We start from the raw sequence: 284,260 nt of genomic DNA, 5'->3' as shown, positions 1-284,260 counted from the left end.
CAGGTGGGGCAGAGGGAGAGAAGAGGACAGAGCAGGTGGGGCAGAGGGACAGAGCAGGTGGGGCAGAGGGAGAGAAGAGGACAGAGCAGGTGGGGCAGAGCAGGTGGGGCAGAGGGACAGAGCAGGTGGGGCAGAGCAGGTGGGGCAGAGCAGGTGGGGCAGAGGGACAGAGCAGGTGGGACAGAGCAGGTGGGGCAGAGGGACAGAGCAGGTGGGGCAGAGGGATAGAGCAGGTGGGGCAGACAGCTGCTCTGGAAGGGACAGATTGCTGTGTCCAGCTTTGTCCCCCTGAGCTGGGGGTGTGAAGGCACCAGGCCGTGCAGGGAAAGGGAGTGAGATGATAACACAGCTTTCAAAACCAAACCAGTTCCTCTGCCCCCCACCTCCCTCCCCCAAACACATGCACAGCCCCATTGCTCCCCAGCCTTCCCGGGAGAAGCCACTCAAACCTCCTGGGAGGCTGGCCAGGGGCAGGACACCAGGCTTAGCAGGGAGGGCTGGGGGTGGCAGTGACACCACAAAGGCCTGGTGCAGGACCTCAGCCTCATGGGGACAGTGGTGGGGCGGTGGTGACCCCACAGAGCGCCCCTGACCTCAGCCAGGCAGGACAGAGGTGCGAGGCAGGACCGACCCCAGAGGACCGCCCCCCTTGGCTTTGTGGGAGGGTGTCCCAAAGAGGTGGCTCTGGAAGTGCTCTGAGAATGATCCCCTGGCAGTGACCTGGGCCATCCTCTGGGACGTCCCACTTCTCAGAGTCTCGATGCTGATTGGCCGATCAGGGGCTAGTGACAGGGCGGAGGCGTTTTCCCAATTTCCCAGCTGTGACCATGGCCGTCCCTTCCTTTGCAGGCTCTGCACGGGGCCTTGTCTGACCTCAGGCCGGCCATGCTGGGGAACCCGCCGGCACAGGCCCCAGCCACAGACGGGCTCCACGCCCCCGGGAGCTGAGCGTGGCCAGGAGGGGCAGCGCAGTTTTACCTTGGTACTGGGGAGAACTGGAAACCCATTTCCCAGTCTGTCCTCCCTGCCTGCACACCCATGGACCATCCTTGGTCAGGGCGGTGCTGTGCTGGGCCCTTCCTCCTTCAGGGACAGGGGCTTCCTTCACCCCCTGCCTCTGACCACAGGCTATGGAGCCAGGGAGGGGCAAGGGGCCCGTCTCCATCCCGATGGGCTGTTCATGACTCAGGAGTTCAGAAAGGTCGGGGCCAGCCCAGGCACTGACCATTGTCCCCATCTAGAGAGACAAAGACACCTGGTGCCAATCCCATCCTCCAGCCCCACGGCCAATGGATCGGCTATTCCCCCACCCCCAGCCCAAACCCGCCCGGGGCCCAACGTCTCAGCCCCAGGGATGGGGGGTGGGCTTGTTTGCACAGTCGTGCACCAGCCTCATCAGGGCAGAAGAGGTTCTCCCGATCCCCAGGGCCAACCACACTCCCAGGTCAATTTCCACCGCAGCTCTGCCCACGGAGCTCGTGCTGCCAGCGCTGCGGAGCTACGATCGGAAAGGGAGGAAGGTTGGCAAAGGAATCAGCTTCCCTCCACCAGCTGCGGGGCCGTGGTGCAGCCTCACAGCAGCGCTGGCGTAATCTGCTGCCGCAGGCTGAGGCTCTGGAATACACCCTCTGTTAGCGGGTCAGTCCTGGGGAGCTCACTTCATAGCAGAGGCCCTTCAGCGGTGATTGGCCGGATTGAAGACAAGCGGAGGAACCCCCAGGGCCTTCGTTATACCCCTGGCCACGTGGAGGGAATCCCATTGTTCTCGCTGTGTGAACGGACGACTGTCCCAAGGTGGAGTTTGTCACCTGAGCAAGGCTCCATCCATGCCGGCCTCGGGCCGTTTTGCACAGATGCCCTGGCCCGCATCCCAGACGGACGGTTCGCAGAAAAGTCCATTCAGTGAAGTCGGTGCCTCCCCTGCTCTCTTGTTCCCTGAATGTTCCTTGATGGGCCAAGACGCCGGAGCAGCCCTTTCCGGACTGGCTGGCGAGCTGCTCTGTAGGGCTGGAGATGCAACCCCATGGGAATGAACGAAGCCAGCCACCAACACCAGACAGAGCAAGACAGTGCTTGTCCTGGCGTGAGGGCAGGGGGCTGGAGTTGATGCCCTTTTGAGGTCCCTTCCAGGTCTAATGTTCTGTGAATCTGACAATGAGAAGCTGCTAAGGAACATCTGTCATTGGGAGATGGGCTAATGGAGGCAGGAGCTCCTCAGACAATGGGGCTTCTGGGGGGCTGGGGCTGGAGGTCACAAGAGAGGAAGATGAATCCCTCCCAGGGTGCCAGTTACCCTTACTTGTCCCAGATTCCTGGGAGCATCCAAGTCCCTGCCTTGCCCGTGTTCTCTTGAGACAGGAGAACATCCTGGCCAGAGTGGTGCACCAGCGCCGCTCCATCTGACCCTGACTCCAGGTGCCCGAGGCTCTGCAGGGGCTGTGCCTTTCAGGGTACCACCGATGGGCTGTAGAACCCCACACAGGGCCAGGAGGGGTTACAGCTCAGCCTGGGCTGCTGGGATCGTGTCCTGCCACCCCTGCAGAACCTGCTCCAGCTGGAGGAAGGTCAAAGAGTGGAGCTCATGGGATGTACACGTCCACATGCTAGGTCAGAGCCCAAAGGGTTGTGCCAGGCATGGCTAGCCTCTGCTGGTTGGCTGGCTGACAGCAGCTGGGAGGACCAAAGGACTGGGAAGCCGACTGGATGGGCTGCTAAGGTGGAGTGAGCACAGGCAGGAGAAAGGAGCACAGGTCAGCAGAGTGCTACAGAGCCCTCCAGGGACAGCCCCCAGCACGGGCCAAAGAGGCCAACAGCCCAGACCCCTGAGGGCCTGAGCACAGGGGGGGCGGCCAGGTTCCCGGGCAGGCGGCGTGGACTGACAGCCCCCTGAGCTGAGTGCGGGGGTGGGGGGTCATTAGGCTGGGTTGCCTTGTGCAGGCTGTGTCAAAACAATTCCACTTCCCCTCTGACTCCCTGGGACCCTCCCCAGGGGTTTTCTGCCATTGCCCACCTTGTGTCCCGCCAGCCAGGCGCTTGCCCAGCTCGCCTGCCCCTTCTGGTTTTCCTCCCACAAGCCACAATGCCTGGTCACAGCGGGAGTCTGCCACTTGCCAACTGAACTAATTAGATTGAATTACTCCTCTTCCATATGACTGCCATCCTCACCTTGTAGCTGCCAGGGGAATATAGTTTAATTACAGCATAATCTCACCCAGCTGCATAAATTAAAATAGTCATATTTTATTACAGGCCCAATTTCCATACTCATTTACATAAGTGGCTTTGTTTGAACATTAGGTGCACACAGCACCATGCTTAGGTGAATGGCACACTGCGCCCCAGGGCTGGGACCAGGCTGGACAAGTGGAGCAGTGGCCACGGAAGAAAGCCCAGGAGGCAGAAAAGCAGGACAGAGAAATAACCAGAAAAAACCTCCGGCTGCGTCTACACCCCGAGATCCAACCGAATTGAAGGCCGTTAGCTCAATTTCCCCGCGTGACCTTCCCCACTGTGAAGACCATTGGCTCGATTTCGGCTGCACTGATCTCAAGCTTACAAAATCTCAGTTACCTGCCTGGTACAGCGCCAAGCTGCAAGTCAGAAGCTCGATTAAAGGCCTGTGTGGAAGCACCACATCTTAAAAGCAAATTTATTGGCCTCCAGAGGTGTCCCATGTGTAACCCACAATACCCCTCAGTGCGCTGCTCCGGGCGCTGCCCTCCAGTAACAGGCAGAGCCTGAATGTCCAAGCGGGAGCAGCAAGCCGGTAGCCGTGGGCTCATGTTAGTTTCTGACAGCCTGAGCAATGGCATCGTTCATCCTGTGCTGTAAGCGCTGTGAGTGCCGCTACCCATTCAAATAGCCCCTGTGGCTCTGGCTGTGCACTTGCTATTTTCCTGCGCTGCCTGGCGCCAGCCCCTGCCCCACCGTACCACAGCGGTTTACATTTGTGTGCGAATGCCCTTCCCTCCCTGACAGGCGCTGCGCAGCCTGGCTCTTTCCCGCGCTCAGCCACATAGAATCATGGAACTATAGAACAATAGAGCTGGAAGAGACCTAAAAAAGCCATTGAGTCCAGCCCCCTGCTCTAAGCAGGACCAAACCCATCAGATCAGCCCCGCCAGGGCTTTGTCAAGGTGAGACTTAAACACCTCCAGGGATGGAGACTCCACTACTTCCCTGGGGAGACCATTCCAACGCTTCACCACCCTCCTAGTGAAAAAGTTTTTCTTAATGTTCAACCTGGACCTTCCCAACCGCAACTTGAGACCATTGTTCCGTGTTCTGCCATCCGTGACCACTGTGAACAGCCTCTCTCCAGCCTCTTTGCAGCCTCCCTTCAGTAAGTTGAAGGCTGTTATCAAGTCCCCCCTCAGTCTTCTCTTCTGCAGACTAAACAGTCCCAATTCCCTCAACCTTTCTTCATAAGTCATATGCGCCAGCCCCCTAATTATTTTGGTCACCCTCCTCTGGACCCTCTCCAGGGTATCCACATCCTTCCTATAACTGGGGGCCCAGAACTGGACACAGTACTGCAGATGCGGCCTCACCAAAGCCGAATAAAGAGGAATAATCACTTCTCTGGATCTACTGGCAACGCCCCTCTTGAGGCAACCTAATATGCCATTAGCTTGCTTGGCTACAATGGCACACTGCTGACTCATGTCCAGCTTCTCGTCCACTACAACTCCCAGGTCCTGTTCTGCAGAACTACTAGTCGGACCCCAGCCTGTAACAATGCTTGGGATTCTTCCATCGCTCGGTGCTGACCATGGTGCCAGTTGCGTGTTTAGGGCTCCAAGGATGGGAAAGACCTTCTGGGCTTTGCTGCTGTCGGGGGGGAAGTCTCCCCCAGTGGTTCAGATACTGGGGGCTTTGCTGCCTCCATGGGGAAGGACCACCTCACCTGGGCCCCCCCAACAACTGACACACACCCCTCACCCATACCCAGCCTCGCCACTGCTGGTGAAAATTTTCCCCCAATGGATAAGTGGCTTGCTGCCGCCGGGGAATGAACACCTCAGTAGGTCCTGCATTGAACCACACCCCGCCCGTGGCCTGTACCTGGGCTTGCTGCCGTCAGGGAAAAGTCCCCTCCCCAGTGGCCAAAGGGCTTGCTGCTGTTGGGGAAGGGACATCTCAACTGCCCCCCCACACACCAATACAGTGTATGGGGAAACCAAAAAGCCTTTCTTCCTACATTCCTCTCCGACTGAAAAATCATTCCAGGCCTGCATTGCTTTCAGGGATCACATGCACGCAAGGATGGGAGGTGGCCTACTCCGTGGCTGGCCAGGTGAGAACCCAGTCACTGCACCCGCACTGGCAATGCAACGTGTGGGGAAACCAAAAATTCTTTCTTGCGCTTTTGAGTGTCTTCTGCGTTATTTCCGAAGGATTAACATATTCCAGGGAGCGGGGGTGGTGGGAAAGGTGCAAATGCAATGGGGGAAGATGACGTCAAGACCAGTGAGCACACCCAGAATGCTATGGGTTTGGGGATAGCTTCCCACAAGGCACTACTGCGACAGCCAACGTTGGGCAATGTGCGTGTGCAGGGATGACTCGACTTTGCGGGGAGCACGGTGAACGTGAGAGTGGTCAAAATCGAACTTCTAAATTCCAGAATTAGAAAATCGATACAAATAAATTCGATTTTATCTTGTGGTGGAGACGCAGCCTCAGTCGGGAGCAGAGGCATCATGCAGCCATTGATGGGGGCAGGCAGGGACAGAGCACAAGGTAAAGGTTCCAGGGGGCACCTGACTGCCCCACGTGGTTTCCAAAGTGTGGGGCATGGGCAGAGAAGCGTAGGTTGGTGAAGTACCTGCTTCATCGTGTGCTATTAACCCAAACAAAACCTGACTGCGTTTTGGGGCCTCCAGTGCTGGAGGTGACCAACCTGCTGGACACACCCCCTCCGGGGACCTCCCTTGTGCTGGATACACGCTCGCTAAGTGAGCTGAGGAGATGTGGCTGATTAGTTCGGCCCATTTTACAAACAGTAGCTGCACACTCCCACCTACGGCAATTGGTTCTGATGCGCCACAGCTCAGGAAGTCAAGCGAGACTGGATGGTTCTGTGGCTTCTGACAGCTCCAGCCACATTGTTATTGCTAACAAAAGAGCTGGGGGAAGGGAGCAAAGCTCTGTGCTTCCAGGATGAAGCCAGTGTCTCGTAGGCGCTGGGCTGGCCTGCAGGACGCCTGGTACGAACACCACCCCAGCAGACTGACCGGTGGGCCACTGGCAAGTCACTGAGGCCACGCGCTTCAAGAGTGACTCAGAGTCCAGTAACAGAGAGAGCCATGTTAGTCTATAGTCTGTCAAAACAAAGAAGCCGTCCAGTAGCACTTTAAAAACTAACAGAATAACTTGTTAGGTGGTGAGCTTTCGTGGGGCAGAGCCACTTCTTCAGACCTCAGCCAGACCAGAATATTGAGTCTGTTCTGGTCTGGTCTGAAGAAGTGGGTCTGTCCCACAAAAGCTCACCTAATAAATGATTTTGTTAAAGTGCTGCTGGACGGCTTCTTTGTTTCGATAGCTGGGGCTGGGTTTTCCTCGCTGTTTTCTCTTTGCCTTTCAGGATGGCCAATGAAACAAACCAGCCACCCCCAACCCTCGCCCACCTGCATTAGTGGTAACACCTAGGGGATGTCTGACTGCAGTGACCACCCCGCAGGCACTGAGTCTCAGAACCTGAGAAACCTGACTCAGGCTTGCTGGGCGCAGGGCTGCTACGCAGATGCTCTGCAAGTTCCCATCTGCCCCAGGCTGAACAGTCCCAGTCACTCCCGTGACTAGAGTCCAGTCTCTCCTCAGGCAGGAGCTGTTCCACCCCTCAGCCACTTGTGTTGCCCTCCCTTGTGCCTTTTCCTAGTCTGCGCCGTCTCCTCTGAGATGGGAGCACCTGAATGGTGCCCAGTGCTCCGGGTGTGGGCATGCCATGGCGGTGCACACAGGCACCACAACATTTCCTGTCATTCTCTACCCCTTTCCTACTGGTTCCCATCACTGTGTTTGCTTTGTTGAGGGCCGTGCCGCACTGAGTGGATGTTTTCAGAGAACCGTCCCTGACAACTGCAAGCGCTCTTTCCTGAGCGCTACGAGGTGAGCTAGACTCCATCGGTTTCCGGTGCAGCTGGGCTGAGGTTTTCCAATGTGCACTACGTTGTATTTGTCAATATTGAATTTCATCTGCCCCAGGCGTCTGGTTCTGTGAGCTCCCTTTGTAACTCTTGGCAGGCTGCTTTGGACTCAGCTCTCCTGAATAATAATTGTGTATTGTCTGCAAATGTTGCCACTTCATTTCCCCCTTTTTCCAGCTCACGTATGACTACGTTGAACGGTGCTGGTCTCACCACAGAGGCGTGGGGGACCTGCTATTCTCTCTTTCAGCTGTAAACCCTGCCCGTTTATTCCGACTCGGTAGCAGTTCCTGATCCAGGGGAGGACCTTGGGCCCTTATCCACAGGTGCTTATCTTGCTGGAAAGCCAGTGGCGGGAGACCTTGTCAAAGGGTTTCAGACAGTCCAACTACACTGGATCAACTGGATCGACTTCTCCAGGTGCTCAGGGGATTCTGACTGATCAGGGAGGGGTGATTCCGCTTGGCAAAAGCTTCCCCAGCGTGCCGTGCTCATCGGCGCGTCTGCGCGATAGTTAAGCCAATTTGCCTGGGACCGACGTGAGATTCACCAGCCTGTGATTGCCAGGCTTACCTCAGGAGCCTTTTCTGAAACTCCGTGTCCCCTTAGCTCTCCCCCAGGCGCCCCGTGCAGGAGCTGAGTTAAGTGCTCCAGGTCACAGCTGGTAGTGGGGCAATTTCCCACGTGCGTTGCGCCCGACCTCTGAGGTGAATGGCATCTGGTCCTGGTGCCTCATTGCTGTTCCATTTCTCAGTCTGTTCCAAACCTTCTCTCGTGACCCCTCCATCTGGGGCACCGACAAAGAGCGGCTCAGGTGCAGGAACCCCCCTCAGCTGAGAAGACCGAGCCAAAGAATTCACGTCTTGTCTCCACAACAGCCTTGTCTTGCCTGAGAGCTCCATGAGCTCCTTGATCGTCCAGTGGCCCCACTGGATGTTAAATTGAAATACATCGGAGTCGCCATTACTGAGCAGCCCAAATATATTCACCTCTTGGCCAGGTTCAGTGCTCCACTGGGAAATGAATCCAGAAGCGTCTCTCCTCTCATGGGCTCCGGGACCGGCTGCTCCAGGAAGCAGTCATTAATACGGCATCTCTGCATCCCGGCCAGAGCAGTTCCCAGCCAGGATGGGGACAGCTGGGACTCGCTGGCATTACTGGGTTTTCCGGCCGGGCAGCCTCTCTCTGGTTAAGGAGATATGACTTTGGCGGTTTTGCTTCCAGTGACCTGCCGCGTCTTTGCAGTAAGGCTCTGGCCCTGTTCAGCCTGTCACACCCTTTCTCCCTCCCCCGTTAGGAGTACCAGCAGGGGGAGCGGGAGGTACGGCTGGTAGCCAGGCAGATTACAGGCTGCTGCAAAGACCAGTGTGCTGAACCCCCTGACTGGCCTTTCACCAAACACTTGATGGATTAAATCCCAGTTCCTGTGACAAAGATTATAACCGGAGCAGAAACTGTCACGCCGCGATCCACGCGCCTGACTCGGCTGACAATGAAAATGACATCAGACTTTGCTGCTGCTGCGCAAGCGCTGCCCATCTGTCTTGCTCGCTCCTGCCAGAAAATAGCTCATCAGAGCAGGAGAAAGGCCTAGCTCGTTTGGCAGTGAGGGGGATGTAACTAGGTCTATGTCCATGCAGCTGTGCTCAGAGCACCTGGGATCCTTTGACATACAGGCCGACCACAGAAAAAGCAACGTGGAAAAGCAAGTTGGCGTGACTCTGCTGTTTGAGACACCTTTTCCTGAGCTCCACTCTGCTTCTTTGCAAATCACGTACATACAGCCCAAGTACACGACTGGTCAACTTGTGAACTAGGGGGTCGCCAAATGGAACTGATGGGGAGCAAGTTTAAAACAGGCAAAAGAAAGTTTTGTTCACACAGCTCACAGTCAGCCTGGGGAACTCCCTGCCCGAGGAGGTTGTGACGACCAAGATTTCACAAACGAACGAGATAAATTCACGGAGGTCGGGTCTCTCACTGGCTAGTAGCCGGGGTGGGCAGGAATGCTGTCCTTGGCTTCTGTGTGTCACAGGCTGGAAATGGATGTCAGGAGAGGGATTGTTTTCGTGATTCCCTGCTCTGTTCACTCCCTCTGGGGCATGAGGCACTGGCCTCTCTCGGCAGACAGGGTACCGGGCTAGATGGGCCTTAGGTCTGACCCAGTGTGGCTGTTCTTGTCTCCTGATGTTGTCTTTTTTTTCTTCCCCCTTTTCCAGCAGCTCTTGCTCAGCCTCCTGCTCATTTCTTCGAGGTGTCAAAGACTCATTCTGCTGCTGAGAGAACCGTGCCACTTCTGCGCCCACAGATGCAGGGTGAGTTATCCAGACCAGCCCCTCAGCTGCTGCCCCCATGCACAGCTCTGCTGACATCGGCAGTGACCCACTGGGTCACTTCGCTAACAGCGCCGAGCCGTGAAGGCACATGCAGCCAAACCACTGCAAGGCCTCGTGCTGTGAGCTGCATTCGGCCTGGGGGTGGCTCTCTAATCACAGGGACATTATGGAAGGTCACCAAGTTGCTGTTCACCCTCGCTGGCTGGGGAATAGGCCCTTTGGCCGCAGTAGCCCTATGGAGTCACTTCCCATTCTGTCTGTATGCAGCTGATTGCTCCTTCAACAGAGCACTCTGCATTTGTCCTTGTTGAACTTCATCCTGTTTACCTCAGGCCATTTCTCCAGTTTGTCCAGATCGTTTTGAATTCTGATACTGTCCTCCAAAGCACTTGCAGCCCCTCCGAGCTCGGTAGCACCCGCAGGCTTTGTAAGTGTGCTCTCGACGCCGTTATCGAAGATATTGAACAGCCGCGGTTCCGCACCTGATCCCAGCAGAATCCCACTACTTAAGCCCTTCCAGCATGACTGTGAAGCATTGATAACTGCTCTCTGAGACCCAGTTGTGCACCCCCTCACAGCAGAGCGCCCTCTTGGTGGTATTTCCCTAGTTTGTTAACAAGAAGGTCGTGCAAGTCTGTATCAAACGCTTTACTAGCATCTAGGTATACAGCACGTCTACCACTTCCCCCTTAGCCAAAGGGCTTTTTATCCTAGCAAAGAAAGCTATCAGGTTGGTTTGATACAATTTGTTCGTGGCAAATCCACACACTACTTATCCCTTTAGTAACGTCTCAATGTTTGCAAATCGATTCCTTAGCTATGTGCTCCATTAACTTTCTGGATACAGAACGTAAGCTAATCCCTGTGATGCAGCAGGTGGATCCCATAGAGTGGTGCCTGGGTCAAAAGTTTGGGGTTCAAGTGGCTGCATTTTTTGCTCTAGTGTTCGGAGTCCAGCCTGCATGGCGGTAGAAGCTGAGAGCATTCAGTGCGAGGCAGCGTGCAGGATTAGACCAGGCAGGCTAGATTTCTGTGTGCGGAGCACTCTGGGTGAGGGCTGGAATTTCAAGAGAGTTCAGCTCCCACAGAAGCACCTAAATAAGAGCTAGATATTCAAAGCCACTCTACACCGCACATCCACCCAGGCTGCTGAGCAACTGGCAAATCACCAGGTAGTTTGTTTTGTTCAAAGATATTAAATCTGCATAACAATGAGCACGTTGCTCTTCATTATTGTGCATTAAGTTCTCCTTGTCTGTCGATGACAACGGTTATTGAACATTACAGCCGCAGTGAGTTTATTGAACCGAGCAGTAGCTATATCTGGAATATATAACTAGATCTTGCTTTGACTGCTCCTTTGTTTCGTTGTCCAGGCGTGGGCGTAGCGTGTGCATTCACAATGCACAGTGGAGCTCATACTGAAGAGCTGCCTGCTTGCAGCCCCTGGGAAGTTTGGAAATTGGATTAAGGAAGTGGCGTCTTTTGTCCAGGAAATTTAAAGTGACACTGACAGCTTGAGTCTTGGACCTTTGAAACACCCAGGTGCAGGCAGGGCCATCGCAGCTAATCCCAGCTGCCTGGTTTGGGCTTTGCTGTCCGTCGCTCCCTGGGCTTTTTGGTTGTGGCTTCTCCTTGCCGATGTGGTGTGAGTCACACCCGCAGAGCAGGGCCCCCAGAGCTGACACGGAGCCGGCTCCCCCTCACCCCAGCTCTGACCCCGGCCTGGGACCGGAGACACCCAGCTTGCCGGAGGAGTGTCCCCAGACCTTCACCCAAGCCCAGGCACAGCACTAGCTCAGGCTGCTCAGCACTTACACCTGCAGCCGCGCTCGCCCCTGTGGCACCTTAGTCCCCAGCCTGGCTCCAGACTTGGTCCTGCCTTATGCTTTGCCTTACTCCAGCCCTTCTTCCCTGCTTCCTCCAGCCTCCAGCTCTTCCCCACACTTGGCCCCTGGCCCCTCCTGCCTCCAGCTCTGTCCCGGGCTTGGCCCCTGGCCCCTCCTGCCTCCAGCTCTGTCCCGGGCTTGGCCCCTGGCCCCTCCTGCCCCCAGCTGTACCCTGGAAGGTAGGGATCCTGGGCGCCCTTAGAAGAGTGGGAGCTGCAACTCTGGGGCAGCCCATGGCAGGCGTGGCCTCGAGCTGTGGCCCCAGACATTGCGGCTCCCTGGCAGCTGCCGGACGCACTAGCAGGAGAGGAGCTCGGGACCTGCCTGTGGGTCGTCAGAAGTTTGGGGGGATATTGAGCTTAACGAAACACTTTGAGCTCAACCACGCAGCCCTTCCAGACAACTTGCCAGTCGGCTGCACTGGGCAGACGGACGGTAGGAGACAGCCCCCTGCTCCGAAACACAAACAGGCAAGAGGGACAGAGGGCAGGAAAAGGGAGGGCCCTGCCCAGCCCCTGCCCGTTGGCAGATATGGCCTTCACAAAGCACTGCCTGCCTGCGACAGGGGCTGCTGCTGGGTCCTTAGTGGAACCCCCAGGAGCCAAACCGCCTTCAAAGCTCACGTCCATCGCACTGTTTGGCTGGAAACCAGCGGGGAGCTCAGCCGGGGGCTGTGCACCCACTGCAGGATCAGGCACCACGCAGAACACCCCCTGGAGCTCAAGGGAGCCTGACTCCTCCTTGCAGCAGCCGCCAGCACTTTGACCAAGGCTGGAGCTGCGTGGGGCTAGGGGCTGCCCATCCACCACTAGCTGTCAGGCTGGTTAAGCTGCCCTGGAGCTGTTAAGGGCAGGTCAGACCAACCCCTGTCCGGGCTGGGCTGGTGACCACGGGCGCCTGGCCTGAGTGCAGGGCCTTGGACTAGGTCACCTCGCAGGATCCCTTCCAGTGCTGCTGGCTGTGATCCCCAGCCAGAGACGTCACAGCCCACATGGGCACGGCCGACAGCGCGGGGAGGGGCAGAGCAGAACGAGGCGCAGGGAGGCATTAGCTCGCCCGCAGAAGGCCGTGGCAGAGAGAACACGAGTCAGCTCTGCAGAGTCCCAGTCCAGCATCTTAACCGCGTGCTCATCCTGCCCCGCAGGCAGCCTGCTTGGCCCCCGGCTGGGGCTCTCTGCCGGCAGGGTGCGCAGCTCCCAGAGGTGAAGGCGGGGTGGCTGCCCTCCTGGCCCACGTGCCAGGAACTGACCCAAGGGCTCCAGCAGACGAAGATCAGCCCTGCAGCCTGGGCTACGGAGCTGCGCTTGGCGCCTGCGACAGCGCTATGGCTCTGCATGGACGGCCTTGTGCCACAGCCCTCCGCAGCGGTCCCAGAATGGCACAGCCTAGAGCTCTGCAGCTCCCCTGCTGCCCTCCCCCAGCCCTGCACCCCCACGGCTCACGCTCTGCCCCTGAGAAAGGCTTTTCCCCTTCCTCCCCCAGCAGTGAGCCTTCTCCTCCCCGCTTCCCCAGCGCCCCCGAGCACTACGGGAGACAGGCGCTTTCTGCTTTGCAGCACCCACAACGCCACTAGCGAGCGACACTAATGTGGTCAGAGGCTGACACTGGCAGCCCCAGAGCAGTGCACAGGCGCAAGGAGGGGCCGGCTGCAGAGCAGGCACCCGAAACATTTACTGCAATGCTGGGGAGTCGGAACGGGGGAGGGTGAGTGGCTCAGCCCCTGGGTTCCAGCCGAGCCTTGGCCAGTGAGGCCAGTGCCATGGCCTCATAGCTCCGTCAGCCCCAGGACAGTGGGCAGGGTAATAACTTTCATTGCACCAGTAAAAGAAGCTGGGCTAATAAAAGGCATTACCCCATCACCTTGTCTGGCCAGTGGCTACTGGCATTCAGCGAATGCTCAGGACAGGTTAATAAAGTGGTTTTCTAGAGCATTTCTGGCCAGGAAAATCCAGGCTGTGTCAGGTGAGACAACTTGTGGGATCTGTCTGCCTTATAAGCACATGCGGGAAGCATGCCTAGACCTGGGCAGGAGTTCCCCCGGTTCGAACTAGGTCCGGCTTGCTGGAGTGAGCCCCTCTTTCAGTAACATCCACTCCAGAGGAAGGCTGGGATTGGGCCTTGCTGCCTCTGCAAATGTCCAGACATTCAAGCCAGCTGGGAACATTCGCTGCTACCAAGAGAATGAAAAGGTTTTGAATGACACCCCCCCCCCTCCACCCCCAACTCAGGCTGAAAGGTCAAAACTGCAACCTCTTTTGTGTACTGAAAACAAAGGGAGCGGGACAATAGGAACATTGTGCAGTGATTCATTTCTAACGGGTTCCTTCGAGTTCAGCCTCTCACGTTTCCGGTACCTTGTTTTCAGTAAACCTTTAATGAACCTTTTCACGTGGAAAAGGCACTAGAACCCGCAAAACCCAACATCTTGCTTCGGGAGAAACCTACCGCACTGGGAAATGCCCAGCTCGCTCTCCTGGCCCTCGGACTGGCCTTCGACTGGGATGGAGCCAGTGACCGGAGTGGGCCAGATCCTCGGCTGGTGTAGCTCCCTGCTGCCCAGCTTTCCTTGTGCCTCACCTTCTTGGGGTCGTTTTCCCCGTCCTCTCACCGAGCCAGCTCGCGGCTCGTTGCAGCTGCTGGCTGCTCGTACCCTGTAGAGAGGTGGGCGGGGGGGGGGGGGGGTCATCTCTCCCACGCCCAACCTCTGTTGGCGAGGGGGACAAGTCTTCGTGCTACAAAGAGCTCCTCTTCTTTAACAGGTCCCCCCGTCAGCCGGCGGGAAGGGAAGCCGCGTTCACGGGCAGTCAGCATGCAGGCGCCCTGTGATCAAGGCAGCCGGCAGGGCAGGTCTGGGGGGCTCACAGTGCCAGCGGTGGCCAGCAGCAGCTGCCAGGCGGTTGGAAAAGGGGCGGCATGACCGGCAAGGGGCGAAATCCGCGTGGCGGAGGGCATCGGGCAGCCCTGTGAGAGCTGACCCCGGCCCCAGGCCACGGCGTGAGCGTGGCCAAGCAAAAGGGGCTGCACAGAGAAACAATCAACCCCCAGAGCCAAACTCTGTCAGTGTCAGCCCGGCCCACCCCTGGGCTGCAGGCGAGCCCTGCTCCCCACGCGGCTTCCATGCGCTGCGGCTTAGCTAACCCCTATCCACCCCGCCCGTCATGCCCACGCTCCTGGCTGGCTCGCCCTGGCTCACACGTAGCCACAGCCCCAAAGCCCTGGCTGGTGGCCTGTGCCGGCCGGTCCTGGAGCCAGGCCCATGGCTGTGGGCAAGGAGGAGCCAGGCCAGCCACCTCACTGCCGAGTCAGCGTCGGCCCAGCAGATGGCTGAGGTGTGACGGCCAAATCTGGGGCAGTGGGCGTGTGACCTAGAGAACCAGGTCGCAGCAGGACTCAGGCTGCGCTCCGACACCCCACACATCTAGGGCGCTAGTTCCCCAGTCCCGCCCTGCCCCAGTGGCCAGCAGGGAGGGCAGACGACAGGCACAAGCCCCATTGGCCTGGGTGCCTGCAGCCACGTGGAGGAGGCTGGGAGACAGGGCCTGACCACACCGCCCACGTGGTGGCTAGCCAGCCTCGTTCCCAGGGAAGCCACAGACCACAGCCTCCGCCCGCTGGCACAGAGCCCACAGCAGGGTGGGCTTGTTCGCCAGCCATCTCGCCCGTCTGCCCCGGAGGGCTCAGCTGACTGGCCACCAGGGCCAGGCGGGGGGTGGGCAGCCACGCGACCCCCATCTGGGAAGGACCAGATAACTGCCTGCTGGTGGGGCCCAGGGCCCTCAGTGCTGTCTGGGGTGATGTCTGCCGGGAGTGCAGCGCTGGGAACAGACGCCGGCACCAGCCTGCACCCTGCCAGCCTGGGCAGCACCCGCGGAGCACAGCTGAGCCGGGCTGAGCGCACAGCCGGAAGCTCCGGGCCCACCTGCTGACGGTGCTGTGATTCTGTGATGGCGGCTCTGCCCAGCTCCCTCCTGCCTGGGCGGCCTGCTGACTTGGCCCTGCTGCGCGGTCAGCCCCTCCTCGGACACAGCTAAACCCACCTTCCCCCATCCAGCCGACAGCCTGCAGCACAGAGCCCCCCACGCCCCAGCGCCTCAGAGCGGGGCCCAATCCGGGACATAACCGAATGGGGCCAGAGCCTCAGCGGGTGTCAGCCGCTGTAGCCAGATTGGTGTCGGTGGAGTCGTGCCGATTTACGCCAGCTGCAGGTCCTGTCCCGGGTTGGAGCGTAGCTGCCTGCCGCACAGAAGGCAAAGCTCTTCACAAGACTTGGCTCACCCCAGGTGGTAACAAAGTGGTGGGGAAAAGGCAGGGTAATACCCAGCCTGGGGGGTCCTTTGGAAATGGCACGCCCAGTGCAGAGGCCTAGCAGCCGGTCTCGCCTGCAGTCGCTGACATCCATGGAAGCTGTGAAGAGTAGAACAGGATGAGAAAGCTGCAATGGTTCAGCAAACGCAAAAGGCTGCCCCTCAAAGCCGCAGCCCCAACAATGCCCTATTGTTCTGTCAGCAGGTCCTGCTGACTAGGAGAAACTAGTCTGGATTCTTTAGAAAGCAGGATTAACGTGAGAGCTGCAGCCAGCGCTGCCGCAGGGTTCGGCAGGTTAATGACGTGCAATTTGCTTATCGGGGCTGCCTGGCTTGCCTGATGTTGAAAACTGCATCTCGACTCTGCCGGTTGAAGTGAGGGCAGCTGTGCACATGCCCCAGTGATGGAGGTGGAATAAAAACCTGGATAGACTACAAGGATTGGCTTGATTTCCAAAGGGTCTGTGCCGTAGTCATTGCCGGGCTCCGTGAATACTGCCCCGTTCGTTATCTTCCCCCTCATTGTGTGACTGGGACCAGACACTAAGGCTAGTAAGTGGCTTTCCCACACTCCGTGTTTGCACACACAGCCTCAGAAAACCAGGCCTCCTTGGTGCTGGGTGAGTACTGAGCATCCCTGAAAAACCAGGCCAGCTGTAGTCAGACACCTCGCCATGGCTGTGGGTGTCGTTGGTTGGAAAACTATATCATCATCATCAATAACCGTGGGTTCAGCGCCCGTTGGTATCTGACCCCTCTCTCACTATTTCCTTCTGTTTTCTCTGTCTAGCGCGGAGTGGCTGAGTGTCTGTAGACTATCCTCTACCCATTCTCTGTGGGCTCTGCCTCTCCTATTCAAACCGTCCATTATGCCGAAGACCAGGGTCTTGATTTTTCGTTTGTCGTTCAGTCTGCAGATATGCCCAAATAGTTGTAGCTTCCGTTTTATAACGGTCTGCAGCAGGTTCTTTTGGCTGTATCTTCCTGTATAATTCCTCCCTGGTGACCTTCTGCATCCACCCTATTCTCAGAATCTTTCTATAACAACTCCTTTCGAATGCCAATATTCTTCTTTTCAAACCTTTCCTTATCACCCATGTCTCACAGCCGTACAACATGCTGCTGAATACGCGTTTTCAAGACGCTCAGCTTCGTTCCTAAGCTAATCACTTTGCTTTTCCAGATCTTATCCATCACCTTCAAACTCGCTCTTGCTTTCGCTGTTCTAGTCGCTGTTTCCTTCTCACAGTCTAGATCATATGTCATGTTGCCCCCCAGATATGTGAACTTCTCCACATTTTCTAGTTCAATCCCATGCACACTGATCTTCCTTCCTATTTCCTTATCTCCAAATACCAATGTTTTTGTTTTATGGATGTTCATAATCAGTCTGTACCACTTTCCCTTCTTCATTTAACACCTGCACCACTTTCGCTAGCTTCTCCTCATCTTCCTCAATGATAACTATATCATCCGCCAACCTCAAGTTGTTAATTCTTTTCCTGTACACAGATACCCCTTCTACCTCTTCCTTGATCTTGTCCGTCGCTCTCTCCAGATGTGCAATGAAGATACTTGGCTGGTATTTAGCTGTGTTAGAAATGCACTGGGCCTGACGCAAAGCCCAGGCATTGCATGGTTTTACCTAGGCAGCCTCGGGCACATTCTGATATGCCTGGCTTGAGCAGCCCGCCGTGAGGCAAAGACTGTGTGAGTAAGGAAACCCGGCTCATCTCTGTTTTCGTTGCTCCTTGGGATTGGATGGATCCAAATGAAAACCCTGGATCTCAACCCACTCTCCTGTTGGGAAAGCTGACGCCAGACATGAAGGCCATGGTGCCTCCTAACCCCGTGTCCTGGGCTGAACTGAAAGCCCCAGCTTTCAGGAGGGTCAGATCCAGAACAGGTCCTGGTCCATGGCTAAGGCTCCTGGCTGCTAATGATGCTAAGGTCCCCAGCCCTATATAATGGAGCAGACTGAAAGCTCAGACTGGAGCCCCCCAGACTTGGGGCAAGTTTGGCTCAGAAAACAAGGCCACTTTTAGCATCCACCAAGCAAAAGCCAAACTTACGGACTTGGGGATCCAACCTCCCAGAGCCCCGGCTTTTACAAGAGCTGTCAGTCCAGCTAATCCTTGGGCACACTCGGTAGGTAATCTTATCCCATTTGCCTTCAAAGCAAGATCCCAGCTCTGGAAAGTCTCGCTGCCATACCAGGCTCACCGTTTGCCCAGCCAGCAGCTTCCAAATGGCATTGGCAGGCAGCAAAGGAGGCAGCGGTGAGAATACCAACAACGGGGTGTATCTCCTGGACTCCTCTGGGCCTCACTGTCCCTACCACGGGTTCATAAGAGCTGAACTTTATCACTCTCCAGGGTTTGACTCGTGGTGACACTCAAACTCTTCTGTTCAACTGGTTTTCTCAGCAAGGGCTTGTCCTTTACACCTCCCACAAGTCTCCCGTTTGTATTTTCACCCCCGCTCCCAACAGCTGTGGCCAGCACACTGCGCAGCAGCAGTTCTCGTGTTTTGCCAGCGACGGCCTTGTGCCGCGGCCCATGAGCTGTGCTACACGTGCAGGCCAGCGTCGGCCAGGGTGTCAGGCTGCAAATCCATCGGAACTCTGCGGACCGAAAGCAGGAGTGATGCGGTGCGCTCCTGTGGGCGTGGCCAGGGGACTGCCAAGGGGTGAGTCCCCCAGGCTGGGACTGAGGGGGTTGGCAGGAGCCTGTGAGCTCAGGGGGACACCACTGTTGGCCCCCAGAGGGGTGTTAAGTAGGGGGATTAGCAGGAGCTCCTGGACAGGTGGCAGGTGGTCTGAAATGGATGGAGAAAGCTTAGCCAGAGGAAACCCAGCAGCGTGGACGCAGGCGTTCAGAGTTTTGAGAAGTAAAGGGACTTCGAAGAACCGCAGGTGAGCCGCGAGCCGGCTCTTCGAACGTTACCACCTACCGTGTTCCCTTCGAAGTACCGCAGGTGAGCCGCAAGCCGGCTCTTCGAACGTTACCTCCTACCGTGTTCCCTTCGAAGAACCGCAGGTGAGCCGCGAGCCGGCTCTTCGAACGTTACCACCTACCGTGTTCCCTTCGAAGTACCGCAGGTGAGCCGCGAGCCGGCTCTTCGAACGTTACCTCCTACCGTGTTCCCTTCGGAGTACCGCAGGTGAGCCGCGAGCCGGCTCTTCGAACGTTACCTCCTACCGTGTTCCCTTCGGAGAACCGCAGGTGAGCCGCGAGCCGGCTCTTCGAACATTACCTCCTACCGTGTTCCCTTCGGAGTACCGCAGGTGAGGCGCGAGCCGGCTCTTCGAACGTTACCTCCTACCGTGTTCCCTTCGGAGTACCGCAGGTGAGCCGCGAGCCGGCTCTTCGAACGTTACCACCTACCGTGTTCCCTTCGGAGTACCGCAGGTGAGCCGCGAGCCGGCTCTTCGAACGTTACCTCCTACCGTGTTCCCTTCGGAGTACCGCAGGTGAGCCGCGAGCCGGCTCTTCGAACGTTACCACCTACCGTGTTCCCTTCGAAGTACCGCAGGTGAGCCGCGAGCCGGCTCTTCGAACGTTACCTCCTACCGTGTTCCCTTCGGAGTACCGCAGGTGAGCCGCGAGCCGGCTCTTCGAACGTTACCTCCTACCGTGTTCCCTTCGGAGAACCGCAGGTGAGCCGCGAGCCGGCTCTTCGAACATTACCTCCTACCGTGTTCCCTTCGGAGTACCGCAGGTGAGGCGCGAGCCGGCTCTTCGAACGTTACCTCCTACCGTGTTCCCTTCGGAGTACCGCAGGTGAGCCGCGAGCCGGCTCTTCGAACGTTACCACCTACCGTGTTCCCTTCGGAGTACCGCAGGTGAGCCGCGAGCCGGCTCTTCGAACGTTACCTCCTACCGTGTTCCCTTCGGAGTACCGCAGGTGAGGCGCGAGCCGGCTCTTCGAACGTTACCACCTACCGTGTTCCCTTCGGAGTGGGGAGCTAGTGTAGACAAGCCCAAAATTCAGAGGAGTAAAGGCTCTGGCAGTACCCCGGGCACCTGGACGTGCCAGCGGGTGAGCCACAGCTACATGCAAGCTGCCACTTCGGCGTTTAACCCTTCGGAGTTGCTGTGGGGGCGGTGGGGGGATTAGCTTAATGAACTGCTGCATATGCACCACAGCGCTTCACTAATGATCTCCCGACACCCGACTTACCACGCTCCCTTCGAAGTAAGGGGGTCGTGTAGACAAGCCCTGTGCCAGCCAAAGTGCGTCTCCTATGCAGCTAGAATCTTTTTAACCAGGGATATGCTTGGGTACATTCAAGCTGTACCAACTGTAGACTAAGCTAAAATATGGGCTAGTGGGAAAAACATACGCAGGGGAGCTTCTTTAAATAGCTAGAAGGAAAAAAAATGAAGTCATCATAAATGTGCTCTATACACAGATCTTTAATGAACATTCCTCTTGAAAAATCTGATAGCCAACCAGCTCGGGACAAATGCCCACATGACCCAGCCTGCATAATTAAGGTTCTAAATCTCTATGCACGTACATGTCCCCTGCAAATGCACTTGAGAGGTTTGTAAGTTTGTACCCAACCCATACACGTGTCGCCGGGGAGCCAGAATGAGTTCCTGGTAGGGAAGTGATTTATTGCATGCTCATAGAAGTTGCTGGTGCAGAGCACTAATTAAGAGCCTGTTATTAACCACACAGCAGGTGCTACCCCCAAGCAGCACAGTGCAGATTTTTTCAGCAGTGCCCTACTAATGGATGCTGAGCAGCCTGCGCTCGGCTGAGAGGAAGACGTACCTACCGGGCAGTGCTGTGCTGTTCTTGTCCAGTTAAGGCAAACAGTGACAAGGGTGTGCAGAACTGAGCGATGACAAGCAATGTCAGCCAATAGCTGCCTTTGCTCTTCAGCCACCTTGGATCAATTTCCCCTGCCAGGAGCTCTCTCTGCCCGTTGTCCTTCCCAGCGCTGCCACGCTGGACACAGAGAGCAGGTTGTTTGAGAATGACAGGCATCGTGCTGAATGGGAGCCCCAGAGTACTCAGGCTGAATTCCAGCTCTGGGATCAGTGGGAGAGCGTGTGAGCACAGACCTAGCACAGGAACCGAAATCGCAAAGGGGTCAGCACGCAAGCCAGGTATTCGAGAGGAGCCAGTTTCCTGAGTAATGCCCAGGCAAGTGTTTCTTGGAGGGGTTGACTCATAGCGGATTTCAACTGTTAAACCAGTGTGTGGAGATCGGACAACTCAGAAGGAGATTGGCTCAGTAATTAAGCAATGGGGAACTGGGTTCTTTTACGGAAGAGGAATGGTTAGGAAGGGAATGGGAACAGCAGAGCTGGCTTGCAGGTTCTCCCTACAGAAATTTTGGAGTTTATGGCCAAAAACTCATAAGCCAAAAGCCGAAAGACCTTTAACATTTTCCACGCAAAGCAGACCTCATTCTCGAAAATGTTCATTTAATCAACAATCCAAGGTGCCATTGAAAACCAGCTGCTCTGTGGCCGAATTTTGAACCATGCTGACAGATCAAATGCAGTTTCTGTTTCCTGCATGGCTGGGGCCCTGGATACATTTTCCTCCTCTTTTCACCTCTCCTTGAACTTCCAGAACTCTGTAGGACATGCCCCCAAGACCATGTTGGACGGAGATGTCTTTTCACCTTGGGAGCTGTTGGAAGCGACGTCCAAGGCAGCCGAAATAGCTCTCGCTCTGGTTTGTAGACACTAGCAGGCAGAGGTTGCAGTGTTAGCTTGTGTTAGCACGGCATTATTGGCTTCCTTTGATTTACCACTGCATTTCCCCTGGTTCTGTAATGGGCTCCAATTTATGTTTTCATATCTTTTTTATGGTTTAAAGAGACCAGTTCGGGTTTAGTTTGGACTCGTTCTCACTAGGCCTTAATCGCACCTGTCTGCCATCATTCTTTGCAGTGGGGTAACAGTGCTGAGGCCTGGTTACGCAGGCAGTACTTAATCACACCAATACTGGGAGAATAAAAGAAACGGTGTCATGTGCAAACAACTTTGGAAAGAACAAACTTCTCACATCTGCCATTGAAAAATGGCTCTTTGCGATATTGAATCCTTGGGCCCAGGAACCTAAAGTTGGGTTTGTAAGCACTGCCATTCAGAGGTGCTGAGCACCCAAGTCAGTGGGTGCACAGTACACAGAAGTCAACAGGGCTTCTGCCATTGGCCGTGCAGCCCAGCTGGAAGTTTCGGCTGGGACGAGTGATAGAAATCAAAGGTTGAGGTCCATGCAGAACATGTAAACCAGTCACCACTAGTACACGTGCAGCTTTTCCCACGCACAGGCATCCTACAGTGGTGGGGAGGACTGTTCTGCTCCTTCAGACACTGCCCCACACCCCTGCTCTCACTGTACAGTTGGGTCTCGATGTGTGCGAGAGGTCCATGTTTAGAACCCTCGTGAATGTTGCTATTTCATGAATACGGGGGTGCCCGGGGCCCTGGGGAAAGCGGTGGCCACTGGCACTCCTGCCTGGGGTCCTGGGGGAAGCGGTGGCCGCCGGCACTCCTGCCTGGCGTCCTGGGGGAAGCGGTGGCCACTGGCAATCCTGCCACGGGTCCCGGGGGAAGCGGTGGCCGCCGGCACTCCTGCCTGGGGCCCCGGGGGAAGCGGTGGCCACTGGCACTCCTGCCACAGGTCCCGGGGGAAGCAGTGGCCACTGGCACTCCTGCCTGGTGTCCCGGGGGAAGCAGTGGCTGCTGGTACTCCTGCCTGGGGCCCCAGGGGAAGCAGCAGCTGCCAATGCTCCTGCCCAGATTGCGGGTGGAAGTGGTGGCTGTCGGAGATCCTGCCCAAAGCCCTGTGGGAAGCAGCTGCTTGGCCACTCATGAATAATTGAATTCGTGAACATTGAAATTCACGAATCGTGAGACTCTAGTGCGTTTCCTTCACCAGACGCCTTTCCCTGCCCTCCCAGCTCTGTTCTGCACCTGGCGTAAAGTCTGCATGGGTGGCTCCACTTCCTGGAGGAAGCACCATCCCCTGCAGTGGGGCTGCCTGGGGCTCTGGGGACAGAATGGTGGGGAGTGCTAGAAACCTTGTGTCTGAAAATCAAACATCCCTGACTTGAGCCACAACTGCAGATTTCCACTGGACCTGGAAAGCAGGAGCTCTGTGAGTCCCCTCCTGTGGCCGTAGAGCACTGCGAGGTACAGCAGAGTCTCACCACTCACGAACTTAATGTTCACAAGTTCAATTATTCATGAGCGGCTCAGTGACCACCTCCTGGGGCCCCAGGCAGGAGTGACAGCCGCCACCACTTCCCCAGGGCCCCTGGCAGGAGTGACAGCCGCCACCACTTCCCCGGAGCACCAGGCAGGAGTGACAGCCGCCACCACTTCCCCGGGACCCCAGGCAGGAGTGACAGCCGCCACCACTTCCCCGGGGCCCCAGGCAGCAGTGACAGCCGCCACCACTTCCCCGGGGCCCCAGGCACGAGTGACAGCCGCCACCACTTCCCCGGGGCCCTGGCAGGAGTGACAGCCGCCGCCACTTCCCCGGAGCCCCAGGCAGGAGTGACAGCCGCCACCACTTCCCCGGAGCCCCAGGCAGGAGTGACAGCCGCCACCACTTCCCCGGGGCCCCAGGCAGGAGTGACAACCGCCGCCACTTCCCCGGGGCCCCAGGCAGGAGTGACAGCCGCCGCCACTTCCCCGGAGCCCCAGGCAGGAGTGACAACCGCCGCCACTTCCCCGGGGCCCCAGGCAGGAGTGACAGCCGCCGCCACTTCCCCGGAGCCCCAGGCAGGAGTGACAACCGCCGCCACTTCCCCGGGGCCCCAGGCAGGAGTGACAGCCGCCGCCACTTCCCCGGGGCCCCTGGCAGGAGTGACAGCCGCCACCACTTCCCCGGAGCCCCAGGCAGGAGTGACAGCCGCCACCACTTCCCCGGGGCCCCAGGCAGCAGTGACAGCCACCACCACTTCCCCGGGGCCCCAGGCAGGAGTGACAGCCGCCGCCACTTCCCCGGGGCCCCTGGCAGGAGTGACAGCCGCCACCACTTCCCCGGAGCCCCAGGCAGGAGTGACAGCCGCCGCCACTTCCCCGGAGCCCCAGGCAGGAGTGACAGCCACCACCACTTCCCCCGGAGCCCCAGGCAGGAGTGACAGCCGCCACCACTTCCCCGGGACCCCTGGCAGGAGTGACAGCCACCGCCACTTCCCCGGGCCCCAGGCAGGAGTGACAGCCGCCACCACTTCCCCGGGGCCCCAGGCAGGAGTGACAGCCTCCGCCACTTCCCCGGGACCCCTGGCAGGAGTGACAGCCTCCGCCACTTCCCCGGGACCCCTGGCAGGAGTGACAGCCGCCACCACTTCCCCGGGGCCCTGGCAGGAGTGACAGCCGCCACCACTTCCCTGGGGCCCCAGGCACGAGTGCCGGCAGCTGCCTCTTTCCCCAGGGCCCTGGGCACCCCCGTATTCAGGAAAACTCAACATACTGCAGTTCTGTCTGTCTCTGATCCCTGCAACCATCGACCCAGAGCCAGTGTGACCACACTGCCCTATGGCAAATACGGGACACCGGCCTCGGGGGATGCAGGGGGCTGCTCCATGGCAGGGCTCCTCAGCAAGGGGGGCAGCTGCCCCACAGTGAGGTACCAGGAATGGGGACTCCACAGCCTCCTGATGAGAAGGAGCGGAGGATGGGGGCTTCACAACCTCCCAGCCAGGTGTAGTACCCAGGGGCACTGAGACCTCATCTGGGGTGAGTGAAGTCTCTGCTCTACAGCCTCAGCTGAGAGCTAGGTGGCTTTTAGCTCATGCGGTAGAGTGCAGGACTTTAGCCTCTATGCTCACAGGTTCTATTCCTGGTGCCAGCAACCCGGCTCCATTGGCGTTACACAGGGGTGCCAGGGAACAAAGAAGCTGCCCTGTGGCAGAGCTCAGTGGCAGTGGGAGCTGCTGCTGTAGGGTGCCAGGGAAGGGGGCAGCTGCCCAGCAAAATATGGGGGAATGAGCCCATTTTCTTAAAGAAATCGGGACGCCGGTGAGACAGCTCAAATGTGGAATTGTCCTGGGAACAACAGGATGGGTTATCACCGTACCCAGAGAGAGCCCACAGAGCTATCCATCTCCTACCGCTGCAGGGGAACCGTGGGCCCGGGGGAAGTGCAGCCGGTGCTCAATAGACTCTGCTGCAGTCTATCCCAGGAAAAGTGTCTCCATTCTGCCTCCGAAAGGGAGAGAGGGCGCCTCCATCTCTGTCTCTCCTGGGGCGTCACAGACAGACACCGGACGGCTCGGTCTGCATTTATTTCCTCGTCACTAACGACAGCTCCGCTGAGCTCCACCACAACCTGCCTACACAGACAAATATTTCATGGCAAGCCAGGCTGGGAATCTGCCCCTCGGTGACTGTCCACTCAGCCTTGCTGACGTGTGAGAAGCCCATGAGAGCGCTTTGCTCCAGCCCTCGCTGGTAATGTGCTCAGAACCATAGAGCATAGACGCACAGGGTTGGGAGAGACCTCAGGCGGTCATCAAGTCCAACCCTTGGCTCAAAGCAGGGCCAACCCAACTACCTCAGCCCAGCCACCTTTGCCCCACCTGTGGCTGCTGCACTACAAACGTGGCATTAGGAACCGGCAGAGCAGGGCTCAGTTTAGCCCAGGACCCTGGCCCAGAGTCAGTCCCAGGTGCTTCAGATCAAAGGTACCAGGGACCCTCCGTGGACAATTACAGACCAGTTCAGAGCCCATTGGAAGACACACGCCCAGCAGCTGACTTAAGCTGAGGCTGGATCAGGCCTGTCTGAAATAGCACCCAAGAGGGGAAGGTGCTTTCAGGGCCACGTGAGCTGGTTTCAGCCAGATGCAGGAAGGATTCTCTCACCCAGCGGGATGTATTTTAGTGACTGTAGGGTGAAAATTCCTCAGGCAGGCTGTGGTTTGTGCTAAAGACCCCCTGTTCCATTCTTAAAGTCTGGAATAGGCCTGTAACACAGAAACCCAGCTAGCACGAGTGGGAAAATACCTCACTGGGCCCCCTTCTCCCTTATCTCCCTCACAATACCCAGGGAAGGGCAGGAAGGGCCTGGAAGGCTGAAGGGAGGAATAGCTGCTTCAGCAACGCTGCTCCAAGGAGAGGCCCTACATGTGGGAACCCATTGTTAGTGCTCTAGGCTGTTAATGGCTTTTAATGACTTGTGCTTTAACTCTTCTAGGCTACATCTACACGTGAAGCCTACATCGAAGTAGCCTATTTCGATGTGGCGACATCGAAATAGGCTATTTCGATGAATAACGTCTACACGTCCTCCAGGGCTGGCAACGTCGATGTTCAACATCGACGTTGCGCGGCACCACATCGAAATAGGCGCTGCGAGGGAACGTCTACATGGCAAAGTAGCACACATCGAAATAAGGGTGCCAGGAACAGCTGCAGACAGGGTCACAGGGCAGACTCAACAGCAAGCCGCTCCCTTAAAGGGCCCCTCCCAGACACAGTTGCACTAAACAACACAAGATCCACAGAGCCGACAACTGGTTGCAGACCCTGTGCGTGCAGCATGGATCCCCAGCTGCCGCAGCAGCAGCCAGAAGCCCTGGGCTAAGGGCTGCTGCACATGGTGACCATAGAGCCCCTCAGGGGCTGGAGAGAGAGCGTCTCTCAACCCCTCAGCTGATGGCCACCATGGCGGACCCCACTATTTCGATGTTGCGGGACACGCAATGACTACACGGTCCCTACTTCAACGTTGAACGTCGAAGTAGGGCGCTATTCCCATCCCCTCATGGGGTTAGCAGCTTCGACGTCTCGCCGCCTAACGTCGATGTTCACATCGAAATAGCGCCCAACATGTGTAGCCGTGACAGGTGCTATTTCGAAGCTAGTGCCGCTACTTCGAAGTAGCATGCACGTGTAGACACGGCTCTAGTTACCACCCTCCCAGAGGCGCCAGTGTGGAGATATCGCCACAGTCTCTGTCCTGTCTCGACACAACTGGCCATTGTACGTCCGTTTTGGTTAACATGTAGAGGAAGCCACCTGTACTGGAGATAAGCTACAGGCGGGGACGCTCTGTAACGTTATTGGCTCACTATGCTCATCTCGGCTTGCTGCTGGAACCTAACCAGGCGTGGGTGACACCCATGGCATAGTCCCCCCCCCCATCAATAATCTATATAATCAATTGTCATCTACTGGCTGACAGTGCTTCAGGGAGTCCTGACGGGCAAAGGGGCACTCCACCAGCGCTGGGTGTAATAAACCCTCCTGCTTGCTTGGTGCACGGTGTCCAGACTTTGTTCCAACAGGGCTCCATTGCAATGCACACTCGCTGCACAGTGAAGCACTGGGCCAGACACTGATCCCTTCCAGCCGCCGGCAGAATGTGCTTTTGGCCATGGACACTGGCTTGGTACCGTACAGAGGGGATGAGAACACCCATTTGCGCTGGTTTTTGCGGTGAACCGAGGGACTCAATCGTATGCGCACAACAGCACCACCCCCTTCGTCCCTGCAGAACCAAAGCTGCAGTGGCTCCTTCCCAAGGCAGCAGCACTTACCGCTGGGCTCAGAATGACTTTTCATTGCTGACCATGGAGACCTGGCCCCTCTTCACTCTCCCCAGCTTCCATTGGAAGACATGGCTGCACTCGGAGAGCTGACAGCCTCCTCCCAGGCAGGGTGTAAATGCTGGAGCTGGAAACATTCGATTGCAGTTGCACTATTCTTTACAGTGGTCACAGCTTGCGCGGTGGAGGCCAACGGCTAAAACGTATCTGTGGAGCAACAAGGATGGGCCAGGTGCCACGAAATGCCCACGTTTTAAACGGGGAGGGAAAAGTGTTTAAAGAGCAGCAGGGACGTCCTCTCTGGCAGCACTTTCCCCGCTGCACCAGCGCAGGGAGCACAGACTTACTTCCTTCCTGGGCGCTGGCCGTTGGACTGACCCAACCCTACTGGTAAGGCTGGACAAGAACCGGGCTGCAGCACACGTGTGCGTGCCCTGCGGCAGGTGCCCTGCGGCGGGTGCCCTATGACGCAGGTGGCATCCCCAAGCAGGCCTCCTGTATCTTCTCCTCCTGAGAAGAAACATGAACCCTATGGTGTCTGTTTCCTGCTGTGCAAAGGCTGCACCCCCCCCCTTGTTAAAGCAGGAGTACATAGCAGTGTCATGACGAGCTTGGAAGAACTGTAACGTGGCCATCCCTGTGTGTAAATGGCTCCGCGGTGTGCTTGAGCGTCTCCCTTCTTTGACATATTCCTCCTCAAGCACCCCAGGGCCATAGGGAAGTGTGCTCCCATCACCCAGATGGGAACTGAGGCACAGAGAACCCGACTCTCAGGCCTATTTAGGATAGGCACACCCCTAATTTCAAAGGAAGTGCATCGGAGCCCAAGTGACATGGCCCGTAGGTCACACAGGGAGTCCAGGACGGTACTGGTACTGGAACCAGAGCAGAAGTTGTCAGTGATGCATTAGTAAATCGAACCCACATCACTTATCTGTGCCTTTACAAGGTCTGCACTCAAACCAGCGTTCCACACAGCCATTCAGCTTCCACTGGCCCTGGAAAACACGGCAGTCTCTGGTGGCGCATGTGTGGAGAGGCAGCTGCTCTGTCCAAGCCTCTTTTTGCACAGACCCGCAGAGCTTGTGAATTCAGGTTTTGAAGACACCTTCTAGCCTGTACCAGCTGCCAGAGATTTGTTTCTTCTCGGAGAAATTCCCGGAGCTGGGCTTTCTCCCTCTCTTTCTCCACATCTGTGGTTTACATGCTGCTCAGCCAAGCACAGATTAAAACCTTCCTGACAAGCATGTGCGGAGCTGTAAAAGAATTACTCATGTCACACGTGCTTTTTCACAGCCTGTGCTTCATGGCAGCTTCCCTTGGCCTCAGGCTCAGCTACTTCCCATTGGCTTCCTGAGACGCTCCCATGTACAGTGGTGGCTCTGAGGTGCATTAATCTGATGTTAATCATGGGTAATGTCAGGCTGTCACCCAAAACCAGTGACTGGTGTCACGATCTTCTTTGCTAACAACAGGCTGAGTCAAGCCACTGCTGACAGCCAACATCTGGGGCTCCTTCTTTGGGCTCTCGGGCAGTTGGCATCTTCTTGCAGACCAAACGGCAGTGGCTACGTGGTTGAGAGTAAGAACCACCTTCTGGAACCGGAGCCCCCCAGAACTAAGGTCACCACTCGCCTCCTGGGAACTGTGGGACTCAGCGCACTGTCAGCTAATGCAGCACCACCCCCTCAAGTGAGCTGTTAGCGGAGGTGGAACCAGGAACCTGTGGATCCACAAGCTCACGCTTCTGCTGCCCAAAGGAACGTCCTGCCTCTGCTAGCCCAAGCTATACCTCAGCCACCACCCTTGGTCTCTGGCGCAGCCACCACTGGGGGAGTGGGGCCAGCAGAGCCCCATGGCTTACCCTGTCTGTGGGTTCCTGTCCCCAGGCCCTGAGCCAGGGGGAAGGGTAATGGCCCTGGACAGTGAGGGCCACAGGCACTTTGAGCTGTGCAGGAAGCGTTTTTACGAGTTGGGAATACCTGCTGCAAAAGCAGCTGCTTGGGCAGGGCCTGCAGCCGCCCTCCTCCAGACAACCCCCCTCCCGCCAGCCTTCCAGACCAGCGCCGGGAAGGAAAATCAGGCTTTCGTCAGGAGGTTGCTCATCTCTGCACCCGCATTTGCTGCAGCTCCAGCCAGGCCCAGCCACAGGACAGAGCTGGGCTTGGCTCACAGCTAGCGAGCAGCCACACACAGCTGGCACTGGGGGAGCACCAGGATGGGCCCAATCCAAAGCCCACTGAAGCCTGCCTGAGTCTTTCCATGGGCTTCCCAGGCTCCTTCTAGCACAGCGCTACAGGAAGTGCGCAGCCCTCTGGACATCAGCAGGCCGGTGCCAGTTCAGCTCTTCACTGGCCTGGGGCCTGTGGGCCTTGCTTGGCTCGGGGTCACGACATGGCCCCAGAGGGCAGCATCTGAACTGAGCAGCGATGCACACGGGGAGCTGCATGGAGTTTCTGGGGCTCTAGTCTGCTCCGGCTGCTTTGGGGCTCAGGTGCGGCTCCCTCAGAAAGGGGCCTCTGTCTTTGGCACGAAGGTAGAGTCTGCGTGATTGTCTAAGGACCAGCCTCCTCTGGAAAAGGGCTGGAACCCAAGCGCTGCCCAGAACCTGTGGGGAAGCTGAGCGTGAAGTCCTCCTCCCGGAACCGTGCCACCCAACAGCAGCCGCACACCCCGACCTGGCGTCCCAGCAGGGAGGATGGGAAGGGAAGGGGTGTGGGGTTAAACCTGGAACGCCAGGAATGCGCCACAGGCACGAGCCATCGCACCAGGAGGTGACGCTGATGTGCTTTTCCCTTCTCTCGCCGGGGCGGCACTGGGTGCCAAGGATGGCCACTGGACAGGGCCAATGGACCTAGCTGAAAGCTCTCTGTGCCTCACCACTCCATGGGCATCAGGCCCCCTCCAGGCAGTTTTCAAGCGGGCGGGGGTGTCCACATCCCCGACCCAGAGCAGAGAACAAGGCTACCAGCCCCAAGAGCCTTTGGCCTGGGTGGGAGCAGCTGGTGCAGGCCAGCGGCTGTGCCAGACCCCCTCCGGCTCTCAGCCAGACTAGCGCATGCCCCTCACTGCCCAGCCTGTAGCGGGTTACATGCGTTGCTTAGCAGAAACTTCCCGCTCTTTTGCCTATGCCGGGGGAACAAGGAGGTAAACGAAAGGGTGGTCACCTGGTGCTTTTCAATGTCCAAACTGTCTGCACTCTCGCTCGCATTCCCCTGCCTGTCATCATTTGGCAGGGCCAACCAGCATTTTACTGCTGGAGCTAGTGAACAGTGCCAGGCGCAATGCCACAGCCAACCCCGCCCAATTACAAGGTCTCCGTCCAGAGCCTCCGCTCCTCTCGCTGCTGAATACAGCACAGCTTTTAAAATGCTTGGAGAGCTACTGCGGAAAAGGTTACACAAGAGCTGGGGGCTTAGCACAGGGCAGCCAGGAAATTCTGGGCTTCCCAGTCTGGTGGCCTTTCCTGCCCAGCAGCCAGGACATTGAGATATTCCCTTGGTCTGGGATGTGGCTGATACCCACATTCTGCTGACCTATTTGTGACACCATTCTTGCAGTACATCCACCACCCTGCTCAAAGGCACCATTTGATGGGTGCAAATGCAAAAAGCAGCGTAGGGTTCCCATGCAAGGGATCTCAATTGGCCAAAAAGAGCCTCTCAGATGAGGAAAATCAATTTAAAAGTCGATTCTTAAGGCAGAACCATGGAGAGCAGCGCTTCCCTCCCATGACCTGGCTGCAGGCCTGATGTGCAATCAAACGATGTCCTCCCCCTCACCCCGCTGACAACTCCCCGTTGCTTATGCCTGTGAGACCTTGGGTAGCTGCCCAGAAATGGGGGGGAGGAGGAAGTGGCATAAGCAGTTGCCTCTCTTGTGCCAGTTTAATCCTGCTGATCCCTTAGAAAGCTAATTGAATAACGACCTGCTATGTACTAGAATGCCTCAGGGCAGACGGACTGCTGCAGCAGTTATGAAGATGCAGAGGCTGCAATGTTAACAGCCCATTGGAAGCCCCGGCATTGGCTCTCATTTTGCTAAGTACACCACAGAGTTCGGATCCCCTTCCCTAGCACAAGCGGTATTGTATGCAGAGGCACGTGACTTGCTCTGTTGCCGTTGGGAACTGAAAGGCCAGGCCATCCCAGCAAGGCAAAGGGCGGCCAGGTTCCTCCAGAGAGGATGAGGGACGAGGTGGGCAAAGAGTGACGTTTGTGGGAAGAAGGCGCTCATCTGGGGGCTGGGGGATAAAGCAGTTCAGTGCTGAGCGCTGGCCAGTAATCAAGCCCCTTTAAAGTTCACCCACAATCAGAGACACCCAGTAGCATGAGTCACCTATGACAATTTAGACCCTGTTTGCTTAAGGAAACATCACTGCTCATCAACAAGTGGCTGCATCAGTGAATTCTGTGCAAAGGCTGCCCTGACAGGAGTCAATTCCTACCGCCAGCCGAGCTGTCCCCAGTCATTTCCCTCCAGTGGCAGTTTCTGAGCCTGATACAGACAGATGCATGCAAAAGGAGCGGTCCGCGGTTCTGAGCACAACGATACAATGTTCTCCCAAGGTCTGATCTAGCAGATGAATGAATGACTCAAAATTCAAAATGATCTGGACAAATTGGAGAAATGGTCTGAGGTAAACAGGATGAATTTTAAAAAAGACAAGTGCAAAGTGCTCCACTTAGGAAGGAACAATCAGTGTCACACATACAGAATGGGAAGAGACTGTCTTGGAACGACTACAGCAGAAAGGGATCTAGGGGTTATAGTGGACCACAAGTTAAATATGAGTCAACAGTGCGATGCTGTTGCAAAAAAAGCAAAGATGATTCTGGGATGCATTAACAGGTGTGTTGTGAACAAGACATGAGAAGTCATTCTCCCACTCTACTCTGTGCTGCTTAGGCCTCAGCTGGAGAATTGTGTCCAGTTCTGGGCACCACAGTTCAAGAAAGATGTGGAGAAATTGGAAAGGGTCCAGAAAAGAGGAACAAGAATGACTAAAGGTCTAGAGAACATGACCTATGAAGAAAGGCTGAAAGAACTGGGCTTGTTTAGTCTGGAAAAGAGAAGATTAAGGGGGGACATGATAGCGGTTTTCAGGTATCTAAAAGGGTGTCATAAGGAGGAGGGAGGAAACTTGTTCTTCTTGGCCTCTGAGGGTAGAACAAGGAGCAATAGGCTTAAACTGCAGCAAGGGAGGTTTAGGTTGGACATTAGGAAAAAGTTCCTAACTGTCAGGGTGGTCAAACAGTGGAATAAATTGCCAAGGGAAGTTGTGGAATCTCCATCTCTGGAGATATTTAAGAACAGGTTAGATAAATGTCTATCAGGGATGGTCTAGACAGTACTTGGTCCTGCCATGAGGGCAGGGGGCTGGACTTGATGGCCTCTCGAGGTCCCTTCCAGTCCTAGTGTTCTATGATTCTATGACTCCAGGGGACATTGCCGCTGAGTACGGAACGGCAGTTCCTGACCAAGCATGGAGTACGCGCAGCATGAAATGTAGCGCCTCCCCTTCAGTCAAGCTGGTAGGAAGAGTTTTGAAAGGCAGCTCCGAAGGAGAACATAGCTTTGTAGTGGCAAAAACTGGCGAGAGAAAAACACGTTAGCGGTCGGTGTCGTGTGGCTGTGGCAGTGCAGCTGACGCAACATGACTCACGCATGTTGCCACTATTAAAACCGTGTGCTTTTGTTTAACATTCGTAGCTGCAGCGAGGCTGGTGCCGTGGTTCTAGGCGCTGTGCAAACGCCTGAGCCATTCGTGATGCTGACACCGGTGCTAGACTCACGGACCAGCCCTCTCCTGTGTCGTGATTGACTAAAGGGAAGCCAAAGGCAGACAGCCGCGGGTGTGCGTCTTCACACCTTTGTCCCGGAATCAGGAATACTGACTGCCTCGTCATTCCCATGGCTCACACCTGGCCGTTCAGGTGGTTTGCATAGCGCAGCAGGTAAGTCATTCAGGTGGGGCGCGGGGCACCTGGGCTCTATTCCCTGCCCTACTTCTGGTGGGGCAGCTTGGCCCGGTCTCTGTCCCTCTACTCCCCCCTCAGCCTGTGCCACGGGCTGGGACGCTGGTGATCAGGCCTAGTGGTTGCAGCAGGAATCAGAACCAGGGCTGGCTCGGGGCAGGACAGACACAGGAGTCACCACAACTGCAGCAGAAGCATTGATAAGCTAGGGGCTTAATGCGGCTGCCAGGCTTACGAGCACACCGGTTGGTTGGAGCAGCCCAGCGTGGTCCGGCCAGCCAACCCATTCTGTGGCCAGCAGCTGCATATCCCTCGTTGCCGGACCAGACCCCAGTGCTGCCACAAGCCCGAAGTGCCGGTGAACAGCACCTCTCTTGTCCATTTCAATTGGCCGCTGGGGCAATGCCTGCCTCACGCCGGGGGTGGCTACGCTGCAGCTGGAGGCGCCTCTGCCGCAGGGCTAGGAAAAGAAGCGCTAGCTTCGAACAACAAGCGCAGGGCAGGCTGCACAAACCCAGCCGGGCTCCAGCTGGCCACAGCTGGGCCGCTCTTGCTGTTCCAGCGGGCTGGCTCCGAGCCCGGCCAGGACGCAGAGCGGTCTCCCTTCGGGCGCACCCTTGGCACGCCTGGGCTTCCCCAGCACCGCAGGCCTCCGAGCGCCATTGGGTCGGCGAACACGAGTGCGAAATAACGTGGCGGGAGAAGGGACCAGACGATGCCTTTGCCTGGTCCCTCTAGAGCGGGCGCACTTCGGCCCGGCTCTCCGGCGGAAGGGCGCCTCTGCTCCCCCTCTGCCCATCGACCTGGTCCTGCCCCGGCTCCCCGCCCCCATTTTATTCGGGGTGGCTGCAGCCTGGGAGTGCCGAGATTTCTGCCCGCTGCGGGGCCCCAATCCATGCAGCAGGGGTTTGTTAGGCGCGACCCCCCACAGACCAGCTCCAGCCCCACGAGGAGCAGCGTGGCAGGAGCCATCACTAGGTCAGCGCTGAGCAGCGTGGGCTGTGCCGATACAGCCATTAGTCACAGCTAACGGCCATCGGACCCCGGAGCACACGATTCCTCTAGCACCGGCTCTGCTTTAGACCGCTTGCCGCCAGCGTCGCCATGACAACACGCTGCGAGCCTGGAGGAGAGGTAGCTTCTGGCTGCGGAGGAACTGCGGCAGGCTGGCCTGGGGCCGTGTGTCGGGGCACGGGGGTAGCTGTGCAGGGCCCAGGACAACCCCACCCGCCCCAGGCCCCGCCCCGGCCTCAGCCCACCCCTGCCGGTAAGCCCCTCGCAGGCCAGAGCTGCTCCATCTTCGGACCTGGGTCTCGCAGCTTCTTCCCACTGTGGTCCTCCGAGTTCTTTGGTTTCCAGGAGTTTTCATGCCTCCTCTCGAGGCGAAGAACTGTCTGCAAAGCTGGCCGATGGCAAGCATCGTTTGCATCCCATTCCCCATGGAGAACTTCCCCAGAGTGGGACATCTTTGTTCAATTCCCACCTCCCCTGTGCAAAGGCACCGAGGCAACCTGCACCTGACGAAGTGGGTCTTTGCCCACGAAAGCTTATGCTCATACATTTCTGTTAGTCTATAAGGTGCCACAGGACCCCCTGCTGCTTTTGCAGATCCAGACTAACACAGCTACCCCTCTGATACTTGTGGAAAGGCACAACATTCACAATGGACCTCAGCACCAGCTGGCATGGTCACCTGTCTTTGTAGGGCCAACCACTGCCCAGGCTTCCAGGGAAAACAACACTAGTCAGAAATCACTGCCTTGAGCACCGGGCAATTAAATTCCTCAGGTACTGTTAATGGCCTTCTTTGGCACCTCTAGGTATCAAATGGGCTGATGCTTCATAATTCTAACTTCACATGCACGAATGAGATTTGCACACAAAGTCTATATCTACACTAGCCCCAAACTTCGAAATGGCCATGTAAATGGCCATTTCGAAGTTTACTAATGAAGAGCTGAAATACATATTCAGCTCCTCATTAGCATGCGGGCAGCCGCAGCACTTTGAAATTGACACGGCTCGCCGTCACGCGGCTCATCCCGACGGGGCTCCTTTTCGAAAGGACCCCGCCTACTTCAAAATCCTCTTATTCCTGTGAGCAGATGGGCATAAGGGGACTTTGAAGTAGGCAGGGTCCTTTCGTAAAGGAGCCCTGTCGGGACGAGCTGCGTGGCGGCGAGCCGCGTCAATTTCGAAATGCCGCGGCCGCCCGCATGCTAATGAAGCGCTGAATATGCATTTCAGCGCTTCATTAGTAAACTTCAAAATGGCCATTTTGAAGTTTGGGGCTAGTGTAGACACGGCCAAAGGAAACACTCACATTCATGGGACAGAAAACTCTTCAATGCCCGTTTCTGTCATTATGGTGAAGTTGTATTACAAGGGAGAATTTTGCAGCGTTACCTGATAGCGACCAGGGTCTGCTGTCAGCTCATCTCCTCTAGAGGGTCATTCCACACCCCAGTCCCCTCTGGCCTTCGTCTCCAGACTTCATGTGTGTCTTCTTGGCCCCTGTGACCCACCTTGCTCCCGAGGCACACGCTTGTCTTAGCCCTCCATGGACAGCATCTGTAACGTCGCTGGGGCCCTGCCTCCTACTGCTTTGAAATGTCAGGACAGGGCACAGTGTGCCACGTGCTCTGTGCTCCCACCCCAGTGGCCAAGCCGGCGGTGGTCAGCTTCTGCAGTCTGCACCAGTTGCAGCCTGTGGCTAAACCCCTGGTGGCTTTGGCCGTTCCCCACCCTGGGCGGGAGAGGGGAGGCTGACAGGGGAAGAAGGCTGTACATGAAAACGGGAGTTTGTAGAAGCACTCTTCATACTGATCCAAGTGTAGTACCCAGGTGTAGCCCAAGGACCAGGGCATTTCAGCCCCAGCCCTGGGAACTACACAAGGAAAGCCGAGCCCTGCTCCTGAGCTCAGCATGACTCCAGCTCAGGTCAGGCACAGCTGGGGTCCAAGCAGGCTGCTCCAGGGGGCTTTGAGGGGCAGGTTTCAGCAGTGCCTGCCACAGGCTGGGAAAAGGAGCAGCAAGTACCAGGTGCCTCGGCCAGCTCACACGCACTCTCACACTCACTCACACACAAGCCAGCCGATGGATGTACCTGACGGAGCGGGAGCGATCCCCATCGTGCTGCCGGATGGTGGCATTGGCGTGGGAACCACCATGCTGCCTGGAGCCAAGCCGGAAGTTTTCAGCAGCAAATGCAGCTTGGTAGGAGCTCGTCAGGTTTGATGTTCACTGGGACAGGTCCCAGGCCCAGACCGGAGTTTCTGCTCAGAATGGGAGAGTGCCCCACTTCCCCACATCAGAGCCAACAGCCCTGGGCGCAGACACGTAGCAGGGACGTGGCAGAGCCGGGCTCAGGACACAGCTGCACACCCAGGAACATGGAGACCTGAACCCACCTCTGCCATAAGGCGCTAAGCCCCATGCTGTGGGCCACCCCCACCCCTGCCAGCCTTCAGCAGGGCTCAGTTGTCCCCAGTGCAGCGTGGGAAAGGTTTTCCAAAGGTACAAACCATTTCCCACCCAGTCCTACGCTACATCTGGACTGTGCTATACCCCCTGGCCCAGCATTAATGTCAGAAGGCGTCGGCTGGAGCGGTGCGGGAGTGACTCAGGCTCTGTGGTTTCGGGAAAAGTTGTCAGTGCCCCTTAAGGCGCAGCAAACAGCAAGCACTGAAACTCGCCGTTCCATTAATGCAGGGCGGGGGGAGGGAGATCCTGAAATATCTTTGTAGGGAAACCAATTCCAATCAGTGGCACCGTGCGCTCTGAAGTGGTGCAAATGGATTGCGTGCAATTAGACAATCGCAGGGAAGGCTAACAGGCTCCGAGAACCCCAGGCAGGCGCCCTTACGGAGCTGGATATGGTAATTAAGTCGCTTTGCACGCAGGGCTCCCTTGGGCTGGGGCGGATTTCTCTCAAACGGGAGTGGAGCTAAGAATCATTTGGGGAAGGTCAGGGGCCCACATTCCAATCCAGGCACTTACACATATCCCCAGCCCCACTCTTCTGGTGGCCTGGCCAGACCTGCACCCACCTCGAGACGCAGCCCCCAAGGCCCCATGGCAGCGGCCCAACGGACCCCCACCTTCTGGTACTCAGGCAGCCTGTGCCACTTGCCTGCTGCTCCCATGGGCCCAGCTGCAGCGGTGTCCCTTGGAAGAACACACTCGGCGCGCTCTGCCCTTAAGGGTGTGTTTCCAGACCGGCAGGAGGTGTGACGGTAGCAGGCGCAGCATAACCCAGCTAAGGGAGATCTCGCCAGCTCGTGTGCCCTGAGCCCAGGCCGGGAGAGCCTTGCACATGGAGCAGCCTGGCTCCATTGTCTGAGCCACACGCCAGCCACCCAGGGTTTGACACCCCCCCGCGACCTCAGAGCAGGACTCGCTGCTGCCGGAACAGGAATAACTCTGGCCAGCAGCAGGGCCGACAGCCACTGTGGGCCCAGGGCGAGGCAAGGGAGGGGGACGGGTCCATGCCCTGAAGGGGTGGGGCCTTGGGAGGAAGGGACAAGACACAGAGAAGTGCCCAGCCCAGCACTCCAACCCCAAGTGAAAGGGCACAGGGATCTGCCGGCCGCCACTGCCACAGTAGCAGCCGGGAGCCCTGGGCCTCTTTGGTCCCGCCCCAGCCCGCATCCCAACAGGCATCACTGCCTGCAGAAGCCAGCATGCCACATCCACAAGCTGCTCACCAATGCAGGCCCCTCTCGGGAAGGCCTTGCCCCATGTCTGCCAGGGCTTTGCAGCAGAAGCTCTAGGTCAGGGGTTTAAATAGCGTCCGGGAACCGACTGCAGCCAGAATCCACCCCCCAGCTGATTCCGCTGCCCGGCGTATGCCGCCCCGCAGCTCTGGTCCGTATTGCAGACCGGAGCAGCGCCTGGGCCCCCGTGTGAACAGCAGCCTGCGCTTTCCCCCACTTGTTGGCACACGGCCAGCAGGCATGCACATTATCTTACTGACCCACAGGACGGGCCTCCCAGCGCACTCCCACAACGGGTCAGCTGACCTTCAAACCTCCACAGGGAAACATCTCTTCCTGGGCCTCTTGAAAAGCACCTTACTGCCCAGTGCCGGCTGCAGGGACCGTTCCAAATGCACCTCTCCGCTCTGAGCAGGTCTCTGCTCAGGCCGGCCTCAGAAGGCTGATTACCGGCATTGTTGCAGGTGTTAGAGGAATGAGATGTCGTCCATCTTGTAGTAATCAGAGAACTGATGGCCACAGATCAGTGACCTGGAGGAGGGGATGGAGTTCACCCTCAACAAATTTGCAGATGAGACTAAGCTAGGAGGTCAGGTAGAGATACTGGAGGGTAGGGAAAGGGCCCAGAGTGACCTAGACAAATTGGAGGACTGGGCCAAAAGAAATCTGATCAGGTTTAACAAGGAGAAGTGCAGAGTCCTGCACTTGGGACAGAAGAATCCCAAGCATTGTAACAGGCTGGGGATCGATGGGCTCAGCAGCAGTACGATGGAAAGGGACCTAGGGGTTATGGTGGATGAAAGGCTGGATATGAGTAAACAATGTGCCCTTGTAGCCAAGAAGGCTAACGGCATATTGGGGTGCATTAGGAGAAGAATTTCCAGCAGATCTAGAGAAGTTATTATTCCCCTGTACTCACATTGGTGAGGCCCCATCTGGAGTGTTGCATTCATTTCTGGGGTCCCCAGCATAGAAAGGATGTGGATGCATTGGAGCAGGTTTACTGGAGAGCAACGAAAATGACTAAGGGGCTGGAGCACATGACCTACAAAGAGAGGCTGAGAGATTTGGGCTTATTTAGTTTGCAGACGAGAAGACTGAGGGGCAATTTGATAGCTGTCGTTAACTTCCTGAAGGGGAGCTCTATAGAGGCACAGGAGTCTGATTTTGGGGTGGTACTGAAGCAGAACAGGTAGTATTTTAGTGACCTTCCTATTCCTGTGTTTACAGACTGAATTATATAGTCCTGCCATGTTCTGCTACCAATGGCTGTTTGCCACAATGCCTCACCTGGGTCAAGTGATCTTGACCCTCCAGTGCCTGATAGGAAAAAGAAAGGACTCTTCCCCCCACAGGGAAAATGACAAGATGGTCCTGGCAGTCACCGCCTAGGTGGGAGGCTCCAAGTTTCCGGAGATCTAGTGTTCCAGCTCTCCAGACTCCATAAACTAACCCAGTGTAACCTGGGGTCACACTGCTCATGGGGTGTGTTTTCAGAGACTTTAAAGAAGTCAGCATATAACATCACTGGCCTGCTTCAATAGCTGCAATCAGTGTATGCACAGCTGGGTCTCACCATTCGCGAGGGTTCTGTCTTTAGAATCCGTGTGAATGTTGATTGTTCACGAATATGGGGGTGCCCAGGGCACCGGGGGAAGTGGCTGCTCACGAATAATGGAATTTGCAAACATTAAGTTCATGAATCATGAGACTCCACTGTAATGTATCACTTTAACAATTTTTCTCTCTTACCCTATTGTCTCTGTCTTTGGTAATAACCCTTTAGATTTCAGATTCTAAAGGACTGGCCCAGCGTGCTGTTTTGAGTAAGATCCAAGTATATATTGACCTGGGACTGTGGCTGGACCCGTTGGGGGCCCTGAAAAAAATCTGTGTGGAGTTGGTGATATAGGTTTAAGAACCTTTCACCTGAGAGTAGGGGGCTGTTGGGCTGGGCTGGTAGAGCAGCTGGGAAATCAGTGGGTTTGCTTGTGTGGCTTCTGGCTGCCCAGTGGGCCTGGAAGAGGTGCTTTTGTGGCTGGTCTGATTTGCCTTAGTGAGAAGACAATCACAGCCTGTAAGTGGCTTGGATTTAAGCAAATTTGCCCTGGGTTGATCCCCTCAGCTTTGCCCAGAGACCCCGTCCATATCACACCAGCTCAGAGAAGAAGCCTGGTTCTCTGGGCTTACTGGCCTCACCGAAAGTCCCGTTCAGGCCTGCCAGCTGTGCCAGCAGCAGTTCTGGAACAATCCCACTTCTCCACGGCACCTCTCACTCTTTCCTGTGCTCCTGTGCAGGGAAGTTAGTGTGATTTTTGTGCTCTCCCACGCGGACAACACTCCCTGCTGGTGTGACTCCTGTTCTCGTGCCCCAGCAATGTAAATGGTCCGTGTTGCTCCCCCGGCGCTGTGACAGCCACGCTAGACTGGTCTGTGCCATACACAAGTGGCAGAGCTGAGGTCAGCAGTCAGGACTCAGCACTGATGGCAAATCGGAGCCGTGTTGCCTGGAGTATGGGAAGGCAGGAGCAGGAACTAATACACCCACAGCCCAACACCTCACAGGAGACCACCAAACTGCTGCCAGCCTTAACTACTGGTCTACTGCTCTTCCAACCCCTCTGGTGGTGTAGCCAACCCACCAGCCTGCCCCAGGCCAGCTGAGCACACAAGATGGCCAGAGACGGGCTTTTCTGCAGGCACAAGTCCTGACCCTGGGAGTCTTCAAGAGTAACTGTTGGAAATTGTACATGCACTTTATATTTTCTTGGCCGAAAAATGGAGAAATCCATTCGCTCAGCATGAGGCATCTCCATGGTAGCACAAAACCCATCCACCGGGGAGAGGGTTGTTTCAAATACCTACATGAGCAGCTGCAACATAATGCTCAGAGCATTTGCTCAGCTGATAATGGAAATGGTGGTGGGCCTGACGACCCACATGCAGAGTGTCACGTCACACGTCACAGAAAGGCCAGCAACGTTAATGTTACAGCACAAACATTTTTCAAAGTACAATTAGCTTGACTCTTGGAGCGAAAAAAAATCCTTTATGTTCTCACCAGTTTGACGCGGGGAACATCGCAGACCAAACGGACAGCGGAGTTAAACAGATGTTGTAATGACCTTACCCCACTTGCTGCTTTTCTACGGCCACTTTAATCTGTCAGTCTCCAAGCGCTCCAGCACCACGGCTCTGAAAAACACTTGATTTTTATATCAGACCCATCTCATCGTCTTATTACCACATGGCTTGACGATTGGCCAGAGGGTCTGCATTTCTCTGAGAAATGCCTGCAAGCTCTACAGGGGGACGGGAAGCCTGGCCTGTCCTAGGGAGACGGCAATCACAGCGTCACAACCAAAGCCAATGTCCTGCTGCCCAGCTCTGACATCTGCCTCGGCGGCCTTGTCAGGCTAATCCATCTACCAATATTTCCAGTGATTTGATGTTCGTCAAGGCAAGCAGACAGCACCAGGTCTTCCAATCTTACCCCTGCCGTGCTACGTCAAACGCCGGCTGCCTGGGCCCCTCTTTGCCCAGGCAGCGAGCCGGCATTCAGAGAGAGCCTTGCTGGGCTGGTTCCATGATGGTCTGGATCAGATATTTCGCTGGGGGAATCCTGTTCACAAAGGACATACCAAGTCCTGCTTCTCTGCACACAGCGGGACTCATACCACGGGAGAGAGCTGCCTGCCCCACCTCACAGTCTGGGACCTGCCTGCCTGCCTGCCCGGCCAGCTGCCGATAGCCCTCTCCCAAACCCACGCTACCGCCAGTGCTTCTCCGGCTCGCAGGCTGCTTTCCGGCAGGCTTGGTCTACGCCGGGGGAGCAAACGTTTGATGTCAGGCCCCGCTTTCTGCCCCTGCGATGAGCAGCGCCCTGCCCAACCGGTCTGATGCAATCCAAACCGAGGGAAATGGTGGTTCTGCTCAATGAAGGAAACCCTTCTGGCGCAGGTAAGGAAGTAGGTCTGTAGAATGTGAAAGCTTCATGAATCGGTCGATACAGGAGACTGTCGGCAAACCGCACCGGGGTAACGCAGCCTTGATCAGCGCTGCAGCTGCGTTGCCACAGCAGGGCCAATGGACGACCCCTGTAGCAGAGACCTGGATGGAGCTTGCCTGGCGTCCTCTGGTTCCTTCTGTCCCCACACTCAACTACTGGCGCCTGCGTGTCTAGGTGCAATTGCGGCACTTGTGCGTGACAGCAAGTTGTGCAATGGCACACGCACGGGTCTGCACAACACTGGGATTTTAACATGCTGACGAAAGCACGTGCCTGCAGCTGGGTGGGGACAGAACGGACGGGCCCGGGGCAGCTCGGCACGCCAGGCAGTGCTTTAATAGTAGCAGCAGCACTGCCTGGGGGCCCGGACCCTTTGGAATCACCCCTTTGCCACCCGCCCCACATCAGCGGGCCTACAGCCTAAGAGACAGGTACCCGCTTCCCCGGGACATGGGGACCCAGGAAACCCCGACAGGGAACAGAGCATGCTGGAGGCATGCACAACTCGCAGCTTTGGGCTGGAAATGTAGCGCCAGAGCCCCACCGGTGTGAATCCGCCAACCCGGGCACACCGAGACCTCCTCTTTGGAAGGGCTCTGGGGGGACCAGGGTGTGCAGAAGAGGGGAGCAGCCCTGAGCGCCGCAGGCCCAGGAGGCTCAGCACACCCTGCGCATGGCCTAGGGCAGCTCTGCACCCTGGGGCAGCACCCGGCCAGGCTCAGCACACCCTGCGCTCGGCCTAGGGCAGCTCTGCACCCTGGGGCAGCACCCGGCCAGGCTCAGCACACCCTGCGCATGGCCTAGGGCAGCTCTGCACCCTGGGGCAGCACCCGGCCAGGCTCAGCACACCCTGCGCATGGCCTAGGGCAGCTCTGCACCCTGGGGCAGCACCCGGCCAGGCTCAGCACACCCTGCGCTTGGCCTAGGGCAGCTCTGCACCCTGGGGCAGCACCCGGCCAGGCTCAGCACACCCTGCGCTTGGCCTAGGGCAGCTCTGCACCCTGGGGCAGCACCCGGCCAGGCTCCGCACACCCTGCGCTTGGCCTAGGGCAGCTCTGCACCCTGGGGCAGCACCCGGCCAGGCTCAGCACACCCTGCGCTTGGCCTAGGGCAGCTCTGCACCCTGGGGCAGCACCCGGCCAGGCTCAGCACACCCTGCGCTTGGCCTAGGGCAGCTCTGCACCCTGGGGCAGCACCCGGCCAGGCTCAGCACACCCTGCGCTTGGCCTAGGGCAGCTCTGCACCCTGGGGCAGCACCCGGCCAGGCTCAGCACACCCTGCGCATGGCCTAGGGCAGCTCTGCACCCTGGGGCAGCACCCGGCCAGGCTCAGCACACCCTGCGCATGGCCTAGGGCAGCTCTGCACCCTGGGGCAGCACACGGCCAGGCTCAGCACACCCTGCGCATGGCCTAGGGCAGCTCTGCACCCTGGGGCAGCACCCGGCCAGGCTCAGCACACCCTGCGCTTGGCCTAGGGCAGCTCTGCACCCTGGGGCAGCACCCGGCCAGGCTCAGCACACCCTGCGGGCAATGAGGGCTGCATTCTCCAGTGTCTGGGCTGTTGTGCAGCCCCAGCACAAGCAGGAGACCAACCTCTGAGCTCTGCTGAGGGCTGGAGGCCTCCGAACTTTCCCTCGGAGGCCACCCAGGCCCCTCTCGGGGACGCCGGGGCCTTTGTTGTGGGATGGGAGGGACGTGCCACGTGCTCCTTCTGTCACCGCCCTGCGTGAAGCTCACAGACAGTCACCCCAGGGCCGCTGCAGTGGGGCTACAGCCATGACGAGGGAAACTGGCGCTGCCAGCAAGCCCCAGCGTCCAGCGAGGGCTGAGCCTGGGTTACTGACGCAGAGGCAGAGGAGTGGGGCCGCTCCAGCCGTGAGCCGCCAGGGTTCTGCTGAGCAGGGGCCACTGGGCTGCCTGCGTCGCAGCCCGGCAGCGATGTGAACCCTCCCGTCCCAGGGCTTGGGACCCCTGGCTCAGAGCCGTGGCACTGGGTTCAGCAGCTGTAGGGACCCCCATGCCTTTGAGCAGCTGCCCCTCGGCCTCTCGCCTGCCCCAGACCGGAATGAGGGGCAGGCCCACACGGGCTGGCACTAGTCCCAGCAGAGCAGCCCCAGGGCCGCCAGCCCCCACAGCCGTCCACGTGCGCGGAGAGGAGCTGTCCCCCCCGCAGGGCTCCCCGGCGAAAGACCTTCACAAGCCAGTGTCAGAGGAGGAAGATCAGTCCAAACCTGAAGCTGCAGCACAGCTAAAGCTCGGGCGCCCAGATGCTACATCTGCAGGGCCTGGCCGTGGCAGGAGACGCTGCATGGGGGGGGGCATCTCCCTCATCCACGCAGGGTGCGGCAGGAGATGCGGGGACCCCCCCACCCCACAACCTGGGGGGCCAGGCTGAGGGGTGCGCAGCTCTTTGGATTAGGGACCGGAAGGGCCGTCGCTGCTCTCTAGCCAGGCCCTGCAGTAAGAGCCAGTGCGCAGGGGCCTCGTGCGGCAGAGTTAATGAGGAAGGGCCCAGGCCTGCAGCCCAGGGGAGCTGGCTGGAAGGAGGGGGAAAGTTCTGCCCTCTAAGGCCATTCCCAGCACACTCCCGGGTGGGACGCCCCCAGCCAGAGAGCCCAACGGGCGTCTCCCCCGGCTGCAGCCCCTCCACCTCCTCTCGCCTCGGCACTTCCCGCACTGCCTGCCCAGCAGGGATGCCAGGGCAGAGACAGCCCACGCCCAAGGACAGCCCATCCGGCTGCCAGGCCCGCCAGGCTGCGCCACCACAGCTCCGCACCTCGCGCCACACGGTGCCCAGCTCGCCGGTTGCTGCCTCCCCTCCCCTCCCCCAGCGCCCGAGGCAGCACCGCAACGACCCCCTCACACAGCCCAGGCACGGTAGGTAGCGCTCGCGCGACACTGCCTGTTGTGCATTAGGCCTCCCGTGGGCACTCAGCTCTGACCCTGCCTGATGGAGGCGCTCGCTGCCTGCCCCGTGTCCCCGCTCTCATCCCGAGCCCATGGGGCGGGCATTGCTCCCCGCTCATGGGGCCAAGGGCTCTGGCCAGCCCAGGAAGCTTCTCCCAGAGGAAGTTACACTGGAGCAAACTCCTGTGAGTTGGACCTCTGGCTGGTGAAACCCACCCTGGAACGTTTCAGCGCAATCCTCCTGTTACGCCATCAGCATGTCTGCATTCGGGGCTACAGCCGCACAGGAGCCTTGTCTGGACAAGCCTCACGCCCCTCTTCCTTTCTGCATCCAGCGCCCGTCTCTAGCCTCTTCCTTGCTTCCAGGCGTCAATGCCTGGCAAAAGCATTTCCCTCTCGCTGCTCTGCGAGTGCTCCCCCTTCACCCACAAGCTCTCCCTTACGACCAGAACTCCAGGGCTGGAAAGGACACAGGAGTCATGGAGTCCAGCCCCCTGCCCAAAGCAGGATCAACCCCAGCTAAGTCATCCCAGCCAGGACTTCGCCAAGCCAGGACTTAACCTCTAGGGATGGAGATTCCACCTCCTCTCCAGGCAACACATCCCAGTGCTTCACCACCCTCCTGGGGAAACAGTTTTTCCTAATATCCAACCTCCACCTCCCCCTCTGTAACTTGAGACCCTTGCTCCTTGTTCCGCCATCTGACACCACTGAGAACAATCTCCCTCCAACCTCTTTACAGCTCCTGTTCAGGGGGTTGTGCCACCAAATCACCCATTCCTCCCCACCCCCTTTTTTTGTCCCTGTCATGCCTGTCAGCTCGGTGCCAGGCCGACCTCTTTCCCAGGCAGCACCGCCTCCTCCTTCTTTCCACTACTGGAATGTGCCGGCTGGGTTAAGCAGATGACACCTCCTCAGCTGCTTTTTAATCAGCAGATACCAGACACTTGCTGTGAAAGTCCGTCAGGTACCCAGTGAGTCTGGGTGCGAGACACATCTGTCCCTTGATGGGAAGTCAGTGCACAGCCCTCGCAGAGAAAAACGCAGGTGCAGTGACAGGAGCAGGCTGGCCTCCCGCAGGCTGCGGTGCAAGCGATGAAGGGGAGCGCGCAGCCGCGTGCTGCTCCTCAGCCCTTGGGCGATGCACCAGGTGAAATAAACCTCCCCAGCCCCAGCAGGGCACCGCAGGCCCCTCGGGTGAACGTGCAGGGGCTGCACAAGCAAGCTCTGCCGCTCTATACAGCAACACGCACGTCGGAACAAAGTCTGGACACCGTGCACCAAGCGAGCAGGAGGGTTTATTACACACAGCGCTGGTGGAGTGCCCAGGCAGCAGCAGAGGAGAAGCGAGCGCACAGAAAGCACACTAAGGACTTGCCAGGCACCCACCACATCTGCAAGAGATGCAGCAAGGACTGTCGCTCTCGTGTGGGTCTTCATAGTCACCGTAGACGCTGTAAATGGAGCCCTCAATTGAAACTGTAAAGGGCGCGATCCATAGTCTGTGCAGACTGAAGGATGCCTACTACTACTGCTGCTGGTGGAGTGCCCCTTCGCCCGTCAGGACTCCCTGAAGCACTGCCAGCCAGTAGATGACAATTGATTACATAGATTATTGATGGGGGGGGACTACGCCATGGGTGTCACCCACGCCTGGTTAGGTTCCAGCAGCAAGCCGAGATGAGCACAGTGAGCCAATAACGCTACAGAGCGTCCCCGCCTGTAGCTTATCTCCAGTACAGGTGGCTTCCTCTACGTGTTAACCAAAACGGACGTACGATGGCCAGTTGTGTCGAGACAGGACAGAGACTGTGGCGATGTCTCCACACTGGCGCCTCTGGGAGGGGGGTAACTAGAAGAGTTAAAGCACAAGTCATTAAAAGCCATTAACAGCCTAGAGCACTAACAATGGGTTCCCACATGCAGGGCCTCTCCTTGGAGCAGCGTTGCTGAAGCAGCTATTCCCCCCTTCAGCCTCCAGGCCCTTCCTGCCCTTCCCTGGGTATTGTGAGGGAGATAAGGGAGAAGGGGGCCCAGTGAGGTATGTTCCCACTCCTGCTAGCTGGGTTTCCGTGTTACAGGCCTACTCCAGACTTTAAGAATGGAATAGGGGGTCTTTAGCACAAACCACGCCCCCAGCGCACTCGGATGTCAGGAGCACACTAAGAACAGCACCAAAGGCAGCAGGGTCTTGGCAGCACGTCACTCCGCGCTGCCCCAGCACCGTCAGCTTGGAAACGCTTTCAGGAAACAGCGCTTGGTGGGACTGCAGATTGCAAACTTCTCTTCGGGTGCGGGTGCAGTATTGACCCCCCGAGCCTGAGAGAGAATGTCCGGTACTGTTGATAGGGGAAATGGCCGATGTTGAGCCATGCGCAAGAGCAATGGGAACCACTGTTGTCGGTCCCAGGTTGGGACTATGAGTATCATGCGTGCTTTCTCCCTTCTGGTCTTCTCCAAGACCTTGTGTATAAGTGTCGTGGGAGGGAACGCATAAAGTAGAGGGCCCTTCCATGGGATCATGAAGGCGTCCCCCAAAGACCCCTGCCCCATGCCCGCTCTGGAGCAGTATTGGGGACATTTGTTGTTTTCTCAGGTGGCGAACAAGTCAATTTGGGGAAAACCCCATCTGCGGAACACTTGGTGGAGTAGGTCTGGACGGATCTGCCACTCGTGAGTGGGCGCAAAGTGTCTGCTGAGTTGGGCCGCCTTGACGTTGTGGACCCCTGGTAGGTATGAAGCCTTTAGGGTTATATTGTTGGCGATGCACCAGTTCCAGAGCCGGACCGCCTCCGCACAAAGCGTACGAGACCTGGCTCCCCCTGTCGGTTTATATAAAACATGGTGGTGGTGGTGTTGGTATTCACGCGGACTATTTTTCCGCGCAGATAATTGTGAAAATGCCTGCACGCATTGAACACTGCCCTGAGCTCTAACATGTTTATGTGCAGTGTCTTCTCCACGGGGGACCATAATCCTTGAGTGGTTTTGTTGTCCATGTGAGCCCCCCCATCCCATATGGGAGGCATCTGTTGTAATGAACACCGTAATTTGCGGTTGGCGGAAGGGCACCCCTGTTAGGAGATTCTTGGGGTTTCCCCACCATGTTAGCGAGCTTCGTGCCTCTGTTGTAAGTGACACCCTCTTGTGGACGGTGTGGATTGAGGGTTTGTATACGGTTGCCAACCAATGCTGCAATCCTCGCATATGCAGCCTGGCGTTTTGCACCACAAACGTGGTGGTTGCCATATGGCCCAACAGTTGTAAGCACGTGAGAACTGGAACAGTGGGGCTGTACGTTAGTAGTTGTACGAGAGATTCAATGGCACGAAAACGAGCCTTGGGTAAATATACTCTTGACGTGACTGAGTCTATCGGAGCCCCTATAAACTCTATATTTTGCGTGGGGTCGGTCTTTGATTTTGAGAAATTGATGATGAGGCCCAGTGAGGTAAATGTGTTTCTGGTGATGTGTATCATCCGTAATACCTCCTCCCGGGAAGTTCCCTTTAGCAGGCAGTCGTCCAGGTACGGGAAAATGAAAACTCCCTGTCTGTGTAGGTATGCTGACACCACCGCTAAGGTCTTGGTGAAGACTTTGGGTGCTGAAGAGAGTCCGAATGGGAGGACTCTGTACTGGAAATGATCTGCGCCCACAAGGAACCGGAGGAAAACGCCTGTGGGCTGGATGAATTGCGATATGTAAATACGCATCCTGTAAGTTGAGGGCTGCAAACCAATCACCATGGTCAAGTGCCGTGATTATTGAAGCCATCGTAGTCATTTTGAAGCGCTGTTTGCGTAGGTACTGGTTCAGTGCGCGTAGATCCAAAATGGGTCTCCACCCTCCTGTCTTTTGCTCCGTCAGGAAATACCTGGAGTAGAACCCTGTGCCTTGAAATTGTTCCGGTACTCTCTCCACCGCCCCTATGAATAGGAGGTGGTCCACCTCCCGCCTTAATTCCGGTAGATGAGAGGGGTCTCTGAGCGTGGGTGCGGTGGGAGGATTTGGTGGAGGTAAAGACTGGAAGGGGATCATGTATCCCGAGTTTACGATCTCCAATACCCACTTGTCCGACGTGATGCTTTTCCATTGTGGGTAGAATGGCTTGAGTCGGTGATGGAACATGTACTGAGATTGGCACTGAGGTACGGTCTTGGCTTCGCGGCCCTCGACATACCCGTCAAACTTGCTGTCTTGCACTTTGCCCTGCGGAGGCGTTGCCCTGCTGAGGCCAGCGCCTAGAGCCCTTATAATGTGTTTGTTGATGACGTCCCTGATCATACCCCCGTTGAAATTGGGTACGTTGCTGTCGGTAACCATAACGGCGTTGCTGAGGATAAAATTTCTCCCTTCTGAACGGTGGGGTACATATCCCCAAAGTCCGAAGTGTCACTCTGGAATCTTTGCTGGAGTGTAGGACTGAGTCGGACGATTCAGCAAACAGTTTTATTTTGTCAAAGGGGAGGTCTGCAATTTTGACCTGTAACTCCTTTGGAATGCCGGATGTGTGAAGCCATGAGTCTCTCCGCATTACCACTGCAGTGGCCACGGCGCGGGCCGCTGTGTCCACCACATCCAGTGCAATCTGCACTCCTGCTCGAGAAGCCACGTAGCCCTCTTGCACAATTGCTTTAAGAATTGGCCTTTTTTCCCCCTGGAAGGAAGTCCATGAGGGCAGTAAGCTTGGAATAATTGTCGAAATTGTGATTCGACAAATGAGCGGCATAGTTGGCCATGCGGAGCAACAGAGTAGAGGAGGAGTAGGCCTTTCTACCCAGAAGATCCAGCTTCTTTATGTCCTTGTCCAATCCCCCAGATTTGTACTGGGACGATTTGGACCTGTGTTGGGACGATTCAACCACCAGCGAGTTTGGCTGTGGATGACTAAATAGAAATTCCATACCTTTCGCAGGGACGAAGTACTTTTTGTCCGCCCTTTTGTTGGTAGGAGGAGCGGATGCTGGGGTCTGCCACATATTAGTGGCTGCCTCCATGATTGCATCGTCCAGAGGAATAGCAATTTTAGAAGAAGATGGAGGCCTGAGGTTTTTAAGGAGTCTGTGGTGTTTCTCCTGCACCTCCGCCACTTGAATATCTTGGGATTGAGCTACCCGTTTGAACAGCTCCTGGAACTGTTTCAGGTCATCTGGGGGAGAAATGTCTCCAGGGACCACGGCCTCGTCTGGCGAGGATGAGGAGGCATCACTATGGTATCTCTCCTCCAATTCCTCTGGATCCTGGCCGTATTGATGTGATTGCCTTTGTGGAATTTCGAGGTGGGGTTCAATGTCTTTAGACCGAGCCTCTGATTGGGGAACCCGTGGTGTTCCCCCAGGTGGAATTAGAACACTGTGGCGTTGAGGAGTGGTCGACGGGGATCCATAGTGAGACGTCGACCTCCTATGACGACGCCCCGCATAATGATGGCGGTCGTAGCAACAGGGACAGGGGCCCGGCGATGGAGACCTGGACCATGACCCAAGGATGTAAGGGTGGTGCCTGGAATGTGGAGACCTCTGAGATGATACCGACATACGAGGAGAGCCTCTGTGAGAAGACTCGTAGGGATCTCTGCTAGATGCTGGAGAAAAGCGTGCAGATCCCTGGGATGGGCTCCGAAGAAAAGGAGAAGGACGTCTGTGGCTGGCTGAAGGTGTTGCTGCCCGTCGAATCTCCGGTGGTGACAGAAGCAGCGCAATTACCTCAGGAGAGGGGCTGCGGTGCCTGGTCTTCGTTTTAGCCTTTACCCTCTTGGGTGGTCCTATTGGTGAACTGGGTACCGGAGCAGGTGTCATGCCGATTTCCACTGCTCCCGGTGCCGTTGTTGTCGGTGCCGTTGTTGCCGGTGCTGTCGATCCCGGTGCCGTTGTCACTGGTGCCGTCATCCTCGGTGCCGTGGATCCCAGTGCCGTTGTGTTCAGTGCCGTCACCCTCGGTGCCGTCATCTCCAGTGCCTCTGGGGAAGTCTCGATCGGTGCCACAGTAGCCGGTGCCGAACTGATTAGTGCCCGCACGGCTCTCGGTGGCGTCTCCCCGGTAACTGCAGGGCCTTGAGTGGTTGCATGCGCCGTGGCTTTACCAGTGGAGGAAGCCAGCGTGCGCGGGCCCTTTGCTACACTCGTCCCGCTCCCAACAGTAAGAGGCAGGGATCGAGTAGGCGAGGCTCTTCACGGGCCCTTTGTTACACTCGTCCCGCTCCCAACAGTAAGGGGCAGGGATCGAGTAGGCGAGGCTCTTCACGGGCCCTTTGTTACACTCGTCCCGCTCCCAACAGTAAGGGGCAGGGATCGAGTAGGCGAGGCTCTTCACGGGCCCTTTGTTACACTCGTCCCGCTCCCAACAGTAAGGGGCAGGGATCGAGTAGGCGAGGCTCTTCTTTTCTTCTGCGCAGAGGAGGTCAAAGAGGCAGCCTTCCTCTTGTGCTGTCCTGAAGAGCCCTCCGCATGCGTTGCCTTCGATGAGGCAGGCTGAAGTGCTTTGTCAACTAACAGCATCTTCAGCCTCATTTCTCTATCTTTTGTAGCTCTATTAGTCAACTTGGAACAATGGGAGCACTTCTGGGGAACGTGCGTCTCCCCAAGGCACCGTATGCATCTGCTATGGCCATCTGAAGCAGGCATGGCCTCCAGCAAGATTCACACTTCTTAAAGCCGGGGAGGGGGATGGCATTGTTAAAACTTAATTCTGAGTCCTTAGGTGCTAATAGCACACTTAACAGTATGTTAGGTGATGTTAATAACCGTTGGTCTTTGAAGGCCGACAAACAAAAGCAGCGGGCCCGCCCGGAGGCGGCCGCTGTGGTTTTAAGATAGTCTTTAACTTTTAACAACTTTTAACAGAGTAACTAACTATAATAACTATAGGACTGCTAACTATGAACTGTTAAAAACTATTAACACAAGAAAAAATACGACTTATCTGTCTCAGGCATTGGAGCCAGAGAGGATTCCGTCTGCAGCCGTTGGCGGTTGAGAAGGAACTGGCGGGGACCGGATCGCGCACGTGACCCTAAGCGCGTGAAGAGCCGACGCGCATCGGCGCATGCACGACCCGACGGAGACTGCTGAACATTTTCCGAGCTGCGGTGCCGGGGCGAGCCCGACACCTACTGTGGAGCACCCACGGGGACCACTCGAAGAAGAACCTGGAGCTACGCGGGTACCTTTAATGCCTGCCTGGGAAGCAGTCAGGCCACAGCTTTAAATTCGTTCACTTCCATGAAGACACTCACAAAGATGAGTATGAAAGGGCTCTAGCTACAGTTTCTGCATACCTTATATGTACATCTATAACGACCTCTAAGGAGTGTGCAGTTGATGAAAGAGCCTGTTTTCATCAGGGAATGCAAGAGCCAGAAGGTGGCAGTGAATGTTTTATAAGGGCTCTGCCAACACTGGCTGAAAACGGTGGTTTTGGAAGTGGGAAACATGAAAATACCAGACATAGGTTAATTACTGTGTTAGCAGAATAAAATGTTTCCCAAGAGCTACAAATGAGAGATTTAACCCTAGCCACAGCTGTATAGACAGCAATGCAGCCTGAGCTTGTCAGGCAGAAAAACCCTGTGTGAGCTGAGAACTTAGAAGAACCTGAAACTAGTTTAGAAACTGTCAACAGACACATGAGTACTCAAAGTCTCTACCACAAAAGCCCTTAGGCAAGGAGCGAGAACTCCCAGGCTCAGGGGGACAGATTCAGCCTACACGCTCAAGGTGTGATGGCAGTCCTATCCCAAGAGCTGCTAGCTGTCCAGCCAGAGGCACACTGTGTAATAAACATATGAACCATGGCCATTTCGCAACAGCTGGCCAAGCCAAAGAGGTCAGGAAGTTGACTCATATTGGAGACAATAAAGTGCCATTGTTTCTAGGCTCTGTCACCTGGGATAAAATAGATCCTACCTGGAGAGTGAAACCAAACACTCCTCTCGAGACTACCAATGTTAAAACTGACTCAGGACCTGATGTCAGTCATCTCAGTAGGGAGGTACACAGAGGGCAGAAGGATGACCCAGGACACACATACGCAACTGGCGAGATGAAGTTGGGGGCTGGCATGTGAGCCTGTGTGGTGAGCTGGACGTAATACGAATGGGAGAGGAACGACCAGCAAAGAAAGTAAGGAAGGAAGAGGCCCACAAGGAAGGAGGTGGGAGACCAAGAACAGGGTGGAAAGACTCAAGAGCCCTTTGAAAGAGAAGACTGGGAGCTCTGGCCATGGACCCGACGGCGGGAGGAAGAAATATTGGCACCTCCTGGACACCTCCTAATTTCCTCCATTGTTGTGCAGAGCAAATTGTTGTGTGCACCAAGGCAAGCGCGGCGTGCACCAGCCACAGCAGTACATGCTACCAGCTGGCCGCAGCTGTGGGTACTCTGCTCCTCAGCTAGGCCACACTTAACTCTCTCCTGCGTGGGCCACCCCAGCATGCAGCTTCCAGGTCCAGCTTGTCCAGGGTTCTGTCCCCAGCAGTGGCTATCACCAGGTGCTTCAGAGGAAGGTGCAGAAATCCCACAAGGAGACACCCTGTGGTAAGCTACCCCCAGAGAAAATTCTTGCCTGACCTCCATCAGCTAGAGGTTGGTTTAGGCCATGAAGCATGTGGGTTTATAGAACAACCCATTTCTACAAGGTGTTTCCTACCAAAATACTTCCCAGTCTCTAGCGTATGAGTCTTCACAACCTCCTGGGGCAGGGCATTATTCCCATTTTACAGGCAGGCGGCAGAGAGGTTACGTGACATGCCTAGCACCACTCAAGACATCTGCGACAGAGCCGGAAACTGAACTCAGGTCTCCCAAGTCCTAAGCAAATGTCCTATCTACACCAAACTTCCAGAATTCAAACTCTTTTGGAATTTTTACCATTGTATTCTTGACAACCCTCTCACCAATCTGAACACCCGGTGCTCTCTGGAGGCATTTCCTGCTCCTGTTACAACCTCCTACCTGCCAGATAGATGTTTTCAAGACCAGGTACCGGCTGCAACTGACACAATGTGAGGAGCTGCCATTCTGCAAAACGTGTCTCTTACCTCCAAAAGCTCTTCTGGAAAGGAGCTCACCTCGCCTTCCCTGGCTCTCTCCCTGGGGTAGGCCCGGGATCTATCTAAGAGGCAGGTTCAGCAGGGGCAGGAGAGGGCTGGTTTGGGTCTTTTTTCCAATGAAAAGCAGTTCAGGTGCCCTGCGAGCTGTGGAGCAAGCCAGCCACAAGCACTGAGCTGCCAGGCTTGCACCACGAGCCCTGTTTAAATTTACTCTCCAGGCTGCATGGAGTTTTGGGGGCAATGGGTCTGTTCCTTGTTATGCTGCTGAAAGGAAAAGCCCAAATGCAGTTGGAAGATCCATTTGCTCCCTGCAAAGGGAAACCAACAGCAATGAAGCTAAGGAAGTCCCGGTTGCTACTTTTAAGCTCTCCTCCGCAGAGGGTGTTTAATGCGATTCTTTGGTGATGAATTCCAGGGGCTGAAGTTTTGCTCTGGGACGCACAGGGGCTGAGGGACCCTGGGGCAGACAGTGCCCTGCAGTCTGGTGCACAAGCTGGAGGGAGCTCACCAGGACGTTCTGACACCTCTGCACCAGCCGTGCTGCTGCTGCTGGCAGTACATCAGCCAGCCACAGGATGTCCTCGTGCGAGGCCTCTGTGCGTCCCTCCGCATGAAACCCATTTCCTGACTATGCAGCTGGAGGGCGTGTGCACCCTGCTGGCCCTGTCTGTTGGCCTCCAGCCCGGAGAACACCCGCCTGGAGCGGTATTGCCTGCGCCTGCCTTAAAGCCTGGGCTGAAACACGAGGGCTTTGCATTTGCGTCCTGGGCTGGGAGCTGGGAACGGTCGTGTTTTCCTGCCCGTCTCCACACCCAGCGGGGCAGGCAGGAAGCTGTCTTCTCCTGGGGCAAGGGCTTCCCATGCCCCACGCAGCTCCACGGTAGCTGGGGAGCTGGCCTCAACGGCAGAGCAGTGCTTGGCGAGTGTCCCAGAATCCCTCAGCAGAGGCCTGTCCCCACAGCTGTGCCAGCAGCCCTGGGCCGGCTGGGAATGGTGCTCACCCCAAGCCTGGTTCCTCTAGCCCCAGCTGTTCCTCCCAGCCCGAGAGTGTCTGTGAAACTCGCCCAGCCGTGTCAGCCATGCTAGGCACGAGGACCAATGTTATCCCAGGGCCAGGCCGCCCGCCAACAACGCTGCACGAACAACTCAGGGCACGCAGGATCGTGGGAGCCAAGTCCCCGCTACCGAAGGGGAGGCTCTTACAGACCAGGACTGACCTGGTGAGCACCACGATAGGGCTGACCTGCGCCTCCCCACAGGGGGGCTGTGGGAAAACAGCTTTGCCTGAGGCCCACAAGGGAAGAGCCGCCGGGGCACATACAGCGAGTTTCAGCCTCCTGGCTCCAGCCCCGTCCTCCTCAGCTAACCTCTCCCCTCTGCCCCACAGGGAGGACCGCCGTGGCCACTTCTACTCCCAGCCCAGGGCTGGGTGGGTGAGGAGGGGCTCAGGGGATGGTGGTGGGTGGAAAGTGCAGGAGGTAGGGTGAGAAGGGGCTCAGGGGATGGTGTGGGGGTGAGGAAGGGCTCAGGGGATGGTGGTGGGTGGAGAGTGCAGGAGTTAGGGGGAGGAGGGGCTCAGGGGATGGTGTGGGGGTGAGGAGGGGCTCAGGGGATGGCGGTGGGTGGAGAGTGCAGGAGTTAGGGTGAGGAGGGGCTCAGGGGATGGTGGTGGGTGGAGAGTGCAGGAGTTAGGGTGAGGAGGGGCTCAGGGGATGGTGTGGGGGTGAGGAGGGGCTCAGGGGATGGCGGTGGGTGGAGAGTGCAGGAGTTTAGGGTGAGGAGGGGCTCAGGGGATGGTGTGGGGGTGAGGAAGGGCTCAGGGGATGGTGGTGGGTGGAGAGTGCAGGAGTTAGGGGGAGGAGGGGCTCAGGGGATGGTGTGGGGGTGAGGAGGGGCTCAGGGGATGGCGGTGGGTGGAGAGTGCAGGAGTTAGGGTGAGGAGGGGCTCAGGGGATGGTGGTGGGTGGAGAGTGCAGGAGTTAGGGTGAGGAGGGGCTCAGGGGATGGCGGTGGGTGGAGAGTGCAGGAGTTAGGGTGAGGAGGGGCTCAGGGGATGGTGTGGGGGTGAGGAGGGGCTCAGGGGATGGCGGTGGGTGGAGAGTGCAGGAGTTAGGGGGAGGAGGGGCTCAGGGGATGGCGGTGGGTGGAGAGTGCAGGAGTTAGGGTGAGGAGGGGCTCAGGGGATGGTGTGGGGGTGAGGAGGGGCTCAGGGGATGGTGTGGGGGTGGAGAGTGCAGGAGTTAGGGTGAGGAGGGGCTCAGGGGATGGTGTGGGGGTGAGGAGGGGCTCAGGGGATGGCGGTGGGTGGAGAGTGCAGAAGTTAGGGTGAGGAGGGGCTCAGGGGATGGTGTGGGGGTGAGGAGGGGCTCAGGGGATGGCGGTGGGTGGAGAGTGCAGGAGTTAGGGTGAGGAGGGGCTCAGGGGATGGCGGTGGGTGGAGAGTGCAGGAGTTAGGGTGAGGAGGGGCTCAGGGGATGGTGTGGGGGTGAGGAGGGGCTCAGGGGATGGTGGTGGGTGGAGAGTGCAGGAGTTAGGGTGAGGAGGGGCTCAGGGGATGGCGGTGGGTGGAGAGTGCAGGAGTTAGGGGGAGGAGGGGCTCAGGGGATGGTGTGGGGGTGAGGAGGGGCTCAGGGGATGGCGGTGGGTGGAGAGTGCAGGAGTTAGGGTGAGGAGGGGCTCAGGGGATGGTGTGGGGGTGAGGAGGGGCTCAGGGGATGGCGGTGGGTGGAGAGTGCAGGAGTTAGGGTGAGGAGGGGCTCAGGGGATGGTGTGGGGGTGAGGAGGGGCTCAGGGGATGGGGGTGGGTGGAGAGTGCAGGAGTTAGGGTGAGGAGGGGCTCAGGGGATGGCGGTGGGTGGAGAGTGCAGGAGTTAGGGTGAGGAGGGGCTCAGGGGATGGCGGTGGGTGGAGAGTGCAGGAGTTAGGGTGAGGAGGGGCTCAGGGGGTGGTGTTGGGGTGAGGAGGGGCTCAGGGGATGGTGTGGGGGTGAGGAGGGGCTCAGGGGATGGCGGTGGGTGAAGAGTGCAGGAGTTAGGGTAAGGAAGGGCTCAGGGGATGGTGTGGGGGTGAGGAGGGGCTCAGGGGATGGCGGTGGGTGGAGAGTGCAGGAGTTAGGGTGAGGAGGGGCTCAGGGGATGGTGTGGGGGTGAGGAGGGGCTCAGGGGATGGTGTGGGGGTGGAGAGTGCAGGAGTTAGGGTGAGGAGGGGCTCAGGGGATGGTGTTGGGGTGAGGAGGGGCTCAGGGGATGGTGTGGGGGTGAGGAGGGGCTCAGGGGATGGCGGTGGGTGGAGAGTGCAGGAGTTAGGGTAAGGAAGGGCTCAGGGGATGGTGTGGGGGTGAGGAGGGGGTCAGGGGATGGCGGTGGGTGGAGAGTGCAGGAGTTAGGGTGAGGAGGGGCTCAGGGGATGGTGTGGGGGTGAGGAAGGGCTCAGGGGATGGGGGTGGGTGAAGAGTGCAGGAGTTAGGGTGAGGAGGGGCTCAGGGGATGGTGTGGGGGTGAGGAGGGGCTCAGGGGATGGCAGTGTGTGGAGAGTGCAGGAGTTAGGGTGAGGAGGGGCTCAGGGGATGGTGTGGGGGTGAGGAAGGGCTCAGGGGATGGCGGTGGGTGGAGAGTGCAGGAGTTAGGGTGAGGAGGGGCTCAGGGGATGGTGTGGGGGTGAGGAGGGGCTCAGGGGATGGCAGTGTGTGGAGAGTGCAGGAGTTAGGGTGAGGAGGGGCTCAGGGGATGGCGGTGGGTGGAGAGTGCAGGAGTTAGGGTGAGGAGGGGCTCAGGGGATGGCGGTGGGTGGAGAGTGCAGGAGTTAGGGTGAGGAGGGGCTCAGGGGATGGTGTGGGGGTGAGGAGGGGCTCAGGGGACGGCGGTGGGTGGAGAGTGCAGGAGTTAGGGTGAGGAGGGGCTCGGGATGGTGTGGGGGTGAGGAGGGGCTCAGGGGATGGCGGTGGGTGGAGAGTGCAGGAGTTAGGGTGAGGAGGGGCTCAGGGGATGGCGGTGGGTGGAGAGTGCAGGAGTTAGGGTGAGGAGGGGCTCAGGGGATGGCGGTGGGTGGAGAGTGCAGGAGTTAGGGTGAGGAAGGGCTCAGGGGATGGCGGTGGGTGGAGAGTGCAGGAGTTAGGGTGAGGAGGGGCTCAGGGGATGGTGTGGGGGTGAGGAGGGGCTCAGGGGATGGCGGTGGGTGGAGAGTGCAGGAGTTAGGGTGAGGAGGGGCTCAGGGGATGGCGGTGGGTGGAGAGTGCAGGAGTTAGGGTGAGGAGGGGCTCAGGGGATGGTGTGGGGGTGAGGAGGGGCTCAGGGGATGGCGGTGGGTGGAGAGTGCAGGAGTTAGGGTGAGGAGGGGCTCAGGGGATGGCGGTGGGTGGAGAGTGCAGGAGTTAGGGTGAGGAGGGGCTCAGGGGATGGTGTGGGGGTGAGGAGGGGCTCAGGGGATGGCGGTGGGTGGAGAGCGCAGGAGTTAGGGTGAGGAGGGGCTCAGGGGATGGTGTGGGGGTGAGGAGGGGCTCAGGGGATGGCGGTGGGTGGAGAGCGCAGGAGTTAGGGTGAGGAGGGGCTCAGGGGATGGTGTGGGGGTGAGGAGGGGCTCAGGGGATGGCGGTGGGTGGAGAGTGCAGGAGTTAGGGTGAGGAAGGGCTCAGGGGATGGCGGTGGGTGGAGAGTGCAGGAGTTAGGGTGAGGAGGGGCTCAGGGGATGGTGTGGGGGTGAGGAGGGGCTCAGGGGACGGCGGTGGGTGGCGAGTGCAGGAGTTAGGGTGAGGAGGGGCTCAGGGGATGGTGTGGGGGTGAGGAGGGGCTCAGGGGATGGGGGTGGGTGGAGAGTGCAGAAGTTAGGGTAAGGAAGGGCTCAGGGGATGGTGTGGGGGTGAGGAGGGGCTCAGGGGATGGCGGTGGGTGGAGAGTGCAGGAGTTAGGGTAAGGAAGGGCTCAGGGGACGGTGTGGGGGTGAGGAGGGGCTCAGGGGATGGCGGTGGGTGGAGAGTGCAGGAGTTAGGGTGAGGAAGGGCTCAGGGGATGGCGGTGGGTGGAGAGTGCAGGAGTTAGGGTGAGGAGGGGCTCAGGGGATGGCGGTGGGTGGAGAGTGCAGGAGTTAGGGTGAGGAGGGGCTCAGGGGATGGTGTGGGGGTGAGGAGGGGCTCAGGGGATGGCGGTGGGTGGAGAGTGCAGGAGTTAGGGTGAGGAGGGGCTCAGGTAGTGTGGGGGTGAGGAGTCAGGACTTGTACCAGGACAGTGGTGGCTGGTCCCTGTCTGCTCCTGTCAGGGAGCCGGAGCGAAGTGCACAACTCGCCTGTCCCCGCACTCCCCATGCAGAGAGAAGAATGCAGCAAACTGCACTTTCCCCTCGCTCCCTGGCAGCAAGGAAGGGGAACATCAGGAACACCCCGTATGCATCTGCTCCGTGGCCCTGCAGGGGAGGCTCAAGGCTGGGGCAGCTCTGTCAGGGCGAGTACACCCCCAGTCAGCCCCTTTCGCTTGCCTGGCTGCCTGCTGCTTAGCACGGCAGCCTGCAGCTGAGCCCTGGGAGCTGGGCTTGGCTGGAGCGTGGCCGGGCTCCCCTCACCATCTGTCACATGGCCACTTCTGAGACCGCCACTAGGCCCAGCCTGGGACTTGGCGAGTCTGCGTCTCATCCGGCTCTTCCTCGGAGCCCCATGTGACTTTGGCCAAGCCCCTTGGTTCTGCTCCCAGGCCCATGGAGTGTCCCCTCTCTGGGGTAGACACCTCTCGTCGGCTGTGGCACATCTCTTGCTCTGAGCACGTCTGGCTACTCACTCTGCTCCCCCTCGAGTAAGCCGCATCCATGGTCAAGCGTTTGCATGGATTTGCTCAGCGTTACCTTTCCCTAATTAGGTCCGGCTTGGAGTCCTTCCAGTGGCAAAGCCCACACTGAACCGGGCCTGGACTGATGAACTGGATGAAAGTCACTGGTGCATGGGGCACATTCCTCCCAAGATGAGGAGCGTGAGCTGAGGCTCTGAATGGAAACTCTGCTGCATTAAAGGAACCCGCTAGGCTTCCCTCTGACAGAGACCAAAACCTACAAGATTTCTACCAGGCATTCCTAAAACTCAACCACCTGGAGGAGTAAAGAAACAGATTGACAGGGCCAGACCAATACCCAGAAGCCAGCTACTTCTAGATAAGCCCACGAGGGTAAACAGCAGACCACCGTTTGTCATCACCTATAGCCCTCAACTTAAACCCCTTCAGTACATTACTGACAATCTGCAACCTATACTGGAACATGATCCCTCACTCTCCCAGGGCCTGGGTGACAGGCCCGTTCTTTCCTACAGACGGCCACCCAACCTCAGGAAAATTCTCACTGGCAACCACACACCATACCACAGAAGTACTAACCCTGGAACCTGTCCTTGCAACAAACCCCATTGCCAGCGCTGTCCACATATCTATACTAGAGATACCATCACTGGACCTAAGCACGTCAGTCACACCATCAAGGGCTCATATTCCTGCACGTCCATTAACGGGACCTGTGCCGCCGTGTGCCCCGGCCAGTTGGGAAAGGCCGAGCCGTGCGGAAAGAGGCTGCTGTGGAAGGCGGGCCCCTTAGTGCTGGGCCAATACAGAACCCACCACTTCAGTCCCAGGACAGGCCCGAACACCAGCCACCTCAGCAAGAGAGCTCAGCAAGAAGCCGGGGCCGGGAGCATTGTGTGGACCCACCCACCTGGGGCGCCCCTGTGCTCCTTCCCTTCCCGCGGGGGCCAGGAGTATTGCACGCCCCCACACCCAGCGTGCCAGCGCTGTACCCAGAACGCTGCCCCAGGCCAGACGCACTCAGCTGCCGCCCGGGTGCTCCGGCGGGGGCCACAGAGAGCTCCCTTCGGGGACCTGGCGCGGCTGCAGCTCTGGGCCTCACCTCTTCCCCCCGGGGACAGCAGCACCCTCCCCTCCGCGCTCTTCCAGCCAGGGCTGCGCGGAACGAGCTGCCAGGCGCTCCGCAGCGCGTGCGGCCCTGCACCAGGAGACGCAGCCTGGCTGTGGGAGCTGTGCTGATCGCTGGAGCGCTGCTGGGTGGGTGCATGAGTGCACAGCTCACAGGATGCCGGTCAACAGCCCCTGTTCTCCATGGCCCGGGCCCAGGCCGTACCCGCCAATCGCGCCTGAGGGCCCGTGTGCAGTGCAGACAGCTCTGAAGAGCTCCGGTCCAAGCTGCCCAGACGGAGCAGTCCCTCAGCTCGAGGGGGAGGCGCTGCAGCACCGAGAAACAAAGTCACCTCTCCGAGTTCACCCAGAGAGTCTGTGCCAGGAGTCCAGGTCCGACGCCAGAGTCCCAGCCACAAACCCGTTCTGGGGCTTGGCCCCAGCTCCCCCACGAAGGAGCAAGGGGGGGCGGTAATTGGAGCTCTGCCACCTGGGGGGGCAGCGGTGACTGTCACCACCGGGGGATGAGCGCTGCAGAGCTCCAGCTGCACAGTAACAAACCGGCCCCCTGGATGAGATTATCCAGGAGGAGAGGCGAGTCCCAGAGCCTGCTGCACAGTCGCAAGCTTCCTGGGAGGGCAGAGAAATGGGTGCCAGGGGCAGCAACCAGCTCTGCAAGCACACAGCCTCCGCGGCCTTACCTCGTAGGCCAGCTGCTTCCTTCTCAGGAGTGAGGGCTTCCACGCTCCACGGTGTTGGGCCGGCACAGACCGCCAGAACCCTGCCGCTTGTCAGCCGCCCCTGGGTAAGGCGGCCCTGAGGACCAGCCTGGCCTGGGAGCGAGACAGGTCAAACGGTCGGCTCACACGCCGCTCTTGAGCCTATGTGGGGGCAACCAGCAGCAGCACTGGGGGTGTCAGCATAAAACTCCACAGAGATTGACCCACAGGACAGCATCCTCCAGCCCAGAGCCGAAAGCAAGGCCGGGTGGCATCCGCCCTCTCCACCCGTAACGCCTCCGTACGCCCTGCAGCCAGGGGTCCCTGGAGTAAACTGTCCTCTGGCTCCCGAGTGGGCCGCAGAGAAACCCGAAGGGGAAGGGTCTGGTGGGTCTAAACTTTATGCTCTTCCACACAACACAAGCCAGACCTGGCTGGGCTGCACTGCTCTGTGCACATGTTCTCCACGCCAAAGCCTGAGGACAGGCCCTAGACGTATCAACACCGGGCTCCCCCCTGTGGACACCCGGCCCCAGCTCACTAACACTGGTTTAACTCGGGTCTTTCTGCACCCGTGCTGCAGCTGAGCTCACTCCTGGCCAGGTCTGCGTGAGAAGCCTCTGCCGACAGACGTGACTGCCGGAAGGGACGTCCCAGGAAAACGCCCGTCACCAGATCGCGTCTGCGCATTAAAGCGGACGGCCAGAGCGATCCGCTCCGTCGACAGAGAGCAGCCCAGCTGCCCGGCCCTCCTTCGACAGGACGGCTGGCCGGAAGGTGCTACCCCCGAGCATGGAGAGGGGTAACGCTGCTGGCAGAGGCGCCATGTCTTGTTGACAGACTGTCGACAAAGCACATTTTGCATCTAGACACTCCCAGTTTTGCTGGGAAAACCTTGTGCAGACGTAGCCCATCTGCCTCTCAGGATAGGTCACTATTACAAGAACACTGCCAACCGGCAGCACATTTCAGAGTGCAGAATAACAGTCTCAGGCTGACAGCGCTGGTGCTATAACAGCAGTGCAGGCTTGGGTTGGAGCTGGGCTCTGACACGTAGCCGGGGTCGGCCTGAGAGCCCAAGTGCAGGCCACCCACCCGGCTGTTTCAGCCCTGGAGCGCAGCTGGAGTGAGCTGACCAGGCCACCGGGACTCTGCCACAGTGTCTGGCTTTGCAGTGCAGCCTCAGTGTCCCGCCCAGACTGGGGAGGAGCCGGCGAGTGCAACCATCGAAAGAGGGACCAAAACACAAGGGACTGGGGTTTAATTCCATGACTGGCAGGCCAGGCCCGTGACTTGTGTGGGTCTGACACGGTCTGTAAAACCGCATTTCCCGACCAGTCCTTTGGGGCAGTTTCTATTACACAATGCTCTAAACTGCTGCTGCAGGGAAGCCCCAAGGAGCATCTCCTTCAGCTGCTTCTGTGGCACCAGCCTCCAGCCAGGGCGCTGACCTGCCACCAGTCCTTTGTGTGAGGCCCTGCGGAGGGGAGCATGGCGCTCTGAACACTCTCGGGGCTTAACGGGAATGTGGTAACACGTTGCTCTTATCCCGATCTCAGCGCGGCCACAAAAATCAGGGTCGCTCCTTTTACAGAGCAGGGATGCGATGCAGCCAACGGCACCCAGCAGTGCAGAACTGGGAACAGAGCTGCGTCTCCTGAACCACAGCCCTGGGCACAGCCCGCGAGGCGGCACGGCCTCTCCTAGGAGCTGACTTCCCATAGCCAGATGAAAAGGAACATACTTTCACCCTGCCCCTTTGCCAGTTCCAAACACGCTGAAATCAGGAGACCAGCCCCAAAGCATAATGAGCTTGGCTTACAAATCACTTAGTTTTTAAAAACCAATGTTGTGGGGCTAGTCCAGTGCGGCCTCGGGGGCTTCCCGGAAAACGCCAGCGGACGTGTGATTTGTGATCAGATCACATTCCATAGGTTCCCTGACCCTACAACTTACAGGCATCAGCAGGCCTTGGCCTGGCCTGGCTCTCAGGACAAGACACCCCTACCTTCTGACTTTGGAGCCGAGCCCCCAGAACTTCAGGGCCCTGATTCGAAGGGATCCCAGCTGAGAAGCGCTCAGCTCACTCATTTCCCATCACTTCCCCCAGCTAGCATGCTGTTCCCTCCACCCCCGAGCCCTCTACTAGCTCCCCAGACCTCCCTGTTACCACAAGCAATGCCATACTTCCTGTCAGCTGGCTCAGCTCTGTGCAAAGGGCTCGGCGGCAGCGCTGTGTTACTTATTCAGTATGTTCACATGGCCACAGGACATGTGCATTTACCCCGGGGCAAGTGCAAAGTACCACTCCTCCCCCGGCACTGCCTTGCTGCGCAGGCGTCACCAACGCACCTTAACTGCCATTCCAAGTGTGAAGTTCTCAGCCTGAGTCGACGTTACCGACAGAGCTGTGGTCACTTTGTGGGGGTGCTCCTCCCCCAGCAGCCAATGGGAGCGCTCAGACAAGCAGCTCTTCCTCCTTGGGGGCGCGAGGGGACTGAAACGCTCTTCACTTCTCTGCTGAGCTGGAAACGATGCGTTTCGACTGGGGCTTGGCCGTGCTTTGCTATCTAAGTCTCTGGAACCCAGCCTGGACCACTGATGGTAAGAGCAGAAAACCACCTCAATCAGCTTCAGCTGCAGGTTTGCTGACCCCGTGTGTGCGCGCCCATTACTAGGGGGTGTGAATAGTATTTGCAAGCAAGTCTTTCTTGGTCTGACCCCAGCATGCGGCAGGTGGGTTAGGTTTGCCCCTGTAACTTCACCTGCTCCCCAGAGCTCCCCCACCTACATCACACACTGTGATCTGGGGAGACGTACCTAATCATTCGAAAGTCAGCTTGTGATTGTATTTTATGTCAGTCTAAACTCTCCATGACCTGGGCTATTAACTGGGAAGCCAGCACTCAAACCGTGACGTGCCCAGCAGGGGCTGGCTAGCGACACCGGGCCTTGGCTCCCAGCTTACGCTCCTGAGCCAGGAAACACTTTTGATTACGGCTGGCTTTAAAGCTTTAGAGTGGTAACTTCAAAGCAGCTTTGTTTTCAGGGCTTTTATTTTATACTAATGCACAGAAAAGGTGGCTGGGCTTCTCTGGTTTCTGGTAATGTGTTGCTAGATGGCTCTCTGCTTCAGCTGTGGTTTCCTTCTGGGGTTGAAGAGGGCTGCACCGGGGGATGCTGCTTTTTAAGCTTCTGAATAAAACGTAGCCTTGTTTCTCAGCGTGAGAGGGGAATGCTGATCACCCTCTCTGACAAATCGACCTCTCCTCAGACCTCCACCCACAAGAAGCAGGTTCAAAGTCTATCTGAGCTTGTGCCTCTGTTCTTGGCACCAGGGCACAAAGCTGAGTACTGTCAGCTTCAGATATCAGCCTCACCCTCCAAAGCTGCAGAACGTGGGTCTGAATTGCACGAGGTCCGACATTTAGGCTACAGGGATCTGATGGGCTGATTCTCAGTGTACAGAAACTGCCCGTGAGGATGACCTCAGTACAGGAAGGCTGACATAAGGACTGTGTGCTGGCTCTGCTCCTAGAATATGCAGCACGGGGTTGGAGACCACTGCACCTAGGGCTGTGGGGTGAGAGAACAAGTCAGGGCAGCCCCAGGGCTGCTCTAACTTACTGTGGAGCTCCAGACCTACGCGTCCCTGAACATAAAGAGCACAGAAGCCATTCAGTGCACCCCCTCGGGCAGTGAGCACTTAGCTCACCTCCGTAAGGACGGGCATCTGGGGCTTAGTGCAGGGAGGCTATGCCTAACTCTGGCACATGGCAGCCTTCCCGCTTGTACCCACTCGCTTCTGGGCCTGTTGCTATCTCTGTACAACAGGTCTTTAGGGAGTAGGAACTAAGGCTGGCAAGATACAGTCGCTCGCCTCCCGCACACCCAGCTGGCAAGTAAGAGCTGACCTGGTAGAGAACAGAGCTCGAGATAAGCGCCTTTGATTGTGTGGGTGCGGTGACCCCTCCTTACATGCCAGTAGCCTGGCTGCAGGAGCCCAGTGCTTTCGGGTTGTTTGTTCAGCACCGTGATTACCATCTGCCACGTGTCTGTTGCCGGTGCCCCTCCCCAGGCCTGTGCCTAGGACGGATAAGGAGCACTGGCGAGACTGCCCCTTCTTGCTATCGCAGGCAAGGGCACGCTGGGAGCAGAGGGGCCTCTGTTTGCATCCCCGCCTCTCAAATTCTCCTGGGCTTGGGGGTCTTTCACTCTCCCCTGCCCTGTCCCAGCTGTGTGGGCTCTGGCAGATTCACTCAGCACAGTTTATGGGCCGTCCCCCACCTCCCTGCTCAGGCGACGCCCCTGCCCAGGACCAGCCAGCTCGGGCTCCTACCTTCCAGGGCAGCCATGGGTCCGTAAGGCCATGACCGTCCCATGCAGAGCACTGGGGAGCCTGTCCCCGCTCGCCGGCAGCGGCAGGGCTGCGCTGAAGAGAGGTAGCTGCAGGGGTCACAGTCCCCGGCGTTCCCAATTCCAACGGAGGCTGTGAGGCGCACAGCCCCTGTGGCTGTGACGTACAGGCAGCACCTCACAAGAACGGGGGAAGGTGCTTCTTCCCCTTGCACAAGTGGGAGGCGGAGGCTCGGAGATGGAACTCACGGGCTGGACTCCAGGTTCTCTGGAGACGGGAAGCAGGACCTCTGGAGCCTCAGCCTAGCCCCCGAAGCGCGGAGCCAGGCTGCCTCTAGCCAGTGGCTGAGTGGGTGCGAGTTCAGTGATGCCTCGACAGACCAGCCAGCCCCTCACTGAAGGGTCCAGCCCAGCCTGCCGCCTCTGCCCGAGGGAGGGGAGAACCAGGCCTGGTATGTCTGGCTAGGCCTGAGCCTGCCAGGCAGGTTGTGGTGGGAGAATCATCACTCTGACTGCACCACTTGATGGGAAGTTCGTGCTTTGGGCTGGGCAAACTGGTTCCGATGACCCTGGGGGCGACCCTGCACCAGTCACTTCACTGTCCTCCGCCTCTGCTTTCCCACCTGTGAAGTGGGGATAATGTATAGACTGCCTTTAGGAGGTGCTCTGAAAGCTACGGATGAAAAGGACTAAGTGCTGGGGGTGACGACTGTTATGATGAGCGCAAGTACCTCTACAGTGGCCCTGTGCCCTGGGGAGATACATGACACAAGCCGCCTGTCCTGTTTCTGCTCTAGCAACGCTGCTAAGAAATCAGAATCGGTTGGCTTCAGGTAGCCCCCCTTAACGGGCAACGCCTAAGCCTTCGCGGGAATCACTTTTGCATCCTACACAGCTGCTCTCTCTCTGTCCTTCCTCCCGCCACAAGCACCAGGTCTGCCTGTGTGTTTGAAACGTGCCCTCGTCGTGGGGAGGTCAGGTAACTTCCTTCCTCTGAAAGGGAACTTAACACCTGCCTGCTGCGAGTCACACAGCTGCAGCCCGAGTTCAGAGACTTCATGTGATGCTGGGTGCCCCTCTCTGGGCAGGATGCTTCCCGGCCCCCGCCGGGCCGAGCTGCATGACTGGTTACAAGAGGTGGTGACTCAAGAGGTGTCAGAGCGTTAAGCCACAACGGGGTCTCTGGCTGTGAGCAAAAGGAAGAGGTTCTCAGTTCCTCCTCCAGGCAAGGGCTAATAGCTGTACCAGCCCTGCGCTCTAGCAGGTCTGCCAGGCAGAACTTTCCAAAGAGCAGCAGCACACGGCCCAGGGCTGACAGCATGTTGCCCAACACAGCAGGGTGTTGTGCTGGCTTCATGCGTGGGCAGTGGCCTAGAGATGGGGCTGACGGGGCAGGCAATTCACAGAGCCCAGAGGGTGGTGCTGGTGCTCCACCAGGCTGCAGGCAGGAAGGGGGCTCTGCTGGCTTAGTAGCCCAAAGGGGAGGAAGGGTGGCTTTGGGTACAAGTCAGGCCTTGGCAGACCTGGGTTCAAGTCCTGTGCTCTATCTGTGTCACTCAGCCTGAGCCCCTGCTCCCTGTCCGAGTGGGGCAAACACACCGTTGGGACTCACAGGGGTGCAGTAGTGTGAAGGGCTCAAGCACTCTTATGCTGGGGGGCAATGAAGTATCTGGACTAGATCTACCTCCCCCAGTTGGGGAGATGACCCTTATTTTAACCCATGTTGCAGAGCTGCTGCTGCAGCTCAGGAGTTAAGGGCTTATGTGATTTACACATAAATGCTACTCACATTGGGTACATCCACAGCTGGGCCTCCAGCTGTGAGCCAGTGTCCATCTGAATCCAGATTTCTTCTCCCTCGCCCTTTCCTTTCTCTGTTCTTCCCAACAGGCTCCGTGGCAGTTGGCAGATGAGACGCATTCTCCAGAGCGGCACTGGAGTTAATTGGGCAAAATCTAGAAGTTATGAGGGGTAGCAAAAAACCAGAGTTTCTCCTCCTTTTATAATATGAGCGTGGTCTGCTCATAACCCAGCAAACCGCAAGCTTGTTTCACACACTGAGGCCCAGCAACAAGCACTTGTTTGGATTTTTTTTGTTTTTTCTTCCTTCAATTCTGTAGTTATAGTCCCATCAGCAGCTTCAACTCCTGCTTGACTGGAAGAAGGGGGAGACCAACTGGGCTGGGCCGGCTGGTCTCAAAGGAGAATTCAGTGTCCTCTTTCATATGCGGTTCACGTGCATTGTAACTAGCGCATGCTGGCTCTGCATGCAGAGTCTCTTCTGCATCACAGCATGTGACCTACGTGTTCTTACTGACACTGTCTTGCTCTGTGGCTTGGTGCTGACAGAAACAGGTGTGAAAGCTAAATCTAGACCTCCTCCAGCTTGATTGCAAAAATTAATCAGCCCAAGTTGTGTGGGTGTATGAGCAACTTACTGAGCCAGATCCTCAGCTGGGGTCAGTGTATTCAACAACTGTGGTGATTTACACCAGGTAAGGATCTGACCCTTAACTCCTTTCTCTCCACCTTGCTCATGCTGCACACATAGGACCCTGGCAAACAAGTGGAATCCATGGCATTTTCCCATCTCTAGAAGGAAGAGTGTGTTTGCAGACACAGTACTATAATGATGCTGGTGACGAACTGAGTCAGGTTATTTGCACAAGTATCGGAGGGGTGGCCGTGTTAGTCTGGATCTGCAACAGCAACGAAGGGTCCTGTGGCACCTTATAGACTAACAGAAAAGTTTTGAGCATGAGCTTTCGTGAGCACAGACTCACTTCATCAGATGCATCTGAAGTCCAGCATCTGATGACGTGAGTCTGTGCTCACGAAAGCTCATGCTCAAAACTTTTCTGTTAGTCTATAAGGTGCCACAGGACCCTTCGTTGCTGTTATTTGCACAATAGCCTCTCCCTCACATGCACCCAGCTGCCGTTTATGAGCAGTGGATGCTGTCATGGGTAGATGCCTCTAAAATGGTTTCAGAAAGGGAACCACCCCCGCCTCCATAGCGAGGCAGCAAGCTGGGGCAGTAAGTGGCTTGAACCTGGGGCTAGGTAGGATAGCTCATAAGCATCTAGAAACCAAGGCTGAGGACATTGCCACTGCCAGCTGAAAGGTGCTAACTCGTAGCCCTGAGACCAGAAAGTGCCCCCAGGAGAAGGTGCAGCTGTCGCGCTGGAGATGGGGCAGAGATGTGTTAACCCAGAGAAGTACCATGCTCTGATCCTGCACTGTGTGTAACAGAGCCTGGCTGCGGTTTTCTAGGTCTCAAGCTGTTGAAGCCGAATTCAACCGTCAGGCCTGGGTTTCCCAGACCCACAGACACCAACGACCCCACAGTTCGCAGAGCCGCTCGATTTGGGGTTTATCGCTACAACAACAGCTCCAACGACCTCTTTCTCTTCAAGGAGTCTCAGATAACCAAAGCACTGGTGCAGGTAAGCACAGCATGAGCACACACAGGCTCAGTCCAAGTCAGCTACCAGGAAGGAGCTGCTCTTCCGCACCTGCCTCTACTCGCAGGAGCAAGCTGCTCCCTCACACTGCAGCTGTACCACCACCCAGTCCACGTGGCTCTGCGGCCGGTCCCGGCCCCCAGACCTGCAGCTCATTTGCCACTCAGCACAAAGCTAGTTTGAATCTAAGGGGGTTTCCCTCCCCCCACCCCTGGGACTGATGGAACCTGGTTTGAGCATCATTCCCAGCAAGCATTTCAGTGACCAGCTTGCCCAAAGCACCTACTTTCCAAGGCTGTGTTCAGACAGTGTAAGCTCTTCGGAGCAAGGCCGTAGACGTGTTTGTACAGCACCTAGCACCATGGGGTCTGGCCCTAGGTTCCCCGCCCAGCCCCAAGGCCTCCAAGCAATAGCTCGCTGTGCCAAGGAGTGCTGTTTAGCACACCTAAAACACATGCTGTGCCATTGGCTAGACCACACGCACAGCTCTAATTTGCACAGCCCAATGCTCTGACCCCTTTTGGGCAGGTCTGAGCCTTCCCCCTGCTATGAACTAACCTGGGCGCTGCTTCCTCTAGGTTGTCAGGGGGCTGAAATACCTGCTCAACGTGGAAATTAGCCGGACAGTGTGTGACAAGAGGAGACCCTCCAACCTGGACAGCTGTGACTTTCAGAAGAAGAAAAAGCTGCAACAAGTACAGGAGTTTCATTTTCTCTTTCACTCTCTTGGGGTTGATCACCAGCCAAATTTCTAAAAGACCCTGGGAGTGCAAGGCCTGAAGTCCTCGAGATCACAGTCAGTAAGGCCCCAAACCTGCAAACAGGAGTCACTCCTGACGTGCAATGGGACAGTCCTCACCAGTTCATTTACATACAACGGCAATTTCCACTCCACCCTTCACAAAGCTGAAGCACAGTGTTTTCTCTTTTAAGGGGGATTTGTCACTGTCTTCAATGGGAGCAGAGTTGGGCCACCCAAAATCGGTCAGGAGGAAGTTTCCTAGAACACTGATGCAATTTTCTTAGGCACACCCCATTCCCAAGCCCTCCTGGAAAGCCATCCCTGGTGCAGACGTAACCTGGGGTGGGCTAAACGACATCGCCCTTTTCCAGTGCCTAAAAAACCCCACTCCCACCACCACGCCGCACTGCAGACCCTGAGTTCAGTCTGTAAGGAATGTGAACAAGGATTGCCCAGGGTCAGCCACCCTGCACAGCAGGTGCAGGAGAATCTAAAGAAAAGCCTTTAACTGAGTAACTTTATAAAATCTTAACAAATAATCACTTCTTAAAACAGAACACAACTACTTTATAACCCCCAGACAATGCCCATAGTGACAGGAAACGAGTCAGTCCACACCAACTCAGTAATGAAAGACGGAGGTCCCAGAGCTGAGATTTAGCTCACCAAAGCCTCCGTTTGTGTCTCTGATCATCAAATCTGTACCATATGCTGAGCTTGAACCATCTCTCCACTTGCTTGTAGGGACTCCTCAGCTGAGGTCCAGGCAGCCTATTCCCCTGCTGTGGGTCACTGCTAGGCAGCAGCTCACTGATTAACCTAACAGAGAGGTAGCCCTGTCTGCCTGTACTCTGACAAACCAAAGCACCAGGAAGGTAGCACTTCTGCAGCTTTGCTTTGATTACACCTGTCAGTTAACTCACAAGCAAACAGGCCGAAAGAAACCCTGCTGCAGAGTGACGAACTCTCTGCTGTGGCTCATCTTCCCAACTCCAAGGGCCTTAGAGACACATCTGCCCGGCCTGCTAGCTCATGAAATCTGAGCCCAAAAGGACTGGACCCAACTCCAGAAACGTCTGGGTGGAAGAGTAAGTCCGCCCAGCAACAGTAATGCTCTTACCTCTGCCTACAGGGGCCTCCAAGAGATAGCTCCCCATTAGGTGCATGGGTTACACAGACAGGCCGTGCAGCAGGGACGGACCTGCCGCACGCTCAATCAAAAGCAAGATATCTGAATCCTGACAGACGCCCGCTCGGCTCCTGCCTGAATCAGCTGCTGAAAGGCTAATGACCCAATGCCAGGAGCCTGGCTCAGCAGATGCTTTAACCCTCACTTAGAGCACAGATCTTCAACATGGGGCTGGGGTGCCAAGGCCACCTTCCTTCCGGCTAGAGCAGTGGTTCCCAGCCTTTCCCGATGGGGCCCCGTTCTGACCATTCAGGAAGATTTGGTGACCCCAGGCAATTCAAAACCGAGGCGGGGGTGGGGGTGAGCAGGGCCGTAACTAGCTAATTTTGTGCCTGAGACAAGAATATAAAACTGGGCCCCCTCATATTTATATAGTCATAGTTATTCCCTAGAAAAGGGAAAGTACAGTAAGAAAATAACTGTTTATTTTTGACAGTTTATTCTTATATTTAATCTGAGTTGTGGTGGGGGGGAGGCTCATCCTCACACTGCTCCCCCTGCCTCGGGCTTAAAATCGTCACAAATGAAAAATGGAAACTGGGAAGTCAGCTGCATGGAGAGGTGTCAAGAGTGGGGGTGAATATTACTGCCAGAGACTATTAAGTTGCTGGCCTGAGATCACTAGGAACATCAAAGACGCAGAAGCAGTCTGGGTAATGGGTAAGGCAAGGTGTGTCCAATGTTTTTTTCACTGGGGGCCACACGGCAATTTTGTAAATGTTTCAGGGGCTGAACACAATATAGCCCCAAGGCCCCCCACCCCCGGCCTTAGACCCTCCCAGCTGCATCCCCAAACCACTCCCAGCCTTAGGTACCCACCCCCCAGCAGCCCCAAACTACCCCCAGCCTTAGACCCACCCCTGGCTGCAGCCCTAAATGGCCCCAGCCTTAGACACCGCCCCCCTGCCAGCCTCTTCACCAGGGCTGCCAGGCTGGGTGGCTCCCCCAGCCCTCCTGCTCCCAGCAGGCAACAGTCGTTAAAACTAATTAACAGAAGGGTTAAGCTTTCAGCACCTAGGCATGAGGTAACTGCTATCTCTAGTGACAGGCAGTAGCATTAAGAAACTGCAAATGGCTTCTTTAAGAGCCACATGCAGCTTGGAGCTGCCCAGTTGGCGACCCTTAACCAATCTAATCATGACCCATATGTTTGGGTGGTGCTCCATAGGTTGGGAATCCCTGGTCTAGAGGGAAGTCCCCAAACTCTTCTGCTGTCATCTGGGGCCACAGTCGGGAAGAGGCTGAGCACTAGTGACACAAGGGTTTAATTTGGAAGCCTTACGTGTTCTCTTCTGCTTGCAGACCTTCAGATGCTATTTCGAGGTGTGGATAGTCCCCTGGCTACAGCAAGTCAACGTGCCAGTTACTCTCTGTCACTGATCCACCTTCCTGGCTGCACGTGGGCCCCAATTCACTTGGGTGAGGAGTTCCGTACTGCCAGTAGCTGCAGAGATCAGGCAGTAACCGCTGCAAACAGATCATTTCAATGACCAGCTGGCAGTGAAGTGAGACTCTTTGGGAAGATAGCTGAAAATCTCCACCATGTGACACGCTCCCAATGACTAGTGCTAATGTTTACCGCTGGCCACGTGAGGCATGTTGACCGGTTGACTAACCTTTAGATGACAGCTTTATTTCTCCATCAACACTGGCCCACAAGTCAGGGAAAAGTAACATAGATGCCTGGTACATTACTGAACCAGTCAGTCAGTGCACCAAGGGGCCAGCTATGATTTCAGCAGCTGTACAACTCATCTTCACAGGGCAGAAATGCCACAGAGTACACAACCTTGATACATTATCAGCACTCACCTGTCCCTGCATGTGGCGTAAATTCTGTTTGCAGTTCCAATAGGAATAAATGGTCAGTAACTCGGGGGAAAGATGCGCCCAGCTCTGTTTGACACAGTTCTTGTTCCTGGCCTAGAAATTCAGCCACGAGCTGTTCTGTGTCTAGTTACTCACCCTTCCCTGTACACAGTGGCTGGCCAGAGCTCACACTCCAGTCTCAGAGAATGAATCTGCTCTAAATGGCACCTGACAGCCCTTCCTCATTGACTCCTCATCTGAGCTTCACTGTGATGGCCAAACTCCTAGGCTGCCAGCTGGGCTCAAACCCCAACCTGCAGGCACTGAGAGCAGGAGTGTCTGATGCCTCAGGTAAGGCACTAAGGCAGAGGCCTTAAAAGGAATTTAGGTGCCTAACTCTCCTTGAACCCCCAGGGAGTTAGGTGCCTAACCACCTGTGGAGGAGCTCAGGCCTACATCCTCTAGCTACAGCAACCTCCAATCTTACACAAACCAGCAAGAAGCAGGGGACAAAGACCCACACATGAGTTCTTCCTCCTTTCAAACACCTCCCTCCTCGCCTAGGGCAGCCAGTGGTGCTCATTCCCCTTCCACCCTGCAGTGGGGGCACCTGTCTGGGCAAATGGCTCTACTTTGACAAGGGCCTCTGCCTTCAGCCTCTGTTAGTGCTACCCCTTACCTAGGAATGGCCAGACTGGGTCAGACCAAAGGTCCATCTAGCCCAGTGCGCTGTCTGCTGAGAGTGGCCGGTGCCAGGTGCCCCAGGGGAGTGAACAGAACAGGGACTCAGTAAGTGATCCATCCCCCGTCACCCATTTCCAGCCTCAGACAGACAGAGGCCAGCGACACCATCTCTGCCCACCCTGGCTAACAAGTACTGATGGACCCGTCCTCCAGGAATTTTCTCTCTCTTTCTTGAGCACTGTTAAAGGCCTGGTCTTCACAGCATCCTTTGGCAAGGAGTTCCACAGGCCGACTGTGCACGGCATGAAGAAAAACTTCCCTTTATTTCAAACCTGCCACCTATTAATCCTTAGCCAGGGCAGACCCCCCAAAAGCCAGTGGAGAGAGAAGGTGTAGGCGGGAGCTTACATCACAGTCGTAGTTCAAAGGCCTCTCTTCCCAATCAGCCCTTGTGAGAGCTGTGGCTGGAGGCCCATCCTGAGCAGGTCACAAGTGGCCCTTTGACACACTTGGCTCAGTAGTGAGCATGTGGTGCAGCCCAGGTAACTACCCGTATGAGCTGCAGGGCACCAGCCAGCTGCATCCCTTGTCTCTTGTATGTGCAAAGGAGCCTCACACTTGTTCCCTAGTGTGGTCTGGCAGTAGGGCCCCGGCTCTGGTGTTCCATGGCTGGCTGCTGTCCCGGGAGCACCCGCCGGAGTGCAGTCTGGCGCCGCTCAGCTGTAACTCTCCTCCAGCTTACCGGCTTGGGGACGGAACAGATCACTCCCCAAGTAAGTCAAACCCGTCGGCACAGGAGGAGGTTGTTCCTAGAAGGAACGTACAGAAATTGGTCACAGAGGTGGCACAGACTCAAGCATGCAGCCAAGCATGTCAGTGGACCAAGACTGCACAGCTGTCTGCTTTCTGCAGCCTGTCATCAAAGCGTAAAGCTCCATCTCTCAGCCTCATCAGTGCAAGTCAGTGCTTTGCCTGTTAGGGAAACGGCAGTAGGCATCTAAATAAATGCAATGGCCCAGGCAGTTGTCAGATTCTGACTCAAACCTCATACACATTTGATGTGTTTGCTTCCTCCACCAAATTCAGCACACAAGCCGCAGATCCAAACAACGAGGGTTACTGACCCCCCCGCCCCAGCCCCCGCACACACAGCTGTGTGGCTGGTGGCTTCAGCCAGAGATGACTGGGCCCACTGCTGAAGGGCTTCTAGTCCTTCACACCACCATATTCTGCTGCACCAGGTTATCCCTGCAAATAGTATCTGCTGTAGGTATCAATCCACAGACCTGGAAACCACTCTCCCACTGGGAGGGCAGAAAAATCCCCTCTCTTCGGGAGAACATGAAGATCTTGCTAGGCAGGGAACCAGCTGCCTGCCACCGTTCACCTCCAGTGCTGTAACATAAAACTAGCTGCAGCAGTCTAAGCCAAGCCAAACTGCAGGATTGGGCAGCACCTCAGGTAGCTGACACCCCGGGGCACAGCAGGTGTCTCTTTCCAAGTGAGGGCAGGGGCTGGTTAGTGTAATTAAAATCCTCGCAGCGAGAGAAATGTACAAGCTGGTCCTACTAAATCCTAAATGGTGTTTCCTTAATGTCTGACTCAAGCCGTGTCACTAACAGAGCCCTGCCTACATGTCTGACCAGGGACGGGTCAAACGGCACCCATGGCAAGGGAGCGTGCATCTTCCCCACAGGCTTTAGCTCCAGCTCAGTGCTAGACATTAACTCTAGCTAACTTTCTACAGCCAGTTCAGATGCTCTCCAGAAGTCTTCTCCAGGCCACCCCAACCGTGTGTAGCTTACCCTGCGGGTCAAACAGCTCGAGAGAAAGCCTCTGTGACAAAGCCCCAGGCTTGCTATCGTCGGGTCTTGCACTATGCGGCTGTTTAAGTGCGGCCTCAGACGCTCACCGTGTCCCTGCTCTGCCTCCTGTTCTCACAGAGGCCGGGGTCACGGCATCATTGTGCCATTCTCCTCGTTACCAGCGAGGTAGCCGAGTTAGTCTGTATCTTCAAAAACAAGTCCCCGGGCACCTTAAAGACTAACAGATATTGTGGAGCATAAAAATATGGAACACTTCATGAATTTGTATGTCATCATTCTCATCATTGGTGTAATCTAAACTGCAGCCATTAGCAGAGGAGACCCCCTTAGGAGTGCCCAGTCTCCTCTTGCCCTCAGGCCTGGGGAGACCCGGACCCCTCCCACACATATCAGGGGCCAGCCCAGGGACCCTAGGCAGCTGCAGCTGGATGGGTTTCCCTCCCTGGGCCCTGCTGGTGCAGCAAACTGCCTCCCGGGGTCACTTCCACCAGACATTTCCCCAGTACTTTCTTGGGGTGGCTGCAGCCCTCTCTTCTTGAGAGTCCTCCTTCCAGTCCTGCCTTCCCCCTCGTCCATCCTCTCTCGCCTTCCCCCTGCTCACCTGATGGAAACCCTTTTGAAGTGTTCCACAGGCCTTAATTAACCACAGGTGCTAAATTGACAGCAGGTGCTAGTGTAGCCTGCTGCTGCCAGATGACCCTGGATAAGCCTTGGTCTCTGGGGAAACACAAAAGCACACACCCAGCTGCCAACATACCTCCCTTCCAGGAGGCTGCTGTCGCCCGCTGCAGGCCGGGGTCTATCACACCTCTAAAGACAAAGCACAGAACACCACAAACTGGCCTTGCACCAGCTCCAAGAGGCACCACACACCCCTGCCAGCAAAAGCTCCTGGGTCAAGCTGGGCTGCTTTTCCCTCAGCCACCCTGCAGGCGGCTGGCTGTGCATCCATAGGGGACAGGGGTGTGGAGCGGTGAGTTCTTCCTTTGCCGATTTCCAGTATCCCCCTCACTTTTCCCCACTGCAACCTGTTGGGCGTCAGTGGCGCCAAGGAGGTCTCTCTGTGCACAGCGCATTCCTCACTTGGCTGGCGGAGAGCGTGGCTCTGCCCAGCGCAGCAGGCCCTGCAGCCTGCCCTGGAGGAACTGCAGCTGTAATTTTTTTGTAGTAATTGTAGATTTCTCTTATAGAAGCAGCTCACACTGGCATAACACCCTCCCCCCTCAAATGAATGGGACACCTGGGATATCTCCTACGCCTCCCATTTGTACAGGAGCCCATTTTGATGCAATCAAAACAACTATGGGCCTTCGTTCTTCTCCACGGCAGCATCCCCACCTAGTGTTCAAAGTCCCTGCAATGGCAGCCCTCTCAAGATGAAGAATGTGGAAGTAATTTTTAAGGCCTCGTACAGTCGGAGTTAAATCCAGAAACGGTCTGGGGCACAATGCATGGGCTGAATGTTTGGTTTCTTGGCAGCAGCCGGATGAATGACGACTTTGGTCATTAATGAGGCACAGCTGCTGCACGTACACGAGTCCTGGTCTAAAATTCTTCAGATGCCAGACACACTGCATTGTTTGGGAGACACTAAGTCTTGATGCTCTGGGGGTGGGGTGTTGGGAATCAGCCTAAAGGAAAGGTGGGTGGAAGCTGGATTTTCTGTATTAGGAAAAGCCCATGATTTAAAAAAAATCATTCCAACGCGGGACAAAACCAAAAAATGTTTCCTACAAAATAATTCCCCTTCTTCCCCAAAGCTGAGAGAAACATTTTCATTGTATCAAGATGAACCATTCTGATCTTCACTGGAAAACAAGAAGGGCTGACATCAGGTGGCAGCTGGCCATAAAACTTTGACCAAGAAACTCCAAGAACTAAGTCCTTTGCATGAACTAGGGCATTCCCCCAAAGCAAATGGTAATGCCCTTATCTGACTGCATACTGCAGAGGCTACTGCATCGTTTTGACAGCACGATGTCGAAGAAGAGAGCCCAGAAAATACAACTGGTGCATTGGAATATAGGGACATTAACTGCAAAGAGAGAAGGACTGGCTTAGTCCCAGACGAAAGGCGGGTAGACTGCCGGCATTCAGAAGACCACCTGGAAGAGAGCACAGGTCAGATACATTGAGGAAGATGACAAGGTGCGGTACTATGGCAAGTCAGGTAAGAGCACCAGAGCACACGTAAGTTGAGACAAAGTGATGCAGGAATGTGTGGTGGTTGCAGAGGGTGTTAACAGGATGAATTGCAGTGAAGCTGGCTCTGGAAAATGGCCCCCTACATACTGTGTGTGCACATGCATCCCAAGCGAGATATAACGATCAAGGAAAAATCCCTCTGAGTTCAATGACGACTAACTTGGTCACCTTCTCCGAGATGAGCGGTGCTCACCACAGGCACAAGACCAGGACTTTGAAATCCACATAACAAGCTGTCTCCACATGAGCCTGCATGCTACCATTCCACTGGGTCACAAACAACGTAAACAACTGGACACCTTAGCACCCATTTGGGGCATTAGTGTACGTCCTCTGGAGCTTCAAACATGGCTACGTATCTGGTAACAGAAGTCAGTTATTCTCTACTTCGTTTCATAAAAACCCTGGTTGCAGGGAGCTGCTGCAGATGTCTGCCTTGCAGGGGTGGGCAACACTAGCAGAAGTGACATTACATCTAGAGAAGAAGCAGGGCCTTATTGTTCAGGCAGTGGACAGGGACCTAGGAGATGTGTCCTATTCTGAGCTATCAGACACCCTGCAGAAGCCTGGTCAAGGTGTATATGGGGCTAACAGTCCTTCCTTTGTCCACCTGTTCTGTTTGGACTATAGGACCTTCATGGCAAAAACTACGTATATATGTACTGAGTCCACTGGGCCCTGATTGGGGCTCAACAACAAGCAGACTAAATGGTGGCTTGGTTCGACAGACTTGCTGATTATTACCGCAGTACCGTAATGGGGCTCCATATTTTACACATCACATGTTGTTGCATTTGAACAGCCTTTTAAAAACTAATCTGTATTGTATCCGCTTTCAGAAGCTGGACAGGCAGATTTTTATACCACCTACAGTAACTTGTGCAATATTGTGCACGTGTGATTTTAGCTTCCCTTGCCAGGCTAAAGCAGAAAGCTTCATATCTAGAGCCAAAAGACTCCGTGTGGTTCAAAAGCCTGTCCTCTCTGTCACCAATACAAAAAAATATTACTCCGCCTCCCTTGTTCCTCTCAGTTCCTCCTCCTCCATTTGCTCCATCACAGGAGGTCGTTGCACTGGGACAGAACCCAGACCCACCACCGCCACAAGCCTGAACTGATATGGTAATTCTGTTGCTACTTCTGTCCCCTTCCCATCTACACTTCTCTATAGTCCAACCCCTTAGCTGGAGGAGGTGGGGCACAGTGCTAACTTTGAAACCACCATGCTTCATACGCAGGTCAGAGAGCCAAGAGGTTGCCTGGGACATGCAAATCACTTCCCCTGGAACGGAGAACTCTCAGAGGTTCCAGCAGCTGTCAGTTCTGCCCTTGCCCTGCCCCTTCTGAACAAGCCAAGAAGGATGTATCACACCCTGGACTGGACTGAAGGACACCCAGCACCCTGGCTTGATCTGAGATAATATGGGTAAAAGCAATGGCAATGTGAGCTGCTCGGCACCCCAAATACATACCCATGGGTTTTAGTGGGTCCATCCTTGGACTGGCTAGTCCCTGCCTGCTGCTTCTCAACTGTTTACATGCTAACCTGGTCACTGCTAGCACAGGCACGTCTTCTGGAGCTGGGAGTCACACCTCCAGCTCCATACGCAGACACACTCTGGGGCTGCACAGCATGCTTGAGTGGCTATGACTCAAGCTCAGCACACAGCAACACAGTGGGTTGCTCTGTAAAGACAACAAGAAACTTTAGTTTGTTGACTTCAGGCTTTGGTCTGAGAGCCAGAGAAGCACCCATCGGGGTTTTTCAGAGATTCATATTTCAAGTGGCCCCTCCCTCATCCCCACTATTTCCCCTCCTGTAAAAGCAGTTGTGGGGAGTTTTGGAGTTTCAAGAACAGGCTCTTCTTTGGGGACATGTCTCTCAGGAAACCCTTGAGTAAACGACCTCACAAATTTGCACTAAAATGTATCCTGAGCCCTGATCTGCAACACCAGTGTTCAAGCCAACTGCAATACCCATGTGTATCCGGTAGGATGGACTGAAAATCGGACTTTAAACAAACTCTGCACGGTCTACATGGCGCCATCATGCGGACCAGGTGGTATGAATGCCAAAACACAGGGAAATGTTGCACTCTAACTGCCCCAAACGAACGCTGTTGGTATGAGCTACAAGATACTGTTTTGTTAACTTGGTCCTGTCAAACGAGAGTGAAAGGCAACAACAATGGAATCATTTTCAGTATATGCCTGTAATGTTGTACACATCAGTATAACAAAGTAGTAAACACAGTATTTCATCCTCTGCTTAGGAGGTGCAGCAGCGCACACAGAGGGCACTTCCCCATATAAATAATGAACAGGAATTTAAACATGCTTTTTAAGACGCAGTTGAACCAATCTTCTGTTTAATAGTGTATAAAATGTAACTACAATACTATGAGAAAGAGCATTCACAGTCAAAATGTCACAGGTAAAATATTTTATGTCACTTAACAGTCAAGTATAGTTCCAGGTTCTCTTTATATAGAGTGAATTGAAGCTACCTACGTAACATGGTAAGATTTCTAGGCATGTTCTGGTGGTTACTGAATCTACCACCCAAGTATAATATGACGTGGGAAAATCCATAATTTTTAAACCATGCCTCCAGAGTAGGATCTCAACTGGAAGTAAGCACATGCAAGACACCCTTTCTTCAACTTGACTATTACTTCCCTGAATCCATTTACCTATTTCCAGTGTAGAATTTTGAACTCAACACCTATTAAAGTTTACAGGTGCCTTTAAGATAGCTCAAAATTAAGAGAAGCCATTGAGCAGACTGTAATGAGTGCAGTAAGTTGAACGTATTTGGTTGTATTTACTTGTCTCTCTCAACCAGAGATTAAACCCTTTAAAGATACAAAGTAGTTAAACCAAGAAAGAGGACACATAGGAACACAGTAGCATAGGATTTCCCTGCTGCACCTAATGGATGCATTTCCATCTCTCTTTCTTGGTCAAACATTGCCACAAGTGTTCTTTTTACAATTCTAGAATATTTCAGGACAATTTTGGCATTTCATTTTGGATGGACAGTTAAACGTCTGCAAGGTTAAGTCTACAAATAAATGGAGCCCGGAAGGAGCCCAGGTAAAGATATCCATTGTGTTCATGTGCCTCACTAACGTAAGTTACCACCAATCCATTGGGATCATGAAAGCTTCTTTTGTAGGAGCCAGTTTCGCTCAGTTCTACAACAAGGCTGTATTTGGGCACAAACTTCATCACAGTTTCTTGACTTAGCAGCTAAAGAAAAAGAAACAGCAAACATAAGTTGTCATATATAATTATTTAACCGTGAATTACATAGCCTGACCACGTATTTAACAGCAATCCAGGACCATGCCAAACCTCCGCAGTAATGAGTGAGCAAAAAAAAGCCATCAGATTTCAGGGAGAGTTAACATCAGAGGATTAACATCTTACAGAGAACTGAAAAGTCAATTTTAAAAGCATGATTGACAGAAAATTCCCTTCAGTGTGGCACTCTAGGATTAACTAGCCATGACACTGATGCACAGGGCACTCGGGTTCTCACACAGTTTCATGGGATTGATACCAGTGAGCAAAAATCTAAGATTTGGTTTTGCTCTCAGTAGCGCTGTTTATGTATTTGTGATCTGGGTCCCAAGCATGGCTTCCTCTCTCAATATCTATTTACCACACCCGCACATTTTTATACTGCAGCATGACAATGAGTTTAACTGACCTGGCATTTCCACCCTAAGTGCCTATTGTTAGTCCAGATTGATTTTTTTAAAATAATACATGAACGTAAGAATAGCCACGATGAGTCAGACCAAAGGCTCATCTAGCCCAGTGTCCTGTCTGCCCACAAGGGCCAATGCCAGGTGCCCCAGGGGGAATGAACAGAACAGGTAATCACCAAATGAACCATACCTGGTTGCCCATTCCCAGCTTCTGACGCACAGAGGCCACAGACACCATTCCTGCCCATCCTGGGAAACAGCCACTGATGAACCTAACCTCCATGAATTTATCTAGCTCTTTTTTTGAACCCTGCTAAAGTCCTGGCCTTCACAACATCCTCAGGCAAAGAATGCCACAGGCTGACTGTGCATTGTGTCAAGTCCTTCCCTTTTTTGTTTTAAACCGGCTACCTATTAATTTCATTTGGTGACCCCCTAGTTTTTGTAACATCTTAAGACTAACAGTTTCATTTATTAGGTAATGAGTTTTCCTGGGTAAGACCCATTTCATCAGATCTGCAACAAAAATAAAATAAAACTGTTAGTGTTTAAGGTCCTCCAGGACTGCTTGTTTTTGTTTTGTATTTTGTGAAACTCTAGACTAACAAAGCTACACCTCTGAGCCTAGTTTGTGGCAAGGAGTGAGTAACTCTTCCTTACTCACTTTTTTCACACCAGTCACACCTTTATAGACCTGTATCACACCCCCAGCCCTAGTTTCTTTTCCAAGATGAAAAGTCCCAATCTTATTAATCTCTCCCAATACAGCAGCTGTTCCAAACCTTTATCATTTTTGTTGCCCTTTTCTCAACTTTTTCCCAATGCCAAGATATCTTTTTTGCGATAAGGTAACCACATCTGTAAACAGTTTTTGAGATGCGGGTGTACCATGGATTTACACAGAGGCAATAAGATAGTTAAGAAAGGGATAGATAAAAACACAGAGACTATTTCTAACACTATTTGCCTTTTTTTATTTTTTTTGGGGACTACGGTTGCACAGAAAGGATGTTTTCAGAGAACCATCCACAGTGACTCCAAGATCTCTCAAGTGGTAAGAGCTAATTTAGTCCCTGTCATTTTATAGTTAGGATTATGTTTTCCAGTGTGCATTACTTTGCATTTATCAACATTAATTCATCTACCGTATTGTTGCCCAGTCTCCTAGTTTTGTGAGACCCCTTTGAAGCTCTTCACAGTCTGCTTTGAACTTAATTATTTTGACCAATTTTGTATCCTCTGCAAATTTTGCCAGCTCATTGTTTCCCCCTTTCTCCAGATCATTTAACATCTGTTGAAATGTCTGATGACCAAGAATTCAAAAAGTAACTACAACAAAATACTGTCTGTTTTTTAATTTGATTTGCAGAAAGGGCAATCAAATAGCAACACCGTATGTGGATGCACTAGTGAGGCTGAGAATTTGATAATACAAAAGAAAATAGACAAGTTAAAAGACAGCTGGTTTCCTCCATTTTCTTGGTAAACTGTGTACTTTGTACTGGTAAAAGTGAGCCTTAGTTTTGCTAATTATAAAAAATGCAGATGATGCTTCCAACAAGCATCAAGTCGCATAAGTGTAGTTTTAACCAGAGTATCATGAGCTCTTAGAGTGGAAAAAGACCTAAACCAAAGTGTTTTCTTTTTCTCAAATAAAGTAATAAGCTATTTTCCCCTATATCTTAATACTCTTACCTTAAATATTATTCTTTTAATCCATGGCTTTTCAGATAAGAAATCCACCATAGAAAATCCAGGGTTGGGTCGAATAGTTGACATGGCTACCCAGTACCCCCCAGAGCTGCTTAACCGGATATTATCTGGAAAGCCGGGCATGTTTTCTACGAACATATCAGCTCCACCTTTCATTAATCCAGACACATAGTACCTGTCAAATCACAACAGTCTCTTAACCCAAAGAAAGGTCAGACAGTAAACATAAACCCAATGCAGTTCTACTACAAACAGCGTTTCTTACTGATGGCAGAGTGAAGTGTACATTATTCTCCTCTCTCTGATAAACATCTAGCAACGACTACCGCTTGTACCTCCACACATAAGGATCTAGCTGATGAAAGGAAGAGATTGAAAGCCAGATGCCTCTAGTAAGGAAAATGGAGTAGAGTAAGAGCTTTTCTCCTTGTTACTGAAAACCCTAGAGGAAGAAAGATTTAATTTCTCTGAACATTAGCTAACCTGTGTGGTGCAGACAAATCAAAATAAAGCCATAAGTGGGCTACAAGTCTGATATGGGAAACCAAACATACAATGATGCCATTGAAATACCAAGATTTCAGCTTGCCTGTGTAATACAGCTGCAATATCACCGATGCTGTAAGAGTTAATGGGACATATTGATCAATAGTGGAAACCAAAATAATTCCATTGCCTTCTGTGGACTTTTTGCTGCTATTGCAAGTGTAGCTGCAGAATTTGTCCCACATTACTTACATAAATGATGGAACTGAGCAATTCAACTCAGTTTACCCACAAGAAACAAGATGAAGACTGGTGCCATAGCCTGTCAAATCTACCATGTGAACTATGGTCGAGGAAAAGATGTCATGAGAGCACCAAGTACAGTGAAGAATTAAGAACAACAAGAAGTCTTATGGCACCTTATAGACTAACAGATATTTTGGAGCATAAGCTTTCGTGTGCAAAGACCCGCTTCATCAGATGCATGGGGGGGGATGGTTTCAGAGGGGTATTTAAAGAGTGGGGTCCCAGTAAGAGGGAAGGCCAGAGCTGACAAGGTCTATTCAGCAAAGTGGAAATGGCCCAGTATCAACAGCACTTATCAAAAGAGGAAAAAACAAGTCACATCAGACAGGGGGATGTGAGCCTTTGTCAGAGTCTAATGGGGAGATATTAGCACCCAAAGCACAGAAACTGCCTTTGTAAGCTGCGAGCCACTCCCAGTCTCTGTTTAATCTGTTCTCGAAGCTACAGACTAACACAGCTACCTCTCTGATACTTGTCACAGTGAAGAATTAAGTGACTCCTGTTTTACAGTCCCACTTAACTTGCAGGCGCCTAGCCCCCCACTGGGGTCAACTAAGTCCTAGTCTCAAAAGAAATAAAGGTAGACCAGAAATAATGCCTATTTGAAATTCAGCCACTTGTGTAAGGAAACCAGAGATGCTCTGTGGCTAAATGGAAGACTGGTTATAAACCCTGACAGCCCAAAAGACCCTGAAACCCCTTCCAAGAACACTTTCAGCCTCACATTCCCTTTTCCTACCAGTATCACAAAATTTGGATTTTAGCTCACAATTTATTGTGAATAGAAGACAAGAATGTAAATCTTCTTAATACTGGAAAAAACTTCACACAAAACAGACCAGTCCCTGCTGATGGAAGAAAGAGGCACACCACAATACTGCTGTGGGTCCAGTTAACGGAGCAGCAGGGATGTTCTGCTGTGGTGCACCATTAACAGCTATACAAACTCTGAAGAAAGCTTCTGAAATCCGACCAGTTCCTACACTGTCCACTTGGGAGATTCCGATGTTCCCCACCTTGCTGTTTAACCCACCAGTGTTTACAGCCTTCACGGAGATGGACCACAAACTGCAGGCAATGTTTTAAGAACCACATTAATTAAATTATCTGTGAACAAGCCAAATTAGTTGGTATGATGCATAGAATGGTGACAGCAGCTGATGACTCATTTCCACTGACTTCCCTCTAGAAACCCAGCAGACCTGGACCAGTGAAAGCTGCACCAGGGCTAGCAACTGCAGGAAATTTTTCACAACTGTTTCTAATGCAGGCAGGGCCATTGCTCCATGTGAAGCTCATTAACTCTAGCTGAGTTAAAAGCTAAGTTGGGCTGACTGCCTAGAGAGAAGCAGAGACTGAGAACAGGAGAGGTGCTAGAAACCCTACCAGCAGCCACACAGAGAGAGAAGGGCTTTGGCTAAGGCTTGTGTTGGGTTACTGTGCTCTGAGTTACCAACACAGCCAAACTGCGGTGAAATTGGATACTAATGCAGGGTTTGTGCATTCTGAGTCAGGGTATGCATTCAATCTATTCCCTCTGTGCGAGAGAAGCACAATGAAGCTAACAGCGCTGGGAATCAAATACCTAGAGATCCATACGCAAGACTAAAATTTGCCTTGATTACATCTGATGGAGCCCTACTTGAAATCAGCAGGGTATCATGAGGAGTTGTTTTTTTTAAGGTTGTGTAGTCAGACTACATACTAGAAAGGGCTTTGATAGTAATGAGCGTAGTATAAAAACCTATCTAGAACAGAAATCAGCCATTTAGCTATAAAGCCATTTGACAGAATAATGTATTCCCCTTCCCTGAGTGTCTCACTCACCTCCTTATTCTAGCCATGGTTGTTTCTGCTACCAACACAAAATCTTCAGCAGGAGAGAGCTGCACCCCATTTGGAAACCTCAGCCCTGCCATTAGGACTTTCACTTCTTTTGTCACTGTGTCATATTCAAGCAGGCTAGAGACAGAAGAATATCACGCATGTATGTGAATGAAGTGCGACACAGCAGCCTGGTCAACTGCATTTCCCTTCCCCCCACACCTTATTTCTCGGGTTTTATAGGTGAAGAATGAGAAAAAGCAGCACACTGAGGGCATACTATTTGTGACCTGGAAAGTAGGGCAGAAATGCAACAGCTTTTCGAGGCTACAAGAAAATGGTGTGAGAGCACTGGAGTAAAAAAGGTTAATTCCTTTAATTTTAAAAAGCACATTCCATCTGAAAAGATTTATACAAATGAGCTTTTTTGAAGGAGGAGGAAATCTCTTATATCTATTTCATTTCTGCATATGCCAGCTCCTTCCACACTTGCTCCCCATGCTCTGTTCAGAGCAGCGTTATTTGCAAGGTCCATCAAGATTCAGAAAGTTTGTAAACACAACTAAGTTTGTCCTGGCCACTCCTACTAGTTTGGTCTACTGCAGGGCAGATGGATGCTGTGCATAGATACTTGCCGTCCATCATCTGTGCCTTCCATAACCAGGAATGTATAATCCCTCCTTTGCCATTTACTGCTGGAATCCGTGAAGAAGATTTTCCTCCCATCCCGAGTCAATGTGAGATCATTCACAAAGGACATTTTCTGACCCTCAACTGGTACCTCGGTTGACACTAGCATTTTCACGTCACCTGAGTATAAAAATAAAAATGTGAATAAATTAAATAAATAAAAATATAAATAGGCCCATCTTTTATCCTGCCATTCCAATAATTTAAACCTGACACATTCGGGGAGGTGTTCTACTGGCCTACTATCTCTTCTAGCCTCTGAAGTGCAGGTGTCTACAATTTTATAAACTATTTCAAATGCGTACAATTTTAAGGTGTCAGCATCTGACATTTTATCAAACCATATCCATTGCATGCACAGAAATGGTAGCGATGAAGTGTTAATTGTGTTTGCTTTCTAAAAATTGGTATATGCAAGTGGCTGTTTAATGCAAAAGGACTTTGTTCTAAATACCTTTGGAGTTAAAGGGATCAGAAACTCCTGACAAAGCTTCACAAAGGATTAGGTTTTCAAGTCTATTGAACCCCTAATCCAATCAATACATTTCCTTGTACATTTCCAAATTAATAGGATAAATTTGGCAGTGATCAGTATTTCTGGTTGAGCGTAACATAGGGCGGGGTGCGATTTTTTTTAAGGGAGGGCCAAACATGATCAACCGCTCCCGCTACAACTTCCGCTGCCTCCCCAGCCCTCTGCTTTCTCCCCTGCAGCCTCCGCCGCTGCTGTCGCCAAGAGAATGTCCCCTTCCCCCCACTGCTGGGCCAATCAGAGTGTTCAGAGGCCCCGAGTCAAGCAGCAGGAGTAGCTGGCGAGTTCCTGGCTTGATAAGGCGGCTGCACTGGTCCCTGCAGCCTGCCATTCTGGCCCCCATGAGTCTCGTGAGATGCTGGTGTGGAGCGAATGCTGCCTGCAGGGGCGCAGGGCTGCCTTCAGCCTGGTGCCACTGCCGCCCATCAATATGGCGCAGCTCACAGTCACCACCTCCCTGTTCTACAGCAACGCCAAATTCTGTGGCCAGAAGCCCAGCAAGGGCAACGTCTACGAGTTGGAGGTGCAGCTGAGCCCCTGAGGTCCTCCCTTTGAGATACAACCCCATCCCCAAGCACCCCTCCCCCTTTGGGGCACCCCTTGAGTCTTCCACATACCCTCATGGGGGTCCTCTCCCAGAGCACCCGTCCCCCTTCAGGGTACCCCTTGGAGCCCCCCCCTCCAGCACCCCCTTCCTTAGCATCCACGCCACATCCCTTCCAGTGGTTCTCTTGCAGATTGAGGGCAGGGTGGCTAATTGCAGCGGGGCTCAATGTAAAAAGTTTGCTCACCCTTGACATAAGGAATATAAACTCTACTTTTGCCAAATAGCTCAACACAATCTCAACTCTGAAGTCACTGATGACACATCCAAATACGTTCTTATTTTAAACAGAGATTTCATATACATACATCAAATGAAAAAACTGAAATAGGTTTCTTTCCAGAAATCTCTCCTTCCCTCCTCTAAAAACACAGAGAAGTGTTGATACATGTCACATGCTGAGTTTTGGCAGCTCTTCCTGTCTAACTTTCACAGCTCTTACTTCTACAAAGGGTCCAGGTTTTGATATGATACATAAAGGAGTTTATTTTACTACCTATTCTTTTTAGAGCCAGGACTTACCTGCCGCGCTGACCCCCACCCCCACCCCAGCCAGTGGAATAATTGTACTTAGGCTGAGGCTCTCTGTGTAGAATTTCAGCGCAGAACAAAAACTTTGTAAGAGATTTGCATCCATGTGGAGAGGAGATGGAGAGGGGTTGTTCAGCCAATCACAGAAATATAGGGTAAATCTAGTATCACTGCAACATTTCTATGTGGGAGAAGGTTCACATTGTAGAGAGCCACCCACTGGAAAAGGTTTTAAAATGTATTTTAGTTTCAAGAACAAACTCAAACTCTGATTATTCAGTTGAGCCCATGCAAACAGACCATTGCAGGAGATGGAAGGACTGCCAATACATAGGGAACTAGCCTGGGACTTGGGAGAGCCACACTCAAGACTCAGTCTAACTCAAACCGGGAGTCTGCCAGAGCAAAGTAACTTGCCCACTCTGCACCTCACATAGGGGATAAAAGGGCTGCCAGGGTCAATACATTAAGGATTGTGAAATGCTCGGTATGATAGTGGGGTGAAGGATGTACTTCAGCTCACTATGCTTTTGCTTAGATAAATACAGCACTGAGCTCTATGGATAAAAAGCACATGGTAGAGGTTACGTGCTTTCCTGAAGGTAAGCATCGGTAGCCCTCTTTCTGGGGATGGAAATACAGAGGCACACCAGGGTGAAGGGACTGGGACAAAGGCACAGAGAAGTCAAGTAGAGCTCAAAAGCACGGAGGAAAAAACAACAACCATACCTGTGACTGGATTAATTTCATATAATCCATAATAGGCGTCTGCCACGAACAGGGTATTTTTTGGTCCAACTCTGATCCCAAGAGGTCTCCCGCAGGTGGGCTCATCTTCTCTGGTTCCTTCTGAGACAATTTTACAGCAGTTTGTATACATAGATACAGAAGCCATGCCAGAAATGTTCAAAAACAACAAGACTGTACTGCCAGCCCCCCCCCCACATTTTGCATCTTGTTTTCATTTTTCAAGAGGGGACTAAATTTTAATGACTAATGAATCAGAGCTACTAAAAGGTTAGTGCTAACACTGCCCTCTGTGGACTAGGCTAGGAAGCAACATAACTATTCCAAGTCAAAACAAAACAGCAGTCCAGTAGCACTTTAAAGACTAACAGAATAATTTATTAGGTGATGAGCTTTTGTGGGACAGACCCACTTCTTCAGACCATAGCCATACCAGAACAGACTCAATATTTAAAGCACAGAGAACCAAAAATAGTAATCAAGGTTGACAAATCAGAAAAATATCTGGTATGGCTATGATCTGAAGAAGTGGGTCTGTCCCATGAAAGCTCATCACCTAATAAATTATTCTGTTAGTCTTTAAAGTGCTACTGGACTGCTTTTTGTTTTGATAGTATATAGACTAGCACAGCTTTCTCTCTGTTAGTACTCCAAGTCAGGGTGCCTGAAAATAGTCCAAATTACTTGTCTTGACAGAATTTTGGAGTTTTGATTAAACACTGATAAAGTGTCCGTTCTCAAAAATGGTTGACTTTTTTTTAGCCAGAAACCCCCAAAATCAGAGTATTCTGGTCTTCTGAGAAGTCAAAAATTTCTGCTGAAAACAATACAGGAGATTTTTCCCTCAAGCAGCCCTCACCTCGATACTCCTGACAGCTAACAGAAATTAATCTTCCTTTAGAGCAGACAGTGAAGATCTGTGTTTTCAAAACAAACATTTGGCACGAGCACCTTCACTGTACCTACAAGGGATAGCCACTAACTCCAGCGATTTCATACGCAGCTGAAATCACCACAGTGACCTTGTAAGCTGAACTAACAAAACTATTCCATTAGCTGACAAACAATGAAGACAATAGTCACATTACACGTTGAGCCTCTCTTATCCAGCAACATCTGGGATCCAGCATGAGTTTAGTCAGCTGGACGATCACTTATCATGGGTGTGGACAAGTCCCATACAGTTTGTTTACTACATGGTTTCCCAAACTGGGGGGTGTGCCCCCCCAGGGGGGCCTGAAGAATTTCTGGGGGGGGGGGTGCAAGGTGACCCAGACCCCCTGCCATTCACCCACCCCAAGAAAGAGCCGGCCTTTGCTTCCGGCTCTCCGCCCCTGACATTTCACATGGGCAACCTAGAGCAGCCGCTATAAACAGCAGACAGCCCGCAAAGACCCATGTGGATCTAGCGGCCTCCTGCAAAAGTGAGTGAGTGTGGGTTGGGTGGGGAGGAGCAGTAGGATGGCGTTAGATAGGGGGCTGGGGGTGCCTGGCTTGGGGGAGGGGGATGGGGTAAGACCAGGGGGCTAGTGGTGCCTGGCTTTGGGGGAGGGGAGAGGCAGGGCTCGTGGGGGCAGCTCACAGGGCTCGGACAGCCAGCTGGCCCTAGCAGTGTGGGGCTCAGTCAGCTTGGGTGGGAGGCTCTGGCAGCACATGGCTAGAGCACGTGGGTGGCTGGCGTGAGTAGCTCTGGCTGCTGGTACAGGGCTCAGGCAGCTGGCCAGCTGGGGCTGCACCAGGCATTTGCAAGGGGCCATGAAAAGCTATTTGTGCTTATTTTTAATTTTAAATAACATTTTTATATCAAGTTTGTGTTTATTTTAAATTATGAATTGAATTCTTTGTGAAAGGGAGATGGATGATGGTAAAGAAGAGGTGGGGGGCATGATGGTTTATCAGAAATCGAAAGGGGGCCATGATGCCAAAAAGTTTGGGAACCACTGGTTTACACCCACCAGTCCTGGCTCACAGCATTCTGTGCCATTATTTAGCTCTAATTTACCCCTAAATATCTTCTAAGACACCAGTAAGCAGTGAAAGCGTTGGTAATGTTGCTAGACAATATTGACCTCCCGCGGTTCGGCCTCTCATTTGGCACCAGTCAGATACAGAGAGTTTCAGATGAGAGAGGTTCAACCTATACCACTGTGTTAATAATAACTGTTTCCTTAGTCACCTTCACACATCACCGAAAAGACAATGGACAACAAAGGAGGAGTGGATCAGGGAACACTTGGCATAGATCTCAAGTCTACTGTGTATTATAAAACACAGGCAGAAATCCACTGCAAGCAAGTCACACTATAACTTTTTTTTTTAAACATGTCCAGAGTAGTGGTTGCTGCTCTTTAACATTTACCCTGCAACCTCTTCTACTTGTTTACTCTAACACCAATCTTTCCATCGCTGTTTGAGTTCTCTCTCCACCTGCCACATAAGTAACACAATTTGTATACTAAAATTCACTAGATAAAGTCAACTAGCTGGAAGTGCACCAGTAACAGTCCAGGCTCTATGCAGAGATTCCGCTACGATAATCAGTGGCTATTGTGCTTTGGGAGCATTTAAATGCATGTCGAAACATCCCTCAAACTTCTTGGCATAGGCTGGAAAACAGCTGCTTGACTATTTTTCAGGGAGTGTCTTAGTCTTAGATTTACTAAGGAATGACATAGCAGGCCTGATCTTCGTGTGGGATATACTGTTGTTTTATCAACATAACTCCATTGACAGCAACGGAGCTGTGCCATTCACACCAGCTGAGGAGCTGGCCTGATGCACAATAAAGTGATGTAGAGAGGCTAAAACAAAAGGGCTGTGATGCCATTGCACCCATGGAGCGCAGAGAATTCCCACTTGTCTTTTGTGTGGGTACGTCTACACGGCAGTCAGGACAGCTCATAAAGTGTCACTCCAATCCCTCTTGGATGGAGCCAGCTCACTAAAAATAACAATGCATCCACAGCAGAACAGGCTAGTTGCCCAATTACAAACCCATCTTGGATTCCAGCCTGTACTACAGTTATTTTTTTAGCAGGCTAGCTCAATTAAATTTAGCTCTATAAACATATGCACACTGCATTTGTGCCTCCGAATTGCAATGCAGACATTGGCCGCATGCCTAAAATTGGCCGCATGCCTCCAAGTTCAGCATTGAAAAAAAGTTTATTTCAAACCTGACAACCTAAACTTTCTTAAAATTGGGAGTTTAACTCAGTTCTCCAGAGCCCTGCTTCCAAATAAAGCACTTTAAAGCAACACTGCAGTACATTTAGATAACATGTAATGAGCTCAATTAAAAAAAAACAAACAAATTCACAAAATGCATGCCTCACTCAACATGTAATTATGCAATCAAATGCATCTAATCTGGGTCTAATTTCACATGAAGGGTGCTAGATGTTCAATAAATACAGGGAAAAGATAATAAGGAAAAAAATTACAGTAATTATATGCTGATTAGCTTCATCCTCCTTAATATATTGCCTTGACTTAAACCCTTGTACTCCAAGTGGAGCATAGGTCATCTACAAGTCTGCTCCACTTCACTCTGTCTTGGGACAAAACTTCTAGCTGACTTCAGGAGTACCCCAATTGTCGTCATTCAATCACAGCAGATCTTCTCCATGTTGTCTGAGATATTCCTTTTTTGAGTTTTGCTTGCAGGTTCCATGTGAAAGGTTGACAGACTATGCTGTATGGTGGTTTTCTGAGAGTGTGGCCTAGCCTTCCCCACTTTCTTCTCTTGATTTGAACATCACGTGGTTCTTGTCCTGCTCTGTTCCAAAGTCTTGCCATTTGATGTGAAGGATGTACCTCAGGCACCTGTTTATGAATATCTTTAGCTTGTGATCCGAAGACTTTTTAGTATACTAGGTCTATACCTCCACACAAGCGCATACTCTTCACATTTGTGTTAAAGAGATGCAGTTTCATCTTCACAGATATTACTTGTGAACTCCATATGGGACAAAGAGTCTTGAATGCAGCAGTTCCTTTCCCTGTCCTGTCACTGATACCTTTGTCTGTTCCTCCACCTCTGCCCATATTCTCCTCCCCAAGTAGGTCAACTGGTCCACATCTTACAGGCCACCCTCTCACAATGTGATGGAGGTGTTGTTGGGCTGGTTGAGCCTCATCGTCTTGGTCTTTCCCTTGTTAACGTTCAGTCCAGTCATTGAGGCAGTTTTGTCTAGTGTTGCAACCTCTTCTTCCATGCTTTTACGTCGGCGTGAAAGGAAGGTGACATTGTCAGCAAAATCCATGTATTCTAGCCGTTTGGAAAGTGTCCAGTGAATGTCCCATTGATGGCCATCTGTTGTCCTGCTTTTAATCCAGTCCCTTGTGATCAAGAACAGGAAAGGTGACAGTAGGCACCCTTGTTGCACTCCTGACTGTCAGGGATTTTTCCTCCCTCAGGCATTATTGTCCCTGTGGGCCAGGGGAAACAAGCCTTTGGCCTATTTAATGTCATTGCAGGGGCAGGTAGACTCTAAAGATACACAGGCTGCCATTTAGCAGCCCCCTGTAGTGGTCACTCTGTGTCAGTTGGTTTCCCCAGTAACCTGAATTCACAAACACCTCAGAATCATGGATTTGAAATCCAGGCTCCTCATTGGGTGCAGGTGAACAGCTTCTGGAAGCTTCCCTGGCCCAGAGGACCTGTTTGAAAACATGTGCTTAGAACCTTCGTATGGAAATTAGCTTATGAATCATGTATGAGTTTGATCAATATAAGCAGGTACCTTCGGGCATTCTGCGGCCCTGGGGGACACAGACTTGCTTCTGTTACCCTGCATAGGGAGGCGCTGGCTGCTTCTGAGTGGTGTCCGCCGAAACCTTAGACCAGCCCTAAGGGGCATAGAGCTGAAATCACCTCAGCACTCACCTTTGAGCGGTGCTGAACTAGAGCTGAAATCACCTCAGCACTCGCCCTTGAGCGGTGCTGAACAGAGCGAAATCACTGCCTGGCTGATTACACCCAGCCACCTCAGCCAGCGCTGACAGGGCCCTGAGCCGCCTTGTGGCCTGAAGCGGCGGCTTCGCACCATCACGCCTCACTGCTCTCTAGCCTCAAGAAGCAACAAGCAGCCCTGAGGTGAATCAGGCGAGCGGCGACCTGGCTTCACCACTAGGGTGAGGTACTGCGTGCTCGCCTGCTGAAGCCCAGAGCCTGCCATCACAGCGGCACCTTCGTTCTCGCCGCCTGCCATCTTGTCAACACTTCACCACTACCGGACTGGACTCTTACTGGACTGGACCTTACCTAACCGGACTGGACACGTAAAAATTACCTTAATATAGCTATATACCTATTTTACATTCACTCCCACCTGGGTAATTGGGACCCTCTATGAGGGACCGGGGGGTTGCTTCCCCGTTGTTCCTTCCTCTGACAAGGCCCCTGAGGTCAGGCCTGGACATCCCAGGCAGGGTTCACCATATTAGCCAAACTTCAGCACATTTAATTAATAATTGATGTTCGTAGTAAGTGTAGGTTGTTATCATGTGTCGCTCTTAAGTTTTAACTAACCCTTTACCTTCTACCCTTTCTCCCTTTACCCTTACTTACCTCCTTCAAATAAACTGCAGGACAAGGCATTGCCTCCCTGAGCTGTCAATCCTACCCCAGCGACCTGAGGAAGAGCACACGCCTCCCAGGTTCACTTAGTTGGGCCCACTAGAGGGTACCAGGGACCTCCACAAAATAAAGGGACAGTCCCGACTGGCCCTCAGGTACCAACCCCTTGGGTCGGGCTAGCAACCCGACCCCACACGGAAGTCGGGTTTAGCACCCCCACTCCGGCTTTGGAAGGAGACAGTGGGGATTTCTAAGCTCCCAACAACCCTCATTCCTAAACCCCTGTATCCTTCCTCCCTTGCTCCAGTAACCAAAGCTTTTGCCTTGCGGAATAATAAAATCAATTTCAAGAACTAAGGAGCAAGACTCAAAATGGATACAGTGTCAAACGTAAGTGTAGGTATTAACAGAGTTTAAATTAGGTTGTACTTTAAACTGTTACTTGTTGCATCCTGACCTCGTTGTGTCCCCTAATAAAGATCTTAGTTACTTTGGGGTTTTTTTTGTCCTTTCACCCTTGTCCTTGTCTCATTGTTCCTGCTAGCTACTCCTTTCCAGGAGGCTCAGGGCGGGCATTATCCTGGCTGGGTTTCGTAGTGGGGATTTGGTCTGGGTCCCGGCATCGAACACACAGGGAGTTTGCTCCCTTATTCAGGGACTCATTTAAACATTATTTACCTGACCATCCAGAGAGTCCCGTCACTGACAGTATGCTGAAGGATTCTGTCACGACACCATTGTGAATAACTTGGCATCTCAAGGGCTCGCACGTTGAACGGATCAGATTAATAATTTTGGATGGGATGCCGGGATGTTGAGCAGTTTCCACAAAGCGTCTCTTATCGATGCTGTCACAGGCTTTTCCAAAGTCTATGAAGATTATGTATGGGGGGAGTTCCACTTAAGTGACTGTTCTATGGTGCTATTTGGTCAGTACAGGATCTCTCACTTCGGAAGCCGGCCTGTTCTTGCCTGAGCTGTCTGTCGATTTCTGTCTTCATTCTCTCCAAGACAATCCTACTGAACACTTTTCCTGGAACAGACAGTAATGGGATGCTCTTCCAGTTCTTGCATTCCTTCAGGTTGCCCTTCTCTGAAAGCTTGATAAGGTAGCCATGTTTCCAGTCTTGTGGGATCTCTTCACTGTCCCACATTTTCCCAAATAGATTATACATCGTGTTGACTGATGTCTCACTACCTGCCTTGATTGCTTCTGTGGGGATGTTGTCTGGACCAGGTGCTTTTCCACTTTTCAGATGGGCGATGGCTTTTCTGATTTTTTCTTTTGCAGGTCTGTTGCTGTTCATTTGCAGGTGGTAAATTGGGAGGTTCCATGTGGGCAGGGCAGTTCAGTAGCTCTTCAGAGTGGTCCTTCCACTTACTGTGCTGCTCACTTGGGTTTGTCAGCACATGCCCCTCCTTATCCTACACAGGCTGATCCACTGTACACCATGACAAAGCTAGCTTCCGTGTGCTGTCACACAGCTCTTTGACATTTCTCCATCCTGCAGTTTGTTGTGCAAGGCTTTCCGTAAAGTTCTTCTTGTTCTGTTTTACAACCTTTTTAACTTCTTTGTTGGCTTCTGAATACAGTCTCTGAGCTTCTGCCTTGGCTGCTCTTGTTTTGCTGCTGTTGACTGCTGCTCTTCTGTCCTTTCATTCCTTCGCTTTTCTGAGAGTTCCTGCTGGGATCCATTCTTTGCAATGCCTGGTCCTCTTTCCCAGTATTTTATCGCAGGTCTCTTTCTAGGCAATTGTGATGTATTCCCAAATTTTTACATGGTAGCATCACCCCATGGTCCATTCCTTGTCATGGTGAGGTGGCTGGTGCTTACAATATAGCAATTCTAATTTATACAACTCTTTCCACATTTTTCTTTCAAAAAATGTCTCGTCTCTCCAAAAGAAGGGAAAACAAAAGATGAAAGCTTGTTTAACTGAGAGAGACAAGCTATTTTCATTATATCTACACAACGTAACAGTCACCAAACCTCAAACTCTTCTGCAACTGGGAAAAAAGTTCACAACTACAACTCTAAAACAGTTAGCATTCCAGTACAAAACTCCTTTGTAGTCCTGAAGGACAGCGTTACTGAGATGCAAACATCTGGGGAGGATGAGAGCAACCAGGTGGCTAATTTGCAAAGCATAGCCGTCATAGCAGAGCAGAGAAGAAATTCTGACCTAGGAAGCTAGGCCCAGCTGTTATTTATTTTTATGCAAGCAATCTTTAGAAAGATTTATAATCCCTATAATCCTTAATGGTACAAGAGGCCAAGCAGGACTGGTGTCTTTCACATAGCTTCTGAAATAGCCACAAATTAAGCTGTATGGAACACCTGCTTGCCTGATAGAACCAAAACTTTTGCCTAGTGGTCCATGACACTGCCTCTTCTTAAGCTTCTATAAATTGAGAGCTGCTAGATAACGCCATTTTGGGGTAGCCTGGACTAGGAGGAGGCATTCCAATATCTAAAGAAAGCACAGTGAGGCGCCTCCCCCAGAATCACAGCTATACAGGTGTTCATGCTCACTACTACATCTTCAAGGGCCATGGCCATTGTCAAAAATGAGGCAAAGGGTTTGGGGGCACGGACCAACCTTCTCTCTGTCTCTTTTGCTGTCATATACCCCAGGGAGCTGGAACAGGGCTGTGACACTAAACACCATAATCTTCATAGTGATATTATATGACTGAAGAATAATTATGATGATTTTATGAAAGAGAAATCACATTAGGTGTTATAGCATAATCATATTCAGCAAATCATGACTTCCAATTTGTACGCACACATCATTTTTTCATCTGAAATTATATCAACGATATCTGTATTTCAAACACAGTTACAACTGGGAAACACCCATCTGACAATCCCTTTTCAGTCTAGATGGCTGGCTGGGAAGAGCCTATTCAGGGCAACGAACCATTAGGAAAAAACCCACAGGCCTTAGGAGAAACTTATCTCCCACCTGGTGCGCCCCTCTTGCTCCAAACAGACTGTGAGCAATGGCTGCTATGACTACAAGGACATGTGTTGAGACCACATCTCTGGACTCCATCCTGGGATATCAGTATTTTCCACAGACATGTCTGAGACATTTTGGGAGCAAAGGGTTCACACCATTTGCAGAAACTCTATATAGAAGGGAGGGATATCATCTGGAGTTCTTCACTCCCCACGAATGTGCCCTCTCATCTTTTTCACCCTGTATGGAATAATTTTTTTAAGTGCATAGAGGCTTGTGCAAGTACACCCACCAGCAGAAACACAAAACCTAGCTCTGGACACACTGCTAATCAGCTGGGTAGCATATGACTCTCTCCTGAGCAGCCATATAAGTGCATGGCCTCACTCAAGAAGACTCCTAGAAACCCCTGAAGGCAAAGGCTGAATTGCAGTATGACATTGTCAGATTCTATGACCATCCAGACTGCTGTTGCAATATGTTACATGTTTGCAACAAAAAGGTTATGAACTGCAGGTTATGATTATGCCATTTGTATGCCTTTATAATTTCTGTATTTGAAGTTGAGTATTGGCTTTATACCTGTATTTCAAAATGTTTGCTCCTGGAGTAATGACTGCAAAATGTTTAGCCAGCATATCATAAAGGGACCATTCAAATTGAGTGGCCCTTCAAGGAGGCAGTTAACTCACAATGGAGCATCATCAAAGACATCCATGTACACAAAATGGAGTTTCCATCTGAACTCTGGGTAATGGCCTCTGCTGGGACTAAGCAGAATTAGGCATGGACATGTAACTTGCCCATGTGACTCCATATTCCATCTTGCTACTGTAATTTTCCACAGTATGAACAATGGTTTTCCCTCCTCATGGCAAAAGTTATAAAAGGCCCTGAAAACACCTCTATTTTGTCTACTCAAGCCTGTGGACTGTGAACTTAAACTAAGGGGAACATTCTAACTTAGGGACTGAAGTCCCTCCAGTGACTTGGAAGCAACCAGTGACTTGACTTAAACCAGTGGTTCATTCCTTCTCCGCTACAACCCTGAACCAAGAACTTTGCAATTATTGTATATATTTGATTCCTTTTCCCAATTTTCTTTTTTTCCCCTCTCTCTTTCATAAAGCTTTAGATTTTAGGTGCTAATAGGGAACAAGAGTGTGATTTTTGGCTAAGACCTGAGTTGTAGATAGACGTGGGTGTGTGGCTGTTCTCTAAGATCAGAAAAAACTTTTATTTGATGAGACTGCTTGTAAAGAACCACTCATCCCAGACTCTCATATTTTTGGTAATGATACAAGGACTGAAGCACCTCAGTAAGCTGTTTTTCTGGCCTCTCATTAGTCAGTGCGGCGAACCAGAAGCTTACTTTTGTTGGTGGTGTGATATCCTCAAGGGAGCTAAATTGCCCATTTAGGAGTGTACTTTCCCATTTTCTCAGCAGCGAAACCTGAATTTGGTGTTCTCAGTTGTGATCCACGAAGGCTCTGTGACAGTGACTACGATCCACAAAACCAGGTTAAGTTTTGGATCAGAAGCTCAGACTTTTATAATATTGGCATTGAAAGGTTTGTTGGTGAAAGTACAGTTACAATGAGTGAGCAATGATAGGAGGCCTTGACAGAAAACCCCTGTTGGGGCTTCCAGAAAGTAGAGTGCCTTGGCCAAAGAAACTGTTTTAGCCAGTCCTGATTTGGAAAACCCATTTCTGTTATATGCAGATGCTTACAAAATTGTTCGGGGGGCAGTGATAATGCAAGAAAGGGATGGTGGTAGGAGACATCCTAGTGCATACATAAGCAAGAACCGTCACCCACTGAAAATTAAGCTGTCATCAAAACCCCATGTTAGGAAATTGTATCGGCCGTGAAGCAGCTTAAACCTTATTTGTACAAGAGGAAGTTCACTGTATTAAGTAATCATGCCCCTCTGGTTTGGCTGCATAAGGACAAGGGAACCAACCCCAGGCTGCTGTGTGAGTTTAGTCCTACAAGAATATGAAATGCACTTAGCTCACATAGAGATGAAATATAGTGGTAGATGCCCTGTCAAAAACGGGGAGCCCTAAGATGCATCCAGCACTGTCTGTGACCCCCCCCCCGCCCCCTTCCTTCATTAATTTTGCACAGAGTGGGTAGGGAGGACTTCCACTGTTTCAAACAAAAGCCTCACCACAGCTAATAGAAAATCACAGGGAAGATGCCTGGAACCACCTGAGAAACAAAGATGGAACTGAGGGATGTGCTGGACCCAGGCGAAAGGGGTTTGCAGAACAAGAGCAGCGTGCCCTTAAGAACCTCCAACTGCTTGTACGACTCTTGTGGGGGGCGAATCTGCCATTCATATCCAATCACTTTAGTACAGTAAACTTAATTTGCATTTTTGCTTTATTTGCTAGGTAATCTGCTTTGATCTATTAGCCATCACTTAAAACCTGGTTTTGCTTCATCTACACAAGTAAGTTGAAGTGAAGAGCGTGGGAATCGTAACTCAGTGGAAAGGCTGTTGCATATTCCTCTCCACACTGAGGGAGGGGACAAGTTTTATGAGCTCATTCTGTAGAGTTTCCTGAGCAGCACAACATGGTATAATTTCAGGTTTATACTCCAGAGGGGTGCTTTCCTGAGGAGCTGAGAGTAGCCCTAGCTGTAGCCTTCCTATGCAGGAGCTGGTTAGACAATACAAGTGTAACCGTAGCTGGGCGTGCATGCTGGTGACAGCACAGGATGGAAGGGTCTGCAGCTTGCCACAGCAGTACTGTGAGAGAGAAAACCCAGGCTGGTAAGTCAGAGGGGGTCAGCTACACCCCAGTTCCAGGTGACATGTTGGGAGAGAACCCATCACAAGCACAATCAACCCACTTCCCCACACAAAACGTGCTACATACAGGCTGCAGGAAGATGAGCAGAGCAGAGGGATAACACATGCTTCTGGTATTCCCCTAACCTGCACTCCTACATAAGATCCATGCACACTCCTGTCTTGTATTAGAAAGGGCAGACCTAATTTTTCGTCATCAGCATCACGGCTCTCTCACTAGGTATCACAGAAGCATTTGAATGCTCTTATATACATCTTACTGTAATTATGCAAGCAGCTAAATGTGGACATGAAATCTGACAGCCAAACCATATAATCCATGTGCAAACAGGAAAGTAGAGCCCCAACCCTGTCTACAGATGTTGTGCTCTCTTTGGCTACGTCTATACATGCAATAATCAGGTGCAGCTGCACTGCCATTATTAACAGGTATACACACCGGTGCACGAGAGGACAGCCAAGATCTTCTGATGTTGCTACCTAATGTTAGTTTCTGAACTGAAGAGGCTTCACTGACCAAGGTTATATATATGTGTAGCTTCCACTGACTTTGTCAAAGACCAGGACAAAGGCACATTGTCATGTACATATTAGTTTTTTCACAAATATTAGTTTATCATGTTAGGGTAGAGGACGTTCAGTTACAAATAATCACAGCTTTGCAGAGGTATAATATAGCTTGTGAAATGAAGAAGCTATTGAAAATACACGCCAACTAAGCATGGACAAACTACTGTTGTCTAAAATTTAGCTCTTGCACACATGCACTGTGCTTTGAAATATATGAAGATGTGCACATGCAGAAGAGAGCAAGATTAATAAGTTTGCATTCAATCATTAGAAAATCTAACCCAGAGGCTTCCAGCTGAATAATATCAGTGTATAAAGTTCAGGAATGATTATTTACTTACTGTAAGGACCATGGCCAAGTCTGGCTAATGTTTTTATTTCCCCATCTTCAATCTTTAGAATCTTTCCATCAGCTGTGCCAGTAAACAGCACGTCTGCACAAACAAATGGTATGATTAGCCTGGCTACAAAACTGCTGTAATAGAAAATCATTTCATAATGATGTGGCACAAATGTCAGCATTGAGCCCACATTCTTCCCACATAAAGCTAATGTACTTAGAACACATTTAGTGAAAAATAAAATTTTCTCTATTTAGTCTTGTACTGCAACTGATGTGAGTGGGGAAAGACACAGGGCCTGTAAAGCACTCAACTGATTTAACTAGATTCATTCAGATAAAAAGGAGGGACTGAGTCTCAGACCAGGTGGCTGCTTTGAATTTGACCATGGACATGAGTGATGGTTCTCTGGCCTCATCTCAGTGAGCAGATTTTCACATCAACAAAAAAAGAATGAGACACCACTCCATAAGTCACCCTTCTTATTACTCTCAACAGGGATGCCACCAACTGAATTTTCTTCCGTGCTACAAACGATTCCTTCAGTCCCAAAACACACAAGCAGAGATTTTATACTGATGCTGCTTATGCTGCACTTGATCTAGGAAAATATCCCTCAGGGTATGTCTATACTTACCAGAAGAACAAACTGGTCAGGATAGATCTTCCAGGGTTTGACTTTGTGTGCCTAGTGGGGAATGCACTAAATCAAACCATCAGGGCTTGACAATCAGCCCTGGTTCTCTTCTTTCTCACAAGGAGTTTGGGGAGTTCAGCAGGAGAAAGTGGTGAGAAACCTCCCTTTGTGAGGACAACCTGACATGTCGATTCCAGCTACGGCAACTGCATATCTAGGATCAACTTTCAGACCTAACGTAGATCTGGCCTCAGTTTAAGGGAATGATAAGATTAATCCCTAAAACAGCCTGACCCAAAAATGTTGCCAAGTAAACATTTGGAGGCCAAGTCACACAACAGCAATGGGACAAGTTGGCTTTTAATTCACCATGACGGGCTCAAGCCCCTCTCTGAACTTTGGCATGGTTCTTAAAAATTAAAGGTACATAGATGGTTGGGTTAGACGATTTGCTAAACTTTTTGGGATTCTAAAACCTCTAGTTTAACTGCTTGGAATTCAATGGTTTACCCCACAGCTATAAAAGAAAAAGTTATTTTGATCTTCAAGGAAGGAACAGCTTCTACTTCCTAAAAAGTTCTGACTTCCAGACAGGTCAGGGTTTTCATCCATCTCAAGGCCATTAATCTGCCTTTAACCTCCATCTTCTAGAGAATAGAACAAAGTGGGCAAAATAAGTCCTATGAGCAGCATTTGGTCTGCCAAACCACCAGTTCCTGCTTGTCCATGGCCCAGGAGGAGCAGGCTCCCTGCCGCGCCCAACACCACTCAAAGTGGACGGCTGCAGGGCCATGTGAGTCTTTGCATGCCCCCGGGGTGGGAGGATGATGTGTGTGCAGCCGCTGCCCCTACCCCCAGCATAATCTCACAGCTCCCATTGTCTGGAAACTGGACAATGGGCACTGTTACGCCATGCGTGCAGCACCCAGACGACCCCCTCAGGGGGTCGTGGCATGCAGAGACGCCTATGGCCCAACAGCTGGCTGCTTTTACTGACGTGGGGGAATAGCAAGCCGAGTACTTGCCGAGGGTCCTGCTTAGCTGCTGGCCAGGAGCTGCCTAAGGTTAAGAAATATCCTTACCAGAGCCTGAACCTGGCACTCAACCTCCTCTCTCCCCCACATCACAAACCCCTGCACCCTGCTCTAGGTCACAACCCCCTTCTTCATCCACACCCCTCTCAGACCCTGCACCATAATCCCCTGCCAAAGTCCCAACCACCTGCTACACCCAACACTTCTTCCTGCAGCCCAATACCTCATCCCAAGCTACATCCATATCACAAAGCGTGGCCCTTGACCACTTCCCAAATTCTCAGAGTGGGCCTCCCCATCAAAATCATTGCCACCCTTGGAATAGAATCTGAAAGACTAGCTAGTTGGGAAGCAGCAAATAGCACCCATACTTTAAATAAACACTTCAACGTGTTAGTGGAAGCAAGCAGTGACAGCAGAAATTAAAGAAGAAGGACTTTGGTCGTGATTACTGGGCACTTCCCTAAAAAGATAAATAATTAAGGATTTGAAATATTTTTCTAGTTAACCAGGAAACATGGCAGCAGGAACTGAGTTAAATATATTGGTACTAATGAAGTCCCATGTTTAAAGGAAACCGCAGAGATTATCTCAGATAAGAAACTGCAGCTCCAGCAATTTGTTTCCTGTTAATATTAAAACACTCAAAGAGCTGATGCTAGGTCTAGGCCTGGAATCCCAACATTCTCAGCTCATGCTGCCCAGTCAATCTCATCATAAAGGCACTGTCCTCAGGCCACCAAGTCCTCTTGAGTCTGGCCCTTCTGATAACAAGCTGCTCAGTAAGAGACATGATGGACCTAATAGGTGGTCTCTGTGCAGTGGGACAAAATTATGTAAAAGTGCCTCCAATGGATATATGCAGCAGTACTAAATTATAATCTTTAGCCATCTGATGTACCATTAAATCCAATTTATTGATTACAGGTTTTATCTTATTTAAATAAATCTTAACACTCTAGAAAACTTAAAATACCCAGTCATATAGACAGATGTTTTAACAGCTCCATAACCAGTGCAATCTAGTTAAAAAGTTACCCAAGTGAACAGACAGATCAATAGATCTTACAGTTAGGACCCTGATGATATTAAAGGCCATCTGCCAGAAAGGCAAGGATTTCTTGTGAGATCTAAATAACTAATTTCAGGAAAGGGACTGCCTGGAGATACACAGCTCTGACATGGCAACTGCAGACACCAAAACAACCCCAAGTTGCAGACACATGGAAGCCTGCACAATCTGGTATTTAAGTGCTATCTACATTGCTGAATCAAACTCTTAGCAAAGAAGCAACAGTGGAAAAAAAAAAACACCCTAATCCCTATAGTTTAAGTTGTTTTCTAGTACTTACCACCAATATTGGCAACGGATTCTGGTCCAATAAGTTGATTTTCAAATATCCTTTCTGCTTGTCGCAACTTAATATTTGGCTCTAATGCATCAGTCAGGAGGGGAGGTTCTTTGAAGCTGTAAAATTAAAACGCAGGTCTCAATTTTACCACAGAACATGCACAAAGTCAAACACACTTGAGCAGTAACTTAAGCAATTTTTCCAGCTGAGCAACTAGACTGCATGCATGACAACTGTTTTTGAAACAGGACATTTCATTTTTCCTGAACGCCAACCAGCACTTTCTGATGCAATATATCAGCTCTAGTCTACAGCAGCTCTTAGGAATTAGAGAATTTTAGAACGCTAGCATCTTGATATTTCATTTAAATACAAGTTGGCTTCAAAAGTGTGGTTCAATAGTTACATATAGCTGAAATAAAATTCAGTTCAATACGGTTACTTAGCTAGTTGATAGGTTACTGTCCCCATTATTATGCCCTAATCCTTCCACTGGAACCATATGGATAGACACTTCAGCCCACACAGATCTTGACTGTAAGTTTTCTGCCTGGGTAGACAACTCATCCTAGATAATTACATTCTGTACTTCTGAAAGAGCATTAACAATTGTAACAAGCACCACACTACAACCCTGATGTTTCAGCACTATATGTGAATGCAGAGTTATGTAAAAGCTGCAATCCTGGCCCACACCAGGGTTTTAACCAGGATCTCCCCAGCTAACAGTCTCTGAGCAGAAGAGCTGTGCTTTCCGAGTGGGACCATAACCGACTCTCAGCCTCTGTGGATGGGAAACAAAGAAGGCCATGTAATACAATGACCAGTGGGTTATATTCACTCACGAGTCAGCTTTGAAAGATGGGAGCACAGATACCTGATTGGTATTCCTAGTAACAACTGGGAAGGTAGAGAATTCCTATTGCTGTTAATCTAGATACATCAAGAACATCATTAGTAAGACAGTGATAACTGGGCTTTGAGGGCAATTTTTTTTTTAAACTCAGTGAACAAATTAGAAATATCCTTAAACACACATTCTCCAATCTGATGCCAGGGGTCGATGTTCAATATGGTTCCTCACTATCTTCAGTGAAACATTATCCAGGCTGAAGGGTTTCCTGCAGCAGAGCCAATTGCCATACCACAGACTTTGACTTTAGCACTTTGGGACAGAGACTATGGTCTTTGGTATGGATTTATATGGTGCTTAGAACAATGCGATCCCCCTCCTGATTCTGCACACTACTGCTGGACATTCACCAATAAAAATAAAAAAATTAATTCTTGAAATTGAGTCCCACCCCAGGTTTACAGCTTGTGCTGTCACTCTGGGGCGGTGGGAGGACTGCCGCTGAGAGCCCCAAAATACTCCACTTCCACCACTGCAGGTACTTCTGGAGAAGACAGGCACCATTGGCAGACGAAAGATGCATGGGCACCAACAACTGACTGAATTAATATAGTGGCTGTAGGTCAACCTAAGTTAATCTACCTAACTTTATAGTGTACATAAGCCCTTAAGAAGGTCATAAAAGTTGATTAAATCTTACCCAGCAACATAGAATCAGTACTAAAGTTACCTTGCAATAAAATTCAGTTAAAACAAAACTGGCTCACCTGAGAGATTGAGGGTCCATTGGACATTCCAGGAGAACTATTGCTCCAAGCAAGGGAATAACTATGGACACTGCCAAAGTCAAGAAGGTCACCCGGAACACCTTGCTGCTGTAAGTACTGCCACACACAAAACACACAGGTTAGAATATGTTACACACAACCACACGATTTTCAACAGCTCATTACACAACTGTGTTTGAAAAGCCAGCTCCTTTCTGCAGGAGGAACTCCCTCCTCAGGCAACATCCATGGTCCAGCAAACAACAGATGATGCTGGAGGAGAGGGCACCTACACCAGAGAGCTCTGGTAGCCTGCTCTGGGGAGCCCAGGTACAACCACAGGGCAGGGAGCTAGGCTAAAGAGCTGCACTACCAGGAGCCCAGCTAAGGTCAGGAGCCTCACTGTGGAGAGTCCAGCCCATCTGGATCCCTGCCTGCAGTCCTGCTGGTGGAGGCTGGTGGAGGGAGCTGGGCTCTGGCACCCAGCCCTGCAGATAGGGGCAACCCAAGCTAGGCTGGATGAGCCCTGTAGCCTTGGGGCAGGGAACCCCTGGAGTCCCACTGCTGTGAGCCAGCTGGCAGCCCTCCAGCCATGGGGAACCTGGTCACCTCACAGCAAGAAGCCACCTGTAGGCAGAGCCCTGCAGCAAGGAACCAGCTGGGCACTGAGCTCCACCAGCAGCACCTGACAAAGAGGACGCCTGGCAACCCAGTAGCGGAGCCCTGCAGGAGTACCCCCCGTGCCCCCAGACATCTGGCCTGACCCGCCTCATCCATCAGATCCCCTCATTCAGGTCCGAAGGGTGCCAGACAAGGGAGTTACAACCCGCACTTTCACACCCCACTACACACGTATTTCACTTCATACTCAACCATCTGCCTAAATCAGACAGTCAGCATAAATCAACAATAAATCCAGCATAAATCTGTCTATCTGAATACACTATTATATGTACACAATGCATGGACACTCTAGCTCTGATACATTATAAAAATAAATATAGGCTATCATCCACGCTCTCAATTAACTGAGTCCAGTCCAGAAATTCCTATTCTAGGAGTTAATATTGCTACCAGGAGTAAGTTACCTCAGGTAACTGGAACAAAACATGCTGAAGTACTTTAAAGAAACACTTCCTTAAATTTAGTGAGACTTAGCTTGAAACTCGTAATATGGGCAGAATATGAATAAAACCATCACTTCATCCATGCAGAGCAAAACATCCATTTAACAGGAACAAGACATTGCACCCTAAGGTTGTAAGTCTAAAACTGACACTGTGTGAACAAACAGCAAGCAGATCGTGTAGCCCAGAAAACAACACAGTGCCTTCCCAAAACATACTGCAGAATTTCATCCTGGGAGCACCAAAGACTACCAGTAGCTATTTTAAGGCAGTCCACCCATTGATAATAGTCTTTGCTCCCCACATTTGCCATGGAAAGCATATCCCTCACTCTTGAAAAAGATAATGATCACAAGAGTCCATTGTTCTCTGGCCAGAATTCTTCCTTGGAGTTCAATGGTGTAAAAGCCAAGAGCTATTCCCAAGTGTCAGAGCAAATTCAAGATTGTACCATTTCTCTAATATGACACTGACAAGTCCTCAAAATCGGTTGGATGTTGAACATTTACATGGCCCACCTGGGAGGGCTATGTTCCTGCCTCTCAGTGCAGACACACCAGGCCACACAACCTTCCTTAATGCAAACAGGATCATCTCTTGGACCTGGTTTGTTTATAAAATTGTTTTGAATGGAGCAATCCCAAAGAGACTTAGATTAAGCTACCAGAGAAGAGAAATGCATTGACTTTAGGTGTGCTTGTGGCTTGAATACGAAATGCAGCCACTGAGACTTTCAGCCAGTCTCTAAAACAGCTGTTGGCATATGCCGGATCTCCTTGCAGTGTCAATTAAACCAGCATCAGGAGCACCTGGTGATAGCACGCATCAGTTTTTGGAAGCCTTCCAAGGTATTGTCCTTGATAAGCCAGTCAAAAACAGGGAGAAATGTGTCGTTGCCCTGTGTTCAGATATCACTGTGACTAAGTAGGCAGTTAGCGTGTGTACAAGGTGCTAATGCCAGACCTAATAGTAATCTTTAGGGTTATTAGTGATCTTCCCCTTCTAAAAAATCTAAGTAGAATGGGATTTGTTCCAATCTGTATGTAAGCACCCACAAACTGAACCAGGTAGCTAGTCATGTCCCTTTTGCAGAGGCGTGACAGCTGCAATGACTGGGTTGCCAACAAACAGTAGCTATTGCTGTTGACGCTGGCCACAACAGGTGACCACTGCACAGTAGCTATTCAGTCAGAATAGGCAAGCACATAGCAGGCCTTTTCAGAGGGTGTTGCACAGACTGAGCTGACTGAAGTAAAATGAAGCAAGCAGTCCTGTAGCACCTTAAAGACTGGCAATTTTATTTATTAGGTAATGAGTTTTCCTGGGAAAGACCCACTTCGGATTCTTGAGCAGACCTGAGGGAAAACCGAGGAATCGGCTATATATAAAAATTAAAGAGTAAGGAGTCAGGGGAGAAGAAGCAAGGGGAGAGAGAGAGAGAAACCTCTGGGAAGAGTGAATTAAGTTAAGCGGGATGTCTGCTGTTCCTGAGAATATCAAAGGTGGGGAAATTGTCCTTGTAATACATAAGATAACTGAGATCCTTGTTGAGTCCCCAGTGACAGGTATCAAACTTGCAAATGAATTCCAATTCAGATGCCTGCCCTTGTAATCTGGTGTTAAAATCTTTTTGTAGTAATACACAAACCTTAAAGTAATTTACGCAGTGTCCCACCAGGTTAAAGCGCTCATTTACCCATTTATGTTTATTCAAATTCCTGATGCCTGATACGCGTCCAATCATCCTTTGACAAAGGGACTGTCCAGTTTGTCCAATGTATATTGCAAAAGGACACTGCTGGTTTATGATGGCATGTGTCACATAAGTGGAAGTGCAGGAATATGAGCCCTTGATGGTGTGACTGACGTGCTTAGGTCCAGTGATGGTATCTCTAGTATAGATATGTGGACAGCGCTGGCAATGGGGTTTGTTGCAAGGACAGGTTCCAGGGTTAGTACTTCTGTGGTATGGTGTGTGGTTGCCAGTGAGAATTTTCCTGAGGTTGGGTGGCCGTCTGTAGGAAAGAACGGGCCTGTCACCCAGGCCCCGGGAGAGTGAGGGATCATGTTCCAGTATAGGTTGCAGATTGTCAGTAATGTACTGAAGGGGTTTAAGTTGAGGGCTATAGGTGATGACAAACAGTGGTCTGCTGTTTACCCTCTTGGGCTTATCTAGAAATAGCTGGCTTCTGGGTATTGGTCTGGCCCTGTCAATCTGTTTTTTTTATTTCTCCCAGTGGGTAATTAAGTTTTACAAATGCCTGGTAGAGATGTTGAAATTTTTTGTATCTGTCAGTGGGACTGGAGCAGACATGGTTGTATGTTAGGTCTTGACTATAAGTGATGGGTCGTGTGATGTGTACCCTGGATGGAAGCTGGAGGCATGTGGGTAAGAGTAGCGGTCAGTGGGTTTCCAGTACACAGTGGTATTAATATTGGTATAGTGGTACTGACCTGCATCTGACGAAGTGGGTCTTTGCCCACGAAAGCTTATGCTCCTACATTTCTGTTAGTCTATAGGGAGCCACAGGACCCCTCGTTGCTTTTGCAGATCCAGACTAACACGGCTACCCCTCTGATAAGTGGTATTAATGTGACCATCAGTGATTCGTACTGTAGTGCCCAGGAAATGGATCTCTCATGGGGGATGGCCAAGGCTGAGATTGATGATGGGATGCAAATAGTTGAAATCCCTGTGGAATCCTTATGGGTCTCTTTCTCCCCGGATCAATATGATGAAGACATCACCAATGTAGTGTAAGTAAAGGAGGGGCAACAGGAAGAGCTGAGGAAATGTTCTAGGTCGGCCATAAAAATGCTGGAATACCGGGGGGCCATGAGGGTGCCCATAACAGTGCCACTGATTTGGAGGCAGAAATCGTCCCCAGATTGTAAACAGTTGCGGGTGAGGCCAAAGTGACAGCAGACTACTTGTGGTAGCACTGAGCCAGACTGATGCTTGGCACAAAGCTACCCCAAGGCAGCCCAAAAGTGCCCTTATCACTGCTTTGGTTCTTGTCATGGAGACAAGCCCTTTAGTGCTCTTCCACAGCTAAAGATACATTCCATGAGGATCACCCTATGGATGTTCCCTCCCCCCCAGGTATCCTTTGCATTTCATAACCACTCACCTGAACTTCCTTGTTACCTGTAGCCATTGCTCCACTCCTCCCTCCTATGCACCTGAAATAGCCCCTCCTACTTTTACAAGGAGTTATCCAGAAGTATCTCCCACACCAGCCCTTCCCCCCACTACTTAGCTGCCATTACAGCAGTTAGTCCCCATACCCAATCAACACTCTAGGCGCTGTCTTACTCCAGCTCTCCTGCCTCATTCAAACCAAGGCCTTTAGCATAGCTAGAATCGACATATCCGGATTGACTTTGCTCCGTGGTGAAGATCAGGGTTCTCTGGGCTCACGCCAACGTCCTTTAGTCCATGTGACAGCATAGAGTACTAGGGTCAACGGCCGAGCCCAGAGAGATTGATTTTGCCACATCAGTGAAGATGTGGCAAAATCAATCACAGCATGTCAAGCCTGCAGTAAGTCTAGACATACCCCATGTGTCTGCTGTTCTTGCAATAATCACGTTTAGATCTTGCTCCTCAGAAGCTTCATCAACAGTTTCCAGAGCACTCCTGGCCTCTGCACCAGGTGGGAGCAAAGAATAGGGAGGGGTCCTGATTAAAGTGAGTCTCGACTCTATATCAGTTATTCAGATTTCGCATAACATACTGACTCAAAAGATAAAGCTTCTTCAGAGCTCATAAATTACTCTGAGCTGAGCTTCAACCAAAACCGCTTTATAACAGCTGAAAATTGCTTTAAAAAGCCACAAGTGAGTGACAGAGAGAACACAAACTCAGCTGCTGATAGATATTTCCTCAAACGTCAGCTAAATCTCACTGTCCAGGGTAAAGGTTACATTTCTGTCCCCTACTAATCAATGAACAAACAAAGAGAGGGGGAAGCAGGGCTTGAACCCTCACATTCCAGCCAGCAAGCTGCAGGCCTTGCACAAAAGCCTTTTCAGCTCATCCAGCTGCTATAGCTGAAGAAATATGACTCATGACCTGATAATCTTCTTTTTTAAAGGCAGAACACAGACAACTCTATATTTCAACCAGTGGATAATGAGATGAATGACTAGAATTAAAATTTACTAATTTTGATAACTAAGGAGTCACATCTTGCTTAACACTAGACATCAAGAAATCAACATATCTGAAACCCAGTTCTAGATTCCTAAAGAACAGACAAGATCTCCAGCAAGCAGGAAAGTACGTGCCATTCTGTCTGATGAGGCAAAGAGCTACTTCAAGAAGCAGGAAAAAAAGGTCAGACAAATTGATGCATGCAACATTCTGCTGTGCCCTGACCTCCAAGTCTAGTTGGGTAAGTGCTAAATGGGACTAGAAATGATTTTGTGAGAAACCATGCAGCTTCACTCCTTTTCCCCAACAAAACTTTCAGTTATCCCCCAAATTTGAAAATCCTGCTTGTCTTGGCAGGTGAACTAATTTACATTTGCTATCTTAGATACCAGCAAAAACACAAAACATACCATCACACTTCCTTTGTAACTGGTGGGCAGGTACACAGCTACAAACATCCCCAAGCTATTCAAGCTAGATCAACAACTCAGCTGACAGAAGAGAAATGCAGCTCTCTGTACGTGCTTTTTTTTGTCAGGCACTGTTGGTTTAACAAAAAATATGTGTGTGCCTGGTTTTATGTTAAGATCACTTAAGCCCACAGGCTCTACAAATGCACCCTATCATATTACTGAAAACAATTAATTTCCTTTTAAAATAAGGAAGGACAGCCCTGGCAGATGGCTCCTTTGCACCAAGCCAGGAAGAGGAGGCTGTTAAAGCAGGCTCATCAACTCAGCACAGGAAATATCTAGGCAAGTCAAAAGATGTTACCAAATTAAATACTTCTTCTGTTTCAGAACAAGGTCAAGATAGTAGGAAAGAAAATGAAACTGTCAAAGTAACTGACCCTGGCAGAGATCTCCTGATACCTGGAAAAACTGGTGAAACCACCAGTGCTTACTGCCATGTCATCTTCGGCCAGAAAGTGTTGAAACAGTAAGAGGCAGGCGCTAAAGCAGCAAATCCTGCTGACCCTCTGACAGCAGATGTGCCAAGGGAGTGAAGATGTCCCCATATGCACCCCAAAGAGTGCTCCCCCAGTTAGAAGGATGAGAGTTCCTAAGCAGAGGAACATGGAGGCCACATATGCTACTGAGCAATGCACAAACCAAGCCACAAATGGCAGCTCAGTCCTTCATGTGAGACTGAATGAGAAAGGAAAGAGGAAACACTAAGCTAGGAGGAGAGGTAGATATGCTGGAGGGTAGGGACAGGGTCCAGACTGACTTAGACAAATTGGAAGACTGGGCTGTAAGAAATCTGATGAGGTTCAATAAGGACAAGTGCAGAGTCCGGCACTTGGGCCAGAAGAATCCCAAGCATCGTTACAGGCTGGGGTCCGACTGGCTCGGTAGTAGTTTTGTAGAAAAGGATCTGGGAGTTGTAGTGGACAAGAAGCTGGACATGAGTCAACAGTGTGCCGTTGTAGCCAAGAAAGCTAATGGCATATTAGGTTGCATCAAGAGGGGCGCTGCCAGTAGATCCAGAGAAGTGATTATTCCTCTTTATTCGGCTTTGGTGAGGCTGCATCTGGAGTACTGTGTCCAGTTCTGGGCCCCCAATTATAGGAAGGATGTGGATACACTGGAGAGGGTCCAGCGGAGGGCGACCAAAATAATTAGGGGGCTGGAGCATATGACCTATGAAGAAAGGTTGAGGGAATTGGGACTGTTTAGTCTGCAGAAGAGAAGACTGAGGGGGGACTTGATAACATACTTTAACTTACTGAAGGGAGGCTGGAGAGAGACTGTTCACAGTGGTCACGGATGGCAGACAACGGAACAATGGTCTCAAGTTGTGGTTGGAAAGGTCCAGGTTGAACATTAGCAAAAACTTTTTCACTAGGAGGGTGGTAAAGCGTTGGAATGGTCTACCCAGGAAAGTAGCGGAGTCTCCATCCCTGAAGGTGTTTAAGTCTTGCCTTGAAAAAGCCCTGGCAGGGCTAATCTGATGGGTTTGGTCCTCCTTAGAGCAGGAGGCTGGACTCAATGGCTTTTTTAGGTCTCTTCCAGCTCTATTGTTCTATGATTCTATGATTCAGTTTGAAAGACATCAAGATAAAAAACATACAGAAAACAAATATAATCCAAAGGTACGTAAATCACCAACTGCCAAATCCAAGACAAAAAAGCAACTGAAAAAGTTAGAAAACAAAAACAGCCACAATCACTTTAATCTATTATAACTATTACCTTTAGAAATGTGCAATCTACTCCATGCTTATGCAGATTTATTAAATTTATTGAACAAAAAAGAAGATAATTTAAAATGGAATCCTTTGATCTAGCTATATTGAAACATTTTAAACCTATTGCATTTTATATCCTAAACTAAAGTAAGAACTGTAAATTTACAATGTTGCAAAACCAGTATCCAGTACAAAGTCAAAGAACTGAATCTATCTGTGGAATCTCAAAGCAATATATATGAAAACACAAGTACAACCAAAACCAGAAATGGCCCCACAGAAATCAATGAATAACTCTGGCCTGGTTAAAATGTATTTTTGCTGTTTTAAACAGTAGATTTGACATAAAAGTCTCAAAAGCACAAAGTAGCGGCACTCCTCTTTTAAAAAAGAAAAAAAAAAGTTAGATGTACAAAGCATGGGGGGAAACCCACCAGTTCTATATTCTGATTACCTGATCCAAATACAGAGTAAAATCTACTGTTCCTTGGTTCCTAAAGCATGTACTGTAAGGTCCCCACATTCACAAACATGAATTCAATTATTCACGAGCAGCTGCTTCACAAACTCCGGGGTGGGGAGCGCCAGGAGCTGCCGCTTCCCTGGGGCTCCAGAGAAGGGAGCGCCAGTGATCGCTACTTCCCCAGGGCTCCAAGCCCCTTCCCCCCATATTTGCAAAAAAAAAAAAAAAAAATCAACATTTGCGAGGGTTCTGAACAACACTTGTGAATGTTGCAACCCTACTGTACAGTAAACCCTTGAGTTATGGGGGAGTTGCATTTCTGCAACCCGCACGTAACTTGGATTTTCGTGCAAGTCAAAGGGACATCCTGGTTCACAGCTCCCCTGGGCTTGAAGGAGCCTGGAAACTCCCAGAGTTGCAGACAGCTGGGAACCAGGGGGCAGCCTGGTTTCCCAGTCAGTTTCCCGGGTCCCGCGAGTGGCAGGGAGCTGCGAATCAGGCAGCAGCCTGGCTCCTGGTTCCCCTCCAATGCAGAGAGGAGAAACTGAGCAGCACAGCAGCCTGGTTTAGTTCCCTGGCTCCAGCCAGTAGAGGGGAGCTGGGAACCATGGGCAGCCCAGCTCCCAACTCCCCTCTGCTCCTTGAAGCCATGAAATTAACCAGGGCTGCTGCCCTGCTCAGTTTCCCAGCTCTGCAACTGGAAGGGAGCCGGGAACCAGGCAGCCACCTACTTCCCAGTCCCCCACCTCACTGGGAAATGGGAAACTACTCCTGTCAGGGGCAGCAGCCATGAGTCAAGCTGCCATCCTTGACATAAGCAGAAAACCACTCCAGTCAGGGACAGCAGCCTGACTAGTAGCTGTCACCCTTGACAGGAGCAGCTGCAGCCCCTGACAGGAGCAGGAAGCCACTCCTGTCAGGGACAGCAAAAGTCAGGCTGCTACCCCTGACAAGAGCAGTTTTCCCAGTCCTGTCAGGGGTGGCAGTCACATTAACCCAAGACATGCGCAACTTGACTGCACGTATCTCAAGTGTTTACTGTACAATGTTAACCAATAAAAAACACCAGAAAGTTGCACAAATTCATTACATTTATAGTAGTACCCATGAAACCAGAAAGTACAGGGTGAGTGAAATAGCTATTGCACAGCAGTTCCCAATCTTTCCCAGAGAGGGACCCATTTTGACAATTCAGGAAAACCTGGGGACCCAAAGCAATTCAAAAAGTGAGGGAAAGCAGTGCCATAACTAGCTAATTTTGCATCTGAGGCAAGAATATAAAATTGCACCCCCTCATATTTACAGATTCAGACTAGTTAGTTCATAGAAAAGGGGAAAATACATAAGTAATAATAAAATAATAACACTATGTTTATTGTAGTTTATTATTTTATTATTATAGTTGATCTGAGCTGTGGTAGGAGAAAGACCCTCATCCCCAAACCACTCCCCCAGCTCAAACGCCACACTCAGAGGCTAGAGGGAATCCCACGCAAGGGCTAGGCAGGGGAGGGATAGCTCAATGGTTTGAACATTAGCCTTCTAAACCCAGGGTTGTGAGCTCAGCCCTTGAGAGGGCCATTTAGGATCTGGGAAGATAGAGTAAAAAAAAATCTGGCAGTCATGATGATAGGTCACTGCTCTAAGCGCAGGGGACTGGACTCAACGACCTCTCAAGGTCCCTTCCAGCTCTGTGAGATTGGTAGATCTCCACATAAACTCAGGAGTATGGCGTAGATACAAAAAAACCATGAAAACTGACAAATCAGTTACACAGAACAGTGGGGGTGTGTGTGTGGAAATTAGTTCCTACAAGAGTCTATGAAGAGGCTTGTCTGGGATGACTACAAATCTCAAAGGGGGGGGAAGCTGTCTGTATAATTGCTTCTCTGTTGATACAGACAGCTGCTGGACGTGGCAGTGTTAAGGAGCTGCATGTGGGTCCGTTAAGAGCCAAATGCAGCTCTGGGCTGTTGGTGACCCTTAAACAATGTAACCACGACCCACAGGCTGGGAATCCCTGCTGTAGCATCAGGACTACAGGTCAGACCTCTCTAGCGTAGTAGCCTTGGAAACTGACTGATCCTGAAGGAGGGAGTTTGCCAGACCGGGCGAGGTCAATGTCAACCCCTGTGCTATAACTCTCCAAGGCTTCTGAGGCAGAGGGGTGGGGGTGGGGGATGCCACCAGATTCCCCTCCCACCTTCACTGCCGGACCCGGACAAGACCCTGGCAGCACGGCCAGGCCGGCTGCTGGCTGCCTGCCCGGCTGGGCTCCTGGAGCTCTCTGGCCCAGCACCGCCTGCGGCCCCCAAGGGTGCGAGCGGTGACTCCAGCAGAGCTCTGGGGATGAAACAAGCGATGTGACGTACTCCAGGCCAGCCCCGTCCCGCACCGGCCCCGCGCACCCGCGCTGGAAACGAGTGACCGGCCCCCCCCGGAGCACTCGGCGCTGGCCGCAGGCAGGACGCTGGGCTGGGCGCACTCGGGGTCGGCGCCGGGAGGGCAAAGCCAGGCCGTGCCCCCTACCGCGCTGCCCCCCGCAGGCGGGCTGCCCCCGCGCGCGGCCGGGGCCCCCTGGCGGCTCGCAGGCCGCACCCCGGAGCGCCCCTCCCGCCACGCGGGGCCGAGCCCCACCTGCCATCCTTGGCCGCCTGCGCGGGACTCTCCTCGGTGACGACCTGCGGCCGGAGCGCGCGGCGCTGCCGTAACCCCTCCGCCTCATTCATGCTGCCCGGCCCCTCACCCGCCCGTGCCCGGCCCGGCCCCGCCCCCAGAGTCGTGCGCGAGTCCGCCCCGCCCTCTGCCCCCTCAGGCACCCGCCGAGCGCGGGGGAGGGGGGAATGACGTACACAGAAATTAGCCAATAGCCGCGGCTGACAGTACGCACGACTCTTTGCAGCTCTGCCGCCGAGGCCCGCCCATCGCCCCGCCCGGCACCCTTCCGTCACTGCTGGCCCCGCCCTCTGGGAGGTACAGCGGTCACGCGCCGGGCCGGGGGGCGGGGTCCAGCCGCTCGTCACCGCCGCCCCCGGGCTCTGCCCCGCCCTGAGAAAACGCCGCCGTGCTGCGCGCTCCCGGGCAGCGTGCGCGCGGGGGAGGACTGCCCAGCCCTGCCGTGCGCGCCGCCGGGGAGCTGGGGGGCGGGGCCGCGCGGGGCTCCCGGCACTTCCCTGCCAGGGGCGCTGCTCGAGAGACCCGCACGGCCCCGGGCGCTCAGGGCCGGTAGGGAGCGGCTGAGCGAGCGGCTAAGGGCTGCTGGGGAAAGGGACCGCGCGTCAGCGTTCCCGCCGCTGTGCATCGCGAGGCCTTTCCCTTCCCACGCGTGCACAACGCACGGAGCAAACCCGCCTGAGCACGCGCGCCAATTATGGTCCACAGTGCACGGCAGCAGTGAGGCGGACTCCCTCCCCTGTCCTCCCCCGCTCGTCTACGAGTCCCCCGGGCTACTCCGACAGTGCTGCTCCTTCTGGGCATCGCTCCGTAGCAAGTAGGATGTGCTCGTCTCACCCCCCTATTTCTGAGTCCGTTGAGGGCTCATTGGCCCAATTCTGGAGCCACAGATCTTATCAGAGAAGGGGCAGGTGTCAGTACCTGTGCGAGGCACCCGGGGCGGTTCTGGGCATTCTTTCCTTCTCCTTGACCTTTCCTCGTCTGCACTGCAGGGGGACCTCTCAACTTGCGACACGCTCTCACAGATCACTGTTCTCCACTAGCAACGAAGGGTCCTGTGGCACCTGACAGACTAACAGAAAAGTTTTGAGCATGAGCGTCAAAACTTTTCTGTTAGTCTGCAAGGTGCCACAGGACCCTTCGTTGCTGTTACAGATCCAGACTAACACGGCCACCCCTCCGATACTGCTCTCCACTCGGGGCACTCTTGGGCAAGGTTCTTCCAAGTGTCAGCACTAATGCTGCACTTTTTCATGCATGTTTTCAGGATGTCCTTACATCGCTTCCACTGGTCCCCAACACTCCTCTGTTCTTCCTCCAACTCAAGAAACAGAATCCATTTTGAGAGGCACTGATCAGACATCCGAACCATATGACCAGTCCAACGAAGTTGTTCATGAATGATAATGGCTTCAATGTTGGTCACACTGGACTCTTCCCAGATGCTAGTGTTCGTGCACCTACCTGCCCAAGAGATACTTAGGGCTCTCCTGAGGCAGTGTTTATGATATTGTTCAAGTGCCTTGAAATGACGCTTGTATATTGTCCAGGCTTCAAATGCACACAGTAGCTTTGGAACAATCGCTGCACAATATACAGTGCACAGCTCTCACACACAGACTTCATGAAAATTGGCTTAAGGAGGTGAACATGCATAACTCAAACGATGTTTTACATTAAGTACTTCCATTTTTATATTGCAGTCTGTTGAATGTATATACCCTATTTTTGTGCATGTATTATTCTTGTATGTGCAGTTAGAAATATGAAGTGTGGCTCTATTTATAATTCTGAAGTTGCTAATGAGCAGCACTACTGATGCATCAGAACCTGGAAGGCTCAGTGACCAAGTCAAGGATCTGTAAATACCCTTGTTTGTTCTGTAATCCCAAATTTTGGTTGGTCTTAGAAAGACATTTGGCCAGGCCACCTGATGCTGAAACCCATTTTGGATCTGGTAGTTTTCCACTCAAGGTAAGTGTTAACTAAGCACAAAGATTTCCCACCTTGGGCAAAAGACATATAAGAGTGAGGAAAACAAAGCATAGGGAATTACCAGATGCGAGGAAATCACTCTTTCACTACCTAAGATGCCTTCTGAAAACATTTGAGATTGAACGAGGGGAGGATTGGGCCTAAGCTAGGAATCTGCTTAGCTTGTGAAAGAGATGTTTAGAACTGTTTAGGGTAAGAATTTGCATGTAACAAGTTTCTTAGTGAATTAGAACAAGCTAAGTGTGTTTTGTTCATTTTAATTTAGTAACTTATTTTGATCTGTTTTCACTTGCAGCCACTTAAATCCTACCTTTTGTACTTAACACTTTTAATACCAAACCCGGGGTAAATAATTGTTAATGGTGAGAAGGCGAAAGGGAAGCAACCACTATGTATCTCTTTCATTGATAACGAGGGCAGACTTAGTCTTATTAACTTTCATTGTGTAAAAGTTTTACACAAAGTAAGATGTATTTGTTTGGGATTTTAGTCCCATTTGGGTGTTGGCTTCTTGGGTGCCTAACCCTCCTGGAGCTGAGCTGTTTCTGTGCAGCTCAGAGGGGAGATGTGGAGCGGTGACACTTGAAGCCAGTAATGCCAACACTGGGGTGTGGGTGGAGGAGACAAGAGGATCTGGCCCAACAAGTCAGGATGGGGAGCTCCAGAGAGCAGGAAGGTATGATCAGCACACCAGGCACCAAACCTGAAAGGAGTTCTTCAATTCACCCCATCACAGACAAGCTGCCTTTATTTCATCCTCACTTGTTTCTCATGTTGATTTCCTCATGCACTTTTCTTACACTGAGCTCCAGAAGGTTAAGAATGGAAAGACCCTTTGCTCCCCTGCCACATGACAGTTCCTGCTTGCTAGCAAATATTCCTAGTAAGGGTATGCATTCCCAGTATTTCATTCTCCAATCTTCCTTCCATAGGGCTAAGTCTGTCTTGGATCTGGATGTGTGATTTCTAGCTGAGGCACACATAGTAATGCTATCTCTGATTGAGCTAGCATACTAAAATTCAGAGTAGGTGTGATAAGGATCTCGCTGCCCCCAATGTGTTCCTATCTGAGCAGGGTGGGTAGCCCAGCCTACTGCTTGTGCTGCTGCAGCTACACTTCTATTTTTAGTATACTATCTTGGTCAGCCCTATTGCAGGTGTATCTGCCTGACCTAGCAATTACACCTTCAATGCCTGGGTAAATTTATCCTTAGCTTCCTACCTCTGGCTTTCAGCTTTCTCACTTCCCCTACAAGCTCTCAATCAGTCCAAGAGGTTTTAAGATTTCTAAAGTGTTAGGAACAATTTTGTAATTTCCATAAAAAATAGAATGAAGGAGAGTGGTGTTACCCCAAAGCATTGTTAACTATTGCAAAACAAAGTTTAACGGACATTTAGATCAATAGGAAAGCAACCACTGGTGAGATGAAAGGTCCACAGCTGAGTTTTAGCATGTGCTGAAAAAGAATTAGCATGCTTCTGAACAATTTTGTCAGTGGTCGGGGGGAGGGGCTTGCTCAGGCGAATGCAAATGGCATGCAGAGCTTGGCAGGGTAACTGAGTAAACTTGGTGTCATGAGTGGTAGTTACTTGGAAACTAATCAATACAAATCACTTATTAGTAGGTCCAAAAGCAACCTATTACATATCCTTGATTAGTGCTTCTCAAAAGTAGGACGGGATTACAGGCTGCTTTGAGGCTTCTTTTGCCCTGTGTGTTTAAATTGCATGGTGAACCAGGGTTGTGCTCAGCACCATGACTAACATTCTCACTGTCAGGAAAAATAACTGATTTTTCAAATATGAAAAGTTAAGTTACTTCTCAGGGCTACAGTTAAAAACAGAAATACGTTGTTGAACCCAGGCATGTAACTTGCTGCTACAGCCATAATTGCTACTGTAGTATCCCAGAATAGGAGGGTTGTGTGGGCTGAAGACAATCACTTGTACATTATGCTGAAAAGTTGTGCCCAGAAATGAACGACTGGGTCAGCTAAAGCACAAAACAGAGTGTGGAGGGGAAATACATTTTAACTCTTGAGAGCAGCTTGCATTTTCCAGGTGATGCTTGTCAGAGTAGATGCAGGAACATTCATGAGCTGGGACTGTGGTTGGACACTTGTCCAAGTAAGGTTGCAGAGTAGCTAGGTTGCAGGGAGGGCAGTTGCATACTTTGGGGGGAAGGGGGGGGCAGGAAATAAAGATGCTCATGTTTCATGCTCCTCTGTATGAGCCAAGAGGTGTCATTCATCTAGTAGCCTAAGGGTTAAATAAAATCTTCACTGGCCCTTTGGAGACAAACAAGGCCCTTTGCAGAGATGTGCAATGCTGTATTCTTGATATCTGCAAGTAGTACGTTGCACCTGGCAAAATACTACTGCACTTCCATTTGCTAAAGCCTGACTTTTGGATAGATGCAAATTCTCTTGAGATTGAATATTCCCCCCCATTCTCCAAAGAGTCTGTTTTCTTCTTTTTTATTTGTGCATCCCACTTGTGATGCCGTCTAGGCTTCCAGTGGTTCAGCTGTGTGGGTGAGCTGCCTAAAGTAATTAACAAAGACAACTGCCTAGAAATTTCACTGAGGAGAAAAGTGGAAAAACTATTTCAGAAATAAGATTCAGACTAGATTGTTCTCTGTGATGTGTTGTATCTGCCCAAGGAGCTGCTATCAAAATAACCGTTTGGTTTTTTTATTAGGAAGAAATACACAGTGCAAGCCAGAATTACTCCTCACCCTCTCCCCACCTTCTGCGGCTCTGTTTTGTACTGTGAATTGCAGTGCTCCCTAGTGGGTTATTGTCCAGTAAGAAGTAAACCTGAACAATTTTGGCACTCTGTTTCAATCAAAGGGTGAGGTTTAACTCATCTTGATCTAGAAAACGCCTTTGATTTTTGAAAAGTAAACCGTGTGTAAACAGATAACAATTAAAGGCACAGTTTAGTCTTTTGAGCTGAATAAACCCATACCTCAAAACCTTTAAGGGATAGGTGGTGTATGCGCTGTCTACACTGGAACATAAAGTCCATTTTAAGGCACTTAACTTGATTTTACAATGTGACTGTCTTCATTGCAAATGCCATTAGGTCAATTTCAAGGAGTGCAAAGGTTGACTTTCTCACCTTGCCCCTCTGATGCGGTGTAATGCCAAGTTCAAATTTACAAAGTCAAATTAATGCTAGTGTGGAAACTGCGTTACTGTGAAGTGATTGTATCAGCTTCCAGAGATATCCCACAATGCCCCAAATGTGTCTGTTCCGGCTGCTTTCACCTGCACTGCTCTCCCGGTGCACAGGAAGTAGGAAACAGGAAGCCTGACAATTTGAATTCATTTTCTTTCTGGGCAGCATGACAATCACATCTAGCCGTGACTTCTCAGGGTTGCAAAGGAGCCCCATCATGGAGCCATCAGGACAGCCAGGATGTCATTTCTGTGTGGGTGGACAAATCTGTGCTGAGTAAACACTAGGGACTCTTAGCAGGACTGGGTGAAAATCAAATTGGCCACATGGCTGCTGGGCTATGTGGACCATGCCTGCAGACCGTGGCATGCCCTGTCCTGCACAGGGTGAAGTCTTCTTCCCTGCACTGGCTGTAGCAGGAGAGAACAAGAAACTTCTTTAATTTCTGAGAGGACCCACCTGACTCAACCATTTCAATAGGTGCTTCAATTTATTTCCTCCGCTTTACATTTTACAGCGCTGCCTCACACGCCCCCCCCCCCCCCAACCCAAGCTGCCATGCAGTAGTTACATGTTTAAGTGGTCACTGCTGGGACTGCTTCGTTCTGTCCCTTTGTAAAGAATAGTGACTTTAAAAATAACTTCGTTACCAAATGTATTTCACCTCCTTTGGCCAGTTCTGGGAGCACCCTACTGTTGTCGTACAGCCTGGCTCAAGGATCGTTGGGACGGCAGCAGAATGTGACTGGGGGGACATACAGAGTATGTGTGGCTGGGGGGAGGATTTTATAGGACGGAATGTAGCTTGCTTTTTAAAGAACAATAACCTTGTTACCTGGTGAGTTCTGGAATCACCCAACTGACTGGACCATTTCATCAGGTTGCTCAACTTGTTTTCTGCACTTCATGTTTGCACGGGGCAGCCCCTCCAGGCACCAGGCTGCTGGCGGGCTAGCCCCCACCCCACCACACCACACAGTGGCTGGGCAGTGCACACCATGCCGGTAAACAGCAGCATGTCCTGCCCCGAGTTGGGTGAAGGCTTCTTCCCTGTGAGAAACGTATTTCCTTTGCTTCAAATTTCATGGGGGCTGCCCCCTGCCAAGGCACCATATGCCTGGCGGGTCAGCCCACTCCCCGCCACCACACCATGTGGTGGCTGGGCAGCGTGAACCATGCCTGCAGACAGCACCATGTTCTGTCCTGCATGGGACTTCACAACTTGAGAGGACTTACCCTCATTGGAATGGATGCAGAATGTGACTGGGGGAACATATGGAGTACTCTCCCTTCCCAAAGCGTGTGGATCAGGGAGGATTCCCTATGACAGAGTGGAGCTTGTGGGCTCTCTCTCGCCTTCTCTCTCGCACACAAGCAGTTGCTAGGGCTTCCTTCCAAAAAAGGCAAAGGAATCCCTTAATTCTTTCCTCAACTTTTCTGTCTTCTAACTTTACCTTCTCTTCTACTTCTGCAGTAATGGCTCTTTCCAGCATCCACTAGACACCAATGACCTCTGGGATTCCTTCCTTCTCTTCTATTTGGTCTTGGGGATTCATAACGATTCTGGAACTAATACTTCCAACTGTCGCCTGGTCTCATGTTGGAGATGGCAGTGCAATGGCCTCCCTAGAGCATGCTTCACTTCTGTTTTCATATTTCTCTCCCTCTCTCTGTCTCCTTCAGACCTGGCTCCTTCAGCCAGATACACGACCACTACACTACCACGTTTTCATTGTATCTTCTTTCCTTGCGAATAATACACAGTTTTTCCCTAGCTGCATGGATCCTGTTTGGTGTACTTTGGAAGAGACGCTAACAACTAGAAACCAATGCCTCCTGTCTTCCCTTTCCTTCATCTTTTGAGTAATGCTAACAACTAGCCACCAATGCCCTCTGGGATTCCATACTGTTTCTTCTTTCCTTGAGAATCACATGAAGTCTTTCCATAGTCACGTGATCATGTCTGGTGTATTTTCAGCCGGGAAGAGACGCTAACCACTAGAGACCAACGCCCTCTGTCCTTCCTTTTCTTCTTTTGAGTACCACGTACCATTAGACATTGCTGCCCTCTGGGATTCCATAATTTTCCTCCTTTCCTTGAAAATAATATGAAGGCTTTGACTGGTTGCATAGACCCACTTTGTTCCATTTCGGTATCATGGGCTTCAGCTTCTGAAGCCCCCCTGTTTGCTGTATTTTCTGAAAAATGGCTATTCTTCACTTCTGTGTGGTGATGGCTCACAAATTTCAGTCTCTCTCCCCCTAGTTCAAACCTGGATCCTTCAGCCTCTCTCTCCACTTGTACTTAATATCAATTTGAAGTCTCTTGAAAAAAGTCTTTTGTAAAATCTGCCTTTTTCCATAATGCGGATGACTCAAAAAAATTTGTCTCATTGGGGAAAGAGACTTATGAAAAATGGCTGTTTGTTTTCAACAGCAGGGGAAATGAAGGCAATGTAGTCTGGGAAGATGACATCATACACCCACAACCACTTGTGGGGCATTTTTCCCCATAACACGTCGGCAAAAAAACCTAGACTGTAACAGGGCTGAAGGAACTGTGGGATAGGTGCCCACAATGCACAGCTACAACAGTCTAACTTTGGCGAATTAGTGAGGATGCACTAAATCAACTTTGAGTAGGTGTGGATGCTCAACTTTGTCTTTATCAACTCTAGTGTTACAGAGTTAACTTTAATAAATTCAACCTTATTTCATAGTGTAGATGCATAAACTATACCTGATATTAAAAAGACGACACACTGCGTCCAGGGATTTCTTTTAATGAAAATCTGAGTATATATGTTACTCCAGAGTTTAGTCTTAAGGCACTTGGGTCCAGTTCCTCAATTATACTTAGGTGCTGGTGCCTAAATATCTGTGGGGATCTGGACACTGTCAAAAAACAACTTTTTACTTAAACCAGGTGATTACAAGTAAACAATAAAGTAGAAGTTTAAGGTGCTTTGTTCATTTGTTTCACATTTATATCCCACATCTACAGGAAATAAAGGTCATAAATAAAACTAAGAGAATCATGGCCTGTGCCCACAGTACTTAACAAACATGTCTGTCCAGAGAGCAGAAAAAAGGCACATGGCCAGAAGTCACAGCTGGGAACAAGTGGAGTAGTGCAACAATGCGCAGGTTAGACATGTACACAATCTGTACCGTAAACCTTGGATTCACTACAAGACTGTGACAACAGACAAGGAGAATTTGCAGTCAATGCAAAATCTTATTTCCCTTTTTAAAATTTCCTGTTAGTCATTCAGTTAAAAGAGAGTGTAAAAGAAATTCAGGTGGCACTACGCTGCAGCAAAGGCAAGTGTGATCTAAAAAATACAATTTCATGAGACAACACTGGCCAGTAAGATGTTTGGAAGATTCTAATACCCTTTGCTTTTGTTCCTCATTAATGAGGCCAACGTTCAGTTCAGCCAACAGCCAAAGCTGTTCCATTCCCCTTTTTCAAACATTATGCATATCTCTAGCACCTATGTGGCCACCTTGGATGAGGAGTAATTTCAAGAAGCGGAAACCTATGACTATTTGGAAGCATTGTACCCTCCAACATTGCAGGGTGTAAAAAAGTACATTTTAAGGCCAGTTCTGCAAGCCAAGCTAAAAGGACAGTACCTATGAAGTCCTAATGACTTCAGTGGTGCCTGCCTGCATAAAACAAGAGCTGAGCCTCAAGACTGTTTTGTGAGCGACTCCCTCTTTAGGAGAATTATGGTCCTTCATTCTTGAAGCTGTTTCACTGACTTAGTATGTGATTGCCTGCAAGCTATGAAGCAATTTTTTTTTTTTTACTTAGGCACCAACACAATGGTGAAGTATGTAGTATTGAGTGGAAAACTCAGTTTAACCTTACTTTGGGGCCACATCCAGTGTCTACATAATTTAAAGGATCACAGAAATATTGATACTTCACCTAGTAATAGGAAAGTCATCTAAGAGCATATTTCATTTCTTGCGAGATGCAAAAGCAACGGTCCTGAACTCTGCCAAACTGAGGGTAACTCAAAGCAGCAATACGTACCTGAGGATACATGGTTAACAGCTTAACTATCTTATGGAAATCATTGTAAGGAAGAAGAGGCTCACTTCGCATGATCTTGAGAATGGGTTATTTTTTAAGATTTGATAAAATTGTTTACATGACTTTCGAAAACTACAAAGTTTCTGGCTTATTGTGGTTGAAATAGCACAATATATACATACCTTGCATGCAACCACTACAAAAGGTTTATGCTGCCAATCTGGCCCCTTCTGGACTGACCGGTTACACAGTAAATAATGTAATTTTTGCAACAGTTAGCTTCCACTAGTACCTTTACAGTAAGACACTTACACATTCCATATGAAGAGAAGATAGGGCTTTGCCTTAGCTGCTCAACAGATCAGATGATGAAAGAAGCGACTAGCTCCAGATCACCAAAACTTCACTTGCACACTTAACTTTATACATGTGTCATCTCAGAGCGACTGCTCTGGTGAGCGAAAAAAGCATGTGTGAAAGTGTTTACAGTAGAAACCTGAGGTTACTCTGGCACAAAAGTTTATTGTTCCCACAACATTGTAAATAGTTTTTGCTTTTATGAGAACTGTACACACCTCATAAAAGCTGTTTTTCTTTTCCAACATCAGTTTTCATTACTGTGCAGACAGTTTTACAAGTGTTTGAACAAGCGCTTCTATCCACTTTGTAAAAAGCAGTTCGGAATGTTTTGAAGGGCTCTTTGACATGGTGGTAGGAGGCACATAGGATGGGCTTCTCTTGGAGTTTTAATAGCCTTCTAACTGTAAAACTTTTACGGGAAACAGCTTCTAGATCTACGGTCCTGGAACACCCCAGGATCCCCATGTACTAAAAATGACAGATTAATCTAATATACACATATACAATGGTCACACTCCTCCATAAAGTTTGCAACATAGGCAAAGTGTGATCCAAGAGTCACGTCTCAGGAGTCAGATTATACCACAAACATTTTGAGATTTGTTCCACATTTAGTGACCTGGCATCAGAATCCTTTATGGCTCAAGAGCTCACAGCTACCCTCTACAGACTATTGCTCTAATATAGACATAGAAAATGTGCAGTTTCACCTGCAATTCAAGTTCCGATTATTCTGACTCAGGCCCAAATTCTGCAACTCCTTGAAGTCCACAAAATTTAGCCTGAGTTAGGTTTCCAGTAGGATTGCACCTTTCAGCTCAGTGATTCCAAATGGTCCACAGTAGTTTAGAAATTACTGTGGCAAGCGCTTAACCACTTGAAGTCGTTACTGCTTGTGAAGCACTAACCCACATGTGTAAGTAGTCCTTGGATTAGCAGATCTTCCATGATGAACAGAGGATGATCAGGCCTAGTTACAAAAAAGTATTTTCTAACCTCTTAATACCTAAAACGGAGCTGGCAAATCTTATACCAATCAGGCCAGTTCTAGGTTAGCACTTCTGCAATCCCTGGTGGGAAGGCACCATACAAATTAAACAATTATAATGTAAACTCTGAAACCTTTAAATTGTTATAAACGACAATGAATATTTTTCTACAACTATTTTCACTTCCCCTTATTTTTTCCTTATCTTGTTCTAATTTTTTTCCTTAAGTAGTTTAAAAGTGATTTTCCTTTCTCTTGTTCCTGATGGAACAGGAAACAAAGCACCAATTGCCATGTGTTGCAGAGAATTCTTTCAGTGGAAGTAAAATGGAAAGACAAATTAGCATCACTGTAGCACTGGAAAAGGAAGGGCACTCCTAAAGCATGGTTTTAGTTTATAAACCTTACTATCTACTGACCAGGACAATGATTAAAGAGAAGCTTTCGAGCTACACAGAATTCTTCTATGGAGCTCAAAAGTTTAACTCTGTGTCTTCCATCAACAGAAGTTGGTCCAATAAAAGACATTATTTCATATGTAAGTATCAACACAGCTGCAACAAAACTGCAAAACTACATTGACGACCAACCAGAAAACACTATCCTAGCCACCATGGATGTAGAGGCTCTCTATACCAACATCCCACACAAAGATGGAATAAATGCTGTCCGGAACAGTATCCCTGGTGATGCTACAGCACAATCTGATGGCTGAGCTCTGTAACTTTATCCTCACACACAACTATTTCAGATTTGGTGATGATATATACCTTCAAATCAGCGGCACAGCTATGGGTACCTGCATGGCCCCTCAATATGCCAGTATTTTCATGGCTGACCTGGAACAGCGCTTCCTTAGCTCTCGTCCACTAACACCCCGTCTCTACTTATGCTACATTGATGATATCTTCATCATCTGGACCCATGGGAAGGAGACTCTGGAGGAATTCCACTGGGACTTCAACAACTTTCACCCCAACATCAACCTCAGCCTGGAACAGTCCACACAGGAGATCCACTTCCTGGACACCACGGTGCTAATAGATGATGGCCACATCAATACCACCCTGTACCGTAAACCCACTGACCGCTACGCCTACCTTCATGCCTCCAGCTTCCATCCCAGACACACCACACGATCCATCGTCTACAGCCAAGCACTAAGATATAACCGCATTTGCTCCAACCCCTCCGACAGAGACAAACACCTACAGGATCTCTACCAAGCATTCTTGAAACTGCAATACCCACCTGAGGAAGTGAAAAAACAGATCAACAGAGCCAGATGTGTGCCACGAAGCCTCTTACTACAGGACAAGCCCAAGAGAGAAACCAACAGAACACCACTAGCCATCACCTACAGTCCTCAGCTAAAACCTCTACAGCGCATCATCAGGGATTTACAACCCATCCTGGACAATGATCCCCCACTTTCACAGGCCTTGGGAGGCAGACCAGCCCTTGCCCAGAGACAATCTGCCAACCTGAAGCAAATCCTAACCAGCAACTATACACCGGACCACAGTCACTCTAACTCAGGGACCCATCCATGCAACAAACCTCATTGCCAGCAATGCCCACATATCTACACCAGCAACACCATTACAGGACCTAACCAGATCAGCCACACCATCGTGGGTTCATTCAGCTGCACATCTACCAATATAATTTGTGCCAGCAATGCCCCTCTGCTATATACATTGGACAAACTGGACAGTCTCTACATAAAAGAATAAACACACACAAATCAGATATCAGAAATGGCAATATACAAAACCCCATAGGAGAGCACTTCAATCTCCCAGGCCACACAGTAGCAGACTTAAAAGTAGCTATCTACAGCAAAGAAATTTCAGGACTCCAAAGAGAAATTTCTGAGCTACAATTCATCTGCAAATTCGACACCCTCAGCTCAGGCTTAAACAAAGACTGTGAATGGCTGGCTAAATACAAAAGCAGCTTCCCCTCCCTTGGTGTTCACACCTCCAGATCAACTGCTAGTAGTAAGCCTCACCCTTGCTGGCTGAGCTAATCTTGTTATCCCCACCCTTGCTCTGGCTTATTTATACCTGGCCCTGCAGATTTCCAAGACCAGCATCTGATGAAGTGAGTCTGTGCTCATGAAAGCTCATGCTCAAAACTTTTCTGTTAGTCTATAAGGTGCCACAGGACCCTTCGTTGCTATTAAGGAAAACACTGTCATTTCAGGAAGTGCGTGCATGGTGTCTGTATCTCCTGCCAGTAATGTTCAGCAGGCCCTGTCCCTGTGTTCATACAGTAAGGGAACAACTGATAGTGAGGGAGCCCACAAACATGCAGAGGCTTAGTGAGTCATATAGGGTACTTCAGCACCAAGATGGTGCAAGACAACTGCACCTCACATCACCCCATTGCTGCCATATCTGAGCCCCCCCACAGTGCAGGGAAGCACAATCACCCCCATTTTGCAGATGAGGCAATGGGGTCACAGGGTGGTGAAGCACCCCACCCAAGATCACAGAGAAGTCATTACATTTTAACAATTCCCAGGTGTCTGTCACTCACTTTTCCTGTTCTTCAAATGTAAGAGACCCTCAGAGCTGATGAGGGACAGTTCACTCTCACCATCACAAGGGGATTAAGGTGGCTTGGAAGGGGCTACTTAACCTGCTAAATTGCATGTGGGAGGAGGCCTTGGAGAGACTGACAAGGCCACCCCGTGTATGGCATCCCCTAGGCTAGAATATGTGGGGGTTTCTATAAAGCCAGGAAGTTTGACCAGACGGTGCCACAGCGTGGGGGACTGCTGCAGTCACTCTCCAGGAGCAGAGACATGGTGAGCAGGAAACCCAGAGGTGGAGCAGAAGCCCTGGGACCTCGTCCCTTAAAGAAGAGCCCACCCAGAGGGTGAGGAAGAAAAGCTGTGGAAGGCAGAGTCGGAAACAGCAGCAGGAGATGGGAGTGTGCAGACTTTGGTTGCTGATATTGGAGTCCATGGCTGGAACCTGGTGCAGCGCCCAGGTTCCCCGATCATCACTGGACAAGTGATTCTGTCTGGCATGGGAAGACTGCCTGAAATGTCACAGGCAGCTGGTCCAGTGAGACACCATTACCCCACAAGGAGACACCTGTACAGTGACCTGGCGAGAGCACGAAGCCATGGGCAGGAAGCACAGCTACGACCAGATACGAACAGCAGCTGCAGCGCAAGCAAAGGAAGAAATGGGAAATCAGACCAAGCAGAGCTACTCCACAGAGGGAGCCACCAGCCTGTAACCTCAGAGGTCCAAATATCCTAGGGCCAAATTCCCTCCTAAGTACACAGCCCATGGAGGTGGACAGGATTGATAGCCCTTTGGCTAACACTCAGGCTGCGTCTATGCTGCCCTTCCCTTTTGGAATGGGCATATAAATGCAGCAGATCAAAAATGCTAATGAGGCATTCATATGCATATTCAGTGACGCACGTGCATAATAACAGCCACTTGCCATGTCGAAAGTGCTGCTTTCGAAGTGCAAACTAGCCATGTAGATGGGGCTGCTTTGAAAGGAAATCCTGCTTTCAAAAGCACCCTTCTTCCTGAAAGAAAAATTAGAAAGAAGGATGCTTTCAAAAGCAGGGCTTCCTTTTGAAGGAACCCCGTCTACATGGCTAGTTTGCATTTCAACAGCAGCACTTTCAACATGGCGAGTGGCTGTTGTTATGCAAATGAGGTGCTGAATATTCACATCAGCACCTCATTAGCATTTTTGCTCTGCTGCATTTACATGACCGTTCCAAAAGGGAGGGGCACTGTCGATGTAGACTCACAATGTGGGAGTTCCAGTCCTGCCACAGCTCCCTTGTGTGATCTTGCCTCTGTTGTTGTCTTTTTCCTCAGTTGTAAGGAGCTGGACTGAGGACCTCAAAGGCAATGGTGGAAAGAGATGTAGTTGCTGCAAAATGCAGTGTAAGTGACAGCTGCATTCTCCATCGCTATCCAGCTGGGACATGAGCCCACATGGGCTTAGAGGAGGGCTATCAGCCCCAAGCTCAGATGAGTGAGGAGATCCATGCTGCTTACAGGGGAGTAGGCACTGATCTTCAGCAGTATGGAGAGGCTTCAGCACCATTGGTTTCAATAAGACTAAGGGACTTCAAAAACTTTACGGATCTGGCCCTAGATGCATTGATTTGGGAGAAGGCAGTAAAAAGGGAAAGGCTGGGATCCTGTGGACTCCAGAGACCTGTTTTGAGCCAAATATAGTGAGGCCTAAAACCATGATTAGGCGCCAAAGCAACTGTAATGAAAGGACTCTGGCTACCTGCTCTGCGATCTGTTTCACAAGTAGTAGATATGCAATACACACTGCAGCATACAGCACTGCTAAAATAAACCACTCCTGCAGCTACCTGACTGGAAATAACCAAAGCAGACTTAGGTTGTGGCTTCCCCATCACTGGGAGGGTTTAAAAATAGTTTGGGTGAACCCCTACTGGGTATGGTCTAACTTGGCTCTGCCCAGGGATGAGGGTTGGACTTGATGACTTCTCAAGGTCACTTCCAGCCCATTCCTGTGATTCTAAGTGGAATGAAAAATTGAAGACGTGTTATCTTCTTATTCTCCAAAAGGGCAAAATGTATTATAAAATTTGTCCCCAGGTGCCTGGAATAGCTGGAGGAAAGTATTGCTTCAAGCATTGAGACTATCACCTACCTCAAAAGTCAAACTTTTACTAGCTGTTTATTTTTAATGCAGCTAGTGGAAACCTGAAAAAGCTGCTATACACATTCCCTAACAATAGTGTGAAAACACTTTGATATGGCGAATTCAGTAAGGCACTTGTTCAGAAGGTTCTTGATATATGATGCTTCACATTGTGTGTTCTGTGTTTCCAAGGAAAGAGAGAAAGCCAGTGTATGCCATGGTCTATGAGATATTATAAAGTATGTTGTGAGAGGAATTATCTTTTTTTTTCTCCCTCTCTTAGGAGTGAGCAGAATTTGATGATAATCCAGGAACGAGCAAAGTTATCGGGATGGTTATTAATGAACCTCTCAATTTCTTTAGGAAACAGACTAAAGACCTTACTATGAAGATGCAGACTCCTTTGTCTTGTATTTCTGGTAGGCATCCAGTATTTCTGCAATGGTGCTTGGATCATCCAGTGTGGTGATATCTCCCAAGTCACTGGACTGGTCTGTGACTATTTTCTTCAGCACCCTTCTCATGATTTTCCCAGATCGTGTTTTAGGAAGGCGTTTCACCACCTGAAGCGGAGAACAAACACACCTGCCTTAGAGCTTTGACCCTGATGAGAAAGTTGGAGTGAGCCCAGCCTTGACACAATCCCACTTCACATCCCCAATGAGGTTGCTGGAAGCTGCTTTTAGTTTTTAACTGAATTTTCTCCTTTCTTTTTCTAGTTTAGCTACCTTTACTTCTACACTGCTGCTGGCTGTGAATCTGCCTTCAGAGCTGGCAGCTGGAGAATGGCAGCTCGTGGGTACCTGTTGATTTCTGATTTTTTTTAAAAAAACATGGGGATCTTTATGGTCCCATCAGTGCACTCCTCATTCTGAAACACTGTACTGTGTACCTTATGGACACAGAAGCATACGAATGCATCCCGGATGCTGATTAAGATGGAGGCAGAAAATGTCAAACATTTTAAGCAACTTGGCTGTTTGTACACGGTTTGAACTTGAGGGGCCAGATCCCCCCATGCCAGAGATCTGCTCAATGAGGTGTGGAGGCAAAAGTAGAAAAGTTGGTTTGAAGTCTCCTTTATGCAAACTCTTGAGGGTTGGTTCAGACCTTGGCACAAGTGGCCTCTGGGCCACTCTCAATTGTATGCAGCTGCAGTGGCCTCCCAGGAGACTGTTTTGCAATCAAGGATTCTCTGGTGCATTAGCACTCCAGCTGCCCCCTCTTCTCTTGCTGCCATGCCTTTGGTACACTTCCTACATCAGAGCCTAGGAAAGGCTGCATCTACACTACGAGATAAAATCGATTTTGTTGAAGTCAACTTAACACTGAATAGTAACAGAGAGGGAGCCATGCTAGTATGTATACTATCCAAACAAAAAGCAGTCAAGTAGCACTTTAAAAGACTAGCAAAATAATTTATTAGGTGAGCTTTCGTGGGACAGACCCACTTCTTTAGACCATAGCCATACCAGAACAGACTCTAATTCTTGACCCTTCCCGCCTCCCCACCCCTCCACTCGCTGATTTGCTCACCTTGATCATTTTTTTCTGATTTGTCCTCCTTGCTTACTGTTTTTGGTTCTCTGTGCCTTAAATATTGAGTCTGTTCTGGTATGGCTATGGTCTGAAGAAGTGGGTCTGTCCCACGAAAGCTCACCTAATACATTATTTTGCTAGTGTTTTAAAGTGCTACTTGACTACTTTCTTAACACTGGGTTTTATACATTTGATTTTGAACATCTTCATCTTCCCACATGCTCCCCACAAAATCAACTTACTGCTGCCACAGACAAGTAGCTTAAATCAAATGCTGTAGAGGTGTATTGTGGGAACCTAACCCACAGTTCCCTGAGCCCCATAGCATTGTGGACCCACAAGTAGATGTGGGCATATGATGAGATCTTCCCATATTTCATTCCCCTCTTTCCCTTGCCACGCTAAGTATGTTTAAGTAGACATGGGTGCCACAATGAATCTTGAATGAATCATTCACAGTTTTGGTTCAGGGCGGCTAAAATACCCCAGACTATGGTCAGGTTTGGACCTGCCAAAAAAGACCCTCAGGACACAAATATTTCCCGCTGCATGCGTTACTTCAAAAACTGTGATAATTGTATAGCTACTACATTGCCTTCACTGAATCACGTACAGCTCAGGGTGGCTAAAAGATTCCCAGCTACAGCTAGCACCCGAAAATTGTGACATTTGACAGCCCCAAAAACTGTGACTGCCCAGGGAGACCCACCACCTGCCCTTACGAGCAGTGTACGTAGGCTCTCTTTTGGGCTTGGATATGGATTTAGGCCTCCAGGGAAAGAGGACTCTAAGTAGACATGGATGCTGCTGCACTGAAACTCGAATGATTCATCAGTAACGGCTCAGGGCTGCTAAAAGGCAGTAGACTTTGCCTAGTCACGAAAATCGTGACTGACCACGAAGACCCTTTCATTATGTAGGAACCTGAATCTGGATTTAGGCCTCCTATGAAAGAAGACCCTTATGCTTAAGTGGACATGCCTGTGACACTGAAAATGGAATGAATCATTGAAAGAGTTATGGCTCAGAGTGGATAAAAAGCCCCGAATAAAGCCAGCCCCTTTGGCCTTTGATAAAGCCCATATAAAACATTTGGTTCCAGAGAACAGACGCTCTAGTGACAAAGTATTTCTTCCATTGACTTAAAATCACGTCCTTCAAAGGAGACGCTCCCCAGGCAGATAAGAGACCCCCAACTATAGCCAGCCCCAAAAATAATGACTGCTGAGGGAGACTTCTCCCTGGAGGCTAAACAACCCCCAACTGAAGCCAGCCTCTTTGGCCTTTGATAATGCCCATATGAAAAATTTGGTCCCAGAGGACAGACGCTCTAATGGCAAAGTATTTTCTTCCATTGACCTAAAATCATGTCCACCAAGGGAGACATCCCAAAGCCACCTAAAAAACACAGACTACAGCCAGCTCCTGAAAATTGTGACTACCGAGGGAGATGTCCCCCAGGCAGCTACAAGACCCTCAGCTACAGCCAGCCCCTGAAAATCACGATGCTCACGGCATGCAGGAAGAGAAGGCAGCTAGCGGGGTATACACAGAACTAAAGACCCCACAGCCACCTTGTGCAGCACGTCCTTTTATTGGTTCACGGTCAAGCCACGTGATGCGGCTGGGCGTGGGAATGTTCCAGACCGTGTTGCGCCTCTCAGGGGAGGGGAGGGAGGGCATGTGGGGGTCAGGACAAAATGTAAGCAGCTGAAAAGAAGTTTCTCATCCAAGCACAACCCCCACCCACAGACTAGCTGCCACGTGATGTGGGCAAGGGAAAGTTGCAGCACGTGTGGCACTTCTTGGGGAGGAAAGGGAGGGAATGTGGGGGGCAGGACAACATGTGAATGACTGCAAAGCTTCTCGTCCTATCATACAAGCACGACCCTCACCCACAGCCTAGCTGACACGTGGTACGGAGGTGGAGGAGGGGGACAGCAGCTGGCACCAGGCAGTGCAGGAAAAACAGGCAGCTAGCAGGGGTATACACAGAACTACAGACTCCACAGCCATGCTACTAGCAAAGGAAAAGACAAGATTTTTCAGCCTCTTGTGACTCTACAGCCATGGGCTTCCAGGTGCCAAATTGTAATGGTCTTCCTGTTGCCCAATTCCTCTGCATCTAAGAGCAGCAGAGATGGAAGAGACCAGAGCAGAGAATTGTGGGGCACATATGGGACATCTCTGGAGGCTAATGAATTCAATTTAAAGATACGGTGCGTCCTCACTACTCTTCATTCGGAGTCTTAAATTTGAACTGAACACTACACCCACCAGGTTACTACGATTTTAGGATTTTGATAGGATGTTGATTTTAGTGCTCCATAAATTGAGCTAACTGAATTTACAGTGAGGACAGGCACTTGGAAAAATCGGGCTAACTGACAATCAATTTTATCTTGTAGCGTAGACGCAGACTAAGTGTCTGAGGACTGCTGTGCCAGTTTTGTACTACAGAGGGAGTCTCATCTGCCAAGGAGAAACAAAGAAACATTACTTGGGGCAGGATCAGGTCTGTTAAGTGGGTTACAGGTGTCTTCCAATGGTAGCCCCCGGAAACTTACCAGAACGTGATCAGGTACAGCATACTTTGCAATCTTGGAAGCAACTATAGACCTGAGCTCTTCTTTAACAAGCTCTGGATGAGCTACGTCCTCTTTTAGCACTATGAAAGCAAAGGCACCTGGAAGGGAAGCAAGCAGAAGGCCTGCACTGAACAATAAATCAATGTTGGGGAAAACATTTGTTTGAGTGTGCACAGATGGTGTTTCAAATGCTTGTAGCAGCTCTAGGGTGTAGAGTCTACCTTGCTCAGTCTGGCTATGTCTACACAGTAGCATTATTTTGGAATAAGCTATTCCAGAAGAGGTTTTCTGGAATAGCTTATTTCAAAATTTAAATTTTTAGTCTTTAAGGTGCTACAGGACTTCTTGCTTTGTTTAGTTAAACTGAATTAAACTCCTGTGAAATAAGAGTGGCCTTAATTTGGTTTAATTTAATTCACTTCCAAAGCCACTTTAATTTTAAATAACAGCAATTTAATCGAGTTTTATTAACCCACCTCAAATTCACAACGCTAGTTGATTCAGATTTATTTTTCTAAATGTTCCTATGTAGATAACTCTTAAGATAATTTCTCTCTCCCACAAGCTAAGAGATTAATGCACAGTGAAGCTCCTTGGCTTAAGCCTCATCACATTTTGTTGCATCTTGGTGTACTAGACATAAGCCCTGAATAGGGAACATAACCTAAAATCCTTGTCCTCTACAAGCATGAGTTATGGAAGTGTTGCTATTCTTCTGGACCACTTTTACTTTCCTTACAAGATGCAGCTCCCAGTAACTTAAAGGAAGAGCATGACTCAGGCCTGGTCTACAATGCAGACCAATATTAGCACCCCTGAAGGACATACCAATTACAACCTAACCCCAGATCATTGAAAGAGATCCAGGCATGGACAGGGCATGGCAGCAGAGAACAAAGTATCAGTGTGAACCAGCCAATCTCCCTTTCAGACTTCCTGATGCTCTGTGTATTGGCTTGGCAAAAAGTTGTTGGAAAAGTTACAAAGAAAATTAACCACCCGTCTGCTTCTATTAAGGACACGATTTTACATACTTACTTTCTCCTTTGATCTCATGGGGATAGCCAATCACCGCTGTTTCAGGCACCGCCGGATGTTCATCCTTTAAAAAAATTTTTAGCAAATATAAGTCCCTCTCTTTCAGGCCATGTTGGGTATGTCTGGACTGTAATGAGACATCTGTGGCTGTCCCCTGCCACCTGACTCAGGCTTGAGGGGGCTGGGACTAAGGGGTTGTTTAATTCAGTATCCATGTCAAAGGATCCAAGCCCAAATGTCTACACTACAATTAAACAGCCCCTTAGCCCAAGCCTGAGTCAGCTGTTTTTTTTTTATTGTAGTGTAGACATACATACGTGTAGTGCACAAGAACCTATGCTAGCTCTAATAGGAACTGTAACAAGTTACTAACTACGTGTGAAGCCCTTAATTCATTTCCTATTTTTCTGTGTTTCCTGTACGAGCACAGCATTGAAAGGCCAGCTTCTCATAAGAACGACCACACTGAGTGAGACCAACGATCTACCTAGTCCACTATCCTGTCTTCCAACAATAACCAAGGCCTGTTTCCCCAGAGGAACTGAACTGAACAGAACAAGCAATCAAGTGACCCGTGCCCTGTCACACATTCCCAGCTTCTGGCAAACAGAGACTAGGAACACCATCCCTGCCCAGCCTGACCACCAGCCATGGCGGACCACCCTCCATCACTTTATCTAGCGCTTTTTGAAACCTGTTACTGACTTGGCCACATTAATGCTGGGCTTAAGTAAATTAACAGGAGCCATGTGTAACTGTCTCATGCAGCAGGTAAACCACTGGTGCTGGTTGAAAAGGGCCCTGTTTTTAAACAGCTGAATAGGATTTCTGATATCCCTTTTGACTAATAAGAATAAATCCAGAACAAAAATCATCCTCTGTCTAGACCTGGGCTTAGCCCCGATACAGCCAATGCCTGGAGCAGTTGCGCTTCTGCAACCCCAGGCACAGACAAGGCTGCGACTCGCGCTGAGCCTCTCCTTGCTTGAAACAAGCTTTTCCTGTCTACACGTTGGTTTGCCTTGATGGACTCAGAGGGAGAGATAGCTCAGTGGTGTGTGCATTGGCCAGTTAAGCCCAGGGTTGTGAGCTCCCTCCTTGAGGAGGCCATTTAAGGATTTAGGACAAAAGGATTAAAAATAAATAAATAAACCCCACCCACTGCTGAGCCCCCAACATCAAGTTGCAGGTACAGCAAGAGCTTGAGCTTCATTCTCTACCCCTTTGCACGGTCATCTACATCAAACCAAGTGCAAAACATCTTTCTTATATCCACTTACCAGTGCTGTAAATCAGTGCACAAACTACAGGACAAGGCAGTGGAGAAGCAGCTCTCAAGCTCCCAACAGATGACAGACACATTGCTATGCTGAATATAGAGTCCCAGTATATGGCTTTGTAAAACATTACTGACTTCCTCTGATGAGAGTCATTGTTAACAATGACAATCCTAGACTCAGAGGGATAGCTGTGCTAGTCTGCACTTGCATAAAAAACAAGCAGTCCTGGCCTTTAAGGTGCTACATGACTGCTTGCTTTTTAATGGCAAACCTTCTGCACTGATACCAACTGATGGAGCATACATTCATTCTACACTAAAAATGGGTTGTGCTATTTTAAATGTGATCAAAATAGGGAAGAAATCTTTATGTTAGCTTTGCTTCTCTGGAAATGAAGCTGCATGCACATGTATAGTGCTAGTCATATTAAGTCTTCAAAAAGCTATCCTCAAAAGTCAGCACTAATGTCAGCAAGAGGCTTCTTTGTAGATACAATAGTATGATGCAAAGATGATTTCGTCTGATCAGATTTCACATCTGATTAACATTTGCACGAGTGGCACATAATGTGCAAAAAATGCTCAGGTCAAACTGTGTGTAGTACTGCTTTGAGAGCTTGTGTTCGGCTCTGTGGCTACCATGACCTCTCATTTTGATGAAGGACCAGATCCTCAGTTGGTGTAAATGGCCTTTGCTCCAAATTTAATGTTGGAGAAGGTTACGAACCATCCTCTAATAGTACAGATAAGTCTGCACCAGACAGCTGAGAACAAAATGTTAACTTGTCAAAGCTACTGGTAGGGGAAGCTAGAGGGGAGTTCTGCAGCACCCACCATCCAAAGGTAAAACAGCAACAGTAAAATAATCATTGATGTATCCTGAAGCTAGGTAATGCACTCAGCTTGTATCAGTTCAAACAAAGGAACTGCTCTGTAGCCCTTCACTTCAATACCCTCCATAAAAACTACCTTATCCCTGAATGAAGTTCACCTATATGCCCTTTCACAGTTTACATAACAAGATAGTTTTCTTCAGCATAACCACTGCCTGGTGTATTGAGTATCAAAGATGTGTGCAGATGAAACATGAGAAAGATTCAGGCGTGGCAAAGTTAAGCCTTACACATTAACCAACAAGCCAGATTCTCTGATGGTGTACATCAGCACAGCCACTCTGCAGTGCACAGAAGGCTTCTGATTTCTACCAGCTGAGGACCTGGCTCCATGTATGAGGGGCTGTTCTTGGGTGCTGACAATTACCATGGCATCTTCAATCTCTGCAGTTCCAAGCCTGTGACCACTGATGTTTATGACATCATCCATCCGTCCGGTTATCTGGTAATACCCCTCTGAAGATCTATAGGCACCATCCCCTGTGAAATAATAACCTGTAGCAACAAAGAACCCCATCCCCTGTAATCAACAGCATCTAATAATTCATTATCAGCTTTTGCAGTTATTTTTATTGTTACTCTATACCTATAGCCCTGTTCAATCTTTCAAAGCACTTTACAGGCACCAGTTAACTGAGCCACAGCCCACTCCCGCAGGCAGGGTTTCGCTACACTACCTTTACAGATGGTAATAGCTACCCTCTTCTATTTAGGAGTTTGTATCCTGATAAGGGACTGGAATTCAGGAGAGCTGAGCTCTACACGCAGCCCTGCCACAGACTCCCTGTGTGACCTGAGGCAGATCACTTATTGTCTCTGCCACTGTTCCCTGGTGTAAAATGAGGAGAACAATCCTTCCATTCTCTCAGTCTGTGATGTGTTTTGTCTATGGCTGGGAGCTCTTCAGGGCGGCATCCAGCACAACTGGCCTCTGATCTCACCTAGGCCTCAGAGCCATGGAAATACAAGGAGCAGTGATGAATCAAGCTTTCTGACACCACCCTCCTCCCAGGGCCACAGGACACACTGATACCCTAAGCACTCTGCACACACTTGGCTACCAGTCCCCTACGACTGAGCTCCTTTCACCCACACCCTCCTACAGGGAATCATGGGTTCAGAGCTGGGAGTTAGCCCTTATACCACACTTAGAGGTTAAACACACATGGGATGTCCTTGACACCAGTGTTTAGCTCTATGAGAGACAGCATGGCCTAGTGGATAGAGCACTTGACTGGGACTCAAGACATTGGGGTTCTAATGTTGGCTCTTACACTGACCTACTGTGTGACCTTGGGCAAGTCCCTTCCCCTCTCTGTTCTGACCGTCCTCCCATCCTTTTCTTGTCTATGTACACGGTTAGCTCAATGGGGTGGGAGGCACTGTTTCCTACTATGTGCACATACAGCACCTAGCACAATGGGATGCTGGTCTGTGGCCTCTCTGCACCACAGGAATAGAGCTACGTGTGCTGAGCAGGACCCGAACAACTGTGGCAGCAATCCATGGCTGGTGTCACTAAGGTTAAATGGGTCTGCTTACCTCTATAGCACAGCTAGTTGTAAGGATAACATCTGTTAGCATTCTTACAAGCACGGAGACTTCTCCCCTGAGCTTCTTGTGCTACTATGAGAACATGTATTCATTGCAACTGCATCCCAGGGGTGTGCCTGAGGCAAAACAGATGTCAGAAAATCCTTCCATTCTGTTTTCTATTTATTCCGTACAAGAGACATTGCTCCAAGTGCCATCTGATGTAATGCAACAGCAGGAAGTTTGTCCAATCTCATCTCTACTGCTAAGTATAAAGCAATGTTTACTGTGTATCACAACAATTCATGTGAAAGGAAAGCAGCTCTAATTACATAAGAACTCCATATTGAGTCAGACCCAAAGGTTTATCCAGCCCCAGCATCCTCTCTTCCAACCGTGGTCAATGCCAGGTGCCCCAGGGGGAGTGACTCCTCTTATGTAAAAGAATATTGTTGAATTTTTTGTATCCCCTAAGTTTGAACACATGCAAAGATACCGTCCCCTAAAGCTCTGAAGATAAGGCTTCCCAACAATGTTATCCCTCAGTCCACCTGTGCAACAGGAATTCATGCGAGTTAACTGAATGGCTCAGGGAACACATCTGAAATTTGGCAAGTCCGATTAAGAAAATTTCAGTACGAAATTCCAGTTTGGCAGAACATTTCTAAATGGTGGAAAACCAGAGCCTGGATAATAAGGATTTCTCTTTTTTTTAAATGCTTTTCATCTGGGGATCTCCAGGTGCCTCAGAAACATTAATTACACAAAGAGCTTGTCTACACAGCAAATCAAAGTGTGGCAAGCAGCCAGAGTCTGAATGTATAGCACACTAGCCTAACACATTAACAGGTCATGCAGAGGCACCTCATGTCTCACAACACCTGTGAGAGCTAAGAAACCATTATCAGTAAAAGGGATTGACCTACTCAAGGTCGCATGGTGAGGTAGTGACAGAGCTGTGGAAAGAATCCAATAGTCTTGACTTCTGCTCCAGTCTCAAGTGCCCTACCTGTCAGGTCACAGTGACTTCCTGATGTCTACTGTGAATTATTAAAAGCAAACACACTTGTAAGATTTTTTGAGCACAAAACCTGTGCCATCATAATGCACACATACGATTTGCCTGGGTTTCAAACACCCCAGCTACAGTACTCTGGCTCAGTGTCAGAAGGAAGAATATTGGAGGAATCTCTTCATCTTTAGGCACTAAAAGAAATACTACTTTCCAGGACAGGGATTCTGAGGATGTCAAATGCTGATACTTGGAAATCGTCTGCTGAAGAGAAAAAGATCAGCTCACTCTGACAAATTCACATATTGCTGAACCCACGAGTTTCTGACATGCTATGGGGATGGGCTTTTCCCCTCCTACACTATCAAGCCATCAATGCTTTTCACATTTTTGGGTCACTCCTGCAAACAGTTCTAAGTATTACAAGGCAGTGCTGAAAATGATGAGCAGCTGTGAAATTAGAAGGTAGAGTTTGCCAGGATGAATTAAGTCCCAGCAAGACAGTGGAAGGTGACCACAGAATAAAGATATTTTGGGTGGCAGGATAATCAGAGGATACTTTTGGTAAGTCTTATTTTCACAACAGAGAAAAACAACTTTCAAAGCAAAACAAGTTGGTTTCTAACAAACTCCTTACTCCTTACAAAACAAAGCAGCAGAAATGTCGCACCTTAAAGTCTTCTTCATTGTAAACATGCTGCACCCATGCTCACCGGAACTTCATGGCAGCCACTGGGACAAAGACCAACTCCTCCTTCTCAAAGAGCATGTCTACACCGTAAAGAAAACCTGCAGCTGAGCCCTGCCAGCCAACTTGGGCTCATGGGACTTGGGCTGTGGGCCGTTTCATTGCTGGGCCCCTACTTCCTGCAGAGTGGGAAGGTCCCTGAGCTCAGGGTCCAGCCTGAGCCCAGACAGCCACACCAATGAAAGAGCCCTGCAGCCTGAACCCACTGACATGGGCCAACTGTGGGCTTTTCTTTGCTGCGTAGACATACCTGTAAAGCACAAATCCCAAGTGCATTTGGGCAGTTTGATTCCATATAGTAGAGGGCAGCAGTAAAAATACACAGCAGCCAGTTTACTAGGACAGTAAACTTGACAAAATTGTGCAGCCCTGCTTAAAACCTCTGGGTACTGCCACCAGTCCATCCTTCTCCCCTGGCACCATCCTTACCTGGGTATGTTTTGAAATAAGTATCTACAAATCTCTGATGATCTCCATAGATGGTTCTCGCCAGGCCAGGCCAGGGCTGTGCAATGCACAGAGCACCAGATACATCATTTCCTTCTATAACTTTTCCCTGTTGGTCCAAGCATAGGAAGAATCATCAGACCAGATGATGGGGAACCGCCCAAATTAAAAGAAAGTAGCTGGGTATTACAACCTAGCTCTGTGAGGCCTGATTCTGATCTCACTCCAGTTTTGCACTGAATTCAAAGCTGTTAACTCCTGGCAAGCAGATGCATTTCATGTTCTTCAGATTCACAGATTCAGGGTCTATTATTGCAATGGTTCATGTTTAGTGTTTCCCACTCATTAAGGGGAAAATGTACCAACCAGTGGCATTACTGTGCCGTGACTGTGTCGTGCTTTCCTTGGTCATAAACACAACAGCAGCAGATGTGGTGTTATGAATAATCCGCTGTGAAGAAGAAGGGACAAACAGCTGACCCCTTGGAATGCAAATAAAATACAAAAGGCACAGAATCCCTCTCTTCAGCATGATGGTCCGTCTGCTGGATGCACACTGGCACCACAGCACAGCACAGCAGCAGAACAGCTGGCACTTTGTTGATCCTAGGGTTGCCAGGGCCGACTCTGGTCCTAGCACAGGGCTCCCTGAGTGCCTTTGCAGCAGCTCCACAACACCACTCTCTATCCCATCCTCCCAGCTCTCACCAACATGTCCCTGGGCCACAGCCTGCTGTGAGAGGGAAGTGTTCTTCCTAAGCCACCCGATTGCCAGGCTGAGCAGAGTGCTGATAGCTCCAGAACAGCTGTCAGCCAGGGAGAAACCAAGGTTCCTCAGAGCAAAGCTACTGCGGAGCAGTATGGAAAAAGGGACAGAGCATCAGTGACTCAAAGATCCACTCAACAGTAGTGAAGTTTATTCCTTTCCTCTCCTTCACTCAGGAAGTGGCTGTAGCTGTCACATCACCCACGTAGTCCGCCTACCTTAGGGGGTGCTGTGAATATGAATTAAGTATTATTACTCCTATTTGACAGTTGGGGAAACTGAGGCAGAGAGCCCAAGGGCTAGGTAGGTGCCTAGTAGGATTATTACTCCTATTTGACAGTTGGGGAAACTGAGTCAGAGAGCCCAAGAGCTAGGAAGGTGACCTGTGGGATTTGCAAGAGTGCCCGGCCAGATTTAGTGCCCAAGTCCCATTGATTTTATGGCCATTAGGTGCCTAAGATGCTCAAATGCTTTTCAAGATCCCACAGGGCACCACAATACCTTTGGAAACCTGGTGGTAAGGGATTTGCCCAAGGCCTGAGTTTTCACTCAGGGCTGTCTGGCAGGGCTCCTTAGCCTATGCCAGAGACATTTTGCTAAGGTTAATTCACCCAGCTTCTCAGCAGTATCAACAAATGCCCCCAGAGAAACAGACTGAGCCTGGCACTACTGGAGACCGCAGGGCACTGGTTACAAAGAGAGCACAGGTGAGGCGTCACTGGCTACACTGCACCTTCAGCAAACATTTTTAAGGAGAACAGTTCCCTACAAAGATGTACATTGGCTGCAGTCCCCGTGCACACCAAACATGCCAGTCTCCAGCGAAACGAAGGGTGAGTAAAGTTGCTCGGGTGTATGAATGGCTGTGCACTGGCACTTGAATTACGTAGCCATCACCATCAACAAGAGCCAGCCCCCACCCAGGACCCTGCTACTCGCCATTGGCTTTCTCGCTACGGTATTTAAATAGGCATGCCAATGGCGTGATTCCCTACTCTCTGGCTGGAACCGACGAGGATGAAATCATCTTCCGTCTCCTTTTCTGAAGTGCTTTGGACATTGAAAGGGAGAACTGGATGGATACAGCCAGAGGAGCGTCCCTGGCAGCTCTTTGCACCACACCCCACTGGCAGAGCGCACTCAACTCACGTTCTCATCCATCAGTGCAGGTACAATCCCAAAGAACGGCCTCATTGCCATAGTCGGGATGATGTCAGCTCCTTCCGCCGAGGGCCGGGGAGCAATGCAGATGCCTCCTGTTTCTGGAAGAAGATGGGAAAGGAACAGCACTGGGATTCACTGGACTGGCAGGTGAGGCTAGATTTAAGCAAGTATGTCTACTATTCTCAACTACACCAGAGCAGCAAATTGCAGACACCTTCCCAGCTAAGAGCACATTGACTGTTGCATGCAGTGTATGTGACAGTCCCAGGATATGAGAGAGGCAAGGCGGGGTGGCAATACCTTTTCTTGGACCAGCTTCTCTCAGTGAGAGAGGCCAGCTTTTGAGCTTGCAGAGCTGACCTGAAGAACAGTCCTGTGTGGCACAAAAGTTTGCTGCGCTCACCAACAGAAGCTGTTACCTCACCCACCTTGTCTCAGTAACACTGAGGCAGAGATGCTGCTCTAGGAAAGCAGCACCATGCTATACACATTGGAAGGGAAGCAAACATTTCCTCTCTGCTGGACAGACAGTGCCGTGTACAAAGTCAGGAAAGGTCTGAGCTCAGAAATGGTTCTGGGAATCCAGACAAGAGCTATTACGTTACCATATCCTCCTTTAACCCTCACCTTCAAAGTCACTTGTGCCATGATGCCTACAAAACACTTGGCAATGGTTAGCCAGCTGGTGAGCTGTGACCACCGCTTCTCACACTGCTGGTAACTGTATAACTGTTACCTCGTGCCTACCCCATCTCTCATAGCCACCAGTGGTAGCAACACTGAAACTCTGACCGGTCACCCCTTTGGCTAGCGATCCTCTTTTGGAGATGCCTGTATGGTACCTAGTACCATGGTACCACTGCAATCACATGGTGAGAATAATTCAGTATCTGTTCTTTTCATCGTCTCTTCAGCTTTCTGCACACTATTCTGCAGACACTTCACCACTAAGCATAATCTTCTCTGAGGTCTCTGCACATCTCTGTCTTTTGAACGCCAGGTGCCCGAAACCACAGTGCAAAATTCAAGCCTCTTAGAAACAGACCTCCACCTTCTTAAAAAGGTGATAGAAACACCAGGCCTGGGTGAACAGTGGGCCTCAGGTTCACTGCAGTGGGGTAACGGAGTCTAAGGCTGAACCCTGTGCTCGCTGATGTCGACGACAAAGCTCCCATTGACGTGAAAGGTGCAGGACCGAGGCCCTAGAGAGGAGCAGAGCAGCAGTGGCCAGAGCACCATGCAAGACAGGAAGCAGTAGCCCATAGACTTTGCAGTGGCAGCTGCGCTCTGGCAGCACATCGGGATTACAAATGGGGGTGAAGACTGCATGCCTTAGGCCTCCATCTTGCGAGTCCATTTCTGAGAAGGAGCAGCCCCCGGATTCAGCCTAGGCACTCTCTGCCCAGAGCAAGACACTAAATTAATACACACACTAAGGGTTATCCCAGGAACAAATTAACTCCACAGAACTCAACATAAGCTGACGTAGTGAGCACTAATGTGATGCTTACTCATTTTCAGATTCCTTTCTTGTGCACAGTGGTACAGGCTGAACCTCTCCAGTCTGTCACTCTCTCATCCAGCTACCTCTGTAATCTGGCATCATTACAGTTAGCCAGATATCTATTTATCATGGGTGTGGCAAACTTTGTTATGGGCCCATACAGTTTGTTTCCAGCCACCAATCGTGCCTCTCAGTGTTCTGGGCTGTTATTTAGCTCTAATTTACTCCTAAATGTCTTCTAAGAGCCCAGTAAGCAGTGCAAGTGTTGGTAATGGACTGGACAATATTGACTTCCCATGGTCCGGCAAATGCTCTTGTTCAGCACCAGTCCAGTCCTGAGGGCACCGGACGACAAAGGTTCAAGCTGTACTTGGAAATGCTGCTCAGCCCCATTTCCTACCACACCAGTGAATGTAGTTGTGAAGATATACACACTAAATACTAGGGAATTTATTTCCTTGTGCTGTTTTTACAGCACTTTGAGAAATTTGTTTGAAAGGGGCTTGATGAGACTGAATTACCATTATTACACAGCATTAGAATAGCCCACCCATTAACGGCATCCTGAGACTATTTTCCATTCAGAATAGAGCCTCTTAATCATCCTTTCCTCATTTCTGTGGAGAAGAATGTTAAACCAGACAAGAGATATACACATCTCACAGAGCTGGAAGGGACCCTGAGAAGTCAGAGTCCTGTCCCCTGCACAGCAGGACCCATCATCATCCCTGGCAGTTTTTTTTTTTACTCTAACCTGCCCCAAACCCTCGTAAGTCCCTTCAAGGACTGAATGCACAACCCTGGGTTTACAAGGCCAATGCTCTAACCACTGAGTTATCCCACCTCCCAGACTGCAACCTTAATCAGATCATTTCTATCCTAACTTTAATTCAGACGCACAAAACAGAAGCAAAGAGACAGACATGTTAGGCCTTAAAATGCAGGTGTTGTCCCCTCAGCTGGTGTAAATCCACACTGCTCCACTGGCTTCAGTGACCACACAGATGGAAGCTATGATGTTGCCTCTAAGAGGAGGAGGAGGTATCATCCATAGGTGGAACCAAAGAGTTGAAGTGTCACTCCACTGAAAACAGGCCTCAGAACTGGCTAATATATCAAGTGGAAGATGATTTTGGAAGTCTCCTCCTGAAGAGACCCTGTCTGAATCACAAACCCCTGCACAACATCATTTACATTTAATGTAAATAAAATTTAAAGCACAGCCCATGCCATTAAATGTTGTGATTGTATTTAATGTCCTCTTATAAAGCACACCCATTGCTATGGAGCTAAACAGGGCTATTTTACACGCAGCCTGAGTCTCATACTCGCTCATCCTCATTACGCTGAACTATCAGATGCAGTTCTTCCTGGTTTCTGTCAGTGCTAATAAAGGGTGGTGGACGTTTTCCACAGTAGGAAAGTTCTGGCAGTGCTTTGAGACAATTGTGTCACAGGCAGCTGAGTGGTGCAGTTTGAACCGGGTATGCATGGCACTATTGGGGTGAATGGGGCAAAATCCCTGAAGGAAAAGATAAAGTAGAGGCAAAGCAATGCAAAGAATGGGAGGAAACGACAACTTCCTGCCCTTGTTTGCAATGGGCAGTACCTTCCAGCACAGCCTACACTCAAATGTGTGCTGATTTCATTGAAGGGATGTTCTTTTTCCCACTGATCTAGTTAAACCAGTGCCCACACCATTAAATTGGTTTAAAAATAGCTTACAGCAATTTAGGTTAAAGTGGTGAAGAGTCAACTTCAGCTAAGTTGGCACACACCATGTTTAAATCGATGTCAGCATGTCCATGCAGGGGGTTTAAAGCAATTTCACTAAACTGGTCTTTAATTAGGCAAAGGCAAAGAACTGCAGGAATAAGACAAATCTGCTCCAAAGCAGCACCTTGAAGAAACTAAAGCTATGCAAAGCTGAGAAAGTCAGGTACTGTGGTGTGAGGGCACTGTAAACATGCACACCTTGCATGTGCTTGTCACAAAGTACAAGCTCACAGATACATAAGCTCCGATACATAAGCTGACAGAATGACCTTGACAGAATCCATGGACAGTTTCTCTCAAGACAGTGAAGACCTCTGCAAAGCGTTAAGCACAGACAGGCTTATGCTTGAATATGACACATGCATGTTTGTGATTTCACCTGTTTCCTTAAATATTTTCTGTTGACAGGTTCATCAAAGCCACTTCTCTTCCTCCACATATTTTGAGTGCTCCGACATTCCTCCTACGGAGTTTGTAGCACCACCATGAAGTCAAAGTTGCAACTGTTCTATTCTGTCCTGCCCAGTAAATTCAGCACTTTACAAGCCAACACAGATTTTCTTTGTCTTGAAGCAAAGCGTGCTCCTGAGCTAACTGTGCATGGGCATTAATCAGATAATGACAAATATTCATTATTAATATTAATATAACTATTAAACGAATAAAGGATACTGGTCAAGCTGGGTGGAAGGAAGAACTTGCATGGCCCCCGCAGTGGAGAAGCCGAGTGTTGGAACTATTAGGCACGAGAAAGCAAGCCTGCAGTCTGACGTTTCTTGCCCCTTTGGGATGGGGCGGGGCGGGGTAGCCTGATTATCATACTGCTCAGCAGCAGATGGGAAGCTAGGGGAGAGGGAGGGTCTCCTCTAGCAGAGAAGAGGGACAGAGCAGTGTGAAGATATGTGTAGGTTTGTAGCAGAAAGTCAGGCAGGAAGAGAGCTGGTGAAAGTCCAAAGCTGAAGTTGTAAAACTCGGAGAAGCATAGAAAGGGAGACAGAGCTAACACTGACTTCCATACAGAAACTGAGCTCTTTGTTCAGTAGGAGAAAAAAGCTGTTCTTTCCCACCATCCCTTGGCAGGGGAGAATATGAGCCTGTTGCTGAGGTAGGAGCAGAGAAGGGGCCAAAGAAGGATTTGCTTCACTGAAGTCCTTCAGTGGATCAGTACAGATTGTTCTTTGGTGACCGCAGGGCATGTCTGCGCTGTAACTTAACGCCCAGGGCAGGCCCATGTCAGCTGAGTCAGGCTCGCAGGACTTGGGCTCACACAACTGCTTAATTGGGATGTACATGTTTCAGCACCCGCAGGAATGTGGGGTCTGGGACACTGCAAGGGAAAGGGTCCCAGAGCACGTGCTCCAGCCCCAGCACAAACACCTACACCTCAATTAAAACACCTCTTAGGCCTGGGCTACACTAGGGATCAAAGTCAATCCCGGATATGCAACCTTAGCCATGCCATTTCCATAGCTAGAATTGATGTATTAGGATCAACGTTCTTCCCTGGTATAGATTGCGCTGACATCCCTTACTCCATGCGCCAGCAGGGAGTACCAGGATCGACGGCCGAGCCCAGAGAGATTGATTTTGCCAGTCTTCACACATGCAGCAAAATCGATCCTCAGAAGATCAATCACAGCATGCTGACCCCCCACCCTCCCTAAGTTTAGACATACCCTTATCCTGAGCTCAAGACAGCTGGCACAGGCCAGCCTCAGGTGGCTATAGCCGTCTGGGACTAGACCTAGTCAATCCATGCAACAGATAACAATATGGGCCTGATTCTCATTTACATACACCCAGCCTACACCACTCTGGTCACATCAAGACATCTAAGGAGCAGGTTATATTTATATCCGCAGTAAGGCAGCTCCCCGTTATAAATTGTCCATAGTGGGACTGAAAGGCAAGCCTGACTTCATTATGATGGGCAACACAAGAACCAGCTTAAACACACTGATGAATTACAGGCACGTACTTCTGCTTTCTGTGACATGGGCTCAGGGCTGAACTCCTGCTCAGTCATCACATGGCCACCTCCTTCACTCTCAAACAGAGCTATTTTCTTCACACTTTCAAAAACAACAAGAAGTCCTGTGGCACCTTATAGACTAACAGATATTCTGGAGCATGAGCTCTCGTGGGTAAAGACCCGTGCATCTGATGAAGCGGGTCTTTGTTCACAAAAGCTTATGCTCCAGAATATCTGTCAGTCTATGAGGTGTCACTGGACTTCTTGCTGTTTCTTCACTGTGAGGGCTCCAAGCAGCTACCTGCAAAATAGCATAACAACTTCCCCCACATCCATCCTGAAAGAAAGCAAAGCAATGGTAACTGGATAGTCTATGCACTCTAGTGGTGAACCACATACTCTTGGCTACACAGTGTTATCTTCCATATGGAAAAAGGACAAAAACCAGCAAGGTAAAAATCTGTGATTCAGTGTTATAGGTCGAAGGACCATAAATTGGTTTTCATGATAAAAACCTCTGTCAAAGTCAGTTCAATTCTCAAAATAACAACTGGGTAATGTCTATTTCAGAGCGCAGTCTCAGTTTCGCTTGACCAGCAACAATTGTTTTCTGCTTCTGGAGCTAGTCAAAACTTTAACCGGTCAAAATTTAAATGAAAATGTTTCATGGAAAAAATTGCTGGTTTTCAGGCAGTTAAAAGAGCAGATCAAAATTTGCTGAAGAAGGTCAAAAACGTTAATAAAATATTTTCAGGAAAAAAGACCCCCCAAAATGGGGATGGTGTCACCACTTTCTAGCCATTCAGTGACAATTCCTTGCAAACATTTTCTCTCTCCCCACCCGTCTTTTTTACCTGTTTGCCACCACGTATCCACAAGGGTGCACCGGCTGTCTCCCACTACACTGTAGAACCATTGCCAGGCTTCATGGTTAATTGGTTCTCCCACTGAATCCAAAAGAGGAAAGAAAGAAGGATGAACTCTGGGGAAAGGATCTGTATGCAGTCTGCTTTCCCTTCAATATAGGCAAGTCTAGATAAGATTTTTACTGGTAAATGTCTGGCATTGGACTCTTCATTTCTTCTACATAATTAGTAACTCGTGTGCAACCTGTATTTGAGAGAATATCTGTTCCCAGCCATTGCAAGCCAGTCCTCCATTGGTATAAACTGGCACAGCAAGACTGACTTCAACAGAGCAATACCAATTTACATCTATTGAGAATCTGTCCCCACAAATCCCTTCATAAGAGTGTTTAGTTCCTCTCACCTGATCCCAGGATCTTTAAGGAAGATCTGTCATACATCTTCACCCACTTATCGCCGTACTTCAGCAGAAGTCGTATAGCAGTAGGTGCACCATAAAACTGGTTAATTTTTAATCTCTGTACAGTTTCCCAATAACGACCTGCAAACTCCCAAACATTTTCCTTTAGTATATCTGATTAGGAGCATAAATACTGTTACAAAGGCTGAACACTAAAGTAAACACCAGTACAAAACTGTACAGCAACTATAGTATAATGCTGAGGGTGTATTTATTATCCTGGGTACCTGCATATTCCTAGTTTTTATAGTCACATCCTCCACAGAAATGGGACAGGTGATGATAGGAAAGGGAATGCATCTACCCAGGTAGCCAGGTCACATGCAGGGCTCCTGTGCTATATACATGCCTAATTAAAACTGCAACTATTACTCCCTCACCTGGGTCAGGATACAATGGAGTGCTTTCAAACAGCACAGAGGTGGCTCCATTACACAGTGGTCCATATACAACATAACTATGCCCCGTGATCCAGCCAATATCAGCCACGCAACCAAAAACATCGCCTTGTTGGTAGTCAAACACATGCTGCAAAGATAAACAGTGTGAAGCTGTTTCTAATGCTGAAAGAAATAACATGCTACACTTGATCAATTATTTCAATTCAGCCAGCAAAAAAATCACTCAAGCATATACACAAAGTACACATAAATAGATGAGATATGAATGCACGGAGGCAAGCAGCCTCAATATCACTCATATCCAAGCAGCGGGCCAAACTTGTGGCCCTTAGTCTGCAAATCAGATGAACTCCTTCTGTGTCAGTGGGAGTGTGCCAGAGTAAAGAGAAGGTTGTGATCCTGCAATGTGTAGGAGGCCATCTGTGACCATGCAGTGCCCCACCAAGGCCAATGGGCTGCTCAGAGAGGCAGAGCTCCTTGCAGAATGGGGCCTCAGCATTTAACCAACTTTACAATTACTACAAAGTGTTCTGTTTATTTCCAGTTCAATGGGTGGATATTAACAAAAGAGACTAAGTCTCCGTAAGGGATTTGCCCTAGGAACCCTCACTCCATTTCTTCCCTGACTCAGTGGTTGCCTTTCACATTACACTTTAGATAAAAAGCATCCGGGGCCTGATTATCCCTCCTCAGCTATCAGACATATCCTGCCTAGGAAAACTGCAGCTGGATTTACCTTTTAAGTAATAAATAAATAATTATCAGCATAAAACCAAACCCAACACTCTACACTGAAATCAGACTCAAAGGGAAAGGGAATGCAGGGACAGGAAGGAGCTCATCAGCTAACCACTCCAGGACCAGTGCTGGATCACTTCCAAAGTACCTTTTCTAACGCTGGTGAATTTAATGGTAACAAATTTGAGAGACAGCATCTGTGTAGGGAGTGAGACTCCCAGAGTGCTTAGACCAAAGTGGGGAACCTTCGTTTTGGACTGACAAGCAAACACATTGTATGCTCCATCTTGCAATTATTCAAAAAGGAAGAAAGTCGACCAGTGTAACTCCACTGCACTGGAGACAGCTTGAACAGCTCACTCCACTGCCTTGAATGGATCACATTCAAATGCTCTAAAGCTCACCTCTGACCTGAGATCAACCCAATGAAGAATATCTCAGAAAATTACATGTGAATGAGAGGCTGGGACTAGGCTTGAAATCTCATCTAGAAATTTCACTATAATAATAGTATATGGATTTCTACTATAAGCTGAACCTCTCTAGTCCGGCAACACTCAAGGTCCCCATGGTCCCATAAAGTTTGTTTCCAGCCACCAGCACTGGATCTCAGCGTTCTGTGCTATTAGTTAGCTGTAATTTACCCAACTGTCTCCTAAGAGCTCAGTAAGCTGTGGAAGTGTCGGCACTGCTGCTAAACAATGTTGACCTCCTGTGGTCCAGCAAATTCTCTCATTCAGGGCTGGTCATGTCCCAAGAGTGCCAGACTAGAGAGGTTCAACCTGTACACTTTTCAGGAGGGGATCTCAAAGCAGGAACGGCAAGAAGTTAAGCCTCACAACATCCCTTTGCAATAGTCTCATTTGGCACATTTTGCTTAAGGGGAAATGCAGGTGCAGTGAGGCTAACAGACTCACCGAAATCACTCAGCAAATCAGTGTCTGAGGCAGAAAGAGTGAGTGTTAATACAGCTGGTTTGCTCCTGAGCAGCAAGCCTTAAAAAAGGAATTCCTGGGTTAGGAATTCACCACCTCTTTGCAACAAGAACAATCAGTGCCGCATTGCAGTGAAAAACAAAACCAGTTAAGTGACGGACGAATTCGAAACACGCAGGTGCAATCGCTGCGTCATTTGCATTCTTTACAGACCCTGGGATCTGACTGCCCTAGCAGTGTACTTCCTGAAAGCAAATCAATACTGTTTAATTATTAATGTGATCTTGTGTACTTTTCAACTCAATTACACACAATACGCCAAGACAATTTGCAAACACTGACAGAAGCAGCCTTATTAAACAAACAAACGTCCCACAATAATACTGATAAAACACAAATGCTCTTCTCCTGAAGGTAACATTGCTAAGGTACCTTGTGTGTCACCGCAGAATAAAGCAGGTACCCAGCCTGGGTGTGAACAACCCCTTTGGGTTTTCCTGTGCTCCCTGAGGTGTAAAGCATGAAGAGCATGTCCTCGCTGTCCATGGTTTCAGGAGCACACACAGGAGCCTCCTTGGCCATCTCCTAAGACAACAGGGGCATCAAAAGAAACGCATTAGCTTCATGAAGTAAATCCTTCCGTAACAACACATCAGTATTTCACCAGGGTACCAGCTACTTGTAAAAGAACGGTCATTTCGTCAGCTGATGCCATCGTTTTCTGCAGCGAGCCTGGCAAGAGCTGAGTATTTACTAAAAGAAAGAAAGTAGAAGATGATGACCTGGCACAAGGTCAATGCAGATGAAGCAGGACCTGGCATGGATGCTCAAATGACAGGCACCATCTGTTCCCCGGATGCAGAAACAAAAGGAGGTGTACAGCACACTCACCTAGGTGTTCATGTGGACCGTTTGCAGTGCCCATTCCCTAGCCCCTCATCTTCAGTGAGACTCAGGTGTTAAAAGGAAGCAGACAAATAAAACCCGCAGGGACTCTCACAGGGCTGCAGACCTTGGGAGGGTTAGAGTGGCAGGCAGAAAATCGAAGCGGGATTCCTATCCTGAGCCACGCTTGTCTTTAGGGGCTAAGCTCCAGTTATGGATTCTTCTTTTTCTAATTTACACTTTTCCATTTCATTTTAAAACACCTTTTGGATTTCCCAGTGCCTGCCACCATTTCTGGCTAGAGAAGGAGCTGAAAGTCCTGCTGACACCAGCCGGTACACAGGATAGATTTGACTTTATTTTTTTAAGAGAAAAGAGAGAGGACACTGTTAACAATCCACACGCTTCCAAACACAGACCCAGCCAACTTCCTTGTAATCCCCTTTGCCTGTGCTGGAGTCACAGCAATGACATTGGAAGAACTCCTGGCAGAGCCCATTCGGAATGCCATGGACTCAATTCCAACACATTCTCAGTGCTGACCATGGGAGTGAGAGTGAGCAAGAGCCCCTTATGTCGCTCCTCCAGTTCCCTTGACTGTGGGCCTGGCATGCCAGAGAATGTGCGGTTTCTGGCCTGCTTACTCCATCCCTAGAGCAGGTGGCTCGAGAGAGGCTAAAGGCTTAGCTTCAACTGCCACCCACCAACCAACCTGCAGTGGGGAGAGCAGCTAGCCCAATGATAGGGAAGTAGCAATCTGCTGCCATTGTTAGTCAGCAGCCTCAATACCCCAGCTCACCTCTGGAATATGTAGCTCATAAAAGGTGGAATTAGGACTCAGAGGCTCCAGCACAGTGCTTTCTAGAGCTACTGTGGGGATGGAGCAGTGCTCAGGCAAAATACAGCCCTGTGGGGCCCACTCCGTATTGCTTCTCCCCAGCGGTGGTGCTTACACCTGTACAAACCAGGGATGAAAACACACTCATTTTGCTTACACAGTTGACAGCCACTGAGCCCTGATACACTGCCCAAGGTACAAGGCAGGGGAGAGAGGGCTCCCTGTGCACCTACATACATGATTCATGGGCTAAGACATTTGCTGATGAATAAGGCAGGCTAGTTCTGGTTAGGGTTTATTATTACTGTCTAGCTATACCTCCTATTTAAGTGGCACAAACGCAATGCAGTCAAGGTATTTTCACTCGAGTAGATTTTTAGCTGCAAAGTACAGATTTGCAGTGGCAAATGTGACAAGGGCTTTGCTTGCTGTTCCTGGCACAGTGACACTGCTACTCTGCATCACGCTGCTTGTTCCCAAGTGTACAATATGAACCACATTTTGACGATCCCTCTTTCTCCCCCAGGCCATATCAACGGTAAATATTTCCAAACAATCAGTCTCCATGGAAAAGGGACAATTACAGCGTCCTTCCTGTATGTTATGGCCTCTCCTGTGTCTTGTTTACTCCTGGAGCTCCATACAGTATGTTCAGTTTTGGAAGAAAAATGACACTCCACAGTGACTGACTGGACCACATTGGCAAGTCCAAGCACAGAATGGCTCCAGCTGCAGGAGTGTCAATACATTCTGTGACTCCTGAAGCACTTACTCCTTGATGCTTAGCACTGTTCCAGTGAGAGAGGAACTGGAGCGATTTCCAAGCACTGGGCATTGCAGTCCACTGTGGAATGGAATTCAAGAGGCCATCTTCTGAACTGGTGCAGCTGCAACATTTGAAAGTTCCTGACCATGCTGGAGAGCATCTGCTGTAGTCTGCTCTTGTTCCCTCAACTAAAGGCATTGTTCTGGTCATTGTGATTAACAGTACAGTCAGGAACCATAAAACACTTGGGGTACCTGTTGTGTGTAAAGACAGCAGAAGCTCTGGATGCTGTAAATAACAGTTTTATTTAGAGTACTTGGGGATTAGGGGAAGGTGTCATATCCCTTCCTCTGATCTGCAGGAGGAGGTTAAGATTAGGGTGCTAGAGGGATTCCTGAAGTAAACAAACTTGGTGGCAGGATTGAGTCAACTGAAGGCACAGCTACCGTGGATAAAAGCCCACTGGCACAGCCACAGCTGGCTTGGTGCCACTGACTTGGCCCCACAGGGCTCAGGCTATAGGGCTAACAACTGCAGTGTAGACATTCAGGTTTAGGCTGAAACCTGAGTACTGGGACCCTCCAGCCTGAGTCTGAATGGCTGCACAGCAATTTTTCAGCCCCAGAGCCCAAGCGCCACAGGCCTGAATCAGGTGATCCAGGCCAGCCTCTGTTTCAGATCCCCACGTAGACACACACACTTACACATGCCAGAGAGGACAGACTGAAGACAACAGTCTGCATGTGTAGCCATCAGATCAGACAGAAAAATGTTTAGGTTTAAAACACTGAGAAGAGAGAAAAGAAAATACATCATTGCTTCAAATTCTTTTAATCCACCTCATTTATAACATGAGACTACACAAGCCCTACAGATCTTCTTCATCATCATCATCATCAACCACCATGGGCTCAACACCTGTTGGTGTCCAATGCCTCCCTCGTTATTCCCTTCCATCTTTTCCTGTCCAGTGCGGAGTGGCTTAGCTTCTTAGTAACACAGAGGTAGCCGTGTTAGTCTGTACTCCAACAAAACAAAAAGTTTCTGCAGACTAGTTCCACACTAATCTACTATATCATCTACCCATTCTCTGTAGGGTCCTCCTCTCCTATTTGAGCCGTCCTTTATGCCAAATACCAGGGTCTTGACTTTTCATTCATTGTTCATTCTGCAAATATGCCCAAATAGCTGTAATTTTTGTTGTATAACCTTCTGCGGTAGGTTCTCTTTTGGCTGTATCTTCCTATATAATTCCTCATTGGTGACCTTCTGCATCTATCCTATTCTCAGGATCTTTCTATAACAACTCTTCTTGAATGCCAATATCCTTCTCTTTGAATCTTTCGTTATCACCCGTGTCTCACATCTGTACAACACGCTCCTGAAAACACAAGTTTCCAAGATGCTCGGCTTCGTTCCTAAGCTAATCACTTTGCTTTTCCAGATCTTATCCATGGCTTTCAAACTCGCTCGTTTTCACTATTCTAGTCGCCATTTCCTTCTTACAGTCTAGATCATATGTCATGTTGCTCCCCAGATACGTAAACTTCTCCACATTCTCCTGTTCAATTCTGTCTACACTGATCTTCCTTCCTATTTCCTTGTCTCCAAATACCATTGTTTTCATTTTACCAATGTTCATAATCAATCCGTACCACTTCCCTTCCTCATTTAGCACCTGCACCATTCTCACTAGCTTTTCTTTATCTTCCTCAATGATAACTATATCATCCACGAACCTCATGTTGTTAATCCTCATCCCATGCACTGATATCCCTTCCACCTCTTCCTTGATATTATCCATCACTCACTTTAGATGCGTGATGAAGATCGTGGCGATATTGGATCTCCTTGTCTCATACCTCTACTCATTCTAAACCAACTTCCGAAGTGTCTGCACATTCTCACTGCTGCCTCTACATTGTCACTGATATCCTTCAACAACTGTATCAGTCTGCTATCCACTCTGTACAACTCCAACACCGTCCAAGTCACTTTCTGATCTGTACTGTCGAATGCCGTCTGAAAATCGACGACCCAAGTGTAGATGTTCCTGTTCTTTCGTAGAGCTCTCTCCACTATCAATCACAGTGCCAATATCTGCTGTATGGGTACTTCTATTTTTCTTGAGTCCCACTTGCTTATCCACTAGATGTTCATCTATCTGCAACCTCAGTCTCTCCATCAGTATCATCATCAGCACCTTATAGACAGATCTTCCTTGCCATTATAATGCACAGAGAACACACAGCACCAAAGGCAAATTTAGGCCAGGTTATTTACAAGTGTGTCCATTCTAAGTTAAGTTGATTGTACTTTCTCCTTAGCTCTGCTAGCATGGCCCTGACAATCATTTTAATAATACAGGCTCTAACCCTGCCTCTAATTCACCCTGAAAATGAGTCTATTAATTGGCACGGGGATCTGTTTGTTACAGTCTATGAGGCACCCTCCGCTGAGATATAGGCCCTCACACCCTGTAGGAAATACTTCGATAAAAGGTAACAAAGTCAACATACTTCTTCCAGAGGAATATCCCGATTACCCAGCTCAACTTTGGCATCTGTTCTCTGAGCCACGAAGACATGCTTGACACTTGGACAGTTCTTTACAGCTTCATCCACCGTCTTCTTCAGCTCTATAACACGTCCTCCCCTGATTCCCTGGTTGTAGGTAATGACAGCTTTGCAGCCAGCTAACAGGAGAGAGATTTTGCAGACTGATCAGTGTGTTTTTTCCAAGACCTTCGCCCTGCATCACTAGTCTTGGGGATGTTAAGCAGCACACTACAATGGTGAGGCTACTCAGAAATTCTGTCAGACAGTAACAGGCAACACCATTGGCAAATGCTCCTTGTAACCCTGACAGACTGAAGGCAGGATGGAAAAGCAGAACCAAGGCCTGATCCAAAACTTACTAAAATAAATGAGTTTCCACTGGTTTTAATGGGAATTGGATCAGGCATCTTACTGGGTAAACACCATCTTTTTCACACAACTTTCAGATCCTTTCTACGGACTAGCTATTACAGCCCCTTCAAATCTCCCATTAAACCCCACCCCAAGCAAATTCAGTGTCCTTTGTTTGTCTGGGTGGTTTTGGTTGTTGTTTTTCTGACTGGTTGGTTGGTTGGTGCGTGTTAGAGATGCCAGTGGATTTCCAGTACCCAGTTAGTTCACATGAGGTTTTCAGGATTTCTGGATTTTCTGAGAGCCATATCACAACTGTGCCAACTTCACCACAGCACTTCGAATTGCAACCCGCATTTCAGGCTATGTTATTTGTGTAGCAGATGATACAGCTGTACAATAAAAGAATGCTTGCCAATAACTAGCAAAGATAGAAGCCAAAACCTTTCCTGGCTCCCACAAATTACCTTCCATTCAAAAAAACTTCCCCAAGAGAGTACATATCCTCCTGCTAGCCATACAGAAAGATGACTTTTTGGAACAGGTATATGTAACGATCATAGCCCCTAATGTTATGTGATACACCCCTGCCTTTTGATACTTTTGTTTCTGTGGTGTCTATCATTGGTTTATCCAATTATATTATAAGCTCTTTGGAGAAGCAACTGTCGATATATGTTTATACAGTGACTAGCACAGTGGGGCCAAGACTCTTAGTTGGGGATCGGAGGCACTTCAGAAATACAAATTAACTCTATGCTGCAGAGTCAGCACTTTGCAAGAATGCACTAGAAAACTGGCACTTCAGTATAAGAGAACATAACCTGACCCTTGCCAGAAGTGCCAGATTTCCTTTGGTTTAAAAACTACTTGGCAGCAATTTACAATTGATGGACTGTCACAGTGATTTTAAGAGCTTGTTAAACACACAACAGTTTGTGCACATCTGGAACTGAGAGTCAATGCAGTGACAGCACTCTGGTGCTTTGCTAAGAAGAGAAGTGAACTGCCCAGCAAAATGAGAATAAGCCAGCATCCTTCGCCAGTAGCCAGGACAGGCATGGTTGCTGTCCCTGGCCTATGTTTGTCATAAGCTGGGAATGGGTGACGGAATGGATCACTTGCACACTCCCTGTTGTGTTCATTCCCCCGGGGCATCTGGTATTGGCCACTGTCAGCAGACAGGACACTGAGCTAGATGGGCCTTTGGTCTGACCCAGCGTGGCTGTACTCATGTGCCTTTCTTTGCATGCTGTATGTTGAAACTGGATCATCCTTCAAGGAGCAGAGAACTTTTCTCATATGTATGTTGATCATTTTAAAACTACTTACAATCAATGATCCTTCCAGCTAAAGACTCTGCACTGAATCCAGCAAAGACAACTGTATGAACAGCGCCAATTCTGGCACAAGCCAGCATGGCAGCCACAGCCAGAGGAGTCACAGGCATATAGATTGCAACCCTGTCCCCTTTCTGTACTCCGTATTTCTTCAGTGTGTTGGCAAGACGGCAGGTCGTGTCCAGAAGTTCCCTGCAGCACACAAAGAGATTCTCTTGTCATTTTCACCTGCAAGCTGCTTCACATTCATTTATTCCTAATGAACAATTTATGTCTACACAGAACACGTCTGAACCTGAGCACAGAGGGTCCTCGTGGGCAGCTGCTCACCCACTTCCAAGCTCTTATCTGTATGGTCCCAGAAGGTTCCATCTTCTCCCCTGTACTTTCCGACTTCTCTGGGGGTGGCTATTCCACACATTTGTGACTGTATCAGGAGTAGGCATACCCAAACTAATTATTTCATTTTAAATCTATCTAGCCCAGGTGATAATAGTTAGAAAGGCGGCAGCACAGAGACCAGCAACCCCACAAAGTAGGCGCCCAGGATCCCCGGCTGGCTTGTACTTGGGCCGCAAGCCTATACAAAAGCCTGCGTCAGCCTGTCTTTACTGCTACTACCTGGGCTGGCTGGATTAGCACTAGGAGAGCTATGCCTACCGGTGCCACAGCATTTATTTGCACTGCAGCTGTACCCTGCATGAGGCCACTGGGGAGCTTGTGAGACAGCACAGGCTGAAGTACCACAGTTCTCAGTCTGTGCCCAGACCTGTAGCTCTTTCTATCTGATGTAAACGCTGCAGTCTCACAGCTTTCTCAACTCCTAATCAAAATCCACACACGCAGGTAAGTCACGCAGCACTCAGAAGAGAAGCTGAGGAGACGTCCCAAAATAGTGACAAGGAAGCTGTTCACCGATATGTGGAGGCAAGAATGGATTTGTCTGGGGGTCACAGGGTTCATATGGACACAGATTCTCTTTCATGACAGGGAAACACATTTAGACTTGCAGAATTTAAGGCCAGAAGGGACCCTCATGATCACCTAGTCTGACCTACTGCACATCAGGCTACTGGAGGTTTAATCAAGCTAACATGTTTTACAGGCATTTGGGTTTATGCCAATTCATTGTTCCAAGCTGCCGACTCCTTTCTCAATCCAATTCACCATTTGGGCAAAAGAACGATTTTAAAAAGCCAACAGATTGCCAAGCAACTACATTTAGTCCCCACTAGCGTCTGCGGCTCTCCGAAACACCTTCCATTTTCTGCAAAGGCAGAACGCTTGGCCACGTGTTTAGAAGAGGAATATCCCAGCACAAGCTTTCCTGCTCTGTCTCCATCTCTCTAGAGCAGTGGTGGGCAACCTGGGGCCCCAGGGCTACATGTGGCCCATCAAGGTTCTATTCATGGCCCACAAGGCATTTGGCTTGGCACTGCCCATGCGCAGGGTTGCTGGAGTCCACTGGTTTCAATCCACATAGTGTTTTCCTACTGGTAATACCAAGGTGATGCACACATAAATCAATGGCACATGGCACGAGGTGCATGCTGATTGCACATAACACTGAGCATGAGAGCCGTGGGTTCCCTTTGCATCCAGTCGAGTGCAACTATGATTCAGCTGGCACACCCTGCACATCCTAGGCACACAAGGGCACTTAACAAAACTGCCCTATCCCAGGAGACTCTCTTGGTTCTGACAATCTTGTGGCCCACTGGGATGAAGCAGGGACACTTGTGCGGCCCTGTTACTAGCCTAGGTTGCCCACCACTGTGCTAGAGAGTACACAGCAGCCATTTAGTGAGAGGTACTGGAGGTTTCATCAGAAAAACCATTAACCCAGGTGTGCATCTGTCCTGGTGAAAGTCAATGGGAGCTGCATGTACAAATCAAGTATATGGTCCTCAGCATCCAAACTGCATTAAGCAGCAACAGAATGTGTGTGCTCATCGAAATTGCCTCGGGGAGCAGAGACTTAACTACAAAAAAACAAAAGATGAAACACCTCTGTCTGTACAAGGCAGCACAGTGATAAACAGGTAACCTACTTCTCCCCTCCCACCTCTTCTTTCTGCTGCATCTACCCCAGTTCTGGAACTCCCACTCCAACCCATCTGATGAAGTGGGTTTTACCCACAAAAGCTAACACACTGATTAGCCTACGGTGCCACAGGACTGCTTGCTGGTTTGGATAAACTGGAGACTGGGCCCCCTGAAGGCAGCAGAGCTGCAAGCTGCAAATGCCACCACAGCTCAGGAAATGACAGCCCCGGGGCCTGGCAGGGAGATCACAGTGAGGAAAGCTCTCCCCTGCTTCTCAAATTCATTGGATCCGAGTGTCTGCGGGTATAAAATACCTGCTCTCCCCTGGCTCTACCCTGGTATATTGGGATAGTGCTGACTCAGACAGCGACATATCTCGTAGTGACTCACACCGCCCCCCTCTCTGCAGCACAGCATTAGGGCCCAGGACGGCTGCAGCATTTTTTGACAGAAGGTCAAGATATTTCACCTCCAGCCATTTAAAGGAAAGATTCACTCCACTGCCACTCTTCCAATTGCCAGCAAAGGCCAGCTCACTGTGGTCTGCCCAGACCACATCGCATTGGGAATTAACGTGAACAAACAACACAACCCGACTAAGGGTGTGCTTATGCTATGGAAAGGGCACCAGCACAGCCCACGTGGGCAGATGCAGCCTGCTCTGGGAGATAGGGATGCTTTGCCCATGCAGGAACCCCTCCTTTCCACAGGACCTACCTGCGTCTGCCCTAGCTGGGGGCTATCTTAGCACTGGTCAGTTCTGCACACCCCCGGCTCACACATGCCCATAAAACCTTGTCAAGTACAGACCGAGCCTCAGCCACGCACAGTATTCCTGCTGACACACTTCCAGCACCACGCTGGGTATCTACAGCTAACAGGTTCATCACAGCAGGAATCCTACAAAGCTGCAAATAGCTTGGTCCCGGAATACTTTAACATAGCTCCTCCATCAGCAATGGAAAGTGGGGGATGGGATGCAGGCACACAGAGGAAAACAAGGAGACAGGATAATGACTGGTTGCCATTAAAAAATCCGACGACGGTTTTGTCCAAGAAACAGGAAAAATTAGCCTCAAATCCAAAATGGGGAATTGTGTCCTGTACTCCCACATCCCCCTCCTTTTGTTTTAACTGAAGAGACTATTCTAAATCCACAGAACACAGTAATTTAGGACAGGACCCAGGGGCTGTCTGGTGATGTATTCAGTCTCTGACAGTCACCAGAACTACGTGTTTCGAAGGAAGACCTAAGAACCCCGCAGCAGGCAGATCCTGCTCCTGAGCTCCAGTAGCTAGAACGAGCAAACAGAAGCTGGCCAGGGTGCAATCTGGACTGCTAACAGCTGTGTCCCCTTCATCCTCTAGCCTTGGCTGCTTTTCACATTACTTTGCTATTAAAGTGATCACTCCTAGCCTGCTCACACACCTAGCAGCACAAAAATGCTATACACTCCCAGCTACACATGACCACTCCGGTCAATTTTTCCTGAATTACATACAGGGAGACACCTGCAAATTCTTAATCCCCATCTTGCCTCTCCCCACCCCCACTTTGTCTCCCAAGAAATGGGCATCATGTTCAGCCATGTGCAGGGCAGGACAACATGAGCTCTTTGAAAGCCCACCTTCTCATCACAGAAAAATGCTAAGTCCACTACCCTGGTCTCCCCAGTGCAGTTTCCCACACTAGTCCAAACATGCTGCATAAGATGCTACAATAAGATCAGTTAATTAACTACATAAAGACAGACTAAGTGATTACAAGTGAAGGTGCATGCCAGTCAGGATTGGCTACAAAAGAAAATAAAAGAGTAAAATGCAGCTAATGCTTAACTTAACAAGCGATACGAATTTAAAGCAAAGGTTTTGTATCACCATATGCGGCAATAAATTTCACATGCTTTGAGCCTGGGACCTCTCCCCCTTAGTTCAGTTCTTTGAGAGCCATTGATGTCATGAGCAGAGACGAAGGAGGAGAGAGGTCATTTGTATTGTGTGTATTCTCCACTCTTATACCCCTCTCCCCACCTTGAAGATTACTCCTCCCCTCCCATGCTGAGGTGCATGAAACAAGCAGATCCATCTGGATGTGAGAGTTGAACTGCCTCTTTGATTAAAAGTAACACTCTTATTTATGGAATTATAAAATACTAGAACTGGAAAGGACCTTGAGAGACCATCAGGTCCAGTCCCCTGCCCTCAAGCCAGACCAAAACCAAGAACCCAGTGTGTGAAGTTTAGAGCAGGGGTCAGTAACTCCCAACATGAGTGTCAAGAGTTTTCTAACATGGAATATTCTTGTCATCCATATAAATGTCCAACTTTTTTTTTGTTTCACCTTGCTGTGTTCTTATTAAGCCTGATCTGCTTCATGTGCAATGAGCGCCAATATTCTTTTTTTGCCTCTCGCTCTAAACTGTCACATAACTGGTTAAATAATCCTCTCTATAGGTCGCTTTAGGGCACTCTATGCAGAAAGGCCCCACAGAAGCAAGAGCTAAGTAGGCATACCCATGTGGACACCATATGCAACCACTGGGCTGTTTATTCAAATCAGTTGGCTTCAGAGTCCTCATTTCAATGTAATTTTAAATAAACACAATCATTAGGCATCATGGCGCAAATTACTCTTACTTTAACACTCAAACATGTCACACCATCAGTCCTCCTCATATGGTTCGGATCTTTCTGAGAACCAAGAAAATAAATCAAACATAAAATGAAGCCTCACAAACAGAAGCTGATTTTGCTGATTAGCTGGGCTGTACAGGAAGATGGTTGGGTAATTAAGTGGTTATTTCCTAGGTACTCTCGGTCTTAGAATCATAGAACACTAGGACTGGAAGGGACCCGGAGAGGTCATCGTGTCCAACCCCCTGCCCTCATGGCAGGATCAAGTACTGTCTAGACTATCCCTGACAGACACTTATCTAACCTGCTCTTAAATATCTCTAGAGATGGAGATTCCACATCCTCCCCAGGCAATTCATTCCGGTGTTTGACCACCCTGACAGTTAGGAACTTTTTCCTAATGTCCAACCTGAACCTCCCTTGCTGCAGTTTAAGCCTATTGCTTCTTGTTCTATCCTCAGAGGCCAAGAAGAACAAGTTTTCTCCATCCTCCTTATGACACCCTTTTAGATACCTGAAAACTGCTATCATGTCCCCCCTCAATCTTCTTTTTTCCAAACTAAACAAGCCCAATTCTTTCACCCTTTCTTTGTAGGTCATGTTCTCTAGACTCTTGATCATTCTTGTTGCTCTTTTCTGGACCCTTGCCAATTTCTCCCCATCTTTCTTGAAATGCAGCACCCAGAACTGGACACAATACTCCAGCTGAGGCCTAAGCAGCGCAGAGTAGAGCGGGAGAATGACTTCTTGCATCTTGTTCACAACACACGTGTTAATGCATCCCAGAATCATGTTTGCTTTTTTTTGCAACAGCATCACACTGTTGACTCATTTCACTTGTGATCCACTATAACCCCTAGATCTGTTTCTGCCATACTCCTTCCTAGACAGTCGCTTCCCATTCTGTATGTGTGAAACTGATTGTTCCTTCCTAAGTGGAGCACTTTGCATTTGTCTTTATAAAACTTCATCCTGTTTACTTCAGACCATTTCTCCCATTTGTCCAGATCATTTTGAATTCTGACCCTATCCTCCAAAGCAGTTGCAACCCCTCCTAGCTTGGTATCATATGCAAACTTAATAATCGTACTTTCTATGCCAATATCTAAATTGTTGATGAAGATATTGAATAGAACCAGTCCCAATACAGACCCCTGCGGAGCCCCACTTGTTACACTTTTCCATCAGGATTGAGAAATGTTAATAACTATTCTCTGAGTATGGTTATCCAGCCTGTTTTGCACCCACCTTATATTATCCCCATCTAAGCTGTATTTGCCTAGTTTTTTTATGAGAATATCATGCAAGACCGTTATCAAATGCCCTACTAAATTCTAGGTATACCACATTCACCACTTCTCCCTTATCCACAAGGCTCGTTATCATATCAAAGAAACCTATCAGATTGGTTTGACATGATTTGTTCTTTGCAAATCCATGCTGGCTGTTCCTATCAGCTTATCACCTTCCAAGTGTTTGCAGATGATTTCCTTAATTACTTGTTCTATTATCTTTCCTGGCACAGAAGTTAAACTGACCCGTCTGTAGTTTCCTGCATTGTTCTTATTCCCCTTTTTATAGATGGACACTACATTTGCCTTTTTCCAGTCTTCGGGAATCTCTCCTACCTCCCATGATTTCCCAAAGATGATAGCTAATGGCTCAGACACCTCCTCCATCAGCTCCTTGAGTATTCTAGGATGCATTTCATCAGGCCCTGGTGACTTGCAGACATCTAACTTTTCTAAGTGATTTTTAACTTGTTCTTTTTTATTTTATCTTCTAACCATACCCCTTTCCCACTAGCATTCACTATGTTGGGCATTCTTTCCTCAGACTTCTCAGTGAAGACCAAAACAAAGAAGTCATTAAGCATCTCTGCCATTTCCAAGTTTCCCGTTACTGTTTCTCCCTCCACACTGAGCAACGGGCCTACCCTGTCCCTGGTCTTCCTCTTGCTTTTAATGTATTTATAAAAAGCCTTCCTGTTTCCGTTGATGCCTGTAGTTAGTTTGAGCTCATTTTGTGCCTTAGCCCTTCTAATCTTGCCCTGGCATTCCTGTGTTATTTGCCTGTGTTCATTCTTTGTAATTTGTCCCAGTTTCCATTTTTCATACGGTTCCTTTTTTATTTTGAGATCACGCCATATCTCTTGGTTAAGCCAAGGTGGTCTTTTGCCATATTTTCTATCTTTCTTACGCAGAGGAATAGCTTGCTTTTGGGCCCTTAATAATGTCCCTTTGAAAAACTGCCAACTCTCCTCCATTGTTTTTCCCCCTCAGTCTCGCTTCCCATGTGACCCTACCTACCAGCTCTCTGAGTTTACCAAAATCCACCCTCCTGAAATCCACTGTCTCTATTTTGCTGTTCTCCCTTCCACCCTTCCTTAAAATTGTGAACTCTATGATTTCACGATCACTTTCACCCAAGCTGCCTTCCACTTTCAGATTCTCAATCAGTTCCTCCCTATTTGTTAAAATCAAATTTAGGACAGCTTCCCCTCTGGTAGGTTTTTCAACCTTCTGAAATAAAAAGCTGTCTCCAATGCAGTGCAAGAACTTATTGGATAGTCTGTGTGTCACTGTGTTAGTTTCCCAACATATCACAGAATCACAGAACGCTAGGACTAGAAGGAACCTTGAGAGGTCATCAAGTCCAGCCCTCTGCCCTCATGGCAGGACCAAGTACTGTCTAGACCATCCCTGATAGACATTTATCTAACCTGCTCTTAAATATCTCCAGAGATGGAGACTCCACAACCTACCTAGGCAATTATTCCAGTGTTTGACCACCCTGACAGTTATGACAGTTAGGAACTTTTTTTTATATCTGGATAGTTGAACTTGCCCATTACCACCAAATCCTGGCCCCTGGCTGATTTTGTTAGCTGTTTAAAAAAAGCCTCACCCACCTCTTCCACCGGGTAGGTGGCCTGCAGTAGACTCCTAGCAGGACATCACCCTTGTTTTTTCACCCCTTTTAGCTTAATCCAGAGGCTCTGAACACATCCGTTTCCTATGTCCATCTCCATCTTCTTGAGGTGATGTCAACCTGCTCCCTCAGTCTGTGCAGAACAGAGTGCCAGCTATGTGAGAGAGAGGCACTGACCACAGAGCTGCCTTTTCCCCTATCTGCACACTAAAGGAGCCCCCAAGAACCAAAAGAGAACCACCCAAAGCTAAGCTAAGGTATGAAGGTGGTTATTTGCAAGTGGACATAACAGAACCCTGCTGAGATGCTTCTCATAAGTGAAATGTCCATACAGATGAGTACACTATTTATACAGGAAGAAAGAATGGGGGGGGGTGGAGTTTTACATCAAATATTTTCATATTGCAAAGGAGTTAAATGATAATGCAGAGTGTGATGGTGACACCGTAGGATCTACTATAAACCACCAGAACCAGAAGAGAATGAACAATCTTGGACAACTCGCAAGATATTCTCATCTGTAAGAGAGTGTATTTGTAGGTGAGTTTGACTCTTTGTTGGCTCTCCAGCTTGCTCTCATGCAAAACGAAGGAAGGAAAAGTCATTTGAATCTAGGAAGGAAATGACAGAACAAAAAGGAACCTTGGAACCAGTGATCACAAACTCCTTGAATTCCTCACATCAAAGAATGGGTTTCTGAAGAAAGGGTGCTGCTAGATTGTTGGGGAAGTCAGACATTTAGCGAGCATGGTATAAAAAGACAAAAGCATTAAAATCATAAACACCAGTCTAAGAGAAAGCAGGGGAAACCAATTTATGGCATAACAGACTGCAGTTCTTCTGAAAGACGAGATTCCAAAAGTTAATGCTGGACAATGAGGCTCCATCAGAGGGCTGCTCAAAGCTCTCTAGTTAAAAACTAATAAACCGGTGCCGGAAATGAGAAAGGGGAAGGCAACCAAATTCACAGAGTCGGTTACATCCTGCAGAGCAAAGATAAGGCAGCCAAGACAAACTGAACAGCTAGCAAAAAGGGCTAGGGGAGCTACAAAGGGCTTTGCTGCTGTATAAAAGACTTCGGAGACAGCAGGCCCATTAGTAAATGAAGGTGGGGATAGAATTAACAATCTCCCCCAAAAGGGATGAGACTCTGAACTCTCTTTTCAAAAATTTATATTTGGCAAAAAAGCCAACAACAACAAAAACCACAAACAGAAACAGGAAGTTTGAAGAATTGGTTGGGCTCACAAAATGTTGCTTGAAAAATAAATTCTCACTAGCTCTCTGGCCACAAACAAAGGGTTATGCATCGATTTGGGGAAGGGAATCTCCAGCTGCTCTCCTCAGGGACCAGGGCTTGCTTTAGTCTTATATAACATCTGCAGTAATGATCTGGGAGAAGAAGTAAGCAACTTGTTACCTCAACCCGCCCCCGGCTCAAGGCTCAGGCACCTTCTAAACCAGAGTCACAGTTTAGTCTCAGGCCAAGGCAAAGGAACTGAGGAACAAATCAATTAAAAAATAAAATCTGTTGACCACGCAGGTGTCGAATCTGTAACGGCGGAGTGAGGCAAACAACATGCAGCAGCCTGCCCCTTTGCTGACTCTGACACACTGTTAGCAATATCAAAACAAAAAGCAGTCAAGTAGCACTTTAAAGACTAGCAAAATGGTTTATTAGGTGAGCTTTCGTGGGACAGACCCACTTCTTCAGACCATAGCCAGACCAGAACAGACTCAATATTTAAGACCCAGAGAACCAAAAACAGTAAGCAAGGAGGACAAATCAGAAAAAGATAATCAAGGTGAGCAAATCAGAGAGTGGAGGGGTGGGGGGCTCAGTCTAATTCTTGACCTTCCCCCCCACCCCTCCACTCTCTGATGTGCTCACCTTGATTATCTTTTTCTGATTTGTCCTCCTTGCTTACTGTTTTTGGTTCTCTGGGTCTTAAATATTGAGTCTGTTCTGGTCTGGCTATGGTCTGAAGAAGTGGGTCTGTCCCACGAAAGCTCACCTAATAAACCATTTTGCTAGTCTTTAAAGTGCTACTGGACTGCTTTTTGTTTTGATAGTGTATAGACTAGCACGGCTTCCTCTCTGTTACTGTTAGCAATATGAGCAGGAGAGAGATAAAGTGCACAATCCACCTGCCAAGAAGCAGCAGCTCTCACAGCTGGCTCCATGGCCATGGGCCCGGTCTACCACTGAAATCAATGGGCTATGAAGTCTTTCCACTGATTTCAAAGGGCTTTGGGCAGGCTTCTGTGTGGAAGCACCATGCCAGAAGGGAGCAGGGCTGCTGATCGCTGCTTTCCTTCTCTTCTGAATGCTGGACAAATTCTGGGCAAGCCCCAGTAATCACAGCAACATTCACAGGCAAAAGCAGAGAAAACTTGAATTCAGCCAGTTAGTCATTATCTGAGGCCAGCTGCTTGAGCCACACGCAGGGCCAGGCACCTGTTCACACCCTGCTCCCCTGTGTTCATACCCCTCTGCCCCCCACAGCCCTTGTCTCGTGAGCCCTGCCTTCCCAGCTGCCCCCCCATGCCCAGTGTTCCCCCTGGCAGGGTGGCCTGGGCTGAGATGGGCTCCGCGACCCATGCACAGGGTCGGGCACGCCACAGCCAGGCAACTCGAGCCGCATGTGGGGCCAGACGCCCATGGGCAGGCACCCATACTGCAGGCACCCTTGGACACCAGTGACCAGGCGCCCCCAGCCAGGGGGCTCCAGCAGTTTTTCTACTGCAGCCCGTGAGTGGCAGGGGTTTGGTTCTTTTGGAGAGAGTTTTTTTGGGGGGCGGAAGGTGGGGAGTGTTTTGGGGGAGAGTTGTTTTCAGGAGGTTGTTTTTGAGGGGGGGGCGTTGGGGTGGGGCTGGGGCTGGGGCTGGGAGAGCTGTGCAGAGGGGGAGTAAACCCTTACATTTAGGGGACTGTGGGAAAGAATGGACAGCCCTATCAGTCCATTAAATGGAGGGTTCACACTCTCCTAGCGGGAGCTGGGAAATTGACCAGGGCTGCTGCTCCTGCCTCAGAATGCGGGGCTGAGGGAACTGTGGGATAGGTTCCCACAATGCACTGCTGCAACAGTCGATTTTTGATGACTTCAGTGTGGAAGCAATGTGTCAAATTCGTTGGGAGCCTGTGGGAAGTGAGGATACTCAAAATCGAAGTTAGAAAGAACAGCTTTATAAAATCAATTTTAATAAATTCAAATTTTTCCTGTAGTGTAGATGTACCTGAGCCAACGCCCCAGCTAAAGTCATAACTCAATGAATGCAAACTTCTCTTCTCTTCTCTGATGGCTCTATTAAACACTTCCTGAATCATTATTAAAAACCTACAACCTATCCTTAATCAGGATGCCACACTCCAGAAGGCCCTAGGTGACAAGCCTGTTCTCTCCTACAGACAACCTCCCGACCTTATGAGGATTCTCACCCACAACCACAGTCTATACCACAAGAACACCAGTCCTGGAACTTTTCCTTGCAACAAAACCTGCTGCCAGCTTTGTCCACGTATCTATTCTGGAGATACCATCACTGGACCTAACCAGGTTATTCACAGAATCACAGGCACAATCTCATGTTCCTCAACTAACATCATATATGCTATCATGTGCCAACAATGCCCAGATGCTTTGTATAATGGACAGACTTCAGACTCTCTCAGACAAAGAATTAATGGGTGTAAAACAGACATAAAAACACTCCTGATCCACACACCGGTCAGCCACCACTTTAATGGAGTAGGCCATTAGGTATTAATGGCCTGAAAGTCTGCATCTTACTGAAGAGGAATTTTTACAACAGTCTTGAAAGAGAGGCTGCTGAACTCTCTTTTATATTCAAATTCGACACATTAACACGTGGTTTGAACGGGGATGTGAATTTTCTGGGTCATTATAGAAGCTTTTTTGCATACTTGGCTTAATCTAATTCTTGACTCCCTCCCATTCTGCCCCTCTACTCTCTGATTTGCTCACCTTGATAATTTTTTTTCTGATTTGTCAACCTTGATTACTGTTTTTGGTTCTCTGTGCCTTAAATATTGAGTCTGTTCTGGTCCGGCTATGGTCTGAAGAAGTGGGTCTGTCCCACAAAAGCTTACCACCTAACAAATTATTTTGTTAGTCTTTAAAGTGCTGTTTTACTGCTTTTTTGTTTTGATAGTATATAGACTAGCATGGCTCCCTCTCTGTTCCTGAATCATGTTTTTCCATTCTTTCCCCTCCCAAAGGAGCAACAAACCCACAGCCCTACATCTGGAAAAAACAGTTGAGAGAGCCCCCAGTGCTAAGGGTTCCTGTAAGTGTCAGCTGTTATCAGCATATGGCCGTGCTTCCAGGGGCCTATGGATGGTCTCCTATCTTACTGAAACATTTTTTCCAGTAACTCTGGTCTGGTGTTATCTTTAACTACTGCAAGATCATCTACAGCTCTCTGAAGGAAAGAGGCTGGTTATTTTTACATAAGAGCCCACAAATATTCTTTCTGGATGTGGTATTTTGCCAAATAAATGTATTTGAATTGTTTTCCTAACAAATCTGATCCCACACGTAGTCACACTGCTGCAGTTTGGAATGATACAACATTAATTACTAGTTTGAGTCCATGTTAGGCATAAGCTATGCAAGCCACCTTTCTTGGGACCTGAACTTCTGAACCCAAACTAGCACAGCATCTCACATGCTTAGCCCATCTTTCCATGCAGCATTTGAACTGTCGGAAATTTGCCACCCAGCCAATTCCTCCGCTTTAAAATAAGACATGGATGGTAATGCAATACACAGCCCAACTTCCCCATTCTGGGGCTAAACTAGGCTACCAGTACTTGCCTGAGAAGCTACATGTTATATTTTTGGTTTGAGACCCATGCACAAATCTAATAAAAGGAAAAGCAACCTGTTAAATCTTTGTGTTAGAAGAGGAACTCTGATTTCCAACTAACTGCCCCCTCCTGCCGTTTTCCTTTTACCTGTAAAAGTTTAAAACTGGTTATAAATCTTTTTCTTAAACAACAAGAAGTCCTGTGGCACCTTACAGACTAACAGATATTTTTGAGCATAAGGTTTCATGGGCAAAGACCCACTTTGTCAGGTGTCATTATAAGCAAAGTGCTGCAGAATTATCCTACATCTGTTCTCTTTTTGCACAGGTTGTACAAAGGAATATATCACATTAAGGGATACTTTTAGCTAATCTGGGCCATTTCCAGGAGGATACTAAAAAGCTTAATCTGATGTATTACAAAAGTGTGTTTCTGCTCCCACATTTCCATACCCTTGCATAAAACAGGCTTATGTTCAAAAGGCAGTGCAGCAAGTCAGCAGGTCTCTCTTAGGCCGTGTCTACACTAGCCCCAAACTTCGAAATGGCCATACAAATGGCCATTTCGAAGTTTACTAATGAAGCGCTGAAATACATATTCAGCGCCTCATTAGCATGTGGGCAGCCGTGGCACTTTGAAATTGACGCGGCTCGCCGCCATGTGGCTCGTCCCAACAGGGCTCCTTTTCGAAAGGACCCCGCCTACTTCGAAGTCCCCTTATTCCTGTGAGCAGATGGGAATAAGGGGACTTCGAAGTAGGCGGGGTCCTTTCAAAAAGGAGCCCCGTCGGGACGAGCCGCGTGGCGGCGAGCCGCGTCAATTTCAAAGTGCCGCGGCTGCCTGCATGCTAATGAGGCGCTGAATATGTATTTCAGTGCTTCATTAGTAAACTTCGAACTGGCCATTTACATGGCCATTTCGAAGTTTGGGGCTAGTGTAGACACGGCCTTAGGGGCACACACTACCACAGGGATACAGGAACAACTTGCTCACACAATTGCTGACTACTTCTCTTTGTTTTGAAAAAAGACAGTTACCTGTTCCTGTAACTGGTGTTCTTTGAAATGTGCTGCTCATGTGGGGTAACCATCCGTCCCATTTTGGGCTAGACAGCCTTGTATTTTGGGCACCAGGAAGGCATCCTGTTATATTTTAACAAACGGGTCAATTGCCCCATATGTGCGTGGCCTCTGGGACCCGAGAGCACACAGGCGTGGCTCCTTCCCAGTTCCTGATTCCCCACAGCTTGGGGGAGCCACGCCAGCACAGTTGCCACCTGGATCCCAGCTCCACACAGCTCATGGGAGCCAGGCTGCCACATGGCTCCCCAGACCTTGGGGGAGACAGGAGTCAGCTCAGTTCCTCTGAAAGAGTAGGTTCATAAGAGAGCTGCTCAAAGCTCTGTAATTAACGACTAATAACTGCGCCTGGCTCCCTGCCCCCTACGGCTCCTGGGAGCCAGGAAACTGACCAGCATTGCTGCGCCTGGCTCCCAGCTCCCTGCCGCTCCTGGAAGTCGGGAGGCAAGAACCAGACCGGCGCGGCTGCACCTGGCTCCCAGCTCCCCACCACTTGCGGGAGCCAGGAACAGGACCAACGCAGCTGCAACTAGCTCCCAGCTCCCTGCAGCTGGGGGAGCCAGGAGGAGCACCTGCGGGGGGGGCTGACACTCCTTTCCTGTCTCCCTGTGGCTCCGGGGAGCTGGGAGCAGCACCTGCACAGGGAGGTCACCCACAAGACCGCAGCCCGTTCCCAGCACCCCAAAGAATGGGCAGCCAGGAGCCACAGCTGCCCCTTACAGCCAAGCAGCACTTCCCCACCCAGCAGGGCCGCAGCTCCACAGGGCAGCCACTGCCTGACTCAAGGTGACCATCTGTCCTGTTCTAGCCAGGACACCCCCACCCCAGGGTGTCCCATATTTAGCCTAGGGGAATATGGTCACCCTGTGCTCTTGTTCATTCACCATATGTGGGTGTTCTCACCACATGCACCCTGAGGGAAAACAGCTCAGGTTGCCCCTGGAGGGGCACGTACATGCCGTGCTATATAGGGCACCTCCGGCCCCCTCCACCCCCAGTTCCTTCTTGCCAGAAACTCCAACAATGGGGCAGGAGGGTGGGGTGTTGAATGGACACGAGCAACACATCTTGAAGAACACCAGCTAGGGAAACAGGTCCCTCACTGCCGTTTCTGCTGCAGTTGCGTGCTATTGCCCATTCAACGTAGGTGGCTGCAAGCGGTATGTCCCGCGGCGGGAGGAATTCGCTGACGTGCCAACTACAACACAGCTCTTCCAAAGGCAGGATCCCCTCGGGCTCGTTGCATCAGAGAGTACTGCATGGCAAAGCTATGCACCAAGGCCATGCTGCACCCTCTCAGATGCCCAGGGTGGGAACATTGGTGAGGAAGGTCACCAACAAGGCCTGCACTCTGCTGGAGTGAGCCCCGACTAGCAGGGATGCATGAACACCTCCCAGCATGTTCGACTCTAGGCAGTCATCCAACTGGAGATCTGCTGTGTGTATACTGGAAGCCCCTTCATCCGCTCAGCTTATGTGACAAAGAGCCGTGGGGATTTGCAGAACAGCTTTGTCGTGTCAACGTAGAATGCGAGAGCCCTGCGAACATCCACATCATGCAGCCACTGCTCCTCAGCTGCCACTTGAGGCTTTGTGGAAAAGACCAGGAGGAAGAGCTCCTGACCCATGTGAAAATCAGAGACCTTCTTAGACAGAAAAGACGGGTGTGGCCAAAGCTGCACCTCATCTTTACAGAAGACTGTGTATGGGGGCTCTGAAGTCAAGGCCCAAAGCTCAGAGATCCTCCTAGCTGATATAATGGCCTCGGAGAAGGCCACCTTCCAGGACTGGTGTGGAAGGTAGCACATGGCCATGGGTCTGAAGGACAGACTAGTAAACCTGGAGAGGACCAGATTAGAATCATAGAATTCTAGGGCTGGAAGGGACCTCAGGAGGCCATCTAGTGCAGCCCCCTGCCCAAAGCAGGATCATCTCCCACTAAGTCATCCCAGCCAGGACTTTCTCAAACTGGGACTGAAAAACCTTTAGGGATGTAGATTCCACCACCTGTCTCAGTAACTCATGCCAGTACTTCACCACCCTCCTGGTGAAATAGTTCTTCCTAATATCCAACCTACACCTCCCCTCTATAACTTCAGATAATTGTTCCTTGTTCTGCCATCTGTCACCGCTGAGAACAGCCTCTCTCCATCCTCTTTAGAGCCTCCCTTCAGGCAGTTGAAGGCTACTATCAAATTGCTCCTCAGTCTCCTTTTCTGCAAACTAAATAAGGCCAAATCTCTCAGCCTCTCCTCATAGGTCAAGTGCTTCAGACCCCTAATTATTTTCATCGCCCTCTGCTGAACCCTCTCCAGTGCGTTCCCACCCTCTCTATACTGAGGGGCCCAGAACTGGATGCAATACTCCAGATGTGGCTGCCCAACAGAGGGAAATAATAACTTTTCTCTATCTGCTGGAAATGCTCCTCCTAATGCAGCCCAGATGAAGGTCCCACTGAGGAACTGGGAGCTGTCCACACCTGAGGAGCCACTCAAGACTTTGGAGAAATCTCACCACCTTGTTGTAAGAAAAGATGGATTGGCCTTGGATCAGTGGATGAAAAGCTGAGATTGCTGCCAAGTGCAGTTGGAGGGACGTCAGGTCTCAGCACTCCTCCAGGTGTGCTCTGACAGGTGCCTCTGACATGGCAAGGCCACTCTGCTGAGCCCACACCTAAACCTGAGTTCCCTTAGTTTTGTAAGTCTGCCTGGTCGATGCTTACAGCTCCCAAGCAGGACCAATGCCCTTCCACCATCAGCCATGGAGCAGCCACGCAGTCAGATGGAGGGACTGTAGGTCCAGGTCAAGGTGGTAGCCGACGTCCTGAGGCCCTACAGGACCTACACTAATACTTAGAACAGTAAACTGACTAACAATAGAAACTGTTTACAGGGAAAAACAAAGTGCAACAGCAAATGTTATTCCCAGCAGGTTTCAAGCACCATCACTGGTGGCAAGAAGGAACTGAGGGTGGGGGGCATATGCGGGGCATGTGGGCACCACTCCAGGGAGAGGCTGAGCCAGCTCCCCTCTGGGTACGGCTATGGGAAAATCTTTCAGCGCTGGGGCACGTGGCAAGCCCACACACCTACACTGAAGGAACGTGAGAAATCACTCAAAGAAAGACTGAACATGTTCTTGCACAGCTTTTGTTGACCACATTTTCTTCCTCCATGAACCAACACCTGTTCTAGTGAAATACTTGGCCTGCGACTTTAGCCATACACTTCTTCACTGTGTTAAGATTCTGCCCTTACTTAAATACCATGCTCACCGCCGGGACAGATTATGAACGCCTGACTTTTGTTGGTGAGTCGTTACTCGAATAAGTAGCCCCATTCAAATTAATGCTACTATTCGAGGGAGCAACTCTACACAATTGAGCAAAGGCCCCACAATCTGACCCCAAACTTAGGATGTGTACATGTTTTTATTTCTCCACCTTCCAGATCTCCCTCAGTACATATTTTTATTTACTTAGAACTAGGCTTTGACTCCAACTTCAAAACCACACAAGTGACCAGGAGGGGATGAAAACAAATGCGGACATCTGTTTTCAAACTTCTTCCATAAACACTTGAGCCAATAAGTGAGATCATTCTCATATTTGCAGAAAGCAAATACAAAAGGGCTATAAACATGGCTCAAGGGGACTCACTGAGAAGTTCAAATGTATAGTCACAACCATTTTTGGTCAGCTCTAATCCTGGTATTCCTCTCTGTGCAGAACTAAACCAAAACACAGTTTTACATTAAACCAATTTAGTTCCATTATTTCAGCGCAGACAGGCAGCGAGCCACTGCACTGCAGGTGGGGGGAGTGAGCAGGAAAACTGGGGGGAGCCATGCAGCCACGCTGAGAAGGAGATGGAGGGGAGGGGATGGCCACAGAGCAGCAGCAGCAGCATGTGTAGGTGGAGGAGCTCGTCAGCTGAGGCAGGTTAATCCTTGGGATGCAGGGGGCGGATCTGGGTGTTGAGGCAGGAAAAGCCTCGGGATGGGGGATGGGTTTGGGGCTGAGCAGGGCTAGACTGGGGGTGAGGGGACGGTCTGGGGCTGAGAAGGGTTAAACCTGGGAATGGGGAGTGAGTTTGGGATTGAGAGGTGTTAGACCTGTGGATGGGATGGGGTGGTTTGGGGCTGAGAAGAGTTAAGCCTGGGGATGGGGTGGGGTGGTATGGAGCTGAGAGACCTGTGAATTCTGGACCAGCACCCAGCTCCTGGGCTGCTTGGATTACAGATGCCTCCCAGAGCGCCTCTGTGAGCTGCTTTTCTGGTCAGCATACAAAGCTGCACAGGAATATCTATCCTATTTTACACCATTCAAGGAACCTCCCCAGCTGGGAGAATACAGGGGACAGTCCAAGAGGAGGACTGCCTGGGTTCTGGCATGGATGGAACATGGCCCAGAATCAAGGCCACTGTGTCTTGCAAAGGTCAGTCAAGGCTTCCCCAACATATCAGCCTTGTGTTACAGTCAGTCACTAACTGTATCAGAAAAGCGACCATGCACTTGTCTAACTGGTCCTTTCATAGCTCCACGAGCCAAGGCAAAATTATCTGTCTCCAGTGAGTTATAGGTGCTATAACTGCCTCATTATGTTTACTGCTGAACAGCCTGAATTGAGCACTGTCATAAAACGCATTCAGCTGCAAGTTCGGTTTTTTCTGCTGATCAGCTCACACACTTCAACCAACCCCTTTTTAAAGCAAAAGGAATAAAGAATGAAGTTGAGAAAGGTCCTAGGAACCTAGAGGTGTTCACAGAAATTCAAGGAATCCCAAAAATCCAAACCTTGTCAGGATATTCTGGAGCCAAAAAGGTCAGATTCCAGTGCACAGCACACGCCCAATGCTCTACTCGAGAGCACAAGCAAATGTACACCCAGCTTGAGCGGGTGACTAGGAATTCCCCAAGGTAGGGAAGCTCCTTAGCTATCCTAGAGAAAGTGTAAAAGGGTTATGCCAGCTTCCACCTCCCCCGCAGATGCACATACCCAAGGCTTACAGTGTTCCACCAAGCCCCAGATCCTGTGACTGTGCCTCAGGGGCTCATTACAAAGTGGTATAGTTTAGAGCAGGAGTGGGCAATAAGGTTTGATGTGGAGGACATGCCAGTTTTCTGGTGAGTGGTCAAGGGTTGCCCTTTTCTACGGAGGGGTGCAGGGTCTGGGATGGAGGTGTGGGCAGGAAACTGGGATACAGGAGAGGGTGTGGGGTCTGAGAGAGAGTTGGGGTGAAGGAGGAGGTTGTGACCTGGAGTAGGGGCACTGAGGTGCAGGGACTGGAATTGAGTATGGGTGCAAGAGAAGATTCTGGCCTGGGGGAAAGATGTAAGACTGAGTGAACAGTCTCAGGGGGGTTGTGACCTGGGGAGGAGGGTGCAAAGGGTTTGAGCAGTGACCTGGGGCAGGGTATTGGGGTGCAGGGTCTGGGGGGAGCTGTGGTGTAACAGAGGATTCTGGCCAGGGGGAAAGCTGTAGGAGAGGTGCAGGGTCTGGGAGCGGGTGTGGTGTAACAGAGGATTCTGGCCGTGGGGAGAGCTGTAGGAGGGGTGTATGCTCTGGGAGGGGCTATGGTGTAATAGAGGATTCTGGCCTGGGGGAGAGCTGTATAAGAGGTACAGGGTCTGGGGGGTGGTGTGTGGTGTAACAGAGGATTCTGGCCGTGGGGAGAGCTGTAGGAGGGGTGCAGTGTCTGAGAGGGGGTGTGGTGTAACAGAGGATTCTGGCCTGGGGGAGAGCTGTAGGAGGGGTGTAGGCTCTTGGAGGGGGTACAGTGTAACAGAGGATTCTGGCCTGGGGGAGAGCTGTATGAGGGGTGCAGGGTGTGGGAGGGGGTACAGTGTAACAGAGGATTCTAGCTGTGGGGAGAGCTGTAGGAGGGGTGCAGTGTCTGGAAGCGGGTGTGGTGTAACAGAGGATTCTGGCCTGGGGGAGAGCTGTAGGAGGGGTGTAGGCTCTGGGAGGGGCTGTGGTGTAACAGAGGATTCTGGCCTGGGGGAGAGCTGTATGAGGGGTGCAGGGTGTGGGAGGGGGTACAGTGTAACAGAGGATTCTAGCTGTGGGGAGAGCTGTAGGAGGGGTGCAGTGTCTGGAAGCGGGTGTGGTGTAACAGAGGATTCTGGCCTGCGGGGAGAGCTGTAGGAGGGGTGCAGGCTCTGGGGGGCAGGGTGTGGGGTAAGAGAGGATTCTGGCTGTGGGGAGAGCTGTAGGAGGGGTGCAGGCCCTGGGAGGGGGTGTGGTGTAACAGAGGATTCTGGCCTGGGGGAGAGCTGTATGAGGGGTGCAGGCCCTGGGCGGGGTGTGGGGTAAGAGAGGATTCTGGCCTGGGGAAGAGCTGTAGGAGGGGTGCAGTGTGTGGGAGCGGGTGTGGTGTAACAGAGGATTCTGGGCCAGGGGAGAGCTGTAGGAGGGGTGCAGTGTCTGGGAGGGGGTGCGGTGTAACAGAAGATTCTGGGCCGGGGGAGAGCTGTAGGAGGGGTGCAGTGTCTGGGAGCGGGTGTGGTGTAACAGAAGATTCTGGCCCGGGGGAGAGCTGTAGGAGGGGTGCAGGTTCTGGGAGCGGGTGTGGTGTAACAGAAGATTCTGGGCCGGGGGAGAGCTGTAGGAGGCGTGCAGTGTCTGGGAGGGGGTGCGGTGTAACAGAGGATTCTGGGCCGGGGGAGAGCTGTAGGAGGGGTGCAGGTTCTGGGAGGGGGTGTGGTGTAACAGAAGATTCTGGGCCGGGGGAGAGCTGTAGGAGGGGTGCAGCGTCTGGGAGGGGGTGTGGTGTAACAGAAGATTCTGGGCCGGGGGAGAGCTGTAGGAGGCGTGCAGTGTCTGGGAGGGGGTGCGGTGTAACAGAGGATTCTGGGCCGGGGGAGAGCTGTAGGAGGGGTGCAGGTTCTGGGAGGGGGTGTGGTGTAACAGAAGATTCTGGGCCGGGGGAGAGCTGTAGGAGGGGTGCAGTGTCTGGGAGCGGGTGTGGTGTAACAGAAGATTCTGGGCCGGGGGAGAGCTGTAGGAGGGGTGCAGGTTCTGGGAGCAGGTGTGGTGTAACAGAGGATTCTGGGCCGGGGGAGAGCTGTAGGAGGGGTGCAGGTTCTGGGAGCGGGTGTGGTGTAACAGAAGATTCTGGGCCGGGGGAGAGCTGTAGGAAGGGTGCAGGTTCTGGGAGCGGGTGTGGTGTAACAGAAGATTCTGGGCCGGGGGAGAGCTGTAGGAAGGGTGCAGGTTCTGGGAGCGGGTGTGGTGTAACAGAGGATTCTGGGCCGGGGGAGAGCTGTAGGAGGGGTGCAGTGTCTGGGAGGGGGTGCGGTGTAACAGAAGATTCTGGGCCGGGGGAGAGCTGTAGGAGGGGTGCAGGCTCTGGGAGGGGGTGCGGTGTAACAGAAGATTCTGGGCCGGGGGAGAGCTGTAGGAGGGGTGCAGGTTCTGGGAGCGGGTGTGGTGTAACAGAAGATTCTGGGCCGGGGGAGAGCTGTAGGAGGGGTGCAGTGTCTGGGAGGGGGTGCGGTGTAACAGAAGATTCTGGGCCGGGGGAAAGCTGTAGGAGGGGTGCAGGTTCTGGGAGCGGGTGTGGTGTAACAGAAGATTCTGGGCCGGGGGAGAGCTGTAGGAGGGGTGCAGGTTCTGGGAGCGGGTGTGGTGTAACAGAAGATTCTGGGCCGGGGGAAAGCTGTAGGAGGGGTGCAGTGTCTGGGAGGGGGTGTGGTGTAACAGAAGATTCTGGGCCGGGGGAGAGCTGTAGGAGGGGTGCAGTGTCTGGGAGGGGGTGTGGTGTAACAGAGGATTCTGGGCCGGGGGAGAGCTGTAGGAGGGGTGCAGGTTCTGGGAGCGGGTGTGGTGTAACAGAAGATTCTGGGCCGGGGGAGAGCTGTAGGAGGGGTGCAGTGTCTGGGAGGGGGTGTGGTGTAACAGAGGATTCTGGGCCGGGGGAGAGCTGTAGGAAGGGTGCAGGTTCTGGGAGCGGGTGTGGTGTAACAGAAGATTCTGGGCCGGGGGAAAGCTGTAGGAGGGGTGCAGTGTCTGGGAGGGGGTGCGGTGTAACAGAGGATTCTGGGCCGGGGGAGAGCTGTAGGAGGGGTGCAGTGTCTGGGAGCAGGTGTGGTGTAACAGAGGATTCTGGGCCGGGGGAGAGCTGTAGGAGGGGTGCAGGTTCTGGGAGCGGGTGTGGTGTAACAGAAGATTCTGGGCCGGGGGAAAGCTGTAGGAGGGGTGCAGGTTCTGGGAGCAGGTGTGGTGTAACAGAAGATTCTGGGCCGGGGGAAAGCTGTAGGAGGGGTGCAGGCTCTGGGAGGGGGTACGGTGTAACAGAAGATTCTGGGCCGGGGGAGAGCTGTAGGAAGGGTGCAGGTTCTGGGAGCGGGTGTGGTGTAACAGAAGATTCTGGGCCGGGGGAGAGCTGTAGGAAGGGTGCAGTGTCTGGGAGCGGGTGTGGTGTAACAGAGGATTCTGGGCCGGGGGAGAGCTGTAGGAGGGGTGCAGGTTCTGGGAGCGGGTGTGGTGTAACAGAGGATTCTGGGCCGGGGGAGAGCTGTAGGAAGGGTGCAGTGTCTGGGAGCGGGTGTGGTGTAACAGAGGATTCTGGGCCGGGGGAGAGCTGTAGGAGGGGTGCAGGTTCTGGGAGCGGGTGTGGTGTAACAGAGGATTCTGGGCCAGGGGAGAGCTGTAGGAGGGGTGCAGTGTCTGGGAGGGGGTGCGGTGTAACAGAAGATTCTGGGCCGGGGGAGAGCTGTAGGAGGGGTGCAGGTTCTGGGAGGGGGTGTGGTGTAACAGAGGATTCTGGGCCGGGGGAGAGCTGTAGGAGGGGTGCAGGTTCTGGGAGGGGGTGTGGTGTAACAAAAGATTCTGGGCTGGGGGAGAGCTGTAGGAGGGGTGCAGGTTCTGGGAGCAGGTGTGGTGTAACAGAGGATTCTGGGCCGGGGGAGAGCTGTAGGAGGGGTGCAGCGTCTGGGAGGGGGTGCGGTGTAACAGAGGATTCTGGGCTGGGGGAGAGCTGTAGGAGGGGTGCAGGTTCTGGGAGCAGGTGTGGTGTAACAGAGGATTCTGGGCCGGGGGAGAGCTGTAGGAGGCGTGCAGTGTCTGGGAGGGGGTGTGGTGTAACAGAGGATTCTGGGCCGGGGGAGAGCTGTAGGAGGGGTGCAGTGTCTGGGAGGGGGTACGGTGTAACAGAAGATTCTGGGCCGGGGGAAAGCTGTAGGAGGGGTGCAGGCTCTGGGAGGGGGTACGGTGTAACAGAAGATTCTGGGCCGGGGGAAAGCTGTAGGAGGGGTGCAGGCTCTGGGAGGGGGTGCGGTGTAACAGAAGATTCTGGGCCGGGGGAAAGCTGTAGGAGGGGTGCAGGCTCTGGGAGGTAGTTGGGGTGGAGTGGCAGAAGAAGGGTCTGGCCGGGAGGCACTTACCTAAGCAGCTCCTGACCAGCAGACCGCTGAGGCAGGCTTCCCTGTCTGCCAGGAGCCCCAGTCCTCTGGCTTTTCCATCTGGCCTTCTGTTCTGGGTGTGCGGGGGGAGCTTCCCATGCTGCCCCCACCTCCAGCAAAATCTCTCAGTTCCCATCTGCTGGCTTCCAGCCAGCAAGAGCTGACAGTATCTGGTGGAGGTGAGTGTAGCACCCAAAGCTCTCCCCCCTCCACAAGCTGCAGGACCAGCCTTGGGTCAGATCTGTCCCCTGGGCTGTATCTTGCCCACCCCTAGTTTAAAGCAGCCTTGAGGCTACTCTAAACTACACTGGGACAGATTTGGTGTAGCTAGGGAACTGCAAATGACTCTTCTGAGATTCCTGCCACTTCAGATGCGCCCAATTGGGTGTGCCTTGAATGCAGGTGACAATTCAGCCCAAGGCTACATTTTGAATACACAACTAGCTCAATGTTTGTGCACACATAGAGACCAGCACATTTGCTCCTGTTCTGAAAAGTAAGTAATATCCCGAGTTAAGGAGACAGTTTTTCTTCCCCATCATTATTATTCAGAGCACAATTGTGCAGGAAAAACTGGAAAACAAAAGCTCTGCGCTACAATGGGTTAGTATCATTGATTCTATTCTCAAACAGGGAACACTAGGCATAGTGAGGGTCAGAGAATAAAAGCAATCTTCCCAACTCCCAGCCTGGCGGGCGTGATGTCATCACAGCTTCATGTGCCACAAGTGGGTACTGACAGCACCTCAGCATTGTCATCGACTGAAAGCCCCCACTTGCTTGTGGGGGAAGTGGTACTTAGTGCGCGCAACGTTTGCATTCTTCTCATGAGTCCCAGCTTTTTCTAAAGAGCAAAGAGGAAAGCTGACAGTTTGAAAACAAGCCAAGCACAGCAGAAAAGTTGAGCCTCTCAGTCCTGAAAGTGTCCACTCAGATTATAGACCATTACAGCTAAAAATATACCAGAAATTTGGAGGAAAATACTCATCAGGCATAAATGAGCCAAGCTCCTATTTGACAAAAATGAGGCTATGCTTGTTGATACCAGCCAGGGGGCTTGCCCTAAATATTCAAGCTAAAATGAGCCCATTTGTGGATGCATGAGAGCAGGGAACCCTGCCCATTCCCATGCAAGAGAGAGAAACAGTGGCCAGTCAGGACCCAGAGTGCAAAGAAAAAGGGGCATACAATTTTGTCCAGAGCTCTGACAAGCCCCTGACAGGAACTCATTTCTGGACAGGGGCATGGCTACACCTCCCATGCAACAGGGTGACTGAAGGAAGCAGATGCCACACTTGTTAAATGCACGTTAATACATCCAGAAACCAGTGTTCCTGCAGTGTGTCTATTCCCACCCCAACACTGCTCTGCTCCTTGAGAAGGCAGAAGGTTTAATACAGACTTAACAACATTTCAATGCAACAGCTCTTTAACTAGCCAGTAAAACTGTCATATTAGTGAGCAAGGCCCTTTTTACAGCAATCCGAAAGAGTGTGCCATACCTGTATGTGATTTCCACTTCAGTACCAGGCTCATCTCTCTCCCAGATCAAAGCCACTCTCTCTGGAGACTGATGGACATGTTGGTCTAAGCAGTTCACTGTATGAAAAGAAGTGTGCGAGAAAGCCTTTTTATTTGTCTTGTATTAAACTCAAAGGAAACGCTACATCTAGTAAGGTGGGGAGACACTGGAGAGGGCTCAGAGAAGAGCAACAAAAACGATGAAAGGTCTCGAAAACATGAACCATGATGGAAGACGTGAAAGAACTGGGTTTGTTTAGTCTGGACAAGAGAAGTCCGAGAGGGGACTTGATAGAAGTTTTCAAGTGATTATTCAACTCCACTGCTTTGTGTGTTTCACATGACATAGCCCCAATACACCCAGCCTGCTTTTGAGAAACAACTCAAAGGTTTGTATGTCCTCTAATTCAGCAACATAGGCTCAAAAAGTTGGCCACTTTTCATATTTTCTGCAGCTATACCCCAGCCACACTGACAAACAGCGGGTTTTGTCTGTATAAAGACCAATGATTAAAATTACTTTCAAACTGTTAAAAACATTATATACTAAATAATATGGCAGTGGGAACTGGCTGGATCGCTTCACTGTACATTTCCTGACTTTTAGATAGCACTTTGGAGAGTGTTTTTAGATGTATATAATTTTTTGTGAAGAAAGTGTAAGGCTGTACCTACATTACAGCGATCTTTCAAAAGATGGTGTTCCAGAAGATCTCTTTCAGAAGCTCTTCTTTCAAAACAGCAAATCCACACACAAAAAGCAGATTGAAAGATGTATCCACTCTTTCAATACAGAGCATCCACACAGCCCCTGCTCTTTCAAAAGAATGGGCCAGGGATTGAAAAATCCAGCACTATGAGGACTGTTCTGTAGAAAAAAGAGCCCACAGAGTGCCTACACATTCAGTTTTTCAAAAGAAGCTTTAGAAAGCAGGTGCTCTTCCGCACATGGGAGTGGAAGAGGGCTTCTGGAAGAAGAGACACAATCTTTCGATTTTGGATTGAAAGAGCACATTTTGTGCATGAATGATCCATGTGCTCTTTCAAAAAAGGGCCTGATTTTCAAAAAGAACTTATTAGTGTAGACACAACCTAATTTTGGAGATGGAGGGTGAGCTGGACACTATTAAAACACACCTTAGCTCTTTCTAAACTAAATTTATTCTGTAGGAATATACTTAGATCAGTACCTATCAGGGACTATGAGAGCGTAAGGATTTTCTTTCCATTTTATGCAACTTTCATTACTTACTATCTCATCATTGGAAATCTCTAGCCATGGAGCGGGCAAAATGAGTTAGGCCTTTCAAAGACATCATGTAGTGAAGTACTTACCGCACACATTAACCACCATGATTTGTTAGGTATACACAGGAAATCTAAACTAAAGTTAATGAACTAATTAAATGATTTTAAATGCATTTATTTTACTCCAACAGGTCATTACTAAATGCAGCCATAAATAGTTTTTGAAAGCAGTAACTTTTAAAAACAATTGATGCATAAGGTGACCATATCTCCCCCAGCCAAATATGGGACATGGGGAATGACCCCCATCGGGCCAAAACGGGATGGATGGTCACCCTGTGTGGGGCGCTGGGAACACGGCTGCCACCCTGCCAGCTAAGCTCCTGCTTCACTGAGCTGTGGTTGGCCACCGCACAGATCCAACTCCCGGCTGCCCCAGCTGGGGGAAGCCAGGCAGCTCTGGCTCCAACCCCACTGTGGCCATGGTTCACACCCCCCCATCTCAAACTCTCTGTGGCTGCAGCCCCAGCAGCCCTGCTCCAATCCCGCCCCCTGGCCCCAGCTCCCAATCCAACCTCCTCAGCCTAGCTTAACCCCCTGCAGCTCCGGCTCCAGCCACCCTGGCCCCAGCTCTGGATCCAACCCCACTGAAGCCCCGGTTCAGCCCCCCAACATCTCCAAACTCAGCCCCCTGCTGCCCTGGTTCAGCTCCAGCCCCCACTGGGGGAAGATGTGTGGCAGCTGAGCTGCTGAGAGGTCTGGTTCCCAGCTCCCTCCACGGAGGAAGCCAGCAAACCACTGTGAAATACGGGGCAATTAGCCTCTTTTGCAAAATAAATTGGGACACCAGAATGGTGCCCAAAATACAGGGCTGTCCGCCGAAAACAGGACGGGTGGTGAGAATTGATGCAGAATATCCTGTAACATCTGTAGGTAAACACTCGGTTTTCTAAAGTTACAACTTCAGTGTCAATTGAGTACTTTAGTGTCCCCATCTGGGAAGTGAAGGGTAATTTCTACTGTTCTTTTAAAGAGATGAGCTGTAGTTCATAGGACTCAGTCTGCTCTCCCATCAGGTTTATGCTTCAGTGTTCTGTATTTGTTTGGCTGAGACAGTATTAACGTTTTACATATGGTGAGCGCAATTCCCAGGATAGTCAGGAAACATGTTTAACTTTTAAAATAGCTTTCCAACTCCGAAGTACCCACAGGGAGGAGGAGAATCAGTTTTAAAGATTCCCCCCACACACACTTGTAAAAATGCATTAACACAAAGTAACATGTCACCATAATGCAATACACAAAGGTGGTCAGTACACTTAACACTGACTGCAACTTTCCACACTCACCTAAACGTTTTATAATTTCTGCACGTTCAAAAGACATTGCAACCTCAAGCACCAGGCCGCAGTATCGCGCAATCCCAGGGTCACAATGCCATTCATTCAAACCTGAGGGAGTGGCACTGGGAGCTGGGCACTGAAATCTGCCCACCATCCCTCCAGCATGAGCTGATGAGGGCAGAGGCAGTCAGGCAGAAGCAGATGAGGATTTGCCTGGGTTGGGACTGGGCTCTCCAAGGGACTCACTCTACCCGCTGCCCCATCTCCATGTCCTGCCACCTACTCTCCTCCCTGCTGGTGCTGGCCTTGCACTTTGCCCAGGTGCAGTTCCAAGCAGCAGCAGCTCCTCCATGACCTCAAGAACTTTGGCTTCCATGGCTGCCCAGCCACACCTGAGGAAGGGCTCCAGGAGGCCCCAATGAAAACAGCTGGGTGAGGACTTGGGCACCCCACAGAGCTCCTAGGACAAGGAAGCCCTGACGCTGCTTGTCGGGCACAAGCCCTCCATGGGTCTCTGGGGCTGACTCGAGGGTTTGCCGACTGGATGAACAGGAGGAGGGTTTCCAGCCCTTGGTGAAGGGTAAAGGTCCCTGCTGCGAACTCTACATCTAGTCCATTATAAAACAAGCATTTAGGTCCTGCAACCTACACACTTCTGCCCAGAGGGACCCCTACGTCTGTCCAGATGGCCCACTTGCCCTACAACACCCTCACCTCTATTGTGAGGACACCTCTACACACATCTGCACCTGCCTGTTACAACGGAGGCACATGCACACCAAGCAGGAGTGGCAGTGGAACGCCTAGTGCCAGTTTACAGCAGCGCTCACTCAAATTAGCACGTTCTGTTTTCTATGGCATTTGACTGACTTCCTTCAAGATAAGCTATGCGAATACTTGCATCAACAGATTGAGAAGTGCTTTGAGATCGGCTGAAGAAAAGCCTGATTGAAGACCGAGGTGTATTAATTAGCACTATTACTATTATTTGCACACAGCTAAACCTGCTGTGAAAAAGCATTGTGAATCAAAACCTGGCTCAGAGATCGCTCACCACTGATCAGAGTACAAGGAACGCTTCCAATAAACTCTTCTAGAAGTGAACCAAAAACCTGGAGACATGGAGAGGGAGAGGGGACGGGACCAGCAGGGATGCAGAGGGACAGGGAGAGTCCCAAAACTACACGCTGGGCTATGGAGCACTGCAGCTGCAGAAGGTCATGCTGATGTGGACTCACAGCTCCAGAAAACATGTTGACTCACAGCTGGGAGTAATGCAGAACTCTGGGGAGTTACTGCTGCCTCAGAATGTCCGCACTGCAACTAGCCACCAGCAGCTGCCTGCACCCGCTGGCTGAGCGTCAAGGGGCTCAGGCTGCAGGGTGTTTAACTGCAGTGTCGTCTTCCTGGCTTGGGCTGAAGCCCAGGCTCTAAGGCAGGGGCAGGCAAGATATGGCCTGCAGGCCACATCCAGCCCACCAAGTCTTTCAATACAGTCCACAGCCGGCCCCCCCAGGCAGGGAACAGACACAAGCCACTTTAAGAGGCTTGCTGCTCCACGTCCTTTGTGCACCATGCTGGAGAAGGGATGCTTCGCTCAATGCCCCTGCCCCCAGCATAATCACCCAGGTCCCATTAGCAGGCAATGCCCAATGGAAGCTGAGACATTGTGCTGGAGGTGGGTATAGTATACAAAGCCTCACCCCATGCACGACACATGGAGGGAACCACCAGAAACTTTGAGCAGCACACGAGGGGTGCAGAAGGCATGGCTGATACAGCAATGATAGATTGTGCTTGGTACTACCGGGCAGGGAACTGGACTTGATAACTTCTTGAGGTCCCTTCCAGCCCTATGATTCTATAATTCTAAGGCAGGGAGCTTGCCTGAATGTCCCACTGGGGCCCTGTGAGCCACCCAGGTAGGCCCCTCCCAGCCAGAGCCCGCATCTGGCTCCCCATCCCCTCCCACATCCCAACTCCCTGCCCCAGGTCACCACCCAAACCCTCAGCAGCCCTCTGCCCCAGGTCACAACTCCCTCCCAGACCCTACAGACCTCCCCCAGGTCAGAATCCTCTCCTAGACCCTGCACCCCCATCCCCTGCCCCAAGTCACAGCCCTCTCCTTCACCCAAACTCCCTCTCAGCCCCATGTCCTCTCCTGCACCCCAACCCCATACCCTAAGCTCCCATCTGCAGCCAACTCCCATCCCAGGTGCCACATCCCTTCCACAGATAAGTGCAGCTCTTTATCACTTATCAAAATCTTGGAGTGGGCCCCCCATCAAAAATTATTGCCCACTGCTGCTCGACAGGCCTGCCTACACTGGTATGTTTTGTCAAGGAAACTAATGTCAACACGCAGAATCATCAGACAACACAGTCATCAATGTGTGCTCACACTTGCTCCCTCTGTTAACAGCTTGAGCTCACACACCTCCTCCTAGAGGTGAATGCCTGGCTGCGCGTGCATGGTGTCGCCGGGAAGGCTTCGGTTTCTTCGACCACGGGATGCTATTTCAGGAAGGACTGCTAGGCAGAGATGGCATTCACCTTTCGAGGAGGGGAAAGACTATATTCGGACACAGACTTGCTAACCTGGTGAGGAGGGCTTTAAACTAGGTTTGCTGGGGACAGGGGAGCAAAGCCCGCAGGTAAGTGGAGAACATGGAAACCTGGGAGATGGGTCGGAAGTAGGAGGGAGCATGGGCAACAATGTCAGAGTAAAAAGAGGGCCAGGAAAAAACTGGGGGGCAAGTTCAAATCAATATCTGAGATGCCTATATACCAATGCAAGAAGTATGGGTAATAAGCAGGAAGAACTGGAAGTGCTACTAAATAAATACAACTATGATATCATTGGCATCACAGAAACTTGGTGGGATAATACACATGATTGGAATGTTGGTATTGAAGGCTACAGCCTGGTTAGGAAAGATAGACAGGGAAAAAAGGGGGGAGGTGTTGCCTTATATATAAAAAATGTACACACTTGGACTGAGGTGGAGATGGACATAGGAGATGGACGTGTTGAGAGTCTGTGGGTTAGTTTAAGAGGGGTAAAAAACAAGGGTGATGTCCTGTTAGGAGTCTACTACAGGCCACCTAACCAGGTGGAAGAGGTGGATGATGCTTTTTTTAAGCAACTAACAAAATCATCCAGAGCCCAGGATTTGGTGGTGATGGGGGACTTTAACTATCCAGATATATGCTGGGACACTAATACAGTGGGGCACAGACTATCCAATAAGTTCTTAGACTGCATTGGAGACAATTTTTTATTCCAAAAAGTTGAAAAAGCCACCAGGGGAGAAACTGTTCTGGATTTGATTTTGACAAATAAGGAGGACTTGGTCGAGAATTTGAAGGTGGGAGGCTGCTTGGGTGAAAGTGATCGTGAAATCATAGAAGTCACAATTCTAAGGACTGGTAGGAGAGAAAATAGCAAAAGAGAGATGATGGATTTCAGGAAGGCAGATTTTGGTAAACTCAGAGAGCTGGTAGGTAAGATCCCATGGGAGGAAAAACTGAGGGGAAAAACAACTGAGGGGAGTTGGCAGTTTTTCAGAGAGACATTATTAAGGGCCCAAAAACAAGCTATTCCCCTATGTAGGAAAGATAGTAAATATGGGCAAAGACCGCCTTGGCTTAACAAGGAGATCCTGCATGATCTCAAACTAAAAAAGGAATCCTATAAAAAATGGAAACCGGGACAAATTACAAAGAATGAACACAAGCAAATAACACAGGAATGCAGGAGTAAAATTAGAAGGGCTAAGGCACAAAATGAGCTCCAACTAGCTACAGGCATAAAGGGTAACAAGAAGGCCTTTTACAAATATATTAGAAACAAGAGGAAGACCAAGGACAGGGTAGGGCCATTGCTCAGTGAGGAGGGAGAAACAGTAATGGGGAACTTGGAAATGGCAGAGATGCTTAATGACTTCTTTGTTTCGGTCTTCACAGAGAAGTCTGAAGGAATGCCTGACATAGCAAATGCTGGTGGAAAAGGGGTAGAGTTAGTTTTTGAAATAAAAAAAGAACAAGTTAAAAACCATTTGGAAAAATTAGATGTCTGCAAGTCACCAGGGCCTGATGAAATGCATCCTAGAATCCTCAAGGAGCTGATAGAAGAGGTAGCTGAGCCGTTAGCTCTCATTTTTGGAAAGTCATGGGAGACAGGAGAGATTCCAGAAGACTGGAAGAGGGCAAATATAGTGCCCATCTACAAAAAGGGGAATAAGAACAACCCAGGAAATTACAGGCCAGTAAGCTTAACTTCTGTGCCAGGAAAGATAATGGAGCAGGTAGTTAAGGAAGTCATCTGCAAGCACTTGGAAGGTAGTAAAGTGATAGGGAACAGCCAGCATGGTTTGTAAAAACAAATCATGTCAAATCAACCTGATAGCTTTTTTTGACACGGTAACGAGACTCGTAGATAAGGGAGAAGCAGTGGATGTGGTATACCTAGACTTTAGTAAAGCATTTGATACGGTCTCGCATAATATTCTTATCGACAAACTAGGCAAGTCCAACTTAAATCGCGCTGCAATACGGTGGGTGCATAACTGGCTGGCTAATCGCACCCAGAGAGTAGTTGTTAATGGTGCTCAATCCAGCTGGAAAAGCATAACAAGTGGGGTTCCACAGGGGTCTGTTTTGGGACCAGTTCTGTTCAATATCTTTATTAACGATTTGGATATTGGCATAGAAAGTACGCTTATTAAGTTTGCAGATGATACCAAGCTGGGAGAGGTTGCAACTACCTTGGAGGATAGGGTCATAATTCAGAATGATCTAGATAAATTAGAGAAATGGTCTGAAGTAAACAGGATGAAGTTTAATAAAGATAAATGTAAGGTGCTGCACTTAGGAAGGAATAATCTGTTTCACACATACAGAATGGGAAAAGACTGTCTAGGAAGGAGTACAGCAGAAAGGGACCTAGGGGTTCTAGTAGATCACAAGTTAAATATGAGTCAACAGTGTGATGCTGTTGCAAAAAAAGCAAACATGATTCTGGGATGCATTAGCAGGTGTGTTGTGAACAAGACACGAGAAATCATTCTACCGCTCTACTCTGCGCTGGTTAGGCCTCAGCTGGAATATTGTGTCCAGTTCAGGGCACCCCAATTCAAGAAAGATGTGGAGAAATTAGAGAAGGTCCAGAGAAGAGCAACTATAATGATAAAAGGTCTGGAGAACATGACTTATGAAGAAAGGCTGAAAGAATTGGGCTTGTTTAGCTTGGAAAAAAGAAGATTGAGGGGGGACATGATAGCGGTTTTCAGATATCTTAAAGGGTGTCATAAGGAGGAGGGAGAAAACTTGTTCTTCTTGGCCTCTGAGGAGAGAACAAGAGGCAATGGACTTAAACTGCAGCAAGGGAAGTTTAGGTTGGACATTAGGAAAAAGTTCCTAACTGTCAGGGTGGTCAAGTACTGGAATAAGTTGCCAAGGGAGGTTGTGGAATCTCCCTCGCTGGAGATATTTAAGAACAGATTAGGTAGATGTCTATCAGGGATGGTGTAGATAGTGGTCGGTCCTGCCGTCGGGGCAGGGGACTGGACTCGATGGCCTCTCGAGGCCCCTTCCGGACCTCGTGTTCTATGATTCTATGACGGCGGGAGCCATGCACTGGGGTATGTATCCCACGGGACCTGGCCACACCATCCATCACTAGGAGCTGTGGGACCACAGAACAGAGAATAGGGTATCTTGGGACAAAATGTCCCATTGGGCACCACTTTGTTCAGGGGCTTCCAGCATCCTTTTGCACCCTTTTTCCACCTGCCATTCTCTGCCGTGCACTCCAGCATCTGCAGCGAGAAAGACTGGAACCTGCACTTCTCTCACATGCTCTGTTAGCTGCCATTAGGACCACGCACATGGCAGCAGAGATGACCTTGAAGTTACTGACAGAGGAACACTCAGAGGAGCCTGGCAGTGTCCTTGATATGGACAGTGGCAACCTGTTATCGCATCTGGCAGTCACAGAGCAGGTCATCCCTTCTGGATTAGGGAACCATAGAGATATACCTATCTCATAGAGCTGGAAGGGACCTGCAGAGGTCAGACTCCAGTCCCCTGCCCTCTCAGAAGGACCTATCACTATCCCTTGAATCTATTTGCCCCCGACCCTTAAATGGCCCCCTCAAGGATTGAGCTCACAACCCTGAGTTTAGCAGGCCAACGAAACCAGCGCTGACTGGTGAGATGGCATCATCATGCTGCTGTGGGATGAGAACTTTAGGATGCGTGAAGCAACCTTCCTGGAGCTGCATGCTGACCTGGCTCCCAGCTGTGGCACAAGGACACCAAGAGGAGAGCTGCCCTCTTAGCTGAGAAGTGTGTGACCATTCCTGTGTGGAAAGGGGTAACTCCTGATTGCTCCTGGTCAGTTGCAAATCAATTCGGAGTGAGGAAGTCTACTGTTAGTGCTGCAGTGCGGCAAGCGTGCAGAGCGCTAAATCGCACTGCGCTGTGGAGGACGGGGACTCCGGGAAACAGGCATGACATAGTGGCTGGCTTTGCAAACGTAGGATTTCCAGGACACAGGGCAGGCAACAGATGGCACATCTTCTGAGTTTAGCTTCAGCCCACCTTGCCACTGAGAACGTCAGCCAGAAGGGATACTTCTTGATGGTGCTGCAGGTGCTTCTGGATCGCCATGGGCAGTTCACAGACATAAATGTGGGGTGGTCTGGAAAGGTACATGATGCATTTTCAGGAACACTGACCTGTACAGAAAGCTGCAGACAGGGACCTTCTTTCCAACCCACAAGATTACACTGGGGGATGTGGAAATGCCCATCGTGATCCTGGGTAGCTGGCTTACTCCTTTCAGCCCTGACTCATGAAACCATACATGGAGCACCTGAACAGCAGTTGGGAGCATCTTAACAATAAACTGAGCAAGTGCCGCATAGTAGTCAAATGTGCCTTTGAGAGACTGAAAGCAAGATGGAGGTGACTCAATGGCAGACTAGACCTCACGTGGGATAATATTCCCACGGTTATCACTGAGCATGGCGCTTTGCATACTTAGTGTGACTCCAAGGGAGAACTGTTTGCTCATGGGTGAAGCACTGAGGCCCAGTGCTTGACTGCAGAGTCTGAGCAGCCAGACACTAGAACAGTAAGAGCTCAAAGGGCTGCTGTCGACACCAGGGAACCTTCGAGGGAGCACTTAGAAAATGAGAGGCTCTGAAATAAACTGCTGTTACAGTTGCTGCTGGGCTGCAAGCTCCACCCCCATCCCCCACCAAATGCAATTTATAGTCAGGAACATGCCATTAATCCTGCACCTGGGATTGCTGTGACTGATCTGTGAAATTCTTGAACAGTAAATAAAAGTGTTGTACCATTACAGAAGTGTGCCTTTATTCATCAGAAAACAGCGCAATGAAACACAATAAAGCAACCTGACAGCTGGGAAGGGAGGTGCTGACAAATGCGTGTAGTCCACGTATCATAATCAAAGTTGGGAGGGGGTGGAGTGCCTGGGAAATGCACATTTATGAAGAGGAAAAAGGAATGTGAAGGCATTGGGAGGGGGTGTTTTTTTCTGCTAGTCACAGAATTTTAAATCTGGGGGTAAGAGGTGCTTTCTGTTTTGGGTCACTTTGCTGCTTCACTAAACCCTTGGGGATCTCAATGTGTTCCTCCATCACCCTCCTTATATGTTCTGTGGCCTGCCTGGCAAAGACCTGGTCATCCTCATGGTTCCACAGCTCGCTTTCTAAGCGTTGTTCCCAATACCTGAACTCACTCACTGACTGATTTAATACTTAGCAAACCATATCCTCCTTGTTTCTTTTGTGCCCTTCTCATCGGTTGCAACCTCTCCAATGTGGTCCATGGTGGGCCTGTCAAGGTCTTTGCTGTTCAGCACGCTGCTCACAAAGGAGTGTTGACATCAAGTCCTTCATTGTAACATCTCACTTACTAACCCCTTTTCCAACATTTCCACTCACTTTCCCACTGAATCTTACAAGGAACACATCTTACCAAGCACCCTAATCATGGTGAGTGAAGTGGTGGGAGTGGCCCACGGCTGGGCCTACAGGCAAAAGCAATTCCAGCTGAGGCTAGAAAATTCCCACTGCAGGAACTTAGTTTTAATTATGTCACACTTCTCCATCGGTGAGTCTCATCCTGACATGTCTCCCTGCTTGGGGTAAGCAGGGAAACCAGAGCACAACTTCTCCAAGCTTGTTGCTTTCCCCTGCTCCATATGCAGCTCCCCCACACCCCACTCAGTTCCTACACAAATGATTGATGAACAGTATGGTCTAGTGTCCTGCAGTGGGGGAAGGAAGAAAGTTGCACTGCCCTGGAACCTGCAGCAGAATTTACAAGTGCCTCAGGCAAAGTTTTGATAGCTTCTCTCTGCAAGATCCCATTGAAATTACAGAGAGCATCAACACCGTGCTTGACCCTGTTGATTAGCTGCACATGGCAACATACAGCTCACAGAAACACAGCCTCCCACCTTTGAGATACACATCTTGTACAACTGGAAGGGACCTTGGGAGGTCATCAAGTCCAGTCCCCTGCCCTCTTGGCAGGACCAAGCACCATCCCTGATTTTTTTTTATTTTAAATCTATGTGCCCCAGACCCCTAAATGGCCTCCTCAAGGATTGAACTCAAAACCCTGGCTTTACAAGGCCAATGCTCAAACCCTTGAGCTACCACTCCCCCTTGCCCTCAGCCCTGCACTCCACAAACAATAACCACTTACCCTGTGTTCTGGTCCCCAGAAAGTCATTGCTCAGATTGATTATATCCCTCAGCAGTGAACACATCTCAGCTGCCAGACAGAGTCAGTGACCCAGGGGAGACCTGGTCCTCCTCTACCTCAACCTCTTCACCTACTATTCCATCCTCTGGTTACGACATCTGTGTACTGCTGTGTGTCTCCCAAGTATCCAGGGGGCTCGTGGTGGTTGGGGGGGGGTCTCCGCCGAGGATAGCCTCACACTCCTTATAGAAAGGGCAGGTCTTCGGTGATGCACAGGAGCATCAGTTCACTTCGTGGGTCTTATAATGTGCTCATCTGAGTTCTTCAATCTTCACTCTGCACTGCAGTGAGTCCCACTCACACCCCTTTTCACACAAAGATCAAGAAACATACCTGTACATGTCCCAGCTCATACTGGTCACTCAGCTGAGCCTGAACAAACTGCTCTCCCCTTAAACAGGTCAGATCCAACAGCTCCACGGCAATCCAAACAGGGGAGCGTTGGTGTGATGCCCAGGTATGTGCACCTGGGAAGAAACCATGAGACCCCTGCACACTGAGCCAGCGTGGGGAGCTGGTCTAGGTGATGAGGTTGTATAGGCCACCACAATCCCACACACAAAGCACTCTCCTTAGGGGTGGAAGTACGGTGTTGATGAACATGCTGACAAACAGCATTCCCACAAGCTGACTTTTAGCGACAGCCTTGTCACGAGGAGTGGGGTAATATAGATGCACCCTGAGAGACCAATGCACAGAGGTCACAGCTGAGTGGTGGATGATGACTGATGGCCTGCAGAGGGATGACGCAGGGATGTGATGAGCAGCCAGCAGGGCAGTGGTGAAGAGCAGTGAGCAGCGAGTGGCCAGCAGCACAAGTAAGATACTCTTTATCACCCTCACCCAGGCTGGGAGGTGATGCTTGCAGATGCACCTCTGAACTCTAGGTCTGCTCTGACCAATAGCAGCAGCTGTGACTGGGGTCCAGAGAAGGGGTGGACATGGGAAGGGCACATTTAGATTGATTGACTCACAAACCTGAGGGGAAGAGGGACACTGCCCAACCTGCGCGGGTGGCACTTCCATTCTCAGTTTATGTTTGTGAACCCTGTTTGTGGTGTTTCCCAAATTAAAGCCAAATTACTTCCTGCCCTGTCTGCACATCTTTTCTACGCTCAGACTCTGCACTTGTGAGGGGGAAAGTAGCACCTCTCAGAGGTGCCCCATGGTGGTGTGTGAATTTCCGAGGTACCAGAGTGTGGGCTTTGAGCCGGTTCTTGTTGGACAGAGAAGATAGAACCTCTAGACATTGAACCCCGCACTGGCTGCTGCTGCACCACCTGGCAGAAAGGTTACATTGGTATATATCCCAATTTACCACTGGCCAAAACCTCTTCATTTCATGACAGAGGAAGAGGAGAAATGCCAACAAGAAGTATGCAAGAAAATCCCTCGATAGCCTTAGTCTTCTTCCAACCTGGGCATTGTGTCAGCGACATCCAGGCTACGTCTACACGTGCACGTTACATCGAAATAGCTAATTTCGAAGTAGCGACATCGAAATAGCCTATTTCGATGAATAACGTCTACACGTCCTCCAGGGCTGGCAACGTCGATGTTCAACTTCGACGTTGCTCAGCCCAACATCGAAATAGGCACAGCGAGGGAACGTCTACACGCCAAAGTAGCACACATCGAAATAAGGGAGCCAGGCACAGCTGCAGACAGGGTCACGGGGCGGACTCAACAGCAAGTCGCTCCCTTAAAGGGCCCCTCCCAGACACACTTTCATTAAACAGTGCAAGATACACAGAGCCAACAACTAGTTGCAGACCCTGTATATGCAGCACGGACCCCCAGCTGCAGCAGCAGCAGCCAGAAGCCCTGGGCTAAGGGCTGCTGCCCACGGTGACCACAGAGCCCCGCAAGGGCTGGAGAGAGAGTATCTCTCAACCCCCCAGCTGATGGCCGCCATGGAGGACCCCGCTATTTCGATGTTGCGGGACGCGGATCGTCTACACGTCCCTACTTCGATGTTGAACGTCGAAGTAGGGCGCTATTCCCATCCCCTCATGGAGTTAGCGACTTCGACGTCTCGCTGCCTAACGTCGATTTCAACTTCGAAATAGCGCCCAACACGTGTAGCCGCGACGGGCACTATTTCGAAGTTACTGCCGCTACTTCGAAGTAGCGTGCACGTGTAGACGCAGCCCCAGTTTCTAAAACAAAACAGCCAGCCTGGCTATGTCTACACTAGCCCTAGAACGTCGAAAGGGGCATGATAACGAACCTAATCGAAAGCTGCTAATGAGGTGCGCAGCTTGTCTACACAGGGTCCTTTTCGAAAGGACCCCGCACACTATAAGGGGATTTCAAAGTGTGCGGGGTCCTTTTGGAAAGGACACCATGTTGACAAGACGCACGCGATCAAAAATGGCACTTTCGAAGTACTGCAGCTGCCATTATGCTAATGAGGCACTGCATATTCATGGCAGTGCCTCATTAGCATCTTTCGATTAGGTTCATTATCATGCCCCTTTCGAAGTTCTGGGGCTAGTGTAGACATAGCATCTATGTGCCAAGCCTTACAAAATAATGGAGTAAGGAAGGGTGAACATGGAATCATTTTTAACACCGCTTAATTGAAGTTTAGGATTTTTCTTAAATTACTGTTGTTATTGTTTGTATTTGCTTTTAACAGCGACACTCAGATTGTTCAGAAAAGTAAAGCCTTAGGAATATCGACTGGTTTGCAAACATGATTTTCTTGTTTTTCCCATATATAAAAATCTTTTCATATTTTACATAACTGAGAAAATCTGAATGGCATATTTTGTAAAGTCTTAAAAACCAACCTTCTCTTAAAGGCCAGCATTGCTTTGAAAACACAATGTCAGATTGATCCAAAACAGAAGCTGTGAACGCTTCCCTCTGAATGACTACAGTAGACCCGACTTACATGATTTCAACTTACGTGTTTCTTGCAATAATGAGAGTCGAAATCGTGAGTGGCAGGGAGCCAGAAATGAGGCGGCAGCCTGGCTCCCAGCTCCCCTCCATTTGCTAGAGCCAGGAAACTGAGGTTTCCCGGCTCTTGTGAGCAGTGGGGAGCCCAGAGCAGGTCAGTTTGCAGGCTCCCGCAAGTGGAGGGAAGCAAGGAAACCAACCTCCACTGCTGTGCCTGGCTCTGGGCTCCCTCCCACTCACAGGACCAGGAAGCCAGGAGCAGCCAGGACTGGGGGACTGAAAGGTGGCAGGGCTTCTCCCCTACCCAGTCCTGGCTTACATGAAATTTGACTTGTGTGTTTGCCCAGGAATGCAACCTACGCATAAGTCAGGGTCTACTGTATTGTTATTTTTGCTGGAACTACACCACAGCACATGTCTGAGCATAAATGAAAAGCTTAAACAGTAGAGTAAATTAATGTGTTATGTGACCTTGCAGCAAAAATTAGAGCATGAAATACAGACATCTAAAGAATCCACCATTTTCCTCCAGCCAGACTGTGAAACTCTTACTCACTCTACTCCGTGAATGGTGCCACTGAAGTTAACAGGACTACTTGTGGAGTAAGGTGCTACCAGTCACACACAAAGGTATCAGAATAGGGTCTCTAGTATTAAAATGTCAGGATATGATGTGGCACGGTAACAGACTTCTCACTTATGTGGGCAGTTTTCTGCTTTCCACTCACTGGTGCACAAAACAGTCATGACAAAGTATTTTCTTCAAGAAACGTTAATCAAAATGGGTGGAGAGACCAGTAATCAGCATCTCATTTGAAACAGAAAACAGAGTGATGATCCCTAACGTCCTTTATAATGATCATTTTCCTCAAAAAGTTAATATTTTAACTAATAGGATACTTTTGTGTGGCTATTGCAAAGCCCTTTACATCACTGAATTGCAGTCACCTCAGGGCAGCAATGAACAGGCACAGAGCACACCGCACAACAATGGTCAGAAGAACAATTATGGCCAAGACTATCACTGCAAACTGTACAATTATGGAAAACAATACATGTCATCATTTACAGTCACTGTGCATTTAAAAAAAGACAGTGAAACAACAAACTCTCTTTAAGTAACCGTCTCAAAAAGATTCCAGTATCTTTTTAAGAAAAGTTTTTCTTAATAAGAAAATAATATATACATGACATATTGGATTTTATTTTTAAAAGTGTGGAATGTTACATTCTATTATTTGAGAAGGTGTGGGACCAGGTAGTGAAGCATAATCTCAATCATTTGTTAAATGTGCCTTATAATAAAGCACTTTTTCATGAAAATCCCAATGCACTTTGCAAAGCTAAGCACACATGAAAACTTGTCTAGCATCCAGATTTACCAAGGCACTGAAAAAATAAGTGATTTACCCAACTGCATCCCACACAAGTGCTGCAGAGCCAGCCTGCACTATGAAAATTGGTCAGATATACCAAAAATAAAACAAAAGACAGCGTAGGAAGAGATCCATCTTCTTAATTGCCCATTATCTATTCCTCCAGCACCTGTTTTCTGTGCAGTTCTCCCATCCAAATACTAGCAACCTCACACTTGCTTAGCTCAAATTATACCACCCAGGTGAGAAAACATCCCAAATAAGCAAGGCCATTACAAACTATATCATTTCTGAGACACATAAAACAGATTACAACGATTAGACACGAAGTGTTCAAGCCTGTCTTCCTTCTCGCTAAGAGCATGCAGAGGAAGTTTCCAGTATTTGTTTATGTGGCATGGGTAGGACTTTGTGGTAAGACAACACCTCCTTCTTCACCAATCAGCACACTGGCTTGAGCCCATCCTACGTTGTGTGCTGCTATGATGGAGAGGATAAGGAAACAGAAGCAGCAGACACAGGCAAATAATGACAAGCAAGTGCCAAGAGGCAGATGCTTAGCAGGAGACTTCTCAATGGGTCAGCAGTCATGCCAATGGGGAGCTAGGGAAAGGACACATGGTTAGGGAGAAGCTAGGTCGGAGAGGGGAGGGTGAAGGACTTCTCGGGTGGATGGACCACTAGGGAGAAAGATGGCACTGGAGACAGGAGGGTTCAGGGTCTTGGGAAGATAGAGGCTTAAGGGTTAGAAGATTTTGAGGGATAATAGAAAAGGATCAGGGTCTTGAAAGTAGCTGGAGCTGATAGAGGGTTGTGATGCAGGGCTGAGGGAATTTCCAGGAGTTTAAGGAAGAGTGGGGTGACAGGAGATAGGGATGATTGGATGACATGGAGTTGGGTGGGTTGGGGGCTGCAGTGATGGGAACAGGAGATAACAACGGAAAGGGTACGACCAGAGGTTATAGGGTGTATGGGAGATAGATGCAGGGGAGTTGGAGTGGGCTATGGTGGGTGTCAAGGATTGGGAGGTAAGACGAGTGGGGGAAGGATGATTAGGGATGAGGGGCGATGCTGGTTGGGGAGATACAGGACCCCCACAGGGATGCCAGGGTACAGCAGGCCAGCGCATTGGGAAGTTTAAGAGGATAGGAGATGCCTGTGGGGGGAGGAGGAGAACTGGGAGATAGCAGAGATGGGACGGGGTGGTCGGAAGGCGCGGGGATGCCTGGGGTGACAGGGGGCCTAGGCAGAGTGCCAGGCACAACCTAAGGCTGCAGGGCTGGGGTGCAGCAGGCAGTGCTTGGGGGCATCCCAGGTTGCTGGAGGACAGATGGGGGGCTCTGGGCTCCCCTTGGGGGTGTGGGCAGGGTGGAAAGCTGGCAGTGCTGGGTGGGCACTGAAGGGTCTGGGGGTGAAGCCCAGAGCCCCAGGGAGGGGGCAGGGGGTGAACCAGTTCTGGGCGTGCGCACTGGGCAGGGCGGGGTGGGCGGGAGTGAACCAGGTCTGGGGGGAGCCGGGAGGGGACACGGGGTTAACCAGGTCTGGGGGTGCGCACGGGGCAGGGCGGGGGGGAGCCGGGAGTGGACACGGGGTTAACCAGGTCTGGGGGTGCGCACGGGGCAGGTCTGGGGGGAGCCGGGAGGGGACGCGGGGTGAACCAGGTCCGGGGGTGCGCACGGGGCAGGTCTGGGGGTGCGCACGGGGCGGGGCGGGGCGCGGGGTGAACCAGGTCCGGGGGTGCGCGCGGGGCGGGGCGGGGCGCGGGGTGAACCAGGTCCGGGGGTGCGCGCGGGGCGGGGCGGGGGGCCCCCGCTGTCACGTACCCGAGACGTTGAGGCGGCCGCCGAGGAACCAGCGGGCGCCGCCCGGGCCGCGCTGCCGGTCGCAGGCCGTGTGGAAGGGGCTGTCCCAGCGCAGCGCCGCCCGGCCTAGCGCCCCCCAGAAGGCGGCGGGATCGCGGGCCGCCCGCTCCCGCAGCTCCGCGTAGCCCGCGGCCGGCAGGGCGGCGCCCGCCCACTCCCGGGGCCCGCCGGGGCTGCCGCTGGCCGGCCGGGCCGGGGGCTGCCTCAGGGCGGCGCTGCCCCGAGCGCAGGGCCGCCGCCGGCTGAGGGCGCGCAGAGCCGAGCCCCGCGCTGCGGCCGCTGCCATGTTCCGCTCGCTCCGCGGCGCTGCGCGGCGCGCTCCGACCCGGCCCGGCCCGGCCCGCGGAACAGCGCAGCGCCGCCCCCGCCGCGCCCCGCCTCGCCTCGTCCCGTCCCTCCCGCCAACGGCGCCGCCCGCCGGGCCGGGCCGCGACGCGACGCGACGCGACAGTGTCAGCCCCGCTGCGCGCCGCCCCCGCGGCCCCTCAGCGATCCCCACTGGGCCCCCAGCGCCGACCACTGACCCCCACTGTCCCCCTCAGCGACCCCCACTAACCCCCTCAGCCCAGAGCACCCCCCACTAACCCCCTCAGCACCCCCCACTGTCCCCCTCAGCGACCCCCACTAACCCCCTCAGCCCAGAGCAACCCCCCACTAACCCCCTCAGCACCCCCCACTGCCCCCTCAGCAACCCCCACTAACCCCCTCAGCAACCCCCACTGTCCCCCTCAGCGACCCCCACTAACCCCCTCAGCCCAGAGCGCCCCCCACTAACCCCCTCAGCACCCCCCACTGTCCCCTCAGCCCAGAGCAACCCCCCACTAACCCCCTCAGCGCCCCCCACTAACCCCCTCAGCAACCCCCCACTGCCCCCTCAGCCCAGAGCACCCCCCACTGCCCCCTCAGCAACCCCCACTAACCCCCTCAGCCACCCCCCACTAACCCCCTCAGCCCAGAGCACCCCCACTAACCCCCTCAGCAACCCCCCACTGCCCCCTCAGCAACCCCCCACTGCCCCCTCAGCCCAGAGCACCCCCACTAACCCCCTCAGCAACCCCCACTGCCCCCTCAGCAACCCCCCACTAACCCCCTCAGCTCAGAGCACCCCCCACTAACCCCCTCAGCACCCCCCACTAACCCCCTCAGCAACCCCCTACTGCCCCCTCAGCCCAGAGCAACCCCCACTGCCCCCTCAGCAACCCCCACTAACCCCCTCAGCAACCCCCCACTGCCCCCTCAGCCCAGAGCAACCCCCACTGCCCCCTCAGCAACCCCCCACTGCCCCCTCAGCCCAGAGCACCCCCACTAACCCCCTCAGCAACCCCCACTGCCCCTTCAGCAACCCCCCACTAACCCCCTCAGCCCAGAGCACCCCCGCAGCCCCCACTGGCCTCCCAGTGACCCCCATTTGCCCCCTCAACACACAGTGCCCCCTTGATCCCCCAGCGACCCACACTGACCCCCCCCTCAGCACCTCTGACCCCCCTGCAGCCCAGAGCGCCCCACACTGACCCCGCACGCACCCTTCAGTCCAGGGCACACCCCACTGACCCATCCACACCCAGCAATGCCCCTTTACAACGCACATTGGAGAAACCAGCAAACACTCCGCCAAAGACTGAATGGGCACAGAGCAGACATGAGGAATCTCAATGCACGGAAGCCTGTCAGTGAGCTTCACTGGAGTGGGCCCTTCAGTTAAAGACCTGAGAATATGTCACCTACACAGAGACTTGAAAAACAGATTCCATGGGGAGATTTGTGAACTGGGGCTCATACATTCAGTATATTAGCACTTGGTAGGGAGGTGTGCCTATCTCATAGAACTGGGGGGGACCTTGAGAGGTCATCAAATCCAGTCCCCTGCCCTAAGGGCAGGACCTATCACCATCCACCCTGACTTTTATAGATATAGATATAGATATAGATATCAATATAGATATATTGAATGGCCCCCTCAAGGATTGCGCTCACAACCCTGGGTTTAGTAGTCCCATGTGCAAATCACTCATTCCAAAGACAGCAATTATTGCTCACATTACAAGGACTCAAGTATCGGAGGGGTGGCCGTGTTAGTCTGGATCTGCAACAGCAACGAAGGGTCCTGTGGCACCTTATAGACTAACAGAAAAGTTTTGAGCACGAGCTTTCGTGAGCACAGACTCACTTCATCAGATGCTGACCAGCATCTGATGAAGTGAGTCTGTGCTCACGAAAGCTCGTGCTCAAAACTTTTCTGTTAGTCTATAAGGTGCCACAGGACCCTTCGTTGCTATTACAAGGACTGCTTCCCTTCCTTTGATGATCATAATTATCTCAGGCAAGACACTTAACATCCTGCTCCCCTCACCCCCATCCTTCAGGTCTATATATTTGTTTTGTCAGGTTTTTTGTTCTGTTTTGTTTTGTTTGGGGGGGGTTGGACCTCTGGGCTGCTTAACAGAATCTGGACTGGAAATTCTATAGCTCTGAAGAAGTGGGTCTGTCCCACAAAAGATCATCACCAAATAAATCATTTTGTTAGTCTTTATAGTGCTACATGACAGCTATTTTGTTTTGTTGAAAACATTGGAGTAAGACTTAATATTCAATTCTGTTCCCTCATAGAACATTTGCTGCTAAAAAGGGCCATTTCACTTCTCAGAGGAACTGACCCTATTTCTCTTCTTCCAGACTCAAATCCAGACTCTCCCTGGCAGCAATAAAAACAAATATTAAGCAACTACGTTTTAGTTTGATGCTTTTTGCCAGGTCCTGCAAAGTAGCTGTAACAGCAAAACTTTTGAATTCCTGATACAGTTAGGAATCTTTGCCTGTATGGCAGGGCTGATACCTGAGAATAAATATACTTTTACATATATGTATACATGCACACATGCATATACATGTTTTCTGCACTGCTAACACAATTCTCTATCTCTTCCCAATCAGACAAATATTAGTATTTATTCTGGGTTAGTTGCTAAATTATTCCCTTTTCCAGCAGGTGATTTTCTGCACAACTCCTGCCACTTAGCTAGTGCGTCCCCAGCCTGTAGCAGTGCATGGGATTGTTCCATCCTAAATGCTGCCACCTGTGCAAGGTTGTAGGACCACTGTGTACTGTCTGTGCATGTGGTTGTTTATGTAGATAATGAATAGAATGAGTGCCACCTACTGGCATATAAGAATATATGTCATTGTTCATAAATTAGGAGGTTCAGTGAGGGTTGGTCAGAACTTTCCCAACAGAAGTATTTTCAGTGAAAAATTGGGTTTCCAACTAAACAGCATTTCTGTTAAATGTGTCTGTTTTCCATGGAAAAATCTGTTTTCTTTGTGGGAGATCTCCCAAACATCTGAAAATGGAAATATTTTGTCTACGAACCAAGTACACTGATTCGGGGATGCTATCACAGTACATCATGGAAGTTGTAGTTCAGTTGCCTCATGTCTCATTCTTCATAAGATCAAAATAAAAAAGCAGTCAACTAGCACTTTAAAGACTAACAAAATAATTTATTAGGTGAGCTTTCATGGGACAGACCCACTTCTTCAGACCATAGCCATACGAGAACAGAACAGAACAGTCTGTTCCGGTATGGTTATGGTCTGAAGAAGTGGGTCTCTCCCACAAAAGCTCACCTAATAAATGATTTTGTTAGTCTTTAAAGAGTTACTTGACTGCTTTTTTGTTTTGATAGTATATAGACTAGCACGGCTTTCTCTCTGTTACTGTTCTTCATAAGATGGGTTTCCTGTCCAAACTGGTATTTCCCATGTGCAAGGGCTTCCACCATGTACCCCAATCCCATCACACACCCTCGAGACCAAAGACCTTAGCACATCATATGAAACATTGGAAATCCAATCTATAGAAGAGAAAGAAATCATAGGACACCTGAACTACAACTCCCATGAGGTATCATGATAGCATTTCCCAGTTAGAACATTTTGGTTTTCATCAGAAATATTTTGGTAATTGAATTTTCAACCAAAAAATCCCCCAGTTTTCCATGGAAAAAGATTCCACTTTCAGACCAACTTTAGGCTTGATAAAATTGTTTTCTTTTTCTTATCCTCTGGTAATGGTATCCTGTTTAAGCAGATGTTTTGTGTCATCACTTACCTTCAGGTTCAAAGCTGTGGAGATCCAAAGTTTGGTGAAAAAAGCTGGGTTAGATCATAGAATCATAGAAGATTAGGGTTGGAAGAGACTGCAGCAGGTCATCTAGTCCAACCCACTACTGAAAGCAGGACCAACCCCAATTAAATCATCCCAGCCAGGGCTCTGTCAGGCCTCACCTTAAAAACCTCTAAGGCTGGAGATTCCATCAACTCTTCGGCATCCCATTCCACTGTTTTACCACCCTTCTGGTGAAATAGTTTTTCCTAATATCCAACTTAGATCTTCCCCACTGCAACTTGAGGCTATTGCTATTTGTTCTGTCTTCTGCAACCACTGAGAGAGAGTAGCCTGGCTCCATGCTCTTTTGAACAAGCTGTCAGGTAGGTAGTCGAAGGCTGCAATAATGTTCCCTCCTCCCCTGCTTCTCTTCTAAAGACTAAATAAGCCCACTTCCCTCAGCCTCTCCTCATCAGTCATGTGCTGTAGCCCCCAAATAATTTTTGTTGTCCTCTGCTGGACTAGCTCCAAATTTTTCACACCCTTTCAGCAGATGGGGGCCAAAACTGAATGGAATATCCAGATGTGGCCTCACCAAGGCTGAATAGAGGGGAATAATCACTTCCCTCAATCTGTGGGCAACACGCCTACTAATGCAGCCCAAGATGCCATTAGCACTCCAGGCAACAAGGTCACACTGTTGGCTCATATCCAGCTTCTCATGTATTGTAATCCCCAGGTCCTTTCTGCACAACTCCTGCCACTTAGCCAGTTGGTCCCCAGTCTGTAGCAGTGGTTGGGATTCTTCCATCCCAAGTGCAGGACTCTGCACTTGTCCTTTTTGAACCTCATCAGATTTCTTTTGGCTCAGTCGTCCAATTTTTCTAGGCCACTCTGGACCCTATCCCTACCCTGCAGCATATCTACCTTTTCCCCCTCAGCTTAGTGTCATCTGTGACCTTACTGTGGGTGAAAACCAAGCCATCATTCACACCATTAATGAAGATGTTGAACAAAATCAGACACAGGATTGACTCCTGGGATACACCTCTTGATATTAAAACAAAAAGCAGTCAAGTAGCACTTTAAAGACTAGCAAAATAGTTTATTGGGTGAGCTTTCATGGGACAGAGCCACTTCTTCAGACCATAGCCAGACCAAAATAGACTCAATATTTAAGGCACAGAGAACCAAAAACAGTAAGCAAGGAGGACAAATCAGAAAAAGATAATCAAGGTGAGCATATCAGAGAGTGGAGGGTGCGGGGGAGGTCAAGAATTAGATTAAGCCAAGTATGCAGACAAGCCCCTATAGTGACTCAGAAAGTTCCCGTCCCGGTTTAAACCATGTGTTAATGTGCCAAATTTGAATATAAAAGCCAGCTCAGCTGCTTCCCTTTCCAGAACGGTGCAAAAATTCTTTTTCAGTAACACACATACCTTTAGGTCATTAATAGAATGCCCCATTTCATTAAAATGTTGACTAATATTTTGTGGATCTGGAGTGTTTTGATGTCTGTTTTGTGCCCATTAACCCTTTGTCTAAGGGAGTTAGAAGTCTGTCCAATGTACAAAGCATCTGGGCATTGTTGGCACATGATGGCATATATGATGTTAGTAGAGGAGCATGAGAAAGTGCCCGTGATTCTGTGAGTAACCTGGTTAGGTCCAGTGATGGTATTTCCAGAGAAGATATGTGGACAAAGCTGGCAGTGGGCTTTGTTGCAGGGAAAGGTTCCAGGACTGGTATTCCTGGGGTATAGACTGTGGCTGTTAGTGAGGATCCTCATAAAGTTAGGAGGTTGTCTGTAGGAGAGAACAGGCATGTCACCCAGGGCCTTCTGGAGTGTGACATCCTGATTAAGGATAGGTTGTAGGTCTTTAATAATTTGTTGCAGTGGTCTGAGTTGGGGGGCTGTAGGTGATGACCAATGTGTTCCGTTCTTGGCTTTTTTGGGCTGATCTTGGAGTAGCTGGTCTCTGGGTATTCGTCTGGCCCTGTCGATTTGTTTTTTTACTTCTTCTGGTGGGTAATTCAGGTTTATGAATATTTGGTAAAGATCTTGTAGTTTTTGGTCTCTGTCAGTTGGATCAGAGCAAATGCGATTGTACCTAAGGGCTTGACTGTAAACAATGGATTTAGTCATGTGTGCAGGATGGAAGCTAGAAGGGTGTAGGTAAGTATAGTGATCAGTAGGCTTTCGGTACAGTGTGGTACTGATCAGGTCATCCTTGATTAGTTCTGTAGTGTCCAGGAAATGTATCTCTTGCATGTTGTAATCGAGGCATAAGTTGATGGTGAGGTGTAGATTGTTAAAGTCTCTGTGGAATTCTTTTAGAGTCTCTGTACCATGGGTCCAAATCATAAAGATGTCATCAATGTATCTTAAGTAGAGGAGGGGTAATAGGGGACGAGAGCTGAGGAATCGTTGTTTCAGGTCAGCCATAAATATATTAGCATATTGTGGGGCCGTGTGGGTGCCCATAGCAGTTCCACTAATCTGGAGGTATAAATTGTCCCCAAATCGGAAATGATTGTGTGTGAGAACAAAGTTACAGAGGTGAGACACCAGATTGGCTGTGGTGGCATCAGGGATGGTGTTCCTGATTGCTTGTAATCCATCTTCATGTGGAATATTAGTGTACAGGGCATCTACATCCATTGTGGCAAGGATGGCATTATCAGGAACTTTTCCGATGTTTTGTAATTTCCTCAGGAAGTTGGTGGTATCTCGGATATAGCTGGGAGTGTTGGTGGCATAGGGTTTGAGGAAGGAGTCCATGTAACTGGATAGTCCGGTGGTAAGGGTGCGAATACCTGAAATGATAGGGCGTCCAGGGTTTCCAGGTTTGTGGATTTTGGGAAGTAAATAGAATAATCCAGGCTGCGGCTCAGATGGTGTGTCTGAGTGAAGAAGGTCCCCAGTAGCAGCAGGGAGTTCCTTCAGTAGTTGTTGTAATTTCCTTTGGAATTCCAAAGTGGGATCAGCGGAGAGAGGTCTGTAAAATGTGGTGTTGGAGAGTTGTCTGGCTGCCTCCTGTTCGTAGTCTGACTTATTCAGGATGACAACAGCACCCCCTTTGTCAGCTGGTTTGATTATGATGTCTGGGTTATTTTTGAGACTCTGGACAGCATGGCGTTCAGCATAGTTGAGATCGTGTCTCATTTGGCATTGTTTGTGTATAATGTCAGTCTCAGCACGGTTGCGGAAGCACTGTACGTAGAAATCCAGACTTTCACTACAACCCTCAGGGGGAGTCCACATAGAGTTCTTCTTCTTTTGTTGTTGGTAGAGGGGGTCGAGAGAGTCAGACTGTTGTTCATAGGTGTGCTGGAAAAATTCCTTTAGACGGAGGCGGCGAAAGAAGGCTTCAAGGTCACCACAGAATTGTATTAAGTTTGTGGAGGAGGTAGGGCAGAAGGAAAGACCCCGAGATAAGAGAGTCTCCTCTGCTGGGCTGAGTTGGTAGTTTGAAAGGTTAACAATGTTGTTGGTTGAGCTGTTGTTATTGTGGTTGAAGTATCCTGAGGAATGAAGAAATGAAGAAAATTTAGTCTCTTTTTTGTAGAAAGTGGAAGTGTGTTTTATAAATATCTTGTCTGGCACTGGTAAAGCCTCGTACTGTGGGGTCTTGCGTGGATGCCTGTTTGTTGATGATAATTTCAAGTTCAGCGAGTTCATTTTTGATCATCTTTTGTTTATTGTAAAGGATTTTGATCAAGTGGTTCCTCAGTTTCTTAGAGAGCATGTTGATATTGGCTGCCAGCTAGCCATCAAGCCGTTGATCACTACTCATTGACCCTAATAATCTAGCACCTTTCTATCCATGCTATAGTTCATTCATCCATGCCATGCTTCTTTAACTTGCCTGCAAGAATATTATGGAAGACAATATGAAAAGCTTTGCTAGAGTCAAGGTATGTCACATCCACCACTTTTCCCATATCCACAGAGCCAGTTATATCATCACAGAAGGTAATCAGGTTGGTCAGGCATGACTTGCCCTTGGTGAACTCATGTTGGCGGTTCCTGATCAACTTCCCCCTCTCCCACGCCAAGTATTTCAACCTTCTCCCTGATTTTTCTAGGGACCAAGAAGAAGCTGACCAGTCTGTAGTTGTATCCTCCTTCTTCCCCTTTTTTTTTGTAGCTAGGCACTACATTTGCCTTTTTCCAATCATCTGGGACCTCTTTTGACCACTGAGAGATGTCTTTCTGTACAATAATTTTAATCTTTTACCCTATTTTCCAGGACAAATGTTGAGTTTTGTTTTCCTTCATCCAAAAAGACTTATATTAAGTCTTTTATTCCAATCAGATCACGTGCTTGCTGTTTTACCTTACATATATGGCCAAAGTTAACTTTTCTGCTTACTTCATTTTTTAATAAAGGTTCATAGATTCTCATCAAATCACAGAGTTCAGGTCACATGGCACTTTTATGGCCATCTAGTCTGACTGCCTTCTAAATACAGGTTACAGAATTTGGTCCCTCCCTCAACCATAGTTTCTGGCTGACCAGCCACGATTTAAAGACCTCAGGTGATGGGAGATCCTCCAGATCTCTAGGAAATTTGTTCCATTGGTTAGTTATCTGCATGGGAAGTAAATTGTGTTTTATTTTCTGTCTGAATTTGTCTAGCTTCAGCTACTAGCCACTGGCTCCTTTTATGTTTTCACTAAATTTAACAGTGAACTATTATCAGAAATCTTCACAACATGTAGGTAGTTCTAGATTATGATTAAGTCACTTTTTAATTTAAAAATAAAGGGAGCTGCTTTAGCCTGTCACCGTAAGGCTGATTTTCCAGAACTGTAGTCAATCTTTTCATTTTTTTTCAAATCCTTTTGAAAGTGTGACCAGGGTCTCACAAAGGCAATACACAGTGGTAACAATACCGCCCTTCTTCTGCTCGGTATTCCCCTACTTATGCACCCAAGGATCGTATTAGATATCACAGCCTCCACATCACACTGGGAGATCATGTTCACCTGATTTCTACCATGATCCCAACTCAGTAGCTCCCAAACTGTGGGTGGTGCCATGAATGGACAGTCACAACAGTCCCTAGTCTGCAGGGGGATGCAATTTTTCTCCCGCCTGCATGACCTTGCACATATGGTCCCTGTAAGGTAACAACGAATGGAAGGAGACATTTTGCTCTACATGGCATCAGTGGATACCAGAAGGACATTGAAGTAAGGTGGGGAACAGTTCCAGGCTGGCAGAAGATACAGCCTGTCAAATGCATTACAGATAATACCAAGACAACCTTCTTGTCACTAAGGAGGAGACAAGGAGAGCTGAGAGAAGGGCTCCGTGCCACCCCCAGCTGCGTCCTGGATCCCTGCCACCCCCAGCCAAAGCCCAGCTCTCTGCCCCCGCAGCCAAAGCCCAGCTCCAACCCACCCCCAGCCATATGCTGGCTCCCTGCCACCCCCAGCTGAAGCCCAGATCTCTGCCACCCCTGGCCAAAGCCCAGCTCCATCCCACCCCCAGCTGGAGCCCAGCTTACTCCCTGGCATGCCAGCCCTGTGCCAGGGTGGACTGAGCGGGTGGGCACGCAAGGTGGGGACCAGCACAAAGGCTGTTGTTTTGTGTGTCTCCAGAATTTGCCCTTCCCCACATTGTTCCTGGTGCAGAACGTCCCTGCCGGGTTCTATGGTGTCTGTTCCACCTCCCCTCCCCTCCTCCATGTCATGTGACTGGATTTGTATATTGGGTCTGGAAGCCGTTTTATGTGCCCAGTGAATCTATCAGCCCCACTTATTGTGCCAGGGGGCCATGTGTGGTGTCGAATGGAAGCTGGGGATGTCCTGAATCTGCGGGTGCTACCTGTGTGTCTGTGCCAGGTTTGCAGGATGGTGAAAGCTGATCTCGCTGATGAAATCGGGCTGCAGCTCCGGGGCAGGGAGGAGGCTAGGGTTGTGCCACACTTACCTCTGCTCCAGTGCCAGCAGCAGCACCCTGCAGCCAGGGGAGGCTCCCAGAGGCGGGAGCATGGAGTGGGCGCACAACAGGAGCCTGCAGCTGGGATGGCCTCAGCTCCACCTTCTCCAGCACCAGCTCTCACGGGCTAAAGTGGGTTAAGGGGGCCTTGGACTGTGTGTGTGTGTGTGGCCATCCCTTCCCCCGCTCCCTAAAAGTGACATCCCCATATTGTACCACCATCACTCCTGTGCTGCTGGTGGCAGAGCTGCCCTTGGAGATGGGCTCTCACCAGTGGCGGCTGCCCTACAGATGCACAACTCGGAAGGCTGCCAGCTGCAGCGCAAAAATAAGAGTGGCAACACCAGGACCCCACCACAACAGCCTGACACCCCCAGCCTCCTTTGCACACCCCCCCCACCCGCCCCCGCTTCAACACAGTGAAAGTTCAGATCGACAACATCTGAAACCAGGTCATTCACCATTTACAACATCCTCCAGCTGTGAACCTGAGCCAAGCGGCGTGGACTGTGAATTTGGTGTGGCCCTTGTAATGCTGATGAGGAGCCAGAGTCCATTGCTTGTGTTCCCAAGTGATGCAGGGGACAGAGAGAGGTGAATCCGGCCTGGCGAAGGCACTGGGATTGCGCCAGCGCTAACTGAAAGCAGCACTTGGCCCTGCTAGTTAAAGAAGGGGCAGAACTGCTCAGTAATGGTGAAGTGAGGGCTGTGGAAAGGCAGCTGAGTGTTCTGAAAGAGGGCACAGCCGCACGCCTGTTCATTTTGCTTGTGGTTACTAAGGACCACGGTCAGCAGCACACCATGTGAAACAGCGTGGGTTAGCTGCTGCTCTCAGTAGCTGTTTGGGATACTGCCCACTGTGGAGAGCAGCTGTAAGTGAGGGGGGCAAGGTGCCAACGCAGCCTGCTCCAGAGCCTGCAGCTGAAGCTGAGCCAAGCTCCGTGGCTGTGTGTTGCTAGGGACCGTGAGCAGTTGGTTCCAGATTGCACTGATTTGCAGAATCCTCCTCCCTTGGTGTTTTGCTTTGAGACCAGCTGTGTTCTTCAGACACAAACACCAGCTGAAGTGGTGGCCGGATAGGATAAGCCTGTAGCAAATTGCACACTCCAGGTTTAACATGTCTGAACTTGCTTGGGGCAGCCTGTTGACTGGCATTCCTGAGTATGTCAGCCCAGCAGCCAGGACCTATAACTCCAGCAAGGTAGGTGGAGTCACTAGCTCTGCTCTTGCTGGTGGGGGTGGTGGCACAGGCTAGCTGCCAGATACACCGGCCCACACCCCCTTGGGCCCTGGGTATGTCCTCAGGCTGACAGCCATATGCATGACCACACTGCATTTATCAGGTGCCTGCTCAGGAACATCAGGAACTGGGGCTGGGAACCACTCCGCCCTGCTGCAGTGTACCCTGCCCGGGCCTGGAAGGGGTTTGTCACCTCTGCAAATAGCCGTCAGGGAGACACCACCAAGACAGCAATCTGGGGCCTTCAGCTTTGATTGTCTCCCCGTGACTGGCTCCTCCCCTTGCGGCACAACAGGGGCCCACAGGACAGGGGACTGTGGCTGGTGGGAGCTGGAGTTTCCCAGTGGCAGAAAAGGGCCAGATTATGAAAGTGACTAAGTGCTGCATTCCAGGGCCCCAGGCTAAGGGAGGCCCCTCGTCCCGTGGCCCTGAGATGCAGCCACTAAAGCCCCCACGTGCAACAGCTTTGCCTGGCGTGCGTGTGTTGGGGGAGCAGTTCTGTGCGCTGCTCTTCCTCCTCCCCACAAAGGCTGGAGCCGTGTGCTTTGCCGCTAGCAGTGCTCACCTGCAGGTCCACCCCAGGGCCAGGAAGCACAGCCAACGGAAGCAGCAGGGGGTGGTGCCTGCAAGTGCAGGGAGCCACCTCCCCATCCCCGCTGGCAGATGCATCAGCTAAGCGCCCCCATCCCCTGCACCCTCCCACCTCCTGCACCCTGCTGCCTGCCCTGACCCCACTGCCTCACCCTGCTCCCCAGCATCTCCCTCCTCACACCGAGCCCCTCCTTTTTGACCTACTCCAGCGCCCAGGAGGCCACCCACAATCTACTAGCCCTGAGCCCCTAGAAGAAGTAGTGTGTCCCTGGTGGCAGAAAGAGAGACCCAGCTACACCTGAGAGCACTGGAGGAGAGAACACCTGGGGTCTGCCCTACCTGAGAGGCTGACACAAGCAGACTCCCAGACGGCGTGAGATCAGCCCAGGGGGAGTCGCATCTTGGGACTTGTGCTGGTTTTTGTGCCTCTCGAGTACTCGCCGTCCCCCATGCTGTTCCTGGTGGGGTTACACCGGAACCCAAGGCCAAAGGCCTCTGCAGAGCCCTGGGGTCGGGTGTGCAGCTGGCTGGGGATGGTGGAAGTCCTGGTTTTAGGGTGTAGGGTGGCTGGCTGGCAGCCCCCCACCGCCCCAAGGAGAGCATCGGACAACAGGTCTGAGCCTCGGAGTGCACCCTAAGGAGATGGACTTGACTCTGCCCAGACCCAGCTGGCTCGGACACAGCGGGGTGGAGAGCCAGCAGTGGGGTCCCCTCAGGCTGGGGACTGCCAGGGGTGGGTGGGGGAAACAGGCGAGGTGGTAACACAATAACGCCCGATGTCAGGTCAGGCGCACACAAGACGTGAAGACGACGCCTCGCAACAGGCCCCCACACTCCGGCCAGGCTTGGCAGAGCACGCTCACTGCAGTCGCCTCCTGGCACGGCAAGGCCCAGCAGAGTAGCTCTTCCCTGGCTCGTGCTGCCCGCCCCCGGTGTAACGCAGCCCTCCGGACAGCTCACCTTTTAGCACCGTTCCCTCAGGGCTAACCCAAAGTCCAGCCCAGTAAGAGCCACCACACGGACACCTGGACTTCGGATGATAACAGGATGCAGCTGGGGGTGGCGGGGAGCTGGGCAGTGGCTGGGGGTGGTGGGGAGCTGAGGGTGGGAAGGAGTTGGAATCCAGCTGGGGGTGTCAGGGAGCCGAGTGTGGCTGGGGGGTAGGAGGGAGCCCCCGTGTCTGTGAGAGGGGCTCAAATAACGCAACCAAACTTGGGCCCAGAGCCCCAGGGCATTAGACACATCATGTCCATAGGTTTCAATGGGAACGAGGGGCCCAGCCACCTCCGAGGACGTGGGCCAGAGAGCCCGTTCCGAAACTTGTGCCCTGAGCCCCTCCGGGGATGTGCTTGAGCGGAGAGGGCGCTGTGCCTCGGAGGGGTGTCTGGGATGCTGAAGGCAGCACCTCCCAGGCCTACCCCAGTTGCTTGGCTTTCTCTGTACTCCTGGGTGTGCTGTTCTCCAAGGGCAGGGAACCAGCATGTGCAAGGAGCCCTGCTCTCAGACGTAGAAAGCCAGCACTTGCGGCTGCTCTGGAAACACTGTGGGATTAGCCACAGCAGTGGGTGAGGGAAGGGCGGGAGTGTGGGCCCACTCAAAGTGAGTCCGGGACCTCCGTGGGCTCTGCCTCCACCCCATCCCACCCAGAAAACAACTGCCCTGTTTCTCAGCCGCTCCTGCCTTCTGAACGGCACACGCTGTCTCTGCTGCCCAGTCACCTCTGCTTGTAGCGGGGGCACTCTGGTAAAATCTTCCCATTTGCTTAATCTTCCAATCTAAAAGTCCGTCCGGCAGCTCGGCAGGATAAGCCCAGATCAAATGCCCATTAGAACGAATATTACTAAGCCCCCCAGGGCTGGTGGGATGCAGATGTTGCTCCAAATATAGCCCCACAGCCTTCATTTCCCAGCAGCAGGGTTTGGCCTCTTTCAAGGAGAACCCTCCGTCACTGTGGAAATGCACAGAACACCTTCGCCCATCAGGCGCAGGCAGCCCCATGGAAATAAGCTCATTTGGTCCCGTTGCTGTTTCCTTTTTTGGCTCCTCCTGCTCTTTTCTGATTAGTTTGGCAGCTTGTTCTAAATCCTGGGCAAGAGCCGTACATCTGGCACACAACAAAGAGGGGGATGTGGCAGGAAATGTTGCAGCCTAGACAGATGAAAAAGACCTTGTGGAATCACTGGCCACTTTTGGCATGTTCCCATTCCAACAGTCCTGGGGCGGTGGCTGTCTCTGGAACAGCATTAGAACCGTACACTCCCGTTGGACCAAGCATAAACCGGGGTGACAAGTCAAGTGACAGTCACACAACCAGCGGCCATTGTATTCAGTGCCATCCAAACACTGCCCCTCACCCAGAGAGTTTAGGCTCATTCTTATAACATCAGCATTGTTGGGCGCAGTATTGTCTAGAAATCCCAGCTGATCTCGGGGGCTGGACTAGGCGAGGTAACGTGTGCAGATCTTTAGTAAGGGACAGTTCCTGGCCTTCAGCATTCATAGCCTGAACAGGCGCGCTGGCCCTTCGCTGACTCAGCCCTATGATACCAGCACTTCCAGCTATCCTGGTGACACCACTGACTTCCTGAGGAAATTCCAATGTGCTGGTGACCTTCCTGAAAGCCATCCTGGCCACCATGGTTATAAAGACCCTCTACGCCAATATCCTACATGAAGACAGACTACAAGCTGTTAGGAACAGTAACCCTGATGAAGCCAAGGCACAGCTAGTAGTGGAGCTTTGTGACTTTGTCCACACCCACAACTATTTCAGATTTGGGGACAAATTATACCTTCAAATCAGTGGCGCTGCCGTGGGCACCCGCCTGGCCCCACAGCATGCCAGCGTTTATATGGCTGACCTGGAACAGCGCTTCCTCACCTCTCGTCCCCTTGCACCCCTCCTCCAGCTGCGCTACACTGATGACATCTTCATCATCTGGACCCATGGGAAGGAGGCTCTTGAAGAGTTCCACTGTGATTTCAACAGTTTCCACCCCACCATCAACCTTAGCCTGGACCAGTCCACACAAGAGATCCACCTCCTGGACACTACTGTGCAGATAAACGATGGTCACATAAACACCACCCTATACTGAAAACCCACGGACCGCTGTGCTTACCTACATGTCTCCAGCTTCCATCCAGGCCACACCACATGATCCAGTGGATACAGCCAGGCACTAAAGTACAACCGCATTTGCTCCAATCCCTAAGACAGAGACAAACATCTACAAGACCTTTACCCAGCTCTCCTAAAGCTACAATGTCCATCTAAGGAAATGAGGAAACAGACCGACAGAGCCAGACAGGTACCCAGAAGCCACCTGCTACAAGACAGGCTCAACAAGGAAAATAACAGAATACCACTGGCCATCACATACAGCCCCCAACTAAAACCTCTCCAAGGCATCATCAGTGATCTGCACCCATCCTGGACAACAATCCTTCACTGTCACAGGCCTTGGGAGGCAGGCCTGTCCTCGCCTACAGACAGCCTGCCAACCTTAAACAAATCCTCACCAGCAACTATAGATCACAACACAATAATTCTAAATCTGGAACCAATCCCTGCAACAAAATTTGGTGTCAACACTGCTCACATATCAACACCATCACAAGACCTAACCACATCACCCACACCATCAGGGGCTCTTTCACCAGCACATTTATGAGTGTGATAGATGCCATCATGTGCCAGCAATGCCCCTCTGCCATATACACTGGCCAAACTGCACGTAAAAGAATAAACAGACACAAATCAGACATCAGGAACGGTAACATACAAAATCCTGTAGGAGAGCACTTCAATCTCCCTGGACACTCAGCAGCAGATTTAAAAGTAGCCATCCTGCACCAAAAACCTTCAAAAACAGACTGCAAAGAGAAACTGCAGAGCTGCAATTCATTTGCAAGTTTGACACCATCAACCAAGGACTGAACAGAGACTGGGAGTGGCTGGCCAACTGCAAAAGCAGCTTCTCCTCTCTTGGTGTCACGTGAGTGGATTTTTATATTGGGCCTGGAAGCCATTTTAATGTCTAGTGTGGCTATTGGCCTGAAATATTGTGCCGGGGGATGCCGTGTGAGGTGCCTGAGGAAAGCTGATGATGCCCTGAACCTGTGTATGCTACTTATATGACTGTATCATGTCTGTAGGTAAAGTTAGAGGTTTTAGCTATGAGCCGTGTTAGAAAATGTTTCAGTGCTAAGCTTCACAATAGGAGGTGTGAACTCAGCCCCAGCCAGGACATTGGGTTGAACAATAGGGTGGAAACCAGGTGCTCAGACCCTGAATCCACACCCCAGATGCTTGGGACTTGTCAATGGGATGCAGCCCAATGGTCGGGTGACCTGAACTGTGACAAAGGAGCAGATCCATTTCAGAAATTGGAGACTGTCTCCTGGGATTCATCCAATGGCAGTTTGCCACAACAGCCCAACTGAGTCAGGTGGGAGCAGACCATTAAAGGACTATGGGAAGAAGAAGGGGTTTGTCCCTGAACACCTCAAGAAAGAACAATGCTGTGGACTTAGCAGGGTCCATCTTGGATCTTTTGTCTCTTGGTCTCCAAGGGTCCTTGTGCCAGTGTTTGGACCCCAGTGGGACAGATCTACAATGCTTTGAACCTGTGTAACCTGAAATGAACTTTCAGAGACTTTCAAGAATCAGCAAATAACACCATTGGCCTGCAACAGACTGATGTATTTAAAGGATGGCTTTAACAGTTCTTCTCTCTAACCTTCTTCTTTCTTTTTTATTAATAAATCTTTAGATATTAGATCTAAAGAATTGGTGTGCGTGTTGTTTGGGTAAGATCCAAGTATATATCGACTGGGGTCTGGGGCTGGGCCCTTTGGGGCCTGAAAAAATCTGCATGGTGTTGGGTGAAACTGATTTAATAACCGCTCACCTCAATTTGGGGGTGTTGGCCTGGGCTGGTAGAGCAGCTGGGAAGTCTGTGGGTTTGCTTGTGTGGCTTCTGGCTGGCCAGTGGGGCTGGCAGAGGTGCTGTTGGGGCTGGTTCGATTTGCCTTAGTGAGAAGGAAATCCCAGCCTGGGGCTGTAATTAGCCCAGATTTTAATCAAAGATACACTGGATTGATTTTTCTAGCTGTGTGCACAAATCCCGTCCTATTATGCTTGATGTTCACACCTCCACATCAGCTGCTGGAAGTGGGCTACATCCTCCCTGACTTAACTTACCTCCTCAACTCTGGCCTTCCTCGCCATTAGCACTTCCTTCTTTTCATGAGCCTGTATAATTAGACCTGCCTGTAGGGCCCTTCCCTGTGAGGTGGAGGTCTGGGAGGTCCCCGGTTGTCGAAGGTCCCTCTCAGACTGCTCTCCTGGCTGCTTTTCCCCCTCAGCTCCATCCATCAGGCTCTGATTACTCCTGCTTCTCTTAGGTTTTTCAGTTTTCCATCCAGGACGTATCCTCTAATTTCTCGCAGAACCCCCTCCAGGAACTGTTCCATCTGCATCAGGAGAGATATTTCTTCCCGGGTGTCGGCTTTCTCTCCACAGAGCCATGTTTCCCAGTTTTTTAGTACACGACTGGCATGTTCGGGGAAGGGTTTGGTTGGGGTCCACTTGGAGGCCCTGAAGTGACACTGGGCCTGTTCAGGAGTGAGTCCCACCCTGAGTCTGGCCTCTTGCTTAAACAGTTCATAATCATTCGCCATGTCCCCTGGCAGGTCAGCTGCCACCACTAGTAGAGGACCAGTGATTTGTGATCTTAACTCCATCATGTACTGACCAGGAGCAATGTTGTACCCTTGGCAGGCCCTCTCAAAGTTGAGGAAAAAGTCCTCGACGTCATCCCCTACTTGGTACACGGGGAGTCTCCTGGTGGGCTGAATGGTGATGGGGTTGTTGGGTGGAGTACCTGAAACGTCCATCCGCTTAGCTTTTTCCAGTGCAACTTGGGCCTCTAGTTCTGCTCTCCTCGTCTCTGCCGCTATCTCAGCCAGCTTTACTTCTCACTGTGCACGCCTGTCCTTGGCTTCTCGTTGTGCACACCTGTCCTCCATCTGCATGAGGAAATCCATCTCTTTGTCAGTTAGAGGCCGGCCTGCCCTTGAGCCATACTCCCACATAGAAGCTACGTCTACACATGAATGCTACATCGAAATAGCTTATTTCGATGTAGCGACATCGAAATAAGCTATTTCGATGAATAACGTCTACACGTCCTCCAGGGCTGGTGCTGTCAACGTTCAACGTTGACGATGGGCAGCACTACATCGAAGTAGGCGCTGCGAGGGAACGTCTACACACCAAAGCGGCCCACATCGAAATAGGGATGCCAGGCACAGCTGCAGACAGGGTCACAGGGCGGACTCAACAGCAAGCCGCTCCCTTAAAGGGCCCCTCCCAGACACAGTTGCACTAAACAACACAAGATCCACAGAGCCGACAACTGGTTGCAGACCCTGTGCCTGCAGCATAGATCCCCAGCTGCAGCAGCAGCAGCCAGAAGCCCTGGGCTAAGGGCTGCTGCACACGGTGACCATAGAGCCCCGCAGGGGCTGGAGAGAGAGCGTCTCTCAACCCCTCAGCTGATGGCCGCCATGGCGGACCCCGCTATTTCGATGTTGCGGGATGCGGATCGGCTACACGTGCCCTACTTCGATGTTCAACGTTGAAGCAGGGCGCTATTCCCATCTCCTCATGAGGATAGCGACTTCGACGTCTCACCGCCTTATGGCGATTTCAACTTCGAAATAGCGCTCGCCACGTGTAGATGTGGCGGGCGCTATTTTGAAGTTGGCGCGGCTACTTCGAAGTAGCCGGCACGTGTAGACGCGGCTAGAGAGTGCTGGGGAGGGAGGAATAGGGTGGCTGCCAACCCCTCCTGCCTCCTCAAGGTCACTTCCTCTTGGACTCATCAGAACATGCTCCTGTTTCCCCTCTCCAGGGTGTGAATCGTCCCTGGAGCTGGACATCTTGCCTTGCTCTGAGGCTGCTTCTACCTCAGGGTGTTGCTTAGGAAGGGTTGGTTTCTCTAGGGCTACTTTGCCTGATTGCTAAAGCATGTACTGGGCTCCTTCCCTGCCCTATTCTGGCTTAACCGTCCAGTTGTCCCGAAAGCTAGACAAAAACAAACTGTTTGGGATGGTCTGTGTCTGGCTAAAAGTTAACCTTCTGTCTGCCCCACCCTGAGGCAGCACAGAAACAGAAAAACAAAACAAAGGGGAAAAGAGAAGAAAAAAAAAGTTGCAAATCTTGCAGCACAAAAGAAAACCCGGTGTCCTTTTAAAAATCCTGGGTTCTCAACAGGATCCCACCGCTACGCCACCGCGCCACGGCTCCTTCCCCACTCTAGCCAGACAAATGCAGAAGTGGGGGTCAGCAAAAGTACCTCCAAAACCTTATCTGCCAGGTTTTGGTATAAACTTCACCCCCCAAAAATCCTAAAAACCCTTAGAATGTGGGGATGAAATTCGCTGCCACCCCCCAAGTAATAACAAGGAAACCAGGGAGAGACGACTTGGGAAATCTCAGCCCCAGAAGCGAAAACCAGGACACAACCATTAACCGACACCAGGTTAGTAAAAAGGAAAAGAACAAGAGAGGACTTCTGTTATTATGACACCACTGTTCCTGTTGGGAGCCTCCTGACGAGATGGAAGAGTCACAAAGTAAAACGCATGGGGAGTCTCCACCATGAGCCTAGGATTTAGTTACCAGGAGAGTAAAAGAACATTGCTAAAAAGTGCCCAGACATCAGACCCCACTTCCCAAACCATAAAACAACAAAGCCCAACGGATCTACCTAAACTGTACCCTGCGTACAGAAGATTGGAGGAGCTGCTCTTGGAGGGAGAGATTCTGTGTCTGTCTCCCTCCTGGCTGGAAAGAAGCAGCAGGACCAGAGGCCAGAAAAGGGAGGAGCCAAAAAATTCCTTTGTCCCAGTTTGAAATTCTTACCTGCATTCCTATAGGCCAACCCCACCTGGCTAAGGAGGTTAACCCTTTGACTCCCAGGCTGCTGGCTAACCCTCATGATCATGACGGTAAGATCCAAGTATATATTGACCGGGGTCTGGGGCTGGGCCCTTTGCGGTCTGAAAAAATCTGCGTGGTGCTGGGTGAAACTGGTTTAATAACTGCTCACCTCAATTTGGGGGTGTTGGTCTAGGCTGGTAGAGCAGCTGGGAAGTGTGTGGGTTTGCTTCTGTGGCTTCTGGCTGGCCAGTGGGGCTGGCAGAGGTGCTGTTGGGGCTGGTTTGATTTGCCTTAGTGAGAAGGAAATCCCAGCCTGGGGCTGTAATTAGCCCAGATTTTAATGAAAGATACCCTGGATTGATTTCTCTAGCTGTGTGCAGAAATCCCGTCCTATTACGCTTGATGTTCCCACCTCCACATCAGCTGCCGGAAGTGGGCTACATCCTCCCTGACTTAACTGACCTCGTCAACTCTGGCCTTCCTCGCCATTGGCACTTCCTTCTTTTCATGAGCCTGTACAATCAGACCTACCTCTGGAACCTCCATTACTTGCATCTCAGGAGCCCACAAAAGCTTGTGCTCCAACCAGTCTGTTAGTCTATCAGGTGCCACGGGACTTCTGGTTGTTTTGACTAAGCCCTGTCATAGATGAGCGAGGGCCTGATCCTACCCCAGTTAAGTCAACGTCCCTTACCTTGGTGCTGAGTCAGGCCCTTGCTCCTGGAGTCAGACACACACTGCTTGCTGTGACTGGATGGTTACAAACTATATCTGCAGTCAGGTGAACAGCTGGCCCAATATTAGGGAATTTGTCTTATTTGCTCAACAGAACCAGCTCCACCCCCCGGAAAAAAGTGCCTTGCCTTTTCACACTTGCTAGCTGGTGACGTGACTCACACCTCGTCTGCTAAATCACCCGATTACATCACTCTCACACTCCTCCTTGGCTACATCTACACTAGGACACAATGTAAGAACTTCGAAATAGGCTAGTTCGATGATTATCGTCTACATGCCCTCCAGGGCTGGCAACTTCAACGTTCAACGTCAAAGTCGCCCCGGAGAACATCAAAAAGAGCCTCCCCAGAAGGAAACGCGGAGCGTCCACACACACAAGCCCCCTCTTTCGAAATAAGGGGCCAGGAAAGCCCACATACCGGGTCACAGAGCACACTAGCCCTTCCGGGGCAGCTGCAAGCTGCTCCCTCAAAGGGCCCCTCCCAGACACGCTCGGCCTGCACCGCACGAGCAGCCCTGCGTTGGTGATACAAGCCTCGCAGACCTCGAGCCTGCAGACATGGACGTCCAGCAGCAGCTGGAAGCCCTACAAGCCGCCTCCTGCGGAGCAGGCGCCCTTCTAGATGCTGCCCGGGCAGCCGGCCAGCAGCTTCTGGAATGGGAGCCCTCCCCAGGAGCACCAGGAGACACCCCCGACTATCGGGCCCTCCTCACCCTCCCCCGCCGGGTGCCCCGCCGACTCTGGAGCTACCCCTCCAGCACCGAGTGGTGGGAGCACCTGGTTATGGGGGAATGGGATGATGACCAGTGGCTGCAGAACTTCTGCATGAGCCGCAGACCTTCCGGGAGCTCTGCCAGTGGCTCACCCCCGCACTCAGGCACCGGGACACCCGCATGCGGCGCACCCTCCCCGTCGAGAAGAGGGTCGCAATAGCTGTCTGGAAGCTGGCCACTCCAGACAGCTACTGCTCCATGGGACAGCCGTTTGGAGTGGGAAAGGCCACGGTCAGGGCTGTCCTCATGGGCTACGTCTACACGTGAAGCCTACATCGAAGTAGCTTGTTTCGATGTTGCGACATCGAAATAGCCTATTTCGATGAATAGCGTCTACACGTCCTCCAGGGCTGGCAACGTCGATGTTCAACTTCGACGTTGCTCAGCACCACATCGAAATAGGCGCAGCGAGGGAACGTCTACACGCCAAAGTAGCACACATCGAAATAGGGATGCCAGGCACAGCTGCAGACAGGGTCAACGGGCGGACTAGCGCTTCCGGGGCAACAGCTAGCCGCTCCCTTAAAGGGCCCCTCCCAGACACACTCAGCCTGCACAGCACGCGGTCTGAGGAGCCATATAGGCACACAGACCCCGGGCGCCGCAGTCATGGACCCCAGCAGCAGCAGCAGCAGCAGCTAGAGGTCCACCCAGCCCTCCCGGCAGGAGCAGGGCTTGCCCTGACCCATGCCATGTGGGAGGCAGCTGAGCACCTCCTTGCCCCAGGGGAGGAGATGCCCCCAGGGCAGCAGGGCTCAACCCCTACCCCTGCAGCACCCCGCTCCACCCCCCGCCTCACACGCCGGCGGCTGTGGAGCTACCCCACCAGCACCGACTGGTGGGAGCGGCTGGTGCTTGGGGAGTGGGACGACGACCACTGGCTCAGGAACTTCAGGATGACCCGACAGACATTCCTGGAGCCGTGCCAGTGGCTCACCCCCGCACTCAGGCACCGGGACACTGCCATGCGGCGTGCCCTCACAGTGGAGAAACGGGTCGGCATCGCTGTCTGGAAGCTGGCCGCTCCCGACAGCTACCGATCCGTGGGACAGCAGTTTGGTGTCGGAAAGGCCACCGTCGGGGCTGTCTTCATGGAGGTAAGCGAACCCACGGGGGGAGGCCAGGGCAGGGCAGGGGGGCCAGAGCAGGGCAGGGCAGGGCAGGGCCACGCACACCCTGCTCACCCCTCATTGGGGCTGTCCCATGTGCTTTCTCTGCAGGTCGTGCGTGCCATCAACGCCATGCTCCTGCACAGGCTCGTGAGGCTGGGGGACCCAGATGCCACCGTCGCCACCTTTGCCACCCTGGGCTTCCCCAACTGCTTCGGGGCTCTGGATGGGACTCACATCCCCATCCGCGCCCCGCATCACAGTGGAGGACGATACCTGAATCGCAAGGGCTACCATTCTGTCGTCCTCCAGGCCTTGGTGGACAGCCGGGGATGTTTCCAGGACATTTACGTGGGCTGGCCTGGCAGCACCCACGACGCCCGGGTTTTTCGGAACTCGGGCCAGTGCCGCCGGCTGGAAGCGGGGACCTACATCCCCCAGCAGGAGATCCCTCTGGGGGACACCACCATGCCCTTCTGCGTCATCGCAGATGCGGCATACCCCCTCCGGCCGTGGCTCATGCACCCCTACACGGGCCATCTCTCCGCTAGCCAGGAGCGCTTCAACGAGCGCCTGAACCGTGCGCGCCAGGTGGTGGAGCGCTCATTTGGCCGCCTCAAGGGATGCTGGAGATGTCTCCTGACCCGCCTGGATGCGGGCCCCAACAACATCCCCCAGATTGTGGGTGCCTGCTGCGCCCTGCACAACCTCGTGGAGAGCAAGGGGGAGACCTTTCTGCAGGGCTGGGCCGCGGAGGCCGGCAGGGCACACGTCCAGCCACCTGCTGCCCCCAGTCGGCAGGTGGACCCCGAGGGGACCCGGGTCCGGGATGCCCTGCGGGCCCACTTCGACCAACAGGCCGCGGGGTGAACTCTGCCCAGGCCCCCTACTGCCCGCCCCTTCCTCCACCACACTCCTGCCCCAACGCCCACACCATGGAGCACCCCACCGCCCACCCCCCCCACTTGTCCTGGACAAATGACAGCACGAACTTGTGGCTGAACGTAATTTTTTTTTTTCTGGCCGAACCTTTTTTTTGGGGTGTAAATAAATATGTCAACCACAAACAGAAAACTAAGTACAAACGTTCAACCAAAGCAATATGTACAAAAATAAAACAATCCAAAGAAACAACTGTGTGGCATACATAATAAAAAGAAAACCAGGGAGGAGAAAGGGGAGAACTATTTACATGGGGGGGACGGGGCAAACGGGGGCACCAAAACAACAGGGTCCAACTATATACAAGGGGGGGGGGCCACGTCCCGGGCCCCTCGCCCCTATAGCCCGGCACTGGGCGTGCCCGGCCGGGAGCCCCGCCGCACCTGCAGTCTGGTCCGCGGCTGGGTGGGAGCGGGCTGGACCGGAAGGTATCGGGGCCGGCGAGTCTCAGGTGGCTCCAGGGGTCCCTCGGCGCTCTGGCCCTCGCGGGTGGGTGGTGGGGCAACGGCGGACGGGCCGGTGATGGGCGGAGCAGCTGGTGGTGGGGCTGCAGGAGCGGGCAAGGCGGGCGATGGGTCGGCCGGCGCGGCATGGGGGGCCAGGTAGTCGATGAGCCAGTTAAATGTCTGCATATAGGCCCCGCATGCCTCCTGGCGCCAGGCCAGCACCCGCTCCTGCAGCTGGAGGTGCTGCTCCGAGACCTCCAGCTGCCGGCGGCGGATGGCCAGCAGCTGGGGGTCCGTCGCCATCGGCGGTAGTAGGCGCGGGGTCCGCCGTCTAGCCCTCCGCAGGGCCGGTCATTCCTCAGCCGAGGGGCTGCCCTGGAGCGATGGTCCCAGAGGGGTCTCCGGGACAACTGATGCCTCGCCGGCGCTCTCTTCCGGTCCTTCTGATGGTGCAGGTGCAGGACACAGGAGACGAGGGGGGGAAGAAAAATGGAGACAGGCGTTAGTGTGGGCCCCGAGCTGTGGCCTTTGTCCCCACCCCCCGTGCTGCAGGTTCCCCATCCCCGTCCCCGGGAGATGCTGCTGTGATGGATGGGGTTCAGGGGTCCCTCTGCCCTGCACCCCGTCCCCTGGTGGGAGCGACTCTCACTTCACCCCGCAGGGTCTGAGAGCAGGAGAGGTTTCTTAGGCCACAGATGGCCAGTTTCTGCCAGGAGTGACAGCACCAGCTGTCGGAAGAGACAGTCCTTCCAACCTGTCGTGGGGAGAAGACCCCAAGGGGGGGCCCCTCTGGGATGCAGCTTTCCCCCTCCTCAGGCTGGCTGCCTACCAGCTCTCCCTTCCCCTAGCCTCTACCTGTGGCCCCCGCCCTCGCCCCCCAATTCCAAGCCAGCTCGGCTCCTCCCTCCTGTTTGTTCAGGGCAGAGGTGTCACCTGCCAGCTGTAGCCCCAGGATCCTCCTTTGGCCCTGGGAGCTCTTCGGCTCTTGTGGCTCATATGTAGCCTGAGTCTCCCTTTGGCACTCCCCCCCACTCCATCACATGCTGCTGGTGCGGGGTGTCCCACCCCCTCCGCCCGGGGGCCCCTCGAGGTTCCGCTCCCCCCGGCCCGGGGATGGGGCATGGCACTGTCGTGCAGGGTTGGGGGGGCAGGGGCTGATGGCTGCAGTGCTGTGAGGGCCATGGCCCTGGTGTCCTTGGGGCCATGGCCATGTGAGCATGTGGGGGGCCCTGGACACATCTCTGTTACCCCCGCCCCTCAAGCCCAGGGGTGTCCACCAGCGGGGGGTACCTACCTGTCGGTCCGCTCCCACGGTCCAGAGATCCCTGGGGGTCGGAGGCCCTGCTGCTGCTCCAGGATGGCAGGAGGAGGATCTGCAGGCTGGATTCTGTGGAGGAGGAGCCCCCCTCCTCCTCCTCCTCCTCCTGCCGCGATGTCCCGGGGGTGGCCTCCGGGGGGGGCCCCCGGGGTGCAGGGCTTGCCTCCGGGGCGGACTCCGGCTGCAGGGCCTGGTGGGGCTCGTCAGCCGAGGTGTCAAGGGTGGCCGGAGGGGAGGAGGTGGGCCGGGGGCCCAGGATGTCCCTGAGCTCCCTGTAAAAGGGGCAAGTGACGGGGGCGGCCCCAGATCGGCTGGCCACATCCCGGGCCCGGGCATAACCCTGCCGCAGCTCCTTCACCTTACTCCTCACATGATCAGGAGTGCGGGCAGGGTGACCCCGGGCAGCCAGGCCCTCGGCCAGCCGAGTGAACGCATCCGCGTTCCGCCTCTTGCTCCCCATTACCTGGAGCACCTCCTCCTCGCTCCAGAGCCCCAGCAGGTCCCGCAGCTCGGCCTCCGTCCAGGAGGGACCCCGCTGCCGCTTCCCAGACTGGCTGGCCCTCTGGCTGGGCTGGCTGCCCTGGCTCCCCTTGGGGGGGGTCCCCTGGGGGCGCTGGGGGGGCTGCTGGCTCGCCATCGCCGCTGGGTGGGTGGCTGAGGGTTGTGCAGGCTAGCCGCGTGTGCAGGCTGCAGCCTGCACGTTGCCTCAGCTTCCTGCAGAGGCAGGGAGGGGGAGGGGACCTTTAAGGGGCCGCTCCACGCGGCCACCAGTGAGCTGAGGGGCTGGAGAGAGCGTCTCTCAACCCCCCAGCTGATGGCCGCCATGGAGGACCCGTCAATTTCGACGTTGCGGGACGCGGATCGTCTACACTGTCCCTACTTCGACGCTGAACGTCGAAGTAGGGCGCTATTCCTATCTCCTCATGGGGTTAGCGACTTCGACGTCTCGCCACCTAACGTCGAAGTTAACTTCGAAATAGCGCCCGACGCGTGTAGCCGCGACGGGCGCTATTTCGAAGTTAGTGCCGCTACTTCGAAGTCGCGTGCACGTGTAGACACAGCTATGGAGATAAGGAGGCCTGGGGCTGAACCCCCTGCTGGGGAGGGGACCCTGGGGAGGGGGGCTGAGGAGGGGAGCCTGGGTGAGGGGGCTGAGGATTGGGGCCTGGGGAGGGGGGGCCTGGGTGAGGGTGACCCCCCGGCCATCCCTGCACCCTGCCCCAGCACCCACATCTCACCTTCACCGAAAGCACACGGGACACATGTTTTTGGAAAAATAAAACTATCATTATTTTTACGAGAACAAAAATGTCGCCTCTTTTCGGCATATAAATAATATTAGCAAAAATAAAACAGATTCAATGAAAACAATAACTATATACAATTGGGGACATCTCTAAAAACTATTATGGGGGGGGTCAACTATAAATAACTATATACAGGAGTGGGGACAACTATGTACAAGGGGGAGATGTGGGCACGCCACATCGGCCCATCATTCTGGGGCGGGGGGGTGTGGACAGGCGCGAGCCCCACTGCATTTGGCTGGCCGGTCCCCCTGTCAGCCGGGTCCCCGGCGAGGCCGGCTGGGAGCCGGGAGCAGGGGGAGGTATGGCCAAGGCGGGTCCTCGGCCCCGGGTGGCTCTTGCTCTGAGGAGCTGGTGGGTGGGGCAGCAGACGGGACAGCAGGCGGGACATGAGGCGGGACAGCAGCAGGCGGGTCAGCGGGGAGGGCAGCACAGACAATATCAGGGGGAGGCAGACAGGCCACCAGCTCCTCAAACATATTGGCCACCCAGCTGAATGTGGCCATGAATTCCCGCCAGGCCTCCCAGCGCCAGGGGGCCTCCCGCTCCTCGAAGTGGAGCCTCCACTCCATGAGGTCCCCCTGGCACTGGAGGGCCGCAGCCACCTCCGGGTCATAGATGGTGGTGATGCAGCGGTGTCCTCGGCGGGGGTGGGCCTGTACTGGGGCAGGTGGTGACCCCGGGAGGTGGTGCTCCAGTCGTCTGGGAGGGCTGTCGGGGACCACGGATGGTGCGGCTGCAGAAATAGGGGGAAAGGGGGAAGGGAGGCTGTGAGTACCCAGCCTTGACCCGTGGCCCACCCCCCATCCCCCCAAGGGTCTGCGTCCCCCCCCATCCATCCCCCACTGGTGCGTGCAGTGATCCTGTGGGTGGCCCCCTCCAGTGGTCCGCCCCCTCCCCTCCCACCAGGGGTGGGGCACGGCACTGTTCATGGGTGGTAGGCGCTGCTGGGCACTGGTGGCTGTGGCACCATCCCTGTGCTGTGGATTGCCTGGGCCATGTCAGGCTGGGGTGTTGTGGGGATGTGTGGGGCTCCCGGTCAAGTGGTGCCCCCGCCCCATGCTCAGGGGGTCTGTGCCCTGTGGGGTACGTACCTGACAGTGCACTGCCAGGCTCCGGAGATGCCCATGCAGCGGACACCTGGCTGGAGCTGCGGGATGGGACATCCAGCACCAGCTCCCCCTCCTCGCTGGACCACTCGGTGGCTGGGGTGGAGGGTCCCAGCTCTAGCCATGGGGGCGCAGGGCTGGCCTCTGGACCTGACCCTGTCTCCGAGGCCGGCTGGGGCTCGTCAGCCATGGTGTCAAGGGTGGCTGGGGGGGAGGAGGTGCCCCGGGGGCCCAGGATAGCCCTGAGCTCCCTGTAATAGGGGTAAGCGGCGGGGGCAGCCCCAGACTGGCTGGCCAAGTTCCGGGCCTGGGCGTAACCCTGCCGCAACTCCTTGACTTTACTCCTGACATGGTCAGGAGTGCGGGCAGGGTGACCCCGGGCAGCCAGGCCCTCGGCCAGCTGGGCGAACGCCTCCACGTTGCGCCGCTTGCTCCCCATGATGTGCAGCACCTCCTCCTCCCCCCAGAGCCCCAGCAGGTCTCGGATTTCAGGGTCAGTCCAGAAGGGGCCCCGCTTCCTACCCCACTGGCTGGAGGCCTGGGATCCCTGGGATGGCCTGGAGGGGGAGCTCTGGGGGCGCTCCTGAGGCTGGCTGGCCTCCATGATGGTGTCCCTCTGGCTGTGCAGGGACACCTCGTGGTAGGGCTTCTGCGCGCACGCTGCCAGCTTCCTGTTACGGGGTTTCCAGGTCCCTGCGGCTTTAAGAGCCACTGAGTGCAGAGATCATAGAGCCCCGCGGGGGCTGGACAGAGCGTCTCAACCCCTCAGCTGATTGCTGCCATGGAGGACCCCACTATTTCAAAGTAGCAGGACACAGATCGTCTACACACACCCTACTCTGACGTTGAATGTCGAAGTAGGGTGCTATTCCCATCTTCTGATGGGAATAGCGATTTTGACACCTCGCTGCTTAACTTCGATTTGAACATCGAAATAGCACACGGCACGTGTAGACACGATCAATGCTATTTCGACGTTGTGCCGGCTACTTCGAAGTAGCTGCCTAGTGTAGACGTAGCCCTTGTGTGGTTTTTACCCACTCATTGTGCCTTGTCTTGTAGTCCTGGCCCTTCAGTGCAAGCACACAGCTGTGTAACTTAACACCTGTGAGTATCCCCAGGAGGAGCCCCATACCTGTTTTCCCTTTCTTATGCGGTGTTTCTCTTGTGCCCTTCAAGGCAGCACTAGAAACAAATAAGGGATCTCTGAAAAGGGAAAAAATGGAGAGTGATATGGCTGGTGAGAGGTCTGTTGTTGTGACCTGCAGGTCATGTGCCATGTTTGTCTTCTTCGCGGATGACAGGAAGGATTTTCTATGTACCAAGTGCAAGATGGTAGCCATTTTAGAAGAGAAGGTTAAAGGACTTGAGGCGCAAATATCAACCCTCAGGTCCATCAGAGAGGGTGAAGATTTTCTGGATAGAAGGCAACAGATAATACTGCAGGAACAGCAGGCTGCCCAAAACAAGGAGGAGAACTGGAAGCATGTTACCTCCAGGAGGAGAAAACCAGTTCAGGTCTCTCCAGTTCCAGTGGAGTTAAGTAACCGCTTTCAGCCTCTCTCCACAGGTGATACAGTGGAGATATTTGAGGCTGATACCTCACAGGGATAGGAGCTGAAAGAGTCCCCATGGTTTCTAAGGCATGGGATGCACAGTCCTAGGGACGGAGGTTCTAGGACCACCATCCCTAAGGGAAAAAGACGTGTGGTGGTGGTTGGGGACTCGGATTCATCCATCTGCTGCCCGGACCTAGAATCCCGGGAAGTTTGCTGCTTGCCTGGAGCTAGATTCCAGGATGTTACAGAGGCTCTGCCAAAAATTGTTAAACCTGTAGACTGTTATCCCTTCCTACTTCTCCATGTAGGAACCAATGATACAGCCAAGAGCAACTTTGACGAGATCACGGCAGATTACATAACCCTAGGAAGGAAGATCAAGAAATACGGTGCACAGCTGGTGTTCTCGTCTATCCTCCCTGTGGAAGGAAGGGGTCTGCGTAGGGATCATCAAATCATAGAGGTAAGTGTGCATTTGCGCAGGTGGTGTAGCAGGGAAGGATTTGGTTTCTTTGCCCATGGGATTCTCTTTCGTGAACAGGGATTGCTGAGAAGAGATGTGACACACTTAACGAAGAGAGGAAAGAGCATCTTTGCAGGCAGGCTTGCAAACCTAGTGAGGAGGGCTTTAAACTAGGTTTGTCAGGGGAAGGTGACACAAGCCCTGAGGTAAGTGGGGAAGGAGGAGGGAACAATCAGGTAGGTTTCCTGGGTGATGTGAGCCAGAGGGCAGCACGCTCCGAGTGGCAGGCAGTTCAGGTGGGCTGGGGAGACCTGACCCTGGCATGCTCTGCTGCAGGCCCTTGCTTCCTAATGGAGGCCAATTCCCAGCACATGGCAGTCGTGGGGCCGTGGCTGGCGGAGGCCACTGAGCATGCTTGGACTGGACTGCCAGTGACAGTCCTGGCACAGTCCGAGCCGTGCCCCAGCTGAGGCCCTGCCTTGTACTTCTGGCTGCAGAGAGGCTGTCACCTGTATCCCTCAGGTATAGCTGCAAGGATGAGGAGCTGGTGGGGGGTGGAGCATGGTCCGTCCCAGGGCTGGGGCACTTGGCAGTGAGGGGGGCCCATGCAGAGCCACCTCCATACACCATTGAAGCCTCAGGCAGGGGCCCAGATGCACAGCAGCAGGACAAGCAATCCTTGCACGCCTCCTCCACGTCTCAGAGGGTCTCTGGCTGGCCCTGGCAGACAGAGGCAGTGATGGCAACAGGTCGGTGGGGCTGCAGGATCCAGGGGATGGGAATCCAATGTCTCACAACCGGTGGTGCAGTGCCTGGGGGAGCAGTGAGCTCTGATGGAGCATGTGTGTGCATGGGGCAGGGGAGCTTGTGATGGTCCTGGTTGTGGGGAAGCAGCTTTTGCCTTCTCAGCCCCCTGCCCTGGCTCCAAGGCAGGTTGCTTGTGTCTGAACTTCTTAACTTGTTCTGGCAGCACATGGAGACCCCACTCAGGCTGGCACTTTCTTGTGCAAGGCTGGGCACCAGCCCATAGCAAACAGCAGGGCCTGTGTTGGGGTCATGGGGCTGGGGACTCCCACCTGACTGCACACACATATGTGAACAGCCTGTGGAAGTCCCAGAATCACAGAATCACAGGGCTGGAAGGGACCTCAGGAGGTCATCTAGTCCAGCCCCCTGCTTCAAGCAGGATCAACCCCCACTAAGTCATCCCAGCCAGGACCTTGTCCAGCCAGAGCTTAAAAACCTCGAGGGCTGGCGAATCCACCACCTCTCTAGGCAACGCATTCCACTGCTTCACCACCCGCCTGGTGAAACTGTTTTTCCCAATATCTAACCTACTCCTCTCCTTCTGTAACTTCAGGCCATTGCTCCCTGTTCTGCCATCTGACACCACTGAGAACAGTTTCTCACCTTCCTCTTTACAGCCCCCCTTCAGGAAGTTGAAGGCTGCTATTAAATCACCTCTCAGTCTTCTCTTCTGTAAACTAAACAAGCCCAAATCCCTCTGTCTCTTCTCATAGGTCTTGTGCTCCAGACCCTTAATCATTTGTGTTGCCCTCTGCTGAACCTGCTCCAGCAAATCCACATCCTCTTTATACTGGGGGGCCCAAAACGGGACACACTATTCCAGATGTGGCCTCACCAGTGCTGAATAAAGAGGAATAACTACTTCTCTAGATCTGCTCGAAATGCTCCTCCTAATGCATGCTAGTATGCTGTTAGCCTTCTTGGCTACAAGGGCACACTCTTTACTCATATCCAGCCTTTCATCCACCATAACCCCTAGGTCCCTTTCCATCATACTGCTGTTGAGCCAGTCAGTTCCCAGCCTATAACAATGCTTGGGATTCTTCTGCCCCAGGTGCAGGACTCTACACTTCTCCTTGTTGAACCGAATCAGATTTCTTTTGGCCCAATCCTCCAATTTATCCAGGTCACTCTGGATTCTATCTCTACCTTCCAACGTATCTACCTCTCCCCCTAGTTTTGTGTCATCCACAAATTTGCTGAGGGTGCAATCCAGTCCCTCATCCAAGTCATTAATAAAGATGTTGAATAACACCGGCCCCAGAACCGAGCCTTGCAGCACTCCACTTGAAACTGACCGCCAACTAGATATTGAGCCATTGACCACTACCCGTTGGGCCTGACCATCAAGCCAGCTTTCTATCCATCTTAAGCTGCGTCTACACATGCACGCTACTTCGAAGTAGCGGCACCAACTTCGAAATAGCGCCCGTCGCGTCTACATGCGTCGGGCGCTATTTCGAAGTTAACTTCGACGTTAGGCGGCGAGACGTCGAAGTCGCTAACCTCATGAGGAGATAGGAATAGCGCCCTACTTCGACGTTCAACGTCGAAGTAGGGACCGTGTAGACGATCCGCGTCCCGCAACGTCGAAATTGCTGGGTCCTCCATGGCGGCCATCAGCTGGGGGGTTGAGAGATGCTCTCTCTCCAGCCCCTGCGGGGCTCTATGGTCACCGTGGGCAGCAGCCCTTAGCCCAGGGCTTCTGGCTGCTTCTGCGGCAGCTGGGGATCTATGCTGGAGGCACAGGGTCTGCAACCAGTTGTCAGCTCTGTGTATCTTGTGTTGTTTAGTGCAACTGTGTCTGGGAGGGGCCCTTTAAGGGAGCGGCTTGCTGTTGAGTCTGCCCTGTGACCCTGTCTGCAGCTGTGCCTGGCATCCCTATTTCGATGTGTGCTACTTTAACGTGTAGACGTTCCCTTGCTGCGCCTATTTCGATGTTGGGCTGAGCAACGTCGAAGTTGAACATCGACGTTGCTGGCCCTGGAGGACGTGTAGACGTTATTCATCGAAATAGACTATTTCGATGTTGGCTGCACGTGTAGACGTAGCCTTATAGTCCAAGGATGCAATCCATATTTCCTTAACTTATGGACAAGAATGCTGTGGGAGACCATATCAAAAGCTTTGCTGAAGTCAAGGTATATCACATCCACTGACTTCCCCATGTCCACAGAGCTTGTTACCTCGTCATAGAAGCTAATCAGATTGGTCAGGCAGGCCTTGCCCCTGGTGAATCCATGTTGGCTACTTTTCATCACTTTTCCCTCTTCCAAGTGCTCCAAAATGGATTCCTTGAGGACTCCCTCCATTATTTTCCCAGGGATTGAGGTAAGGCTGATGGATCTATAGTTCCCTGGATTGTCCTTCTTTCCTTTTTTTAAAGATGGGCACTATGTTTGCCTTTTTCCAGTCATCCAGTATCTCCCCTGATCTCCAAGAGTATTCAAAGATAATGGCCAAAGTTTCAGCAATGCCCTCTGCCAATTCCCTCAGTACCCTGGGGTGCATTAAATCCAGACCCATGGATTTGTGTACATCTAGTTTCTCTACATAGCTCAGAACTTGTTCCTTCCCCGCAGATGGCTGCCGTCCACCTTCCATACTGCATTGTCTAGGACTGTAGTGTGGGAGTGACTTTGTCTGTGGAGACTGGGGCAAAAAAAGAATTGAGTATACCCCAAATTAAAAAACACAGTAAGAGACCTAAAAAAGAGCCACCGTGCTTAACAACCACGTAAAAGAGGCAGTGAGAGATAAAAAGGCATCCTTTAAAAAGTGGAAGTCAAATCCTAGTGAGGAAAATAGAAAGGAACATAAACACTGCCAAATTAAGTGTAAAAATGTAATAAGAAAAGCCAATAAAGACTTTGAGGAACAGTTAGCCATAAATACAAAAAACAATAGTAAAATGTTTTTTAAGTACATTAGAAGCCGGAAGCCTGCTAAAAAAGCAATGGGACCCCGGACGATAGAGATATAAAAGGAGCAATCAAGGAAGATAATGCCATTGCAGAGAAACTAAATGATTTCTTTGCTTCAGTCTTCACGGCTGAGGATATTACAGAGGTTCCCAAATCCGAGCCGTCCTTTGTAGCTGATAAATCTGAGGAACTGTCCCAGACTGAAGTGTCAGTAGAAGAGGTTTTGGAACTAATTGATAAGCTAAACAGTAACAAGTCTCCAGGACCAGATGGCATTCACCCAAGGGTTCTGAAAGAACTCAAATGTGAAATTGCAGAGCTATTAATGGTGATTTGTAACCTATCCTTTAAATCAGCTTCGGTACCCAATGACTGGAAGACAGCTAATACAACGCCAATATTTAAAAAGGGCTCTAGAGGAGTCCCTGGCAATTGCAGACCAGTAAGTCTAACGTCAGTACTGGGCAAATTAGTAGAAATAATAGTAAAGAATAAAATTGTTAGACACATAGAAGAACATGATTTGTTGGGCAAAAGTCAGCATGGTTTCTGTAGAGTGAAGTCGTGTCTTACTAATCTATTAGAGTTCTTTGAAGGGGTTAACAAACATGCAGACAGGGGGGATCCAGTGGACATAATATACTTAGATTTCTAGAAAGCCTTTGACAAGGTCTCTTACCAAAGGCTCTTATGTAAATTAGGTGGTCACGGGACAGGAGGAAAGATCCTTTCATGGATTGGAAACTGGTTAAAAGACAGGAAACAAAGGGTTGGAATAAATGGTAAATTTTCACAATGGAGCGGGGGTAACTAGTGGTGTTCCCCAAGGGTCAGTCCTGGGACGAATCTTGTTCAACTTATTCATCAATGAGCTAGAGAAAGGGGTAAGCAGTGAGGTGGCAACGTTTGCAGATGATACCAAGCTGTTCAGGATAGTCAAAACCAAAGTAGATTGTGAAGAACTTCAAAAAGATCTCAGCAAACTGAGTGAGTGGGCAGCAAAATGGCAAATGAAATTTAATGTGGGTAAGTGTAAGGTAATGCACATTGGGAAAAATAACCCCAATTATACATACAATGTGATGGGGGCAAATTTAGCTACAACAGATCAGGAAAGGGATCTTGGAATTATAGTGGATAGTTCTCTGAAAACATCCACGCAGTGTGCAGCGGCAGTCAGTAAAGCAAATAGGATGCTAGGAATTATTAAAAAAGGGATAGAGAATTAGACAAAGAATATCATACTTCCCCTATATAAAACTATGGTATGCCCACGTCTTGAGTACCGCGTGCAGATGTGGTCTCCTCACCTCAAAAAAGATATACTGGCATTAGAAAAAGTTCAGAAAAGGGCAACTAAAATGATTAAGGGTTTGGAAAGGGTCCCATATGAGGAGAGGCTAGAGAGGCTGGGACTTTTCAGTCTAGAAAAGAGGCGATTGAGGGGCGATGTGATAGAGGTGTATAAAATCATGAATGGTTTGGAGAAAGGGAATATTGAAAAGTTATTTACTTGTTCCCATAATATAAGAACTAGAGGACACCAAATGAAATTAATGGGTAGTAGGTTCAAAACTAATAAAAGAAACATTTTCTTCACACAGCGCACAGTCAACCTGTGGAACTCCTTGCCAGAGGAGGCTGTGAAGGCCAGCACTCTAACAGAGTTTAAAAAAGAGCTTGATAAATTTTTGGAGGTTAGGTCCATAAATGGCTATTAGCCGAGGGTAAAGTATGGTGCCCCTAGCCTTTAGTCAAAGGCTGGAGACAGATGGCAGGAGACAAATCGCTTGATCATTGTCTTCGGTTCACATCCTCTGGGGCACCTGGCACTGGCCACTGTCGGCAGACAGGATACTGGGCTGGATGGACCTTTGGTCTGACCCGGTGTGGCCATTCTTATGAGTACTTCAGCTTTTCCTGCATCATCTGTCACTAGGTTACCTCCCTCATCCAGTAATGGCCCCACACCTTCTCTGATAACCCATTTATTGTTAACGTGCCTGTAGAAACCCTTCTTGTTACCTTTCACATCCCTTGTCAGCTGCAGTTCCAATTGTGCTTTTGCTTTCCTGATTACCCCTCGGCATTCTCCAGCCGTATGTTTATTGTCCTCCTTAGTCAACTGTCCAAGTTTCCATTTCTTGTATGCATCCTTTTTGAATTTAAGCTGAATAAGGATTTCCCTGTTAAGCCAAGCTGGTTGCCTTCCATGTTTGTATTTCTTACTATGCAGCAGGATGGTTTGTTCCTGTGCCTTCAGTAAGACTTCTTTAAAATCCCGCCAGTTCTCTTGAACTCTTTTCCACTTCATCTTCATTTCCTAAGGGATCCTGCTCATCAGTTCTCTCAGGGAGTCGAAGTCTGCTCTTTTGAAATCAAGGGTCTGTATGTTACTGCTCACCTTCTTCCTTTTGTCCAGATCCTGAAATCTATGATCTCATGGTCGCTGCAGCCCAGGTTTCCTCCCACTTCTATTTCTCCTACTAGTTCTTCCATGTTTGTGAGCAGCAGGTCAAATTGTGCATGGTCCCTGGTTGGTTCCTTCAGCACTTGTACCAAGAAGTTGTCACCAACATTCTCCAAAAATTTGCTGGATTGTCTGTGTGCTGATGTATTGGTCTCCCAGAAAATGTCCAGATGATTAAAGTCTCCCATGAGAACCAGGGCCTGTGATTTGGAAGCTTCTCTTGGCTGTCTGGAGAAATCCTCATTTACCTCATCTCCCTGATCTGGCGGTCTATAGCAGACACCAACTACAACATCACCTCTGTTACTTCCACCTCTAAGCTTAACCCAAAGACATTCAACTGGATTTTCTCCCTCCTTATACTGACCGTGCTCCAGTTATGCGAATTGTTCCACCACGTCTCTGTTATTCCAACTACCTCATACTTCTTTGACTGTGCCAGGGCCTCTAATTCTTTCTGTTTGTTCCCTAGGCTTCTGGCATTTGTGTACAAGCATCTTAGGGAAGTGGCCAATTGGCCCACTTTTTCCTTTTCACCCAGGAAACCTACTTGATTGTTCCCTCCTCCTTCCCCCCTTACCTTAGGGCTTGTGCCACTGTCCCCCAACAAACCTAGTTTAAAGCCCTTCTCACTAGGTTTGCAAGCTTGCCCTCAAAGTTGCACTTTCCACTTCATTAAGTGGCTCCCATCTCTTCCCAGCAACCCCTGTTCACAAAAGAGAATCCCATGGTCAAAGAAACCAAATCCTTCTCTGCTATACCACAATCAGTTCCCAAATTTCTTCTTGTAGGCGAAAACTCGTAAGAGCAACACTAAATTTCCATTAAAATACATGTAAAAGTCTCCAACTTGTTCCCAGTGCTTGTAGCTTGTCATGAACCACCGAGTTTAGATACTTTTCTGAGGTGTTTGAATAGTTTGGCCCCACAAATAGGATGTAGTGTGTGTATGTAGAGTAACCAGATTCCATATTAGAACTTCACATTACATTTTTAATTTTACTTATTAAAAGTGAAAAAGAAATGCAACAGTCACCAAAAGAATGCAGCATTGATTGGGTGGTGGTTGTGGAGGTAGCTGTCAACTGGTAGTTTGTGAAGACTCGTCAGCATCTTCCTCCAAAGGGACATCAACTTCCATACCTTCGGTAGGTGCCATAGAACGTTTTGATGTGGAAGACTGAGGATCAACAGTTTTTGAATGAAAAAAATGTTCATGTGTGGTTTGTTTGGCAGCTGTTTTACCCATTTCCAAAATGAGGTAAGCAGTGAGGTGGCAAAGTTTGCAAATGACACCAAGTTGTTCAGGACAGTCAAAACCAAAAGGGATTGTGAAGAACTACAAAAAGATCTCAGCAAACTGAGTGATTGGGCAGCAAAATGGCAAATGAAATTTAATGTGGGTAAGTGTAAGGTAATGCACATTGGAAAAAATAACCCAAATTACACGTACAACATGATGGGGTCAAATTTAGCTACGACAGATCAGGAAAGGGATCTTGGAGTTATAGTGGATAGTTCTCTGAAGACATCCACGCAGTGTGCAGCGGCAGTTAGTAAAGCAAATAGGATGTTAGGAATTATTAAAAAAAGGGATCGATAATAAGACAAAAGATATCATACTTCCCCTATATAAAACTATGGTATGCCCACATCTTGAGTACTGCGTGCAGATGTGGTCTCCTCACCTCAAAAAAGATATATTGGCATTAGAAAAGGTTCAGAAAAGGGCGACTAAGATGATTAGGGGTTTGGAACGGGTCCCATATGGGGAGAGGCTAGAGAGACTGGGACTTTTCAGTCTGGAAAAGAGGCGATTGAGGGGCGATGTGATAGAGGTATATAAAATCATGAATGGTGTGGAGAAAGTGAATATAGAAAAATTATTTACCTTTTCCCATAATACAAGAACTAGGGGACACCAAATGAAATTGATGGGTAGTAGATTCAAAACTAATAAAAGGAAATTTTTCTTCACACAGCGCACAGTCAACCTGTGGAACTCCTTGCCCGAGGAGGCTGTGAAGGCCAGGACTCTATTAGGGTTTAAAAAAGAGCTTGATAAATTTTTGCAGGTTAGGTCCATAAATGGCTATTAGCCAGGGGTAAAGTATGGTGCCCTGGCCTTCAGTACAAGGGCAGGAGATAAATCACTTGATCATTGTCTTCTGTTCTCCTTCTCTGGGGCACCTGGCATTGGCCACTGTCGGCAGACGGGATGCTGGGCTGGATGGACCTTTGGTCTGACCCAGTATGGCCATTCTTATGTTCTTATGTTCATTTTGTAAAATGCAATAACAGGCTAGGGGAGCATTTAGTTCATGCTTGAAAGCAAAACTTTTTTCCAAATTTGGATCATTTTCATCTAATATTGCCATTGCTGCTTCACAATATTCAAACACTTGAGAAAGATTTTTGGTGTCTAATATTCTCACTACTGCAGTGTCTTTGTCATCAGATTCAGCAGCTTCATCCTCTTTACCTTTTTTTTTCTGTCTTTGTTGAGTTGCATGAGTTCTTCCCTGGACAATTTCTCCTTGTGAGAGTTTAAAACTTCTTGGATGTCATTTTTGTCAACTGCTTCAACTCCAGCTTTGAGAGCCAGCTTCACTATTTTTTCTTGAATGCCTTCTTTGACCTTGTCAAAGGCAATGAAGTTGCACACAAATTTGACAGCAAGGCTTTCCACACACCATTCATATTTTTTGAGTGACTTTGTCCCAGGCTAATGCAATATTATCTATTGCCATTTCATGTTGTATTTCTTCCACAACTCTCGTACTGTTGGTTTGTTTTCACTGTCAGACTCTGAAACGAGGTACTCATGACCAATTGTAAATAATGTACCTTGAAAATGGCTATTACATTTTGATCCATTGGCTGAAGGATCAAGGTGGTATTAGGAGGCAAGAAAACTACTTTAATATTATCAGCATAGTCGTCAACATTAATAGGATGGCCAGGAGTATTGTCAATTGTTATGAGATGTCTGTTGTCCACACTGTTTTTGGCTCTATGAGATGCAATAAAAGGCGAGAGGTAGCTGGTTATGTAGTCTGTAAATAGCTGTATTGTCACCCATGCCTACTTGTTGGACTGCCATATCACCAGTAATGATGCTTTATTCCATCCTTTCAGTGCTCATGGATTTTGGGAACGATACACAAGTAGAGGCTTCCCTTTGACATCACCTTCAAGATTCCCACCAAGGAGTAGCCTAGTGCTTTCTTTTCTTCTCTAGAAATAAATGTCTGAGAAGGCCTTCTCTTCCAAAAGAGCCCTGTCTCATCAATATCGAACATCTGCTTAGGTGAATAGTCTCCTTCTTCAACTACCTACGTGAGTTTTTGGGGAAACTTCTTTGCAGCTGCGACATCAGCACTTGCCTTTTCTCCTGATATACAAATGCTATGCAAATTAGTACGATTCTCTCAAACCAGCCATGGCTTGCCTTATATTTAAGATCCTCCACACCTGTGGCTCCTTCTTGAGCCTTCAGCTTTAAATCTTCAAGCAACAACATGGCTTTCTCAAATTCACTCAAGAAAGCTCAAATTCACGTTACATTGATTGTGGCTGCCGATCCAATTGATCAAAAGTCTGTCTAGTTTTTACATAATGATATCTCTTGTTCATGTTATAAGCTCACATTTCATACCACCAACAGAGCTTTCAGCAACTTCTTTCAGCTTATCTCTCTGAGAAGGACTTGTACTCATGGTAGAAGAAGATAAGTTCCTGGCTGCACAGATATCCCTGTTGTAGTCACCTTTTCCAATACGCTCTAACGTTTCTAGTTTCTGAGCTACACTTAACAACCTTCTCTCTTTCTTTGGTTTGCCACTAGGGGAATCACTTGCAGTGTGCTTTGGACCCATGTTTCACAAAATAATGATGGTGATAAAAGACAAAACGTACCATGGTAAGAGCACTTAAGAGATGCACAAAGATCATAAACACAAGACCCACACTGATGCACCGAAGAGCATCATGGGAGCGTGTGACATCACAAGAGATTCACGGAGGGGTTTCTTCTGCCACCTTTTCTCGCGGGGCTGCCATTTTTAAAATACGGCTGGGAAGCTCTGAGCTGTTTGAGCTGCCACTGGCCGGTCCCACTGCTCCACCTCTGGCTCCCTGCCTGCTGATAAAAGAGCAGAACTCAAGGTGCTGGTCCTTAAACCCATTAAACTGAGCCCTGCTCTTTCAGAGCAGCAGGTCAGGGAGCTGCCCCGGCCGTACCGTAAGTGGCAGCAGCCGGAGGGCTGGGCACAGATGTGCACCCGCAGAGAAGGGAATGTTGCCGCCAGCGAAGGAGCAGCGGCATGTGTGCTCTGTTTGACAGGTAAGTGAGCCTTGGATTTGGGGGGGAACAGGGGGTTAAGGCTGTGGGCAGTCTGGGGCCGTGAGCAAGGGAAGAGGTTTAAAAGCTGGTGGTGGGTTGGATCCATGGTGCAGGCAGAAGGTTACAGCTGTGGTGGGTTGTGTCCATGGGGGGTCACAGCTGTGGCGGGTTGGGTGCGTGGGGTGGGCAGGGGGTCACAGCTGTGGCGGGCTGGGTGCATGGGGGGGGTCACAGCTGTGGCAGGCTGGGTCTATGGGGTGGGCAGGGGGTCACAGCTGTGGCGGGCTGGGTCTATGGGGTGGGCAGGGGGTCACAGCTGTGGCGGGCTGGGTGCATGGTGTGGGCAGGGGGTCACAGCTGTGACGGGCTGGGTCTATGGGGTGGGCAGGGGGTCACAGCTGTGACGGGCTGGGTCTATGGGGTGGGCAGGGGGTCACAGCTGTGGCGGGCTGGGTGCATGGTGTGGGCAGGGGGTCACAGCTGTGACGGGCTGGGTCTATGGGGTGGGCAGGGGGTCACAGCTGTGACGGGCTGGGTGCATGGTGTGGGCAGGGGGTCACAGCTGTGACGGGCTGGGTCTATGGGGTGGGCAGGGGGTCACAGCTGTGGCGGGCTGGGTGCATGGGGTGGGCAGGGGGTCACAGCTGTGGCGGGCTGGGTCTATGGGGTGGGCAGGGGGTCACAGCTGTGGCGGGCTGGGTCCATGGGGTGGGCAGGGGGTCACAGCTGTGGCGGGTTGGGTCCATGGGGCGGGCAGGGGGTCACAGCTGTGGCGGGTTGGGTGCATGGGGTGGGCAGGGGGTCACAGCTGTGGCGGGTTGGGTGCATGGTGTGGGCAGGGGGTCACAGCTGTGGCGGGTTGGGTGCATGGGGTGGGCAGGGGGTCAATGCTGTGGCGGGCTGGGTGCATGGGGTGGGCAGGGGGTCAATGCTGTGGCGGGCTGGGTGCATGGGGTGGGCAGGGGGTCACAGCTGTGGCGGGCTGGGTGCATGGGGTGGGCAGGGGGTCACAGCTGTGACGGGCTGGGTGCATGGGGTGGGCAGGGGGTCACAGCTGTGGCGGGCTGGGTGCATGGGGTGGGCAGGGGGTCACAGCTGTGGCGGGCTGGGTGCATGGGGTGGGCAGGGGGTCACAGCTGTGGCGGGCTGGGTGCATGGGGGGGGTCACAGCTGTGGCGGGTTGGGTGCATGGGGTGCATGGGGGGGGTCAATGCTGTGGCGGGCTGGGTCTATGGGGTGGGCAGGGGGTCACAGCTGTGGCGGGCTGGGTCTATGGGGTGGGCAGGGGGTCACAGCTGTGGCGGGCTGGGTCTATGGGGTGGGCAGGGGGTCACAGCTGTGACGGGTTGGGTGCATGGGGTGGGCAGGGGGTCACAGCTGTGGCGGGCTGGGTGCATGGTGCGGGCAGGGGGTCAATGCTGTGACGGGCTGGGTGCATGGGGTGGGCAGGGGGTCACAGCTGTGGCGGGTTGGGTGCATGGGGTGCATGGGGGGGGTCACAGCTGTGGCGGGCTGGGTGCATGGGGGGGGTCACAGCTGTGGCAGGTTGGGTCTATGGGGTGGGCAGGGGGTCACAGCTGTGGCGGGTTGGGTCCATGGGGTGGGCAGGGGGTCACAGCTGTGGCGGGTTGGGTCCATGGGATGGACAGGGGATCAATGCTGTGGCAGGTTGGGTCCATGGGGTGGGCAGGGGGTCAATGCTGTGACGGGCTGGGTGCATGGGGTGGGCAGGGGGTCACAGCTGTGGCGGGTTGGGTCCATGGGGTGGGCAGGGGGTCACAGCTGTGGCGGGTTGGGTGCATGGGGTGGGCAGGGGGTCACAGCTGTGGCGGGTTGGGTGCATGGGGTGGGCAGGGGGTCAATGCTGTGGCGGGCTGGGTCCATGGGGTGGGCAGGGGGTCACAGCTGTGACGGGCTGCGTCCATGGGGTGGGCAGGGGGTCACAGCTGTGGCGGGCTGGGTGCATGGGGTGCATGGGGGGGGTCACAGCTGTGGTGGGCTGGGTCCATGGGGTGGGCAGGGGGTCACAGCTGTGGCGGGTTGGGTCCATGGGGTGGGCAGGGGGTCACAGCTGTGGCGGGTTGGGTCCATGGGGCGGGCAGGGGGTCACAGCTGTGGCGGGTTGGGTCCATGGGGTGGGCAGGGGGTCACAGCTGTGGCGGGCTGGGTCCATGGGGTGGGCAGGGGGTCAATGCTGTGGCGGGCTGGGTCTATGGGGTGGGCAGGGGGTCACAGCTGTGACGGGTTGGGTGCATGGGGTGGGCAGGGGGTCAATGCTGTGGCGGGCTGGGTGCATGGGGTGGGCAGGGGGTCACAGCTGTGACGGGCTGGGTGCATGGTGTGGGCAGGGGGTCACAGCTGTGGCGGGCTGGGTGCATGGTGTGGGCAGGGGGTCACAGCTGTGGCGGGCTGGGTCCATGGGGTGGGCAGGGGGTCAATGCTGTGGCGGGCTGGGTCTATGGGGTGGGCAGGGGGTCACAGCTGTGACGGGTTGGGTGCATGGGGTGGGCAGGGGGTCACAGCTGTGGCGGGCTGGGTGCATGGTGCGGGCAGGGGGTCAATGCTGTGACGGGCTGGGTGCATGGGGTGGGCAGGGGGTCACAGCTGTGACGGGCTGGGTGCATGGGGTGGGCAGGGGGTCACAGCTGTGGCGGGTTGGGTGCATGGGGTGCATGGGGGGGGTCACAGCTGTGGCGGGCTGGGTGCATGGGGTGGGCAGGGGGTCACAGCTGTGGCGGGCTGGGTGCATGGGGTGGGCAGGGGGTCAATGCTGTGGCAGGTTGGGTCCATGGGGTGGGCAGGGGGTCAATGCTGTGGCAGGTTGGGTGCATGGGGGGGGTCACAGCTGTGGCGGGTTGGGTGCATGGGGTGGGCAGGGGGTCACAGCTGTGACGGGTTGGGTGCATGGGGTGCATGGGGGGGGTCACAGCTGTGGCGGGCTGGGTGCATGGGGTGCATGGGGGGGGTCACAGCTGTGGCGGGCTGGGTCCATGGGGTGGGCAGGGGGTCACAGCTGTGGCGGGCTGGGTGCATGGGGTGCATGGGGGGGGTCACAGCTGTGGCGGGCTGGGTGCATGGGGGGGGTCACAGCTGTGACGGGCTGGGTGCATGGGGTGGGCAGGGGGTCACAGCTGTGACGGGTTGGGTCTATGGGGTGGGCAGGGGGTCACAGCTGTGGCGGGCTGGGTGCATGGGGTGGGCAGGGGGTCAATGCTGTGACGGGCTGGGTGCATGGGGTGCATGGGGTGGGCAGGGGGTCACAGCTGTGGCGGGCTGGGTGCATGGGGTGGGCAGGGGGTCACAGCTGTGGCGGGCTGGGTGCATGGGGTGGGCAGGGGGATCAGAGCTGTGGCGGGTTGGGTCCATGGGGTGGGCAGGGGGTCACAGCTGTGACGGGTTGGGTGCATGGGGTGGGCAGGGGGTCACAGCTGTGGCGGGCTGGGTGCATGGGGTGGGCAGGGGGATCAGAGCTGTGGCGGGTTGGGTCCATGGGGTGGGCAGGGGGTCACAGCTGTGGCGGGCTGGGTGCATGGGGTGGGCAGGGGGTCACAGCTGTGACGGGTTGGGTCTATGGGGTGGGCAGGGGGTCACAGCTGTGGCGGGCTGGGTGCATGGGGTGGGCAGGGGGTCAATGCTGTGACGGGCTGGGTGCATGGGGTGGGCAGGGGGTCACAGCTGTGGCGGGTTGGGTGCATGGGGTGGGCAGGGGGTCACAGCTGTGGCAGGTTGGGTCCATGGGGTGGGCAGGGGGTCACAGCTGTGGCGGGTTGGGTGCATGGGGTGGGCAGGGGGTCACAGCTGTGGCGGGTTGGGTGCATGGGGTGGGCAGGGGATCACAGCTGTGGCGGGTTGGGTGCATGGGGTGGGCAGGGGGTCACAGCTGTGGCGGGCTGGGTCTATGGGGTGGGCAGGGGGTCACAGCTGTGGGGGGTTGGGTGCATGGGGTGTCCAGGGGGGTCAATGCTGTGGGAGGTTGGGTGCATGGTGCGGGCAGGGGATCAATGCTGTGGGGGGTTGGGTGCATGGGGTGTCCAGGGGGTCAATGCTGTGGGGGGTTGGGTGCATGGGGAGTCCAGGGGGTCACGACTACAGTGGGTTGAGGTTGCAGGGAAGAGGGGAAGGCTCATATTAGCAGGAGGAGTTCACTGACTCAGGGAAGAAAGGTCGGTCAGTATATGTGTCCCTCGTGTTAGCGAGTACTCGTATGTAAAGTACTCGTTTGTCGAGGGATGAGGGTAATGGGCAGCAGGTTCAAAACAAACAGAAGAAAATTCTTCTTCGTGCAGTGAACAGTCAACCTACCTGTGGAGCTGCTCACCAGAGGGGGCGGTGAAGGCTGGGACTAACACGGACGTAGATAAATTCACGGAGGTTGGGTCCATTAATGGCTGTTACCCAGGATGGATAAGGAATGGTTCCCCTGCCTCTGTTTGTCAGAAGCTGGAGATGGACGGCAGGAGAGAGATCATTACCTGTTCAGTCCACTCCCGCCGGGGCACCTGCCACTGGCCACTGTTGGCAGACAAGCTCCTGGGCTGGATGGACCTTTGGTCCAACCCAGTGTGGCTGTTCTTACGTTCTCATGTCCCGGGGCCCTTTTCCAGCTGCCCACTTCTCCTTTGTCACTGCTGCATGGGAGACACTTCCAGGCCCCAACACCCCGACCACAGCCCCCTGCCCTCCCTCTCCCAGCTCCTGGGAGCATTTGAAAATGGCTGACTCTGGTCACTGCCAGCTTCCTGTTCCTCCTACAGCTGGGTAAGGCAAAGGCAATTACCTGCCCTTTCTCTGCTGCTCTGCATTAGGGTGTGACGGGGTTCAGGGGTCCCCAAGCTCTGCACCCCATCAGCAGGCAGGAGTGACTCTCACTCAGCAGGAAGAACAGGGAGTTTATGAGGTGACAGAGGCCCAGTGCAGTGCAGAGGTGTCAGTGCAGCCGGCAGAGACAGTCATTCCCATCCAGCCCTGGGGTGCCCCATCTGGGGACTAGCCTCCCGGCAGCACAGGCTGGCTGCCTTCCAACTCTCCCCCCAGCTTCCAACTGCCCCTCAGATTCAAACACAACTGGGCTCCTCCCTGCTCTCTGTTCAGGGACAGAGGTGTCACCCGCCAGCCTAGCGTACAGCCAGCGGGTCATCCCCAGCCGCGTTAGCTGCTCGGCCTGTCACACACATCCCTCGCTCCATCACATCAGGACAGTTCCAGACTGGAACTACCCAGATTTTAATAGAGCCTTTTGACCATTTCCGGGTACATTTTGGCCAGCAGATAAGACTGGAAGGGGTTCAATATTGCTGTCACAACCGATGGGCGGCCCAGTGCCACCCTCTGCACAAGGAGACGCATGTTGGGAGGCGCGTGTACAAAGCACAGCCAAAAGCCAATCCCAGGGACACAGGCTCCTTAGCTGGCTCCCTCCCATAGGTCAGAAGAGCGCATGTCACCCTGGGGTTTGGCCCTGGGCCCTGTAATTAAAGGGGAGTGCTGCCTAATGAAGCTGTTCTGACCCTTTATGCTTTATGACTGACACCCTCTGACAGTGAGACCCAGGAAGCAAATCTGGGCCTGTTCTTTCACCCCAAAGAAGTATGGGACGATGGCGTCCCTGCGCCCAGGAGACAGGGCAGTGACTGATGGGGGGCTTGAAATACGCTGGGCTTTGTATGTGACCGGTTTGTTTCCAATGTTCTATCGACTGGTGGCACTCGAACAAACCCCAAAGCTACCCCGCTGAGAACAGCAGAATGGGAGTCCATTGTATCAATGCCGCCACAAGCTCTTGGCCATCTGCTGCCATTGGTCTGCTCACAAAATCCCCTGCAAATGCAGTGGTGTTCCCTGTACAAAATAATTCATGGCAGGATAATTTGATGCCTATCCCTTACAAAGTGAGCCCTCCCCCTGCCCCCTGACTTGCAATGGGAGTTGGGTGCCTGTCCCTTTAAGGCACTTCTGAAAGCCCCAGCTACAATGCTCTTCATCTCCAGAACGACTTATGTTAATTAACAGCAGCACCCTACTGAGTCTGATTAGGCCCCAGACTTCCAAAGACCTCGGTATATATTAATGTTATGCCCTAGGAGAATCCCCTGGATTAAACCAGACACACGCATTACTTTTTGGCAGGGCAGAGCGCTAACCCGTTCTGAAGACATAGTCAAGTGGATAGATGTGATGGAGTGGGAGGAGTGCATGTGTGAGTCAGGCTGGATGTCTGAGGCAAGCAGCAGCTCCCAGTGGCTAAGGATGACCCTGGGGCTACAACTGGCAGGTGACACCTCTGCCTGAACAAAGAGCAGGGAGGAGCTGAGCTGGGTTTTGAATCGGGGGCGGCAGTTGGAGGCGAGGAAAAGGGAGAGCTGGAAGGCAGCCAGCCTGAGGAGGGGGAAGCTACACCCCAGAGGGGCACCCCTCGGGGCCTTCTCCCCCAGGATGGGTTGGAAGGACTGTCTCTGGCTGCTGTGCTGTTGCTTCTGTGAGAAACTGGACATCTGTTGCCTAATAAACCTGCTGTTGTACCTGCTGAGTGAGAGTCTCTCCTGCCAGCGGACGGGGTGCAGTGCAGGGGGACCCCTGAACCCCATCACAATAGAAAAGCAAAGATACCCCAAACTTTTATTCAATAATACACAATAAATAAAGGACAAAACAGGAAGAGCAACATTCTGAAAACTCAGACACCTAAAGTGCTCTTGAACAAACACATACAAAAGCCGAGAAAGAGACTTGACACTGAACTCTGTTTTACAGACAGTTAAGAATTGCAGAAGAGGTTCCCATGTCAATTCCCATAAGAGCAGAACATTCCTCAGGGGTGCTATGGCTTGGCTTTTGTAAAGGTCTGCATGCTCTTATGCACAGTATATCAAAGATTCAAAGCACTCAAAATTATTGCATAAAACATCTCCCCGCTCTCCACACCACCCTGCACGCACAGACACAAGTTCCGAGTGAGATACACAGTGATGTTTACTTGTAAGGCTGAATTGACCGACGTGCAGCTCTGCTGGTGGTGTAAACGGGCGTGGCTCTCTTAAGCCAATGGCACTGTCAACCTAACCGAGCCGAAAAGCTGAGCCACAGTTTTTAAGCACAGGCTGCTTCTCCTGAGGCCAAACAGCTGCATATTTGAAACAAAGAATTGTCACTCTGGGGCGTACCCAAGACTTCCCAGTACCCGTGGGAATGCAACTTCTGAAGCGTGTCTGTTACACCCTGCCCCACCAGGCTCCAGACAGAACAACTCCACACTGGCTCATACTCCTGGCTGGCAGGCCGACGTCCTTCAGTTGCTTGTGTTACTGAAGGAAAGGAAGGTTTCCCCCATTTAGCACTCGAGCGGCCCACGAGTCAGCGGCATTTTCTCCCCAGCACTTTCCAACCTTGCCCAGAGCTCTGGTTATACAAACACACCACTTTAAAGTTGGGGGTGGGGAGGGGATCTTGGCTGGCTCCAGTATGAAAAGGGCTCAAAGTCCTGTCACATTTTGTATGAATTGTCTGACAAATAACTAATAAATAGCTCTGTCTTTCCAAAGTGCTCCAGGTCTCATTTCCTAGCGCCCCTCCCCTCCCCTGCCCCCTGAGGCTGGTGCGCCTTGTCCTGTCCCTCTCCTCAAAGCACTCTTCTTCTCCCGCCTTGCTGGGCTGGAGAGGTCCATGGCAGTATCTTCACAACAGGCCGCAGAGCTGAGGTTGTCACCAGAGCACCTTTGGGTATCTGCTGGCTTCCGTTTCACTTCCTCCTTGGCACCTTCCAGCCTCCAGCCATCTGGCACCTGCTCCTCACTCGCCAGCTTCGTTGTAGCGTCCAGGGATTTTTTGTGCATCCCTTCAAGTGTGCAGAAGAGTGAGCGAATGCAATGAGTTGCTTACATCCACCCGGGACAGCAGAGAGCCCTGGGCCTACTGGCTTCTCAGGAACACCCAGCTCGGTGGTGCCCTGGCCTTCTCCTTGCCTCACCTGCCAGGAATTCCCTTACGGGTGGCCCCAAAGCCAGTGATGTCAGCAGGAAGCATCTGTCTGACCTCACAGGGTTTGTGGGGCTCGCCTGCCCGTTGTCTGCCTGCAGTCCGTGAGTTCTCTGGGCTCTGCGGCCTGTGTTATTGACGTGTCAGTGTATGCTGAGACGGGTCTGTCTCCACTCAGCAGCTCTGCGGCACTACCCTAACCCAGTTGTTTGGCACCTATTGGAAAAGGCCCTTCGCCCCGTGCTCAGCTTTCACTGGCACATGTGTTAACACTAAACAAGACAGGTGCAGGAGGGTTTGCCTGACTCAGGGCTCAGCTTGTGACAGGTGAGACCCACGAGCCCAGCCCATGAGTACTGTACAGCAACCCCGGGTCACCCGTCCAGCTCAGCTCGGAAACAGCCCCTCAAAGCACATCGGCACAGACGGCTTCGCTAGGGCCCTGACACCCCCACAAGAAGATGGCAAGTTTGGAAGGAAGGGAGAGGCTGAGCCTCTCACCAGCCCCCCGCAGCGCGTGGCCCATGCACTGTCTTACCCAGCAGCCAGGGTGCGCAGGAGCCCACCAGGCCACTCTTGGCCGAGTTGAGGACGGACTCCGGCAGCGGGATGGAGTGCCGCACCATGGCCCCGTAGAGCCCGTACTCGGCCATGACGCTGCTCCGGCCCCAGCGCTTCTCACGCTTCCGCCACTTGGCTCTTCGGTTCTGAAACCAGACCTGTGGGGCAAGGCCGGGGAGGGTGTGCGTGTGTCCAGCAGTTTGCACGTGTGTGTGTGGGATCATGTTGGTGTTCAGACAGGGGTGTCCAGGTGTGAGTCAGCGAGGTGTTGTCCGGTGGGTGTGTCAGAGGGGTGTTGTCCGGTGGGTGTGTCAGAGGGGTGTTGTCCGGTGGGTGGGTGGATGGGTGTCAGAGGGATGTTGTCCAGTGGGTGGGTGGATGGGTGTCAGAGGGGTGTTGTCCAGTTGGTAGATAGGTATCAGAGGGGTGTTGTCCAGTGAGTGGATGGGTGTCAAAGGATTGTTGTCCAGTGGGTGGATGGGTGTCAGACGGGTGTTGTCCGGTGGGTAGATGGGTGTCAGAGGGGTGTTGTCCAGTTGGTGGGTTGGTCATAGAGGGGTGTGGTCCAGTGGGTGGGTGTCAGAGAGGTGTCAGCCAGTGGGTGGGTGGGTGGGTTGGTTGGTGTCAGAGGGGGAGTTGGCCGGTGGGAGTCAAAGGGGTGTTGTCCAGTGGGTGTGTGGGTGGGTGTCAGGGGGTGTTGCCCAGTGGGTGGGTGTCAGAGGATTATTGTCCAGTGGGTATGGGTGTTTCAGAGGGGTGTTATCCAGTGGGCGTGTGTGTTGGGAAACAGAGAGAGAGAGAGAGAGCGTGCGTTAGAGAGCTCCTTATATGAGGTTATTGCGTCTGGGCAGGCTCTTCAGTTCGAGTCTGTGCTCAGCTCTTTGCCCGGCTGGTGCCCACAGGGAGTGGAGGAACAGGGACCGAGGAAGAGTGGCCAGCGTAGCCATCTCCTCTGTGCTGGGTGCACTGCAACCCTTTTATGCTTCTGGGATAAGGTGCCTCACTCTGTCTCTGCACAAACAGGGCTCTTGGGGAGTGGTCCCTGCTCCCCCACAACTGTACGTCTGCAGCCCCAACGGCTGCTCCTCTAAAGGGGTTCTTAGACCAGCCCTGGCCCACCTCGCTCTCCGGCTCTTACGGAGTCAGTGCCAGAACTCCTTGAACTGCGGGGGATGGGGACCAAGCCCAGCTCTAGCCTTTTCGCTGGTTGCAGTAACTGGGTCACTTGAGGCAAGGCAGGGAGCTTCAGCCCAGTGGCTGCTGAATCAGGGGCCTAAGCAGTGGGATCCTGCCCAGCCTAGCCTGGCATCTAGGGGAGGGCATGGAGAGCAGCGCCAGGACAGTGCCCAGGCAGTGCCAGGCCCTGAGTGGCTGCAGGCTGCTCCCTGCCGGGAGGGTGCCCAGGCAGTGCCAGGCCCTGAGCAGCTGCAGGCTGCTCCCTGCCAGGAGGGTGCCCAGGCAGTGCCAGGCCCTGAGCGGCTGCAGGCTGCTCCCTGCCGGGCGGGCGCCCAGGCAGTGCCAGGCCCTGAGCGGCTGCAGGCTGCTCCCTGCCAGGAGGGCGCCCAGGCAGTGCCAGGCCCTGAGCGGCTGCAGGCTGCTCCCTGCCGGGCGGGCACCCATGGCTGCAGCCGGGAAGCGGGAGGCTCTGGGCAGTGGCAGTGGCTGCTGGGGTGTGCAGGTGACAGCCGAGAGCGCTCCGACAGCCCGGCCTGGTGAGGGCGCACCTGGATCCTGTCCTCGGGCAGCTCCGTTTTCATGGCCAGCACCTCCCTGGCGCACACGTCGGGGTAATGAGCCTCGCTGAACGCCGTCTCCAGCTCCTCCAGCTGCCGCGCAGTGAACACCGTCCTGGGGGGGCGCGGGGCGTTACTGGCCGCTCCCCGGCCGGGACGCTCCCCGCTGACCCCCTGCACCGGGTGGCCGGGCGGCCGCTCCCGTCTCAGCCCGGCTCCGGGAAGCCCTCCGGCTGCCCCGGGGACGTGGGTGGCCGCTCCCGAGCCGCTGTGGCCAGGGCCCGGCCCGCTCCCGGGCGCTCCCCAGGCCGCCCTGCCCCGGGCGCGGCGGGTACCTGTGCCGGCGCTTCTTCCTCTTCGCCTGCGAGGCCGAGGTCCTCAGCTCGCCCGTGGCCGCGGCCGGGCTGTCCGCGTCTGGGCGCAGCGGGAGGGAAAGGCGCTGAGCCGGGCGAGGGGCAAGCGGGCTGCGCAGCTGCTACCGCCCGGCGCCGACGCGGCAGGGGCCGAGGGCAGCTCCCCGCGGGCGGGGGGCGCTCAGCTGCGATGGGCCTCGGCCTGGCTCGGCGGGAGGTCGCACGTGGGGAGCCGCCGGGGGGCTGCGGGCACCGGGCCCGACCGCTAGGGCGTCCGCCCCAGGCAGGGCGCCGGCCGGAGCCTGGGCAGCCCGCGGGGAGCCCGGGGCAGAGCGGCTGCGGGGGAGCCGGGCGGGAGTGCGGCGAGGGCTGCAAGGGGGCCGGGCTGGGCTGGAGGGGGGCCGGGCGGGGCGCGCCCCGGGGCTGGGCCGGGCTGGGCTGGGCTGGAGGGGGGCCGGGCGGGGCGCGCCCCGGGGCTGGGCCGGGCTGGGCTGGGCTGGAGGGGGGCCGGGCGGGGCGCGCCCCGGGGCTGGGCCGGGCTGGGCTGGGCTGGAGGGGGGCCGGGCGGGGCGCGCCCCGGGGCTGGGCCGGGCTGGGCTGGGCTGGAGGGGGGCCGGGCGGGACGGGAGCCGGGGGCGCTTACCCGAAGCGCTGTCCTGGCGCCCACCGGCGGGCGGCGCGGGGTGCCGGGGCGGCTCGGCCCGTGGCTGCAGGAAGGGGAGATGCGCCGGCAGCAGGCAGGGGGCCCCGGCCGGGGGCGGCGCCCCGAAGCCGCACAAGAAGCCCAAGCCCAGGGGCAGGGAGCCGCCGCCGAGAGACACCGCCCCGAGGCCGGCCCCGGCGCCCTCGCCCCCCGAGCTGCCCACCGGGCCGGCCGGCGGCTGCAGCTCCGCCTCCAGCCCCAGCAGGTCGGTGATGGCGAAGCCCTTGGAGCGCAGGGCCGGGGCCGCCAGCCGGGCCGCCTTCTCGCTGGGCACCGGCGCCTGGCCCTGGGCTCTGCCCTCGGCGGGCTCCTCCCGGCCCGTCATGCTGCCGCCGCGCCGGAACGGACGGGGCCGGGCTGCCCGGAGCCTTTTATGGCGCGGCGCGCAGGGGGGTCGGGAGGGGCGGGCCGGCCCCAGGCCCAGGGGATTAATCGCCGCCGGGGCCGCGCCCGCCCACCCCGCTGCTCCAGCTGACCCCGGCCCCTGCCTGGGCCGCCGCCGCCCCCGAGCCCCGCGCCGCGCTCCCGGCCCGTGCGCCCTGGGCGCGCCGGGGAGTTTGTGCCCCTGGGGCTGCCGGGCCCCGAGCGCGGGGTGCCCGTCTGTGCCTCCTGGCCGGCGCCAGGGCTCTGCAGGGCTCCGGACTCGGGGAACGGAAGCCGAGGGGCGCACGCCGCTGCCGCAGCCTGGGGGGCGGGCCGGTTTCGCGCCCCAAGCTCTGCCGGCGCTGCGCTCTGGGGTGGCGAGGTCCGGGTGGCGGCACCGGACAGGAGGCGAGTCCTGCCTGCGGCGGGACGGGACGGGAAGAGCCCGTGGGCAGCCCTGAGCCCGGCCCCGGACCTAGCGGGCGGCCGGGTCCGCAGCTGCTCCCGGGATTAGCACAACAGGGACTTGCCTTGGGGATAATTGGAAGGGCCGGAGCCTCGGGGCCGCTCTGCCCGGGGAGGGTCCCCTGGCGTTGGGGCCCGGCGGCTCCAGGGTAAGGAGCCCCCGGCCGGGTTCGCTCGCTCCGGGCCGCTCCTCTGCGGCCAGAGCGGCAAGCGCCGGAGCCGCCCCCGGTGGCGGACGGGCCGTGACCCCGCTCGCCCTGCGCGGCGCGGCGCTGTGCCCGGCGCACGGGGAACCGCGGCTCTTCCCCTGGGGGCGCTGGGCAGCGCCCTGGGAGGCGGGGACCGGGGGCGGGTCGCTGCGGCGGGAGGCTGAGCCCTGCCAGGTGCCCGGGCAGAGTCCCGGGGCGGGCGGGGATGGCTCCGAAGCCGGGTCTGCCCCGGGAGAGCTCCGGCCCCAGCGACAGCCGCTCGGCTGGGGGAGAGACGCGGTGTAGCGCTGCGGCCGCCAGAGCGGCGATTTCTCACACGCGCGCGCGCACAGCACGTGCAGCCACTGGCCGGGTACGCCTCGAGCTCTGCACACCTGTCACCTGTGTGCTTTGCACGCCCACCCCCCTGCGCGCCTACCGCCCGTGCACTTTGCACGCCTAACACGGTGCACATTCATCACGCACACGGCGCTGCACGCCTAACTCCAGTGCACTGGGCACACCTCACGCGCGTTTTGCACGCCCACGTGCAGAGCAGGACGCGGGGCTCCCCCAGCCTCTGGCCGGTGACGCGGGAAAGGCGGCGCTGAGATCGGCTCGGCGAAGGGGCTGAGCCGGGATTAGACTAATCAGTAAATGTGTCTCTGCTCCTTGTTCCCCGGGGCAGGTTTCCAGGCGCTTCTCCCACGCCGAAAGATCATTAACCCTTTAAAGAGCAGAACAGCGAACGTCGCCCCCGCGCCGGTCCCCGCGCCCCCCAAGGCGGCCCGGGCAGCTCCCGGCTCTGCGGGGCCAGGACCGGCGGGGCGGGGCTGGGCAGCTGCCTAGCACTGTGCACGCCTCACACCCCTGCGGTCTGCACACCCACCACCCGCACTGCCGCGCACGCCTCACGCCCCTGCGGTTTGCACACCCACCACCCGCACTGCCGCGCACGCCTCACACCCCTGCGGTTTGCACGCCCACCACCCGCACTGCCGCGCGCGCCTCACACCCCTGCGGTTTGCACGCCCACCACCCGCACTGCCGCGCACGCCTCACACCCCTGCGGTCTGCACACCCACCACCCGCACTGCCGCGCACGCCTCACATCCCTGCGGTTTGCACACCCACCACCCGCACTGCCGCGCACGCCTCACACCCCTGCGGTCTGCACACCCACCACCCGCACTGCCGCGCACGCCTCACATCCCTGCGGTTTGCACGCCCACCACCCGCACTGCCGCGCGCGCCTCACACCCCTGCGGTTTGCACGCCCACCACCCGCACTGCCGCGCACGCCTCACATCCCTGCGGTTTGCACGCCCACCACCCGCACTGCCGCGCGCGCCTCACACCCCTGCGGTCTGCACACCCACCACCTGCACTGCCGCGCACGCCTCACACCCCTGCGGTCTGCACACCCACCACCCGCACTGCCGCGCACGCCTCACACCCCTGCGGTCTGCACACCCACCACCCGCACTGCCGCGCACGCCTCACGCCCCTGCGGTTTGCACACCCACCACCCGCACTGCCGCGCACGCCTCACACCCCTGCGGTTTGCACGCCCACCACCCGCACTGCCGCGCGCGCCTCACACCCCTGCGGTTTGCACGCCCACCACCCGCACTGCCGCGCACGCCTCACACCCCTGCGGTCTGCACACCCACCACCCGCACTGCCGCGCACGCCTCACATCCCTGCGGTTTGCACACCCACCACCCGCACTGCCGCGCACGCCTCACACCCCTGCGGTCTGCACACCCACCACCCGCACTGCCGCGCACGCCTCACATCCCTGCGGTTTGCACGCCCACCACCCGCACTGCCGCGCGCGCCTCACACCCCTGCGGTTTGCACGCCCACCACCCGCACTGCCGCGCACAGCCTCACATCCCTGCGGTTTGCACGCCCACCACCCGCACTGCCGCGCGCGCCTCACACCCCTGCGGTCTGCACACCCACCACCTGCACTGCCGCGCACGCCTCACACCCCTGCGGTCTGCACACCCACCACCCGCACTGCCGCGCACGCCTCACACCCCTGCGGTCTGCACACCCACCACCCGCACTGCCGCGCACGCCTCTCACCCCTGCGGTCTGCACACCCACCACCCGCACTGCCGCGCACGCCTCACACCCCTGCGGTCCGCACACCCACCACCCGCACTGCCGCGCACGCCTCACACCCCTGCGGTCTGCACACCCACCACCCGCACTGCCGCGCACGCCTCACACCCCTGCGGTCTGCACACCCACCACCCGCACTGCCGCGCACGCCTCTCACCCCTGCGGTCTGCACACCCACCACCCGCACTGCCATGCACGCCTCACACCCATGTGTGTTGTGCACAACTCATGCACACTGCCGTGCACACCTCACACCCATGCAGTTTGTACATCCATCACCCGCACTGCCATGCACACCTCACACCTGTGTGTTTTGTACCTACCACCCACACCACATTGTGCGCGGGGCCTGGCTGGGAAACCCCAGGTGTCACAGGGTCCAGAGCTCTATACCTGCCATCTGCCCAGCCCCGTCACAGGGTGTGGGGTCCCCAGGCCCTGCACCTTTAGCCACAACCGGACAGGACTCTCACTCAGCAGGGAGAGGAGAAGGGTTATTAGGTGACAGAGACACAGCGCTGCACTGACTTAGCATAGAAATCAGAAGGTGTCAGCACAATTCATCTTGGGGAGTGGGGGCTGATCCAGGGCCCCAGAACCTCCTTCTTCCCTCTCCAGCCAGAGGGGACTTCCCAACGCCAATGCCCTCAGTGGTTTGAGCACGAAGTCCCTTCCAATTCTACGATATGTGTATTGCCGTATGTGTGTAACTCCATGCGAGTGCCTCAGTTTCCCTACGCATGGCATCAATGCTCAGTTGGAAGTGGGAGTTGGAATCACAAGACTGGAAGGGACCTCAGAAGGTCATCTTGTCCTGCCCCCTGCCCAAAGCAGGATCAACCCCCACTAAGTCATCCCAGTCAGGACCTTGTCAAGCCTGGACTTAAAAACCTCAAAGGATGGAGAATCCACCCCCTCTTTCAGTAATGCATTCCAGTGCTTCACCACCCTCCTGGGGAAACAGTTTTTCCTAATATCCAACCTACACCTCTCCCTCTGTAGCTTCTGGCCATTGCTCCTTGTTCTGCCATCTGACACCGAGAACAGTTTCTCTCCATCTTCTTTAGAGCTCCCCTTCAGGAAGTTGAAGGCTGCTACTAAATCACCACTAAATCTTCTCTTCTGTAAACTAAACAAGCCCAAATCCCTCAGGCTCTTCTCATAGGTCATGTGCTCCAGACCCTTAACCATTTTTGTTGCCCTCTGCTGAACCTGCTCTAGTACATCCACATCCTTTCTGGAGTGTGGGGCCCACAACTGGACACAATATTCCAGATGTGGCCTCACCAATACCGAACAGAGGGAATAACCACTTCTCTAGATCTGCTCAAAATGCTCCTCCTAATGCACCCTAGTATGCCCTTAGCCTTCCTGGCTATAAGGGCACACTGTTTACTCATATCCAGCCTTCCACCTACTATAACCCCTAGGTTCCTTTCTGTTGTACTGCTGCTGAGCCAGTTGGTCCCCAGCCTATAACAATGTTTGGGATTCTTCCATCCCAGGTGCAGGACTCTGCACTTCTCCTTTTTGAACCACATCAGATTTCTTTTGGCTCACTCCTCCAATTTATCCAGTATCGGAGGGGTAGCCATGTTAGTCTGGATCTGTAACAGCAACGAAGGGTCCTGTGGCACCTTATAGACTAACAGAAAAGTTTTGAGCATGAGCTTTCATGAGCACAGACTCTCTTCTACTGAAGACTCACCAGCATCTGATGAAGTGAGTCTGTGGTCACGAAAGCTCATGCTCAAAACTCTTCTGTTAGTCTATAAGGTGCCACAGGACCCTTCGTTGCTGTTACAGTTTATCCAGGACACTCTGGATCCTATCTCTACCCTCCAATGTATCTACCCCCCTCCCCAGCTTAGTGTCATCTGTAAACTTGCTGAGGGTGCAATCCAGTCCCTTGTCCAGGTCATTAATAAATATGTTGAACAACACCAGCCCCAGAACTGAGCCTTGCAGCACTCCGCTTGAAACCAACCCCCATCCAGATATTGAGCCATTGACCACTACCCGTTGGGCCCAGCTGTCAAGCCAGCTATAAGACCAAGGATCCAATCCACACTTCCTTATCTTATGGACAAGAATGCTGTGGGAGACTGTACCAAAAGCTTTGCTGAAGTCAAGGTGTATCACATCCACTGACTTCCCCATGTCCACAGAGCCTGTTACCTCATCACAGAAGTTAATCAGGTTGCTCAGGCACAACTTACCCTTGGTGAATCCATACTGAGTTGCAGTGACATGACTTCCCACAGATAGACAATGGCGCTCCATAGGCCTTGTAGCCTATGCAACCAGGTTACAGCTTTCTTCCCTGAGAAACAGGACAAAGGAGGGAGGAGAGGCCTGGCTGGTTTGAACTGGAACTGGGCTGTTGATGGGGGAGAAAGGGGGGCCAGGGCCCCAGCTTGAGGACCCCTCTGGGTCCCCTCTCCCCAGGATGGATTGTACTGACGGCTTCTGCTCCCTGTCCTGACAAGTCTGTTCTACATGGTGTCCCTGTCAACTAATAACCTTTGTGTTCTCCCTGCTAAATGAGAGTCACGTCTGACTGTGAGTGGGGTGCAGGGCTTGGCAATCCATGACACCCAACACTACTCTTCACCACCATGAACTGCATCAGCCAGGGCAATTCCAGCCCCTTTTTGGACCCTGCTGCCCATATAGGTCAGGGGACACCCAGTGGCAATGCAGTCCAGAGGGTGATTACACATAGAGCCAAAAAGGATAGTGAGAAGAAATGGTCTTTGTTGACATGGGTGGGATTGCACCAAAACATCCTTAATCTAGGGACTGTCACTGCCCCCAGAACCAGGCTGTCTAGTAGTGGGACTCAGGGCTCCCTACAAGGCATATGGCCCTTTGGGCGGGGTACAGGGTGACAAGAGACATCCCTGTGTTACTAATTGTGCAGGTACTGCTGGCTGAAGGGGGCTGCTGAGAAGTGCTCAGTAGAGCGGGCTGAATATTTCTTTGGTGGGAGAGGGGATGGCAGCAGCCCAGGGGTTGGGGAACAGACATGCCTTATGATTTTTCATTTCATTTTGCAGAACTGCCTCCCACCTCACCCCCACCTGCACCCCCCACATACACCTCACCTGTGAACTAGCTGCCAGATCACCTGAGTGACTTTCAAGGGGTATTTACATCAGCACACATGATTCTATTTCCTATTTCCCTTGGCTTGTGAATATCTCGGTAACATCAAGCACTGCCTTCCAGTACCTCTTCTTTTAAAATCTCTCAGTCCTCATTTGCAGACCCAGTGAAATACCACTTCCCTTCCCACAACTATACAAACAGATTTATAACCATGGATGTGTAGTCACTTATCTGGAAATGATCTTAGGCATAGAAAAAGGAGGCTGGGTAAAAGCATAGCTAGAAAGGGGATGGGACAGTTTAGGGGATTAGTAACAGGATAAGAAGCTTTCACCTCCAAGACAGTAGTTTAGTTCTGAACCAGGTCAGTACCAGCCGGCAGCTTCTCTTCGGCCTGAGTGAAATGAGCTGGTGATTCTAGCCAAAGCCCTTGCGAAGAGACAGCCACCTAAACAGTCATCATTCCTAGCAGAGAGGGCCAAGTCCTGCCATATGGAGTATAGCAGCAACATGTTCCCCCTCCTACCACTCCCCCTATTCCTGCATAGACACGGGCTGTGAACCCACTCTGCCCCATTGCCACACAGAGAATGGACATGGAGAAGTTTGAGGTTAAGCTGGAGAAAGAAAAGCCTGTGCTGGGCTCTGACAGAACCAGGCCGTGGTGGCTGTGAGGTCCCAGCGGAGGGAAGGCTGACAGTCAGGAGCTGCCATAGGGCGTGCTGGGCTCTGACAGAGCCAGGCTGTGAGGTCCCAGTGTGTTTTGGCTCCTTCAGGCACCTGCATTTTGGCCCCCTTCTGAAATCTGCTGCCATCGCCTTCCAGCTCTCCTTCGAAACTCCTGGGTCAGTGGGACTCATGCAGCTGTCCTTGTTTCCAAACAGTGTCCAGGCCAGCACCCCAGAGCAGTAGCTGAGCCGCATGGGGTCTCTGTCATACCATAAAGGACACAATTGACAAGGCGCTGCAGTTATGTTGGGTGCCAATGCTGCAGACTGCTGAGCCATCGAGAACGCTGCCCAGCACACACGGGACAGCATTGTGTTGGCTGCATGAAGCTCCGAGGGGTGGTAGGGTCTAATAGAGAGGGTACTAGCCTAACACTCAGATCACCTTATTTTTGTCAGGTGTTCCATGGACTGCTCTTGGATAGGACTTTTAGCACCTACTGCTCCTAATATTTCATTGTGCCTCGCAGAAGTGTTTCTTCACTCTCCTATGCTGCTCTTCGTTCATTTTATTATTGACTGTTCCATTCCAGCTGTGTTATTTCTGGGCCTTGCCCACAGTCAGAGCATGGGCACTAGTAATATGATTAAACCAGTGACACACAAGTAAAACAATTCCATGCAGACTCTTGTAGCAGAGACCACTCACCACTGGTCAAACCAATGGTCCTGCCTTGAGCAAGGGGTTGGATGTGATGACCTCCTGAAGAAGAAAGTCGGGTGGCGGAGTGGTACTATATGTGAAGGATAATATAGAATCAAATGAAGTAAAAATCCTAAAGGAATCAAAATGTTCCATAGAATCATTATGGATAACAATTCATTCCTCTAATATGAATATGGCATTAGGAATATATTATCGACCACCTAACCAGGACAGTGATAGTGATGCTGAAATGATAAGGGAGATTAGAGAGGCTATCAAAATAAAAAACACAGTAATAATAGGAGATTTCAATTATCCCCATATTGATTGGGTGCATGTCACCTCAGGACGGGATTCAGAGATTAAATTTCTTGATGCCTTAAATGACTGCTTCTTGGAGCAGCTAGTACAGGAACCCACAAGGGGAGAGTCGATTCTCGATCTAGTCTTGACTGGAACGCAGGATCTGGTCCAAGAGGTAACTGTTACTGGACCGCTTGGAAATAGTGACCACAATATAATAACTTTTAATATTCCTGTGTTGGGAAGAACACCGCAGCGGTCAAACACTCTGGCATTTAATTTCAAAAAGGGGAATTACACTAAAATGAGGAAGCTAGTTAAACAGAAACTAAAAGGTAGAGTAATTAAACTAAAATCCCTGGAAGCTGCATGGAAACTGTTTAAAGACACCATACTAGAGGCCCAACTTAAATGTACACCCCAAATAAAAAAACACAGTAAGAGACCTAACAAAGAACCACCATGGCTAAACAGCCATGTTAAAAAGGCAGTGAGAGAGAAAAGGGCAGCTTTTAAAAAGTGGAAGTCAAATCCTAGTGAGGAAAATAGAAAGGAACATAAACACTCCCAAATTAAGTGTCATAATGTAGTAAGAAAAGCCAAAAAAGAGTTTGAGGAACAGCTAGCCAAAAATTCAAAAAACGATAGTAAAATGTTTTTTAAATACATTAGAAGCAGGAAGCCTGCTAAAAAAGTAGTGGGGCCCTTGGATGATAAAGATATAAAAGGAGCGATCAAGGAAGACAGTGCCATTGCGGAGCGATTAAATGATTTCTTTGCTTCAGTCTTCACGGCTGAAGATGTTACAGAGGTTCCTAAATCTGAGCCAGCCTTTTTAGGTGACAAATCTGAGGAACTCACTCAGATTGAAGTGACATTAGAGGAGGTTTTGGAATTAATTGATAAGCTGAATAGTAACAAGTCTCCAGGACCAGACAGCATTCACCCAAGGGTTCTGAAAGAACTCAAATGTGAAATTGCGGAGTTATTAACAGTGGTTTGTAACCTATCCTTTAAATCCACTTTGGTACCAAATGACTGGAAGACGGCCAGTATAACACCAATATTTAAAAAAGGCTCTAGAGGAGATCCTGGCAATTATAGACCAATAAGTTTAACATCAGTACCAGGCAAATTAGTAGAAACACTAGTAAAGAGTAAAATTGCAAGGCACATAGAAGAGCACGAATTGTTGGGCAAAAGTCAGCATGGTTTCTGCAGAGGGAAGTCGTGTCTAACTAATCTATTAGAATTCTTTGAAGGGGTTAATAAACATGCGGACAAGGGGCACCCAGTGGACATAATATACCTAGATTTCCAGAAAGCCTTTGACACGGTCCCACACCAAAGGCTTTTATGTAAATTAGGTGGTCATGGGATAGGAGGAAAGGTCCTTTCATGGATCGGGAATTGGTTAAAAGACAGAAAACAAAGGGTGGGAATAAATGGTAAATTTTCACAATGGAGGAGGGTAACTAGTGGTGTTCCCCAGGGGTCAGTCCTGGGACCGATCCTGTTCAACTTGTTCATCAATGATCTAGAAAATGAGGTAAGCAGTGAGGTGGCAAAGTTTGCAGATGACACCAAGTTGTTCAGGACAGTCAAAACCAAAAGGGATTGTGAAGAACTACAAAAAGATCTCAGCAAACTGAGTGATTGGGCAGCAAAATGGCAAATGAAATTTAATGTGGGTAAGTGTAAGGTAATGCATGTTGGAAAAAATAACCCAAATTACACGTACTACATGATGGGGTCAAATTTAGCTACGACAGATCAGGAAAGGGATCTTGGAGTTATAGTGGATAGTTCTCTGAAGACATCCACGCAGTGTGCAGCGGCAGTTAGTAAGGCAAATAGGATGTTAGGAATTATTAAAAAAGGGATCGATAGTAAGACAAAAGATATCATACTTCCCCTATATAAAACTATGGTACGCCCACATCTCGAGTTCTGCGTGCAGATGTGGTCTCCTCACCTCAAAAAAGATATATTGGCATTAGAAAAGGTTCAGAAAAGGGCGACTAGGATGATTAGGGGCTTGGAAAGGGTCCCATATGGGGAGAGGCTAGAGAGACTGGGACTTTTCAGTTTGGAAAAAAGGCGATTGAGGGGCGATATGATAGAGGTATATAAAATCATGAATGGTGTGGAGAAAGTGAATATAGAAAAATTATTTACCTTTTCCCATAATACAAGAACTAGGGGACACCAAATGAAATTGATGGGTAGTAGGTTCAAAACTAATAAAAGGAAATTTTTCTTCACACAGCGCACAGTCAACCTGTGGAACTCCTTGCCCGAGGAGGCTGTGAAGGCCAGGACTCTATTAGGGTTTAAAAAAGAGCTTAATAAATTTTTGCAGGTTAGGTCCATAAATGGCTATTAGCCAGGGATAAAGTATGGTGCCCTAGCCTTCAGAACAAGGGCAGGAGATGGATGGCAGGAGATAAATCACTTGATCATTGTCTTCTGTTCTCCTTCTCTGGGGCACCTGGCATTGGCCACCGTCGGCAGATGGGATGCTGGGCTGGATGGACCTTTGGTCTGACCCAGTATGGCCATTCTTATGTTCTTATGTTCTTATGTTCAGTGGTCACCTGTTCACTCACACATCTGGCTCCAACCCAAACTCCAGGAAAGCCAGGGAAAATAGCTAAGCCAGGCTCTGGAAGCCAGCACATCCAAACTCTGTCAAACCAAGGGGCAGGAGGGAATGCCACAAGCAAGGGTCCTTCACTGAGCTTGCCCTGTAGAAGCACAGGTGGGGAAATCTGCCATCTGGATGCCACCTCCCCAGATCCCTGGACCGTTCTGACACATCGCCGGTTTACCAGCATTGGTGGGGGAGCCCCACCAGTGAAGGAAGCTCCTACAGTAAGGGAAGAGGAGGATATTGACGTGTTGTCCTGAAGCCATTGTTCTCAGGGTGTTATGGTTATGACTTCTTTCCACTGCAAATATACTTGGATTCGGCGATCTACACCTGAACAACAGCAAGAGTAAAATGCATGAACCAAGTAGCAGCCCATCAAAGAGCTTACCAGTGTAGCAGGGCCAGCCAACCATTGCAAAGGGCAGCTGGGGACAGCCATGCCAAAGGGCTTTTAAGTCAGTCCCAGATCTTTTGGACACAAGTCTGGTTTCCACTCACGCCACCTGGTACATTTGATCCTGCCTCAGCACTGAGGGATAAACTACTTGTATCACACTGTTTCTTCCAGCCCTACTTTCTAGGATTGTTGTAAGTCATAGCAGCCTTTTGGCTGATCTAACCTATAACACTGTCAATAGCTCCAAGGAACTGCAGTAAAATCCAAGGATCAGTCATGCCATCTTTCCCATGCCATACTCCTCATGCAAAGGGTGACCTCACCCCACAGGAACAGTCACCGGTGAAGCAGAATATGACTTCTGTGACTCAGCCCAGGTTGTGGCCTGTAGCTTCTAGTTAAGGTATAAGGTTATGGGATAGTCATGCACATACAAGGATGTGTGTGAGTTAGTGTGTGTATAATGTGCAGGGTTGGCAGATACAGACAGACTATTAACAACCCTGTGTCCTCTGGTTCTGTGACAAAACTCTTTCTCAGGTGCTACCAATCAGTAGTTCTTGGCCCCGCTGTTACCAGAGATGAGGTGTGCACAGCACTGTGAACCAGTCATGAAAAGCAACAGGGAAATCTCAGAATGAGTTTTTTTATGATGGCAAAACTAGCTCCCTGCCTGCAGCCTCATGCTGGTTCCACGGGTACTAGCTTTGTTCCTCACAGCAGACAATTGGCTCTTGAGGCCAGACAGACAAGAAGACACAGGAAAGCAAGTGTGGAATTGTCAGAGGTGCTCAGCTTTAGCCCAGCTCTGCTCCCCCTTTAGTCAATGGGAGGGCAACTTAATTTCAGCTATTACAGAAGATGAAACATGAGTGATACTTAAACACCTGACCTAAAGGCTTCACTCAAGACCCTGCTTTGCAAGCATTGTTCAGGGGTTCCACTTGCAATCCATTCCTGTGATGCAAAGACACATCTGTCTCAGTAAGCACTGGCTGTAAACACATTAAATTGGTCTTGATAAAAATCTAGTGGGAGTCCTAATTCTGCATCAGCCAGTTATTTCCCCCGTCTATTCAGCACCCCCACTACACAGCCCCACTAATTCCTGGTAATAGATTTCTTTCTTAAGACGTTTGATTAAAAGCAGAAGAGCAGTCATGACTTAAATGGACTTTAAAAGCAAACCATGTGTTGATGCACAGGACTTTTACATCTGGAGTGTCACAGATTAATCAAACCATTGGAAAGTCCTGTAACAAGACAGCTGTCACAGAAGTCCTGAGTAGATCTTCTAATTAATTCCTAGCAAAAAACACAACAAACAAATGAACATCCAGCACCACACCTAACCTGAAGAAGAATAGAAAGAACTCAAAGAATGTTTTCTTAGTTAGGTGTATAAAGCTAAGGCATAGGTACCAAGTTCACACTCCGAATGTTGCTCACAATTATTTGTAATCACAAGAGGAACTGGAGGCAATTCAGTGGGGGGGGTGACAGTGTGGTTCAGTGCTGTTAAGCCAACAGGATTGCTCCCTCCCTGTGCATAAAGATAAATTTGTGCAAAAGGTTTTGGAGGAAAATCCACCAATATCTGAAGTTTTAAATGTTTTTTGTTTCAGTCATACAAAAAGGTTAGCAGTGATTGGGAGACTAAGATAGTGAACACGGGCACAAGTGGTGTAGGATTTGAAGGTAAAATAGGGAAAGAACATTAAGAATCACTTAGACAATTCAGCAGGGTCTGATGAAAATGCCTTCAAAATACTTAAGGACTTGGTTGAAAAGCATTAGGGGTCATCTTTGGGAATTCATGGAGGATGGCAAAGATACCAGAGGCCTGGAAAAGGCAAATACAGAAGCCTTATACTTATCTATAAAAAGCAGTATAAGGATAACCCAGGGAATTCGAGACCACCCCACTTAACTTCAGTACCTGGAAAGATAATGAAGCAGATCAACTAGTTTGTCAGCACATAGAACATGCAAAAATCCTGTCAAATCAACCTAAGACCCTTCTTTGACAGGCTAACAGGACTTGTGGATGGAGGGAAATGGTAGAAGGGGTATTTTTTGACTTTCATTATGTTCTGGGATTGTGTCACGTGACACTCTCATAAACAAACTAGGGCAATATAGCCTAGACATACACGAACCTCCGATGAAGTAGGTGAAGAACTGGCTAAAAAGCATATTGAGAGTAACTATCAGTAGTTCACAATCAAGCTGGATGGGCATGCGGAGTGGAATCCTGTTGAGCTCTAGCCTGGGTCTGGTTCATTTCAATATCTTCATCGATTATCTGGATGATGGCACAGAGAGCACACGTAGAACGCTTGCAGATCACACCAAGTTGGGCGGGAGCGCACATGCTCTGGAGGATGGGATTAAAATTCAAAATGATGCTGAATGCTTGAGAAATGGTCTGAATTCAATAAGATGAAATTCAGTGGACACAAGCACTTGCACAAACACAAAATGGGAAGTGACAGTGTAGGAAGGATTACCACCGAAAGGAATCTGCGGGTCAGAGTGGGCCGCAAGCTAAGCATGAGCCAACAGTGTGACACAGTTGCAAGAAAGGCAAACATCATTCTGGGATGTATTCACAAGAATGGTGCAAGCAAGACATGGGAGGTAATTCTTCCAGTATACTCTGGGCTAAGTCCTCAGCTGGAGGGCTGTCTTCACTTCTGGGGCAACTCTTCAGGAGAGAAGCAGACAAATTGGAGCAAGTCCAGAGAAGAAGTACAAAAATAATTAAAGATCTAGAAGGCACAATCTATGGGGAAAGGTTGGGAAAAGCAGGTTTGTTTAGCCATGAAAAGAGCTGACCAAGAGGCAACATGAGATAGGAGTCATAAAGTACATAAAAGGGTGTCGCAAGGGGAAGGTAGAAAAGTGCTCTTGTTAGCATTTGAGGACAGGAGAAGAAACAATGGGCTTTAGCTGCAGCCAGGGATATTTAGTTAGATTAGGAAGAACTTTCTGTTGGGATGGTGGAATTTCCATCCCTTGAGGTTTTTAAATCGTTGGCATGTTGGCTGGATGATTTAGTTGGGGTGGTCCTGTTTTGAGCAAGATGTTGGACTTGATGACCTCTTGAGGTCACTTCCAACCCTATGAGTCCATGATTCTATGATTAAGCACTGAAACAAATTGCCCAGGAATAGACCTAGAGATTAGTGGGAGGAAAGCCGGAGGGGCCAAAGGGGGCAACTGTCCTGGGACCCGGCAATTCAAAAGGGTCTGGGGTTACCGTGGCAGTGGCAGTAGCCAGAGCCATGGGCCCTTTAAATTGCCACCAACGTGTCAGGCAGTTGCTATTGGCAGCTCTAACTGCTACTTAAGTCCAATGTTTAGGCACCAACGAGACCCTCAAAACCCCATTCAGCTGTGACCTAACATTGCAGGGATCAAAGCTCCCTAGGCACCCAAGTTTCTGCCAGCGAAGTCTGAGGCACACACCTGTACAGCTTCCCAGATCACATACCCCACCACACTTGCCTGCAGGGCCTGACCTGGAAGGTGTTCTCAGAGCATACCTGTGCACCTACAGCCCTCAAGCAGCAGAGGCATGTGCTTTTAATGCTGTAGCTCCCAGCTTCCCACCCTGCAGCCCTCAGTTTACTCTGGTGTTTTCTGCTGTGTAGCTATTTCGCAAACATCCATGTACAGAACCTATGGCCCAGCTGCAGGCTCCGTCTTACACCAAGCTGTGGGCCAGACTTATGGGGGAGCAAGATTCAAATTCAGCAGTACGTTTTCCACCCCAGAGTCTGTGTTAGCTGTCACAGTTGTGACACGTCACAGACCACCAGGAGTGATGACACTCTGCCCTGTCTTCTACAAAAGGCACACATTTCCCTCAGCACCAGCCAGCTACTGGGACCCTGATCCTGAGCTCTCTGAAGTTGGTACACAGACTACACTGACTTCTGTGGGCTTTGGATCAGGCCCTACAGCTGTTGCAAATAGTTAGTGGAAAAACTAGCTAGCTGCAAGTTCAGTTGTTGTTTGTGCTAGCTTACCACTTACTAGAACTAATTGCAAGGAGCGTAAGAGCTGTGCCTCTGAGTGTGCTTGGAGAGTCTGGGGCCCAAGGCAGAGCTGGGCTGTAGGCATCCAACAGTGAACAGCCACAAACTAGCTGAAAGACTGTCCACTTCAATTACCTCAACAGAGCTACTCTTTCACTGCAGTATGCTTGTCCAACTGCCTTATTTTATTATTTTTGATCACTCATCCAAAATGTGCTAATTAAACTGAAATCATCCAGTCAATTAAAGAAACTCTCATTAAAGCAAAAAAAAAGTAAATAAATAAATAAAGAAGAAAACAAAAATAATGGCAGGGAAAAGAAGGCTATCCAACCGGCAGCCACACACAATAGCTGCCAAGTTCATTACGTCAGTATCCCAGGAAGGAGCAATGGACATCTTCCCTATGGGGTCCAGATTCCCAAAGTACAACTCTCCAATCATGGGAATCTTGCCATCTAAAGATCAAATAACAACTAACCATTCCTCTGTAGCATGTGTGGAGCCCACAGAGCTAGTCCTAATGCCCAGCACACCTTTTCTACTTGTGAGAGTGGGGCTTGAGTGCATTTTAATCCTCTGAAAACTTCCCATTGACTGGGGTGCTCCAACTGCCCCACTCACACAAAAATATTAGCCTAAAAGCTTCCAAATGCCAGGGAAAAGAAAAGTAACAGTGGTGTATGAGCCTGGTTCAAAGCCCATTGAAATCAAGGAGAAGCTCTCAGCTGAAAGGTGGCCCCAACTCCCTTCCCCATCAAGCAAGCTTGCAAAGTTTGACACAAACAGCTGGCAGATAGCGTAAGTCTTGTGGGAGCCCCAGACAGACTTCAGCCTCATTGTTGAAGGTGCGGGTCGCAGACTCTCCTCAGTCACACTTGAAAATGGGAGAGAGTTCAGCTAGGTATGGCCAAGTTCTTTACCTCCCCAGACCAGTTCATCCACCTCTCACCAGCAGGCAGAGCATTCTGAGACCTCATGGAATTATTTCTCTTCCTCAGCCAACAGGAGCTGCGTGGGGCTGTACCGGAGGAAACTCAGGTAATTAAAGCATCTGGTGCCCCAACAGGAGCTAACCCTGGCAAACCACGTCCAGCCCCCTGGCTGCTTTTTGCCCACCCATATGAAAGATCAATACAGCAAATCCAGTCTGTTCCTTATTGCTGTATCATCCATCCCCATTCACTCCCAGCCTATCTGGTTTGTTCTGTTCACTGACCCTTCACTTAGCTACATGACTTTTGTTCTGTAATGGACATGTGCTCTTGGCTGTATACTGCCCATTTTATATGCTGCTTACTAACACCACAAACTGCGAAGACTTATGCACATGCCTAACCAAGAGAGGTCACAGGAGACCAAATGTGCAAAGTTAAGCATGTGTGTCTTTGCAGTATTAGTGCCCAAATCCAAAGTAAAGATTTTGAAAGGAATATATTGGGACGGTACAGCCGGTTATGTCAGAGTCCTCTAACATTTGATGAGAGACTATTTTTATGAAGCGTTATGAATATTTTGTGATGCTGTAGAGAGACTCAGTTATCCACTGTAAGTAGAAGTGGTTGGGAAAAAAAGAGGGATTACTTAACAAAAAATATTGATTTTATTTTTAAAAATCTAAAATTCCCAGATTTTCACATTTTCAAAATCCAAAGTATTTTGCCTAGAACTGTAGATGGTCAAACCATGGGGAAATCAGTGAAAAATATGTCAACACGTCATTGACTTTTTGACAATCCAGGTTGAACCTCTCTTGTCTGGAACTGTCTTGTCCAGCAACATCAGTAATCCAGCAGGATTTTAGTGAGCCAGACAACCACTTATCATGGGCGTGGCCAAGTTTTCCCGTGTTGCCATAAAGTTTGTTTACAGCCACCAGTTCTGTCTGCCATTGCTCTGTGCTGTTATTTAGTCGTAATTTACCCCTAAATGTCTTCTAAGAGCTGAGTAAGCAGTGCAAGTGTTGGTAATGCTGCTAGACAATATTAACTTACCATAGTTCAGCAAATTCTCTTTCCGGCATTGGTCAAGTCCCAAGGGTGCCAGACTAGAGTGGTTCAATCTGTAGGCTGTATTTCTAGGTGTATACATGTCATCCTTGCAACTTTGTATCTTCAGCTGTACTAGTTATAAGACATTGCAAGTAACATGTCAGGATTTGCTGTAGGATGTAAGAGTTAGTATTATAGTGTATATTGGAAACAAGCCCGTCAGCAGAAAATCAGGGTTTTAGCATCTCCTAGTAAGTCATTACATCAGCTCAGTAACAGAAAGGCTCTGTACTCCTCTGAACCATTTCTTGACTTTGGCCTGGTGTGAGTCCAGTTCTCAATGGTTAATTTGATCAAGCTAGTTAGCCAGTAGTGTCATCAGCATGTAATTTCCCAAAACCTCTTCAATTGCTCCTGGAAAGCCAGTGCATCCCACTACAATCTGCTGTGGTGCAAAATGCTTGTGCTGTGTTTCGATCAATGTGTTCCTCCTATGCTGTGCAAAATCTGCTTATCGCGTTGGATGCAAGTGTCGAAAAGCAATCTTCTTGAGTGTTCCACTGAGTAGCACGGGGAAGCCAAGGTATCAACCAACCCTGGGGCTAATGGCAGCTGCAGGAGAATGTTTGAACTTACAGGATATGCTCTAGAGCTTGGGGTGGGGGTGAGGGTTGGGAGAGAGTTGTCAACTTAGGATGACTGTACCTGAGTTCTCCCATTTTCTCCATTATATTTTCACAGCCTGAGCAAATGAAGGAAATCATAGCAATGTGCTTCTCCCTTCATGGATGTGAGTCACCATTATCAGGACATTTCTAATGTTCAACCAACTCTCTTGCAATAATGTCAATCCTTCTACATTTAGTTCTTCTTTAACGCTTCCTCTGTTTCTTTGCTTGTGGTATCTAATGGTGGGACCTGTGACCTTAACTTTCTCTGAAGGAGCATATCTAGAGCAAAGGCCTTCAGTTATTTCTTCAGACTCTTCATTCTTCCTATGTGGAAGTTCTTATATTTAACATATAAGAAGGTGGCAAGATTCCTATGGAGCTTCATTCTTTACTTTGGCTGTCATTTTTATGGGGTGATCACCTTCCAATCCTCACCATTTTGGGTTGCTGACAATGCACAGAGGTGAATGGTAGTCAGATGGAAGAGAAGCTAGAAGACCTGGAGTGAGAATGTAAATTATTAGCACCAGGATGCTGATGATGATGGTAAAATGCCCAAAAACGCCAGGGACATTCCCTCAATGGCCATGAACAATCCAATGAAGAATGCATTTGCATTGCCCAGAGCTGGGTATTAGTGCACCAAATGCATTACCATTCACGGAGAAACTGTATTTCATATGCAACCACTTCTGCTTGAGTCTAGATCCAGAGACTGTAAGTCCACAGGGACCATTATAACCATCTAGTCTGACCTCCAGCAGGCCAGAGGACTTCCCCAGAGAATCCAGCAATAAGCCTATAACTTCTGGTTCAGGCACAGCACATCTTTTAGAAAGACCTCCAGGCTTGGTTTAAAGACTCCAAGTGAAGATCACACCATTTATCCTCCAGGTTCCTTACCTTCTCTTTGAAATGTGCCCCTTGTTCCTGTACACAGGTTCCCTGCCCTCGACATCTGAGCAGCAGTGTCTGAAGGACAGACAGGGTTTATGAGGGTTCCTTGGTTCCTCTGCTAGCTGGCCACTCATAACACTATTTTCTCCCTTTTTAAATGATCCTGTCTCAGTTTCTTTAGCCTACAAAGGAAGGTACAATGAGGAACACGATGTGACCAGCGCTCCTTTGTGCAGCAAAGACACTGTTGATTTTGGAGGAGGGGAAAACACAAGAGGTTTCTGGGCACAGCAAGAGAAATCAATCCAGGATACCTCTGCTTAAAATCTGGGCTACTTACAGCCCCATGCTAGGATTTCCTTCTCACTAAGGCAAATCCAACCAGCCACAACCACACTTCTGCCAGCCCCTTGGCCAGCCAAAAGCCATACAAGCAAACCGACGGACTTCCCAGCTGCTATACCAGCCCAGCCCAACAGCCCTCAAATTAAGGTGAGCTTTTATTAAACCTGTTTCAGCCAATACCACGCAGATTTTTTCAGACCCCAAAGGGCCTAGCTCCAGACCCCAGTCAACATATATTTGGATCTTACTCAAACCACCACCCTCTCCAATCCTTTAGGTCTAAATATCTAAAGATTTATTATAGGGTTAGAGAGAAGAACTGTTAAAGCCATACTTTACATACATCAGTCACTACTGCTGATGCAGGCCAATGGTGTTATTTGCTGATTCGTGAAAGTCTCTGAAAGTTCATTTCAGGTTACACAGGTTCAGTTATTAGAGCACTGTATATCCATCCCACTAGGGTCCACATGCTGGGATATGGACCCTTAGAGGCCAAAAGATCCAAGATGGACACTGCTAAGTCCACACCATTGTTCGCTCTTGTTCGGGGACCAAGCCCTTTCTTCTATCCATAGTTCCTTGAGGGTCCATCCCCACCTGACTCAGTTGGGCTGATGTGGCAAACTGTCATTGGATGAGTCCCAGGACACAGTCTTACATTTCTGAGCTGGGCCTGTTCCTTTGTCTCAGACCAGATCACCTGACCAGTGGGCTGCATCCCATTGACAAGTTCCAAGTCTCTGGGAAGTGGGTTGAGTGTCTGAGCACCTGGTTTCCACCTCATTGTTTCAACCAATGTCCTGGCTGGAGCTGAGTTCACACCTCCTATTGTGAAGCTTAGCACTGAAACATTTTCTAACACAGCTACATAGCTAAAACCTATAACTTTACCTACAGGCATGATACAGTCATATGAATAGCACACCTAGATTCAGGGCATCATTAGCGTTCCTTAGATATTTCACACAGTCCCCCTAGCACAATATTTGGGGCCAATAGCCACACTGGGCATTAAAATGGCTTTCAGACTCAATATAAAAATCCATTCACGTTACAGAGTCTGCCAGGGTTCCCCTGTTTGTCTACCTTGGGAAGCATGTTGGAAAAAGTCATTGGGTTGGATCATGGGGGATGAGCTTGTAGAGTTTCTCTTGAAGTGGTTTGCAGAAGGATTTGGTGATACCCGTGAATTCCTAAGTAAATTGTGTGTGGTGGTGGGTATTCTTTGATTTTTTTTTTTTTAAGAGAGATGGTGTCAGAGAGCTGTGACGTGCTTTCACCGATGTAGTCATCATGGTTAAAAGGTAGCATGGTACCCCTTTTGTCTCCTGTCTTTCTCGCTCCAAGGTGGCTGGATTTCAATGACTGTATGGCTATCCTCACAGCAGTGGCGAGAGTGTGGTAGGTGAGAAGTTTGTTTCAACTTTTTCTAAATGGAATTGAGGTAACAATCATGCATTTGATTTTGCCTGCTATAGTCATCCAGTCAGATAATTTTTTCATATAGCGCTCAGTGAATTTGCAGTTATGGTGGACAGTGTCACCATGGCTGTAAAACAACTCGTTCAGGTGGAATCAGAGAAAGAATTCTTCTAGTTCTCCACACATTAGTGTGGTACCAGGTTCTGTGGTGCAGAATTTCAGTCCCTTGGGCAGAACAGATAATTCTGCTCCAGTTAGGGGACTCTTAATAAACTGATGGTGTTGGGGTATAGTGTGGGGTCCATATGTGGGTCCTAGTGCTCTGGTTTCTCCCAGAGGTGGAGTTCTGTGCGTTGTGAAGCTGTTGTATTGGGTCTATCTTTTGTTTCTGAGTTGGACAGTCATCACTGGGGTTTTTCGATAGTTCCTTGCATGGGTTGTGGGTGAAGCTCCAGTCCTGCCCCTTCCACGTGAGGATCTGCCCCTTCCACAACATCTTCCACAACCTCCTGGAGCCAAGCCCAGCCCCCATCCCAGGTTACTGCTGCCAGCCCCTGAACATCTCCAGGCCCCTTAGTTTCTTGTCGTAGCAGATGACTTGGCCCTACCCTTGCTGGCCGGCTGAAGTGCCTGGTGGCTGGAGGCCTGCTGAGTGCCAGGTTGGACTGGAAGCTCCTTGGAACAGGTTCCACATCTCATTTAAGCACCTAGCACCATGGGTCCTGACCTCTGGGTACTAAAGACCCAATGTGGGGACCAAGGTATGTCTAAAGTTTTCTTTAATAAATGTTTCTTTCAGATTTCTGTTTGCACAAACCAAGGCCTCATGTGACATTTCGACAAGGTCAAAAGATGTCTTCTCTTTCAGAAATCTGCTTTCCATTTTCACCTCTCTCTCTCTCAAAAAAAAAACCACACACACACACACAAGACAAACTTCCAAAATATTCTGCTGCTGCATGAAAGAAGATTTTTTAACCGTCTGTGAGAATTGGCTTCATCACGGCAAATGCTCACTTCATCTCTCCTGGTGCACAACTTGCATTACAGGCTCATCAGCTTGGAATCTGAGCATCTGACACATTTTAAAGGAAATGTATTGTTTAAATGTGCTGTCAGATGCCCAAGGTGTTGCAAAGGGAGCCTAGAGCCAGGCGGCTGGCCCCACGGATGGGGTGTGATTCAATCAGAGCTGTACTCCTTTCCTGGGCAGTTGCCTGGAATCCTATTGCTGTGCAGGGTTCCTGCTTTCTGTTCTAGGGATTGCACATTATAGAGTTGATCCAAAGATCACAGCAACTGAAGAGAGCCATTCCACCAATTCAGCGGGCTTAGAGGTGGTCTCATTTTTATCTCATGCTTCCCCTGGGGGGCTCGATACGGGTCTTGAAGGGGTGCTCTGCTCAGACTGTTGAGTTTCTTGATGCCAAAGATGAAGCCATCACAGTTGTTTTCTGATTCGGGAGGCTCTGTGGTCCCTGACTGAAGAGAGACACTCTGATAGAATGGGTACCTGGAAACCTGTGTGAATTTTAAAGCTCGTGGCTAGACTGGGCATTTTCTCTGCTCTGTTGGGCAGACCCATCTTGCCTGTCATTGTTCTCAAAGTCATTGCTGCCAGGAATAACACAACGCTTACAACCCTCTGAAACCAATACCCCCACTAATCCTCAACACTGAGTGTTTAGGACCCCCATCTGCAAACAGACACATGAATAACTTATCACTGTGGTTGTTGACTCCGCTGGAGCTGTTAACCAGCGCAAACATATTGCTGCATTTGAGGGCACGTAGGCAGAACCACACTGTAGTGCAGGAGTTGTTTATGGGCACTTCCGGTCACAAGGTGGTCCCAGATTGACCCACTTTTTGTGACTTAAGAAAAAAAGATGAGGCACCTACACCAGTGTTCCCATGGGAGGGGAAAGACTCAGAAACCAGGTTTTCTTTGCCTTGACCTAGCACACCCAAAGAAACTGCAAAGACGGAAAGAAAGAAGAATCATCCTCGGTATAGATACGTTGCAGAAAGAGTACAAAAGCAGGCCAGCCAGTCATACAAAATAAAGCCTGTTCTCAGATGAGTTACCACAGCGGAAGATCTGGCCCATCATTTCTAGTAACCTTGCCAAAGGGTATGAGAGAGGTTTGGGTATCAGCCATATCCATCTGCTCAAGGTGTCCTTAAAAACACTGAGTCCATGTGTATCCTGACACCTCCTTCCCAGAGTCCCTGCAGTTCCACCCTCCGTACCACGTGGAATGCTGGGGGTGTTTGGGACTCAGTTCTTCCTGTGTTAATTATACAAAAGCAGCCTAGCATTTTATGGACACCTGCTCTGGCAACAGAGATGTTCCCACATGTGCCATGAAGATTTGGCTATTTTAAAGAGAAAGCTAATGCCCGCCTCCACCCCTGCCTCTTTGCTGGGGTTTATACTCTCTTCTCCTTCTTTGTCTTGGTGGTCACTCGATAATGGTAGCACCTGTTCATGTTGCCCTCCTATTTGTGAGGCCGTTGATGATCCCACTCTCTGGATCGTCACCTTGTGTTCCCATGAACACAAGAGCGATGCCATAGGGAGTCTTGTACTCCCGGCAGGGTCACCCATGGCACCAAGGTCCAGGGAGAGGGTCCAGATGAAGTATGATCATAAAAGTCCTCAATGGCTGAACAGGCAGAGGATAACCAGTGTAATGCTCCAACGGCTGTGAAGGCAGATGAAAGCTGCAGCGGGCAGGAGACTCCCAGTCATCATGGATCCCATGCCATTGGACCTGGTCCTTCTATCCGTCAAGAACCGTGTGGTGGCTGCAGTGCAACAGTTCCCCACATTAAAGGAGTCACACACAGGCATCTTCCTCTGTTACACTCTCCACAGACAAGCTCATACGTTGTTTAGCTGGCATTTTGTTCCCTTTGTAGAGAGTGGCTGAGAAGAATGAGCTGGCAGGGAGAACTGCTACCCCAAAGAGGGGGGCAAACTCTCCCTACTTCAGCCCCCAGTCTGTAGAAGTAAATTCCTCTGTACTTGGCACTTGCACTCTGGGGCCGAATTCATCACTGGCCAGCCACAGTCTTATACTGGTGGGATTCCACCAAATTCAATGAAGGTACTCCATTGTAAGCAGAAAGTAATGCAACCAGGAGTCAGATCCCTAAGCTTGTCTATTAGTAATGCGTATGTAAGAGCAGTTCTAGGAAATTCCTGCTTCCCATTATTATCTAGGAAGATGAAGCATGTCATGAAGGTGTAGGAAGGTTGCTCTCTCGGGGCTCCATTGTTTGTGTTCTCAGGCTTAGTTTCCTGCTTCCTTATGCTCTGATCCAGGAGACAATGAAGTCAATGGAAAGAAATGCATCAATTTCAGATGATTCAAGATCTGGTTTCTAACTGGGTGAGGCATTATATTCATGATGTACACACAGAGAACTTGGTAGAAACAAAAAATACTCTTGTTGGAAGGCTGCAAGGTAACACACACAAAACCCTACAGAGACAGAAATAAAACAGGCTGCTCCCTAAAACAGAGAGCCTCAAATCAACACACATTACTTTAGCCTGGCTTGCTGCAGACTGGCTGCTGCAATACATTATTTTTTCCCTTAAACAGCTGCACACTCCACCCTTCAACATGTGTTACTATGATTACAGCTTGTTTGATTTTTCTTTCAATTTTTTTCAATCTTTTTTGTCAAAACAGACCTTTCTGATTTCTATTAAATTTGGGGATTTCAAATCTTGCATTTTTTGGGTTTTCAACAAAAGCCCAAAAACTTTGTAAGAAAAATGTTAATAACAACTTTTGTTGAATTTTTTCACAGAAATAAACCTGACAAGTTCTGATATGGAACCTGTGTATGGCTACCCTTCTTATTTGTTATTTGTGGTACAGGGAGCCCTTGGAAGGGACCAGGAGCCCAGGGTGCCATGTGCTGTACAAACAGAGCAAAAGAACCATTCCAGCTGCAGAGAGCTTGCAGAGGCCTTTAGACCAATGCCAAGCATCTGTCCCCACTGTACTGACTGGGTCCCCTCTCATCAGGGTCTCCTTCCTGCCTTCCTCTTTCCCAGCCCACACATGAGCAGAAGAGGTCATTTGAATTTAGTGCGTCTTATCTTACCGCTGAAAATACAATCGAACCTTTACAAGAAACAGCTCTGATGTCCCAACCCCCAAAGCCATGTTTCTAAATAATAATAATAAAAAGCAGTATGTATTTATTTTGACTGCTTGTTCTTATGGTTTGGGATCAGCCTGATTATTCAGGGATTCATTTTTATTTCTGAGTTTTAGGGGGTTTTTTTCATTTAACAGCTGCACATTAATAAAAACTCCATTTATTGCAGGATTTGGTCAGGATTGCTATAATAAAATATAAGGATTTATGCTAGCCACTAAAAGAACTCTCTGCAAAAGTAGTGTCTGGGAGTGATTAGGCACTCCCTAACATATTGTTTTGCTATGTAGCCTCATCACTGCTGAGGATGGTGACAGATGTCTTGTGTTAATGTTGAATGATTAAATGTCATCTCTGAAGCCACTCCCCATCTATGTGGCACTGTGCTGCTTCATCCACACAATCTGTCTTCAATCTGTTCTTTTTGCTGAAAGCCTCGAGTGTCACTGATTGTCAAGGAACCCACATCCCAGCACAATCTGGGCGCTCTGTCCTAGGCCAGCCTGTGTCCAAACAATATCTCCAACACAGGGAAAGGTATCATCACTTCCACACAGAAACACAACTGACAGCACCTTGAAATGGTGTTTCAAGCAGGGCACCTGCTCGACCTCTGTGAGTAAGAGAAGCTGCAATGTCAGGCATCGATTTTCTTAACCGGTACATAGAAGCAATACTAATACTACAGGAGAACTTGGGCTTAGGACCCACAGCACACAGGGCAGCATGTAGTCTCCCCCACATCCCGCCAGGCATGTATACACTGCAATCAGAGGTGAATGAAGATAGCCGGGGGTGAGCATTTATCCACTGGCGACAACATGGACTGGACTCAGGTGGCTCACTTGTCTCCCCATGGCTTCCTGGTTGATGTAACTGACACTAGCTGGAGCACAGCCATCTAAGAAGTGGGTCTGTCCCATGAAAGCTCACCTAATAAACTATTTTCCTAGTCTTTAAAGTGCTACTTGACTGCCTTTTGTTTTGATGAGGTACATCTGTGTGCGCTGGGCTCACCCCTCTGACTGCAGCATGACACACTTATAGTAAGAGAGAGGTCTTGCCCCCATTCGTTTGGTCAGGCCCACCAAACAGAGTGCTGCCCCCAGGCCCAGCTTTTCAAATGGGCCCCTGGCTGATGCTACTTTGGCAGTGGCAGCGGTCAGAGCTCCAAGCCCATTGAAGTGCCGCAGCAGAGCTGCTCTATCTGCGCGTGGCTGTGATGGGGAGAGCCAGCACTGTGGTCCAGGTAGCACTGACAGTGGAGTGCCCTTGGCCCCACCCCTTCTGAGTCACAGAGACAGCCCCCCTCCCACCTTGCTCTTGGTCCCATGGTGACTGTCGGTCCCGCTGAGTTTAGTGTCCAAATAGACAAAGTGATTTGGCAGATGTCACCCAGCAGGTTGGTAGCAGAGCTGGAAAGAGACGTCAGGTGTCCTGTTTCATTGGACCATGCTGGTGCTTTTCATCAATTCATTGCACTCATTATGCCATTACTTCTCAGTTAAACTTTAATCTTGGCTTTTTGTGTAGCTGACAATTATTCAAACTCGGTAATTTTTGGAAGACTTTCATGTGATCATCCACACGCGCCTTTGCCACAAGGAGCATTGTTGTACCCACTTTTCTTCCATCTCCAGGAGTTTTAGGAAGGGCTCCTTCTTCATTTCCTTATATTTTCTGTCTTCATCCTCTTTCACCAGGCACAGACTCTGGGGCCACGCCACAGTACATCCAGAGTAACACCATGGATGTGCACTGCTCTAGCCGGATCAGAGCTGGGGTGCATGATCCACAGCGAGGTCAGCTGTTCATGCCATTGCCACGCTGTGATCACTTTCATGCATGGTGTGGCCTTAGCTCTGTCAGAAGCATTAGAAAATAGTAGTTTCCTTTTTCCACCACCCAACCCTAGCTCTGCAGGTGCACGCACCCCTCCCCAACCCCAACATCTGTATTATCTAGAAGTAGGTGGTTCTCAGAATCACTATCTGCTTAGCATCTGTTGCAATGACCTATTCCAATGACAAGGCACATGCACAAGTACTTCTAACACACACCCAAGGCCATATGCAGAGCAGAGGATGGAAGGGTGGGTTTCCCCAGGGGAGGCGGGTAGCTGTGGCCAGGAGGGGAAAGGTGGTTGGTGAAGCTGTGACAGTTCACAGTCTTTTTCACAAGCCCATCCAATGCCTGTAAAGGGAGAAGGAATCCAGACTCCATTGTAGCAAGGGGCAGTCCACCTCCCACCTTACCTTCACCAGTTAACATATGCGTCTTACTCCTCAGCCTGGCACAGCATGACCTCTCCCCCAACCCTGCCGGCATGGTGAGTTTGCCAGCATGCTTTTCCCTTTCCCATGCACCCATGTAACAGGAAGGAATGCCATTCTCCCAGCATCTCCATAAATGAAGCCTCTCCCTGTGTTAGAGAAACATGGCAACTCAAGGCACGGCCCTTGCACACAGCCTTGGGAAGTCATTTTCCACTGGAAGTTAAACCTCCAGGAGAGCATCCATTGGTGTCAAGATGTCATACAAAAGGATGATACTGACTAGTTACACCACCACTTTCAAAACAATACAACCCCATTGTCACCAGTTAATCCTTTGGCCCAACAGGTCAAGTAAAAGCAGCCTCCCCACGTGCTTCCACTTTCCCCTCAACAATCTGTGTGCTAAATTACAAGTTGATAATGGTTCCCATTAATTATTGATTTTTCAGATAATACTTGTTAAAGTGGAATTAATGCTATTGTTCCTGAACAAATACTGCACAAACACTGTGTTTAGCGGGCTTGTAATCAGCTTTACCCACTTCTCTCCTAATCTGATTGAAACAGATTTCCTACCAAATCTTTTTTATTATTTTGTTGATATTAAAAGGTCACATATTTGTGCCTGCCTGAAACTTTAATTTAAGTTGCTGAGATCGATTTATCGTGTTGCATTTGCAGATGAACAGCAAAGTCCCAATTGCTGCACTTTTAATTAAAAACTAAAAACGAAGAAGAGACAGAAAAAAAAAAGTAGTACATCTCTAATGGAATTCCTAGGGTGATATTAGGTGCTGTGTTGCTGAACACATTTTAGCCTGTTTTCCCAAGCCCTATATTATGAGTCTGTTCATCATAATGCCTTTTGACCCTCTGCATTTACTCCATCATAATTATCCTTTAATACTCTTATAAATGAACTTTTAGCTTATCTTCCATTAATTCTCAGAACAAGCAAAGCACTAACGTAACAAACAAAGCCATCTAAATAAAGTGTTTAACCCTTTTGGAGACTTTCTCTGATTATTCAAAAGAGGGACATACTTCAAAGCAGTTGGATGCTCATGAAGTTAGATGGTTTAATTATGCTCGCTATCAAGGAGGTTTGGTGTGATGGAATTTCAGTCAGTTCAACCCACAAATTCCTGTGCTAAGAATTCTGTGCAGAAAAGCCTGGCAAATAACAAGTAAATACATCAATAAATAATAGTAGGCATCCTTCAATCCTGAGCGATCATGGGTTTGCGCCCCAGTTGGACTGATTCGAGAAGTGTCTTCTGTGGCTGTGCAATCCAATCCGGGTCAATAAATAAAAAGTTTAATAAATAAAATAAATCAATAAATAAAAAGTTTTCCATAATGCAATGTGAAGCAACTTTGGAATTTCTGTGATCTTTTGTGGTCAGCAGCAGATCTGTGTACCTGGTGAGGTAGAAAGAGAGGAAGAAGGGTTTTCTGATTCCGGACTGGGACTATGATTTAGGAGAACTGGGTTTGATTCACAGTCATTCTACTGACAGCCTATGGCTACGTCTACACGTGCACGCTACACCGAAATAGCTTATTTCAATGTAGTGACATCAAAATAGTCTATTTCAATGAATAACGTCTACACGTCCTCCAGGGCTGGCAACGTCAACGTTCAACTTCGACGTTGGGCAGCACCACATCGAAATAGGCGCTGCGAGGGAAAATCTACACGCCAAAGTAGCACACATCGAAATAAGGGTGCCAGGAACAGCTGCAGACAGGGTCATAGGGCGGACTCAACAGCAAGCCGCTCCCTTAAAGGGCCCCTCCCAGACAAAGTTGCACTAAACAACACAAGATCCACAGAGCCGACAACTGGTTGCAGACCCTGTGCATGCAGCATGGATCCCCAGCTGCAGCAGCAGCAGCCAGAAGCCCTGAGCTAAGGGCTGCTGCACACGGTGACCATAGAGCCCTGCAGAGGCTGGAGAGAGAGCGTCTCTCAACCCCTCAGCTGATGGCTGCCATGGCAGACCCCGCTATTTCGATGTTGCGGGACGCGGATCGTCTACACGTGCCCTACTTCGACGTTCAACTTCGAAGTAGGGCACTATTCCCATCTCCTCATGGGGTTAGCGACTTCGACGTCTTGCTGCCTAACGTCGATTTCAACTTCGAAATAGCGCCCAACACGTGTAGCCGTGACGGGCGCTATTTCGAAGTTGGCGCCGCTACTTCTAAGTAGCGTGCACGTGTAGACGCGGCCTATATGTCACTGCAGCCATAAATCAAAATAACTTGCGCAATGTCAATTGTGTAATTTATTTTGAGTTAACTTATTTCAAACTGTCCAAACAACACCAAAGCTTGAAATGAGCAGCTATTTCAAAGTTTCCATTACCTCTCATACAACAATGGGTACCAGAACCAGAGCGCAGTGTTTAGCCGCGGAGATGCTATTTCAGGATACGTTTGTATCCCAAAATAGCAACTAGTAGGTAGTCCATTGTGTCCGTTGTGTCCAACGATGACGTCTTGAGCTTGCACGGGCTCATGGGTTGTGGACTCGCATGTGGATGATGAGAATGCACAAAGAACCTGTGCGGGAGAATGTTTAAAGTGGAAAAGTCGTTGCACAGGGACAGTTCCACTCTCTCGACCTCAGAAGCCTGGTTCCAGTGGTACGAAAAGTTGTCACAGCTGGGACTTCCTAGGCTGCAGTGGATGGCCAGGCCATCTTTGGTGCCCTGTCATGTCCTTTGATCTCCACAGAGCATTGCAGAACCACCTTCCTGGTAGTTGGATCTTGCTGTTGATCTAATCCACCCAGTCCACCAGGGCTGACTTTGCATGCTGGGATAGGCAGTTCCCTATCTCACTGCAGGTTTCAGACCTGCCAGCTACCCTCGCCTGGCTTAGCCTACCTGTCAAAGTGGTTTATTGGGGTGTGGCCGCTGCATGCTACAGCTTCTTGGAGCCACAGGTGAGAGCTGGGTGCCTGGTGGGGACCAAAGGTGTATGAACTGCCCCTGAAGAGACATGACAATTCGCCACAACAGAGGTGCTACCCCTCCCTGGACACCCCATAGAATTGAACCTACAACCTTAGGGTCTAAAGCCCTGTACTTTACTACATGAGCTGAATGATTTTTACAAGCAAGAACTCTTGGGGAAAAAATGGGTGTGTCGCCCTCATAATGCCTTGGCACCTCTCCAAGAGCAATTAGTGAAGTCATCCAAGCAGCACCTCTCTTCCTAGGTTTGTATGAAAGCCCACGGGAGTGCCACAGACTGCTGAGAGATCCAGCACATGAGCACAGTTGCTAGCCCCCAGTTCACACCCACCAGTGCAGCCGCTGCTGCTGCCATGCCAGGCACTGATCATCCCCCCTCCGGGGTAGTTAGTTAGGGTTTTCATTTTGATGTATAACCCATGCCAAAAAGCGCTGCCTCTCCAGGGCTGCAGGCTCCTATGCCAAGGGGTAAGAACAGAACTGAGTCAAAACTCAGGTTTGGAGAATTGTTTCTGATTTGTTTTAGCCAAAGCAATTCTCCAGGCTTGATCCAAATTCACAAATCATTTCAGTGTCTCAAAAATACATTTTGCTGCAAATTTACTATTTCCAGGAACCAGCTCATTCACCTCCCAGCAGAGCCACCAAGTGCGTCATTAGTTCAGCTTCTCAATGCCATGGAATACGAGGTCCTCGCACTCAGGGCTGCCTCACTCTGGGGGCTACAGAAGTCAGCCAAGGCTCACTAGCATGCCATTCCTTGGAGACGCCCTCCTGCTCCAGAGCCTGCAGATGCTGCAGCAAAGGAAGAAGTACTCTGCAGTTCCTACAGAGCAACAGGCTTGCTCACAAGATATGAAAGCCTTGTGTTTTTGATGGCTGAATTCAGAGCAGCTTTATTGACACCATTGTAGTGCAGGCTATACACATGCAACCAGGAAGAGAC

General features: G+C 51.2%; 3 protein-coding genes across 6 annotated transcripts; 1 reads left to right on the top strand and 2 right to left on the bottom strand.

Moving 5' to 3' along the window:
- Positions 1–63,996: 63,996 nt before the first annotated feature.
- On the top strand, positions 63,997–74,729 carry CST7 (cystatin F). The gene is made up of 4 exons (XM_074988418.1): positions 63,997–64,066; positions 69,092–69,264; positions 69,861–69,977; positions 72,516–74,729. The coding sequence occupies exons 1-4, from the start codon at positions 63,997–63,999 to the stop codon at positions 72,591–72,593; spliced, it is 438 nt and encodes a 145-aa protein (XP_074844519.1). The 3' UTR covers positions 72,594–74,729.
- A 5,343-nt stretch (positions 74,730–80,072) lies between these two features.
- On the bottom strand, positions 80,073–202,383 carry LOC142010780 (adipocyte plasma membrane-associated protein). Of its 4 annotated transcripts, none has more exons than XM_074989209.1 (22): positions 202,005–202,377; positions 184,484–184,580; positions 160,050–160,249; positions 158,328–158,503; positions 153,752–153,904; positions 151,626–151,773; positions 151,189–151,326; positions 150,774–150,866; positions 144,653–144,765; positions 142,720–142,846; positions 139,365–139,492; positions 136,826–136,889; positions 135,767–135,885; positions 132,045–132,223; positions 105,812–105,928; positions 104,192–104,307; positions 101,169–101,261; positions 88,869–88,988; positions 86,418–86,592; positions 85,786–85,920; positions 83,149–83,341; positions 80,073–80,989 (listed from the first exon to the last, which is right to left on the bottom strand). In XM_074989209.1, the coding sequence occupies exons 1-22, from the start codon at positions 202,327–202,329 to the stop codon at positions 80,780–80,782; spliced, it is 3,219 nt and encodes a 1,072-aa protein (XP_074845310.1). In that variant the 5' UTR covers positions 202,330–202,377; the 3' UTR covers positions 80,073–80,779. The 4 variants fall into 4 exon arrangements, with proteins under 4 accessions (XP_074845310.1, XP_074845311.1, XP_074845313.1 ...); XM_074989210.1 differs by having other exon boundaries at positions 88,869–88,985; XM_074989211.1 differs by lacking the exon at positions 83,149–83,341 and having other exon boundaries at positions 80,850–80,989; positions 202,005–202,383.
- Positions 202,384–249,748: 47,365 nt separating this feature from the next.
- Positions 249,749–253,838, bottom strand: VSX1 (visual system homeobox 1). Its single transcript, XM_074988384.1, has 5 exons — positions 253,454–253,838; positions 252,793–252,871; positions 252,449–252,572; positions 250,702–250,882; positions 249,749–250,023 (listed from the first exon to the last, which is right to left on the bottom strand). Exons 1-5 carry the CDS (start codon positions 253,836–253,838, stop codon positions 249,749–249,751), a joined length of 1,044 nt encoding a protein of 347 aa, XP_074844485.1.
- Between the last annotated feature and the right edge of the window lie 30,422 nt (positions 253,839–284,260).

The sequence above is a fragment of the Carettochelys insculpta genome, chromosome 3, assembly GCF_033958435.1.
Source record: "Carettochelys insculpta isolate YL-2023 chromosome 3, ASM3395843v1, whole genome shotgun sequence".
In the NCBI taxonomy this organism is placed as follows: Eukaryota; Metazoa; Chordata; order Testudines; family Carettochelyidae; genus Carettochelys; species Carettochelys insculpta.
Note: the sequence above shows the minus strand (reverse complement) of the source record. Positions and strands in the feature narration are given on the sequence as shown.

What these genes read in the sequence shown, in the direction of transcription:
- CST7 (XM_074988418.1), top strand. Translation starts at nt 63,997, where the DNA reads ATGCGTTTCGACTGGGGCTTGGCCGTGCTTTGCTATCTAAGTCTCTGG. An exon ending in CCCAGCCTGGACCACTGATG is followed by an intron (nt 64,067 to 69,091) that starts GTAAGAGCAGAA and finishes GCGGTTTTCTAG; the next exon opens with GTCTCAAGCTGTTGAAGCCG. An exon ending in TAACCAAAGCACTGGTGCAG is followed by an intron (nt 69,265 to 69,860) that starts GTAAGCACAGCA and finishes TGCTTCCTCTAG; the next exon opens with GTTGTCAGGGGGCTGAAATA.
- LOC142010780 (XM_074989209.1), bottom strand. Translation starts at nt 202,329, where the DNA reads ATGGCAGCGGCCGCAGCGCGGGGCTCGGCTCTGCGCGCCCTCAGCCGG. An exon ending in GGATACGTGGTGGCAAACAG is followed by an intron (nt 144,766 to 150,773) that starts GTAAAAAAGACG and finishes ATCTTCTTCCAG; the next exon opens with AAACAGGAGGCATCTGCATT. An exon ending in GAAGGCACAGATGATGGACG is followed by an intron (nt 85,921 to 86,417) that starts GCAAGTATCTAT and finishes TTCTGTCTCTAG; the next exon opens with CCTGCTTGAATATGACACAG.
- VSX1 (XM_074988384.1), bottom strand. Translation starts at nt 253,838, where the DNA reads ATGACGGGCCGGGAGGAGCCCGCCGAGGGCAGAGCCCAGGGCCAGGCG. An exon ending in TGCCCGAGGACAGGATCCAG is followed by an intron (nt 250,883 to 252,448) that starts GTGCGCCCTCAC and finishes CTTGCCCCACAG; the next exon opens with GTCTGGTTTCAGAACCGAAG. An exon ending in CTGCGCACCCTGGCTGCTGG is followed by an intron (nt 250,024 to 250,701) that starts GTAAGACAGTGC and finishes GCACACTTGAAG; the next exon opens with GGATGCACAAAAAATCCCTG.